This window comes from Choloepus didactylus, chromosome 16 (genome assembly GCF_015220235.1).
Source record: "Choloepus didactylus isolate mChoDid1 chromosome 16, mChoDid1.pri, whole genome shotgun sequence".
Lineage (NCBI taxonomy): Eukaryota > Metazoa > Chordata > Mammalia > Pilosa > Megalonychidae > Choloepus > Choloepus didactylus.
The window spans coordinates 57,273,778-57,498,061 of NC_051322.1; the positions used below are offsets into that span (position 1 = coordinate 57,273,778).

At 44.5% G+C, this 224,284-nt stretch overlaps 1 protein-coding gene and 3 pseudogenes across 2 annotated transcripts; 1 reads left to right on the plus strand and 3 right to left on the minus strand.

Moving 5' to 3' along the window:
* Positions 1–16,375: 16,375 nt before the first annotated feature.
* On the minus strand, positions 16,376–127,525 carry CABLES1 (Cdk5 and Abl enzyme substrate 1). Of its 2 annotated transcripts, XM_037805964.1 has the most exons (10): positions 126,335–127,525; positions 79,051–79,122; positions 73,699–73,791; positions 58,370–58,447; positions 35,946–36,042; positions 34,528–34,684; positions 33,360–33,463; positions 21,429–21,535; positions 19,947–20,154; positions 16,376–17,728 (listed from the first exon to the last, which is right to left on the minus strand). In XM_037805964.1, exons 1-10 carry the CDS (start codon positions 127,096–127,098, stop codon positions 17,588–17,590), a joined length of 1,821 nt encoding a protein of 606 aa, XP_037661892.1. In that variant the 5' UTR covers positions 127,099–127,525; the 3' UTR covers positions 16,376–17,587. The 2 variants fall into 2 exon arrangements, with proteins under 2 accessions (XP_037661892.1, XP_037661893.1); XM_037805965.1 differs by lacking the exon at positions 58,370–58,447.
* On the plus strand, positions 49,685–50,195 carry LOC119511859 (annotated as a pseudogene).
* Positions 127,526–154,000: 26,475 nt separating the features above from the next.
* LOC119511782 lies at positions 154,001–156,525 on the minus strand (annotated as a pseudogene).
* Positions 156,526–219,973: 63,448 nt separating this feature from the next.
* LOC119511625 lies at positions 219,974–222,384 on the minus strand (annotated as a pseudogene).
* Between the last annotated feature and the right edge of the window lie 1,900 nt (positions 222,385–224,284).

A 224,284-nucleotide genomic window follows, 5' to 3' on the forward strand; every position in this document is an offset into this window, starting at 1 on the left:
AGCCCCAAGCAGTTGTTTCAGACAGTCCCTGTCTGTTTACTAGCAGCTCTGGAGGACGAACTGAATCCTGTAGTTCCCCACTCTGCTATCTTAAGAATTCAAATCTCTCTTGGACTCCTGCTTCCACCATGAGAACATACCCTGACTAGCCTGGCTGGAGAATGAGAGACCACATGGAGCCGAGCTGAATCATCCCTAGTTGGCCATCCTAGACCAGCCAGCCCTCAGCTGATGCAGGCTCCTAAAAGTGAGCCTTGTTGATGGCAGCTGAGCTCAGCTCATATCATCCCAGCCAACTCTGGGATTCATGAGATAAAATAACTGGTTGTTTGTTTAAACTGTTAGGATTTTGGGCAGCTTGATTTGCAGCTCTATTGTGACAAAAGCTTACAGATACAGGTGGGAATAAAAGATAAGAGAAACAGAGTAGGAGGAACTTTTGGAAGACACCCTGCCCTGTGCTAGGTAGAACAGCATTCAGTCTGCCCAGATGCTCATATTTTATGGTTTCTGTAGGATTAGTGAGGAGCAGATTTGTTTCGTTGGCTGTCACTCTTGGCAAGGGGGAAGCAGGAGAATTCGAGTTGCAGCTGATTAAACTGTATAGAGAAAGCCCTGGGGGCCCCTCAGAGAAAAAAAAAAAAAATCATGCTCTCTTAAGTTTCATCTTTATCTGTTGAAATTTGAAATCCCCACCAAGGCAGTTGATCCAGATAGCCAATCAAACCTCTAGTTCATTACTTTTGACCCAATACAAAATAAAGCCAATCTGCCCTAAACCTGCTCCTATAAGATGGGCAAACCCTAGTCCAATCAGCAAGAGTCAAGCTAATTTCCTATCTATGTCTATAAAAATTCAGAACCCTGAAGCTACTTCCATTTTTGCTTCCTTTGCTGCAGCAAAACTTTGATTTCCCAAATAAAATGCTGTAGTCTGCATACTTGACTCTATTTGTCTTCCACATTGCTTTCTGTTTGGGTCCCAATGTCGCCAAACAGCAGCTGAGAGGTGAGGGAGACGGGACCGGGCCTTCAGGCAGGAAAGGACTAGCTGGAACCGGGGTTGACTTAGCAGTATGTGCCAGCTGGGGAACAAAGAAGTTCTATATTCCAATAGCTTCAAGTGAACACATGTGGGACCAAGCTATTCATAGCAGGCCTGAAGAACTATGAAATATCAGTGGCACAGCACACTGGACCCAGGCGTTTTGGCCAGAGTTGCTTGTTCCATGTCTCCCCACCCCGCTCTGCCCCAGTCTATTATTTCCCACACAGCTTCCTTCTCTTCCTCAGACCTTTATTCTTACTCACAGTCTTGATTTTAGACCTCTGAAAGGCGGCCCCCATAATGTGTGATGCCCCTGGGGACTCGCAGGCTGTGGGAAACTCAGGGTACATTTGATCAAGTTTGCCCCCAGTGGGGGAACTAGGCAGTGAATTCCACCTTGTTCTAAGGCATGGAATTTATTTTTCTTGTTGTGGCAAAGCTGATTCTTCATTATCAACAATTATTCACCTTCTTTTCCTCCATGGCCTTGTCCAACTCCCTTCACCAGGCGTGTTGAACTGAGCAGCAGCCTTGGCTGATGGTTCGGTACCCCTCTAAGTCTCAGTTCTTACACCTTTAAAATGGGAAAAGAAATTTAATTTCCTCATGGGCTTGTTGAAAGAATACAAGAAAAATACACTCATGGACGTTAAGTACTTAGCACATGTATGGAGCATAGAGTAAATACGCAACAAATGTGACTGTTGCTATCGTTATCATTCCGTTGGCGCTACAGAGGTTTGCTCTAGGTGGTAGGAGTCTTGGGGCATCCAGGTAAATGGAATGTGACAATGAGATAAAGTGACTTTAAAATCCATTGGTATTTACATATCCAAATGAGTTTGGAATATGTAATCATCCAGAATTCCTCATTTGTTCATTCATTCATTCATTCATTCAGGAAGTTATAACTGGGTGGACTTGTCTTCAGAAGTTCCTGAATACCAAACTCAAATGGTTCTCCCTCCCCATGGAAATTATTCTGGTTCTCAGGCTATTCACTTTCCCAGTCCCCACAGTAATTATTCCCAAGACTTTCCCCTCCCTTCAAACCTTCTGTGTAGACAGGCCTAACTTGTTATTTAAAGGGAAAACAAGCTGTCAGATGAGAACTCTTTTACCTTCCCAATCTCTTCCATACAAACCTGCCCATCTTTCCCCATCTTCTTTTAAATCTCCAGCCTGCCCTCTCTTTGGCACTCCAGACCCACATATTCAACACCCTAGTTTTCATCTTCGCTGAACATCCGCAAGGCATTTCAAGTCAAGTTTTCTGTAGCAGATAAGGCAGTGCACTGTTAACAAACAAAACCCCAAATTGCAGTGGCTTACCATGATAAAAGCTCTTTCTCATTGATGTAACAGTCCAAAGTGGAAGCTCCTGGTTGGCTGGTTACTTCTCTCCACATGGTAATTCAGAGATGCAGGCTTCTTCCATCTGTGGCTCTCCTACCTCTGGCATCCCCAGATTCCTCTGCATTTATCCAGTGATTTGAGAGAAGGAGGGTATAGAAGTTATACCTTTTTTTTTTTAAAGCTTTGGCCTGGGAAATGACACACAACACTTCTACCCACTGGAAAAAAACAGTCTGTAGCCACATCTGGATAGAAGAGGGGTGCTGGGAAATGTAGCCCCACATTCCCGGGAAAACTCCACATTACTAAAGGGACTTCTGCCATAAAATCCAGGACTGAACTTATGACCTTCTGTCCAAAACCAGGCCCTCTTCCAGTGTGTCCCACCTCGGTGATCAGTACCACCCTCTTTCTAGTTGCCCAAGCTAGAAACTTGAGTTCGCTTTTGATCCCTTTTCCCCTTCACTTCCTATATCTGTCACCAAGTCCTAAATATCTCTGGGGTCTAGCACTTCTCTCCATCTCCATCACCACCATTGCCCCCATCACCCTAAGCTAACATCTCATGTCCAGATCACTGCAGAAGCCTCCTAACTGGTCCAACTTTATCCATTCTGGCCCCTCTCTAATCTTTTCAAAGCCTTCCTACTGTCCTTAGCTCAGGCTTGCTCACCAATGTGTTCCCAGCACTTAGTAGGGTCCCTGTTTTCCTGGAGCTCCCAGGCTAGCAGGGAAGACAGATGTGCATCACGTAGTTGCAAATGTTAACAAGTCCCACAGAGGAGGATCATGGTGCCTTTGATGAACATCTAGTTGAGTGGTTTAACCTGGTCAGGAAAATAGGGAAGAGGAAGTTGTCCTGGCTTGGGCTGTTATGTACCCCAGAAAATGCCATGTTGTTTTAATCCATTCTTGTGGGTGCAGACCTATTATGGGTGGGACCTTTTGATTAGGTTGTTTCAACTGAGATGTGACCCAGCCCATTCAGGGTGGGGCTTAATCCTTTACTAGTGTCCTTTATGAGAAGATAAAAGGCAGAGTCATTTGCAGAGAGCAGACAGAGAGAGAGAAATGCCCTGGAGATGCTAAGAGAGAACCCACAGATGCTCAGAGAGAAGCCACTGGAATCAGAAGCTGAAAATGACAAAACCCAGGAGGGAAGGACAAGCAGTTCCCAGCCATGTGCCTTGCTATCTGACAGAAGAACTACAGATGCCAGCAGCCTTTCTTCGAAGTATCTGTTCTGGTTTACTAAAGCTGCCGTTATGCAAAACACCAGAAATGGACTGGCTTTTATAAAGGGGATTTATTAGGTTACTAAATTACAGTTCTAAGGCCATAAAAATGTTCAATTAAGGCATAAACAAGAAAGGCTGATGGCGTCTGGAAAACTTCTATCAGCTGGGAAGGCAAGTAGCTGGTGTCTGCTGGTCCTTTGCTCTTGGGTTCTGGTTTCAAAATGACTTTCGCCAAAATGTCTCTGGGCTTCTGTCTCTCTTAGCTTCCCTCTCTCAGCTCCTGTGCATCCATGCTTGTTCTCCCAGGATGTTTCTCTCTAAGCATCTGGGGGTCCTCTTTTAGCTTCTCCCGGGCAAACTCTGGACTTCATCTCTTAGCTTAGCATCTCCAAATGTCCTTTTGTCTGCATCTCCCAGTGTCTGGGTCTGTCTCAGCTCTTAGTTTCTCCCAGGGCAAACTCTGGATTGCATATCTTAGCTTCTCTCCAAAATGTCTCTCTCAGCTTCTCTGAGCTCCTTGTTTCCATGAGGTCTCTTAAAGGACTCCAGTGATCTAATTAAGACCCACCCCCCCCCCACCCTGGAATGGGCAGGGTCACACCTCTGTGGAAATGATCTAATCAACAGGTCTCACCTACAATTGGGTGGGTCACATCTCCATGAAACAACCTAATCAAATATCTCACCCTCATCAAAAGATTAATAAGTCTGACCCAACAAGATTTCATTAAAGAAAATGGCTTTTTGTGGGGGAGATAATAGATTCAAACCAGCATGTGCCTTGCTATCTGACAGAGGAACTCTGGATGCCAGCAGCCTTTCTTCAGAGATGGTATCCTCTTGTTGATGCCTTAATTTGGACATTTTCACAACATTAGAACTATAACTTGTAACTTAATAAATCCCCATTGTTAAAAGCCAATCCATTTTTGGTATATTGTACTTCAACAGCTTTAACAAACCAAAACAGAAGGGATGCTTGAGCTGAGATTTAAAGAATGAATAGGAGTTCACTGGGCAAGAGGGAGGGAAGGGCTTTTCTAGGGGGAGAGCATATGCAAAGACCCAGCCCCAGGAGGGAGTATGGTGTGTGATTGGATGAGACCAGAGAGGCTGGTAGGGTTCCACTAAGAGGGCTTTGTAGACCACACTTAGGAGTTTTATCTTTTTTACTTTTTAGGAGTAGAAAGAGTAGATTGAATTTAGCAGCCAAAGCATCTACTTTGGGACAGCTGCCAGGCCAGAGACACAGCTGTGGAAGATGGTGTCCCTGACCTGGGGGGACGGGGAGCAGGCAAGGAATAGATGGTTTTGTGCAGGGGTCTCTCTGTGGTGATCTGTTGCCTCCCCAGCAGGGGCAGCCTCTCTGAATGGAGGCCCAAGGGAGGCTTGAGTCAAGTCAGGAGGGATGTCACACAGTCACTCCAAGAACACTGCCCATTGCTCAGAGCCTCGCTGGACCAAATCTCTGAAATGTCCCATTTTTCTCTATGTGAGGATGGATTTTATTCTTTGAAAATGCCAGAAGTCACTGGGGGCCAATGGTGAATGAGGTCAGTGGCAGCTTGGGTGGAGTGTTCTGGGTGAAATTTGAGGTGAGGGTGTCTTGTGATAAGGCTGGTTTCTTATCCTGCTGATGAATTGACCTCAGTGTCAGGCCCAGAAGAGGTGCCCCCAAAGGCTTTGCACCTTGGACTCATGCTGCCATGGCTCACGGATGGGTGCCTGCTTTCCATTCAGGACCTCCTTCGGTCCTCACCCCCTCCCTATGAGAAACGACCCTTTTTATGGCTAAGGTCTGACACTCCTTCAGGGAGACTTTGTAACTGGCCCAGACTTGCAGGGCTCTTCCACCTGCCCTGAGAAAAACTCATATCTCCACCCTCGGAGCCTTTCTTTTAACCACTCTCGTGTGTTGCCTCCCAGGCTGACTACTTGAGAAAGCAGTGATTGTTTATATAAGGTTTAGATTTATTAAAAGAATAGCTTTATTATATTTTGTTAAGTGAGATAAACCATGTGAAAGTGCTTTGTTATTTATTACTTCCGTAATATGTCCATCACACACAAAGAGAATGGAAGGCAAACACACCCTCCATCCCTTGCTTCTAAAAATGTGGCTGCAGACCAGCAACACTGGCTACATAGTCTCATGGCCCATCCTACACCTACCAACTTAGCATCTGCAACTTAACAGTTCCTGTGCATGTTGAAGTCTGAGCAGTCGGTCTAGTACCAGAATCCTCCCCTGCCTCCCATACATCGCCTGCTACATCTCAGTACCCTGAGGGCTGTGACTCTCAGACTCTGGAATGCATAAAATTCACCTGGGGAACTTGTTCCAATGTAGATTGCCAGGCCCAGCCCTCAGAGATCCTAGAAGTCTCAGGGATCCTCATGTTTAAAAGGCATGCAAGGTGACTATGATGCATCTGGTCCTGCTAGGACCACACTTTGAGGCTCCTCAAATACCTCTTTAGTTTTCCAGCAAAATATGTAGTCCTGAATAGCAGCAGGTCTCTGGAACTTTCTATGGGCAACTACAAGAGTCACTGCTCAAAGCCCTGGTCTCGTCCTAGTAGCAAAGGAGCTCTGTCTAAATTCAGGAACATCAGTAGAATGAATACCCACTTCCCCTCCTTCTCTGTCTTTTCATGTCTTGGTTTCTTTTCAGTTCTTACCAGCTGAGATCATTCTCTATTTAGAGCTGTGGTTAGAGACTTCCTGCGAATCATTTTATTTGCTATGGAAAAAAAGTTTGTTCCCTCTTTTTTTAGGATGGTTGTGTTAACACACACCTTTTTAGATCCCTTGGTGAGGCCATGGCAGGCAAGTTCTGGGAACTCTACAAAGCAAAGCATGTCTCCCAAAAATAAGGCCTCAGAGCTTTAATGACGGGACAGCTTTGGAAAATACCGGTCCCCAAAAGATGATTGGGAGTTTAATGGACATCAGTTAAATTGAGACTAGGATGTTACGTGTGTTCGGAGGAGTTCATCTCTGTGCAGTGGCTGTGAAGTGGACGAGTGTGCTAGGATCCTGAAGAGGTTCGGAAAAGGAGGCTGTGTGACAAGGAGAGAGCGGGACACCATGGCAGGGCCTGCAGGATGGATGGCAGAAGGGCTGGAGTTGGGAATGGCCAACAGGAGCTTTGGGGAAGGAAAGGGGGATGGGGCAGGAGGCCCCAGATGTGAAGCAGAGGAGCAGAGAGAGAGGACCCAGTGGAGAGACTGGAAGGGAGAAATGCAGGGGCGGAGCCACGCTGGCTGGTTGGTGGTGCAGGGAATGGAGCAGCCTGCTGGCCTGTGACGGATGAGCTGGTGAGAAAAGGGATAGCGTGGCACAGCCCAGGAGATGAGGGAGCATCCTGGGAGAGGAGAGAAAGGCAACTCCCTTCTGCGAGCAGAAGACTGGGCGTGAGAGGTGAGCTGGGGTGGCAGGGATGCAAAGCAGCTGAGGACCTTGAAAGACCCGCAGAGGGGCTGACATGAGGGCCGGGTAAAGGGGACAGGAAGCTTCCAGAATAGCTTGTTCTGGTTTTGATGGGACGTGTCATATAACCCCGAACTGAACTGGTGAGGGGCCTTGACCCCGAAATTCGCTGCGGTGACGCTGAGGCCTGAGGCAGGACGCTGGACAGCCGGGGAGACCTCGGGAGACGGCAGGACGCGGGGAGGAGCGGGTGCCGGGGAAGGCTGCGGCAGGGGCGCGGGGTCCACCCACCGCCGGGCGCATCGGGGCGCGTGGGGACGGCGCCGGCAGCGCTTCCCACCGGCGCTCGGAGTGTTTGCGCATCTGAGCGCCGCGGGCTCTGACTTCTCTGGAGGGTGGCGTCGGGCCACGTGGAGGGCCTGTGTGGCGTGTGTCGGCGCGGCTGCCTGCACTGGGCCTCTGAACGTCCCATCGCGTTCCTGCCATAGGCACCTGGGGTGACTTGGCTGAAGGCAGCAGCGAAACACTGTAAGTCCATTTACTGGCCGATGTATGTGGGCGCGGCCGTCGAGTTGAAGGGCCCTTTGTGCCTGTTTGGGTACGTGGACTCTCCCAGCCCCTGGGTCCTCAAGCTGCAACCACACCCTCTGTCTGCCCCAGCAGTGGGGACAAGAAGCCCAAGGAGGCGTCCAGGAAGCCACAGCCTCTCCTCTGGGGCTGGGTGGGGTGGAAATCTGTGAGTAAAATACAAAGCAAGTTGGGAGGAGGATTCGTTGCCAGACCCAGAGCAGCCGGCTTTGGAGTAGGAAGTGGAAGTGAGGACCCTTGGAGATTGGCTGTAGACTGACTTATTTGTCACCTTGTTTCTGTTGCTTAATATTGCATCCTTCTCCACGTCCAGGTCCAGGGTCCATCTCAGGCGAGGACCAGGTGGTCTCCCCCTGCCATCCCCCTACCCCAATCTCCAAAGCCTGGATAGTGAGGGAAGGGCCAGCCGGGGCCAGCCCAGTCCTCCCCGCTGGCGGGGGCAGTGCCACTGCCACGTGGTCACAGCTGTCCTCAGGTTGGAAAATGGAGTGGGGGCTGCGTTTAGTGTCACTGTACCCTGGGAACTGGGCACAGTAGTAAGACTCAGGGCCTGCCATGGCCACTACACTGCACTGCTCCATTATGCGTCCTTCTCCTTGGGGACCCCATCCAGGACTGCAGCAACCTTGCCTGCTGCTGGCACCATCCCTCCTGGTAGCTCTTGAGCCATGAGAAACGGCATCAGATGCAGTGTTTGTATCTGAGTGTGACTGTGTCCGCTTGTGTGTGTGTGTGTGTGACTGTGGATCTGTTTGTATCTATGAGTTTGTGTGACTGTATATGTATATGAATGTGATTATATATGCATCTGTGTGTTTCTGTGTGTATCTCTCTGGGTCCATATGTGTCTCTATCTGTGAGTGTGGTTGTGTGTCTGCAAATGTGACTGTGTGTCTGTGCATGTATCTCTGTGTGTCTGTATCCTTGTACCTTGTGTGCATCTGTGTGTGTGTGCTGGGTGTGTATGTTTGTGTCTGTGAGCCTATCTTATGTTTCTCTGTGTCTATCTGTGCATCTGTGTGCAGGCAGGAGGAGCGTCTGGTCCCAGTGGCAGGTATGGGATCCGTTTGACCTGGCCAAGTGGCTGACTGGGCTCAGCTGTGGGAGTTCTCAGGCGGGAGAGGGGTGGGCCCTGGCAGGACCCTGCAACTCAGCTCAGCCCCTCCCTGACTGTGTTTTCTCTCTACCTCCAGTCAGTGATGATGGTCAAGGCTCCCTCTCTCCCAGAGAGAATTCCAGGCACTTGGCTTTGCCATCACCCAGATGCCTTCCCAATTACTGCCCATATACCAGCTGTGGGGCTCGGGGCTGCAGGCTTCTAATTCCTTCTCGCCACCATTGATTCTGTTCTGCTTATATGCCTGCCTCTTCCCCTTGGTGTCTTGCAGTTGTACTCTGAAAACTTCAGACTTCCTATCTGAGCCCTGAACAGCCTCCAATTTTCCGTCAGTGTCTGTGAAGTGCTTTGGGGGAGGACTTAGACAATACCCCCCATGCACCCCCCACTGCTCCCCCAGCTAGAATGCAGGCCGAGCTGGTGGGTACAGCCTGGAACTCTGTATGCAGGGAGCCCAGAGACCGTATGTGACTCCAGCTCTCTTTAGGAGTTTTCTTGGATATAAGGCCCTTCTGTTGGAAATTTAAGGGCTGTAGCAATAGTAGCACCATCCTGTGGGAAAGGCCCGTGCTCGGCACTCAGGCAAGTCAGCCCAGCAAGGCTGACACTGTGCTGGGCCCACTGCTGGGTTTCCGCTCCTGCCGACACTGTCTGTCCCCAACAGTTTAGCCTGTAGGGAAGGAATTTTGTGGCAACAAGTGGATGAGGAGCTAGGAACATGCTTTGACAATCAATGTTCATGGCTTCCAACTTGTCAAAAATCCTGACACTGAACCCTTCCAAGAGGGGAACACCTGCTGGGCTTCCCCAGGTGAAGGTGGTAGAGTTCCAGCGCCTGCATGCTCCCCCACTCCCTCCTACCCGCCATGCCTCCAGCTGCATTCACACCGTCCTCTTGCTCGGCCTGCACAGCACCTGTCTCGTTTCTTCTGGAATTCCAGGGTCCTGGCCATGGGTAACTGGCCTACTGGTCTCTCGGCAGCAAGCCTGCCTGGGGCACGACTCAGTGGATGTGAGCCCACCTCCTAGCGCTCCCCCTACCCCAGGTGGGTGCCCAGGGCAGGGAGCCATGGCTCGGCTGGGTTGTACCCTGCACGTTGGCTCTGGCCTCCAGGCCCTGTGAACCCAAATGAAGTATGTCATATTCCCTATTTGGTCCTTGACAACATCTGTACTACAACATCGTCCTCTTTAGCAGGACTTTTTTCCTAACTCAGGTTCAGGGGGAGGTAATAGTAATGGTTGTTTCCATTTATTGAGCACCTACTGTATGCCAAGCCCTGGGCCAGGTGTTCATTATCTCATTTGGTCCTCCCAGGACTGCTCTGATGGGAGTGCTCTTATCCCCTGTTCACACCCAGTCTGGCTCCCAAGCCTTTTCCTTTCTTCTTCTGCCTGCCTCTCTCAGGGCCGGCAGCCTCGGGAGGATAAAGGCTGCTCCTGAAAAACCATACCCCTGTTCCCGGCCCTCCTCCTCTGGCTGCACAGGCTTCCCAGGAACAGTGTTTGTTCCCAAGCTTCCCTTGAAAACTCTTTCTGCCATTCTCTAATAGGTATGGGAGGAGGGAAAGTAATTTATTCATTTGTGTCTTGTTTTTTGCTTTGCAAAGAAAAATGAAAATTGGTTTCATGGGAGAAGGCAGTTGCCTTAGGAGAAAACTTGTATCTGGCTTTGAATCTCATAAAATGGTCTGTAGGTTTCACCAGCAACTTCTAGGGATGCCTCGAAAGGGATCTGCTTCTTTTGCCCTGAAGCTCGAGTTTTTGAAAAATTGTTTATAGTGAGTGGTTCTGGCAGAATGTGCCATCCAGCCTCCCCACCGGACCCCTGGGTTTCCTTTTGTATGGTCTTGAATGATCCAATTCTGTTCAGAAGCCTCTCAAAAGAGAGCTCCCAAGAGCTCCAGAGTTCCAGGAGAGCGCACACTAGGGCAACAAGAATGTCTTTCCTTGAGTGCGTGGAGGGGGCCTGGACATCACCAGCACAGCCGAGGGCTGCTGCAGGGTCACGCCCACCGCCAGTCCAATCGACCTGGGGCAATCGAAGTCAGTTCAGTGAAGGAGATTTTTAAGGAGGTGTGGACAGGTTAAGGGGCCAAGGAGGGACGGTGAGAACCCAGGGACCAGCAGGGGCTGGGGACTGGGGCTGTGGAGTTCACACCTGGACCCTGGACCCCTCCTGCTCAGTGCCTCTCGGGAGCAGAACCTCACCAGAAGCTGGAGGGCTCAGGTCCCTGAGGGGTGCGGCCCCGTCGAGTCAGCCTCCAGGGCTTGGAGCAGAGAATGGATTCAGAGATGCAAATGGCGGATAAGCACCGGATGGGGTTGTTATTGAATTCATTCAATTCAACCAACACGTATTTGGTGAATTCCCCTACAGGCTCTGTGCTAGGTGCCTGGGGATATGGTGGTAGATGCCATTCCTGCCTTCCTGAACTGTATGATATAGGGTACAGAGTAGGTGTTAGTGACCCTGGAGGTGTCTCTCAGGCATCTGGTGAGGGCTGGGTTTCTGCAGGTGGAGATTTTAATATGCATACAAATCACCAAGGGATCTTGTAACTGCAGATTCTGCATTTCTGTCGAGCCTGCGATGCTGCTGCTGGTCTGTGGCCCACACTTTGAGTCGCAAGATTTGCAAGTGTATATAGGGAAGCAGAGTACTCGCCAGGAGTATCTTTGTGGTTTAACCAGCGCTACATTTGCAGACTTTCGGAAATTTCCATTAGAAGCCTTTAGAAGTCTGAACGGTCCTTTATGGGGGTGGAGGGCTTGCTGAGATAGTACCCTCTCCCGTGCTAGATTGGGCCCCTTTTGCTTGGTGCAGACATGTGTGCGTGTGTGTGTGTGAGCATGTAGAACTGGTGATGGGGAGCATTCCCTTTACAGGCATACCTTGTTTTATTGCACCTTGCTTTATTGTGCTTCGCAGATATTGCGTTCTTTACAAATTGAAGGTTTGTGGCAACCCTGTCGAGCAAGTCTATTGGTGCCGTGTTTCCAACAGCATGTGCTCACTTCACATCAATATGTCTTAATTTGGTAATTCTTGCAATATTTCAGACTTTTCATTATTTTATCTGGTATGGTGATCTGTGATCAGTTATCTTTGATGTTACTATTGTAGCTTTAGGGTACCATGAACCATGCCCATATGACGGCCAACTTGATTGATAAGTGTTTTGTGTTCTGACTGTTCCACTGACTCACTGTTCCATCTTGCTGCCTCTCATTGGGCCTCCCCATTTCCTGAGACACAATACTGAAATTAGGTCAATTAATAACCCTACAGTGGCCTCCTAAGTGTTCAAGTGAAAGGAAGAGTCACACATCTCTCACTTTAAATCAAAAGCTGGAAATGGTTAAGCTTAGTGAGGAAGGCATGTCAAAAGCTGAGATAGGCCGAAGGCTATGCCTCTTGTGCCAAACAGTTAGCCAAATTGTGAATGCAAAGGAAAAGTTCTTGGAGGAAATTAAAAGTGCTACTGCAGTGCCTTAATTCTCGAAGGTGATTGCATATAACTACAATAGCTTACAAGGCGGTGACCTGTGTGATTGTGAAAATCTGGTGGCTCATACTCCCTTTATCCAGTGTATGGACAGATGAGTAGAAAAATGGGGACAAAAACTAAATGAAAAATAGGGTGGGATGGAATGTTTTAGGTGTTCTTTTTTACTTTTATTTTGGAATAAGGAGAATGTTCAAAAATTGATTCTGGTGGTGAATACACAACTATATGACAGCAGTGTGAATAATTAATTGTATACTGTGGATGATTGTAGGGTATGTGAATATACCTCAATAAAACCATATTTTTAAAAAAAGGGCTACTCCAGTGAATACATGAATAAGAAAGTGAAACAGGCTTATTGCTGATATGGAGAAAGTTTGAGTGTTCTGGATAGACGGTCAAACCCATTACAACATAAGCCAAAAGCCTAATCCAGAGCAAGCTCCTAACTCTTTTCAATTCCATGAAGGCTGAGTGAGATAAGTGAGGAAGCTGCAAAAGAAAAGTTTGAACCTAGCTGAGATTGGGGCATGAGGTTTAAGAAGCTGTCTCCATAACATAAAACTGTAAGGTGAGGCAGCAAGTGCTATAGAAGCTGCAGCAAGTTATCCAGAAGATCTACTAAGATAATTGATGAAGGTGGCTACACTAAAAACAGATTTTCAGTGGAGACGAAATAGGCTTCTATTGAAAGATGCCATCTAGGACTTTCATAGCTAGAGAGAAGAAACCAATGTCTGCTTTCAAAGCTTCAAAGGACAGGCTGACTCTCTTGTTAGGGGCTAATACAGTTGGTGACTTTAATTTGAAGCTAGTTCTCATTTACCATTCTGGAAATCCTACAGCCCTTAAGAATTAGACTAACCTGACTCTGCCTGTGCTCTACAAATGGAACAACAAAGCCTGACTGACAACACATCTGTTTACAATATGATTTACTGAATATTTTAAGCCCACTGTTGATGCCTACTGCTCAGAGGAAAAAAAAAAAAAAAAAGATTCTTTTCAAAATGTACCTAGTCAGCCAAGAGCTCTGATGGAGCTATATGAGATGAATGTTGTTTTCATGCCTGGTAACACAACACTCATTCTGCAGCCCATGGATCAAGGAGTTATTTAGACTTTCAAGTCTTATTATTTAAGAAACACATTTCACAAGGCTACGACTGCCATAGATAGTGATTCTTCTGATGATCTGGGAAAAGTCAGTTGAAAACATTCTGGAAAGACTACCATTCTAGATGCTATGAAGAAGATTTGTGATTCATGGGAGGATGTCAAAATATCAACCTTCACAGGAGTTTGGAAGAAGTTGATTCCAACACTCACGGATGACTCTGAGGGGTTCAAGACTTCAGTGGAGGAAGTAACTGAAGATACGGTGGAAATAGCAAGAGACCTAGAATTAGAAGTGGAGCCTGAGGATGCGATTGCATTGCTGCAATCTCATGATAAAACTTACAAGTATGAGGAGTCACTTCCTAGGGATGAGCAAAGAAAGTGGTTTCTTGAGATGGAATCTACTCCTAGGGAAATGACAACAGAGGTTTTAGATTACATAAACTTAGTGGATAAAGCAGGAATGGGTTTGAGAGGGTTGACGGCAATTTTGAAAGAAGTTTTCCTGTGGGTAAAATGCTATCAACCACGGCCTGCTACAGAGAAATCTTTCGTGAGAGGAAGACTCAGTCAGTGTGATAAACATCATTATTGTCTTATTTTAAAAAATTGCCATGCCCCCCCCCCCACCTCTAGCAACCACCACCCTGGTGAGTCAGCAGCCATCAACATTGGGGCGACACCTTCCACCAGCAAAAAGACAATGACTTGCTGAAGGCTCAGAGGATGGCTAGCAGTTTTTAGCAATACAGTCTTTTTTTAATGCATGTACATCTTTTTAAGACATAATGCTATTGCACACTTGATAGGCTACAGTATGATGTAAACATAACTTTTAAATGCACTGGGAAACAAAAAATTTGTGACTCGCTTTATTGTAGTGGTCTGAACTGAGCCCACAATATCCCAAAGTAAGCCCGTACCTGTCATCGTCCAGTTTTCCAAAAGCTTTTTACTTCAGTTCCGCCTTGCAGTTGTACTACTAGAAGCCGCGTTTTGTTTTTTGTTAGGGTTAATGACATGTGACTCCAGATTTATACTCTTGGTGTTTATGACCCGGTCAGGGCTGCTGCTGGGAAATGTGATCCCTTGGGTTTCTCCCCTTTAAAAAAGCCCCTTTCTTTGAAGGACTTCTTCCATGGACCGACAAATAATTTCCAGGTAACAAATTACCAGGCTCAAATTTACTTTGTTCTCCGGCTCCTGACCCCTCTCATTTGCAAATTGCAAAGGGGGCGCAATTGTTTCAGGTTGTAATGAAGTTATTGGAGGTGGCTGGGGCTAGCAGAGGGCCTGTTCAGCTCTGAACCGGAAATGTCTGAGAGCGAGATAAAATATTCTGCAGCAAGAACATTGAAGAGTTTTATTTGCTGTTGGGGGATGGAGGGGACAGGAAGAAGTAACCAGGAGGGGAAGCAACCTCAAACCTCCCCTGCTCCCCCATCAGTAAAGGGAGGGAATGTGGTACAGAGTGATTTGTGGTGTTAAGTGGCTGCCTAAACTGAGCCTGCTGGATGGTAGGGGAATTTTCTTATCACAAAAAGGCTGAGGAAGACAAACAGCATTTGCATTTAGTATGGATTTCCTGTTTTGATCTAAGGTTTTATTGGGCTGCAAAAAAGTAAAGTAGTGACTTTTACTTACCCCTGTGTCACTGGGCTGGCTGGGGCTCAGTCCACAAGGGCAGGTACACTTGGGGTTTGGGGGTGGACCAGAACCTGGACCAGGTGGGGTTCACAGTGGGTTCCCTCCTCTTGGACAGTGACCCATGCTGTCCACTGCCTCCCAAGGGGCAGCACGAGAGGGAGCAGGCTTGGAAGAGAGCCAGAATTGCCCTATGGGTGGAGGGCTAAGGGGTTGAGCCTCAGAATCTTCTAGAACCAGTCTGCTGAGCATCCTCACTGATTCCTGGACTCCTTGCCATCAGGATCCTAAAAGCCCAAGGCTGGAGGAATTGTCTGGATGTACCCCATCACGGGACACTCTGGCGGTGACCTACACCCCTCACCCTCTTCCTCCTTTGCTACCAGAAAGCATCTGCTATAGACAAGCAAAAGGAGACCTCTCAACAAAATGCTTTCATTTCAGCTCCCCTCTCAACAAATGCCCAGGCCAAAATAGTTTAAAATTGAGTCTTAAAAAGTTTCCTGAGTTCATCTCATAGATGCAGAAAAACCAAATACCATCCCACCCCCTAAATCCAAGAATATCAGCCTGATTGTAAGACACAGGCTTCCCTCCCCACGCCAGGGCTGGTGGCCTCCACCATCAGATGTCCTTCCAAGCTTGGCAGGGGACTCAAGGCAAACGGACAGTGGGGAGCTCTGCAGGCACCTTTTCAAGGCCATGGGCCCAGTCTTCCCACCAGCCGGGCATTCCCCAGGGCGTAGAGTGGGCTGAGCAGCCAGCGGGGCTCACTGGAGAAAATGCAAAGTGAGAGATGAGGTCCATGCTGTCTATTTGGGCCTGAAAATATTAGGAGATGGTCAGGGGCATTTTGTAGTTCAGGGCAATGGAACTGCTTTAAACACCTTGTCCTTCCCAACTTGCCTTATGACCAGTGTTCCTTAAAGATTAGTAGATCTAGATTTATGTCAATCTAAGAGATCAAGTTGATTATATACCTCCAACCAAAAGCACAACTGATTCTGGCTAAGGAAATGTGTTAGCAAGTGAGGACTAAATTCAGTTAAATCTAAGATTCTATTTTCTCCCTCACCAGCTGCTGCTTGAATTTCTTCAGCTGCCTATCAGATTCTTTCAAGCTCTGCTAACTAAAGCTGTCTACACTGGGTTTCTCCGTCTCGCTTTCTCTAGGGTGATGTGAAACGCTCCTAATCTGGGCCCTAACTTGAACCCGTGTGTTAAGTCTGAAGTGGGGGTGCGGTGGCAGGTGAATTAGCAATGCAGGCAGGGCCGAGGGCTATGGGTGAGATATTTGTGTATACACATACACACACGTACGTACGAAACAATAAAGCATTTTAATTCTTTTTTACACAGCCACAAGCGGCTTCCTCCAGCAGGTAGGTCTCCGCTGGCCCCTCTCGGGAGCTGCCAGGAGGCAGTGGCATGGTGAAGCGTCCCACTGAGTCAGCACAAATCACAGCCACCACTGGAACCGAATGCTTAAAGTTCTGCACGAGCAGCCCCGGCTGTGTGGCAGTCTAAGGATCACTGCTTCCTTAACCAACTCAACTTCAGCTCAAAACGCAGTTGGTGTCAGCTGTCAAAAGCCTAGAAACACCAATCACATTATGTTGTCCCTACTCTTGATTTTTATAAAATTTTTTTACATCTAGCACAATAAATGTGCTTATTATGCACTCTAACATAGAGCACGCTATATCCACCATGGAGTGCACCCCAGCCACCTCCGCAGTGGGGAAAAGTGCAAAAGTTAATCTATGCACAGGGACAGGGCGGGTCCCACTCAGCGCCTCTGCCACACAACTGGATCCAATAGTGAACACTTGTTTTCTTTGTCCTGTGGGTCATAGTAGCAGTAGCAGAAACAATGCCATTTTCTACGGGGTAGGGGGTATCCAACAGTCTGGTACAGAGAGAGAGATTATCCACCAGAACTCATCTAGAAAGAACTGCTAAAGGTCAGCCTGGCTCAGGACCCCAGGTTCAGGCTGCTCCATAAAGGGTGGGAATGGCTTTGGGGGGCTGGGACTGAGGCAGTACCCCCTCCCCGTCACACACACACACGCAGCCGCACACCCCACGGGAACATGTCCTTCCAAGAGCTGATGCAAAAATCGATTGGCACACTCTTTTTGACACAGTGAAGGTATCTTTTGAAAGCTTTCCCCCAGCTCCCTCCCACTTTACTCTACCACTTTGTGTTCTGAGTCGGAACGGGCTGGAGAAGTTCTTGGAGGAAGATAGGAAAGGGGCAGCTAAGAATTTGTGCTCATGGAGAGCGGAAATGGAGCTCTGCTTTCTTCCTTTGGCTCCAGCACGCTTCTCCCTCCTTCCCCTGCTGATAGTTCAGCTCAGCTAACCCGAATGAAGACTCCCTGAAAAGTTCCCGGTGCTGCTTCTACACAGAAAACCTGTTGAGAGGGAAAAGCGAGTTTGGTGTTTTGAGTTCTACTTTCGCGTTTCCAGTGGTACGTGCTGCCCCTCAGGGCTCAGAGGCAACGTCCTGGCCCCTCCCTGGGGGCCTGTGCTAGGAGTTCTGGACCAGGCGTCTATAGTGGGGCATGACTTCATGTTCTGGCAAATGAAGGGCGAACTCCAAGGCCACCAACACTGGGAATTCAAAGGCAATCAGTTCTCGTCTGTTCAGCCGGAACTTCTCTTCCAGTTTCTGCCACAAAATGAAAGAAAACCAAAAAATCAAAATCCTGGGCTTTCTCCAAGTGTCACATCTCTATTCACGGGGCAGTGATTATGAGAAACCCATATGGGAAAGACTTCATGGAGGAAAAGAGGGAGGCATAAGCTGCACTTCCTGCTCTCAGTACTGGGCGCGAAGGAATCAGACCTTTCTGATCACGTGGTGTATTTAATTCTCTCAATAACCTAACAAGGGTGATGCTGAATTTATCTCCATTTTACAGAGGAGAAAACAGGCTCCAAGAGGTTAAGTAGCATGTCCAAGGCCACACGGACAGTAAACTGCAACCTGGAGGGTCCAACCCAACTGGGTTTCAGAATCCTACATGGTTACAACTAGAAATATGGTAAATATCTACAACAACAGATAATCACATGGTAAATTCAGAATTGGGCGAGCTGATGACGTAGTTCAATCCTTTCATTTTACAGACAAGGAATCACATCCTTTCAGAGTGTCCTGTGTCTGGCTTACATCTGATCGGGGCTGAGAGCTGGGGCATTTGGCCCCTGCCCGCAGCTCTACCACCCGCACCGCGTCAGCCCACCCAGCGGTGGGAAATGGAGGGGACAATCAGGCTGAGGGTGGGGAAGGCAGGCCTCAGTTTTGCTAGGGTACATCCTGCTTTGGCTTAAACTCAACTTGTAGCTTAATAAAAAAATGTAGCCAGAGATCAATTGGTGAGGCATTCAGGTTCTAACTGGGTTGTGATCTTGCATTAGATCAATTGCTCCTGTGAAGAGCTTGCCAGCCCTTTACGGTTATATTCTGTGTTCATCCTATCAGCACTGGCTGAGTGGCACATCACTCAACTGGGTTAATATGTTGCTTCTAAAGATTCATTAGTTCAGCAGATATCTCTGTAAGCCCTGTCTCAGCTTTTCTCCAATGATCACCTTTTTGTTCCTAAAAGTATTTATTGGTCAAGCTAGATGACTTGTGCCATTTCTTCTCAAAATCAGCAAAGCACTGACCTAAAGAATCCTCTTTCGTGTGTGTATGAAACACCTAGTGTCCTTTCTGCTCATTTTCCTTTACAACTGACAATGGCTGGACAGACAGACAATGGGACCTTCATATAGCAGTCCAAGGAGTATTTCCTGATTCTGATGGGGGCTGTCCTTATAAAGGACTAATCCCAAATGAACCCACACTTTTCCCCAAAGACAAGGCAATGGTCAGCAGGGAACCTGCTGGAGTCCCATAGTCCACCAGTTCCCTTGCAATCCCACTGGCATCTACAGCCACAGGAGTAAGTTTACCCCTTGTGATGTCTGACAGTGGATTGTTATGGCCATGGCCAGACTCAGCGCTGGGGTCGATACTGTCCCGAGACAGCCTGAAACATGGAACCTGGGATCTCCTGTAGGCAGGATGACTTCACTGTTGTACCGGCTTGTATATATTATGACCCCCAGAAAAAGCCATGTTCTTTAATGGAATCTTATGGGGCAGATATATTAGTGGGGATTAAGTTGGAACGTTTGGATTAGGTTGTTTCCATGGAAATGCACCCCACCCAACTGTGGCTGATGACTCTGATTGGATAATTTCCATGGAAGTGTGGCCGCACCCATTCAGTGTGGGCCTTGATTGGTTTACTGGAGCACTATATAAGCTCAGACAGAAGGCGCGAGCTTGCTACAGCCATGAGGGACACTTTGAAGAATGCACAGAAGCTGAGAGAGCAACTGCAGCTTACAGAGACATTTTGGAGATGGCCTTTGAAAGCAGACTTTTGCTCTGGAGAAGCTAAGAGAGGATAAATGCCCCCAAGAGCTATTGAGAGTGACATTTTGGAGAGAAGCTGAAGCCTAGAGAGGAACATCCTGGGAGAAAGCCATTTTTCAAACCAGAACTCCTGAGCAGACACCAGCCATATGCCTTCCCAGCTAACAGAGGTTTTCTGGACACCATTGGCCATCCTCCAGCGAAGGTACCTGATTGTTGATGACTTACCTTGAACACTTTATGGCCTTAAGAAGATAACTTTGTAACCAAATATAACTCTTTATAAAAGCTGATTGATTTCTGGTGTTTTGCATTCCCACAGCATTAGCAAACTAGAACAACTGTTACCCACTCCACCAAGTCTCCTCCAGGGCAGGGTCATACTGGGGTTTCTCTGAGAGACAAGTGCTGGATGGAATGTGTACGTTCCCAGCCAGTGGGACACTGGGCCACTTACGTCAATTAGATGCTTGACTTCGTGTTTTTTGAGGTCACTTCCAATTTTGGCTGCTAACAGCACGCAGGCTCCAGCACAAAGCTTCCGGTTCTGCTTGTTGAGCTTTCCCTTGAGGGCGAGCTTCTCAAAGTAGACGAAGGCCATGGCCACGGTGGGCTCCTCAAAGCCACAGTCCTCTTGGGCAAGCTTCCGCATCTCCCGCTTCAGACTAGAGAAAGACGGGGAGGAGGGAGTAAGTCTTGTTAGAGGCAGGGGTTTCAGAGGACACAAAAGAAAGACTTTCCATCTTGAAAGCAGTTTCTCTTTTCAGTCTCAGAGGGTGAGATGGTATTAAAGCCTGAGGAGGGGGGGGGGGTCACATTCTGCATGGGGAACGGTAGCTGGAGCTTTGACCCGTCTTTTCTGTTATGACGCCGCCCGTGTTGACTTCATTCTTGCCCTGGACGCAGCCACGCAGTGCGGCTGCCGTCTCCCCTCCCAGGGTTGATGAAAGGAAAGTGCAGGCCAGGCAGGGACACTGAGGAATGGCCTGGGGTGCAAAGGGCCATACTGGACACGAGTGTCTGAGAGCCCCTCTGGAACCCAGGAGGAGAGCCGCGCAAAGCCAAAGAGGGAAGCCATGTGGGGAAGTAGGATCATTCCAGAGAAAATTATAGGAGACAATTAGGCATTTGGTATAGGCCCTGCCAGATAGCAGTTACATTCACCAACTAGGTAAAGGGGTTCTGTTAAAGCCCTCCAGCCAGTGTGCTCACAAAAGCCACCCACCAAATGAACAAAGGGGAGTACTTAAATTCATCACCTCTTTGGCTTGGAACATGCCAGTATCAAAGTACTCATGTGACTGTTGGCATATAGTCCATCACATTGGGGTACTTTTACCCCCATTAGAAAACACACACACACACACACTTTGCTATTGCAGACAGCTCCTCCCTGGCTGCTAGAGCCCGTCGTTTTGACTACTTGCGGGTGGGGGCTGATTTGGGTCACCACAAAGTTGATCCAATCAGTTTTAGGGGAAATATGGACCCGACTCTGTTTTGGTGACTGTATAAAGACAGTCTGTCACCTCTCCATGGACTTTTGTGGGTGAAGGGTTATCTCAAACCCTCTTCTACCAACTCCTTTCTCTTTTGCTTTGTTGACACTTGAGAAAGCAGGGAACTGAATGTTTCTTGCTCTCTCTGAATTTTCAACAACATACACCTTGTTGAACTGGTGAGGGGCAGATCAGATGAAATGATTTCCACCTCAGACCCGTGTCCAATCTGTGTCAAGCTTGCGACCTTGTCCTGCCCTTGGCTCCCCCACCACATCCAGTCTCGGATCAGCAGGCCTCGGACAGTTCTCGTTACTGAACCTGACCATGTTCCACTTTTCTGGAACAGTGGAAAGGACTGCCCTACAAAGTATGAGCTTGGTGCATTCTGGGAGAGGGGTTTGGAGGGAAAGCTCCAATGGCCGTAGATCCTCACGTACCTCCTTATTTTGCTGAGCGTCAGCTTAATGTGAGGGAACTTCTCCTTGAAGGTCTCGTTCATGTCCTTCTTGAGGTCTGATGGCTTCACGTAGTCAATTACTGTGGTCTGAAACAGATGAGTTGACACAGGTCACTCCTTAAAATGCGGGTATCTGTGTCATAATCGTGTGTATGCTATGACCAATTTACAACCTCTAAAACTGGAGCAGTGGGAAAACTCGGATGGCCCAGCGAGGGCTCCACTGAATCCAGGAGCCCGAGGGGACGGAGGCAAGCATGGAGGGTGGAGGAAGAACAAACAGCCACCAGGAGGAAACCTGGCCTCTAAGCCATCAGTCAGCCCCTGACAGGGAGCAGAGTGGCTCTTACAGTTCGTGCAGTTCAGCCTGCTGCTCATGCCGTGCAGTGCTTTAGGAACACAGGATGTGGGACACTTAAATTTCCTCAAACCTCATGCTCCGTTTGTAAAATGAAAACAGGAACAGTACCCACGTCATACGGCAGTTTCGAGAATTACAAGAGAAGAGCTCATACAGCACATGCTTAAGTGTTAGCCCTTAGCCCCTGAGGTTCCCCTCCTCGCCCCTCCTCCTTTTGGGAAATTCTGTCTTCAAGGATACTCCAGTCTTCGTTGCTTCTCTGTGCTCTGTGCTATTTAACTCCAGATGACACACGGGCCTTTGCAGGGTCCCACCCGGGTTAGTCTCATCCCTCCTTTTCAGGGGTACGCTTCTAAGAGCCAGGACATGCGCGGTGTTTTGCCAGCTGCCTGAGGCAGTGACTCACTCAGGAAAAGCCGCAGACGAGCATCTCCAGATTGGGACGGACTGTCCACCATGAACACCTTCTCAGGCAGAGGCTCGGCCCTCTGCAGAAGATGCAGCCTCCAGCCACTCTGGCAAACGCTGGTGGCTGTCTCTGTGCTCCTCCATGGATAAGACACTCGGTTTGACATGATTTTAAAACAGGTCTGTGGAATGCTGTTGGAGTCTAATAACCAAGAGCAGGCACATAGGCAGCACATACCTTTGTTTCTCTGGGGAGTGACGGCAAATCCTTGCAACGATGACTTAAGCCATTCCACCCAAATTGTTCAGAACTGGCCTCCATGGCTCTAAGGCTGGATGGCGTTCCTGGCCCACCTGGGAAGGGTCCGCCTTAGCAGTTCAAGGATGGGCCCGTTTCAGTAGCTGCCAGTGCCATATGCCTTGCTGGAGCAGGGAAGTGGCAACCCAGCTGTGAGGTCCCTAGTGTGTGGACATGTGTGTGCACACGTGTGCAAGGCTGCTCTTGTGGATGGGAAGGGGAGCGGCACACAGGATTTTTATGGAGGCAGAGCCGCTGCTACCCTAGGGCAGCTCCCCAAGGGTGCTTTATTTCTGAGAAGTGCTCTATTTCATCTGGAACAGCTTTCTCCTCTGGGTTGAACGAAGTTTTCATTTAGGAAACAGGCAGCAGAAAGGGAACCAAATTGCATGTGTCTGCCTCATGCTGGGGCTCACAGCCATTTCTTCTGTTTCCTCAATTCCCTGCCCCATGCACTCCTCCCACCCCCATCCCAGGTACCCTGAACTCCCAAGATGGCCCCTCCTGCTCACAAATCATGCGGTTTGTAATGACATGAGCAGGCTGCCTTTGAGGGGGCAGAATCACTGGGAGCCCGAAGTGAGGGACATCTGGTTGCTTACTCAGCGTTCAGGTTTTCAAACTGGGCTCTTAAGTGCCTGGAGGGGGTGTCCTGGGGGGCAGATGGGGAGGGAAGAAGGGCTCCTGGGTCCTCCCCCTGCAGCTGCCTGAGCAGCTCTGTTCTAAACTCTTATACATAGATACATGCAAAACTTCTCTCCAAAGGAGGCTTCCACTACCAAAAAAAGTTTGTAAGCCATTCTACCCACTTTACTCTACCATGAGGACATGGAGATCCAGAGAGGTGGCATGGCGTCCCGGGAGCTCAGTTAGCTGCAGGCAGGGCCAGGCTTGGAATCCTGCTCCCAGCTGGCCACACACACGGCTTTCTTGCTTTTCTTCTCTTGCTCTGACTGAACTGAGTGGTGGAGAACAGTTGTGTACTCACAGACCCAGAACACGCCTGGAAGATGGGAGGGTTCTGGGTGGTGGTCAGGCCTGGCCTTCAGCCCCTGCGCCACCTCCAGCAGGTTGAGCAACCTGGAGAAAGTTGCTCAACCTCCCCTAGCCTCACCACCTTCTTCTCTGAAATGACACGCAGAAAACCTGACGGGGCTACTTCATTGGTTTATCTCGAAGATCAAAAAGAGAACAGAATGTACCTGAAGGACACTGGAAAAGTTTATCATAAGCACAAAAGGGGGAGATAGTAGCACATCTGGGCTCCGCTCCAATCCTGCTGAATCAGAGGCTCTGAGGGTGAAGCCTGGGATCTGCAGGGTGACAACTCTCCCAGGTGCTCTTTAGGCTCACAGAGGCTTCCAGACTTGCCAATCAGATTCTCCTGCTTGGCGAACACCCATTCACGGGTCAGCATGTAATAGGACTTCTGTAGGACCTTCTCCCTAATCCCACATGCTCAGGCTGCTTTCCCCGTCATCACCCTCATTTTACACCATGGTTTGGATGGCAGCAAACTCTACTGCAGAGTCTGGAGAGCAAGCAGCTATGTTTCCCAGACTCCTTTGCTGCTTGGATTCAAACAGTTTTGGGTCTTCCTATCGGATGTACTCTGCGAGAAGACAGAATGGAAGTGGCAGCTGTGCTTCTGCTGGCAAGGGAAGTTGCAGTGGGACTCCCAGTGACCTGTCACCAGCTCTGGGTGTCAAGCGTAAAGGTAGGGGCTTCCATTTCGCCAGTGTAGACCACAGCAAGTGCAGCTTTCTCACTGTGGCAGTGGTCACAGGTCCTGGAGCTGGCAGCTGGTGCCAGTTTCCCAGCTCAGCAGGCAGTGCCCTGGTCAGAGGCAGCGAGGCAGGGGCCTCTGGCGGCCTGGCTCCGCGGCATGGCTTTGAGAAGTGCTCCTGAAGTCTCCTCTTCACCTGCTGCATCCGCCTTTCCAGTGAGGTTACAAGCTCTTCAGTGCCTGTGTTCAACCCTTCTTCTCACACAAGCACGAGTGGACTTTGCACTTTGCACGTGAACTGTATCTAGATGCACACCTTGTACTTTTTTCCCACAGCAGGGAGATGTGGGATGAGGGAAGAGCTTGATTCCCCAAAAAGCACAAATAGTATCAGCCTGCTAGGGCACCAGATCTTGGCCCTGGACCCCTACACTCCATTTCCTGACCAATCCTAGCTTTGAGCTGAGTTGTTGTATCCCCCGGATCACTCCAGCCTGCAGCCTCCAAGGCAGGGCAAGGAGGGGCTCGGCCCACCCCAGCCTTGCAGGAGAGGCCCCGATTTACTAGGAGTCTGTTCCAGCTCTTGGGCTTTGGTGTTAGGGCCTGTGTCTGCTAGTAAGGAGACCAGCAGAAATGCTGGTCCCTGGAGAATCGGTGGAGGGGGTCACAGAGCTGAGGCTGTGGGCACTCGGCCCAGGGCTGGAGTGGTGGAAGTCTGCTAGCTCCAGCTCTGTTGTCTGGAGGTGCAGCAGGGCATTCTGCACCCTGACCCGTTCCCTTCTGTTTGGGGGGCGGGGTGTCCAGCTGCGGCTGCATCCTCTGTGATGGTTCCTGGCACCAAGCAGAGGGCCTGCTGTCACCCTGACCTTCCCACTCATCTGTCTGGTCTTCTTCTGGCTATACTTTCTTTTCTAAACTAGATCTAATACATTTTTGGGTTGAAATTTCTGTGCAATTCCATCTTTGGTCCAGAGATGCTGTTTCTTGGGCTCTAAACTCCTAATGCTCTCCTCGGCTAGGCAGCTGTGGCTGCATCTCATCGTACTAGAAGCCTCTCTCTTCATGGTCCCCAATTTCCTGATCACCCTGTGGCTGGTAGCTGTGGCCTCCCTGTCCCCAAGAGGGGCATGGCGAAGGGAGGAAGCACATAGAGTGCAGTGCTCCAGCAGGGAAGGCATGGGGCAGCTGCGTCCAGCTTTGGGAAACTCCAAGGCTTGTAGGGAAGAGGCTGTGTGACAGGGGAGTGCTGGAGGCCTTTCCAGGGTGGGGGCTTAAATCTGCTCTGGGGGTGAAGGTTGCTTTCTGGGCAATGAAACTCAAGAAGGCAAGATGGTGGTAAACAGTGTATGGCAGTTTCTGAATCCCTTGGGCTGCCAAAAGTGTGCTCAATAGTGATGAAGGTGCTTGCTGGCCTTGCCAAACTCTGCCCTGCTGTGTCTCATCACTGACCCCAGCTCTGCACCAGGCTTAGGTCTCGGAGAAAGTGTTACTAGTGCCGCTCGTGCTCCGTGTTTTTCCTTCTTCCTTCCACCCATGTTTGTTGAGACGCTCTCTCTTCCTCGTGCTTTTGTCCCTGCTTCCCTGTGCTGCACCTCAGTGATGAGAAGCAGGCTCTGGAGCCAGAACTCCTGGGTTTGAGTCCCAGGTCTGCCACACATTAGCTGGGCAACCTGGTGCAAGTTGCTTAACCTCTCTGGGACTCAGTTTTCTCATCTGGCTGTTTCAGCGAACACAAAGGCTCTCTCTGTTGACAGCTCAGAACACTAGCAGATTGAGGAGGGGTGGCTATTCCCATTTCCACTCGCACCCAGCTGTGTGGGTGGCCTCTCAAATCACCAGTCAGCCAGGGACGTGCAACACATGCCGGACCCTGAGGCCGACTGTGCTGGCCTGACCTGCCACATTCTGGGCACTGGATGAATCACCCTTCAAGCCCAGGGCTGCCTCCGGCAGATTCCAGAGGAGACGCGAGTCCTCTCTGTCCTCTGAGTCCTGGTATCCTCTGGGGTGGTTAGGCCACCATGATTCCTCTGATCCTCCTACAGAAGCCCTAGGACACCCTTTAGAGACTGGACCTCCCAAGCCCACCGGCCTCTTTTCCAGGCCTGGCAGGGAGGGGTAGGCTGAGGAGGCAGTAACCTGAGGCTGAGATGCAGGCATGGGATTGGAACGGATCACAGGGTCTCTTTTTTTGGCTTCAGAGAGCATAGATGAAAAGTTAGGCCAGTGCTTTGTCCTCTCACCTGCCAGTCTAACTGTATGGCTTATGAAAGCTTGCACTGCTGGGTTCTGTCGATGCACATTGCTATAAATCAAAGGGCTAATTAAACAGACTGTGGTTCCTTCCTGGTCTGGGACAGCCTAAGTGACCACTGCTTTCAATTGTACCTAATTCTAGGTCACAGGGCAGGCGCCAGCCCCAAGGCGCGTGCATTTTGCAGAGGTGGCACTTCTGCTCTTGGGGCGAGAGGCTGCTGAACTGCACTTTCTTGCAGCTGTCAGGCTGCAGGGAAGCTGTATGTGCACAGCTGCATACAGGGGAAGAGGGGGAAGGTCAGCAGGAGGAGACCAGCCCGCCCCTCCAGAGATAAGACGCAGAGTTAGGAAGGCCCAGTGTGGAGCCTGACACCCACAAATCATTTCTGAGATAACAGAAAAAGAAGATAAGACCATAACTTAGTTATTTAGCTGGAAGATTCTACCACAGCTATTTCAGAGCCACTGGGGCAAATTTTTTTTTTTTTTTTTTTTTTAAATCAAACAAAAGCCTGACATCACAAGAGGTGACCTCAACTTGAGTCCCATTGTGGCCCAGGGTACCAGTTATGAAGCTGTAAAGTGAAGGCTCTGCAAGGTGGGGAGCAACAGGAGAGGGGAAACCGAGGCGGCAGGTGGGGAGGGCTTACACAGACCCTGATAACAATCATGGAGAACAGTGAGAGGCTCAGAGCTGATGGGCTGCTGGTCTAATTCCAACAGAAACAACATAAAAGACTCACTTTGCGGGCCTAGGAGAGCACTGGCCTCCTGCCCTCCCTGTCTCCCTAGAAATTGCCGTGAGCTTGCTCTTGGCCCTGCTACTGTTCTCGTCTGGGTCAGTGAACCTCCTGGGAGCAAGAACATTCCAAGGGAGCTTGTTTCCACCCCACCCCCCAAAGACACCTGTAACCCACAAGCAAGCGGGAAGACCTCTCTGAGCCTGTTTAAGGAAGGCGTAATATCATGCTGAGATCTCTGCTATTCCCTCCAGCACCAATATCCACTGCAAAACTGGGCCCTCCGCTGATATCCTGCAGCGTTCCGAGCTCAGCCGGGCACTGGGAAGGCAGATGCTATGTGCTTGCTAAGGAAATTAAAGCAGAGCAGCAGCCCTGGACTATATCTGTCTAACCACAAACAGATGGGCATTTCAGCTGTTCTGTGCATTTAATCTGTTTCCCTAAGAGGACAGTAAATCACAGGGAAACCATTGGAATGAGCAAGGGCCCACTCAGCCTCGGGATACATTTGTTGTTATTTTTACCCATTGAATTCCAAATTTATAATCCTGGATGTATTCTCCCTCCTTCCCATTAGGAGAGGAGCTCTTTAGTTTCCCTCACCAAAATGGTTTGTGAATCAGACAGAGAAACAAATGGAAAGTTGCCTTTGCTCCACCATGCTGATTTACCAGCAGCATAAAGCACCTTCATGGTTCAGATCTCTTAAGTCCTTACCTGATTTTACAGAAACTGCTGGAGGAGTGTCTCCATCCACTTGACATGAGCCTAGGTGGGTGTGGCACCGAGCCCACACACCCTGAGACAGCACTCTTACATGCCAGCTTCAAAAATAGTGGCTCCATCAAGAGGTCACTCTGGTGGACATTCTCATGCTTATAGAGATAACCCTTTTTTTTAGGTTTTAATGTATTGGAATAGGTAGAAGTAAATACCTGAAACTACCAAACACCAACCCAGTAGCCTTGACTATTGAAGACGATTGTACAGCAATGTAGCTTACAAGGGGTGACAATGTGATTGTGAAAACCTTGTGGCTCACACTCCTTTTATCTAGTGTATGGATGGATGAGCAGAAAAATCGGGACAAAAACTAAATGAAAAATAGGGTGGGATGGAGGGATGATTTGGGTGTTCTTTTTTATTTTTTATTCTGATTCTGATTCTGGTGTAAGGAAAATGTTCAGAAATAGATTGGGGTGATGAATGCATAACTATATGATGGTACTGTGAACAGTTGATTGTACACCATGGATGATTGTATGGTATGTGAATGTATCTCAATAAAACTGAATTTAATTAAATAAAAACAAAAAAAAACCAGTGGCTTCAGAGCGTAAGCCGATGAACTATGTACGGAATGTTGCATTAAAAATTGTGGAGTGATTATCAAAATAATCTGAGACACATACATAGAAAGGAAAGAAAGATGTCACAACATCTTCGGTCAAATGTAAAGCTAATATTTCATTTTTGGATTAGGATGTCAGTTGGTTTTCTTTCTGATGACAAGGACTCAGAAATCCATGCAAGTAGCCGTTAATTCTGTTGGCGTCCTCTCAGCCTTCTCTCTCACTTTCTTCTCTTAATTGCTCTCCACACCCATGGAGGGAAAAAGAAAAACCACTATTGACTTCCCCTGCCATGTCCTAAGATAAATAAGCACTTTCTAATGAGCCTTTAATTATATAACCCAGCAGCACAGGGGGCAGGAGAGGCTGGGTTCTGACCCTAGGCCTCCCAGCCCCTCTGCCCCGGAGAAAGGTGCCCTTAGTTTGGGGGCTGTGCTGGCGCCACCTGCAGCTGCAATTCAGATTCTGTGTCTGCCCCTGTCCCCAAAAAAGATTTTTTTTTTTTAGTTCAAATCTCATCTTCGCCTTTTCTCAATGGGTAATAGTGGGAGCGACTCGTGGGGATCAAAGCTAAAAAAGCACACATGTACTACTAACGCGAAGCCAATTTTGAAAGGGTCCCGCTTGAGCTTGGTAATCACAGGCTTCCGCGACACAGATAAGTGTTCACTTCTGGAACCCTCTGACTTTAAAGCGTGTGCTAACTGCGCAGTGTCTGCGGCACTGCGCGGCCCTTTAATATTACACTTCAAACAAACATGAATGAAGATATATCCCACTCCATCCCGGCTGGCTAACAGCACCTACTCTGTGACTCGGAAAGTCCACTCTTAGGTATTTACCCAAGAAGGATGAAAATGTATGGCTACAAAAAGCCATGCTCAAGAATGTGCCTAGCAGCAGTGCTCATATCCCCAAACTGGAAACCACCCAAATGCCCACTGGCAGGAAGGCAGACAAATAAACCATATTATGTCTATACCATGGAGCACCAACTAAAATCCATCACGGGTGCCTCATACAGATCAGCCGTGTGAAAGGAACAGACCAAAGAGGCATCCGTATATGGAAAATGTATGATTCCCTTATATGAAGTTCCAGAACACGTTTCCTCTATGGTGGTAGAAATCACAATGGCAATTCTGCAGGGAGACGGGGTGGGCAGAGCAGGACAGAACTTTCTAAGGGGATGGAAATGTTCTTTATCTTAGAGCGGTGGTTATAAAATTCCTGGAACTATACATTTAAAATGGATGCATTTTATCATATGTCAATTATGTTAACATGAACAGAGGAAAATAAAGGCTGCAGCAGGATTTGATGCGATAGGGTTAACATATCACTCTGCTGCTTGATTCTGCAGCGGCCACACACACACCCCAGTGCTAGTCCGCCTGGTGCTTGGTTGCCAGACCGTGAAATTCTATAGGAAAAGGACACCCCAAATACCACACAACAGCCCCCAGCTCTCAGGTCTGGGCCTCTGCTAGGCTGGCCTAATTCCAACAGCCCAAGGGCCAAGACAGGCAGGCAGGAGGCAGCAGGAAAACTGCAAATTGGGGTACTGCCCCTGCATCCAGGATTTTTCCAGAGCCCTTGAGCCTCAGGTGCAGATATTTAGGGAGGTGGGTGGCACTGCACACACAACCAGGCTGGATCCAGCACACATGCTCTCTGCCCCTGTGCCCAAGCCCAGGCTAGAGCTGGAAGCCCTGGAGAGCATGGAGGAAAAGCTGGGGGAGTTAGGGGTGGAGGTAGGGAAAGGAGGAGGGGGCTGCCAGCAATGATGGTTCACACCACAGCAGGAAGGAGTGAAATGAAGCTGGCTCTGTGTCTACGCACAGCTCCTCCACCCACCTGGGGGGCCCCAGACCCTCCAAGGGGTCCTTCACGCCTGGGGTCACACAGCCCTGTGGTTCTCCCCATCATCGGCCTCCACAAGCGCAGCTCCCGGGCCTGTGTCAGCTGGCAGGGAGGAGGGGCTGTCAGCTGCTTCATTCCCACGTACCACCAATGCATGTGCGTGTGCACACGTGTGAGTGGAAGGGCAATTACTTCTGTTAAAAACATCAGTTTTACCCAGAGTCAACATCATTCCCACACGGGGTCTCCCTACCAGAACCTGGCATTAGCCGAAACGCTGCCTCCCTGGGGGAGCCTTCCTCGAATGCTTCTGGGGTTCCGCCACCTCCAGCCCTCCCACCTCCCTGTACCACTTTTCCAAGCTGGTTCCTTCCTTGCCTTCCACATGACTGCGTGCCTGGTTTCTTGTTTACTGTCTAACTTCCCCTCTCCATTACAAGGCCAAGAAGGAAGGGCATAGGGGTCCTTTGTCCTCCACTATAAAAGCAAGCACCCAGTTCTGGACCTGGCGCACAGTAGGGCCACAGTCAATATTTGCAGAGTGGGTGAATGCTAGATACCCTATACCTGCTACTCCACACATGAAAATACAGGAAACAAACTAGAAACAAAATTAAAAAAAACAAAAAAAAACCCAGCCTAAGCCCTGAAGGGTCTGCTGCAAATCCACGTGCACGGCCCTGTAAGAAGGCCTGCAGGAGGGGAGGGGGTCGCCGGGGAGCTGGGTGTGGGCTCTGTGATGTGCACGCTCACGGCTTGAATGAGAATGCTGAGAAGCCAATTTCCCACATTTTCCCACAGCCGGATTAGGAGGAGACATAGATCGTTTGGAGCTGGCCAGGCAAAAGCACCTCATGGACAATTTCATTTTCTAAAAAAATGGACTGTTACGGGGAGCACAGACGATAGCTTCAACGTGGTGCAATGAAAAGCGATCCATTCAGGAACATGAAATGAGGAGGGCAGAACATATGTGCTGACTAGGCAAATCAGCTCAGCACGTTTCCAAGGAGGAAAAAGTCATACACCTACACACAACCTTAGCACTTAAAATGAAATCATTTAAAGAAGGAAAAAAAAAAAAAAGTCAGATCTGGTACCAGTGAGACAACAGGGTGATCAAATGGGAGATGGAGGTTATCGCCAGACACGTCTACAAAAGAGCTCCCCACCAAATCCCAACATCAATCAAAAGCAGTGCACAGTCATTCTTGTTTACCTGGAAACAGGTTAAAGTTTTGGCCCAAGGAACCATCGCCGTGTCCTCCCCTTATGTCAGCAGTTCTGCCCCGGACTGCTGAATGAGGGGGATTCAGGCACGACCAGGCACAGCGAGAGGGAGCTGCAGGCTCAGTGCCCGATTCCTACCCATGAACTGGGAGCACCTCGCTGGGACCACCCAAGCCACAGTTTCCCGCTCAACTTCCTTAAATAAAGCAGCAAATACTGTAAAGAATCCCTATGCTCAGACAAATGCAACCTTCCAGATGCTCCGCCCTTCTCACCAGGACAATGATTCTGGTCATTCTTTGAACAATTATTTTGCTCTGGCCTCGGGGGAAGCACAGATGCACGTAGAAGTATGCAGTCGAACCGGTCATGGAATGGAAAAACTCACCTACGCGTGGCCCCGGTTTCGCTTTCAGTGTTCAGAGATGGGTGACAAGGACAGGGCAGGGAAGCAGAGGGGCAATTCAAAACCAATTGCTCTGACTCTGTGCAGCATCCTGGAATGATTTCTGAGCTATTTGCTCAACTTCATGAAGAGGATTTATGGTTAGGGGAAGTGGCAAGGGCCTGAGTTCTTCCTGGTGATTCCTGGATAGGAGTGACTGGCTGAATGCCGGGTATGGAGAGAAGCTGGGGTGGGGGATCCCCACTTGCTGCCAGGAGCCCCAAGCCCAGAGCCAGGACTCAGGGGCCATTGACTACATGGGGCTGGTTCCCACTCTGGCTCCAGCAGACACAGGCACCCAGAAAGAAAAAGGACCCTTCCTGTCCCACTCCCAGGACCATGGCTTCTGAGAACAGCACAGCTGGGGAGGAGGGAAGGAGGAAGTACTCAGCTCTGCCAGCCACATCTGGGCATGGGGCAGGGTCCTGCTGGGTTCGAGCTCTCCCACCTGATGCTGTGCAAGGTGGGCCTGGCCAGTTGGGTTCCCCTGCAAGCCAGTCTCCCCCCATCCCATGGCAGCAGGACTCTGCTTGCCTCTGAGATGGGCAGGTGGGCCCAAAAAAAGCATACGGAACCTCACCATGTCCCCACTGGCGCTGGGGAAACGGCAGGCCCCAGTTGTGGGAAATGGTCAGCCTGAAGCAGAAAACCAAATTACACAAAAGGAAAAACAGGAAGAGTCCCTGAAATAAAAACAGCAAGGAAAGGTTTTGCATTTAACACCCACATTGTCCTACTTTCACTTTCCCAAGAGATCATTCTGTCATCCAGAGCCTGGGTGCCAAATATTTGCTTGGACTGAACCCTGAGGCCCCCAGTGACCAAGGAACGTGAAACAGCTGAACCTGAACTTGGTGCTTACGGTGATGGGCCAGGTCCTCCCCCAGTGGACGTACAAGCCCGTGCATGCCCTCTCAGAGGGAGGGCTCCCTGGACTGGAGCCGGGAGCTTGTGTAGACACTGGCCACCAGCCCCCTCGACCCCTCTGAGAGAGGGGCACACAGGCCAGGGAACCGGCATTAGCCTGGATTCTAGGCAGCTGCCGGTCCTTCCGTAAGCAACCAACACTGCCAAGACCCTCAGAAAGGTCCCCAGGCAGAGCAGTCTCTGAGCAAGCCCCTGACCCCCACCCAGCCTCCCACCCCCAGGCAGCAGACCCTCTGTTAGGACACGGGCAGAGCCGCTGCAAGAGACTGAGGTGGAAAAACCGACTTCATTGGGCCACTCACCATGTACGAAGGGAAGATGAGAACACGTTTGTGTTTGCCACAAGGCCACTGGGGATCATCCAGCAGATTTGGATCATAGTCCATAAAGTCTCCCAGGCTACTACCTGAAGGTCACATACAAAATAACGATTAGGGGCCCCGGGACCCTCAGAACCAGACGCGCCTGGAGGATGCTCTGTGTAAAGTTAGCCTGCGGAAGGGCAGGGCCCAGGCCTTTTCACTCAGAACCACGCTGCCAGCTCTAACTTTTATCAGGCCTCTCTGACACTGACGAAGGGCACCCCCCACCAAAAGGTTTCTGCCAAATTCCTAACATTCTGACTTTTTTCCATTTTAGAAAATGACGTATTCATCTCACTGACCCAGGAGAGCACAAAACTTCAAAAAGGCTGAGAGATGCTGAATGTGGCAGATCAAATCGGTAAACCTGGTGGTGCCGCCTGAGAAGCAGGACTGGCTGTGAACGCCACGAGGCTGGCTATCGGTCCCGAGTGTGTGAACTTGTCAGTGTCACCTGAACACAAACCCGAGTGGCCACCTGGGCAAAAGCTGTGAGTGACAAGAGATCACCTGCAGACTAGGACAGGGCTTCAGGACTCAGCACTGGGAGGAGACCTGGGTCATTTCTTAATCTCCTGGGGTTTCTCCGGGAGAGAAAAGAAGATGGCTTCATAAGAGCTTTCTCCCCATTATCAATATTTGCAAAGGTTCATATAGGCACTCTCAAGTCTCCCTTCAGCTGCCAAATCCACTCAGCCCTGAGCCTGTGCATTGGGCCTGATGATTTGGAAGAAAGCCAAGCCTGAGCACTGGGAAAAGGCTGGAAAGAACCAGGTAACAGTGGAGATGAGTTGAGTGGCCCCAAGACGCTGGGAGACCAGCCACCCTCGCAGGGTCGGCACGTTGCAGAGCCCCTGGCATGTCTCCTTGTGGGCTTTTGGGGTGTTGGCAACTGGGGAGTCTAATTAGAGAGAAGATGGCCTGCAGGCCTGACTGCGAGCCCGCACGGCCTGAAATCGGGTGTTCCCCAGAATCATGGTGCCTGCGAGTGAGCTCTGGCTCCTTGGGCACCTGCCCTCCCGTCTACTCCGCAGGAACACCTGGTTCACTCCGAACACCAAGGCACCTCCTGCCACAAGCTGCCCAGACCCAGCAGGGCCCCCATTACCTGTGTCGAGGCTCCCCTGGGTGCTGCTTGCCCGTCCTAGGGAGAGGCTGCGGTGGCTCAGGTTTCGGAGCTGGGAGAAGGAGGAGATGGAGTCTACGGTATTTCTCCGGGCTCCGAAGGCATTTGTGGGTAACAGAAATTGGGTATAAGAAACGGTCTAAAAGGTGAAGACAAAAAATGGGCAAGTAATTACTCCCAGGCAATGCAAGGGCTGCATTTGACCAAGTGAAGCTGCCACCCAAAATTCAGGTCCACATTGTCCTATTTGCAATTCTAAAACCCAGTGAGATCTGAAACACGCAATTTACTGTGGCACTTACTTGTGCCCAGTTGTGCCAAAACTAATGTGAACTGACTTGAGGTTGTGTATAATTTTAACTTCTCCCACTTAGTGTGAATATTCAGTTTATGCTGCAGAAAGAGTTCCTTGTTATCTAACATGTCACTATCTCAGAAGCAGTCAAGGGTGTTGTGTCATGTGTGAGACACACACTGCATTCCTCTTTCTGATCCACCAAGGACTGAATTCCAAACACATCTGGCCCTAAGAGTCTGATAAAGGGTTGTGGACCTGTACCATGTTCTCTTGGCTGATGCTATCTATGATAGCACCTTTATGAATGAAGATGGAAACGAGTGAGGCTCCCCCTTCTGCACCCTCCTTCCTGAGCTGGGGGATGACAACGCTGGTGGGCAGCTGGGAGCAGCTGCTGGTGGGAGGGTAGTTGCTGGCCTCTGCAGCCACACCTGCAGGCAAGCTACCCGGGGAGGTCTTCCCCAAAGAAACCCCTACATCGTCTCCATAAATGGGCTTTGGGCAAGTTTACGAGGAGTGCCTGGGACCCGGCAGAAAAAGGGGTAAGTTCATCTTTCAACCTTTCATTCAGACTTTTGTCAGCAGCTCATTGAATTGAGGATGAAAGAGGAACCCAAGCCCCCTGTAGCTCAGCAGCTGCTCTGTCAAGCTGGAGGGACTCTTCCCTCTTCAGGACCATGGGTCACAGGAAGTTGGACACCTTTCCTGGACCGACCCCAGGTGGGTAGCAGGAATGCTGCTTGCTTGCTGACACCCTCACTTGATGAATGTCCAAACTGCAGTCACTCTATCCCACAGCACAGCATGTCAGAGCATGGGGTGTGTGCGAGAGAGATACTGGGGGGTGAGTATAGCACAATCAGTTGTAAACATTGTTGGCAGAAAAAGAAATGTACTCTGGGACCTCTAACCAAGCTTCTATCAAATCACTGGCTCACTGGGAGGTAGGGAGGGTGGGGTGGGAAGGGTTGGCATTATAGCCCAGGGAATCTGCCCGTGGCCATTCCCTCCACAAGGAGAGGGAGGCTGGGGTCTAGCATGCTGCCCCCTCCTTTCATGGGGCATCATCGTCAACCCTTTAGGGAAAGCCAGGTAGCCTTACCTTCCCATCGGCGCCTAGCTCCACGCCTTCGAGGCCAATGATCTCTTTCAAGCTCACGGCGCCTGCTGACTGTCTCCCTCCATCCAACTTCAAATCCCTGGGGAGGACGAGCCAAAGAAAATGCTTTTGTTTCCCCCCAAAAGAGCCATGACGATGACTAGATGATTACCACATGAAACACCACAGTCGCCAACGGAAATGATCCGCCCGCGGGAGGATCGGGTGTCACTTCGTCCCTCCCTTGGGCTCTTCGATGACAGCAGTTTTCTCCTGGTTTCAACCATTTTGAAATAAAAGAAACCCAAATGGGGTGGAGAGACTGAAGAACAAAGTCAGGCCAGAGACTGATGATTACCAACATCCCTTCCTCCTCCACAAGGCCTCCCGGGCTCCTCGGGAAGGTCAGACAAGAAGCAGGGACCAACCCTCACGGTGCAGGACAGTGAGTGGCTCCCCTGGGTTCTGGCTGCTGGGTTCTTTTTAAACAGTCACCTACTTTATTGGAAGGGAGAAACAAATCCCGTCCTAAACAGCTCTCAGGTTTATTCCTGGTAACTCAAGAATTAATGCCACAAGAGTCACCCAGCTACCCTGCAAGGCCACCCAGAAGTGAATACTTTTCTATGTAAGGACGAGCTGCAGAAATAACAACAAGCATTTATGTAGCACCTCCCAATTTATAGACTTGCACACATCCTCTCTTTCATTCTTTCAGATGACCCTGTAAGTATTACTATTATCATCCTATTTTACAGATGAGGAAACTGAGGCCCAGCGTAGGGGAATGGTTTGCCCAAGGTCCTGTAGCCAATGCTCTTTCTAGTACATCACTTTTCCTCCAAGGTTTCAGATGGGTTTGCTGTGGCCATGGACAGATGTACACACTCACTTTTCAAAGGACAATCTCCCCGTTACAGCAGTTTCCAAAGTTTGCTGCGTATCTAAAAAAAACACTGCTGTCTGGCTCCCACCCTGTGGTGTTCTGATTTAGTGGGTAGGGGGTGCAACCTGTGCACTCGAACCTGTCAACACTCCCTAGTTGATGACAGTGCTAGCTGGTCAAAGCCACCCCAGACCAATACTTTCTAGCTGTGTGGCACCACATTAGGGAGCTGTCTCCCACAACCTCAGCAAGAACAAATAAAATGTGGAAGCAATTCTCTCTGGGCCAAAGATAAGATAATCAGGGAAAAAGGAGAAAGGGAGTTAGCTGTGTGGGGAGAAAAGAAAGAGGCCACCCCAAGTATGGAGAGGAAAAAGGGGTTCTTGGGTTTTCTTGAGCAATCATCCCAGTGTAGGGGCATTCCACAGACCAAGGGCTCCCTTATTTGGCCTTTAATGGACAGCATGACTAATGAGTTTTCAAAACACACGCCCAAGGCCTTCTGCACCCAGCAAGTACTGCATTTTTAAAGTCATCTCCTTGGGAAGCTAGAGGGCCTGCTCATGCTCGAAACATCTCTGGAGCTCCTTTTGGAATCAACACTAAAGCTGTGTAGAAAAGCAACCAACCAACCAACCCATCCCACAGTCGTAAAAGTTTATATTTCTAGGACTTTTTTTTTTTAATCTATTTGCTTGTCCCTGAACACTATTACTCTGCTTGATCCCTACCTCATTCAGTAGTCACTGGATTTGACTATAAATGACTTTGGTAATTCCAGACATCAAACTCACCACTTAGGGATGGTACAGAATAGACAGTAACCCGTGGAATTATAGAGCCTTAGTTAGGAGGTGTGAATCACCCAAATGAGAGCTCCAACAACGGTCTGAACAACGGAAGCACATTCGGGACCCTCTAAGGATTGGGAGTCCAGGACCCCTGACGTCCTGGTGCCTTATAGACAGGTGCTGAACCAGCAGGGGCCTTCAGTTTCCGGACCTCGAATCCCCAGCGGGGAAGACCAAGCAGGCTGGAGCAGAGCAAGGCTCGACAAGGCCCTGCGGGCAGACTCGGGACGGCCACCTCCCAAGAGACCATCCGCACGGCTGCTCCGCCCTCTGAACGGGAGCTACAGGGCCATGCTCCAGATGCTTTGCAAAGCAAAGGACGGAGATGAAAGCATCAGGACACCAACGAGGGAGCGCGGCAAAAACGCCCATGGTGGGTGGGAACAGGGGGACCACCACAAAGGGCAGGAGGTGAGCTGGCTCCAAATTAGCATCTTTTACTTCATTAAAGGAGCAAAGGAGGGTGGGGGAGAAAAGGGGAATTTTTACTTAATGGGTGTTGAGTTTTCTGTTTGAGGTGATGAAAAAGTTGGAGTGCTGGTTACTGGTGATGGTATCACAAAATTGTGAATGTAATTAATACAGTTGAGCTGTACACTTGACAGTGGCTAAAATGGGAAATCCCAATTTGTACATGTTACAATTTTTTTCTTGTTTTAAAGACCTAGGGCACAGTTCCACAGACTTCATCCTTTCCCAAAGCCAAATCCAGAAAGCATGCTCCTCAAATTTCTGACTTCCAAAGGACTTTCTCCTTATCTTCATTTTGCCAGACGGTGAATGTTATTTAGGGCTGAAAGAAAAGCAGCGACTATCTTTACGGGGTGGCAAGGGCAAGAGAAATAAGGAGTATTAAAATAAGCTCCCATGGAGAGTCCTCCTGGATGGAGAGCTAATTGCAGACAGAACAGGGTCTCATTCCATTTTTGTATCCTGTCTGCACACACCTGATACGTAGAGACACTTAAAGAATACGTGCCGAGTTGAGGGGGCCTGGCTCTTTGCTGTCTCACTGCTGTTGGTTTATAAAGATGACACAGAGTGCCATCTTGCTCCCTTTCATCCGTCTTCAATTTGCTCACACACTCCCCCTTCCCTGGGTCAGCCTTGCCCGCTGTCAGCTGGCCCCTCGCTGCTAAACGTGCATGTACCGGCAACAGAACCAAAGAGTCATATCTCGTCCCACACTCCTTGATGTGGGATACAAAAATGGAATGAGACCCTGTTCTGTCTGCAGTTAGCTCTCCATCCAGGACGACTCTCCATGGGAGCTTATTTTAATACTCCTTATTTCTCTTGCCCTTGCCACCCCATAAAGATAGTCCCTGCTTTTCTATTAATTTCAGCCCTAAATAACATTCACCGTCTGGCAAAATGAAGATAAGGAGAAAGTCTTTTGGAAGTCAGAAATTTGAGGAGCATGCTTTCTGGATTTGGCTTTGGGAAAGGATGAAGTCTGTGGAACCGTGCCCTATTTCTCACTCCGAAGAGAAATAGAGTCATAATAAAAAAAATACACTTTACGTTCTTACATAAAATCCAAGACTCCTTCCTCTCTGTGAGATAAGCCCCACTGGAAGAAAAAGGGATCGTTAGGACAGGTGGGCTGTCGGGCGGCCAGGGATGCTCAGGATCATCCGAAACAACAGGACAGGGCTCCCCCATGCTGAAATGCCGAAATACCGAAATACAAGGACTGGCCTCTCGGGAATTAACGTTAGGCCACTTACTGCAGCCACCGTTTCCCACTGGCTTTCAATTGTATCACTCTATTTTCTAAAGAACTAAGCCAGAGCAGAGTAAGAAAAGAAGCTAGAAGGGCACTGGGTCCACATTCAACCGCTAACTGGAAAAAAACACACCGCTCATTGTAGAGCAGCACGTCATGGAAAGTTCTGTACCTATGTCATCCAATATGGAAGCCCTAGGTCATGTACTAGGCAAGTTAATTCCTAACTTCCTGTGGCAAGATCAGATAGTCACATAATGCCTTGGGTTTGGTCCCCCAGTTTTCCTCGGGCAAGTGGCCTGGCCATTTTCTGCCTTTTGCCTTAGGAGACATTTACATTACAGGCCCACCTCCCCGAAGAACCTACGTTAGATGTCGCAGAGGTGTGTAGATGAAACCAACACGGCAGGAACGGTGCCCTCAGGGGTGGGGAATTACGACTGTGGGGTCCATGGCCAAAGGGGACCCGTGCCCTGCACCCTATCAGTGCCCCAGGGACAGAGCTCCCAGCCTGGAGAAAAATTCACCCACAGCAGAGCAGCAGCGCCTCTGGCCTGGAGGGATCACAGGGATGGGGGCCAAAGGGGGTTCTAGCAGAGCCAGAGCACAATGGGGCGGGCTCCCCGAATCCTAGCTAATACAGCAGACACTGACGGAGCCCTGTGCAATCCTGAAGTGAGGGGGATGCCCCAGAGACAACCGAGTTTGAATTTCCCTCCAGCCTTATAGATGGGGGCTAATAGTTCAAATTGAGTAGATATAGAAAAAGAAGGAACAAGACATTTCTTGCCCACTGAAGCTGGTACTCATTTATATATGCTACATCTGCCTTACAAAGATGCTGCCAACATGGTAAATATCACAACTGCTCCAGAAAAATGACTCCTTTGTGGTGGTAGAGGGCACGCCTGTCTGTATTTTTTTTTGCCCTCAGGCTCAGGGAGAGGTTGCCACTAATACAGGGCTGCCATCTTGGTGGGTTTGAATTAAAAAGCAAACATGCTCTCACATCTGTGTACATTTCCACATAAGACGAAAACAGAGCTTATTTAAGCTACTCCTAATAATGTTGGTTCCTTTTAATAGCTTTGAATTTGAATATATTAGCAGACTCTCAGAATCTGAAATGTACATCATCTTTCACAGAGAAGCAGACAAACTTCTGTAGGTTGACTTTTCTTAGCTATAGGCTCTGATATGTGTCGCTGAAACCTCCATTTATTAGTATGAACCTGCTGTAATTTGATCGTTTTGGACCTACATAAATGGCAATAGTAGGTGCCACTAAATACTGCTGGTAAAGTGGCTGCTTGGACCCCATGTGTGAGTACAAAGCGAGCAGGAGACCTATGGGACTCTTGACAGTCCATTGTTTCACAGCCTGGAGGGTCGGCTCTGGATTCAGAAAGAACCCTGAATGCGGCAGTTGGGTCACCCAAAAAGAATCTTTAAAAAACTCCAGTGAACAAGAATTAAGCAGAAGTCCCAGGAGAATAGTGATAAAATCTTGATATTTTCTTTCTAAGATCATTGTTCTGAATTCTCACTAAAATCATGTATGAAAATAGAAATATCTATTTGGCTCAAATGCCACGATTAATTCCCCCAGCACCAGCAGATAAAGCTGGAGAATGCAGAACTACCGCTGAAATTAATTAAAAACAAACTTAGACAACATTTCTGACTTTTCTGCAATTTCTTTGAAATGCCTGGGAAGAGTATTTTTTATCTGAATACATCTAAAGTTCAAATACCAATTTATCTATATTCTACCTCCTTCTAAAAATGCAATTGAGGCCAGGTCAAATACCATATGTGGACATTGTCCAAAATGGTGTGAATTCACGTTCACATGTTACAGCTTGCCCTCAGAGATGAACGTGGTCAGTCAGGCTATGGGAAAGACGTCATTTTGGCTGATGTGCCAACTAAGAGCCACCGATGAGGAAATCTGGTTAACCCAAGGGTTCTGATTCCTTCCACTTCACAACCCTGGGTAGCACCACAGCGCGGGTTTACTTAACTAGACTTCATTGCTCCTTCTATGCAGTTGGTTAACTTTGGCCGAGGCTGTAAGGCAACACGCACACCTTGAAAACCCAGTGCAAACATCTTTTTACAAAGGCTGCCTTGTGAGACCGGGAGCCAGAGAGGGTGGTTGGAGGCGGGGTTCACAAAAGACTGGTGGGAGGGAATTAAAGCAGATGAAAGTTCATTTGGGGAGACAGCCAAGTAGCAGTTAGAGCCCTGAACAAGGAAAGAAAAACAGGCTGATTCTTTATAGGGGCGTAAACCCACCCGGCATAGGATGGCACCACAGTTCATTGAACCTGGAACTTCATGGTGGGGAAACCCCCCGAATCCCTCTCCTGGTTTTGGTTTCCATGGCATAAAGCTCACGTACCTTCACAGTTTTGGAATCAGCTGATCTGAGCAGATGGCCGATCTAGATATCCGGGTGCCCAAAGGGGTCGACTATTAACCTTAAAATGGTCAGCTCCTAATTTCACATTGAGTAAAAGGCAAAATGATTTTTGGTTGCCTCTTCCATGGCTCACTGGCCAAGGCCCAGTCAGCTGCTCAGGGAGGCATAATACATGCAATTGATCTTGCCAGAAAAATAAGCCTTCCCTATTAGATAACAAGAAGTTCAAGTTAAGTCCTTTTCCTTAGGGAGCAAATGAAAATGAACCAATATTACTATTAATAAAAAAGATAAAAGATTTAAAAACTTCACACCTGGAAACTAGATGGAAAAGTGCATGTAATCCAATTAACTAGCCTCCACTGCTTCTTGCTTCCCAAGCTGGGGCAAACCCGACTTTCATCAGTGACAATCTCTCTCATGGTGCTCAAGAACCAAGACGTTGGAATACCAGCCTCGGAGCTCTGCTGGGCACTTTGTCTTTCAAGGACAATAGGTTCAACACTTTGATGCGTGAATAATTTAAAAACCAATTAAATATTAACAGGATTTCCAGATCCTTCAAAAGAAAAAAAAAATAGCGGGGTGTGTGCGTGCACGTGTGTGTGTGTGTGTGTGTGTGTGTGTATGCATGAAGATCTGCTACACAGAAAGCAAAGCTTAAAAGCTGGATCAGGAAAAGAAATACCACTTGTGAGTTATTTTTAATTAAGAGATTATACATCCACTAGAAATCAAATATACAAGTATTTATCACATTTTATGCTTAAGAAGTCCCATTTATGGCCTCTTTGGATACAGTACAGCTGCCATCTTGGATTGGGTCTGCTTACTTTTTCAGAACAGAACATCTTTCCACCACAGTTGAGAGCCAATGAAAGAGGGCCCAGGGCTGACAGGGAAAAAGCGAAATCAAAGCAGCTTTCAGTGTGAAGGGCCTGCCCCACTCACACGCAGCACTTCATCTGTGAGCCCGTCCCTGCCAAGGGCAGCTGGCAGACAGTGGAGGGGTCTGAGTGTAGCTTACACCAGGATCTTTGTCTAAAGGCAGCTCCTCTAAACAGCCGGATAAGGGCATGATTCATCCGTGAGATCATTCTAGAATCTGTCTCTGTGTGGGAATATGCTTGGTGTGAGGAAAGAAAGACAATTTGTGAATGTGTAATTTTCCACAATGAAGAGAGAAGTTTCTGGGGAAAGAGAGTGGAGGAAGGGGATGAGGGGATGAGCCTGCGGCCAGACAGGAAGCTTTCAAGCTCAGGACTCTCTAAGAATAGAAGTTGTCTTCTGTGTCACAAAATGCCCAGGGCTCAGGAAATGGACCCCAAGTGGATGACCTCATCTGGATGCCCCAAATGCCAAAAGTTAGGGCATGAACACCACATGGAGGCTGCTGACAATTTCAAAACACACCTATCAAGAGCCATTTCCCTATCACAGGGTCTCTGGGACATTTGTAGTGATTGCACCTAGCAACTAACTACTCAATAAAGTATGGCCATTGGAATGGGTCTGTGCCTACATATCACAGAAACCGTTTTTGCTGCAATCATCTAGCTTGGCTACTTTACATAAGCCCCAATCACAAGTTAACTAGGTGCACTACTCCCTCCTTTAGGTCAGATCCACACACCACAAAGAGCAACCCATGGACATTTCAGAAACTAAGGAGTGTTCAGACACTGGCACTAATTCCCAGGAAAGAAGGACAGGCCCTTGTGCACAGGGACAATCCTGGTCAATACAACGCCTGCAGTGTCTAACTCCCGCGTGGGTTGTGTTGCAAAGCTTATAAGTTGGCTGCTTGGAACTCGGAATGCATTTTCCCATTGACACAGTGATATAAATGGAGATTAGCTCACAAATGCCCTTGCAGCCTTTTACTGTAACTGAACCAGCCCAATAGTACAAGCCAAAGCTCTGGTTATAAGAGCAAAAGGTCAGAGGGGATAAGTGGGTTAGGAAACAAGAGAAGTCTCCCTTGGTTTCCTGGTTTGGGGGCTGACACTCAGCAACATTATAAAGTAGGTAAGGTTTGCATTACCCCCAATCCCCCTCTCTGCACTCCCTTTCCCCTACACTGTTCCTGTGTTCCACAATTTCTGCCCTCTCTCTACTTCTAAACCTGAAGATTCTTTGCAGCTACCAGAGTCTCTCTCCTGGTCCCATGGCAGTGTGGCTCTGCAGCCCAGGAGGACAGGGTGGGGGCTGGGGAGCAAGAGGAGGTGCAATGGCCTCAGTACAAGTGTGGGCAAGCCACCTGCCTACAAAGAGAGGTCCGCCTACTTAAGAGAGTTGAGAAAGGTGCTTGCAATTCATTTTGTAATCTGAGGGTCACCAAGCCAAACCAAAAGTCTAGGCTAGAAAAGGGAAGGCCATGACTAATGTGGATAAAAGGCAAAAAGATTCAGTCTGGTCTTGGCAACTGGCAGTGAAGAGAAGAGGAGATGGTTTAAGGCTGGGACTCTTCCCAGAAAATGGTATAATTTAAAAGCTTAATTTGAGAAGAGTGTTTACAGCTATGGAAAGGTTTGATGTTCCAGTTCTGGTGAAAAAGATGGGCAACATCTGTTCCTCGTCACTCCTAACAGGCTTCCAAGAGCTTGTTTTGAAAGGTGGGATTTGGCACAGCTTCCTCCCACCAGCAAGAAAGCTCAAAACAAAGCAATCATCTCTTCATAATGCCCATGACTATTTGCACTAGGAGGGAAAAAAAAAAAAAAAAAAAAAAGACTGAAAGGAAATTCTCCAAAATGCTAATGGCATTTTGATTAGTAGGCAAGGCTCTGGGTAATTTTCATATTCATTTTTGTGTAGTTTCTAAATTTTCTTTAATAAGCATGTACCATTGAGAAAAAAAAATTAAGACCAAGTAAAAGCAGATCTGAAGATAAATCCTTTGTGTTTGTAGAACCTCACAGCTGGCTAACTCATCATGCATGAAACTAAGATTTACTATATTGGCACAATCTAGAAAGGGCACTGAAATAGCTCTGTGACTAGTCAAAAATGGAACACTTAATGAGCACCTAATACAGCCTGGCAGCGCTCTGAGCATTCATATGAAACATTTCAGTGACTGCTCTCAAGTCCCTGAGGTCGATATTACAGTCGGTTTTACAGATGAATGAATCTGGGATCAGCGAGGTGGTTGATCTGCCAGCACGAAGGACTCCTCCAGCTGCCAGCTCCTTCACATGCCCCCACTGCCTCCCTGGCCTCAGCTGTCCATCTGTGCCCATGACAGGCCTGGATAAGAACAGGGGACTCCTAATGGGGTCACAAAGGGAGGAGGAGGGGAGCAGTAGGAATGAAGAGACTTTTTGTCCCTACTCCTGTCCCTCCAGAGCAGTTCTGGGGTTTGTGGTTTTATGCATTGGGGTTCTCTGTAGACATGTGCTGGAAGACAAGTTTTTGCACCCAAAAAGAAAGTATTAAAAAGCAAAGGACTAGGACTTCTGGGGAAGATGGCATAGCAGGGAGCTACAGGACACACCATTCCTCCAAAAACAGCAACTGGACAGGCAAAAACTCTCTGAAACAATGGTTTGGGGATTCTGGAGGCCAGGAAAAATTGTACAGCACCCAGGAAAGAGCTTGAAGAGGAGACTGAGAAGCTGCAGCAAATAAACGTGTGGGTGAATCGGGCCATAGTAATGGCTGGCGCCCAACCCACATCCTCAAGGCAAACAGCCACGGTATGGTCTGTGGCTGGCTGCTGCGCAGAGAGGGGCGTGGAGGTCTCCCTCCCTGGGAAAAGGGGGTCATGGCCAAGGGTCGAGTGAGACTTCTGATCAGTGAGTTTGGAACTTTGGATCCCAGCTCTGAATCATGGTTCTAGCCTGCTACAGCAGGGATTCCTGTGGACATTGTTTCAACTTCACCTCCACCAGGCATGGAACCTATGGAGGTTGAAGAAAAGCCACAATCCCTCCATAGGGATGCAAGGAAGAGCTTGCTGAAGAGCACCATCTGCTGAGCAGGCCGGGAAAGTGCAGCTTCAGGAAGCTGACAAAAAGAGTCTTTTGGTATCTTTCCTGACCCTTGCCCCAGAACCTGGTCTGTACCCCTTCATGGGCCCCTGGCCCCATTTTGATCAGTTAAACATGAGCAATTCTAAAGATCTAGAATAAGTTGAACCAAGTGTCAAAGAACAGCCTTAACACAAAGCCAATCAACAAGAAAACCCTGAGCGAGAGAGAGGAACTGACCAGAGTAAATTCACCAAGAAAATCAGATGCCTAGACATCAGCAAAAAATTACAAGCCATACTAAAAACAGGAAGATATGGACCAAAGGAACAAATTAAAAAGTCAGAGGAGATACATAATTTGGAATAACTGTTCAAAGATGTTCAAACAATCTCCTAAATCAATTCCAAGAGATGAAGAAATATGGCTAAAGAGATAAAAGGTATTAAGACACTGGGTGAGCATAAACAAGAATTTGAAAACATGCAAAGAAAAATAATAGAACTTATGGGTAAGAAAGGCACAACAGAAGAGATTAAAAATACGCTAGAGACACAACAGTAGATTTGAACAGGCAGAAGAAAGGATCAGCAAATTAGAAGATAGAACATCCAAAACCCTCTAGACAGAAAAACAGATAAAGAATGGATAAAACTGAGTAGGGTCTCAGGGATTTAAGTGACCACATGAAGTGCACATGGGTGTCCCGGAAGGAGAAGAGAAGGGAAAAGGGGTAGAAAGAATATATGAGGAAGTAAAGGCTGAAAATTTTCCAACTCCTATGAAAGACATAAATGCTCTTGTCCACGAAGTGCCATGTCCTCCGAACAGATTAAATCCTAATGGACCTACTCCAAGAAACATACTAATCAGAATATCAAATGCCAAAGATGAAGAGAGAATTCTGAAAGCAGAAAGAGAAAAGTGATTCATCACATAAAAGGGAGGCTCAATAAGACAAAGTTCTGGTTTCTCATCAGAAACCAGAGAGGTCAGAAGGCAATGCTATGAATATATTTAAGGCACTGAAAGAAAAACTGCCAGCCAAGAATTCTTTACCCAGTAAAACTGTCCTTCGAAAACGAGGGAGAGTTAAAAATATTCACAGATAAACACAAACTTAGTTTGCCAGCAAAAGAACTTCCCTACAAGAAATACTAAAGGGAGATCTGCAGGCTGAAAGGAAAAGACAGGAGAGATGGAGGGATATATATATATATATACACACACACACACACACACACACACACACACACACACACGCACATATACATATATATATACAGAGAGAGAGAGAGAGAGAGAGACTTGGAGAAGAGTATAGAAATGAAGATTATCAGTAAGGGTAACTTAAAGGGTAAAAAGAGAGAAAAAAAACAAGATATGACATATAAAAGCCAAAGGATAAAATGACTGAAGTACATACTGCCTTTACAGTAATAATAATGAACGTTAATGGAGTAGACTCTCCAATCAAAGGACAGAGATTGGCAGAATGGATAAAAAATATGATCTATGTGCTGCCTATAAGAGACTCACCGTAGACCCAAGGATACAAATAGGTTGAAAGTGAAAGGATGGAAAAAGATATTCCATGCAACAGTACCCAAAAAAGAGCTAGGGTAACTATATTAATATAAGACAAAATAGATTTTAAATATAAAACTGTTAAAAGAGACAAAGAAGGACACTATATGTTAATAAAAGGGGCAATTAACCAAGAAGAAATGACAATCATAAATCTTTATGCACCTAACCAGGGTACCCGAAAATACAGGAGGCAAACACTGGCAAAATTGAAGGGAGAAATAAATATCTCTACAATAACAGTTGTAGAATTCAATACAACACTGTCATCAACAGATAGAATATCTAGACAGAGCATCAATAAAGAAACAGAGAACTTGAATAATATGATAAATGAACCAGACCTAACAGACATATACAAAACACTACACCCCTAATAACAGGATATACACTTCTCAAGAGCTCATGGATCATTCTCCAGGATAGCCCACATGTTGGGTGATAAAACGGGTCTCCATATATTTAAAAAGACTGAAATTATACAAAGCATTTTCTCTGACCATAATGGAATGAAGCTAGAAATCAATAACAGTTGGAGAACTGGAAGATGCACAATATATGGAGGTTAAACAACACTCTCTTAAACAATCAGTGGGTCAAAGAAGAAATTGCAAGAGAAATCAGTAAATATCCTGAGATGATTGAAAACAAGGACACAACATATTAAAAACTTATGGGATGCAGCAAAGATAGTAACGAGAGGGAAATTTATAGCCCTAAACACCTACATTAAAAAAGGAGAAAGAGCTAAAATCAAAGATCTAATAGCACACCTGGAGGAACTAGAAAATGAACAGCAAGTTAATCTGAAAGCAAGCAGAAAGAAATAAATAAATGAAATCAAGAATTAAAAAAAGACAGTGAATCGACAAAACCAAAAGTTGGTTCTTTGAGAAAATCAATACAATTGACAAAACCGTAGCTAGACTAATACATTAAAAAAGAGACAAGATGCAAATAAACGAAACAGAAATAGGAAGGGGGACCTCACTATTCACCCCACAGAAATAAAAAGGATCATAAGAGGATACTATGAACAACTGTATGCCAACAAATTAGACAACCTAGAGGAAATGGACAAATTCCTAGAAATACACATCCAACCTACACTGACTTAAGAAGAAATAGAAGATCTCAACACACCAATTACAAGAAATTGAATCAGTCATAAAAACCTCCTAACAAAGAAAAGCCCAGGACCAGATGGCTTCACAGGTGAATTCTACCAATAGTCCCAAGAAGAACTAATATCAATCCTACTCAAACTCGTCAAAAAAATTGAGGAGGAGGGAACACTACCTCACTCATCCTATGAAGTCAATATTACCCTAATTCCAAAGTCAGATAAAGCTACTACAAGAAAAGAAAATTACAGACCAATTTGTTTAATGAATACAGATGTAAAAATCTTCAACAAAACACTTTCAAATCAAATCCAACAGCACATGAAAAGAATCATACAACCATGATTAAGTGGGTTTTATCCCAGGCCTGCAAGAGTGGTCCAACACAAGAAAAATCTATTACTGTAATACACCACATTAACAAATCGAAAGGGAAAAGCCACATGGTCATCTTGATTGTTGCAGAAAAGACATTTGACAAAATCGAGCATCCTTTCTTGAGCATATGTGAAAAAACCCACCACTAACATCATACTCAATGGTGAAAGACTGACAACTTTCCCTCTAAGATCTGGAACAAGACAAGGATGCCCACGGTCACCACTGTTATTCAACATTGTGGTAAAAGTCCTAGCTAAAGCAATTAGGCAAGAAAAAAGATATAAAAGGCATCCAAATCCAAAAGGAAGAAGTAAAACTTTCACTATTTGCAGATGACATGATCCTATACGTGGAAAGTACCCCCAAAATCTATAACTAAGCTACTAGAGTTAATAAATGAGTTTGGCAAAGTGGTGGGAAACAAGAACAATATGCAAAAATCAATCTTTTTTTTTTTTTACACTGTACAGTAGTAGTGAGCAATCTGAGGATGAAATCAAGAAAAAAAATTCCATTTACAATAGCAACTAAAAGAATAAAAAAAATCTAGGAATAAAATCTAACCAAGGATGTAAAGGTCCCATACACAGAAAATTACAAAACACTGCTAAAAGAAATCAAAGAAGACCAAAATGACCTAAGGACATTCTATGTTCATGGATTACAAGACTAAATATTGTTAAGATGTCAGTGCTACCCAAATTCGTCTAGATTTTCAATGCAATCTCTAGATTTTCAATGCAATCCCAATCAAAATTCCAACAGCCTGGTAGGTGCATTTCTGCAAGATGGTGGCAGCAGAAGCGGGCCATTTAAGGTGGGCTGCATCAGCCTTGCTATCGCAGAACCCGCGCCTGCCCACCTGGCAACTGTCCGCCCTCGCCTGGCTCCATCACAAAAAGATTCTTGATCATTATGAAAATCCTAGCAATGTGGGGTCCCTTGAAAAGACATCTATTAGTGTTGGGACTGGATTAGTGGGGGCTCCAGCTTGGGGTGATGTAATGAAATTACAGATTCCAGTGGATGAAAAGGATTGTGGATGCCAGGTTTAAATGTTTGGCTGTGGTTCTGCGATTGCCTCCAGCTTGTTAGCCACTGAATGAGTGAAAGGGAAAATGGTTGACCATCAAAAACACAGAGATCGCCAAGGAACTCTGCCTTCCTCCTGTGAAACTGCATGGCTCCATGCTGGCTGAAGATGCAACCAAGGCCACACTGGCTGATTACAAGCTGAAATAAGAATTCAAGAAAGAAGAGACAGAGAAGCAACGAGCCCTTGGTGAAGCCTCCATCTAGCAGGTCACATTGGCTGTTTCTTTAACTGCTTGTGCAGTCACCTTAGATGTCCAGATGCACCGAGTCTGGCTATCATTTGTTGGGGCTATGCCATATATTCACAAAACGAGTGATTCTCCAAAGCCTGAGACATGGCCCTCAGAAACGTCACTTCTACTGTCATTCATTCAATCTAATTCAGTGACTATTGTATCATCCACAGAGCTGGATACACCACAATGGCCAAGATGCAATCCCCACCCTCGAGCACGACAGGGGTAAGTTAAACCAAGTTAAAGTCTGAGTGGTAAGAGCACTATGACAACCCCAAGCAAAAGGCACCACAGACCATAAATGGACTCTTAGAGGGTGAGGTGCTGGGGGGATTGGGGTGGGGGGGCCTGGACAGGCTGGGATGGGGTGCGGGGAGAGAGCACTCTTCCAGATTCCACCCCAAGCATCGAAGCCCCAAAGGCATGGAGAACCTGACAAGTTGGAGGAACTAACTGTCCTGCTAAGGCTGGGAGGGTGGGGCTGTGATCGGCAATCTCGAGAGGAGAGCTGAGGCCAGAGCCTATCCCTGTCTCTGTGCTAAGACATTTGGGCAGCCATGAAAGATGTTTTAAAGCAGGGGGTAGTTTTCAGAGTTGCATAATTTAAGTTAAATTCTTCTCAGTTCTGAGCCTTGAGTTGGAGAAAGGGCTGGGAGCAGCAGATAACAGCAGAATCAGCAGGGGCACCAGGGCTCCTGCATGTCTGATTTCGCTCCTGTTTTCCCAAACTGAACAGGAACAGCTGGTCAGGAACCAGCACGGATACTGAAGGAGGGGACCGAGTGGGCAGAGCCAGGACCAGACTGCCCCCCGGCCCCAGCCTTGGCTGCACTCAGCTGACGCTTCCTTCTGGCAGAACCCTGGCTCAAGTGAGAGCTCCTCCTGGTTTGGATGTCTACCGAGTCTGATTGGAAATTGCCCAGTGTGTTCGTGGGGAGCGAGGGGATCTTCTGAGCCTCCTGTGTCCCGCTTACCTGAAGACTCCCCCGGGGCTGAGGCTGGGTCTGGTGTTGAATTCTCCTTGGGGTGGAACTCTTCCATGGCCTCCCCAGCTCCACTTTGAGGACGGGCAGGTGGGCTCTTCAAGGGCCACTGACTGGCTCACAATACCCGCTCCAACCCCTTCTGTTTGCCTTTCCAAAGGCTAAAAACTACATTTCCCAGACTCCTACAGGTGACCCAGGTTCCGCAAGCAGAATTACCTAGGTGAGACTCACAGGAAAGCTGGAGGCAGGAATAACACAGGCAGGGAGAGGGGAAACCCTGGAAAGCAGGGGCAGGAGGCATGGGCTCCTTCTGGGACCACGGGGGTCAAATTTCTGGTGAATGGTTCCTAGCAGCTAAGGCCCCAAATGGCAGGCATCAGTTATGGGGTTTCCATTGCAACCCAGGGTGTGGATGCATGGCTTCTTTCCTGGCTGTGGTGCCTTCCGCTGTGTTGTTTTGGAGCCTGTGCTCATTTCCCCAGCTTTCCGGGTGAGTTGGTGAGCTAGCTAAAGACCACTGGCCATCCCCACCTGCCACAGGGTGGATTCTGCTGCCTGCAGCTCAGAACCCTGAGTGACAAGTGACCCGGGACTCCACCCTGCTGTGCACCAGAGCCACTGGGGGCTCGTGTCACACACAAGGCTGTGACTTTCTGATGTAAAAGAAGAGGGAAAAAGGAAGGTTATTAGAAACACTTTATCTAACAGACGATTTCCTGAAAGCAAGCCAAGTCTATACATGAAACGGTATTTTCTGAGTTCTGAGAAAGCTCTTTATCTTAAGATGCCCTGCCCCAAATCTTTCTGTGAAGTTAGGACATGTTTGGTAATATGAATAACAAGCCTCTAATTTGACCATTTTGTGTTTTTCACGAATATAAATGCATGAAAGGAAGACATGCCGGTCCCTAAATCACTCCCTGGTGGCAAAGTGGCGCCTTTGGGGCGAGCTGGGTGTGGCTGGAAAGTGCCGGGGGACAAATGAGCTGCAACTCAGTGCCATAACCAGTGACACCCAGCCCCGGGCTGACACCAGTGTCATCCCCACACTTACAGCTAGATAACTTCACCACCTCCCCACCCTCCACACGTTTTCTTTCCCTAAGATGACAACCCAGATAGTGAAAGGATACCGACTATTTTTCACTTAAAACTCCACCCAAAAAAATAATCATGGGATGCCTGGAGTTTGCTCCTGGAGGGTCCAAGGTTGCAAGGTAAGCTGGCAACCTCCAAAACCTCCCAGAAGTCACAGCTAGCAGCTCAGCGGGCATTGCCAGGGCGGACCCTGTGGCCGCCAGTGTCCATGAGGCAGCTCTCAGAGCAGAGGCCACATGGAGGAGAGCCACGCCCGCCCCAGGGATTCACGCTCCGCCGTGCAGACGCTCGCCCAGCGGCTGGTGCTGCATCCTTGGGGCTGAGCCAACCAGCCCAGCCCCCCATGGTGGAGACGGGTGGAAATGCACACAACTCTGCAGAGTGCAGTAATGCTCTGGGACTGCCGCCAAGAGGCCGGGCTGGCCCCGGAGCAGGTGAGCGTGATGCTGCACTACTGCAAGATGCAGACCATCTGGGCTCCAATCCCACCTCGACCCCGTAGTGAAGCTGCTAAGCCTCTCTCTGCCCCAGCCCCTGGGTCTGTAAAGTAACAATATCAGCACCTACCTTAGCAGGTTTTTGTGAAGATTAAATGGGCAAATGCATATAAAGCACTTAGAATGGTGCCTGGGATACTGTAAGCAATATTTAGGTTTTAGCTGCTCTCACTATCTCCTTTTATCATGTCCATAAAAATGTCTGAGTACATGATCAACTAATCCTATGGGAACACGAGCTTCATTCAATATCTATAAATCAAGGCAGGGAAGTGCCATTTGAAGACTGTGGCAGTTATTAAGTAATCATCACTGTCTGCTGAAGGGTGAAGCTTTAGAAATCATTTTGTGAATAATCATATGATCAGCTTCATATAAATCTGGTGGAACACAGAATTATCCCAAACATCAACTCGAGGTTGACGAAGCTTCTATCCTTGTAGCTCACACCAGTCAACAATGTACCAAATAAAAAACATTTAAACAATATTTTTATTTGGTATGTTTGGATGGACCAAAATGATTCAATGAGGAGGTCTGTACTCAAATGCTGCACCCAAAGAGAGAGTTTTCCTAAAAGAAGCCGGTTGTTGATGGATGGGAAGTATGAACTGCACCTCTCATTTATCAACTCCTTGTCCAACAAAACTTATCCCTTGCACATCAGCAAAGCTGTGTTGACAAGGAGCAGGGCACAGATGCATAATCTTTGGAGATCAGTCAAACTTCCCCATTGTTCAGATGATGGTGGGACCCTGGAAGGCAGAGTGACAGGCCTAAGGCCACACAGTTGTGACGATCCAGGGCTGGGAGCTCAGCCCCCCAATGTAGCCTGTGCCTTTCTCTTTTGATGCCCCCTCCCCTTTCCCTGTCTTCTCATGGCACAGAACCAGATGTCAGTTGGAAATGGGACTTCAGCTTGAATGGTACTTCATGGAATTCTTTCAATAAGCCAGGCCCTGTAGGGTCCCCACTCAGGAGCTCACAGGGGTTGTGTCATTGCATAAGAAAAAGTTCCTCTTTTGCAGGAGGTGTACATTACAGATTCAAAATAACCAGCAGCGTTCTCTGTCTCAGGGGCTCCATTTTAGTCCATCCTGATGTAAGAAAAGCAACAGCCCTGGGTTTTCTGTAAAAAATCTGCAAACTCTGCACTCATCTCTGCCCTTAGTCATGGCCCCAGATCCTCAGAAGTCAACGGTGAGGCTAGACCCTCCGTCTCCAGTTCTCCAGGACCTCAATCGTGCACATCTCACTGAAGAGCCACCTTCTCTGACGCCTCTGTCTGAACTCACCGAGTTCCTTCCTCTGTGCCCTGCCCCAACTGGCCCTCTCTCAGGTCTCATTGAATTGCTGGCTACTTTGCTTGATGGTTAATTTGTTTACTTGCTGTTTCTGTCTCCTACTGTTGGAAGGTGAGCTCCATGAGAGAAGAGGCATTTTCCTGCTCACCACTATATCCACGTTGCCTAGAACAGTGCCTGGCACATAGTAGGCCCTCAATAAATATTGTGGAATGAATGAATGAATTCTGCTGTGCAGGGGTAGCACCTGAATTTCTAGATAGGAGTCAAGAGAGGGCAGTTTACTTGCACAGGTGGGTGGGGATAAAGAGACTTTACATAGCAAATGCTTTGGTATTACTTAAGAGCGTGGGTTTAGTTCAAATGTGGGCATTGGTAAGGATTTGGGGCAGTTATAGCACTCTCCAGCACCTCCTTGGGAGCCTTATTCTGATATCCTCACTCAATGACAAGCTCCTGGAGAGCAGGGTCCTATTCATCATGCCCGTTCCCTGCCCCGGCCCCCTCTGTTGAGACCTTGCACTCACCGTGGACGCACCGAATGACTGGAAGCACCAATGAATGAATGCTTCCTGAGACTAATCTGTTGGCTTTGGTCAGCCCAAATTAAATGTTCAGCTTCAGCTTGAAACCAAGCATAAAGCTCTGGGGTCAGGGGGAGGCAGCCAAGCCGAGACATGTGGGCTGGATTTGGGGGGCACCAGTGCCGTGTGAGGAAGCCAGAAAATAAAACAGAAAGATAAGGCCATCCCGAGAGATACTTCCTCATAAAGGAGGTGCAAGAATACACTGGATGAACTTTTGCATTTCCTGTTTTTCAGACTTTCTTGTGATGAACTTGGAGCTGTACATTATCCCCTTCAGGGGGGTTTGGGCCCAGATGGGCTGATCCATGCAGTCAAGTACAAAGTGGAAATCACAGCCAGCGGGTTGTGGTGGCTGCGAGCCTGGGCTCCAGTGCTGGCCTTGCTGGGGGCTGTGGCCCTAGCTGTGAAGCAGGACAGTGACCCCACGTGATTTCAAGTCCACTCCATCCCTAAAGTTCTAAAATCTGTGTCCTGGCCCCAGGAAGAGCTTCAGCTTAAAAGTAAAGGGATCTCTCCCAGTGGCAAGGTGTAAGTTAACATGTACAAAAACTGAAGTAGCTTAATATCTATGTATCTACATATAATTTCCTAGTATAACTATTTTTGAGCATAGCTCTTCTGCCTACAATTAGTTTAATAATCATAGTTATGATAAATGGCAGTTATTCATAATTAGGATATCTGTCCATTAAAAATGAAAATAAAGCATAACACTCCTTAATCCTGCTGCTAAATTATAATACTGAGTTTTATGTGAGTATGCTCACATAAATTTTTTAGAATATGCTACAGAAATGGGCATGTTCTTTTCTGTTAGGTATAACAAAGAATCTGATTGTTATTTCTTACAGAAAATTAACCTTTCTGCACCTTGCTTTCCTCACCTGTGAAATTTGGAGGAGTGGGGGTGGGGGGCTTTGAGATTGTTCTTCTCTAGGGTCCCTTTGTAAAAGGTTATGTTCTATGATCCCACACCCTCGTTTTTCTTTCTCCATCCAGGGCCACCAGACTGAACAGCTGACTCTACTGATAACCCTGTGATGTGGTTCCGATGAAGTGCAGCAGCTGGGAAGGAGGCCCCCACCCTGACAGCCACTCAGCAGGTCCCCATCACCAGCCCGCTGCCAGCTAGAATTTCCCTGAGGTGTGTAAAAATGTGGAGGGCTGCAGAGATCCCTAAGGACATCAAATGGAGATGGTTTTGGTGATCTCTTCCTGGGTAACTTAAGATAAATTATATTCCTGCAGAGTTTGCATAAAATGCTGTAATTCTCAAATTAATGATACAAGGTACTAACTTACCATCCCTGTTCAACAGAGGAGGAGACAGAGGCTTGCAGAAGGCAAGAGATTTTCCTGGGCACAGAACTCCAAGACCCCTAAGTTCACATGACCCCCCAGTTTGTTTTACTGCAAGAAATGCAGGGTCCTTTACAAGTAGCCCTGCCCTCCTCTCCATGTGCTGGGTCCTGGGCTGGGAACGTGGGCAAGATACTCATTGGATCCTCAGTTATAGTTATAATCTCTGTGAGGCAGAGATTATTAAAAACTCCATTTTTACAGAAGCGTATCCCTGAATCCAGTACTCGTTTTGCTTCTCTGCTTGTGGGGTCATGGAAAAGCCTAGGGCTGGACAGATTTGGATTCAAACACCACTGTGGTCCGAAGTTGATGTCTGAGACCTTAACTCTTGAGAATCCACTGATCTATAGATTGATCCTCTGATCTATAAAATGGAGATATGTATTTGGGCACCATGGTGAGGGGACCCCAAAAATTGGAAACAAGACCACACATTTGACAATGAAACTAAAATCAACACTTCAAAGGTGAAAGCATGGAAAAGCCAACTTGTCTTAGAGAAACAGAAGGATTCCTTGGCCAGGAAGACTCAACAGTAACTGGACTGATTATCTTCAGCCTTTATTGAAAACAGTGATTAATCACTTAAATTTTCATGTCCTGTCTCCCCTGGTAAGATCTAGGAGGGCAGGAGCCAGAACCACCTTCCACTACCTTTACCATACCTGCCACATAGTAAACACCTAGTAAATGAATGAATGGAACACATCTAAAGAAAGGAGACGTCAATCAGGAAGGATGTGGCCAGCAAGGGAAGCCCAGAGAAAAGAGGGTGATGCTAGCAGTGCCCACCCAAGCCCTGTCCAGGCTGAGAAGACGCAGCATCGGCCACTCACACCTGTCACCCTTGCGGCCCCAGGTAACAGCCTCTGCTGATGCTTCTGACCTCCCCTCCCCCGCCCACGTGTGCTTACATCTTTGGGCTGGGGACCCTTGTTTGAAATGAGATTAATGAACCAGCCCTCTGGGCTCCCCCATCAGGTCTGTGGGCTGGTACAAGCCAGTGTCCCCGGGGAAGGGGCCTGCCCTTCACGGGCTGCCAGACCTGGGCCAACGCAGGGTGATCCCGTGAAGAAAACCTTCTCTAGAGGGCATCCCTTGGCCGCCCCTAGGTGGCCCTTACACCTCAAAGCTGCAGGATTTGCTGCTGCTTTTCTTAGAACACCTACTCTACACAGTTGTAAGGAAGCAGATAATGAGAAGGACCCACTCAAAATAAGTGCTCAATAAATGCAAGATTATTACACATCTGATACAGTAGTACGTATCTAGTAAATGACTGAATCAGGATTCCTAATATCTAACATCTATATCTAATTCCTAATTAGATGCCTAATATCTAATAAAAAAAACTGAGTCAGGATCCCCTGAATCTAAAGAGGTACTGCCTTCTGCCCCAGGGTGCTTACAGCCTAGAGTTATTAACGACCATGATGAACCGAACAGGCCACGCATCCGACAGGACTACGGGGAAGAGGTGGGACTGGTGCTGAACTCACGTGAATAAAGGGGGGATCAGGACCCAAGAACGCTGCTCAGGGTCAGTGGTCAGTGGTCCTGTGGTTTTTGCAAATAGAGGGGGATGTCAGCATTTAGCAAGAAGAGGCCGAGCCCACATCCTCCGGTGCTCCCGACAACCCTATGCACAGAGCAATTCCGCCCCGAACTCCAGCGGCAAACACTGGACACAGCCAAAGACCAGAGGGGAAAGCAAGTCGAGGCTTGGCTGAGGAAATGAATCCAGGGTGCAGGGAGGAGATGAGAGGAGGCTTTGCAAGATCAGGCCTTCACTTACCTACTTTTGTTCAGAGGCAAAGGAGGCGCACTTCCCTCTGGCCTGTAGCGAACCACAACTGCCCTGCGGCAGCAGCTCCAGCTTGCTGGTCATTTCCCTCAACCCCAAGCACAAGATGTAAGTGCTGGGACAGTCCCCTGGGTTGCCTGATTCCTTTCCTGACCTACCTTTGTCCAAAAGTTGCCACAGCCCTGCGGAAGGTGGCGAGCTCTGTATTGCCCTTGCTGTATGGTACTGGAGAAGGTGACAGAATGCGCATTCAGAAATGGCAGGCACCAGGCAGGGGACAAGTACACACACACACACACACACACACACACACACACACACCATGAGGAAGCTTTCTGGATGAAAAGAAAGTGGAATTTTTTTTTTTCCCCAAATTTACGAGTACTGAATTTGCAGCTTCAAAGCAAGGCAAGTTCTTTAAAACAGACAGGGCAGCCACATCACGTCCACCAATGTCAGAACTTTCCACCCAGAGAACGATAAAGCATGCATGCAGATACATACCCGGCTTGGGTACTGTCGCGATACGGCAGCACTGAAAATATGCTACAGAAGGATCTTCTGCCACTGATAAGGACTATTCTAAAACAAAAAACAAAACAAAAACAAAAACAAAACTAACTAAATGCAAAGACTTAAATTAAAAAAAAAATTCTAAGCAATCAAGTGTTCAACAAATTCACAGCAGTATTTGCATGCTGTACCACCTCCTCGGGCAGGTGGCATTCTGCACTCCTTGCAAAATGCAATAGGCTCCTGTCGGGGAAGTGGAAGCACGCTGCCTCTCCTGGTGCAGATACTGACAGGTAAGGCATGAACGGGGTTCTCCAAGGAGTGTAGACTCATCCTGGTGAGAGTGGCAGGGGGCTGTATGTGCAGATGCAGCAGCCAGAGGTGCAAGTTTGGGGGTGGGGGTGGGGGCTGGGGCAGGGCTAACAGTCACCCCACATTAAAACCACCCATTTCTCCTCTGCAGTAAACAATGTGAGAGCAACAGTGCTAGAAACCCATGAGCAGGGAAGACACTCAGATGCCGTTAAGATCATTAGGGTTTTTACAGGCTAGCAGAATGGTAGGTTCTGAGCATAAATAAAAGGAACAATTACATAATCAGTCTTAGCCTCCGTTCTGCTGTAAAGATGTTACCGGAAATAGTTCTACATGATACTCTTATGCAATCAAGGCCTTTAAAAAACATTAAAAATAAATAAATAAATAAACACAAACAGCTCTCAAAAGTCCTTATCCTGGTATCTGAGAAAAACTGTTGCCAAAGAGAATTCATTGCTGACGAGGAAACAGAAATGAGTAGAGGAGATTAGAAAACAATATTCTTTTTCCCACAATGTACATTGCATGTGGAGTTATTTGCCTTTGTCATCTGTTCTTTCAATGATCGTAATAATAAAATTGGGGGGGGGTGGGTACTTCTAAATGCATCTTTTAACCTTGTTTGTAAAATAGGATATTAAAGTGCTTGCATTCCCTGGATGAAGTCAGGCCTCCCTGGCATGGAAACCCTTTATCACCTTGCTCATTCTGCTTCTCTAGCCCCACACTCACGATTTTTTGCCGTGCTCTTTATCACCTATCCATGCTAACATACTTACAGCACCCCTGCTTTAAGAAAAAGCACACCGTTTCATACCTCTGTCCATGCACTTGGTGGGCTCCTATTTGTTTTTTAACATTGTATTTTCAAATAATTTCAAATGTATAGGGCAGTTGCAAAAATAATACAAAATCTATACAGAGAGTTCCAGGATGCCCCCCAACACAGAACCTCGATTTACCAACTTTTAACATTTTGCCACTTTTGCTGTATCATTCCTTCTTTCTGTCTGTCTGTCATCTGCACTCCTGTTTATTCTTCAAACCCTGGGTCAGAAGTCACCCCCTCCAGGAGGCATTTCCTCACTTTCTCCCCACTTTGCAGGGGACTCATTCCCCTTTCCTGTGCTGCCCCCACCACACAGCTCCAGGATTGCACCCAGCACAAAGTGCTGCTCATCGGTTACCGGCTGCCTCGGCCTCTACGCTGCACCTGGCAGCCCCTCAGTAGACGCCAGTTAGGTGTCCCTGACCTGTGACCCGGGCAAAGGGGCGCTTCTGAGCAGCACCCGATTGTCGTTCCCTGCGAGGGCAGGGCTGCCGAATCTCTCCTTCCTGCTGTTCTCAGAACTCTACAGTGGTTGACATCACCACCTGGAGCAAGTCCCAGGTTCAAATTCTGACTTGGCTTCTTTTCTGTGACCTCAGGCAGGTTACTCAACTTGTCTGAGCCTCAGTTTCCTTATCTACAAAATGGGATAAAAACAGTAACTGTAAAGAGGAAATGAATTCATACTTGGAAAGCCCTTGGAGCAGGGCAAGGAGTACAGGTAAATATTAACTTTGCTGGGGATGGCCTGATCTTTGGGTTGAGATCAGTTTTACCAGCATGGTATTCGAATTCAGAATTTCTTCAGTCTTCTGTGCTAAGGTATACAGGCCTGCTAAGATGTAAAAAGCCTCGCTGTAAGGACAGAAGACGGACAGCCTGTGTGACCCATGGACAAAGAAGCTGACACACACACACACAGATGCCCTCTTCTCTCTCAAGGTGAGATGCCTCTTTATCAGATGCCACAGACCTAAACCGTGGTCACTGCTGCAGAGACAGAGGGCCAAAGAGTAAAATAAACCATGATTGCACCTGCTAAACACCAGCTGGGTTCCCTGGACTCATACGCAAGCCCAGCAACCAGCTTCCGATACTGTAATGCCGCATCCTGTTACTGGAGCAGATAGGGCAATAGCTGATACTTATTAAGTGTTGGTTATATGCCAGATTCTAAATACTTTATATGCAGCACTATCCCACATACCTGGTGAAGCAGGAGAGCCTAAGTAACACACCAAAGGCCATGGACTAAAGGGGGTGGCAGGCCCAGGATTTGAACCCAGGTTCTTTGCCACATGCCTTGATGCTTTGCTTTTCTTTAAGGATTTAATAAAGTCTGGTCCTGTGGGGTTGACCATGCACCACTGACTTCTTGGACACAGAAGGTAAAATACCACCCGTCCTCTCTATCACCACATGTCTTCCTTCACCCAGGCTTTCTAGAGTGGCTTTCCAACCTGGCTGCAGGCCACTGGGTAGAGCCTGAGGGCTCCCATCAGCCCTGACACCAGAACACGCTCCTGCTATGCTGGGCCTGGGCCCCATTCCAGATGGAGGGCAAGGAGAGGTTCTCCATGCCGCCACCACCCCGGGAAAAGCGTGGGAAGACTCATTCCTTGTGTCCTACATCAGCGTCTTCTTCAGGGAAAGGAATGTGTTGAACAAATGTAACTGGCCTCAAGCTCCTGCATTTTCTTCATTATTCCGTGCTAATGTGTCTTCCTTCCCACATGCCATATTTGTTTAGGTAGTTGTAATAGAACAAGAAAATGAGAGAATACAAACACAAGTGTGATGCAAGTCTTCTTCTTGAAGCTCTGACCACAATGTGCCCCTCAGTAATGGGTAAGTGAACATCATCCTGTGTGGCCCTCACCAGTGAGGTCTCAGAGAGGCTGACAACACATTCCTGACGAATGTGGTATTCTAACTTGTGGGTGAAATTGAGCGACTTCAGTGGGAATGTAGAATGTTGCCAGGAGAACTGGTATCTTCCTTGTTGGCCCTTCTCAAGCAGGGGAAGATGGAAGGAAGGAGAGCAGGCTTTGGGGGCACCTTCCTTGTATTCTCAGGTCCAGCTATCTCCTAGATGCCCCTTTCTGCAGGGACCAGAGGACGAGTCCACAGTGAGCCCCCCAGAGCAGCTCTGCCACAGCCCTGCAGTCGGCTCAAGCTCTAGGGAGCTGGGGGAAGCCAATGGTGCTCCCCAGAACACACAGTTTCCTCAAAGAGCTCAGGAGTATGGAGGAACTTCAGGCCTTAGCCAGAGCAGGCAAATATCAACAAATGGCAAGTCTAGTCGTCTCTGTTTACTACACCAGCAACTCAGAGTAGTGCAAATCTAAGGGCGTGTCCCACAGGACCCACAGCTACGTTCAGAACCTGGAGGGTTCTTGTGAATTTGCAGCTTTGCTCTTTGTCAGCACTGGGGAAGAGTCTGTCCTACTGGAAAAAACCCAAGACGAAAATCAGGTTTGTTTGCTTCCTTCTGGTGTTTCTGTATCTGTGAAAGAACGAAATCAGATGCTGGTGGTCAAGAATGGCATAAGATGACCAAACTTCACTTCCCACGGGCTTTGGCAATAGATCACTCCTGTGTCTTTGCCTCCAACCACAAGTATCTTCCTTTATGTTGAAGTGGCAGTCAAAAGACCATGTGATTTTCCCAGCTGTGACACATAACCCTTTACTTGGAGTTCCAATTTCCAAGCAAGCATTTCCACGCAAACATCTGCCACAGGGATTAAAAAAAAAAAAAAATAGGAAAGGAAAAAGCACCACAGGGCTGCAGCCCATGTGGACTGAGCCACCTGTGGACACATGTTTTCCAAACCCTACCAGGAAGCTCTGAGCGTGCTCTGCAACTGGAACCCTGTGTGGCTTTCTTCTCCTACAGCTTCATTTTCATGCTCTTAGCAAAGTGTTTCTGGGGTGGGGGATCTCGAGGCTTCACAGCACACAGAGCTTCCATAGCCAGGCTTGGGCCACTTTCACGGAACCTGCTTTTAACCCCTCGGCCCAGTGCTGACAGCATCCAATCAGACAAGGTCTGATGTCATCCAGGATCCTTATGTGTCCCCAATTCTGCCAAGAGCTGGCTTCTAGTTCTATTTCTAAAACCCTGGGGAGTCTCTGTTGGCCATGAGAAGTTCCATCTCTTGCAGGTGGAATATTCCATCATAGCAGAAATTGTTTCTTAAGAGCATAAATACAAACAACCAACTTCAAAAGGCAGAGGAAAGAAAATAACGTTCGCAACTATGGCGGGCGAGTGTAGTGCTCTAAGAACACAGCCCACATTAGGGATCAGGCACTCAGGAGGAAACACATTTCTCAAATTCTGTACTTCATTCCCCGCATGCAAACAAGAAAATAACACACTTGAAGCGCAGCATTTGGTCTCTTTCCAGCGCTTCTCCGTGCCGAGGTGACCTGCACAGAGGCCCGCTATGCGCCCCTACTGTGTCCAGAGACGTGAAAGCTCTCAGGACTGACGTGAGAAAGCAAATGCATGTTATAAGACCTGAAACACCTAACACCTGCCAGGTGCCTTCTCCTCCCACCTCCTCTCCAACACCTTCTGGGGCATGTTCCTCCCAGTGGCTCCTTCCTGCTCTCCAGATACCTGGTCAAAAGCTGGAAGAAGGGGGTTTGACCCCTTTCCCTCTTTCCGAAGGGCTGGCAATTACATGATGAGAGTCAGATTAAAGAACTCAGACGTTCTCGTTTAGCCTATTTAAACACTCGCCAGCCATTAGGGGAGGTTCTTCCTCCTTAGGAAACGTTTCCCTCACGGTAGATGCGCCTTCTCTGGGACCAAGGGAAGAGCAGAGACTCTGGAGATTTCTGGAACCTTCTCTGCAAAGCTCCCTGTTCCCTTCTGTCCTAGAATGGGAAGGAGATGAGATTCCAGCAGGGGAGATGGAGGGGGGTGAGCCCTGCAGAGAAGAGGGGCCCAGAAGCAGCCTGGGGAAGTGGCAGGGCTGGGACCTGGGACCGGCCCTGGAGGGGCAGTGAGATCCCACAGACGAGGACAAGGAACCCCAGGCCCGCGAAGAGCTGCGTGAAGCTGCACAGGGAATCCCAGGTGCAACGAGCAGCCCGAGTGACTGAGGCAGGGCATGGGGCTGGTATAGATTAGAAGGGACGATGCATCTGAAGGTCTTTAAATGCTCCGTGGACCACACACAGGAGATGGTAGTATCATCGGTGGAGGTGGTAGTCTTACCGCTATTAATGGTACTTCTCATTTTACTACTACTATTACTACTAGTAACTGCAGTTACCCTAGTATAGTTCAGGCCTTCCTTGTGTGCTAAGGTGTTTTGCCTTGTCCTCGAGTCTACTGCGGAGCCAGTAATGTAATCTGCCACTCCTCCCTTCTTTCCACAAATATGTTTTGAGCACTTACTCTGTGCCAGTTGTGGTGCTGGGGATCTAGTGGTGAATGACAGAGTAGCCCACCCCGCCACCCCCCCACAGAGCATATGGACTGGGGGGAGATGCTATGGAAGCACAGGAAGACAGCCTGGAGGCAATGACAGCTAAGACCCAAGGGGAAAAATGAGAAGAGAGCACTGGCAGAGGGGTGAGTGTGCCCAAAGGTTGGAGGAGAAAGTGTGTAAGGCCTATTTGAGGCTCATGGGCATGCCATAAAAACTATCCTCCTGCCTGCCCCACCAGGTCCCCCGCCCTCCACTCCCCTCGTTTTGACAAACACTCGTGGCACACTCAAGAGCTCAGGCTGGCAGGCTGCTCTCTAGCACACCCACGCTGGGTTGAATGCTTTCTAATAGTCCATTATGTAACCCCAAACCTGTTTTTGCCTGTTGAACATGTTACTTATTCTAGCACTTGCTCATTAAAGGTTACGCAGACTAATGAAATGTAAAAAAAAGAGATATGTTTTATAAAAACAATACTGAATGTTTTAAAAAATATTCAGTAAAGGCAAGTCTCTAAAAAAAATGCAGTTAAAATAGACACCTGCATGACAACTATAAAAGATTACGAAAAAATTGTCATCATCCTAAAGGGTTTCATACCCAGATTCTTGGGTCACTTTAAAGAAGTCACATTTGGACCTCAGAGTGGAGGGTGTGAAAGATGGTATGTAAGGAGGTGGAGGATCAGGGACAGATTCCAATCAGTGGACCCATGTGCGAAAAAAAATAGGCCCGACATCAAAAAACTGTTGAATCAGTAATTAGTAATTAGTGTTGAATCACTAATATGCCTTCAATCTAAACATAATGCTTAAGCGATGTGTTTGATTTCTGTGGGTAGTTCTTCCAGTGTTTACTAACCTTCTCCCTTCACCAAACAATTGCCATAAATGACTCCGTGTGGCTGGAGGGTGATAAGGGGGTGGCGGGTGACAGATGCAGGCGAGGCAAGCTGATGAAAGGCCCCTAGGAGTTCAGTCCTGGAGCTCAGGAGGCCTGGGGGCACATCTGGGAGCCCCCAGCTGAAGACAGTGGTTGATGCCACCGTGGGGTGCACGAGCTCCCTCGGGGAGAGGGCAGAAAAGGGAAGCGCAAAGGGGCAGTGAGGAAAGCTGGCATCATAGGATGGGCAGAAGCACAACGCTCCGAAGGTGGCAAGAGTCAGGGAGGCAGGAGGAAACCAAGCTGAGTGTGCTGTCACGGAAGCCAGGGAGTCACCTCCGAAGGCTTCTCCTTTCTGCTCTTTGGGGACACACCAGTTGCTGTGTTATCCTGGCGTGTGGCCCTGTGCTCTCTGCGAAGCTGACGGCTTGCTTCTAGGGGAGGGCATCTGCTGGTGGGGATCAAGGACCAAGGACCATCCCCCTCGGGCATCCAGACCCTCTTTCCACCAAGGAAAGTTTCCATCCAATTTTCCCAACCCCCAAACCTCTCCTCTGTGACTTGTTTTACTGCCTGTCCATTGAACTGGTTGAGCAGCAGCAACAGGGGCTTGCAGGCTGTGACCTTTTCAGCAGTGCGGTCTGCCTGTGACGTGCTGAGCACGGCTGCTTACGATGGAAAATAATTTCCCTAAGAAACCCCAAGCAGAGTCATAGAAAAAGTTAGCCTCACCTCTGCGCTTTTTAAAGATACAAAGAATAAAATCGTGCACGGGGTGTGCTGTGTTGAGTTGAGCTGACCCAGCGCCCAGCCACAGGGAGGGAACCACGAGGGCAGAAGCGTCCCTAGTTCTGAGCGACTGGAGGGATGTCCACGGCGGGGCTTGTTTCACCTCCTCCACTGCCTTCCTTCTGCCACTCCCGCATCAGCAGCAGGGAAACTCAAAACGATGCTTGTGAGCCACCCTGCGGGGCACTTCTATGGGAGAAGAGGCTGGGAGCACAGATGAGGGTTTGGGGACTGCCGGAGGGTTTCTTCAGTCTGTTCTATCACAGACCCTTAGTACTGAGATCTCGCTGAAAATTGGTCGTAAACACTGATGCTTGTGCCCACCAGCCTCCTGCTGCTGTGGGGAATGGTGGGCGCTTGTGTTTCCATGAGAAATTAAATCCCTAGAGGGAAAAAAGTGCTTGGGCAAGATGATGCCAAATGGAGGATGCTCAGCATCCATCAGGCTGGATCAACTCAGTTCAGGGATAAAACGCAAGGATGTTTTACTTCTTTCAAGAAGGCCAGTCTGAGGGTGCTAACTGCCTGTTTTATTTTTTGAAATGTGCCATTTCCTCCAGCTCATATCTCAAACTAAATTAGGCTGACACATCTGAAGAGATGAGATCACAAATAAGATCTCGATTCTTAACTATCCCCCTTTCCCCTCCAAAATTGTTGGCATAAAAAGGAAAGGCCACAAATTGACTTCAGTTACTGCATTTTTACCATCATTTTATAAAGCAGATGAAGAGCCCCCAAATATTATATATATATATTTAAAGTTTCCCTGCTGAGTTCATACTGTAAGGAAAAAAATTCTAGCTCATTTTTGTCCACTCTCACCTCAAATCCTTTTAAATCTTTTCAGAAATTCCTCCCTGGGGACTAGCTAGCCCAGTCCACTCACTGCAAAGCATATTTCTCTACTCGCTGAAAATGAACTGATACTCAAAGTTCCCCAGGAGCTAGCTGTTCACTTCCAGTGCTAACGGCGGCCATCAATCACGTATAATGTGGATGTTCAAAAGCGGATGAGGCCACTCATCACCTCTGCCAACAAAGCACTTGATCATACATTTGTGAACAGTTTTTTAAAAACCTTGAGTCGTTTTTGATCTTTTTATCAAATAAATTAGCTTCATAATGAGTTATGAAAATGGGAATATATGTTCTCTTTTAGAACACAACACAAAAACGTACTCTAATTTCCTATAAGGAGGATGGGATTATCAAAAAAAATCCTACAGAGCCTGCCCTTGAATTTTGGTTCCGCAGAGTGGTGCTCCTGTTCAAACACAAGCCAAAGCACATCGCCCCTCTGCCCAGCATCCTCCATGGCTCCCATCTCACCCACAATAAAAGCAATGTCTTCACAACACACTCTCCAACTGCTCAGGTCTCGTCTCCTCTGTCCTCTCACTCTCTTCCACCTACACTGTCTTTCCTACAGCTTCTTGAACATACCAAGTAGTCTCCAGCCCCAGGGTCTCTACAATAATGAGTCTGTCAAGGTTCCAGAACATTCTCCCCCCACTGGCATAGGCTGGCTCCCTCACTGCCTTCAGAGCTCTCTGCTCAAAGGTCTTCCTACCTGTGAAGCCTGTGGCCCACCAGCATCCGCCTCAGCCCCATCAGCTTTTCTCCATAGCACGTGTATGCCCCCTCTCATTTAATTACTTATTTGCTTGTTATCTGCCTTCCCCGGCTAGACTGTAACTCCCAGAAGCAAGACCTTTGTTTATTCAAGGGTGCATCCCCTGCATTGACAACAGTCCCAGCACAGAGCAGGTGTCTGGCGAGTATCTGCTGAACGGACTGAACACATGACTCACTGCGTTCCATACACAGGAACTGCACAATGAGGCCTCTTATATTTGGATGTCCAGGACTCCTTCCAGATAATAGCTGTATATACAAAGATGGTTCAATGAGTTGAGACAGATCTGGCTGATCCCATCCTGCCTGTTATGAGGAAGACTTGGAAGGTCTGAGTCCACTGCCACAGGACCATCCTAATACAAACCAGTGCCTTAAAATGTGTCACTCACCCTGATCACAATGCTACAGGTGGTTTTCATCCCAGCTGGGTTGAAAGTGATACATTTCTGGATCTTCTATTAAGACAAGCTAAATTAGCTGTCTCCATCTTAATATCACATTTTAGCTTATATAGTACACACTATCTTAATTCCAAGATCTTTTTCATATGAACTCCTGAAAAGTCTCTATTCTATACTGTAATTGATCATCTAAGTCACATTTATCCTTTTCAATTTAATCTAGGTGAAAGGGGCCTGGCATCTCCAGCTGATGAAGTAACTGGAGTCTTGGTTCTCATCCTTAACACTCGTTGTTATGGGTTGAATTGTGTTCCCCAAAATATATATTCAAGATCTATCCTCGATCCTGTGAATGGATCCTATTTGGAGACAGGGTCTTTCAAGATGTTACTAGTTGAGATGTGGCCACACTGGAGTAGGGTGGGCCCTCCTCCAATACAACTGGTGTCCTTACAAGAGGAGGAAATCGGAGACCGGCAGGGAGAGAAGACAGCCATGTGACCGAGGCAGAGACCGAGTCATGCCACAAGCCAAAGAGCTCCAAGGATGGCAAGGAAGCAGCAGAAGCTTGAAGTGGCACGGAGCAGATTCTTCCCCACAGACTCTGGAGGAAACGAGGCTCTCCTGACAGATTACTGTGGACTTTCAGCCTCTACAACTGTGAGAAAATAAATTTCTGTTGCTTCAAGCCATCCAGTTTGCGGTACTTTGTTACAGCGGCCCTAGGAAACTCAGACACTCGTTCTCTCTCCTCTCCTTGCTTTTTGTCTTCCACGTGGCTGACAATGAGGCTCACTGGCCCTCCTTCTACTCACTGGTACATCTGGTGAGGGACTTAATGCTCAAGGGGTACCATGTGTCCCTCTACTTAAACTTCCCTTCAGGCTGACGACGGTCAGCTAACAAATCTCAATCACCCAGGCTGCTTTCCACCATTCTATCTGTAATATAGATGTTCTGTATTGAGGAACACTAACATTGTTCCGAAATCAAGAAATATAACGTCTATGGTATTCCCCTAACTTACTAACCTACTTATTCTGTCAACAAGGAAATGGAGTTAATTTAACACGACTTCTTCCTGGTGAACTCATGTTGACTGCTAGCGACCTCCACGTTCTTTTCAGAAAGTACATAAACCATATGTTGAATAATCCATTTCAAAACTCTGCCAACAATCAGCTCTAAGCTTGCTGGACTGTGATTATTAGAACTTACCCTCTGCTACCACCTCAGCCGCCTTTCTACCTTTTTCAGGCAACATTTGCCTGGCATCAGACTTAGAAATTCTTTTATTCTTGATGGAATTTTACAGATTATTTGTACCTCTAAATACTTTCCATTCCCTAGGATGTGATTTATCTAGTCCTGAAACTCATTGAAAAGGTCTGCCCTTTCATTAAAACACCTACTGTGTGGCCAGGACACTGCCGCTTCCCCCCTTTTAATAATGACTGTATACTTAACAGTTCTGCTAGCTGAAGCTAAAAGTTAGTCAGCAGCTGACATTTGCTGACTTTGTACCATTAACCCCAAGAATTTCACCATCCTTTTCCTTCCTCTTCTGAATATAGTTTTTAAGCCCCCACGACTAACACGGGAATTCTTTCCTTTTCAGCAATCCTTGGCTCATTCTAGGTTTTTTGTCCCCTTCATACAATTCTTACAAGTTTGTCTGGCCATTAGCAAATGATTTTTAAAAATCCAAATTCAACATTTTCTTGAAACCCACCATGATGTGCTGTCTTACCCTGTGTGCATTTTTATCTCTCTCTTCAGTCAAGAGAACCAGATGCCCACATCTGAATTCCACCTCCCACTTTCTGGCTACATGCGCCAGTTTCCTCCTCTATCCAGTACAATGATGATTCTTTTAGTTTCCCATTTCTGCTATGACAAATGACTACCAAGTTAGTGGCCTAATACAACACAAATTTATCTCACAGCTCTAGAGGTCAGGAGTCCAGAGTGGGCCTTGCTAGGCTAAAATCAAAGGGTCAGCAGGGCTGTGCTCCTTTCTGGTGGCTCTAGAATCTGTTTCTTGCCTCTTCCAGCTTCTAGAGGCAGCCTGCATTCCCTGGCTTATGACCCCTTCCGTCTTCAAAGCCAGCAATGATGGGTCGAGTCTCTCACATCACAATGCTCTAAGCCTGGCTCTTCTGCCTTCCTTGCCATCTTTGAAAGACCCTTTAATTGCATTGGGCCCACCTGGCTGACACAGGGTTGACTCCCTATCTTCAGGTGAGCTGACTGGTAACCTTAATTCCCCCTTGCCACGTACCCTAACATAGTCGCATGCTCCGGGGTAGGACACAGCCGTTTTTGGGGGTGCCTTATTCTGCCCGCCACCATGGTAGTGACACCTGCCTCATAAGGTTCTCTCAGGATCAAATAAAGCAAAACATATAAAGAACCTAGAGCCTCACACCCAGGACAGTCTTAACTATTACCTCACAATACTCATAATTTTATAATCCCTTTTGTCAGCATGGTCCCAGCCACAAGAATCCACTTCTTACTCTGAACTTTCTGAGATCTGCGTTCCAAAAATCTTGACAAGCCCTGCTTTCTTTTCCAACTATAAAGTCCAATAGGACACCTCCAAGGCTCCTGATGCTCCCACATCACCAATCCATCTTCCACCTTAAGGCAGATTTAGCACTAGCGAGCGGCAGTTTCCAGCTCTGCTTTCCCTGTCATCCAGGGGATGGGACAGCCAGCAAGGCCAGCAGAGAATGCATCACAAGTTCTGGTTCTAGGAGCAGAGCTGAAGTTTCCATCTTCTCTCTGGCCTGGGTCTGCAGTTTGTGTCCGGGCACCACCCCTGGCCTCCATCTGGTGGAACGGATTGCAGTATAACTCTAGAACACTCTCAGCTTGCTTTCTCTGCACTTTATCTAGCAGGTCTCCAAAGCCAACCTCACGAAGTCACCGGTTCCAGACAGACGGATATGGTTTTTATTAGAACAGCTCCAACTTCCATCGGATGCTTCTATTGAAGGTGTTCCTTCCACTGTCCTATGCCAGTGGGAATCATAATATCACACAGAGTCCAGTAATTCTGTGGAAAGCGTACTTTATCGTTGGCCATGGAGCCATCTGAGGCCCCACAATTTATTTCACCTGATACTACTGGGTCTGATGTCTACTCGGATATTTTGTTTTGTTTTTTTCAATGCTACCAGTAACATTTTCTTCCCTAACTCTTGGTCAGGTCTTATGACAAGCAGTCCCCACTTGCTTCGTGAGCTGCACTCTAGCACTTGCTGAGCAACCAGGGGCCCAAGTCCTCCTCACTGCAGGTGCCTCTTTGGCCTCTTCTGCAGGTTTGGGGACAGGGGCACCTCAACACTCGAGCCTTCAGGGTCAGGTCAGCAAGCAGCCCTGGGGTCAGCCTGCAGTCTAGGTCTGTGATTGTCAGAGGCCACAAGGAAACTCAGGGGCGGCAGAGCTGTGGGCTAAGGCAGACATCATGGGTGGGCAGACATCGTGGGCTAGGACAGTGGATGCAAGTGCCAGATGGGAGAAGAGGCAGACATACCACCTGTACACCCAGGCCACTCCGTTTTGGGTCCAGAACATCAGACTCTTTGACGACCACCTCCAGACTTCTTCATAAAGCCTCCTTTGTCCTCAACGTGGCTGGCGACCTGAGCTGGGTGTCTTAGGTACACAGTTGCTGCAGGAATGCATCCCCTCCTAGTGGGGGTCATGGGGGTCCCAGCAGGCCCCTCCCTTTGGAAAGCAGGGCCAGGGCCCTCCCAGCAACCACGGCTATGGCTGAGACGGCCATCCTCCCTCAGGAGAGCCCCTGCTGGCCTGAGCCCATTCTTTCTTTCTTCCCTCCTTCCTTCCTCTAAAGGCTGGGGTGCATCCTCCCATTTGCCAGGCTCTTGGCCATGAGTTCTTTCTGTCACCCCAGAAACCGTATTTTCTTCCTGGCTTCTTTGATGACAGTGTCGAGGGGGAAGGAGGGCACCTCCTGCCCATTAGTCTTCCTTTAGCACAAGAAGGCACATAGAGCCTCACACCTCAGGTCTCAGATTACAGAGAAGCTAGCAGTGCCTCTTGGCTCCCTCTGAAAACTCCCCAGCAAAGCTGCCTGCCGCTGCACTGCGTGTTTTCCTGACTCTTCACGCTGCCCCTGCCTGGGAAGGCTGCTTTGTCACGTTCTCTGATAACCCCATGAATCCCAGTCTTTTCCTAACCACATCCTCTCCTGACCCAGCCAAGCCAGGTGACCAACTGCTTGACTCTGTCCTCAAAAGCACCTAGAGGTGGGGAACACCGGCCACTGGGTCAATTCCTCTGGCCTTGTCACAGATTTTATTTAGGAATTAAAGGCTTTCTAGGTTTATTTTATGGTTAAGGAGATAACAGACAAAAAACACAAATGTAAAGAAATGGTGAACAACTACACTAAAAATGGCACAAGTGAGGTTCGTAAGGAAGAGCTTCTCACCAAAAAGAAAAAACCGTGGTTAAATAAATAAAGCATAATCACTCTAACCAACAGTGAGAGTAACGATAAAGGGAGAAAACAGAGTATTCTATTTAGCAGATAACGGTTATGTCAGTTTTAGCAAAAAGCTCTGAACTTAAACTATGAATATGGACTGACCACAGAAAAATTATATGAAGAGAGCTCAGTTTTGCTATTCAGAAACCACTGCTAGAGCTATAAAATTATGTTCTCTATCAATGGAAGGTTTTCTAAAAAAAAATACATGAAATGCCTAGAAGCAAAACCATAGAGACAGACATTATATTACAAGTTAGCAGGAGATGGGAGAAGGAGAATGGGGAATTATTGCTTAATGGAAGAGTTTGTTTGGGGTGATGAAGACATTTTGGAAATGGATGGTGGTGACAGTAGCACAACATCATGAATGTAATCAGTGCCACTGAATTGTACAGTTGAAAGTTGTTAAAATGGGAATATTTTTATTTGTATATAATACAAAATAAAAAAAATAAAAAAAGGAAAAACTTCAAGCAAGCCTTTAAAACTTGCAATTGCTGGTTATTCAGGTTGCATTTTTCACCATCAAATTGCAATAATGCTGGGACTTTATCATCCCATGAGTTGAACTAAGAGCCTTTTTAGCAATTTTGCATGGACTAGAGAGTAATAGTGGGGACCATGTGGTCTCCTGTAAGTCAGAAGGAGATGAAACAAAACAGTCTGTGCAACAACCTCCCCTCTGGGAGGTGTGTGACCCACACATCCAAGTGAGGCCGCTAGCTAGGGCTCAGGTTAGTGGGAAGGAAACCTTCCCAGGGGTCCCTGAGTGGACTTCCGACATCGTGGGGCTGAAAGGAATGGACTTAATTCGATCGTAAGCATGCTGACAGCGGTGATTCTGATCTACTTGCTGTCAGGAGCATTTTAACATAAATGTGACTTCAGGTTCAACAACAATAATTTTCATTTAATAGCCCTTCTCAAAAGAGCAAATGAAGAGCTGAAGATACACACAGTACAGAACTCAGCAGGCCCAGGAATCTGCATCTGTGCACACAAAAAGCCTGGTGGCAGAGCTGTGACGCTCCTTTCCTGGAGGAGTCATCAGAGATGGCACCAAAACTGAGTTCAGGTGCAGATCTGGCGGGATTCGTTCACCAGAGCACACAGCCCTGGTGAGCAAACCAAACAAAAACCAACAGAGCAAAAAAGAGAAAGGAAAAACACACACACACATACACACAACTGTCTTTCTAGTCAAAGTTTTCTATAAAAGTTTATCTGAGTACTATCAGTAATGCAGTTTGTCACTGGCCTAAAAATCTGGCCAGGCCATCACTTGCACTGCGGAGCCTTATTTTATACTGATTTCTTTCCGTGAGTCTGGTGGGGGTGGGATGGAAATATTTTGCTTCGGAAGGTTCCACGAGACCCTGTGCATCTTAAACACGTGGGTTTAACCGGGCTGAGGTCTGACGGTTGGAATGGCGTCCTCCCTCCCAGTCCCACCCACCCACCTCCCACGGGGGAGGGCCTCCCCGCCACACCTGCCGTTCCTGGTGTCGTGCTGCCGCATGTTCTTGATAAAATGAATCTTCTTAAAGCTCTTTGGTCTGGGCGAACCTGAGAGAGTCCGACATCTGGAAAATAAAGTCATTTAGAAAACGGTGAGTTGTCTGGTGGACAGCTGCCACGGCTCCACAAAGACCCGGAGAACAGACAAATGGTTGGAGTCACCCCAGGCAGGCGGCAGTCAGCAGGAATTAATGAGGATGATTCTGCTGGACGCCAGGAAGTGTGAAAAAAAAAAAAAAAAAAAGCCAGCGACAGACAACTTCCTTGATAATACCGAGATATTTTATACAGGCCCCAGAGACACCCATGAACAAAAACCGCCGTCCCCACCTATGATCACACGACCTCCCTGGATTCCAGAGACTTGGTCCTTTATTGTCATCTCAAAAAGAGTCCTCCTGTATCCAAGTACTGAAGGGAACAGAAAACTGCATGTTCCAAGGATTTACAGAAAATCAAAACTGGAAAATTCAGTTTAAAAACAATCATGAATTATTTTTCTTCCGTAGCAGAGTTTTGGCCTGATATACCTGCACAATTGTCTCGACTCACCATCTGACTATGCCTGGGAAGTCGCCACTTTCGTTTGAATGAGAGTCAGAGACCCAGCCAGTGGTGTCTTTTTTTTTTTTAAAGATAAATTTAAAATAAGTATGTTCAACTCAAGTGAATTGGATTCAAAATACTTTTTCGTGGATTGCAGACATTTGTTTGTGCTACAGGACATACAGACCACATAAGAGGAAATCTTATTTGTGGACATTCCTTTCCAAGTTATCTGGTAAAATTCTATTTTTTTTATTCTACAAAACTGCAAAAAACAAACAAACAAACAAACAAAAAACCAAACCCTACAAACAAAAAGTCTGAAGCCTGGTCTTTTCTTGAGAGGGAGATGTGCCTTTTCCATTTTGGGGTTTGCTACCAGCATTTTCTGTCTCCTTAAGCCTCTCTGACCCTGGGCCCCAAGTAGGTTCCTCCTTCCGAGGGGGTGCCTGTGTGCTTGTGCTGCAGAGAGGGATCCTGGAGAAGCAAGGCGCAGCTTCCCACGGTGGCCCAGGGTTGGGCTGAGGCAGAACCTGATCCACAGGCAGCTCCAAACCTAGCGGCTTCAGCTACATCAGAGGTCTCCTGCCTCAAGAAGACAGCACCACCGAGCTGCAACTCACTGCTGCCCCTGAGGAAGCTATTTAACCTCTGAGCCCAGCGTCCTCATCTGCAGAAAACAGGGCTACCAACGCTAAACTTCCAGGGCTTTTCTAAGGGTTAGATAAGATAACATGCATATAAAGTACTTGGTACACAGAAGGCTCTGAATAAATGCTCCTTCCCGTCTTTCTATAACCCCGGGAAAACAAGGTGACATTATTTTCCAGTTACAGTTTATCAGCTCAGCATTCATAGCTGGCGTTCATGGCTGTATCCTCCAAACTCAGAACACGTAAGGGGAACAGTGGCGGGGATGACGATCGGATTTTATTTTCTTTTTTTAAATCATAAATGGAATTAAGTTCCTTTGTACAGGTGGTGATGTTTGTGGGGCTCACTGTGTGCAGAGGCCAGTACTTGTCCTACCTGAAGGGAAGGGGAAAGTGTAATGCAGGAACAGACAAAAAAGGCTGGGGTGAGAAGTGTCTCCTTATGCTGTCCCTAAACGTAAAGAATAGGAAGTTGCACCCCATATTCCAAATAGTGATGGGGTGTTACAGGTGCAGCAGGACCAAGAGACACACGGTGAGGGCTTCTTGAGGCTGCAAACTCTCTAAAATGCCCAGAAACATCAGTTTTTTATGTTCCTCAGAGACCGAGTTGTAAGCTCCTAGAGAGGGTTTCTCAGTCCAGAAGCTTTGCTTTGGGGGACTCTTGCTCTGAGGTCAGTCCACCCCCACCCCCTGCCCCTCTGGGGACTGCAAGCCAGGTTGGGGGTGAGGACCTGCTCCCCACAGTGGAGCAGCAGGGAAGGTGGGGCAGGAGGGGCACGTGGGCACTCCCTTCCTACTTGTGATGAGGGAGCAACTCTAGTCCCTCCCCCAGGCCCTGCTTCTAGAAGGCCTCGGAGTCCTTTGTTTCTAGCTCAGGCCAAGGGCTCACAGGTAGGTGTACTCAACCCTTACCCCACCTCCCCCACAGGAGAGCTTTCTGGCCACCAAGCTGAGGGCAGGGGACACAAGCTAGACTGTGCATGGGCTCAGGTGGGGCACAGGTGATGCCACCTTGGCAAACTCGGACACCCAAGCACCCAAGCAAGCCAGCACAGGGGAGGGGCAACCACCAAGCTAACCGCCCCCCTCCTGGGCCTTCAGAAAGAGGTGTTGCTGCCCCCCAGGTTGGAGTGCCAAATCCTGGCCGCCTGGTGGAACGGGAAGTCGGCTAAAGGGCCACAGGTGGCGACTGTGTCCCAGGGGAAGGTGGCAGCTGCAGCAATCCCTTTGACAGCCGCAGTGGCCAGCACCCATCAGCCCAGACACCCTGGAAAATCACGGGCAGGCGCTGACAGCTACCACGTTGGCTGCAGATGAACTGAGGGTTTCTGGATGCCGAGTAGGGATGTCCTACACCTCCTTATTCCTAGGATACCAGGTAACCATCAGACAGATGGGCAGCTCCTCCATCTAAGGCCTATCGTTGTAAAGGCTCAATTCTTGGACATCTGGGTGGTTACAGGAAAAAAAAACAACAACATGCAAGAGAAAAGCAACACCTCTAAAGGGATGACTTAACAAAGGCCCTTTATTTAGCTCTCAGCACCCAATTCTAACTGCATAAACTACTAATCTAGCCCTTCATTCAGCAAGCTGTTTGTTTTGTGTGTTTTTCCATGCATTCAACTAAGCATTCGCACCAGGGAATCTAGGAAATGGTTTAAAAGAATTGTGGTGCTGGTAACAATTGCCAAGGAAACTTGAATACGGAGTGCTCAGGTGGTTAAGCAAAGAACAAACTTCCAAGACCCCTGCATGAACATGTAAACAGCCATTTACAAACATCCATTTTAAGTGGTGCAAAATTAAATTAGATAAAATTAAAAACTCATTTAATGAAAGATTAGCTCTTTCTTGTTAGCATTGATTACAGGATACGCTTAATTATGCAAAAGGTTTTTAATAGATGCCTTGGAGCCATTTGTTCAATGTGCTAAGTTTAAAAGCAAGTTTGGCTAATGGCCTTCCACCCCCACAGTTCTCAAAACACTTCAGTGTTATCAGGACATTCATTTCACAGAAATCTTGGGGCTGGAAAGGACTTCAAAGAGCAGCCAACTTGGCCCTCTCATTTCACAGATGGGAAAACCGAGGCCCCAGAGAGCTGATGGGAACTTTCCAAAGCCATGTGACTAGTTAACAGAAGCATCAGGCCAAGAACTCAGCTCTCTCAACCTCCAAAATACTGTCCTTGCCTCTTGGCTATGTTAATTTCATTTTTAGGAACAAGAAAGTTTCTATGTGAATATTGGAACATTTTTTTAAATTCCAAAAAGGCTCTTTGGTGAAATAAAGGCTTCTAAAATGACCGAAACTCTCTTGATTTCTAACTTAATTTTTTAAGTATATATTTTAAGAAGAATCTCTTTAAATTAAGTTTAGTCTTCTTTTAAGTATGAGTTGGCAGAACTCATAGTTAAGGCAGAAAGCTGTTTCCATTCCACTCTTCTGTACCATCACAGGGCTTCAAAGCACAGGCACAGGGGGCCGGCCTGGGGTGATCCCCAGAGGGAGGGTGCAGGGAAGACAGGGTCCCCAACCAGGAACACAGTGCCCTGGTCCCCTCGTTCTGAGGCGCCACAGCCCTGAACTGGAACCCCTGTGACGCGAGTAACATTTTCCAGCCTGTCCCTGCATCACCCAGGCCCCTTCAGCACCCTGCTACAACATGGCTCAAGTGAGCATGTATTCTTCAGCCTGTGAAATACCAGGGGCTTCTTACTTTTGATTGATTGATTTTCCTGTTTGCAGCAAGGGTGAGAGAGAGCGTTGGAACGTGACCCTACCTGCTCTAACTCCAAAGGTCCACAGAGCAGGCTGAGAATACACCTCCCAGCTGATGACTCTGGATCCAAGCCTGCTCCCCAATTTGACTTTTAATGTAGCTTTTTGTATGACTCCTGCAGAATGACTAGCAGAGTGGGCAAAGAGCCTTCTCCCAATATTTAACAACGACCAAGAGAAGAACACTTGTGCCTGAGCCACGCTTATCATGCCCATATGTGCCATGTGTCCCAAGATGGTCTTGGGTGACACACATATTCGAAAACATGCAAGACCTCAAAAGTGGAAAATGGGCTGTTTGACAATGACTTTGGAAGCATGTCAGTGATGAGATTCCCCATCACCCTATGCCTTTGCTGAGACCCAAGCCTGTCTGTGCCTTCTGCCCTCCACTCTAGCCTGCAGGGAAGACCTCTAACCTGGGAGTTAGCTCCGGGCAGGGAACAACTCTCTCCATGTAAGCTCCCCCTCCACTTCTGCAACCTCCCAGACAAAAAAAAGGGAGGAGCGACGCCCCATATCCCCACCAGCTGCAAAGCACGCGGTGTGCAGGGGCGGGTTTACAGAATGGCTGATGCATGCACGGACTACAGGCGTTCCTTGGAAAGCTACAGCCCCTCACCTTCCGATGGCAGCTCCTCCTGCATGGGGGGACCCCCACGCACTGCCCAGCCCAGCTCAGGGCTGCTGTGAGGATTAGGTGAGCTCCAGGATGCGAGCTTTTCCTCCTCCACTACAGAAGGGCCTGCCAAGGCAGAGGTGCAGGCGAGGGCAGGGCTGAGTGAAGGAAACCTGCCAGCCAGGGGCTGGGGAGAGCTCAGCACTTCCTGTCACCGAAAAAGATGCCTTGCGAGTGCGTTTTGAAGCTGAGGGAGAAACAGAACATATTCAGACCCAAAGGGGCACTCACAGCCATGCTACTCGCGGCTCCCCAGCGCCTGCCTGGAGAAGGCCCGCACAGCCAGTTCCTAAGTTCTAGCTGTCCCTGCTCCTGCTGCTGGAGTTTCAGTTCAGAACAAGTCACGGCTGTGCCGTTCCTGGGGAAAGACGTAAGAAACAGATGGACTCTTCCTCTTTTTCAAAATGAGAAGCAACTAAAGGGAGAAGCAACCAAATTCACACACAAACTGGGCTATTCCAATAAACAATCAGGATTTAATTGTTTTCTATTTCTGGTCTTCAGAGTTGGAGTTCCAAGCTAGGAGTATGTTTCGTAAGTCCTGGGGTATCAGACTGTCATTTTAAAGTTTAATTCTGGACATTAAGAACTTTACAAAAAAAAATCATCTTGTACTACAGACCATCGACATACACATAAAAACACCACCAAAAACTTACCTCCGCAGGGGGGCATTCTCTTCGATGTCTTCCAGTGTCTCTAAGGAGGACCTCTGGGAGATGAGGCGACGTCTGCAGAGAAAGGGAAAGAATCTAAGAGTCAAAACTGTATTTTAAAAACTGAGCAGACATTTCTGTAAATACAAAACTGATCTAAAACATAAAGCTCATTGCAAAAAAAAATGATCAGATAAAAATGGTCTTTAAGATGCTGCCAGGTTCCCTCCTCCACAGTTAAGGCCAGGCTGGTCTTGACTTGCTGATTTCGGAGCACCTTTCTCTGACTGCAGGACCTCTTTGCGACCACTTGGGATTTGCTAACCCTCTTTATGATGCAATTTCACCCAAAAGACAAAAAAAAAGACGAGGTGGCTCTTGTAACACGATGTATAACTTGACCACTGCATGCAGTTTTTCTTAAAGCATTAGACAATGTTGCTAAGTATTCAAATGTCACAGATCTGAACCAGGTTGCTGATAAAATGAATACTAAATTTAAAAACCACATTGAATAAACCCCTCAAAATTGTTAGGATGCAGATTTAAAAAAAAAGTTAAGTGATATCCCCCGTGGTGTTGCTGAATGCCTTATTTTGGTGTCTGGGTGGCCATAATTTCAAAAGCAACTGGAGATAAATTATTTCTTTGGGAAAGTTTCTCAGTGACTAGTAAGAGTAAATATTGGGGCATGATTAGGCAAGACATTAACTATCTCACGCTGCTGAAGACTTGCAAACTATGTGCCAAAACCTACTCAGTCTAGTTTCTCTTGCTGTTAACCAAAATTAACTGGTTCAAGGAAGCAGGCTGTGTGTGTGTGTGTGTGTGTGTGTGTGTGTGTGTGTTAAGTAAAACCATTTGAAACAAAGACCATCATTTTACAGTAAATGAGGAGGGTGGAGAGAAAACGTGTGGTTCTTTACTTTGAAAAAAAATGAGACTAAATTATGAGGGTATGTCTCTTCTGCATTATATCTGACAAAATTTAGGTTAAGAATATGAAAATTATAACCATGTTCAAATTCTAAGAACAAAGAATAAAACCACTATTTTTTTGTTTTGTTTGGGGGCAATACTTTTTCTGACCAATTTATCCCGACACCTTTTGCTTCTTGTTTTACTTTTTAAAATGCAGTTTTACTGAGATATATTCACACACCATACAATCCATCTGAAGTATACAATCAATCTCTCACAGTATCATGGCTGTGCATTCATCACCATGGGCAAATCTGGAACATTTTCATTGCTCCAGAAAAAGAAATAATAATAAAAAAGAAAACCCAAAACATCCCATCACCCTTATCTCCCCTATTACTGATCTCTAGTATTGGTGTGGTACATTTGTTACTGTTGATGAAAGAATATTAAAATATTACTATTGACTATAGTCTATAGCTTGCAATAGGTACATTTTTTCCCCATAAACCCCTCATACATTTGTTCTCATTCATGAAATAACTTTTTTATATTTGTACAGTTAATCATAGTCATCATCCACCTCAAGATTAACTATGTTATACATTCTCATGTTTTAACCTCCAACTTTCCTTCTGGTGATATACGTGACTCTAAACTTCCCCTTTCCACCATATTCACCCACAATTCAGCACTGTTAATTATTCTCACAGTAGTGTACTACGGTCACCTATGTCCATTTCCAAACGTTTACGTTTGACCTATTTGTGTTTTACTTTTATAACACAGTCAGAAAGGTCGATTTTGCAAACTATTCAAGGGCTTCATCAATTTTCCAAGAGCCTTTCTTCATCTTTTGATACTCCAATCCTTTAAAATTACTCATCACACATCCTCCGTCTCTTTTTCCTCTTCTCCAACTGTAGACCAGCCTAATTAATTCTCCCAGATCCTTGTCTGTCAAGGTGTTCATCCCAAGCAGTTCTCTGATACCATCTGCAGTGTCTTCGTGACATACCCAAACGTCATGAACCTTTTGCAAGATTGGCAGTTTCACTCCGCAATTAATTTACTCTGAATTTCCATTTTAGTTATCTAGCCAAATTTCCCAGAACCCACCAGACTTGAGACAGTGGCTGTGGAACTAACTTCACAGGTGGCAATTCACCAGCCAGCGTGACTTCCCTGTGCAGCCCTAGAGCCCCAGGGACTTGGAGGACGTCCCCCCAGCCCACCGTGAGCCCTGTGACAGCATCCCACAGCTGTGGCTTGGAGGTACGAGTTCCAGCAGCTGAGGCATGGCCCTTAGGAATTCCTCATTTAATCCTGAGGAAAGCTGGTGGGGAGTGGCAGGTGGGCCCAGACCCCCTAGTTGCTAGTTTTAGTCCCTGGGCAGCCACCCAATTAGTCACTCCCAGGTGCAGGCACCCCCACAACCCCCATTTCGAAGGCAGTGTAACTCCACAAAGGCACATGGCTGCTAGTCTCAGGCAGACTTGGATTTAATCCTGGGGCCCGAAAGCCTTTGTGGCTGTAGAAAATTCCTCCACCCTTTAGCCTCAGTTTTCTTATCTATGAAATAGGGGTAACAAGAGCAACTGAGAAATGACTAGACGTGAAGTCCCTGGTATATACTATTAATGAAATAATGCTCTCGTTCCTTCCCCTGGGGCTGCGTCCTCACCTAAACAGGCTGACCATCCTAGATGTGGCCCCTTCTCCAACCCCAGCCAATCACAGGGTCATCCCAAACGCCTCGTGCCTGAGTTGGCACCTGGGATGTGTTCCCTCCACGCCTACACCCACTTCTAGACGCAACTAACCTGCGCTTGCATATGGTGGGGTAGCCAGAGACGCACCGGTCCTACGCGCTAAAGAACTGGCCACTGACCAAACCCCACAGGCCTCCCTGCACCACTCTCAACACCAGTGTCTCCCCCAACCTCTGGGAGGTAGGAAGTAAAATGCCATTTACACCGTTTATCTCTGGATAATGTTCTGAGTTTTTCAGTTGAAAGCAAAATATTAATTTGTGTGCACACCTAAACTGTTATTAGAGATAACTTATACCCACAGACAGAAATAAACATGTTAAGTTTCAGATCTCAGAAATCTCAACACATTCTGTCAAACTTGGAGCCTTCCCTTGCAAAAATGGCATTTTCAGATGACAAGTAAACAGACATTTAATGTTTTGCTCAGTCTACGCTCAGTCACGGAAGCCACTGTACAGACGTGGGACCCACCCTCCTTCCGCCATCCTAAAGGAGGTCCACTGGCAGGTCCCAGCTGGCTACCGGGCAGATTTATCCTCTCATGCACCCCATGCCCCCCTGCTCAACCAGCACTGACTGCCTGGCCTGGTGGATGTGTCAAACTGGGTCAGGCTTGAGACTGTCTTTATGGAGGCCCTACCCCAGTGGGGCTCTGGGGAACGAGAGCCGAGGGAGCCTTTGGAGCCTGGGTCGTGTGGGGCTGCCCTTCCATGGTGAGCACAGGAAGTCCCCAACTGCCTGCCCCAGAAAAGTAGGTCCATTGACCAAAGCAGAAAATTGGACAACTGCCTTATCAAAAACCTGCATTCAGGTATTCCCGTTCAGGAAAAAAGGAGTGTTTATTTGGAAAATAACCAAAATAGAATAAGTCTTTCTATATAGTTATAAGGATTTGTCTTTAAAAAGCCAGCACATTTCATATTCTCCACGTGAGTTGTACAGCCATAGATTTACACATATGCGCACACACGCACATACATACACGAGCACTGTTAAGGTCAGATTTACTTAAAGGAAAAAAAAAAAAGTCACCGATGTGCTTCACTTCTTCAGTGAATGGAACTGAGAACCGTAATCTTTAAGATGGAACTACAGAGGCTGGAAAGGATGACTGCCAGTCATTATCAAGACACCATCATATGGCACCACGAAAAGAGCGACACGGCACCTGCCCTTTCTACATAATATAAGGACTGTTTGCTGCAGTGGTAGCTCAGTGGTGCTCCCCTCTGCCTGCTGACACCTTGCTAGATCCTTCCCAAGGTATGAAATACCCTTGCATCCCCTGCTTTCCATCTTCAGAAAGCCTTCAATGGAAGACAAGGCAGAGGGCAGGCGGTCAGCCTTAACCAGCCACTTTTTGCCTCATGAATAAATCCATTACTATGCAAATTCCTTACCATCAGGCAAAATTAATAAGCAGAGGTTTTGCGTGTTTTAATAACTGACAAAGAATTCTTAGCCTAGATCAAAATAGCATGCCACCTTATTAACCACACAGACATTTGGTAAGACACTGGCAGAGCTCAAGGCTGAGGCATGACGTGCTGCCATCATCAAATGGAAGTGTCATGTCCAGTCCCCAGATTAAATGCACCCTCAGGGGTCCCCACCTTGCCTGATAATCACAACTTGGGCCCTTCCACATGGGCCATATACATTTTTGAGGCCAATGTGGTACATAGTAAATGCTCACCCTCGGAGCACTTGGGCTCATTTCAGGACAATATCCCTTGAAAGCTCAACTCTGCCCAGGCAAAGACATCATAATCCATGACAATGAGATTGCATGGCTGGATAAACCTTCTTGGAGCAAGTTAATCTGTTTATCTTTAAGGGCTAATGATTCATCTGCAGGTGTAAGTGCTATCCCCTGCTGGTACCCAGGCCTGATCACAGGGGTGTGGCTATAATAAATCCACTTAGCTGGAGAGCTTCAGGAAAGGTCACCGGGGGAAGAACAGAGGGAAAAAAAAAATCATACTGAATAAAAAGGTGACTGGGCGACAAGAAGCCTGGAAGAGCAGGGTTTCTAAAGCATCTTTCAGGCACAAAAGGCATCTACACTAACTGGCTGGGGCAAATGGGGACGGGCCTGATATCCTGAGACCCCCCTCGTTGAAGCTGTCAACTTTCCAGCCGGCAGCAGCACGAAGTCCAGAAGAGTGAAGGGTCCAGTGGGAGTTGTGGTAGAGCATCGTTGTCCAATATGGGAAGAGGGCCTGTTTCTTCTCAAGACTGGCCAACAGGGTGCTTGGCGAGAAAGGTGAGCTGGGCAGGAAGATGGGCGATGGCCCAGGAGGCACAGACTTGGGGTGGGGGGTGTGAGGCTCAACAAGATTAGACTCTGGGCCTGCTGCTGCCCCTGCTGAGCAGCGCAAAGCTGGACAGGGTCTTTCTGGGGTCTAGATGGGCAAGCTGCTCAAGGCCAGTGGCCTTAAGAGTGTCACTTGTGGCAGGGGCTCAGCCTGAAGGCCAGTGCGAGGCCGTGGGCATTGCAAGTGAGAGCTGGAGCCTGAGAGGAGGGCCTGGCTCGGTACTGAGTGGGCGATGTGGAAGGCGGCCCTCCTCAGTGCAAAATGCAGAAGCTGGGCTAGATCCGTGACCTCAACCTGGCTGAACGCTGGAATCCCCGGGGAGTGTTAAAAATTGCCGATGCATGGACCCACTTCCAGAGACCCTGACTTAACGTGGGGTGGTGGGCACAGGGATTTTTAAAAGTTCCCTGGAAATTCCAAGGAGCAGGAGGGGAGGACCACTGAGTCAGACCATCTCCAAGCTCCTATCTAGACCAACGTGGGGAAGACCTACTCCTAACATTCCAATTACTGTCCTGTATCAGCAAACCAGGTGTGGGAACAGGCCTCACCAAGTTCACATACTAAGTTGTCTCCTCATTCTTGAGTGGGGAACTTATACAGCTCAACAAGCCAAAGGAAAGGAGGACTATTGAGTTTAGGGGACAAAGTCTAGGGAGCAACCAATAAATTTTCAAGTATAAACAGGTAGACGATGCCTACGATCTAGATGACCTCGTTATTCACAGGTTCCACATTTGAGACTTTGCTTACTTGCTAAAATTTATTTGTTGATCCCCAAAACCAATACTTGCAGCGCTTACATGGTCATTTGCAGGCATTGCAGTGTGGCAGAAAATTTGAGTCATCCAACATGCATGTTCCCAGCTGAGGCTGAACAAGGTGATGCCAGGCCTTCTTGTTTCAGCTCTCACACTGTAAACAAGCGTCCTTTCCATAGTATATTTAGTTTTTTGCATTTTTGTGCTTTTGGTTGGTGATTTCGCTGTTTAAAATGGTCCTCAAGCCAAGGACTGAAGTGCTGCCTGGTGTATCTAAGTGCAGGAAGGCTGAGATGCGCCTTACAGAAAAAAATGTGTGGATTAGGTTAGCTTTGTTCAGGCATGAGTTATAGTGCTGTCAGCTGTGGCTTCAGTGTTAATGAATCAACAACATATATTAAATAAGGAGTCTTTAAACAGAGGCATACCCAAAACAAGGTTATGCATTGATCGGTTGACCCAGCGTTGTGAGCAAAGGCTCATGGGCTCATAAACCTGCCTTTTCCCTGGAGCAATGGCTCAGTATTTGCTACTCAGTGTTGGTATTGACTTCAGAGAACATAAGTACCGCGAATAATGGCAATTGACGGTCTCTCACGCAGATGCAGAGTCAGATGACTGAACAACTAGTTTTGTTTTCTCTGGGAGCAAAACATAAGCTTTGAGAGCAGGAAGGGGCCCAGATGGGCATCTCATCCAGCCACCTCTACGCTCACAGAAAGGCAGTGCAGTTTACAGCGTGGCTCTAGCTTTCTCCAGGTGAGATTCCCCTTCCTGGCTGCAAGACAGTTACCTTCCGATAGGCGGTGAATGAAGTAATGGCACTGTGGTCATCTCTGTGACCAAAGATATCACATTATCACACCCCTGCAATTACAGAGATGACAGGACAGCTGAGGTCACAGCTATTACAGAACCCTGCAGACAGCTGTTATGGAAAAGAAAAAAAAAAACACCATAATAATAATAACTTAATATAGTCACAAGACTCACAGACGCATAATTTGCTTGCTGTTACCTGTGTCTTTCTCCCACTGACCAACCTCCCTCACCCAAAACAATTCGCAATGGGGGGGGGGGGGGTGCTGGCTCAATCCAGCTGGGTGACTAAATCAGCAAACGCCCTCACCAGGGGGTGGCATTCCTGGACTTCTCCCCATGATCGATCATCCGACCTCCTGCCCAGGCTTTTCTACACACACTTATTAGTGGCGTTCTCTCTCGGTTTAATGTATGAGCTCCCAGTCTGGTCAAGAAGCCACCCTGCGGTCGCAGTTGATTCGTCGGGGGGGGGGGTGGCGGCCGGTTGCTAAATCCTAGGCTCTCAGGATTGCTTGGAGGGTACCGGCGGCGGGGGCTCTTTCCCGGAGGCGAGGGCGAGGCGGGGGACTTGGCCAGGTCCCCGGCGGGGTGGCGTGCAAAGTATGGAGGGCGGCGAGAAAGGAACAGGCGGGACACGTTTCTTTTTAGGGTGAAGAAACCAAGAGAGTTTATTAGGGGAGAGTACAAGCTTATATTGGGCGTTTAGAGGGCGGGGTAGCTGTAGAGGTTAAAGGCTTGGATTGGTTCTGAGAGGGCGCGGAGGTTGATTGAAAAGGGGCGAGAGTTGCTCCGGTAACGGTGTCTGGCAACAATGTATGCGCACTGGTGGTAATGGGAGTTGCACTGGCAACGGGGAGTGTCCGGGCAAGATAAGGGGGTGGGGAAAAGGCGGTTCCCTCCGGCAAGCCTCCCCTAACAGTGTTATTTTGGGTGAGGAAATGGGGCCTGCCTCCGGCCTCACTTTCCCAGGCCCGGGGGGCTGCGGAGGGCGCTGTCGCCCGTGCCCACCACCCTCCCCAGGGGCTGATCAGGTCCCCCAGCCCAGGCCCGCCAAGTTGAAGCACGTAATCAGTGTCCCGCACCACCCTGAGGAAGAATTAAGCTTCTCAGCCCCTCAGAGGGGAGGGCAGGAGAAGGGAACAGCCCCTCTCCAAGCACAGCTGGGCAGCTCATAGGTGTAAGGTTTAATCTACTTAAAATGGGCTGTTTCTGTTAAAACAGTCTGCTTCTGTTTGAGTTTAAACATTCATTTTTCCAAATGTAAGTTTTGTTGCTTTGGGAATGATAAAAGCCATATATCTCTATAAAAAATTACAAACCCTCTAAATCAAGTAGAAAGTGAGAAAAATGACCTGTACAGCCCAGCATGACTCTGGGGTGCATACTTTGACTTTTTCCTGCTTACGCACTAATACACATAAATATACATATCCCTCTGTGATTGAAAACGGTGAAAAGAAAAAGAAAGGATTGTGTGTCTTTAAAAACAAAGGCAACTGGGAAGACAATGGCCACAGGACAGAGCTGCAATCTGGGTCTATGGTGAGCAGCATCCAGGCAAGGCACAAGGGTGGGATCTCAGACAACGGGCCTCTTGCAGGTTGGGAAGCCGTCACGGGTTGGGCAACCTGTTCTCTCCACAAGGGCTGGTTACGGAGGCAGAATGAGACAGGGATGGGCCTCGAGGTAGCCTGCTTTGCTGCTTGCGTGGGAGGAGGGGATCGGGGACCATCAGTGGGATTCGAGGCGCTGGCCTCACCCCACAGAGCCTGATCCTGAGGCCTGAGGGACCAACAGCTTCCAATGAGCCAAGCTGGGGGTCTGCAAGAGCCCGAAACCCTTCTGAGGGGCTGGGGTTATCAGGGAGCAGCCGCCCTTGAGGGTCAGTTCAGAATGTGCACCTGCCAGCCCAGGTGAAGCTGGTGCTTCGGGGTTGGGGGAAGGAGGGGCTGGACACTGAGTGGCCTCACTTTAACCCCAGAGATTCAAGGAGCCTAGATCTCTTAGCTCCTTTTTGACTTAAAGGAACTGTGCCAGCTTCATATATTATGTCTCCTACAAAAAGCCATACTCTTTAATCCCATCTTGTGGGATATTGGGATTGGGTTGTGTGCCGGTTCGAGTGTATTGTGTCCCCCAAATGCCATTATCTTTGTGGTCCTGTGTGGGGCAGAGGTTTTGGCGCTGGTTAGATTTGCTTGGAGTGTGCCCCACCCAGCTGTGGGAGATAATTTTGATGGGATGTTCCCATGGAGGTGTGGCCCCGCCCATTCGGGGTGGGCCTTGATTGGTGGAGCTATATAAATGAGCTGACTCAAAGAGAGAAAAGAGAGTGCAGCTGGGAGTGATGTTTTGAAGAGAAGCAAGCTTGCTAGAAAGGAACGTCCTGGGAGAAAGCCATTTTGAGGCCGGAGCTTTGGAGCAGATGCCAGCTGCCTTCCTAGCTAGCAGAGGTTTTCCGGACTCCATTGGCCATCCTCCGGTGAAAGTACCCAATTGCTGAGGTGTTACCTTGGATGCTTTGTGGACTTAAGACTGTAACTGTGTAGTGAAATAAACCCCCATTTTATAAAAGCCTATCCATCTCTGGTGTTTTGCATTCTGCAGCATTAGCAAACTAGGACAGGTTGTTTCCATGGAAATATGCCCCACCCAACTGTGGGTGATAACTCTGGATAATTTCCATGGAGATGTGGCCCCACCCATTCAGCATGGGTCTTGATTAGTTTACCGGAGCACTATAAAAGCTGAGACAGAAGGATCTCAGTGCTGCTGCTGAGAGGGACATTTTGGAGATGGCTGTTGAAAGCAGACTTTGCTGACGCTTTGAAGTTACTAGCCCGGGGTTTGCCCTGAGAAGCTGACGCAGCGACATTTTGGAGAACGCCATTTTGAAATGCAATCTGAGAGCAAGCAGACACCAGCCACATGCCTTCGCAGCTAACAGAGGTTTTCCAGATGCAAATGGCCTTTCTCAGTGAAGGTATACTCATGTTTATGCCTTGGTTTGAACACTCTTATGGCTGTAAAACTGCAAATCTGTAACCAAATAAAGTCCCCTTTATAAAAGCCAATCCATTTCTGGTATTTTGCATAACAGCAGCATTAGCAAACCAGAACAGTCACTAAGCAGCACTGGTGCCAAGTCAGGACCCAGCACGGAAAGGCTCGAGGTCGCCAGCATGGAAAGCACAGCTGGGCTTTTTGGCAGCTAGAACATCCCTTGATAAAAATGTCCTAAGACAAAAAAGGAAAAATATTTTTTATTTTTTTATTTTATGAAATACCTAGAATAAACAAATTTGCAGAGACAGAAGCTTGATTACAGATTACCAGGGGTTGGGGTTGGGGCCTGGGAAATGGGAGTTGTTTATTGCCTAACAGGTGCAGCGTTTCCGTCCGGGGTTGTGAAAAAGCCTTGGTAATGGATGGTGGTGATGGTGCACAGCACTGTGAATGTGATTAATACTACTAAAGTGTACACAGGAAATTGGTTAGAAAAAGAACTATATGATACCACAAATTAATGCCATAAGATCTCATACTTTTGGGGCAGAAGACTTCATTCCCAGTTCTCACACCCCCACATCACACACACGTTATTTTGCTCTGGAAATAGCATTCAACTCATGCAGAAAAGGTGGTCTTAAAAAGGTGGGTATAAATCTATAATATGTAAGTGATGTACTAAAGCAGCCTATTAAAGGACCCTAAAGTGAAGAACCTATAAATAAATTTAAAATTATACCTCCATTTATAGATCTTGTGAAAACGTTGTTTTCCAATTACTAAACTATCTTAAAGCAGAATATCCTTCTGACATCCATGTGAAAGAAGGGAGCCGACTCCGTCTCTGTGTTCTTGCAATAAAGAAAAACCTTATTCTACTCATTCCTACAGGTTTTTATAGCATACAAGGTAGTCTCCTACGTGACTGTTTTCAGGTATTTCAGGGAGGGTGCAGTTTTTCTAAAGCCATAAGGTGTGACTGCATGTCTTTGATCTCAAGGGACAATCTCTTTGGGGTTAGATGGGAGACAGCAGGAGCAGGAGACAGGAGCACGGAAGGAGCCTGGCAACTTTACCCTTATCTAAATTGGTGCCTGCCTTCAGGCACGCAAAGTGTTGGCCTTCTCCCAGCCTGGTGCCCGCCTGCAGGCTCCCAATGCTTAGGAGGCGGTTCCCCTGTAAACCTATCAAGCTAGGGAACCTTCCGTGTCTCCACACATCCATCACTATTTCCTTCCTTTCTCTACAAGAACCTGAAGTTGCTGAGGATATGGCACCTTTAACTTGCTCCCCAAATTCAACAGATAAATTATGGTAATATTGGTCTTGACTTGGAAAAATTTGGAGCCAAAATCTCAGACACTGCTTTAGCAGAAGTCAAATCAGATTGTGCTCACTTAAGAAACTATTTTTGTACTGATACATATGTGTCACAGATGAAGACATAAAAGTCATCTGTCACCTCTTCATAAAAGCTACAGTACAGTCTTAAAGCAAACCTGGCTTTTCCCTTCAGCCTGAAGACACATTTGTTAGATCTACACCTAGCTTTGGTTTCCACTGATCTAAAGCTTTGCCTGGCAGCCAAGACACTGAGGAAATTAACTGGGGCCCCTGCCTGCTCACCTGGCAACAGCTGCTTGTAGACCGTGGAAGAAACACCAGAGGAGAGCAGAGAAGTCTGACGTTCTGGCCAGCAGGACCAAAAGGCCAGGGTAACCGCACAGCAGCCCGTCTGACCGCACAGCAGCCCGTCTGACCGCCCAGCCCAATCCCCACGATGCCACAGAGGGGAGGGTGAACAGCTGGCTTGCTTTGTGCAAGAAAAAATCTCCTCTCCCACCCACAGTTCACAAGGACTACAGCCAAACCCTTCCCCAGAACATACAGTCAAATAATTCAAAATACAAAGGGATCATGGGCATCTTCCTTATAAATCAAAGATAACAGAATCGTCTTTAAGAAAAAGTGGGATGCTTAGATCAAGCAGACAAAATGCTATGAACCTGATTTGGAATCTGACTACATTTTAAAGTCTCCAGCTATGGAATCAAGCAAAAAAATAAAATTAAAATCAATATGCCAAGAGTTATAAGTTAGTTTATTCAAATAAGAGCCATTTCTGTGTTTTTATACACAGGTCAAGCAAGCGACTTCTAAATGTTTATGGGGACTACAAAGACACTCAGCATGCCCAAGTGTCAACGGTTCTCATCCAACTTGCCAAATCCTGGAAAACCAAGATATGAGGTCATTTCAATGTCTAGGACTGTTTAGAGGAAACAGACTTGTTACCAGGGTTTAAAAACTGGCCAAGCACTCACCTCCTCGGAGTCTCCAATCTGTCCTGCTCACTGCTAATCTTACAAAAACACCCTTTTGGCATGCCAGGCCCCGACTTGAAAGTTCATAATGATTCCCTCTGGACACAAGTTCAAACTCCTTTCCTGACAAAGGGACTAGACTGGGAGGTCAGAAAGCAGCAGGAGACACAGCAGATCTAGACATCCAGAAGGCATCTGCCCAGTCTCCAGGACATCCTTGGTGTCACGGAAATAGAGACGGGGCCCCAGGGCCACTGGCTGGGTGTCAGTGCTGAGTGCCCCATCCAGCCTCACCCTGAGCAAAGGGCCCTGCTCTGCAGGTGGAGGAGGCATGCTGATGAAATGTGCAAAAGACCAGAACCAGAAGAAGCAAGCGTACTGGTTAAACAAACAAAAAAGTCAGGATCCAGAAAGTTTTTGTGAGGCTGATGGGATAAAGGGCATTGTTCAAAGGTGATGGGCCCAAGTGGGAGCCCAGCCAGGATAGGGTTAGAGTGGGAAGGGAGTACTACTGAAGGAAAGCCACTCAAAATAAAAGTGTTGGCTTCATCTGGGAGAGAAAAGCACCATGCTGATGTAATATAACAAGTCGTGGGAGTGTGCAGCCAACTCAGGTAAGTTCTGGGTGGGCATCAGAAGTCAAGGTATCAAATCCCTGTTCTCTACAGAAGAGGTTCCCTGAATCTGGTGGCTCTGAGTTATGTGTCACAGAAAAACATGTTCTTAATCTTAATCCATTCCTGTGGGTGTGAACCCATTGTAAGTAAGACCTTCTGATGAGTTACTCCAGATAAGGCATGGCCCATGCAATCAGGATGGGTCTGAATCCTATTGCTGGGGGCCTTATTGAGAAGACCACAGAGAGAAAGTCATGGAGACAAGTGAGAAGACCAAAGTCCATGAAACCCAGAAGAGAAAAGAGAAGGTGCTGCCATGTGTATTGCCATGTGACAGAAAAGCCAAGGATTGCTGGCAGCCAGCCCCAGAATGCCAGTCTTCAGAGACAAAGCATTGCCTTACTAGCACCTTGATTTTGGAATACTTCAAGCCTCAAAACCATGAGCTAGTAAATTCCTGTTGTTTAAGCCAACTCATTGTAAGCAGCCAGGAAACTAGAACACTGAGCTAGTAGGGGAGGGTGGCTGGAAATCCAGCTCCTGGGCCCAGCCTTAAAGGCCAGGACAAAACAGGCTGGGGTGTGTGGAGCCAGGGAAGGTGGACACATGTGAGCTGCACAGCTCAAAGGAGAGCCATGATGTTAACTGGGAGGAGATGAGAGTACAAGGAGCAACCGGACTGTTGCAGGAGGTTCAAGGGGGTACACCCCAGACAGGCTCCTTACAACATAGGTCTTAAGAAGCCGAATAGGATGGAGCACCAGGTTTGTGCAAGGTCTAAGAGGGAGTCCCTGAAGCAAAGTCCTGTCCAGAGAAGGGGCCCAGCAGGAGCCAGGAGACACTCAGACTCCCAGTCAGACGTCTAGGTTGGTTCCAGGAGGAAACTGACAGAGACACTGGGCTTGAGAGACCCCAAGGGCCAAGTGAGCGGACTGGCTCCACGCACAGATGGGGGCTGGCACCACAGTGAACTAACACGTGCACTGCATAACCACACGTGTGAGCGCACGCCTACGTGCACGCGGCGTCTCGGTGCAACGGGAGGGCAGAGGACACACAGAAGCGCCAGGAACACCGCAGGGCTTACATGGGAGCAGCAGGCCCTCCTGGACTGAGGCTGAGTGCGACTCATTCCCGAGCTTTTGGACGGCCCGGAGCGGCAGTCCCGCAAGTACCGAGTCCAATGTCTGGCGGACCCCCAGCCTCCACTCATCCTGGTCTCTTCAAGGAACATTTTTATCCTGGAGCCTCCTCTCACCTGGGATGGGACCTTCTCCTAAACACTCCAACCCTGACTCTCTGGACGAAAGACTTCTACATGCCGAAGATCTTCTAAGCCAGAAGCAGTTTAAATAAATAAATAAAAAAAAAAATTAGAAAGCAAATTGGAGACTCCTCTGTGCCCAGCCCAGCTCTGTGGGGTTTGCAGTAGAAAGACTGGAGATGGATGGAAGAAGGCCAAATCCTGCTAGGGGTGAGCTACTCTTCCTGAGGCCACAGGCCCGAAAAACCTCAGATGCCAATGGGCGCTCATTTAATTAAAGCCAGTGGGGAGCCGGGCGAAGTTAGTTAACTTCCAAGTCGGTCCTTAACAGCACCTTAGGAGGCTGCTTTCCCCAGTTAATGATGCCGGCGTAAAGGCTCCCCTGGGGTTCTCCCCTGGGATCCAGCCTGACCTTTCGGTCTTGAAGTGCCTTCGTCAGGAATAGGTTTTGACAGCTTGGAAACTGCATGCAGTTATTTATAGCAAATTTGGGATCAGTGGGGTTTCATAAATCTTTATTTTCTAGGAGCCTTTCAGATTAACAGGGGCCCACACTCTCTCGTGGCTCATGGAAATAAAGATTGATGCCTTCCTTGTCTGGCTAGTATGGAGCAACAGCATTCCTGTTTCCTACCCAGGGTCTCAAATTCTCTCATATTCCTTCTTAGAAGCCTTTAAGAAATACCTCGTTTTCCCTTGGCCATCCATGTGTTCCCTTTACTGAAAGCTGAATGGGGACTGGTCAAAGCTGAATTACTACGTGATAAAGAGTTTATGTCCCAAGAGTGACCAAATCTTGAGTTCAAAAGAAAACTTCAGGATCTGCGTCACCCTCTCCTCGCTCACCCAAATCGTAGCTACCTCTCTCCTAAGCTGCAGTAAGGTCCCACCTCGTCTGCGAAGCCGTCCCTGGCATCTCCTGAATTCCTATGGCATTTGGTGTTTTTATCACCCCATTTGGAAATATTTATATCTAAATACCTTTAGACTAGTTGATTTTATTATTATTATTATACACCCTGTATCTCAAACCTGACAGCAAGTACCCTGACGACAGAGCACGATGCCTTCTCTTCTCTGAAACTCCTTTAATGACAAGCACATTACCTCATACATAGTAGGTGCTCAATTAATACTTAAGAATGACATGAACAAATGTCTGCAGTTACAGATGGCCCAGGAAGGGCGAGGACAAATCTTAGCAGCTCTAGCGAGGCAGATTAACATTTCTCTCTAGGGCTCTTCAAAGATCCTCGGCAAACCAGTGGAAACTCAAGCCCAATCAGAACAAGGTCGGAAACCAAGGCAGGGACCTTCAGTCACCTGGATCACTGATGCTCAATTTTCTTTTGAGTAGCAGAATGATTTTTCTAAATGAAGTCTTACACCAAGTCCCCAAATACACAGATTAGAACAGTTACAAGTTTTTTATGTTTAAATGTATTTTATGTTAAAATGTATATCTCACTCCCTATGAGAGCACCGAAGCTTTGACATGCAAACAAATCTGGAACCAGGAGTTATGGATGACAATTCTTGTCTAAAGTTGGTCTCAGCATCCAATTTGTTTCCTTTGGTCTTGGTTATGCAGATACATATAATCCCAACTGACAAAGACAAGTAGGGGCCAATGGTAACCATTTTTAAACATCTTGTCTTGCAAGTGAAGATATGGCAGGTAAAGTTCCATGGTCTGTCCCAAATCAGCTCACTATGGCAGCATGGGCTGATTAGTGCCTAGTTAATGTATAGATGGTCACCAGTGTGTTAGGATTTGCTTTGGATCACTCTTGAGTTTGCACTGTTAAGGCAATTTTCAAAATATGTTAGGAATCTGTTCCGGTTTGCTAATGCTGCCATTTTGCAAAACACCAGAAATGGATTGGCTTTTATAAAGGGGGTTTATTTGTTACACAGTTTACGGTCTTCAGGCCATAAAGTGTCTGAGATAAGACATCAACAATTGGGTCCCTTCACTGGAGAAAGGCTATTGGCACCCGGAAAACCTCTGTTAGCTCGGAACGCACGTGGCTGGCGTCTACTTACTTCCAGGTTGCATTTCAAAATGGCGTTCTCCAAAATATCAGTTTTCAAGAGCCGTCTTCAAAATGTGTCTCTCAGCTGCAGCTAGCAGTGAGCTCCGTCTGTCTGAGCTTTTATAGGGTTCCAGTGAACTAATCAAGGCCCAGGCTGAAGGGACGGGGCCACACCTCCATGGAAATTATCTAATCAAGAGTTATCACTCACAGTTGGGTGGGTCACATTTCCATGGAACAACCTAATCCAAAGGTTCCAACTTAATCAACACTAATATGTCTGTCCCTACAAGATTAATGCATTAAAGAATAAGGCTTTTTCTGGGGGACATAATATATACAAACCAGCACAGTATCTGTCTATCTATCTACTTAAAATTATGTTTAACATCTTGAGGCATAGAGTTACCAAATGACCAGCAATTCTGCTCCCAGGAATATAATCCAAAAACTTGTCCATGAAAAACTTCAACACAAATGTTCATAGCAGCATGGTTGACAAGTCAAAAAGTGGAAACAACCCAAATATCCATCAACTGAGAAACAGATGAATAAAATGCGATATATCCATACAAAGGAATATTATTCAGCCATAAAAAGGAATGAAGTACTGATATATGCTACAAGACAAACCTTGAAAACATAGTGCTCGGTGAAAGAAGCCAGTCATGAAAGACCACATCTTGACCGATTCCACTTACACACAGAGTCCAGAATAGGCTAATCCATAGAGACAGAAAGTAGACAAGTGGCTGCCTGGGGCTAGAGGTGAGGGGGGGAGGAAAGGGGAGTGACTCCTAATGCCATGGGGTTCCTTTCTGGGGTGACAAAAGTGTTCTAAAATTAGAGTGTGGTGATGGCTGCACAACTTCGTGAATATGCTAAAAACCACTGAGTTGTAGAACGGTACCGAAACAGATGGAAAAATATTCCGTGTTCATGGATAGGAAGGCAAAATGTCAATAAGATGCCAATTCTACCCAAACTCATCTACAGATGATGCAATTCCAATCAAAATTCCAACAACCTAGTTTGCAGACTTGGAAAAGCTAGTTATCAAATTTATTTGGAAGGGAAAGATGCCTCGAATTGCTAACAATGTTCTATAAAACAAAAATGAAGCGGGAGGACTTAAACTTCCTGACTTTGAAGCTTACTATAAAGCCACAGTAGTCAAAACAGCATGGTACCAGCACAAAGATAGACATATTGATCAATAGAATCGAATTGAGGATTCGGAGATAGACCCCTAGATCTACGGTCGACTGATTTTTGATAAGGCCCCCAAACCCACTGAACTGGGACATAACAGTCTTTTCAACAACAGGGCTGGGAGAACTGGATATCCATATCCAAAGGAATGAAAGAGGACCCTTACCTCACAATCTACACAAAAAATTAACTCAAATTGGATCAAAGACCTCATTATAAGAGAGAGTATGATAAAACACCTAGAAGATAATGCAGGGAAACATCTTCAAGACCTTGTATTAGGAGGTCGCGTCTTAGACCTTACAGGCAAAGCACAAGCAAGGAAAGAAAAAAAATAAGATAAATGGGAACTCCTCAAAATTAAAAGCTTCTGGGGTGTTCTTTTTTACTTTTATTTTTTATTCTTATTCTTTCTGGTGTAAGGAAAATGTTCAAAAATAGATTGGGGTGATGAATGCACAACTATATGACGGTACTGTGAACAGCTGATTGTACACCATGGATAATTGTATGGTATGTGAATATATCTCAAAACTGAATTTAAAACAAAAACAAAACAAAACAACAAAATTAAAAGCTTCTGTACCTCAAAAGAATTTGACAAAAAGGTGAAGAGGCAGCCAACTCAATGGGAAAAAATATTTGGAAACCATGTATCTGATAAAAGACTGATATCTTGCATGTATAAAGAACTCCTACAACTCAAAGACAATAGTACAAACAATCCAATTATAAAATGGGCAAAAGATATAAAAAGACATTTCTCTGAAGAGGAAATACAAATGGCTAAACAACACAAGAAAAAATGTTCATCTTCACTAGGTATTAGGGAGATGCAAATTAAGACCACAATGAGATATCATCTCACACCAATCAGAATGGCTGCTATTAAACAAACAAGAAACTACAAATGCTGGAGAGGATGTGGAGAAATTGGAACTCTTGTTCATTGTTGGTGGGACTGTATAATGGTACAGCCACTGTGGAAGACAGTCTGATGCTTCCTTAGAAAACTAGATCGAGTTACCCTTTGATCAAGCAATTTCATTTCTTGGTATATACCCAGAAGATCTGAAAGCAGTGACACAAACAGATATTTACACACCAACATTCATAGTAGCATTATTCACAATTGCCAAGAGATGGAAACAACCCAAATGTCCTTCAAAACACGAGTGGATGAAATGTGGTATATACACATGATGAATTACTATGCAGCAGTAAGAAGAACAAGGAGTGAAATAAGCCAGGCACAAAGAGAGAGATACTGTATGTTACCACTAATGTGAACTCTGTGAAAAATGTAAAATAGATGTTTTTAATTGCAGAATGTAGGGGACCTGGCAATAGACAGCAACTAGTGAAGGGGGAACGATAATCTAATAAGAACAGATGAGTTACGGAGGGTAAACTTAACGTTATGGGAATGCTCAGGAACGACTATGGTTTGTTAATTTTTCCAGGGAATGATAGGAACATGTTGGAAGCAATGTTGTTATTTTAGGTTATTTGTTTTTCTTTGTCCTTTGTTTGGTTAGGGTTTGTTAATTTTCTTGGGGTATGGTAGGGCCATGTTGGAGGCAATGTAGTTATTTTAGGTTGTTTCTTTATTCCTTAGTTTTGGTTTTGTTTGAAATGTTTTTTTATTGCTTGTTTTTTAATTTAATAAATAAAGTTTAAAAACATAAAAAGAAAAATTTTAAAAATAAAAAGACAAAAAATAAAAACCACTGAGTTGTACACTTTTAATGGATGAACTGTATGGTATGTGAATTATATCTCAATAAAACTGTTAATATATATGATATGTAGCATCTATACCGAGAAGCATATATAACTGGAAAAAAATATAGTGAGGATGAATCAACCATTTGTGGAACCTCAAGTCCTTGCTGAGATCCTTGAGCTTCAAATAATACAATTTAAAAACTATTTCTCTGCTTCAATTTCCTTTTGCTAGAGATATGGAGACAAAGAGTGACTTGCCCAGGCCATGGCTAGATGGGGGGAGAACAAGGGTCAGGAAGCAGACTGTCTGGTTTCAGAGCTGTCCTTTTTGCTTTCCAAGGTACGTGAAACCTGCCTGTCCTGGGGCTTTGTTTCCAGGCTGCAGCAGGTATCAGATGAGAACCAGCCACAGGGGGAGTGGGCACACCCCCATACAGCAGGGCCAGCTCTTCAGTTCCCCCAGACCTTCGTATTCTGCCACAGCTCCCACAGGCTTTCTAGCATCTCCCCTTTCTATTGTGGTTACATACATATAAAAAATACCATTTTAACCATTTTTAAACATACAATTCAGTGGCATTCATTATTTCTACAGTGTTTTGCTACCATCACTACTCTCCATTGCTCAAACTTTGTCAACCCATTCAGACATTCTTTTCCCCTTCTTCCCCCACATCCCCTGGTAACTTGTGATCTACTTCTGTCCCTGTGAGTCTGCCTATTCTAGATATTTCAGATAAGTGGACTCATACAGTATTTTTCAGATAAGCAGATTCACAATATTTGCCCTTTTGTGACTGGCTTCTTTCACTCAGCGTAATGTTTCCAAGGTTCATACATGTTGTAGCATGTCTCAGAACCCCATTCCTTTTTATGGCTGAACAATATTCCATTGTTGTGTTTACACATTTTGTTTATCCATTCATCTGTTGGATACTTGGGTTGTTGCCATCTTTTGGCAACTGTGAATAATCCTGCTATGAATACTGGCGTCCAAGTATCCATTCGAGTCCCTGCTTTCAATTCTTTGGGATATGTGCCTAGTAGTGGGATTGTGAGGTTACACGGTAATTCTATGTTGAACTTTGTGAGGAACTGCCAAACTGAGTTTCCAGCACTATTGTGCACACCCATTTGCTGTTTGTCTGGCAGACTTCAATTTCCATAAGCTCCCACTTCCCCGGCCTCTGGTTTGAGGGACACTTGCAGATTACTATCTGGTTTTAAAGGCTGATACTGTTTTCAGAGGGTAGAATCCACTGACACCTTCAGTCATCCCAGAGAGAAGACATTTCACCTTCCACCGAGCTGTTGTCGGCATCCACAGAGGGAGTTTAATTTTTTAACAGCTCCTTCAAAGCCTCCTGAAGACATATTATTAGTACATCTGCCTCGCCGTATACATAATTAGCAACCAGTTCTAATTATGGGCTGTTCAGGAAAGGTTTTCAGAGCAAATTTGCAGCATGAGAGCCGTGCCTAAAACCATACGAATGTTCAGTAGGATGGAATGTGGATTTGACAGCTTACCGGACTCCTTGGCAAGAGCCCGTCCCACAGGTCTGAATGGATGCTTTATGCCAGGGCTTTGGTGTGACACCAGATGGTCACTGGAAAAGTATATGTTCTTAACTTGGGTGGCTGAGTGAAACACAGCTTTCAACCAATATTTTCAGAATGCAGCTGGCCGAAATAAATGTCATCAACTGCCATTGTCTTTTCCTAAGGATGCTCAATGGAAGCATTCTTCAAGGCACCATCCTTGAACTGGGTTTCTTGAACTTCTAAAATTAGATGCAAGGGGTGTGTGGTATGTGTACATACGTGCACCTTTTCCCAGTAAGTCTACATTAACAGATAACTATAAAAATGGAGAATGCATCGATGTGTACAAGGTGCTATGGGAACATGAAGGGAAGGCCCAGCCCAGAGTGGGGCCAAGGAAGTTCAAGTCAGGGAAGGCTTCCTGGGGGTCAGCGCCGGGATGAACCTTGGTGATCACTAGTCCAGGTGAGCTGGAGGCCCAGCTGTCCAGATCCCACATCAACACAACCCATTAGCATCCCAGTAACTTAGAAGAGTACCCACTAAGCTCTAAAGGAAAGAGCTAACTCTCACCTTTGCTACAGCCAACTGGCATGAGAAACAGTGGCCTTAACCTGTTCTCTGCAGAGCAAGAGAGCCCCATCGACTACTCCCTGCTCAGGCAGGGTGATTTTTGCTCCTGGGGTTTTACACGTGTTCTCTGAAACTGAAGCTGTCAAGCATCAGGGCGAGCAAGGCTCAATCAGTTGCTGAGTTGTACCTATTAAATTGGCTCTGAGATTTAATGCCTCGTAATCATAATGAGCCCATTTTCCCGGGTTCATAAAAGTCTCACAATCTGGCTTCTGCATTTAGACTAATAAGCATAAGGGGCATACCTGGGCCCAAGGCCCAGCAATATGCTGCCCAGTAACCTAGAAATCCCACCCACGGCCTCCCTGCTGGCCCGACTCCCCAGCGGCCAGGGTGAAGGTGCGGACAGAAGGGGCATTCATTGGCACATGGTCAGGAGATCCTTCAAGCAAGCCCTGGGGCTCTCGGAAGGCACAGAACCGCATCAGATGGCAGGCACAGTCCCCTGGTCACATACTCAGGCATTATGTCCCAAGCTCTGCAGACATCTTTGCCTTTAATCCTTACGACACCCTGACAGAGGTGGGTATGTTCCGATTCCTGCTTTACAGATGGAGAAACTGAAGTTCATGCCCAGAGCCAGGAGGTGGGAGAGGAGGAAGAGAGCCATTTGTAGGCTCAGCAGTCTGAAGCCGTACTGTGAAAAGCAGAGCATCCTCACACATGACCTCCTCCAGAGTGGCCAGCTCACAATCTGTGTCTCTTCTGGAGGAAGAGACGGGACAGTTTGAGTGAGGCGAGCTGGGAGGCAGCGAGGAAGGGCTCAGTGATCCACAGGGTCCCCTACAGGGGCTGGGAGCACAACCACACAAAACCAGCTCACCCCTCTCCCCCGCCCCAGGCCTGGGGCTGCAGCTACTGCCAAGTGCAGCCACAGGTCGCTCTACCCTCAGCCTCCTACCCACACCCACCACCCCACACTGTGGCTGGCTCCAATTAGAGGAAACCAACAGGATTTCAAAGGAGACGATGGGGGGGAGCCTCAGAAGGTTTCACACTTAAAACCCCAGAGCAACAGGGCATCAGTTCCTACAGGGCTTTCAGATTCTGAAGAGTTCTCCAGAAGCGTCTCTCAAAAGAAGGGAAGTTCTTTCCGTTTCTGCTGTGTTTGAAAGAAAGCTCTTTTCATTTCAAACAACTTCAAAGTTTATTTTCAAATGAAAGTTACTTTACCACAGAAATAGGAACATTTTACCCAACTGGGGAAGAATGACTTGAGCTTTTAAAAAATTAACTTTGGAACCTTGGATTGGGCCTTAGAACTCTAAGGCCTGTTTGCATTAGAAATAACTTAGTGTTTCAGGTAGACGAAGCAGCTTCTTTATAAAATGTCTGAAGCCGTATTTTAATGTGTTTAATTACTGAGTTGTGCCTGTAGCTGGACAGTGGATCATGGAAATCTAAAAGAGAATCTATGGGGGGAACCTCCGTGCAAATGGGCACACCTGCAGCTCTCAGGGCCTCCAGTGGGGGGATCCGTGGGGGGAGTGGGGGTGTTCCAGGCCGGCCTCTGGATGGGATGAAGCCTAAAGGCTGAGGGGTTCTGGCTGCAGGTTCAGTGTCAGCCGCCGCCTGGGACCCGGCTCTGCTCCATACCCAGTGGTTTACTCTAGTGAAGGGCGAGCTGGCGCCAGGCCCATCAGCTGCCCTCGCGTGACCCTGAGGGGCTCGGCTGTTACAGGGAGTAGATCCGCACCCAAACGTCTGGGGTGTTACCCCGAGAGCCGGCAGCTCCACAGGGTTTATGGGAACCTGCTGCTTCTTTGGAGTGTGGGAATGGACAGCTGGCACAGGCCCCGCGCGCCCCAGTCTCCACTCACGCCAGTCCTGGGCCGTGGCCCTAAGCAGGCCCTACCCCCCAGTGAGGCAAGGCCACCTGCCCAGCTCCTGCCTCACTCCCACAGGTGGACTTCATGTCTGGCTCTCCGAGGTGACTCGGGGCTCCCCAGGCCCAGGGCTGTACCTCACAGTGCCTGGCTCATATCAGACGCACAATAAACGTCTGTTGAATGATAGAACAAACCAAAATAATCAGCACCCGGCAAACTCCCAAGTAGTTAGTACTACATTAACAATAAAATAACGGACAAAATCTAACGAATACGATTTCCATAAGGATGGCATCTTATTAGCACCATGAAGTATATTTTGAGTGCGCTAATAAAACTGCAAAAAGGAGGCATCAGTAAATAAAAAACAGACCCTGGATTTCCAAACAGCTTTTGAAAAAACTGGTCTACCACTGGAACCTTCTGGAACCCGATGCTTCTCCAGTGGGGAAGTGAAGACAGCCCAGGAGACCAAACCCTTAGCACTTCCCTGGCCCTGTGATGCGGCTGCACAAGTTCCCAGCTGTACAAGAATAAAGATCCAGGAAGTCTCCCAAAGAAACCTGGAAGGTTTTCATTTTTTTTTTTAAATAAAAAAAAATATATAATAAGCACAGTATTGAAATTACCATTAAGCAAATATAAAAATATTAACACACACTCCCAGGAGATTAGGGAAAATAATTTCCGCTGATAGTGATCTTAAGATTTGTTTTATCAAGCGAATCAAGTACAGGGCAGTGAGTGAGTGCATCTGGTTTCTACTTCCAGCTTCCCCTGTCCGGGGTAAGTCATTCAGAGCTAGCTTTGGCTGGCTGATTTTCTCTTCTAGGAAATGGGGAAAAGCCGTTCTTCCTACTCCATCAAGACATTTGACAGAGAAATCACGGACAACTTGGAACCCGCAGAGACCCTGACTTCCGATAGGAAACCTCCGTGAGAACTCACTGTGCTTTAGGATATGGAGCACTGGGCAGAGTGGGACAATGATCTGGGAGGACGTTTGTGCTGTATTGTTTAGTCAAACAAGGAAACTTACAGAATGGCATGGACAGTTTGGTCCCTAGTTTTTTTTTAAAACTGTGTGTGTGTGTGTGTGTGTGTGTGTGTGTGTGTGTGTGTGTATATATACACACACACACACACACACACACACACTAAAGAATTATAACTGACAGAACCCAACCTAACCCTAAAATATTAATTGGTCATCTCTAGATGATGGGGTTATAGGTCATTTGAATTTCTGGTTTTTTTCCTAAATGTTTCACACAAGTATTCCTTTCTGTAATAGAAGTTTTTTTTTTTTAAGCGGATTCATATTATACCCTGAGACAAGTGTGTGTATGTATACTATTATTTTGTGTAGCATTAATAACTCAGTTGGCAATTTAAGATAATAGGTGGAAGGGCAGGGAAGAGAATAAAGGTTGATAAAGCCAGACCCCATTGTGATTAATTAACTTTTTTGCTAGTTGCTACCCCCAATCCCAAGAATTGCTTCTTTCCAACAGACAGGAAAACACTCATTTCCCCTGAAATATGAATTTTCAGGCATGAAGCTTGGTGAAGGAATCATTGCATTCGAATCAGCCCTTCCTTCCCCTTTGTAAACCACCCCTCTATGAGAGAGGGCTTCTAGAAGAGGGGGGGGAGGCACAGGATTTTAACGAGACGTTGGCTGTACTGCTCAGTTTGATTTTCTACATGCAGAGTGATCTTTGGCACCACCGAGCTCCCGTTTTCCTGACGTTGTACTTTCCCTACCATCTTTTGGTGGAGCCTACCCTTTAGTTACCCCTAACACAGGAAAAAATTTTCTCCTTCCTGCTTCTGCAGCCAGGACAAGGGCCCAGATGATTCACAAAATGTCAGGAAGCACAGAGCCCACGCACTGCCCCATGTTGCTGGCTGGTGGTGGCCCAAGAGAGGGCTGGGCATCGCTGTGACGAGAAGCAGCCTCCTGCAACCTGAGGATGGACAAACGGGGACTCACACCTGGGCTGGGGACACTGCAGGCTACGGAGAGGCAGCCACAACCCTGACTTGCAAAGTGAAGTCAACTACTGATGGGGTATCTGGGTGACTGGAGATACAAGAGCCTTTAGATATTTTGGGAAAAAGTGCTCTTTCTGACCACACACAGTTGCTGAAACCAGTTCCTACAGCATTGCTCTTCTAAAGGAATATCTTGAAAAACCACCAAAGGCAGTATCACACAGATGCCAAGAACCAGGACTCTGGAACCTGGCTGGGTTCAAACTCCAGTTCTACCTCTTAACTCCAGGACCTCTTAGATGAGCTAAATGATCGCTCAGTGCCTCAGTTTCCCTCTCTTTAAAATGGGGATAATAGAATCTGCCTGAGAAGATTAACATGCAGATTAAATAAGTTCATATTTTCAAAGCTCTTAGTTTTTACCTTGTTAAAAAAAAATAAATATTAATTTGTATAAGGTAGCTGGGAGGCATGCTCCTCCATGCAGGGCCCCTTCCTCAATCCTTGCAGTCTGAAGTGACCCCCTCCTCTGAGTGACCACGACCTGCTTCCTTTTCAAATTACCATGTAAGACATTACAAGTCCATGCCCGGCAGCCTAAAACAGACACTCCCCAGTGCCCGGCAAGACTGCGGGTTCTGTATTTAAGCCCAAACTCCCCAAACATCATCTTGGGCTTTGTTCTCACCCTTCAAACTCCCCCAGCCCTCCCCTGCACCCCCTTTCCCAGCCCCCAGGCTTCCTGGCTTTCCTCCGGCAGGTTGGCTGCACCCTCTGGTTTTGCAGACAGGTGCTCTTCTACTCACCTCTCGATAAAAAAAAGATTCTCTGGGTTTGTCGGGACTTTTGTCATCTCTCTGTACTCACTCCCTGGATGACATCAACCCGTCTGTGCCTTCGAACGCCACCTACTTGCTGATGATGCTTTGGCCCCTCTCTCCTATCTGCTCCTCTGGAGCTCCAGACCCTGCCCACCCAGGTGCCCTCCTTAAATCTCCATGAGGCAGGTGCAGAGGCAGCTCAAACCTAAGGCGCCACACACAGCCTCCTTGCCCTGGGGAAACCAGTCTCGCCCCCTCAGGCTACCCTACCCATGCCACACACCCAGCAGGCAGTTTTGGGGATCCCTCCTCGACACACCCCCGTTCAGTCCATCACCAAGTTCTGTGGAGTCTTTCTGAAACACACCTAAGTCTTCACGTGCCAGAACCCCACCGTCTGCCACCAGGGCTCCTTCGGCAGCTCCCGCCTGGTCTCCCACCGCAGCCACAAGCAAGCCAATGGGATCCTGTTGCTCCGTGCTTCAAATCCCATTCACTGTTTCCGATGCACTTGGAGGCAAATGCCAACTCTCTGAGCCCACAAGGCATGGGTGACATTGCCTGCCCCCTCTCCTGCTTATACTGCTCACCCACACTGGTCCTCTTTCATTTCTTCAGAAAACAAGCCCTTTCTTGTCATGGAGCCTTAGAACATGCCTTTCCCTCTGCCTGGAACCCTCTCCCACCTACTCTTCTGTGCTGGTGGCCTCTCCTCCAGCAGCCTAAGACACCTCCTCCAAGGAGCCCTCCCTGACTGCACCCGGTGCAAGTCGTTCTTTCTTCAGTTCTTCTCTTTCATAGCCATGTTCTTTTCTTTCTGGGCACTTAATTTATACCCAAATTTGTATTTCATTTACTCTTTTAATGTCTATCTCCTTGAACTGTCAGTTCTCAGAGGATAAGGACCAAGGCTAATTTTTCAACCCTCTCTGCACAGCCCCTGGCACATGGTATAAACATCTCCTGGATGAATGAACTGAATGAAAAACAATGCCTAGTATATACCTCCTTTTAGCTAACAATTTATGGAAGGACATGAGGGCATTAAACCACTGGCTGTCTAAGCTAACAATACTTTGCTTTAAAAGAATGTAACATACCATAACAATCACCAGAGGTGATTCTCTATATTATAAAAACTTTCTTACAAAGGGTTATCACAATGTTTATTTTACCATTTTCCTGGCATTTTAAAAATGTGATTTTTTGCCTTATGTGAAAAAGAAAAAAGCAATTCCAAAACATATGTACAGCATGACACCCATTTAAAAATTAAGTGTACATATACATGTGCACAAATTTATGTTAGTCCCCAAATTCCCTGAGAGCAGGGTTAGTGTCGATCTCGTACCTTGTGTGGTGCCTGGCACAGGCAGGATTCAAGAAATATGTGACAGAAGGATGGATGGATGACCAGAAAACAGAAACGCACTCAGGAGTAAGTACACCAAAATGTTAGCCGTGGTGGGATTATGAGTGATTTTACTTGTTATTTTTGAAATGTCACCCTTTTCTTAATGCTGTAATTTACATACAACCTTTCTGGATCACAGCACCACACAAAGCACCAGTGAAGTATTTTAAGAGAGAATATGAAGGTGAGACAACACAGTTAAAATGAGGTGTTTTTTTGGTTTTTAAATTTTGAAAGCAAGATTTTTATCACAGCCCTCAGGTGGAAAGGGCCTTCACCTAAAAGGGGGCCTCAGAATAAAGACCAGACAGGACATCTGATCCCTAGAAAATACATTTAGGTACCCACTTGACGGGCGTGACTGGGACGTCCTCCCCCTTACTCCTGGCTTGTGCCGGTAGCAGCGCCTGGAACAACTCCAGGTAACAGGTGTGCTGGAGAATGGGCCACGCTGGGCCACAAAGGCAGGTACCGTGGGGCATCACACACAGTCCTGGTGACACATGGTATCCACGGCAGGCCACGGTGGTCCAGGCATCGCGGGCGCCCACGCAGCCCCTGCAGCTCCCGGCACACTGTGCAGCCCCCCCACGTAGCCCCTGCACAGCCGTCTACTGCCCTGCACCTCCGTGCAGAGGGTTGACCAAAGAAATCTCGAAGACAACTTTGCCTGTGTCTTCCCCCACCTCCTAAGATTTTGTGATAAAATTTTTGAAACACACTGAAGAGTTGAAAACATTTTACTGTGCACACCTGTGTTCTCATCCCTGAGATTCTTAGATTCTTCCATACAATTAATCTTTTGCCATACCTTCTCTGTCACATTTCCATCCCTCTGTCCATCCGTATATTTTAAGCATTTCAGGGTAAGCTGCAATATACGTATGTTTTTAGATAAAGCAATTTTTAATTGCTGTAAGATATAAGGTATTTTAATTGCTACAGAATATTATTTCCCTATGCTTGACTGATTGGTTGATTCCCTTTTTTCATTATTCCACATAAAACTTCATAGCAAAAATACATTTGTAAGACTCAGCCGTCATTTTTGGCTATTGTTAAGGAGTGACACTGAGAAGACAGATAGGGCCATATCATGGAATTTGCCTATGTCTTCCCCTATTTCTAAATTTACAACTCTACTAATCCATCATCTAGTGTAACAGCTGTTTGGAAATCAACACATCTCTTCGAAAGTTCTTGCTTAGAATCTTATTTCAGTAATTTTGAAGAAGTTACAATCAAAAGTTAACCTAGGGCTTGGGCAAGATGGCGGCATAGAGAGGAGTGGAAGCTAAGTAGTCCCCCTGGAACAACTACAAAAAACCAGAAACAACTAGTAAATAATCCAGAATAACCGCGGGGGGACAAACGAGACCATCCACTCATCACACACGAACCTGAATTGGGAGGAATGCCCGACAACACAGCATAAAATCTGTAAGTAAAACCTGCAGAACCAGGTCGGGAGACCCCCTCCCCCATAGCCCAAGCTGCGGAGCCTCATGGTGCCAGAGAGAAGCTCTCTCCCAGCAAGCGAATATGGCTCAGCTGAGCTCCAACTGGGGTTTTAAGTAGCGAGTGTGAACTGCTCACTACAGGTACGCAGCCCCCAAAAACAGACAGAGGCTTTGGGTGACGACTGACCTGGGAGAGCCAGAGGGTCGCCTTGACTGGGTCTGAAGGGGACTATCTGTTTCTTTTTCGGCTCAGTGGAGAAAGCCCCAGTCATTTTCAGTTTCCAGGGCTGTGACTCAGGGAAGGGCGGAGACACCACAAGCAGAGAGAGAGACCACTGAAATGCTAATGACCTCCACCTGAGGGGTCTGTCTTCTCTAGGAGGAAAGGGGTGGGGCCCTTTCCATTCAGAACCAGACCCCAGAGCCTGGGGGAACACGGCCACACCTCCTCACACCAGTCAAGAATTATAGGCTAACAGGCGTCACCTGCTGGGCAGAAAAGCACAGTGACCCGAGGCATCAAAGGGTGGAGCAATTTTCTAAGACACACCCTCAGGGAAACCAGATACTGAATATTTCTTCCCTCTGGGACCTGAGCCTGTTCTGGTCTGGGAAAACCTGATTTGGATAACCAAGGAAACCATGCCTAGACAACAGAAAATTACAACCTACACTAAGAAAAACAAAGTTATGGCCCAGTCAAAGGAACAAACGTACACTTCAACAGAGATACAGGAATTTAAACAACTAATGCTAAATCAATTCAAAAAGTTTAGAGAAGATATTGCAGAAGAGATAGAGGCTGTAAAGGAAGCACTGGACATGTATACGGCAGAAATCAAAAGTTCAAAAAACCTACTAGTAGAATCTATGGAAATGAAAGGCACAACACAAGAGATGAAAGACACAATGGAAACATACAACAGCAGATCTCAAGAGGCAGAAGAAAACACCCAGGAACTGGAGAACAAAACACCTGAAAGCCTACATGCAAAGGAGCAGATGGAGAAAAGAATGAAAAAATATGAGCAACGTCTCCGGGAACTCAAGGATGAAACAAAGTACAATAATGTACGTATCATTGGTGTCCCAGAAGGAGAAGAGAAGGGAAAGGGGGCAGAAGCAATAATAGAGGAAATAATCAATGAAAAATTTCCCATCTCTTATGAAAGACATAAAATTACAGATCCAAGAAGCGCAGCGTACTCCAAACAGAAGAGATATGAATAGGCCTACACCAAGACACTTAATAATCAGATTATCAAATGTCAAAGACAAAGAGAGAATCCTGAAAGCAGCAAGAGAAAAGCAATCCATTACATACAAAGGAAGCTTCATAAGACTATGTGCGAATCTCTCAGCAGAAACCATGGAGGCAAGAAGGAAGTGGTGTGATGTATTTAAGATACTGAAAGAGAAAAACCGCCAACCAAGAATCCTGTATCCAGCAAAGCTGTCCTTCAAATATGAGAGAGAGCTCAAAATATTTTCTGACAAACAGACAATGAGAGACTTTGTGAACAAGACACCTGCCCTACAGGAAATACTAAAGGGAGCACTACAGGGTGATAGAAGACAGGAGTGCGTGGTTTGGAACACAATTTTGGGAGATGGTAGCACAACAATGTAAGTACACTGAACAAAGGTAACTATGAATACGGTTGGGAGAGAAAGATGGGGAGCATGTGAGACACCACAAGAAAGGAGGAAAGATAACGACTGGGACCGTGTAACTTGGTGAAATCTAGAGTATTCAACAATTGTGATAAAATGTACAAATATGTTTTTTTACGAGGGAGAACAAGCAAATGTCAACCTTGCAAGGTGTTAAAAATGGGGAGGCATTGGGGGAGGGATGCAATCAGCATAAACTAGAGACTGTAACTAACAGAATCATTGTATTATGCTTCCTTTAATGTAACAAAGGTGATATACCAAAGTGAATGCAGATAAGAGGGGGGGATAGGGGAGGCATGTTAGACACTTGACATTGGTGGTATTGTCTGATTCTTTATTCTACTTTGATTTAAGGTTATTTTTCCTTTTGCTGCTTCCTAGCTGTCATTTTTTTTTGTTTCCTCTTTCTTTTGCCTCTCTACCTTCTTTGACTCTCCCTCCTGCCTTGTGGAAGAAATGTAAATGCTCTTGCTTAGTATGAACAGAATGTTCAATTAGGATGAACTTAAATGTTTGGAAATGAACAGGGGTGTTGGTAGCAAGATGTGAGAATAACTAACAGTGCCGAATGGTGTGTGAATGAGGTGGAAAGGGGAAGCTCAGTCATATATGTCACCAGAAGGAAAGTTGGAAGTCAAAAGATGGAAATGTATAAAATTGAATCCTATGGTGAGCAATGTCCATGATCAACTGTACAAATACTAGAAATCACTTCATGAACCAGAACAAATGTATGACAATACAATTAGAAGTTAACAATAGAGGGGCATATGGTGAAGAACTATATACCTATTACAAACTATATACTACAGTTAGTAGTATTTCAACATTTTTTTCATAAACAGTAACAAATATACTATATCAATACTAGGAGTCAACAATTGAGGGGGGTTGGTTAGGGATAGGGGAGGTTTAGAATTTCCTTTTCTTTTTTTCTTTTTTCATCTTTCACTTTATTTCTTGTCTGGAGTAATGAAAAGTTTCTAAAAATTGAACAAAAATTAAGTGTGGTGATGGATGCACAGCTGTATGAGGGTACCCAGGGGCAAGTGATTGTACACTTTGGATCTTTGGATAATTGTATGGTATCTGAACAATCTCAATAAAAATGAAAAAAAAAAAAAAAAGTTAACCTATAATTCTCCAGGCATGGAAGAGTCCATTGTTAACTGTGAAACATGCTAATAGGCTAAAAAGAAAAGAAAAAGCAAATCTTTATCATTTTCTCTACCTAGATTTTTATCTTTAGAGTAAATGAAAAAAATTTTTTTGAGAAAAATATAAAGAGCCTCTGTCACAGCAGACTAATTATATCTTGCTAGGAGCAACAACCTTTTGTCTTGTGTGTGTGTTTTAATTATTTATTTTTAAACTTAAATAGATGTCTTTTATAAGATCACACAGTCTGGATCATCTGACTGGAATCTATTTAACAGTGTATCTCTCGCACTGTGGCCTCAAGCAGAATAAACACAGACATAGAAGAAAGAATCGTTTGTTCGCTGATAAAAAGTTTATCCAGTATAAAAAAGAAACTATCAAGGGTAAAAGGTATATTTAAAACATGTCACAGAATACTTGCTTATAAGGAAAGGTGCCCTTTTCTCTTAAGGAAATAGTTTTCCCACCACAGAACTTTAGTTAGCAGGCTTATATTATTGACACGATCAGGTTAAGCACAGCAAAGTCTACTAATAGAGAAGGGGGGAAATATCAGCGTGGAGTCTTTCAGTTTTTTTGTAAGCACATATCAAAAAGGATCCCACCCCTTGAGCCAGGAAGGTTCCGAGGCCGAGCTCCACAAAAGCAAACAAAAATTTCCCAAAGTTGCTCGCACAGTCTGCTGGCCTATTTGCTCGTTCCTAACCGAGCAAGAATTAATTCATAATCCTCACTATCATCACATGAGGTGTTACTAATATCTTGTTTTGCAGATGATGAAACCAAGGATTAGGAAAATTTTACTTCATTTATAAATTGCCCAAAATCACTACAGCTAGGGAGACGCAAAGCCAGCATTCAGATCTAGAAGTCTGGCTCCAGAATTTATTCTCTTCACCACAGGGCTATGTTGCCTTTCATCTCATTAAGCCATATGCAAATTTTAAGAAGTTAACATTTAAAAAGTATTATAAAATCATGATGTCTGCATTGAAATCCCATTTTTAAGGCTCTTGTCCTCTTTCCTATCTGTGCCTATCCAGCACAGTCTAGAGGGAAGAAGATAGGATTTAGAGCCCGAAGGTGAGATTTCAATTTCTGCTGTGACTCTAAGTCATGTCACATCTCTGCTTCTTGGTTTCCTCATCAACCAAGGGGGGCCGTTCCCACCCCTGGGGTGTGGCAAGGAGTAGCTATGAGAATGGACAAGGCAGGCCTTGGTAAAGAGAGAAGAGACTCCTTCCAGGACTCCCCAGCTTAGAAAAGCCACCCAGGCACACAGCAAACACTTAATAAATGCTTAAGTAACAAGTTAGCTAAAAATGTTATAATCAGAACTCACGCCTTGGAGCAGAGTCAGTCAACATAGGAGGACAGAGCTCAGGGTCCTGGCTCTAGAGAGAAAACCCAAAGGACTTGGGAGACAGTCTTGGGGCCCCGGCCAGGGGTGTCCTGGGCTTCTACCAGCGTTACCCTGGAATGTGGTGGTGGGAGCACTTCCCCTTTCCTTCCAAGGGACACTGAGCTCACATGTGCTGGCAATACAGCCTCACCTCTGGGGCACTCAAGCTCCCTTCCCCTCCAAGGACACCTGCTGCAGAAGCCTTGATTCTCTAACCACCCGGCCAGACTCAAAACGAAAAGCCACTTACCTCACACGACAGGGGTAAAAGTAGACAGCAAACCCCGTGCCTCTGTGATCCTGCCACCCAGAAGCCCCTCTGCCCATGCAGGGGTCCTCTTGTGCTTCTCCTCTGACCTGGGCCTGAAGAAAACTGGAGGTGCAGCCACCAGTAAGAGCCCAACTCACTCCTGGTGACAGTGGGAGATGCCAGTGCTAATAAAATGTCACCTCAGTTACTTGTGCCAGACTTATAAAAAGAAACTGGAGACTTCCTCCCTCAGGCATCTTCTGATAATTGCTATTTATAAAGTTCTGTTTTCCAGGTCTGTAGTACACATTATTCTCCCTTTGAAAACAGAAAGAAACTTCTAAAACATCAATCAGCATCCCAAACGGCAAAGTGTTTTTATTTTCCAACTTGCCCTCCCCGATCAGCTTGGGAATCTGCCTGAAATTCAGGCGTCTGGTACCAATTTGTGACAATATAAAAATCAAAGCTGAACTCCCACGTAAATATTTTTTTAATTCCAGATTTCACCAGCCTGCACGCATCTTATTCATTTCCTTATATTTCAGCCTTAACTTCATTTCTTAAAATGACACAGAAGGAACACTGTACCTCTTAAGCAGCCCTACCGCCTGAATTCTTTCCAGCTCTGTGAAATACAGCTCACGGGGCGGGTGGATCAAGATCGGAGGACAGGAGTAAAATATAACATTCACATCTATTCCAATCTGCCCAGCCCCTATTACTCACTCGGGTTTGTAGCAACCAGGATCAAATAACAAATCTGGATTAGCTGCTCTCTATATACACAGATCTGCCTCCCACCAACCTGTCCATACTCAAACATGGACCGACTTTACAAATGACAAGAACAATCGACCAAACACTGAAACATAAAGACGCACCAGCCAGGTCCTAATGAACAGAACCCGTTTTGCTCAGATGGTCACAGAATTTGCTTAGAGAAAATGTTGCATGTGTCAAAAGGCAAGTGAGGGTAGCGGCAAGAGCACGGTCTTCAGCATTAGACAGGATCCCAGCTCCACCAGGCACTATGGGACCTGGCAAGAAATTCAACTCTTTGAGGTTCAATTTCCTTGTTGACATGGTGATGCTGGTCCCTATAAAATATGTAAAGCCTAGCAAGCAGGGTATCTGGGATATAAAAATAACTTCAGATATTTATCAAGAACTTGACCAGGCACTGTGCTGAATGTTTTATGGAAAGCATCATATTAGTCCTCAGTCACCCCATGCAGTATCTGATTAGTAAATATTATTTCCCCCTCTTTACAGATAATAATCACGGCTCAAGGACATTAAGGAAGCTGTCCAAGGTCACATACTCAGTGAACAGTGGACAGGGGATGTGAACCAATTTCCGTGTGGCTCCTTAGCGCATATGCTTAACCTCTATATTAAGTTAGTGTTGAATAACTGTCATTATTACTAAAAGCCACCAGTTTAACAAGCGAAAGACGCAATTGCTGCTGGGATATTGGGACCACACCTACTCTTCCTTTCAATCCCAGAACAAGGACAAAATAACCCAGACACCGGGTACTTCGCCACTTAGTTTCTGCATCTGACCACTGTACAGGCGCTCTAAGGTATCTGTTTTCTCTTGGAGAACATATCTTTCTTTTCTACATTTGGGATAGCTAGGACTTCAGAGCCTGGCAATAAATTGCAAATATGTGCAAGTTGAACTGAAAATTGTTTGAAAAAATCTGATGAGCTAGCTCGAGGATTTTTTTTTTTTTTTTAAATGTGGTTGAAAGTGGTAGTTTAGAGTCGTGTACATCACCAGAAGGAAAGCTAGAGGTGAAAACATAGGGATGTATAACACGGTGAATCTTCTGGTGACTGTGCTTAACAGCAGAAATGTAAGAAAGTTCCCTTATGAACTAGAACAAATGTACGACGCTATTACAGGGAGTTAAAAATGGAGGGGTATTTGGGAGAAAATGTACCTATTGCTAACTATGGACTACAGTTAACAGTAATATCTTAATATTCTTTCATCAACAGTAACAAATATACCACACCAATACTAGGGTTCAACAACAGGGGGGATATGGGATATTTTGGGTTTTCCTTTATATTTTTATATTATTATTATTTTTGGAGTAATGAAAGTGTTGTAAAAATTGATTGATGATTCACAACTATGTGATGATATAGGGAGCCACTGATGGTATACGTCAGATGGATTGCATGGTTTGTGAATTTATCTCAAAATTGCATTTTCAAAAAAGGAACTGTATGTCTTTAACTGAAATTAAATGAATGAAATCTAATTTGGGTATTTTTGAAATTTGATATATTCAACAGTTACCTTAAAAGGTAACATTAAGTGTTTTTATGCCCAATAAATTGGAAATGAGCATAAAGCTTGGGATGATCTCTCTTGAAGCAGAAACATCACTTTCCCACTTTGGAAGGAAAAGGAAAATATCCACCTGCTCATTCTCAACCAAAAAGTCATTCATTACCTTACTGACATCTCACCTTGAGCTATTAGAAGTAAAGGCACAAAATAAGGCTTTAGTGACTAAGAGAATTCAAATAGATTCAAGAGGCTGTCTTGGAGGTTACTCCTATGCAAGCGTAACCTAGATATGCCAAATGACCACTATTTGATAAGCCCAAATCAACAGTAGTCCCTAAAACCTTAAATACCTGGATCTTAGACTCTATAAAAGTTTCACTCACTAAGTTTATTCTTCAGAAACTTAAATCCTTCAGAGTGCTCCTATGACAGCTAACTCCTGAAATCCAGAGGCAATAACCTCTTCAAGAACATGAACTAGATGTGTCCCCTTTCCTCATAAAGTTGACACCCCTTTTCAACATGAACAGGTTACAGTGGTCCCTGCCTAGACATCCCTGAAGATCTGGGAAGTGATTAAACTACAGGAAGGGGTAGCAACAGACAAGATGGAATTTAACAAAGGATTATGAATACTGAATATTTATACAGTTCTTTTTCTTAGTTGCTAGGGTATTAGAATAGTTAGTAGGAAAGAATTGAAATGGTGGAACTATAACCCATAGCATCCTTTGAAATTTGTTCTATAGCTACTTGTTAAATAATAATTTGAAAGCTATACCTTTTCGTATATATGTTATATTTCACGAAAAGGAAATAACAAACTATGGTACTATAACTCATAACAACTTTGGAAATTTCCTATATATCTACTTGTTAAATCATACTTTGAAAGATATTACCTTTTTGTTTATATGTTATATTTCATAAGGAAATAACTGAAACTGTGGAATTGTAGCCTATAATATTCTTTGAAATTTGTCCTCTGACTACTTGTTAAATTGTACTTGGAAAGCTGTCACTTTTATGTGTATATGTTATATCCTATAATTTAAAAAATGGAAAAAAAAAAAGACAATTAAAAGAAATAGGGTCATCTTCAGTCCTATACTTTTTCTTCTAGGTAGCATTTCTTAAAAACAGGCCCTACCATTCGATCAATCCACATGCCAGAAACCTGGGGGTCTCCCTTGAAGCCTCCCCCACATCCAATCCATCCCCAAATCCCTATTTCCTCCTTAACCGCTCTCAAATCCGTCCACCACCCCCGGTCACTACCACTTCACTCCGAGTTGCCATCATCGCTTGCCTGGACTAGTGCAGTAAACTCGGGTTTCCCCACATCTGCTGCCGCTTCCCCTCATCTTATCCATCCTCCCACACTGCAGCCGGAGCAAGCACTTCACACACAAGTCTGTGATTCCACCTGGCTGAAAGCCCTTCTGTGGCTTCCCGACACCCCCTCAAGATTGAGACTCAAATCCTTATGACCCTTCGGTTCACCTGCCGTCCTCCCTGTTCTCTGAGCTCCAGGCACACTGCCTTTCCTCTAGTTCTTTCTAGCTCCTCCAGGGTTCCACGCATGTCCACAAGTGCATTCTCCTGGAGAGACAGCTATGATGCCAGAGGGGTTAAGGACAAACAAAACACTGCTTTGGTTTCCTTCCCCCAATCCAGCCTGTCTCCAATTTCCTGCTTCCACCTGATCAAAAGCCTCATTACTTCCTCGAAAATAGAGCTCACCCTCCTGAACAGAGTATCCACTGTGCTTCGCCATCCTGAGCAGCTGCAGCCTCCCCCACGCCCCTGGGGCCCTCGGAAGCCACAGCTGGCCTGCAGGCCCAGGAAACCATGCCACTCCTGCTGCAGCAAGGGCAGCTCCCTGCCTTCTCCTGCCTTGGGTTTTAATTCTCCTCTCCTGCAGGACAGCGCCAGACCCCATTTGCTTCTGAACCAACCTGGCCGCCACAGCCTGGCACCCAGAGGCATGGGCAGAACTGATATTCCAAGTCACTGCTGGCCCAATGCCAAATGACCTACACCTGGGAACCCTTAATAAAACTCCCACTTTGCTTACCCAGCGTTAAAAGAGGGAGGTAGGGGCCACATGCAGAAGAGCCTGTGAATGTGGAGGGGAAATGGGTGAAAGGCAGAAAGGTAGGGTCGAGTTACCCAGGAAACATGGGATTCCAGTGTCAGTAGCCACAATAGAAGGCGAGTTCCCTGAGCCACCCTCACCCTCAGGAAGAGGGCACTCAGAAATGCATGCTGAGCATGCAACAAAGAATTGTCTTTGCAGGTAACACTGCCCCCATAGATGCTCTGGTCAGGGCTGCAGAAATCCTCCAGTACCTTCTATGCACCGGCATGTGGCCCAGCCATCACTCAACCACAGGGCTTTGCTGCTCTAAAGGTCTAACAATGTATACCTGAATGTTCCTCCCTTGCTTCCTGTCCTTGAGTCCTTATTCTGGCAATCAAAATAGTCAAGATGCCAGTATACACTGGGGCAAAAGGCAGTACCTAATTGAAGGAGCACTGTTTTCCTGCACTGTTATGATTCTAGTTTACTACTATTTATGCAATTAAAACAATGTGGCAAATCATCTGTTCAGTGCACCATAGTCTTAGCTCCACCAAAGCAAAGAGCTCTGCTCCAGATGATTTCCAGATTTCTCAACCGCTTGTCAGGACAGTATAGGGTGCAGCACAATTAACAGAATTAAAAGTGACAGTTTACTGACACTAAGTGCCAAATGTCTGCTAGGTGCTTAATACTGCCTTCTTATTTGAACACTTGCCAACACCCCCCAAAGGTAGGCACTCACCCCCATTCTACAGTCAGGGAAACTGAGGCTCAGAAGGGTCAAGCAAGGGCCATCTAACTCCAAGGCTGATCTTTCCACTCTTGAATCCATTTACTCAATTTGCTGAGACAGCAGCTACGCCCCAGGAGGGCAGAAAGTGAAAAAAGCCCGTTCCGAGCGGCAAGCATCGACACCAAATTATTATTTGGAGAGAACTATCGTTATTGAGAAAATTTTCCACGACCAGGGCCCCAGACTAGGACTCTGCGGGCCTGCACCAGAGGTTATCACGTGAGAATCTGCATCCTCGTTTGATGAGAGGATGCTGGCTAGCCAAAACTATAGCACAATATTTCTTTGTACTTTAAAATACAGACCTTGACTGACTCTAGCCCATAGGTCCAAAATGGATCAGGCCCTGGCATTTTTGTTCTTTTGAGGTTACAAATATACCAAGTGGAAGATTTGGGGCAGGAAGGAGAATATAATTTTACAGCACTTTTTAGAAAACGAAAATACATTTTTCTCTTAACTTCAGACAGAACCTTATTTTCTGTTTTTCTTAATAGCAAAATGAATTTTTCCATTAATGATACAGTTATGGTAGAATTTCTTTGTTTGAAAACATTCAATTTAGATTCAGATCCCCATTCTGCCACATTTGAATACTTGACCTTGGACAAGTTACTTAATTGTTGTCTCAATTTTCTAGGCTTTAAAACAGCTGCCACACTGCCTTTTTGATATGACTTGAAATAAAATCTATGAGGGTACTTTGTAAACCACAAAGCACTGAACAGATAAGAACTTACAGTATTATCTGGAATTAGTTTTGTGATGGATAAATTAAATCCCTCAATAACCCACACAATTACCTCCTACATCTGTAATAGCACCTTCCTTCTTCACTATTCATCCTCTGAAAGCAAACTTTATTCAACTCAAGATAACCTAACACTCCATCAAGAACTTCCTTTCAACATCAAATCAACCATTTGTCCCCCAAATGCCAGTTTCTGTCCTTAGGCAAAATTTTATATAGCTTGTGACTGTCTTCCATTCCCCAGCATTTTTCCCCTCCTTTCCTAAGCTTAGCAAAATAGGCATTCTACTTTATAAATAACTGGGCCAAAGAGTAAAGTGCTTTGCAATAAAAGTCAATGTGCTTAGCACATGGAGATGTTTGACATTCTCAAATACTTCATTAGTCACTTGTTGAATGGTTTGTCATCTAGTTATCACGGAACTGACCCTGGATTGAAGCCGGCCCTCAGACAGGGCGAGATTGAGCTTCTCGTGCACACACATCATTACGATATGCCAAGTCCTAAACTGCTAGCATTTGCATGTTGTGCCCCAGAAACTTTTGTCTCTGTGACTCAATGTGCAGCAATAAACTCCAAACCACATTAATGATAACCTTGTTAAATATAAACTAGTGTACAATTATGCAAACTGCTAACACAAAGGAAAACAAAAAACCCAGGAAACCCTGATTGATTATATGTTCTTGGAGGCTTTTAAAAAGCAAACAAAAAATTAAAATACAACATTACAGAGTTTGTGAAAGAGTAAAGGCTAACGATTTTGTTTCCTACATGTAACACTAAGCACTCGGAACCCCACAATGCCTGGGAAGAGGTTTTTTAATTGCACCTAGGCAGAAACTTCAGGGCATCAGATATTTTCTGGGCAGAAAATAGGTGGTGGTGATTCTCAGAGAAATTCGCAACACTATGTTAAACAACAGATTCTTATAAAAGCTTCTGGTTTTCAACACTCTTTCCTCTGATGGTGACCTTTTTGCCTAGACTTCGTGGGGAGAATGGAACAAAGCAGCATCTGCCCATTCCCATGGTGTAAATACTCCCATCACTTAAGGTTACCAATTGTGTCTCTCCTAAACCCAGGAGAGCGCACCAGTAGGTGTAGTAGAAACACGCAGCTCAAATGCCAGGGAAACCAGCGGTCAAATTTTGGGTTCCAGCTATATGGCCTCGATCAAGTTCCCTTAACCCCTCTGGACCTCAGGCTCCTCAGCTCTAAAATGGATATAATCTGTTTCATGGGATCTCACACAAATTAACTGAAACAATGCGTGTAAAGTGCCCAGGCTAGGCCAGGTACTCGAGTTGCAGGAGGTGACCAGCCTGGCATGAAATACAAGGAATCGAAGATAGACAGGATCAGATGTGGGGTTCAGAGGGGCCCCTCTGCCAACCTGGGGAGGATGGGCTGACAGAGGTTCAAACTGAAGCTGGGAGCCCACCCCTCAACCCCCAGAAGGTCACCATATCGTCCAGGGCACAAACCAGGGCAAAGACAGGCAAGAAGGGGCTAAGGGGACTGGGCACACCACCTGGGTACAATGCACCAGGCTCGGGCAGGGCAGACATGGTCATTTCTATAAAGCTTTGAAGCTGTGAGTGCCTCTGCTCAGCACCTCAACTCTGATACTGCAACACAAACACAGCCAAAGATCAAAAGAATGTGGCTGTGCTCCAATAAAATTTTATTTATAAATACAGCCAGCAAGCCAGATTGAGTCTGTGGGCCCTAGTCTGCTGACCCCAGGCTAGGAGAAAGCCTGTGGCTGAGGAGTTACAGGGAGTGCCCTGGGGAGCCATCCACGCCCACACAAAGGAAACACACCCAGGAGGCAGGTGTCCCTCTTGTCCCTGTTTCAAGGATGAGAACCGGGTCAAGTGGCAAGGCCAGAGCTACACCCCGATTCTTTGGGTACTAGGTTCATGCTCCCTTTACACTACATGCTGAAGAAATAAGGCACAAACAGCGACAGGTGAGTGAGGCGGGCCATAAACTTTATAGAATTTCAACGTGGCCGAGAGGAGGGGAAGCCCAGGCAGGCGCTAGGCAGGACCTAACTACTGAAGTCACAGGATCCCTGCTTACCCGGACTGTCCTCACGTCCCTCACGTAAGCAGGCCCTCCCTGGGTGACAGAAAGGTGCGAACCTACGTAAGGAAAATCACAGAGCTCGCAGTGGCCTCGGGGTCATTTAGGCCAACTTCTGCCCAGTTCTGCTGCAATCAGCTTAACAAGCAGCTATGAGCTAGACTCATCAACCAGAACACAGTGGAGAGGTGGGTCAGAGCAGGATTCTGATGCCAAACTGCCTAGGTCCAAACCGAGCTCCCACTTACGAGCTGAGCGACTCCGGGCAAGATACTCAACCTCTCTGTGCCTCAAAACAGGGATGATGATAGTTATCCTTGTCTCAGGGTTGACTTGAGTATAAACTCCCTTAATCCCCATCAAGTGCTTAGAATGACTAGCACGTAGCAAACATAAGTGTTTGTTATATAAAATGCGTCCAACATCCTGAACCAGGTCACATGGGGGATGGTATAAAAGGCCCAGCCTCAGCCAGGGCTCAAACAATGAGCTCACCCCTGACAGCCCTCATCACACTGTAGCAAGCGGCCCATTTACTTACGTGTCCTCAAAGTAGACAGGGACCAGGTTGGATTCTCCATCTCCCGTGACTAGCACAATGCTATTCATTCTGTTCAGCACTTGTTCAATGAATAAATGATACAAGGCATTCAGTCCCAGTACTAGAATTTCCTCCACTACATACCTGGCAAAGAACACCCTGTGCCAGCTCTGTGACCTGGAATTCTTCCCCCTCTATGCTGTTAAGGGGCTGAAATCACCGTCTGCTTGTAAACACCGAGACCCTTTGGAAATGGGTCACTGCAGATCATTACTGCTCTGGGAATGGGGTTTGCTTGGGGGACTAACTGCCTCACAGGGCAGCAGCTTCCAGCTTGAAGGACTTCCCAAAGCTGTCAGTCCAGCTGAGACACTGCCGCTACCACTGCCAGAGAGAACACAGCTGAAGGCTTTATTTTTTCAAGTTCTCCTTACACCTAGGGAAACCCATTCATTCATTAGCCCAGGTTCTGCCAACTGGAGCTGCACGGGCGAGCTCCACCCCACTTCTGAAGAGCCAGATTATCTACACTTCCCCAAGCTAAGCAGGCGGAAGAGGCTCAGAATGACAGACCTGGAAGCTGTAGCAGCTCTTATCTTTCCCAGTCTTTTAATTCCATAAGGAAACCAAGGCCCAGAGGGGTGAAGTGACCCATCCAGCTACAAACTGAGGCCAGGGGCAGGCCTAGAATCCCAAGTACCCGTTTCCTTTCCTTGTCCCCCCATCCTGTCACAACTCCTGGGCTCACCTGCCCCTCCTTCCTGTTCTGCTCTAAGGCCTTCTGCTCTTGGCCGTCTCCCCAGCTCAGAGCTCTCATTCTGGATGAGGGAAAGTGCAGGTGTGTGGAGCTCCCCTTGACAGCAGATGGGGAAGCAGTTCCAACCACAGTGGCTCCCCCATTCTTCTCAGGGAGCAGAAGGTCACACTTGAGCTGCCCTCCCTGGGCCCGTTCCAGCCATGAGCAGGCATCTGATCTCCTTCCCCCAGGGGCTGGCTCACCACATCGCAGGCTCTGGGCCTGCAAGGAGGGCAAAGCCCAGGCTATTTTCTGCCAACAGCGAGACCCACCCATCAGCCCCTGTCCCAACCTGGGATCCTGGCTTTGGCTTCCATAATTCACACTGCTGTAAAAACGGCTCAATGATAACTTGTGTTTGCTTTTTGCTAAGGAGATCAAAGTCCTTTCTGGGCTCCTCACATTGGAAGGCTCAGGTGGCTTCCAGCCGCAGTTGCAGCAGGAACACAATTTTGACTCCAAGAGGGGCAATGCAGAGGGAAGGACGGCCAGAAGCCCCCAGCCCAGGGCTAGCAGGTGATGGTGAACCTGAGCCCTGCGCCTCTTACTGGCAGAGTGACCTTGAAAGGGTCAGGCTTAAAACAGGACAACAGCACCTTGCAAAGCTTCCTTCCTCAAGATTAGGTCCATTGGCATCCCAGGGAGCTTGTTAGAAATATAGAATCTCAGGCCCTCCCCAGATCTACTCAATCAGAATCTGCCTTTTAACAAGATCCCCATGTGGTACAAAGCACAAATTTGAGGAGCCCTGATAATAATGCATTTATTACATGCCCGGCTCTTAGTCTTCCATAGTTGTAAGCAGTTGTTTTTATCAAAATTCCATTCACAGCCTCAGAGATGTACGATCCTAAGAAGTCCAAGACACAGGCAAGGCTCTCAGGAGAAACAGACCCAGCAAGACAGATTCACTTGCCCAGGGCCACACAGCTGTCAACAGTGGCAGTAGGACTCGAACCCAAGGCTTGGCATCCCCACCCAAGGCTCCTCTGTACCACATATGCCCTCCTTCCTCAGAAGGCCCAGCTCTCCACCAGGTGTGAAGCTAACATGGGTGTTCAAAGAAGCCAACCCCTCCATGTCATTTTAAAATCTACCTGCGGATTCTATAAAATGTCTCTGCCCCACATGCCAACCCACAGCACCACCTGGGACCCTGGGCCCTGCCCTGTCTGGGCTTGATTGGCACAGCACAGCTTGTGTTTCTCGCAGCTGACTGCCACTCACACACTCGAGACAGTGCAGTAAGTCAGGGCTGCTGTCAGCTGTGGCCCAAGATGAAATTTTTAGAGCAAGAAGAAGCCTTAAAATACACTATAAATTTACACTCCTTTTCACCTAATGACACCTCCTAAAAAAATGCCTGAAGTCCAAAGCAGAGCGGCAAGCTAGAAAGCATCTTTAAGGCATCCTGCAGCTGACAGCTCCATCAGAGAGCAAACCCCAGTGTGCTGGCTTCCCAATGTTGGAGCCAATCTGCAAGGCATATACTGAGTTATATGTACATGCCTTAGTACTGAGTTCCCTAGAAGCTCCAACGGAATGACTGGGGGTCCCAAACAGAGGCTAAATTGGGTGGCATGGCTAGGACAGGGAGGGCAGAATCACACCAGAATCCCACGCCTGCTGCATCCTGAAAGAAAATTCACAGCCAACACTCAGAAGTCACCTTTGGGCTGGCCACATGCAAAGCACAGTGGTACAGCCAGGTGGCAGAGGGAAAGGATGCTGCTGCTTTGCTTTGACGTCAAAGATCCAGGTGTCCATCCAGGCCAAAGTTGGGTCTGAACATCTGTGCCTCTCAGTAGCTGGGCTGCCCTCAGGCAGTTACTTTACCTCTCTGAGCCTCATGGTTTCCATGCCTGTAACAGAATCTACATAGAGGGAAGTTTTGAGGATGAAATGAGGGAAATGTCAAGCATCTAGCCCTATGCATAGAAAAGGTTTAATCACTCAACCAACACATATTTACTGGGCACCCACTTCGTGCCAAGGCCTGGGTGCAGCAATGCTTCCCTATCTGGCAGCTCCAAGTCTGGAAGTCCAAGCAACAATTTGTGGTTGGTTTTATAAGTATCCAAATGGGAGAAACAAAACAAAGGGCTTCAAGATTCCAGCTCCAGAAATTCCAATTTTTATATACCTGTAACAAACCTGGTATCTCAAATCTCAAGTTCATTTAAAAAAAAGAAAGAAAGCAGTTCCAGGTTCACTACAGCTGTGCTTCTCAAACTTTGATTTGTACACTTATCACCTGGGGATCTTGTTAAAATGCAAACTGAAGGAGTCTAGAGTCAAGATTCTATATTTCTAACCAGTTTCTGACGAACGATGGTCCAAGGACCATCCTTTTGAGTAGCAAGGCTCTATGGAATTCCTTAAATAGCAAGAAACTAATCCATAAAAAGTATATTTTGATTTAAAAACAACTCCCCAGGGAAAAAATCCATTAAGAAACATATGGAACTGTATGAGGCTACCAGTCTTCCTTAAAGAGAGGTGCACAAGGAAAGCAAGTTACATTCTCTAAACAGGTCCTGGGCCTTAGCTCACATGAGTTTGTACACTTTATTTATGCAGGTTAAAGTACTCTTTAGTGGTCACAAAACCAACACGCTTCGGACAAAATTCTCAGTGAAGGAGCACAGTAAAGGAAACAAAACCCTAGGATATTTCAAGCTCATCACCTGCAGTAATCTGATATCAGCCATTCCAACAGCCAAGCTAGTTAATTTTTCACAGCTTTTCTTAAATCACCAATTTAGCCATTTACTCCTTCCCTGTACATTCAGTTTAATGCTGTTTTTGTTGACAGCTGTAATATTAAGAATTTATATTATGTATAATGATATGAAATATTAATAGAACTATAATATACAATATTAATAATTTAAAAATATTGAATGTGTTTAAAGGGGGAAATTCTAGATTGTTAAGTACTAGAATAAAAATTTCTTTAAAACCCAAAGGACTGTGCAACACACTGAGCCCTAATATAAGCTATATATTTAGTAGCCCAGTTACAGTAATATTTTCACCAATTGTAACAAAGGTAATACACTAATGCAAGGTTTAATATATAGGAGTATATGGAACTCTATCTTCTGCATGACTTTTCTGTAAACCTACAACTTCTCAAATAAAAAAAATTTATCAACTTGCCAAATACAGATTATTCAGAAGTAATAAAATTGTGACTGTAGGATTAAAGGAAGCATCTTACATCGATTAACTCTTCTTAATGTGGTGATGGAGCGGCAACAAGACATGTGAGATGCATATTTATAAAATCAGCAGTTTCTGGATATTCTTTGGTTCAGAAACACACAAAATCCTCACTATTCCCTGAATTGAGTTTCCTGGAGCAAAGAGTATGCAGTAATCCAATCTCCAGCTGCTTTCTGCATGGAGAGAGCATCTGTCTACTCCCAGCCACAGGCAAGCCTTCCAGGCTGGCTGGGAATCACGTGTATGTTTGACCTTCTTGACAACTGGGTTTGGGCTCAAACTATAGATCAATATCGGCCAGCATGGGCAAGTCAAGGGGTAACTGGAGCTGCCCAGAAACTGCCAAGTGCCACACCGCTCCCCTCGCAGACACTGGGCACGTATGCTCAGACGAGAACCGCCTGAGCTTGTCACCTGAGCGCCAGCATTGCCAATTCCTCGGTGCAATCCCGAGCCCCGCCCCCTACCCTGGCTCCACACCCTTGCTGCAACGCACGTGCACTCGCAGGGCAGTGCTACCTACCATGACTTCATCCGTTTGGGAAGCAGTAAGACTAAGAACTAACTTCTGAGGCGCCTGGCTTGTTCTTCCCCATTATCCGTTTGGGGAGGAAGTTAGGTTTTCCAATAGGCCCCTTTCTCACTCGGGCCGGAGCTAGCCCGGGTTTTCAGAGGAGCACTGCCAGAGAGAGACTGTTACAGAAAGTGTTTTTCCTTCCCAACTGAAGCCTGCTAAATTTTGGCAAGGGCTCATCCCAGGAGGAGAAACTGAGGACCCAGGAGGTTAAATAACTAAGAAAAGATGGAGCATATGCTACAACTAACTTCAGGCCTTGTTGCTAAAGGAGGACAATTCCAGGGAAGTGTCCCGCGTCAATTCCCCACTCCTCCCCCCCTCCCCCAGGGTCCTTTTCCCAGTCTCTGGCCCCACAGCCCTAAACCCGACTGCGCCTTGAATATACTGTGATAAGCTCCAGCCACTTCCTGGGCAATAAGCAAGTGTCCAACGTTTTGTTTTTGCAAAAAGTGACTAATATCTGCCAGTACAACCGGTTTTTTCCTAATGTAGCAAATTCATCTTGGTGGGGGAAAAAAGGATCCTCAAGTCCTTCCTCCCTGTCCTCCACTCTCAAGGCCTGGTTCATGGGAATGTAAGAAGGGCCAGTTCTTAGAAAAGCAAAAGGAAACTGCTAAGTTTTCCTGGGCCGTAGGAATATTCCAAGCGCAGACAGGGACTTCCGAGGAGGGATTCCCGGAATGTCTGCTACAAGTTTAGGCGGACGCGCGCGCGTCGCCGCTGGCGGCCCGGACTCTGCTCCACCTTGAGCCTTGCCAAGTCTCTACCGCACCGGGAGAGCGCGTCTCCGGGTCTGGTCGGGGATTTCAGGAACTTCCTGATCTCCTAGTGAGGAAAGGCTCTGGTGCCGCTTTTTGAGAGCTCCCGCCACTCCCAACTCCAGACCCCCACCCGCAGGAGTGCGGTGCTCCTGTTTTAAGTGTGGGGGGTTGGACACACACGTGTGAACACACATCCCTGTGGATTCTGCCTCCATCGCGTGCCCTAGTGGTTTGGAATTCGGGCCAAGAGCCCAGCGATCCCGCAGGGCGGGAAGAGAGAATGGGAGCGACTCATGTCCCGCTGCAAAAAGGGAAGACCCGGAGCGCAGGGAGGGGCGGAGGGTTCCGCATGCGTCGCATCCCGGATACTTACCGCGACCTCTGCAGCTGCTCCAAGGCGCCGGTGCTACCTCCCTGGCCTGGCTGCTCCAAGGGGCAGTAGTTTTGCGAGGTCTGCCTGGAGAAAGCAATGGGCAGGATTCCCTGAGTGAACGAGTTGAGGCGGCCCCGGCTGCCGCTCCCACTGCCGGGGGTCCCGGAGACCAAGAAAGCGGCCGCCGGCACCTGCACGCTGGTAAAGGCATCGTCCTCCTCCGACCCTTCCTGCTCGGCGCCCCGGGGCCCATCGGGCGAATGAGGCGGGGCAAAGGAGGAGAGAGACGCGGGCCTTGGGGATTGCGGCTGCTCCCCCAATGCCCGGCCCGCACCCAGTGGGCTCACGAAGCCCCGGGCCGCCCCGGGGCCGGGCCCTGTCGGGTGCGCGCCAGGGGGCAAGCGCGTCAGCGGCGCGAACTGCGGGGCGCAGGGACCCGAGCCGGCGGTGCCCGCCGCCGCGAGCGCGCTGCAGCCTCCCCGCTCGGCAGTGGCAATCAGGCTGAGCCGAGTCCTGGCGCCGCTCTCCTCGCCGCCGCCCCACTCCTCGTCCTGCAGCGGCGGCCGACCGTCTAGCGAGATGTTGGTGAGGAAGGACAGGGCAGCCTGGCGGCGCCGCGGGTCCATGCGCGGCTTCCTAGGGGGCTCGGGCGGCGGCGGCTGGGCCGCGGGCCGGGGCTGCGGCTGCTGCAATCCGCTGCCCGCGGCGTCGGTGCCGGCTCCGCTGCTGCTGCGGGCGGCCGTGGTGGCTGCAGCCGCCGCCATTGTGTCCGTCTGCAGCGATCTTTCGGCGATACCCCGAGAAGCGAGCAGCGCCGAGTGCTAAGCTGCAGGCGCGAACGGCGGCGACCCGGGCTGGGCAAGGCGCGGGGCGTGCGCAGCGGCCCAGCCCCCCCGCGGGCTGGCCATGCTCGCCCCTTGCGGCCTGGGCCGGGGCACCGCCCGGGCCACGCGTGCGTGCAGCTGGCTGGCTGTCCGTCCGTGGGTCCTCCCGCCGATCGTTTGATCGACCAGCTGCAAATCCTTCCTTTGCCGGCTCCCGGCCCCTGGCGTCCGTATTTATAGGAGCGCGCGCCCCGCGCTCGCGCTCGGAAGCGCTCTTTGCAATAACACAGTATCACGTGTGGGCAATGAAACCTGGGAGGAAAACAAAGCCGCAGGCGGCAGCTGCGGAAGCAGGCGGCTGGAAGCAAGAGGATCGGGGGAGGAGGAAGGGAAAGCGGGCGGGTGACTGGCGGAGGATCGCTGGACGGTCCCGTTGCTTCCAGCCTCCCGCCGGGAGAGTTGGCGGCGCCCGACGCGCGCGTGAGCCAGATGCGGGAGGCGAGCACGTTTCCCCGCGCGCTCTGAGCGGTAATAGAGGGCGCGAGCAGAACTCACGAGTCATGGAGTGGGGGTGTATTACTGGGAGAGGTATTGGCCTGCACGACTGTTATTTGGAGGTGAAGCAGAGTTTGATCGGCGAGTGAGCTAACGACTTCTGACCCTGCAAAATAGGTCCTTCTTAATAGTTCACGAGTAGCACCGCAGGTCTCACCTGTACAGTCCCGCCTCAAAGCCGTTGCTGACCATTGAGGTTATTTCTCACTCCTTCGCAGATCAAGGATGCAGCCCCTGGGTAAATTCATGTCTCAGGCTGCAATAAAAGCCTAGGCGCGAGAACAACGTGGCCAAACCAATTTTACACACTCATTTGGTGGTGCTGTCACTTTTCTTCTCTCTCTTAATCAATGGCCAACATTAAATTTTTACTTTGGCCCTAAAATGTGCTCCATTTTCTATGAAGAACGACGTGTGCCAAGATGGCCTGGCACCCTTTTCCCCCTTGTCACCTCGCATTGTGGGGATTATGTTCTCTTTTTCTCCGCCATAAACTGGGACCAACGTGGCCAGTTACTTCCTGTCGTGTTTCATGAGCATTTGGCCCCTACCATGTGTTTATAAAGATGGGTTCCTGCCCAAGGACGCGATGACCCTTCCAGAACTGCAGCTCTGGATCTGGGAGGGGTGCAGAGTGCACTGCCCAGCCCCCAGCCCCCAGCCGCCAGCCCCACCCCACAGAGCACCGGGCCTGTTTGGGAAAATGCGTGCGCCAGGAGCGATCCGAAAATGTGTTCGGGGTTTACCCGTGTGCGGTTTTGGGTGATTTACCAAATGCAATAATAACGAACAATTGGCACACTGAATTAAGCAGTGTGGCACCTAAGAAACGTCGCTACATTTTTCTGAGGGAGAAGCAAAGTGTTTAGGATCAGCGGATTAATTTAATTAAAGGTTTAAATTTAGCCCTGGTGTTAATGAGTAACTCTGCATTGAAATTCCACTCCACTGCAAGTTCAGGAAAGTAAATTGAGTAACGGAGAGCAAATACACCCTGTCCAGAGATGTGCAGCCAACTTGGAGTGTGAGCTCTGGGTGGGTTTCAGGTTACACTTGCTCAGGACAAACGTGGTACGCAGCCCTTTAAATGAACAATTGTTCATATTTTTATTTTATGCTGTGTTTAGGCCTTTTGAAAAACTGGAGTCTGTTGTCTCTTAAGAGCAACCTTAGAGCTGCTAATGGCAAAGCTTGGTGACCAGCTGTGTGAAATTTAGTCAGGATTTTAATTACTTTGTTTAACTAACTACCTTGAATCTTCCAAGCCCCTTTATTACAATTGACTTAATTTACATGACTAGCAGCCCTGAAAGGTGGTGCTGGAAGGCAGTGTTAAATGAAAGACTCCAATTCTGCTCATTTGAAAGAAAAAACAACTCATTTTTCATTACAAAGTGATAAATGTTCGTTGCAGAGTCTTTAGAAGATAAGATAAACAATGAGGGAAAAAAAAGCATCACTGACAATCTTATCACCTACAGAAATAACTTAAATTTTTTATTTCTGTCTTGTGTGTTTTTTTAAACAAAAGCAAAACCATGCTGTTTTGTATCTTACAATTTTTGCTATATTATGTGTTGATCATCTTTCCATTTGGAATATTCTATATCATTTTAATGACTGTAAAGTAGTCAATTTGGTGGATATACCATAAATTACTAAACCTGTGCCCTACTATTGAACATTTGGGTCATTTCCACTTTTGCTGTTATACATAGAGCGACCGTGACATCCTTTGTTTTTCTAAGTCTTTGCTACCACCCAATATCACTTTCTTAGACTTCATACTTTTATATGCAACTGCTGGGGCAAATGACATATCATGTTTTGAAGGCTTTCCATCCAGAAAGTTGGTTCCAGCTTAGATTCCGACCTGGCCCCATATGAAATCAACTCGGTTTCCATTTTAAGTCCCAAGTATTAAACTAATTTCAAATATTTACTAAAGCATTAAGCAAGAATCAAGGTCTACTTATTCCTTCTGGTATAAGGAAAATGTTCAAAAATAGATTGGGGTGATGAATGCACAACTATATGATGGTACTGTGAGCAGTTGACTGTACACCGTGGATGATTGGTATGTGACTATATCGCAATAAAATTGAATTAAAAAAAAAAAGAATCAAGGTCTACTTAACCTCCAAACTACTCCTGCGATTCCCTTACGAGAGCAGAAGAGATGTGATTTATTGTTCACCTACTGTGTGCCAGTCACAACATATTTCTAGTCCTCATGACCACCTGCAGAGGAGGCATTATCATCAATATTTTATAGATGAGGTTCAGAAAACTTAAACAATATGTCCAAGGCCATGTAACCGGAAAGTGGCTGGGCCAGTATGCCAACAGATCAAACTCCAAGACCCATGTATGTTCTGGCGCCCTCTGCTGATGAGGATGTTTTATGGGAGCAGGTCCTCCAGATTTAATCTTTTGTTGATACTTGCGAGTCAACTATAATGGAAGTAATAGAAGCTTTGGAGTAAGAACATCTGGGATTCAAGAACAAGTCATTTAACTGTTCCAAGCCAGTTTCCTCTGTGTGTTATTGTGGGGTGGAAATGAGACTGCCCAAGAAGCATTTCATAAACCAGAAAGTACTTTTTTTTTTTTTTGTATTATAGTCAGTTTTATTGAAATACATTCACACACCATACAATCATCCATGGTATACAATCCACTGTCCACAGTATGATAACATAGTTATGCGTTCATCATCACAATCTATCTCTGAACATTTTCCTTACATCAGAAAGAACCAGAACAAGAATAAAAAATAAAAGTGAAAAAAGAACACCCAAATCATCCCCCCATCCCACCCCATTTGTCCTTTAGTTTTTATCCCCATTTTTCTATTCATCCATACACTAGATAAAGGAGGTGTGATCCACAAGGTCTTCACAATCACACTGTCACCCCTTGTAATCTACATTATTATATAATTGTCTTCAGGAGTCCAGAGTGCTGGGTTGGAGTTTGGTAGTTTCAGGTATTTACTTCTAGCTATTCCAATACATTAAAACCTAAGACGTGTTATCTATATGGTGCATAAGAATGTCCACCAGAGTGACCTCTTGACTCCATTTGAAATCTCTCAGCCACTGAAACTATTTCGTCTCATTTTGCATCCCCCTTTTGGTCAAGAAGATACTCTCAGTCCCACGATGCTGGGTCCACATTCATCCCTGGGAATCATATTCTGCATTACCAGGGAGATTTACACCCCTGGGAGTCGGGTCCCACGTAAGGGGGAGGGCAGCGAGTTCACCTGTAGAGATGGTTCAGTTAGAGAGAGAGAGGGCCACATCTGAGCAACAAAGAGGTACTCAGGGGGAGACTCTTAGGCACCATTACATGCAAGTTTAGACTCTCCTTTGTGGTAATGAGCTTCATAAGGGCAAGTCCCGTGCTCGAGGGCTCAGCACATCAAACCACCAGTCCCAATGTTTGTGACAACATCAACACCAGTCCAGGTGAGGATGTCCAACACATCTGCACCTTCCCCCAGATCCTCAGGTCTGGGGAGGGGGATGCTGTAAATCTATTTTTTATTGTCTGCCCAAATTACTCTGGGATGTGTCACTATTTCACTCCAGCCTATACTAACCTACCGTATCTCACTTCCTATTCAAAGTTCCATGCAATTGTGGTGTTTGAACAAATCGACTGTAGAGTTGTACCATTTAGAAAATTTAGACCCTGTACCAAATAGATATTTATTCCCTTGGTCTCATATGGAAGTTGAAGTTTTAAAACACAATCAGTTTCAACCTTTACCCTTTGGCCTGGCTTGCCCTGGTCTTAACCAGACCTGCTTCATTCATATCACTAATTGAAGTCTGGGCTCTTTTTCAGCTTTTTTTTTGACAGTGGCTGTATGCACTAATACTGACATTCATATCTGCCGAGCTCTAGCTCTGAGTTTCAGGTGTCTCAGAGATATGCATTGTTCCAGAGACCAATCAGGTTATACGCTAGGGGATCAGCATCTCAAAGTTTAGAGATAGGCCTTACAGTTCAGGGATAGAGTTAACTGCTGTAAGAGCTTACAATCTAAGGACTATTAAAATTATTATGTCCACATTAGGCTATGTTCTAAGATTCAATTCTGAGTTTACACATTGTAGTTGTCCATATTGGTGAGGCATCATCCCTCTCACCATGTCAGAAAGTACTTTTTAGAACGTCAGTTGTTATTTATACCATCCTAATTTATTTATCCTCTGAATTATTCCAAATTCACTTATTTTTCACTTGTGAATTCTATGAGTATTTACTGAGCAACTCCTATGTGTGCAGTACCGCCTCACTTTAAAAGAAATGTAGTCCTTAGCCCTGTGCCCTTGATACATAAAATATTGGAACACAAAAGCTCATGACACAATTAATTAAAAATGCAAGGCAGATTCTAAGTGTGCAAGTGAGCAGTGGGCCTGTAAATGGTGTCAGAACCTAGAAAAGCTTTTTATTTGAGAGGAGGCCTGTGAGGGGAGGACTTAAGCCAGGATTGGAGCTGACCTGGGAGGAAAGAGGGAGGGAGGACACTTCAGGAAGAGGAAGTTTTGCATACAAATTCCTTGTGGATTCCAGTCAAAGAGGGATATAACTTGAAATGCAATTCTTCTTCAGCTGCCAAACTTTTTTTTTCCCCATTCACTTTCTTCCTGCCTCTTCTAAGCACCCATTCCGAAAACATTTTTTTGGCAGGCATGAACCCAAAACACATGGACTGTTTTGACTTACACATACCAAATGTCAATTTAAAAAGAAGGAAACGAACCAAGAAGCTGAAAATTGCTCAGAGATGACAGTGGATATCAGACATAACAGGAGTCTGTTATAGGGGAAATAACAAGACTTTAGCATCAGACTTCCTGGGGTTCGAATGCTAGCTCAGGCCCTTGCAAACTTGTGACCTTTGGGGCTCCAGCTTAAGTAAATTACAAACATTATTTGTCTTGGGTGCCTCACCTATAAAGGTAGGTGTAGCAGTGTTTTGCCTTGCAAAGTTGTAAGGATTAGTGATGATATAAATTATGTAACTAGCATAGTATCTGGGCATTTAGTGGGTAGCTATTATTAGAAAAATGCAAAATATAGCAGATGGGCAAAACAAAGGCCAGGATATTTTATGTTCTCAGTTTTTATAGTTTTCCCTGGTCCTGCCAAGCAGGAAGGACCTGAGAAACACCAGCTATCTGCTCCAGTTCAGATCAGATTGTGTTATTGCCTATTCCATAAAACTAGAGGTGGCTGCCCAGCACCAGAACACATATCAAATTAGTAGACCTACAGACATAGTACCTATGAGAAACTTGCTGGTTTCTTTAATCAGTCGAAACCTAGATACACCCTACAAGAATGGAAATGGAGGGAGACTGTCCAAGAGGAGATCCTTAAAGCCCCAACTCTTCTCCCTGAAATTCACCTTCCACATGGGGACCTTTGATCATTTCTGTTTGTGGGGTTGGGGGTGATGTTATTGTTTCCCCCTTTACAATTTGGCCCAAGTATAGGTACCTTAATTTCCCCCAGAACATCTGGGACCAGAGACAGCATTTAAATAAGACTTAACCACAAGCTCAGGGACAGTAGATGCAGACATAAACTCAATGTAGCTTACAAAATATGGCTTGTTCATAGCCTTCATCGCAATATCCACTGAATTCCAGTCCTGTGCCAGGCCCTGGGTTAGTTTCTGTGAGTACCAAGGAGAGTAGGATATGGTTCTATCTTGGAGACACTTAAGCTGGCAGCAGAGAAAAAAATTGTTGTTGTTATACTTAAAACTGTATGCAGAGAGTTCGATCAACCCCCAGCATGTCAATCAGGGTAAAGACTATGTCAGACGTTGCCCCCGGACCACCTACCTGGGATACCCCCTTCTTCCTGCACAGGAGGCGAATGCCCAGGGGAGATGGCATTCCCGCCTTCCAGGTTCCCACTTCCTGCCTGGAAACCTGCCCGTCCTTCTGTGGTTGGCACCACGAGCCCCTTACACTGTCAGAGATGTCCCTGCCCACCCATGAGCCCAAACTGGGTTATCATCGTCTCTGGACCCCGTGCGCTATGTCAAGAAAAGAGAGGGCACAATCTTTTACCGCAGTGCCTGCCTAGGAATCGCAGAGCCTCCCAGCTGTTAGAACTTGTGTGAGGAGCTGAGAAAAATAGGCGAGGGGTGTGCCCATGTGGTTGAATGATTACTCAGTATGTTGCAAACTTATCAAGGAGAATCATTCAAGCCAAGAAGGGGCTTGGTGCCTGGTCAATTCGAGGAAAAGTTGATGTTCCAAGGGAATCCTTCACCATCTCCACAGTCTCTTTAAGAGCTGGTACCCAAAGGCAATAGTGCAAGGCATTCACTCAGGATTTCTTCTGATTCATGGGTCTTATCCTTCGGGGCAGCATGGCCAGTTGGGAAGGAGGAGGGAGAACATAGCGATATTCCACTGGACACGCGCTTCCTGGGAGGGCCATGGTCAGACCAAGTGCAAGGATGCCCGCTTCGTTAGCAGAGCACAGCTTTCTGCAACCTCTGGCCCCAGGGTCTGCCCCTGGAGGCTGCAGCTGAGCCCATCTACCTTGCATGGTTCTCGTGCAGATTAGGAACAAGTCTTGTGTCAAGCACCGAGCAGGAGTCCTGCACCCAGTGAGCGCTTGCAAGCGGGCCGTGGCCATCATTTGCAACCAGGATGCTGTGGAGCGAGCGAGCCCTAAGCTCCTGTTTCGCCGCCCAAGGCCTTGACGACCCTGGCCTCAGAACTGCGTTAAGAGGATGCAGTCCAGATATTTCCATGACATGTCCTCAGTCTTCCAAAAGGGGGGTGGGTGGTTGTTCATGCCCAGGATTCCACCCGCAATCCAGCTGCGGGATTTTTACAATATTGGCACTTTAAAGACAATCAAGGCATTTTCTTTGGTGTGTTAACTTTATGCTTGAATCACAGCAAACTCCAGGCTTCATTTTTCTTGAAATTATATTGGCATGCATGAATAACCAGCTGGTGAAAATGAGGAAAGAACTTCTCAGGTAAGGACAGCTCATGAGCCTCTGACTTACAGACAAGCTGCAGGGTGGGGTCTCCAGGGAAGGAAGGTCCACCTAAATAGGCAAGACAGAGGAGGGCCTCACCTGGAGGGCTCGGGGTCTCCCGGTATAACAACATCAGTCCATAGAGCTTGCACTTGTTTTTAGATCCTTCTTGCATATGTCAGGGTGGAATGGATGAGGCTGGATTGTAGGGAAACAGCACCACTTTGCCTGCCCCTGGGAAGCTCAGCTGGCCTAATTTGTGGTGGGTGATATCCTTTACTGTTAGATGGGCAAAGGACATAAAGAGCCAGCTCACAGAGATGAAACGCAGATGCCTAGCAGTCACTTGAAAGAAGGAGAAATAAGGTGATGGGTAGTCTTTCATGGCTGGTGGAGTGTACCTCGGAACCACCTCTCTAGAGAGTAATTTGGCAGTGTGTATCAAGAGCCTTAAAAAGTTCATGAGTTAAAGTCGACACCCCTTTTCAACATCAACAGGTTAGGGTGGTCACTGACTAGACATCCCTGAAGATTGGGAAAGTGATCAAACTAGAACAAGGGGTAGCAACAGACAAGATGGAATTTAACAAAGAATTATGAATACTGAATCTTTATATAATTTTCTTTTTCTTAGTTGCTAGGGTATTAGAATAGATAGAAGGAAAGAATTGAAATGGTGGAACTGTAACCCATAACATCCTTTGAAATTTGTTCTATCGCTGCTTGTTAAATTGTAATTTGAAAACCATACGTTTTTGTATATATGTTATATTTCACAATAAGGAAATAACTGGAACTATGGTACTATAACTAATAATAACTTTGTAAATTTCTTATATATCTAGTTGTTAAATCATACTTTGAAAGATATTACAGTTTTGTATATATGTTGTATTTCACAATAAGGAAATAACTGAAACTGCGGAATTGTAACCTATAATATTCTTTGAAATTTGTTCATTAACTACTTGTTAAATTGCACTTGGAAGGTTATCATTTCTATGTATATTCTATAATAAAAAATAATAATAATTTTAAAAAAGTTCATGAGTAAGACCAGGGGCTTTGGAGTCAGACTGAAATAAATTTTGACCCCACTATCATGGCTTTAAGGAGGTTGAACACATTTCGTATTTGTCCTTCAGTTTTGTCATCTGTGAAATGGGAATAATATATCTACCTTAGAGCTTTGTTATGAGGATTCAGTGCAGTAACATGTAGGAAAAAAAAATGCTTGGTACCTGGTAGGCTTTCAAGAATGGCAGTAGCTGTAATAATTCTGAGATGTTGAGAAACAGGGTCAAAGATTTATGTACAAAAATATTCATTGCATCACTGTTTAAAAGAAAGCTTGAAAAAAAGAAACTGTGGAACAATGGAAAAATTAAGATGATTATCTACTCAGACAATGGGATATTGTGCTTCCATTTTAAAAATCATCTTTACCAAGCTTTCCTAATGACATGAAAAATGGTTTTGAAACAACGTTAATTGGGTAGATCACAGGCTCTCAACTATGTAAGAAAGATGAAAGGAATAGTTGTTTTACAACATTAATAGGTATCTAAAAGACTGTGTGTGACCGGGAGGTTAAATCCCTGGCAAGTAAGATTATGGCCATTTTTATTTGCTTCATGTTGCTTATCTAAATATAGATGGTGCATAGTCATTATAAGAACTGCCTCCCAACTAACAATTTTTAAATGTTTTTTAAATGCATGGAAATAAATCTTGGAAGAAAAGAGGCCAAAATGTGGAATCACTGGGCACTTCTTTCCCAATTTCTTTAGGGATATAGGCAACAATGAGCGTTCTCTGTTGCCGATGGGTAGGATGAGGTTAGGCAGCAGAGAAGGAGGGGACAGAGACAGGATCAGAAAGGCAGGACTTTGTGGAGGTGGCTAGCAGCAAGCAGACCTGCCAGCACGATTAGATTGGAAGGACTGTGGTGAATAATGGGGGGAAAAGCTGAGAAACTGCATCTTGGGCACAAGGCCCTTGAATCCAAGATAAGGAATTTGAAACAGAGAAGTACAGATGATTTTTAAACAAGAAGCAACAGGTGTTGAAAGCTGAACTGAAGGGATATTTATTTGGCAAATGTCCCTAAGGGATAGAAGAGACATCTAAAGGGATGGAGAGGATTTTTTATCCGTTTTCCCATTCCTGTATTCATTCAGTATTCTTTCAGCTCCTGCTCTGTGCCAAGCCAGGACCTAGGCTTCAAAGAGGTCACTGCCTGCTCAGAAAATCGGGAAAGGAGCAAAGGGAACAAGTGTGTTACCTTTTAAGTGCAAGCACTGAAATGGTCACTTCTATGAACATAGTTTCATTTAATTCTCACCACAATCCTGCTGTTTCTTCTCTTTGACAGAGGAAGAAACTGAGGCTCCACAAAGTTGGCATGGTGACGTGCCTCAGGTCACATGGCGAATTCCTGGGGGGCTGGATTGGATGCTTACCCTCTACCAGACATTCTCTTGGGGAGGTTTGTGTCAGTGATGGGCCTACTCCAAGGGGTCAGACAGGGCCCCCTGGGGAGGTGGCATTGGAACTTAGACCCTAGTTCACACATGAGACGGGGCATTTCAGGCCGTGCAAAGGCACGGGGCTGTTGACATTAGGAATCTCTTAATACAGTTCAGGCTAGAGGTAATAAAACTTGGACTTGGAAATGAGACTGAAAATAAAGGTCAAGGGGGAGAGACATTATGAGAAGAACCTGGCTTCTAGATTGCCACCTGGGGATGGGGTAGCTGTAATTACTGACAGAGCCAGAAGCACCTGGTGGAGGCAGGATGGGGGTAGAGAGGTGAAGGGGAAATATTGGCCTGAGTTCCTGTTACACCAGGTCACACAATGGCCCTGTGAAGAGGTTAAGGAGGCCTTGGTTTTCTAAATCACAACTGAACTTAGATCGAAAGAGGAGTGGGCTTTGAGTTTGTACCAGCACAATCCTCCAATTTGGTAACAGATGGTCTTGAATGGTGGGCAGCCTGGGATGCCAGCCCCTGGTGCTCTACCCCAACCACAATCACACACTCCATTTGCCCTTTGATAGACAAATCAGAGCAGGAACAGCTTTCTGATCCCCTGTTTTGGTACATCCGGGAGAAGGTTTTAAAAACAAACCATTTCCAGGATCAGACCCAACTTGGCCATTTTCCAGGACCCCTTTGATTGCAGGTGACAAAAACCCAAGTCAAACCAGCACAAGCTAAAGAGGAGAGTTTATTCTAAGTGTACAGGAGCGTCTCAAAGAACACAGAGAGAGGACCACAGTTGAGCCCCCAGCACACCTAAGAAGCGCAATGTAAAGGCTTTGGGACTCTCCTTTTCTCATCTCCTAACTCTCTCCTGCCTGGTTCAGGCTCCTCTGTCTCCCTCTGCAGATTAGCTTCTGCTGGTTCTCTGGTCCACAGGGCAGGAAACATGGCCCCTGACAGATTCCCACCGTTACATCGTACAGAACTGGCCCCTCGAGGTCTTTTCCAAATTAACAAAGAAAGCCCGTGACTGGGAAAGCTGTGTTTAGGAGCGGTCAGCTTGGCCAGGTCTTGCACTACCAAGATGTTCACTCAGGTAACCTGGTGGATGGTGAGTGAGACGGGCAATTCCCAGAAGAAGGAACTACAGGGCAGATAAAATAATAGGGGTCTCCCACCAAGACCCTGGAGCTCTTTCTTAACTTCTCTAGGCCTAATTTCCTCACTTGCAAAATGGAGCTACACTATCCAGCTTGGATGTTATTATTGTGATTAAAGAGGATAACAATGTGACACTGACACTCAGACTTCTCACCAAGTGCTCCTAAAGACAGGAGAGTGGACCAAAAGCCCTGAGGAATCTGTGGGTGAAGCTTGAAGCAGCACCTTTGTTTGAAGTCTTCTTTTTAGCTTAAAAATGTATGAGGTATGGGAATTTAACAGATGATAAAATCGACTTCTCAAATCAGTAAAGAAAACATAGGTTATGTTCATTCCAATGATCTTGGGATAACTGGGTTACCAACTAGGAAAAAAAAAGTAAATCCTTCACAGCTTACACCAAATTAAATTCTCAGTGGAAGAATTATCTAATTGTAAAAAGTGAAACCATTAAAGTGCTCAGGAAAAGACCTTAGCACAAGAACTCTGGATGTGAATTCCATTGTCTGATTCATTAAACACTGCAATGTAGCACCTAGGACAGGCTTGGGACAAAGTAGGAACCCAGCAGAGTTTTGATGGAATTAATTAATGAGACAATTTTAAAATTACCTCAGACAGTTTTAAATCACCTCAGATAGGGGAGAGGCCTTTCTAAGTATAACAGAAAACCCAGAAGGTATAAAAGCAAGGGTAAATTCAGCTATAAAATTTTTACAAATTACTATATATGGAGGAAAAAACCAAACTAATTCAAAAGACAAATATACTGGAGGGAAGTATTTATAATCCACATCACAAAAGGTACCTTTCCTTAATACTTAAAGAATTCCTAAACATCAGTCAGGAAAAAGTCAACACCCAAAAGAAAATTGGGAAATGACATGGAATTTCCAAAATAAGAAATATAAATGGCTCTTAAACATGAAAAAAAAATACTCAACCTTTTTTCATACTATAACAAAAGCAAATTAAAACTAATGAGATGCAAGTTTTCACCTATCAGATTGGCAAAGGTCAGAAAGTTTGGGGACCCACAATTGTGTATTGTGCATTGGCCAAGGGTGAGAAACCCAGATATTGGTATAGCATGGATGGGAAGATCTCTTCCAAGGGCAATTGGACATAGACCCTGTGTGACCCACTTCCAGGAATTTGTCCTACAGATATACTAGCACATGTGCAAATGAAGAATATCCAGGATGGTATTTGTTGTAGTGTTGTTTGTAATCAGAAAATATTGGAACGAGCCTAAATGACCATCCTAGAGCAAGTTAACTTCTGTCACAGCCATACGGTAAAATATGGTGCCACTGTTAAAAGAAAGAAGCTGCTCTTTGTGCACGTGTTACGGAAAGATCTCCAAGATGTATGGCTATCTGAAAAGAGCAAAGTGCAGAGTTGTATGTATTTTATGCTATCATTTGTATTCTAAACAAAACTAAACACCCACATACATAGGTATCTACTTGTAACATGGATAGAATGCCTCTTGAAGCATTCTCAAGAAACTGAGACTAGTTATTGCTTCCTGGTAGTGAAGATAGGTGGTTGTGGGACATGGGTGTAAATTTTCATTCTAAACTCTTTTATACCTTTTGAATTTTGAATCATGTACTATCTCTCCAAATAATAAATTCAGAAAAGTGTACGTTAATTTGTCGTTCTGCTCTGTAATATATCCATAACTGACTTAATGTAAAAATAATGTTCAAATTGCTTACCATTTGCACTAGTTAACTTTCCCTCCCAAATCTTTGAAGGAAATTAATATTCAAGAAAGACAGGCCACATTATCCTGATTAGGCCGCCTGGGCACACCAGCAAATATCCCCTTTCTGAAAAGAACAGAACTTTGCAAAGTGTTCGGCACATTAAGTAGCTGCCCCACAAATGTGAGTTCCTGTCCTCCGTGGGAACGGAACTGGTCCTGGGAGAGGAGTGGGAGGGAGCCTCGTTCCATTGGCACCCAGGGGCGGGGGGGGGGGGCTGGTGAGTGGGAGCCAATATCCCGTGAAATCCAAGGTTATAGAGGCTCCATGTTCTTTATCAAGACACCCAAACTCTTGGGGGTCTAGCTCTGCCCACCTCCAGCATTCCCCTCTCTTGCTCCCTCCTACACCATCGGCATTTAGAATTACCTCTGTCTGTATCTTGGCACACTGCTTTGCCTGCCTGCTTCTCCTTGACCCTTCAAAACTCAGTTTAAACTGCGCTTCTCAGTGAAGTCCTCCAAGACCCCCGGGCAGAGTTGGTGGCTTCTCAGCCCCACACTCCACTGTTTCCTCTCCTTTGCAGCTGTTCAGTGTTGCTAATGCTGTCCTTTTGCAAAACACCAGAAATGGATTGGCTTTTATAAAGGGGGTTTATTTGGTTACAAAGTTACAGTCTTAAGGCCATAAAGTGTCCAAGGTAAGGCATCAGCAACAGGGTACCTTCACTGAAGGATGACTGATGGTGTTCGAAAACATCTGTTAGCTGGGAAGGCACGTGACTGGTGTCTATGCTCCCAGGTTGCGTTTCAAAATGGCTTTCTCCAAAATGTCAGTGTCAGCTTCCAACAGCTGACTTCCAAATGTGTCTCTCAGCTGCAGCTAGCAGTGAGCTCCTTCTGTCTGAGCTTTTATAGGGCTCCAGTGAACTCATCAAGGTTCACGCTGAATGGGCAGGGCCACACCTCCATGGAAACATTCAGAGGTCACACCCTAACCAAAGGTGTCACAGTTGGGTGACTCACATCTCCATGGAAACAATCTATCAAAGAATTCCAATCTAATCAACACTAATAATAATCCCAGAAGATTGCTTCAAAGATAATGGCGTTTGGGAGGCCATAATACATCCAAACTGGCACAGCAGCCAATGGTGCGTTGTATAGCAATCACTTGTCCAGAGTCCAAACGGGATTTCTGGAAAAACGCGACCCTGTCTTATTCATCTTTGAATTCTTAGCCCAGCCCAGTGCCGGACATATAGCAGGTATGCAAGAAAAGAATTCTGAATGAATGAACCTACTAAGAGCTAAGGGATCCCACCTGAGGGAGTAAAATGCTGTTCGGAAGTTTTAGGGGGCAGTTTTACAAATAGTGACATTTAACGTGGGATTTAAAGGAGAAATCCCTCACCAGTAGAGCAAGGGAAATAAAACGGGCCCTTCAGGAGGAGAGAACAGTTTATTTCTGCCATGGAGCCTGGGCAAGTCAGGAGTGCTGAGGTCCCAAAGCTCCTGTCTGTCCTGATGGGGACAGCCTGGGATTGCAAAGGGGATGTCATGGTTACCTGAAAAGTTAATTTGTAGAAGTCCTGAAGCTGACAGGCAGGAAGGAGAACAACTAGGTCACCTTCACTTGCACCCAGAGGAGGCTCTAGGGAAGGAAGAACCTATAGGGATGTGGGGGTGGAATGGGGGTGGGAGTGGGGGCTGCTGAGCCAGGGAGGGATCTGCTTAGAGCTAGTGGGCAGAGCCATGCTTCTTGGCCTATCAGGTCCCAAGCCTGCTTTTTATAATGCCCCTTTCATTATCCCAAAGGAAAAGTCACTGATGATAGAGGGCCACAATCTTTTATCCAGAATTCCAAAACCCAAAAAGCTTTGAAAATTGACAGTTGATTGTTTTTTGTCTTCCATTTGTCAGCAAAACCTACCCTCAGCTGACCTGAGGCTAAATATGGGCTTTATTTATCCCACTTTACATGTCTGTTTATATGCTTTGCTGCAGAAATATTAAAGTGCTTGATTACAGGCTGCTGCTCCATACCTGCTGAAGGGTTATATGATATATTGTGTATGCACCACGATACTTTTCTAGAAGCTGGAAAATTCTGGCCCCAAGAGTTTTGGATAAGAGACTGTGGTCCAATGTAATTGACCAACACACATAATTAAAATGTAAAAGCCATACAATGCCCTATTTGTAAAATAGAAAAGAAATAAAAGAATGAAAATTTATAATAGTATATGTTTCAGTATGTAAATAATGAGGGCATGACAACACTAGAAAACCTAACAAATGCGCTGGATGCCTGACCCTAGACTCATCTGAATGTGGCAGTTCAAATACAACTGATAAAGTCGGATATATTTTTTGTAATCCAAATATTAGGAGTGATTTTCCAAAATGGGGAACAACTCTAGGTAAAGTTACAAAGCACAGACTCCTTCAATTTACTCCATATTGCATTCCTGGAAAATCTGATGCATATCAAGACCATGCAAAAGTACTTTGTGTTTATTTGTAAAATATAATTAGGTTAAAGGCTCAGATAATTATAATGAGGTTTTTCGCTTATGAAAGACATTTTAATGAGATGGTTGAATGTCATTAAGGATGCAAGACAGTTCTTTTCTGTGAACAACTACCTCCCAGGGCACCTCGAGAATGCCTCACAGGTTAAGTATCAACAGTGACCCCCCCACTCCCAACTATTGTGACAAGCAGAAATGCCCCTTGCATTTTCACAAAGCACACCCCACCACTGCTGGGAGCCACCTGGTTAGAAGAAGACAGAGGGCTGGCGGAAGAGCCTGTGGAGTCCCAGGGCAGGTGGGAGCCCAGGAAGAGAGGGGGGAGAGTTGGGATTGAACAGCTGGGGTTTGAACTGAAGGAATCCAGCCCAGGAAGGCCCTTGTTTTCCCCGGAACCTGAGGCTCAGGGAAACAGATCGGAATTGAACACCAAAATTCCACATCAGGTCTGCCAGCATGGAGCTGTGGAGTGTCAATTGGGCAACATGCACTAGGTCTGTGGTAGCCGGTGCCCCTTTCCTCTGCTAGGTGGGCAGTGCCCACTCCGGGGGCTGACCCCATGTGGTGCATCTGCTGATCTGCCAATGGTGAGGAGCGTCCGCTCCTTTAACAGCCACCCCTCAATATCTGTATTTTCTGCATGATTCTTAGGTAAACCTACAACTTCTCTAATTTAAAAATATATATATATATATATAAATTTTTTTTTTTTTAAAGAAAAAAGAGTCAACCCTCCGATCTCTGATGCAAAGACTAGGATTCAAGTCCCGGCCCTGCTATTTACCAGGGTGTGGTTGATCTTGGCCTGGTTAACCTCTCTAGGTCTCAGTTTCCCTGTCTGTGAAACGGGCTAACGATTGTACCAGTGGCAGTATTGAGGGGTTCTGAGACCCAGGATATAAACTACGTGGCACGGTGCCTGCCTGGCCCACTGTTGTGCCTACAACAGCTTCCATGTATTCAGTGCTCAGAGACACAGCCTTTTCCCCCCTCTCTTGCCCAAGAAGCATTTGGGACACTTGGCTAAAGGGTAAGGCTAGGAGGCCTCGACAAAGAAAAATGACTGATGGATCCAGGACGCGTCTGTAAGGACTCGGAAAACTCCAGAGCAAGTGTGTGCAAACTTCAAGGATCTCCCGGCCTCTGCGCCAGCATCCCCACGGCCAGGGCGACCAGTTCCAGAGACTGCAACTTCACTGTGGCCGAACAAAGCCCTTTTTAACTGCCCCGCAGAGGGACACTTTTCCTTAAATGCATAACCTCCATGATTCCCACTCAGACTCCCAGGGAGACTTGATCACTGTTGTTGACCGCAGCAATAGTTCATTTTCTTTTGTTTTGATTTAATGATAATTTGATTTGGAAGGTGCTTCCTGGGGCAGTAATGAATGACTGGTGGAGCTGGTAACACTGGAGGTAAAACCAGGGGCAGTTAACCCAGCTAGTCATTAACTATTAGGAAACATTAGACCCAGAGGTGTTCACTGCTGTTACAGACTGAAATTGGTTGGAAGGAAAAAAAAAAAAAACCTAGACAATTTATTTTTATGCAATGTGCAGTTTAAAAATGGAGTGGTGTGTTGCCATGGACATGGTTTCTGGGCTCCGCGCCTGCATCCAGCCGCACAGTGATCAGACACGGTCTTCAGCAGAGGCATCTGTGCCTTCCAAAGTACCTGTAGTGAGTATCTGCAGCTCAGGCTCACGTGACACCCTCAAGTCTTCAGTCGTGGCCGTAATTTACTTGGGAAGTGTTTCTAATTACAATTTCTTGCTGCCTGCTCCAGGTCAAGTCTTGTATACAGTATATGAGTGCAGAAAACCACCAAACAGTGAGAGGAGCCCGGGGTGGTCCAGACTGCCATGTAGTTGTTTTTCACTTCGTAGTTAAACATTACTGGGTGTAATCGGGCCTCGTTTGCAGTAACAGCCTGTGTCTTGTTCTTTATAACTCTCTGTAGGGGTCAGAACCCATTTCAGCAAGACATCCATATAATAATAGCATTTCCAACTCTAACACATGGACTGTTTATTTTAACTACTAGAATAGGGACTTTATGAAGAGGGACTAATTTCTTTTTAATTGCCACCAGAGACCTGCCATTTAGGGAACTTCTGGCAGTTTACGTTCCTGGAGGTGAAAAATCTTGTTACCTCTGGATAGTCTTGGTTTAGGAAATTCCCCAAGATGTAAGGCAAATGTAAACCAACTATTCTTAGAGAAAACTCTGAAGTCAAGTTAAATCTAAACCCAGATGCTACTGTTAGGAATATGAAGTCTTCTTTAGAGTTGAGTAACTTGGAAGATTCTTTAGCTTTTGAAAAAAGGGGCAAAAATAGTTTTCAAAGAGGATGGGCTTTGACTGAACTTAGGCAACCTCCTCCCTGCTCTCGTGTTATTTAAGATTGAGCACCGCTGGCCTGAGGGGTCCCGAGGATGATCTGATCACCTCGGCAGAGCCGTGGAGTTGTGTTCAGTTGAAAACCCGGCCAGTGCACTCGCCCTAAGGAATTTCAGCAGGAAGTAGCAACTGCTGCAGGAAATGATGTTGGCTCCAGGACTTCCTTTCTCCCCATGCCCCACCCCCCATCTCTAAATGTTGAATGGCCATGGGCTCGGTCCAGGCCCTCTTCTGGTCTCTTTCTACACTTGCTTCCTAAGTGTTCTCAGCCAATTGCATGCTCTGAGTACCACCTATGGCACACTGTATTTTCCAAAGTTGGCCACAACGTCTCCCATCCTACATGCTCTTCATTGAGGTGGGGAGGGAGAGGCCCGTGTCCACCACTCCACCCCACCCGCCTTGAATCTGGGCCAGCTTGTGACTCTCCTGTAACAACTGGAATGAGATGGAAGTGATGCTGCTTGACTTCCAAGGCTAACTTAGGAAAGGCAATGCAGCTTCTGCCTTGTTCACTGGCAAACTCACTTTTGGAGCCCTGCGCTGTTGAGTAAGAAGTCCATCTACCCCCAACTGCTGTGCCCAAGCCACACAGAGAAGCCACCCATGGTTTTCCAGTCATCAGCCCCTGCCGAGGTCCTCATGAATAGCCAACTTCAGCTGCCAGATTTGTGAGTGGAGAAGCTTCAGAATTCAAGCCCCTAGGCATTAGGTTGTCCTCGGTCTTTAGGTCTTCCCAGGTGAGGCCCCAGAAATTGTCGATCAGAGGCTAGATGTTCCTGTTGCACCCTGCCCCAAATTCCTAACACACAGAATTTGTGGACATAATGAAATAGTTGTCTTAAGCTAAGTTTTGGGGTAAGTTGTTACACAGCAGTAACTCTAAGTGGAATATCATCTATATGCTGATGACTCCCAAGTTAATATCTTCAGCGTGGGCCTCTCCCTTGAGCTCCAGATTCACATCTCCAACTATTATGTAGTATTTCCACTTGGTCATCTAATAGAATTCTCTTAGAACATGCCCTAGACTGAACCACTGATCCTCCTTGCCTTGCAAAGCTGCTCTTTCCTCAGGAGCCCTCGTCTCAATAAATGACACCATCACTCCCCCAATACCCAGTCACTCAGGCTGGAAACCTAGATGTCTTCTGCGGCTCCTGTCTTTCCTTCCCACCCCCCATCCAATCCATTAGTAAATCCTGTTAGCTCTACCTTCAAAACATTTCCTCAAATCAAGTACTTCTCCCCCTGCTCCAAAGGTGTAACCCAAATCCGAACCACATCATATCTCCCCTGGATTATTGCTATAGTCCCCTCCCCTCAATCAATTCTCCAGAAGCCACCATAATCATCTTGAGATATAAATTACATCACAAGCCTCTCCTCCTTGTTCAAAACCCTACAGTGAATCCCCATCACATTCTGAATTAATCCAGACTCCTAATCCTGGTCCATTAGTCTGTACATGATCTGGCCTTTGGCTCTCTCATTGCCTTCCTCTTTGACCCCTTTCTGCCTGGTGCCTCTGCTGAAGCCACACAGCCCTCTTGCTTCTTCTTAGAACATTTCAGGGTCCTTAGTGCCTCTGGACCTTTGCACTTCTAACTCTGTTTGCCTGGGAATAGTTCCATAGCAGGTCCCCTCAGTGTACCCTGGTTTCTGGCCAAATGTCACCTCTCCAGGGAGGCCTTCCCTGACTCCCCAGCTAAAGCAGTGACCACTCTACTGCTCTTTTGCTCCTTGCCTCCCTTTAGTTTCATTGACAGCACTTCTCACTACCAGTCTTTATTGCTTATTGTCTGGCTTAGAAGGTTAGCTCCATAAGGGTTGAGACCTCACCTGTTTGGCTCCTGGCACCTAGGACAGACAGTGCCTGGCCCATTGTAGGTACCCAAGAAGTATTTGTTGATTGACCAAATGAAGACCTCACAGTTCCTGCCCTTGTGGAGAGCACGGTCTGCTAAGAGAGACAGACACACAAAGAGAAATACTTGCAGTGTCAGGATAGGGGTGTGATGTGGCCAGAGAAGACAAGAGACTCACTTGGTCAGAAGATCTGTCTGAATCCAAAGCTCATCCTCTTATCTGCCAAGCTGAACATAATGAAAGGGAGTGTTAGAGGAGGGGACTGTTGAGGCAAGGGGGTGGGAAGTCGGCTTGATTAACTTTAGGACTTCCAAGAGGAGATGTGTTTGAGCAGCTGGAAATGTGGTTCCGGAGTTCGGGTCCAGGGGGCTGGAGATTTTAATTCATTCTAACAAATATGTTAAGACTGTGGGAATAGTCTTAAATAGTCTTAATAGGGTGCTTTGCTTTCCCTAAAATTGGAGAATGTTATGTTCCCTGTCCTTCTATCTGCATCATGCAGAAAGATCTGAGAATGAAAGATTTCATTAATCTAAATGGCACTCTAACCCCATCCGGGAGAATTTCCATTTCACAGCAAGTGGGCTCTGATCAATTTGCTTATTTTCTCCCAATAGCAATTAAGGGATGATGTGATTAGTTCTATGGTCTGGCCATGGAAGTAGAGGTTGAGTGAATTACAGCATTCTGCAGGAAAGTAAAAATGAGATGGATGTGAGAAGTCGGATTATAAGAGGAAAACAAAGTTTTCTTCTTTCCTCCTTTAAGCTCTCAGTTTTATAAGGATACAAAACAATCAAGCAAAAGAAACCTGGTGGGAATAGTCTCTAAACCTGAAATATAAAATAAAATAAAGCAATGGTTCAATCTTCATGAATTCCTCTGACTCTATTTCCAAATATGTTTCCTACATAAAACCACCCCACTGCTCTTTGGAAACCACTAAAACAAGTGAATATTACAGGACAGAAAGAAGAGAGAAGTTTGAAAAATATGTGCTCAGATGTTTGCATCAAATATTAAACCCTGTCTGTTCACAGTGCAGAATACCACCTGCCCATGGGCATACACAAAGGCATTTTCTTGGACTCCAGCATATTTTATTTTTCATTTTATTATTTGCTGGTGTGAAAAGATCAGGAAAATGTTTTAAATGCTTGAGTGGTTTAGCTGACTTTTTGTGAGGTTTCCTTTGGATTCAGAAAGCTTCAAATGACATAAATGGGCTCTCTAAAGATGCTTCTAGAAAGTTTGTGTGCTCATCGCAGATGTTACAGAGAGTGGCCAACTCTACATCACACGTCATGGGGCCCATGACCAATGACAGTCAGGTCAAAGGAGGCTATAATTCTCTCTCAAGCTTCTCCAGGTTTGAAACCTGGAAACACCACAGAAAACAATAAATCCAGTAACATGTAGGACTGGAGTTTTCTCTGAGCCAGTCGCCACACCTGCTAGGTGCTGGGGCTATAGAGGCGAGTCACAGTCCTTGACCTCCTGGAGCTTATAGTCTAGTGGGGGAGGCACATGTTAATAAAAGAACAATCACACTCACATAAATGCAAAGCTGTCACCGTGACCCATCTATGAAGGGAAGTTTCCAGATGCTGGGAGAACATTTTATAAACATTGGCAGTCAGAAGAGCCAAGAGAAACTTCCTTGGAGAGAAAGCAACACTTGAGCCGAGATGTGAAGGGCAAGGAAGGGAAACTACGTGAAGGTCAGATTCCCAGACAGACAGAATAGCATGTACAAAGGCCCTGGGTGGGGGAGCACCAGGAACTGAAAAAACAGTTCAGCTAAATCAGTGAGGCTGGGGAGAGGGACAGGCCAGACCACGCTGGGCCTTGTATTCTTTATAAGAGCAATAGAAAGCCATGAAGGGTTGTAAAGAAGGGGAGGGTGACATGGCATGATTTGAAAAGGCCACTTTGGCTTCAGTGTGGACAATGGATTGGAGGCGCCCTTCTTGTTTATGAATAGTCTTTGTTTTAGTCGGTTTTCTTTAGTTGCAAGTAACAGAAATGCTCTTAAGTAACAGCCTCAAGTAAAAAGGGGACTATTGTATGGAATTAAAAACAGGAATTGAGACAGCTTTAGGGACAGGTTTTTATGGTATTTTTGTGTTTCTTTGTATAACTTCTCCATTCTTCACTACCTGTTGGCTTCCTCACCCCCTCTCTCTGTGGTTTTATGTTCTCTCATAGCTTCCATTTGCACATGGCTTTGATTTACCATGGCCCACACTCAACTTCATGCCATGATTTCTGTATTAGTCAGAGTGGGCTAAATTATGCTGCAGTAACAAGCAACTCAAACATCTCAAGTGGCCTAACACCACAGAAGTTTTATTTTTCTTGTTCATGTAAAATTTACAGCAGGTCCTGGCATCTCTCCAGAGGGACTAAGGGATTCAGGATTCAGGATGCACAAGGCTTCTCTCCTTAGCTGCACCATCTTAGAGCACACAGCCTCCGCAGCTGACTTAGCAAAGGAAGGGAAAGTGTGGATTACTGAACATTCGCTCTTAAATGCTTCTATCTGAAAGGAACACATGCCATTTCAGCTCAAATTGTATTGGCCAGAACAAGTCACATGGCCATATCTAGTTTCACATAGAGAGTGAGCAGGTAAGGAGTGGAATTCTATTTTATGTCCGAAAGGAGAAGACAGCCAGAAACTCTAGTGAGCAGGCAACGATACTCTCCCTTTTGGTCACATATTAACTGGCTCATTCTCACCGTTTCTAAATTCTAGTATCCCCAAGAGGCATCTGAGTGGCCCAGCTTATCCTTCCATGTGACTTGAGGTCATAAGTCGTGAGTTTGTAGGCTAATAGTCAGACTGTGGATTGGTTGCCTGTGGGTCAAGCCCCCATTGCCAGATCAGTCGACTGGAGCTAGGGGGTGGGGGTTGCATGTCATAAACAAAACTTAAAATAACAACCACAAAAATAAAATGCCCACTTTGTAGTGGCAGGGCCTGTGGCGCTGCAGTTTTCCTTAGAAGGAGATGTAGCGGCTGAGTTTCTTTAAATATATCCAGTGTATATTTCCTACATTCTGCAAGAGTGGTATTGTTAGCTCTATTTTACACATAAGGAAACCGAGGCTTGGAGATGGTACATGACTTGCTCACAGTCACGCAACAAGTAAATGACAAAGGCAGATTTTATGGCTCCTACCTCACAAGCTCCAGAGTAGAAGAGGAAAATAGCACTTGATGCGAAGTTGGGTGGTAACTTAAGTGTAACTTGAAAATACCACCTACTACCCCAGTCACAGCAGTGTAACCTTAAAAGACCTCAAACCAAAACAGTAGTTGGAAAGCAATACAAAATTTAAATGAAGTATCTCTAAAAATGTTAAAGGGAAATACAACCATCACACAAAGTTCCCAAATGCTCTCTCTCTAAATAAAACACATGCTCTTCAGCTGCTCCTCAAATCTCTCTTTTCCTCCACATTTTCCAAAATTTGCCCTATCCGTGGCCTACCTTGGCTCTTCTTTCTCTCTCCTTGTTTCTCATCCTTTCCGATGGATTTACCCGTCTTTCTCTGGTAATTCTCTGTTCTTTCCACTGTAAATCAAATCAAGCCAACCTTGGCCCTTCTCAGTTTTCCCCCTTACCCAGCACCCCAATTCCCCACAAAAAGGCCCAGAATCTACCAGGAAAGGCAGAATTCTCTTCGTGAGGTGTGAGGGTTAGATATAGTTAACTCATATGATGAATGAGGAAATGGAGACTTAGAGAGGATAAGTACCTTACCAAGGCCATGCAACCCATAAGTAGCAGAACCAGTCTTCAAATTTCCGGACTCCAAAGTTTGGGCTGTTCCTAACCTACCAGGGGAAGCCCTCAGGGGGCCTCTGGGTAGCGGAGAACGAATGGAGTCATATTGACTGACCGTCACTCACCCTCACGCACATGGGCAGGTCTCCTGTGTACCCAGAACAGGAAACAGCCCTTCATCCAGGAAGCCCCTGTGGTGTGAGTCTCAGGAGAACAGTCAGCAGATTATGAGAAAAAGCATTTAAGGCTGCCACCGTGCACTGCACCACAACATTTTCCTGCGAGTGGCGCCCCCTGGAGTTGTGCGAGGCTTCTGCCCAGGCTGCACAGTTCCTTTCTATCTCAGTGCTTTTTGGAGGCCTCGAGAGGAAGAACTGTGGCGTCTGCTCTTGGAATATTTCCCAGTCTTAGCTAAGGACAAAGCCCACATCTGTTCCAGGATCTTTGCCCTCTGGGTCCCCCCACAAGCCCCCACTGATGCTTTAGGCAGGGACCAGTAGCCTAGGCTTAAAACCTGAACAGTCAATCTCTCTGGTGATTGGAAGTATTTCAAAGGCTCTGAGAAAAGTATATCCCAAAATGTATATGTAAATATATGACCATCTTCTGTAGAAGTTGCTATTATATGAAACTCAGAAAAATGGCCATTTTTAGGTGAGACTCCATGAGGCATTTTGGTGGGTGCAGCAGAGAAGAGTATGAGAGGTGGAGACTCTAAGGTTTCTGCAGAAACCAAGTCTTGGGGGTCTTCTTCCCCAACTTAGTTAGTCTCTCCTTATTTTCCTGGACCCTGGAGAGTAAGACTCCAATTTCCTGTGGCTGAAAGACCCAGCAATTTCCAACCTGTCCCCCTGAGGAGCTGGTGGCAAATGTGAAGACCAGTTATAGTGAGAAAGCAGTCTGGCATCTGCAACCAAGGGAGACTTTCAGCAAGGGAAGCTCCATGCTTTGGGGTTTGAATAAGCCTGAACCTCAGGATCCATTTTTAGTACTCCTCTTTGATTGGCTTTTAGCATAGTGAGCAATCAGTAGACAATTGGCTTATAAGAACTGGAATGGAAGGTAATGCTGGGGGAGGCCTCTAGAAAGTGATGCAACAGAACCATTTCTCATGACTGCAAAGGTTATCTGCCATCTGCCTGCAAGCTTCTCTGCTGGAGTCAGGGTATGGAAGTACAAAGAAGGGAGTCAGGGAGTTTCTTTCCGCTCTATTCATAATCAATAAAAGTTAACAAACCTCACTACCTTGAGGATTCTGTTTGTTTTTTGTTTTTGTTTTTTCTTAAGTACTGAGAATTATGGAGCATGGAAGAAAATTAGGGTGGGGCTGGGGGGGAGAGAATGCAGCTAAGAAGGGAGTGTATTTAATAGGCTTCTGGGTGTTTTTGTTATTTCACTCTTGGGCAAGCTGATAAAGGAGAATGGTTTTAAACAGCCTATGTGATGAAACGATTTGTTTATGTGAGTTGCTTTTTTTTTTTTTTTTTTTTTTTTACGTTAAATGAAAGTTAACTGATAGTTGGAGGGTTGGGACTGATTGTGAATGGTGGGAAAGACTTGGCAGGCTGGGATCCAGAAGCGACCTGCTGCTCGTGTCCGGGCCGCTGCATAGACCATTGGGCCGTAGATAACACACAATTGAGGAGTGTATCCCAGCCTGGCCCAGGGAGGGCTGTGCCTCTGTCCCTGGCTTGTGGACCTGCTTTCTGCAGCCCTCCTTAGTAGATGCATCCAGCAAGACTGGTGCCCTGAATCAATTATATGTACATGCATATTCAAATTTGTATGTATATTTTTATACTATATGAATTAACATTATATTTATAATTTAAGTTTCTTAAATTATACAATATACAAGTTAACATTCTATATTTGAGTTAACTATATGTGAGTTAACATATTCTCTAAACATAGCTGAAGAATTTTAAGAAACACAAGTATGATTTTAGAAAGAAGCACATTTTCTTTAAATGAGTGAAATTCCACGTGCTTGGGGTTTGAATAAGTCTGAACTTCATAATTTTTTTTTATTCCTGTAACATATATATAACATTTGCCATTTTAGCCATGTAAAATTCAGTGCGTTAACTACTTTGGTGTTGTGCTGCCATCAACACCATCTATTACTAAAACTTTTTCATCACCAAAAATAGGTACCCATTTCATAATTCATTTTTAATACTCGTCTTTGATCTGCTTTTAGCATAGTGATGAATCAACAGACATATGAGTGACTACTTGAAGAATCTTTAACGTGGAAGGCACCTTAAAGGATGTTTTATGTTTTAGCCAAACTCCATGGAAAAGATAAAACATTCATTCTTGTTTACTGTTCAGAAGAAATCCCTTATCAGTTCATTATTGGTATTATCAAGGTAGAGTCCATTAAAATGTAAAGCAGAATAAGATTGAAACCCAGAATAAGGAACAGCATAGAGTCTTTCTAAAAACTCAGTAACCAGTACACTAAGGCAATGTGTCAAAACTGTAGTCTTCCCTAGAAATGCTGTAGAAATCCCTGTCCTAGAAACTCGAGTTTTCCACCAAGTGTTTTATACTGTACAGTAGCACATGAACAGTTTCAACTGCTGTGAATTGCCAGCTGTTTTTCCCAAGGAAACCTGCTGTTTTTATCGTGTCTATATGTTGTGAGATGTTTACTGCTTATCTTACTCTTCAGTAAGCAAAATATGTGCCAGCAAACCTTGCAAAAAGAGCCCAGACCCACACATTCACATCCTTCAAAAATTCAGAACATTTGTGCCTGTGTCAACATGATTTCAGATAAGCACAAACCCCAGAACCCAAACACGGTGCTGGCAGTGCTGGCCAACAAAGACAAAGGGTGTCTGCTTGCCCCTTACTCATCTGCGTTCACAGGGGCTGTATTTCAACGAATTTCTATTATATAGCCAACCATCATCCTAATTTGTGTCTACTTGGGTATTTTACTAGGAAATGCCATTTCTAATTTTTAGAAGGGAAAATAAGTTTCTTCAATCACTGGACTTACATAAATGGCAGTAACTTAATTAAGGTATAAAAGATGTATGAGATGTAGTTTTAAAAAAATCACATTTAGAATGAACATAATGGTTTATTTCAGTCCACATTGCACATTTGGCCTTGATACATATATGAATTACACAGGAGGTTTCTTTTTATCACAGTTTATGTCTGGATTCATATAGATTTATTGACTCTGAAGAGCTGTTGGTCAGTGCTTTTTTTTTTTAACTCCAAAAAAACATTACTTCATTTTAAAAAGTATCTTGAACACATAAAACAAGGCAACATTTATTCTTTTTTCTTCTCTTCTGGTACGGGATGTGTTGGTGGCTCCTCCACTGTTGCACTGCTGCTCTCTGAGCCAGTGTTGCTATCACTGGTTCCTTCCTCTGCCGTACTGTCCACCCCTCCTGCCCACTCTCCTTGTCCTCAGTAGATGTGCCTCCTTCACCATTCTGTTGGCCTTCTGTTGTTTCTTTGAGATGTACCTCCTCTGTTTCCATTGGAATGCTCTCATCGTCCTTCTTTTCTTCGATTTTATTAGCCGCTTGCTCTTCCCCAGGAACAATACTGCTCTGGCTGTGTTCAGCTTGTTCTGCTGCCTCTTTCTCCCTTTCCTCCTGACTTTTGCAGGCCTGTTCCTCTGCCTGTGCAATTTCAGCTGCAATTTTCTCCATATCCACTTCTCCCTTCAAACCACACAAACTTTTAAGTTCATTGTTAAATGAATCAGTGCTTTCCAGGAATTTCTTCTTCTTTTCTTGGTGTCACTCCTCTGTTTGAAGAAGTTCAGCTTCTAGTTTTCACTGATGAACCATTAGGGACTGGACCTGACATTTGAGGACCTGCATCCTAGCTGTTGTGACAACTGACCAAACATCCGGTACCACACTCTCACTAAGGATTTCACTGGTGAGGTGGTAGTTTCCCTGGAAATGGATGGTGGCTGTATGCTTCATTGAAAAACCATCATCGTAATCATCTGACTCTTCAAGAGGCTGAATGCTCATGCAAGGTTCTCCTTTCTCCATGCTAGACTGTTGACTTTCTTCCTCTAAAGCAGCTTCTGCATGACTTTTGTGTGTGTGTGTGTGTGTGTGTGTGTGTGTGTGTGTTTGTAACCAATCCTTTATTGAAACTGGTAACTTGCACACTTTATAATAGAACAACAAAAATAATGTTCAATGTATACAGCCTTTGTGTGGACTATTCGGCTACACACAAGGTGTAGTGATAACACAATCTAATCTTCATAATAGTTTGTGCACAAAAAAAGACACCAAAGAGACAACATGTGAACATTACAGTGAAATGACATCACAGGTCCAGTGAAAATTCAGCATAATACAAAACATACCAATCTATTGCAAAGGACATTCTTTCTAAATACCCAGCTTCCATTCAGTAGTAATTTACCCAAAGTCTGAGGCAAATATATGTTGTGTAGTTATAAGTCTCTCACGTGATGCAACTTCTACATTTAGGTTTGCTATTCCCTGCTTCAGATATAAATTCTCTGGGTCAGACATTTGGAGACATTGTCTTTAATTTCAACAGTTCCAGTTTTGAAACTATTCTGAGTTTTGCCATTAATTCTTTTTGATGCCAATGTTCCGACTTGAGTGACCAGTCTTGAATGTTAGTCACTTGCACTGGAAAGGAGGTGATAGAAGAATGCACCATATTTGGGGTGTTATGCTTTTCAAGTTCCAGATGTCTTTTAGATGTCATATCGATGGGTGAGGAAAGTTTTTGCATGGTGTGCCAGTTTGTATATATTATGTCCCCCAGAAAAAGCCATATTCTTTTACGCAGTCTTGTGTGGGCAGATGTATTAGTGTTGATTAGATTGTAATTCTTTGATTGAGTGTTTCCATGGAGATGCGGCCCACCCAACTGTAGGTGATAAATCTGATTGGATAATTTCCACGGAGGCATGGCCCTGCCCATCCAGTGAGGGCCTTGATTAGTTTACTAGAGTACTATATAAGCTCAGACAGAAGGACTGAGCTTGCTACAGCCAAGAGGGACACTTTGAAGGATGCACAGGAGCTGAGAAAGGGACATCCTGGGAGAAAGACATTTTGAAACCAGAACTCTGGAACAGACACCTGCCACGTGCCTTCCCAGCTAACAGAGGTTTTCCGGACGCCATTGGCCATCTCCAATAAAGGTACCCGATTGTTGATGCATGACCTTGGACACTTTATGGCTTTAAGACTGTAACTTTGTAACCAAATAAAACCCCTTTATAAAAGCTGATCCATTTCTGGTGTTTTGCAAAACAGCAGCATTAGCAAGCGTGGCATCAAATTTGTTATCGAATGCCTCTACTTTTATCTGCACGGCTTTGGCTTTGATGTGAAGACTGCACGACTTTTTCATTTATGTAAGCAAGGTATGCGGGGGAATTATGATAGGCCTTCATAGATTCATTATACTCTATCTTTTCTGCTTCATATTTGTTTAATATTCTTGTTTCTTTTCGTCAGTGAGATCTTGCCACATGCCACCAATAATCTTGCCAATTTCCCAAAACTTTAGGTCAGGGTTAGAAGTCTTTACTTGGTCCTAGACCTTTCTGCTGTACCTCAGGTAGGGCATCAGTGGCTTATCTGGTGGCTCTGGGGGTTTTGGAATCATAATACCTGAGGATGCCATGACCCAGCTGTTGGTGCCCGGTTCCCTCCCAGCCTGCAGTTGTTGTAGGTGAGATGACTGCATGGATTGTATCCCACAAACCCTGGTGTGCTGGGCATTTGTGTTGCAGGAGCTGGGGTGGGAGGTGGGGCATAAGATGGTCTTTTTGACATTTTGGAAGATTAAGGTCTCAGTTCCTTAAGAATGAATATGAGACACCAAGGGCAGAAAGCACACCTGTAGCTCTGGCTACGCTTCCCTTTTGGTCAATGCTTTTTAAGATGATTCCAGATACTGTATTGCTGCTGATTCCCTACCAACATTTTAGGAAAAATTATTCACAAACATTCCAGTCTGTCGGAACTGGACATTTAAGTGATTTTCTCTAGTATTTGGTTCGAATTTTTGGAAAATACATAAATAATAGAAAGGATTCTATCAAAGCATATTGAGAAAAAGAGAAATTGTTAACAGTCTTTGCCTTGGATTTGGTAACATAAAAACATTCAAAGCCACACCAATGTTCATAGTGGTATTATTCACAATTGCCAAGTGTCCATCAATGGATGAATGGATAAAGAAAATGTGGTATATACATAAGATGGAATATTATTCAGCAATAAGAAGGAATGAAGTTCTGATGCATGTGACAACATGGATGAACCTTGAGGACATTATGTTGAGTGAAATAAGTCACGTGCAAAAGGACAAATATTGTATGATTTCACTAACATGAGGTCATTATGATAAGTAAACTCATAGAGTTAAAATCTAAAATACAGGTTATCAGGAAATAGAATGCAGGTAGAAAATGGGGAGCAGATACTTAATGTGTGCAGAATTTTTAAATAGGTTCAATTTAAATGTTTGGAAATGGATAGAGGTGATGGTAGCACAATATGGTGAGTGTAATTAACAGCACTGAATTATGTGGATGAATGCGGTTGAAAGGGGAAGTTTAGAGTAGAGTATGTTACTAGAAGAAAAGCTAGAGGATAAAACAGGGGACTGTATAACACTGAATCCTGTGGTGGATCATGACTGTGATTAATAGTACAAGTATTAAAATGTTCTTTCATGAATGAGAACAAATGTATGTCTCTATTGCAAGGAATTAATAATAGAGTGGTATATGGGAAAAATGCACCTATTGCAAATTATGGACTATAGTTAGCAGTAATAATAATGTTTTAATATTCTTTCATCAACAGTAACAAATGTACCACATCAATGCTAAGGGTCAATAACGGGCAAATAAGGAGTATGGGATGTGTTGATTGTGGTGAGAAATGCACAACTATGGGATGATACTGTGAGCCATTGATTACACCCTTTGCATAGATTGTATAATATATGAATATATCCCAATAAAACTGCTGGGAAAAAAAGATGGACATTTAGCAAAATTATACTTTTGCTAAATAAGTGATCATGGGCTTTCAAAACAGCAAAGATCTTAGAAAAGCATTTAAAAACATGTATCACAGTACAGAGGGAGGCGGGGCAAGATGGCAGACTGGTGAGCTGTATGTTTTAGTTACTCCTCCAGGAAAGTAGGTAGAAAGCCAAGAACTGCGTGGACTGGACACCACAGAGCAATCTGACTTTGGGCATACTTCATACAACACTCATGAAAACGTGGAGCTGCTGAGATCAGTGAAATCTGTGGGTTTTTGCGGCCAGGGGACCCGCGCCCCTCCCTGCCAGGCTCAGTCCCGGGGGAGGAGGGGCTGTCAGCTCCGGGAAAGAGAAGGGAGAACTGCAGTGGCAGCCCTTATCGGAAACTCATTCTACCGATTCAAACTCCAACCATAGATAGACTGAGACCAGACACCAGAGAATCTGAGAGCAGCCAGCCCAGCAGAGAGGAGACAGGCATAGAAAAAAAACAACACAAAAAACTCCAAAATAAAAGCGGAGGATTTTTGGAGTTCTGGTGAACATAGAAAGGGGAAGGGCCCTGAGGCGCATATGCAAATCCTGAAGAAAAGCTGATCTCTCTGCCCTGTGGACCTTTCCTTAATGGCCCTGGTTGCTTTGTCTCTTAGCATTTCAATAACCCATTAGATCTCTGAGGAGGGCCCGGTTTGTTTCTTTGTTTGTTTGTTTTTTGTTTCTTTGTTTTTTTTTTTTAATCCTTTTTTCTTTTTCTAAAACAATTACTCTAAGAAGCCCAATACAGAAAGCTTCAAAGACATGCTATTTGGGCAGGTCAAGTCAAGAGCAGAACTAGGAGAGCTCTGAGACAAAACGCAATAATCCAGTGGCTGAGAAAATTCACTAAACACCACAACTTCCCAAGAAAAGGGGGGTGTCCGCTCACAGCCATCATCCTGGTGGACAGGAAACACTCCTGCCCATCGCCAGCCCCATAGCCCAGAACTGCCCCAGACAACCCAGTGTGACAGAAGTGCTTCAAATAACAGGCACACACCAGAAAACTGGGCGTGGACATTAGCCTTCCCTGCAACCTCAGCTGATTGTCCCAGAGTTGGGAAGGTAGAGCAGTGTGAATTAACAAAGCCCCATTCAGCCATCATTTCAGCAGATGGGAGCCTCCCTACACAGCCCAGCAGCCCAGAACTGCCCTGGGGGGACAGCACTCACCTGTGACATAGCACAGTCATCCCTCAACAGAGGACCCGGGGTGCACGGCCTGGAAGAGGGGCCCACTTGCAAGTCTCAGGAGCCATATGCCAATACCAAGGACTTGTGGGTCAGTGGCAGAGACAAACTGTGGCAGGACTGAACTGAAGGATTAGACTATTGCAGCAGCTTTAAAACTCTAGGATCACCAGGGAGATTTGATTGTTAGAGCCACCCCCCCCCCTCCCTGACTGCCCAGAAACACGCCCCATATACAGGGCAGGCAACACCAACTACACACGCAAGCTTGGTACACCAATTGGACCCCACAAGACTCACTCCCCCACTCACCAAAAAGGCTAAGCAGGGGAGAACTGGCTTGTGGAGAACAGGTGGCTCGTGGATGCCACCTGCTGGTTAGTTAGAGAAAGTGTACTCCACGAAGCTGTAGATCTGATAAATTAGAGATAAGGACTTCGATTGGTCTACAAATCCTAAAAGAACCCTATCAAGTTCAGCAAATGCCACGAGGCCAAAAACAACAGAAAATTATAAAGCATATGAAAAAACCAGACGATATGGATAACCCAAGCCCAAGCACCCAAATCAAAAGACCAGAAGAGACACAGCACCTAGAGCAGCTACTCAAAGAACTAAAGATGAACAATGAGACCATAGTACGGGAGATAAAGGAAATCAAGAAGACCCTAGAAGAGCATAAAGAAGACATTGCAAGACTAAATAAAAAAATGGATGATCTTATGGAAATTAAAGAAACTGTTGACCAAATTAAAAAGATTCTGGACACTCATAGTACAAGACTAGAGGAAGTTGAACAACGAATCAGTGACCTCAAAGATGACAGAATGGAAAATGAAAGCATAAAAGAAAGAATGGGGAAAAAAATTGAAAAAATCGAAATGGACCTCAGGGATATGATAGATAATATGAAACGTCCAAATATAAGACTCATTGGTGTCCCAGAAGGGGAAGAAAAGGGTAAAGGTCTAGGAAGAGTATTCAAAGAAATTGTTGGGGAAAACTTCCCAAATCTTCTAAACAACATAAATACACAAATCATAAATGCTCAGCGAACTCCAAATAGAATAAATCCAAATAAACCCACTCCGAGACATATACTGATCACACTATCAAACACAGAAGAGAAGGAGCAAGTTCTGAAAGCAGCAAGAGAAAAGCAATTCACCACATACAAAGGAAACAGCATAAGACTAAGTAGTGACTACTCAGCAGCCACCATGGAGGCAAGAAGGCAGTGGCATGATATATTTAAAATTCTGAGTGAGAAAAATTTCCAGCCAAGAATACTTTATCCAGCAAGGCTCTCCTTCAAATTTGAGGGAGAGCTTAAATTTTTCCCAAACAAATGCTGAGAGAATTTGCTAACAAGAGACCTGCCCTACTGGAGATACTAAAGGGAACCCTACAGACAGAGAAACAAAGACAGGACAGAGAGACTTGGAGAAAGGTTCAGTACTAAAGAGATTCGGTATGGGTACAATAAAGGATATTAATAGACAGACGGGAAAAATATGACAAACATAAACCAAAGGATAAGATGGCTGATTCAAGAAATGCCTTCACGGTTATAACGTTGAATGTAAATGGATTAAACTCCCCAATTAAAAGCTATATATTTGCAGAATGGATCAAAAAAAATGAACCATCAATATGTTGCATACAAGAGACTCATCTTAGACACAGGGACACAAAGAAACTGAAAGTGAAAGGATGGAAAAAAATATTTCATGCAAGCTACAGCCAAAAGAAAGCAGGTGTAGTAATATTAATCTCAGATAAACTAGACTTCAAATGCAGGGATGTTTTGAGAGACAAAGAAGGCCACTACATACTAATAAAAGGGGCAATTCAGCAAGAAGAAATAACAATCGTAAATGTCTATGCACCCAATCAAGGTGCCACAAAATACATGAGAGAAACACTGGCAAAACTAAAGGAAGCAATTGATGTTTCCACAATAATTGTGGGGGACTTCAACACATCACTCTCTCCTATAGATAGATCAACCAGACAGAAGACCAATAAGGAAATTGAAAACCTAAACAATCTGATAAATGAATTAGATTTAACAGACATATACAGGACATTACATCCCAAATCACCAGGATACACATACTTTTCTAGTGCTCATGGAACTTTCTCCAGAATAGATCATATGCTGGGACATAAAACAAGCCTCAATAAATTTAAAAAGATTGAAATTATTCAAAGCACATTCTCTGACCACAATGGAATACAATTAGAAGTCAATAACCATCAGAGACTTAGAAAATTCACAAATACCTGGAGGTTAAACAACACACTCCTAAACAATCAGTGGGTTAAAGAAGAAATAGCAAGAGAAATTGCTAAATATATAGAGACGAATGAAAATGAGAACACAACATACCAAAACCTATGGGATGCAGCAAAAGCAGTGCTAAGGGGGAAATTTATAGCACTAAACGCATATATTAAAAAGGAAGAAAGAGCCAAAATCAAAGAACTAATGGATCAACTGAAGAAGCTAGAAAATGAACAGCAAACCAATCCTAAACCAAGTACAAGAAAAGAAATAACAAGGATTAAAGCAGAAATAAATGACATAGAGAACAAAAAAACAATAGAGAGGATAAATATCACCAAAAGTTGGTTCTTTGAGAAGATCAACAAGATTGACAAGCCCCTAGCTAGACTGACAAAATCAAAAAGAGAGAAGACCCATATAAACAAAATAATGAATGAAAAAGGTGACATAACTGCAGATCCTGAAGAAATTAAAAAAATTATAAGAGGATACTATGAACAACTGTATGGCAACAAACTGGATAATGTAGAGGAAATGGACAATTTCCTGGAAACATATGAAGAACCTAGACTGACCAGAGAAGAAATAGAAGACCTCAACCAACCCATCACAAGCAAAGAGATCCAATCAGTCATCAAAAATCTTCCCACAAATAAATGCCCAGGGCCAGATGGCTTCACAGGGGAATTCTACCAAACTTTCCAGAAAGAACTGACACCAATCTTACTCAAACTCTTTCAAAACATTGAAGAAAATAGAACATTACCTAACTCATTTTATGAAGCTAACATCAATCTAATACCAAAACCAGGCAAAGATGTTACAAAAAAGGAAAACTACCGGCCAATCTCCCTAATGAATATAGATGCAAAAATCCTCAACAAAATACTTGCAAATCGAATCCAAAGACACATTAAAAAAATCATACACCATGACCAAGTGGGGTTTATTCCAGGCATGCAAGGATGGTTCAACATAAGAAAATCAATCAATGTATTACAACACATTAACAAGTCAAAAGGGAAAAATCAACTGATCATCTCAATAGATGCTGAAAAAGCATTTGACAAAATCCAACATCCCTTTTTGATAAAAACACTTCAAAAGGTAGGAATTGAAGGAAACTTCCTCAACATGATAAAGAGCATATATGAAAAACCCACAGCCAGCATAGTACTCAATGGTGAGAGACTGAAAGCCTTCCCTCTAAGATCAGGAACAAGACAAGGATGCCCGCTATCACCACTGTTATTCAACATTGTGCTGGAAGTGCTAGCCAGGGCAATCTGTCAAGACAAAGAAATAAAAGGCATCCAAATTGGAAAAGAAGAAGTAAAACTGTCATTGTTTGCAGATGATATGATCTTATATCTAGAAAACCCTGAGAAATCGACGATAGAGCTACTAGAGCTAATAAACAAATTTAGCAAAGTAGCGGGATACAAGGTTAATGCACATAAGTCAGTAATGTTTCTATATGCTAGAAATGAACAAACTGAAGAGACACTCAAGAAAAAGATACCATTTTCAATAGCAACTAAAAAAATCAAGTACCTAGGAATCAACTTAACCAAAGATGTAAAAGACCTATACAAAGAAAACTACATAACTCTACTAAAAGAAATAGAAGGGGACCTTAAAAGATGGAAAAATATTCCATGATCATGGATAGGAAGACTAAATGTCATTAAGATGTCAATTCTACCCAAACTCATCTACAGATTCAATGCAATCCCAATCAAAATTCCAACAACCTACTTTGCAGACTTGGAAAAGCTAGTTATCAAATTTATTTGGAAAGGGAAGATGCCTCGAATTGCTAAAGACACTCTAAAAAAGAAAAACGAAGTGGGAGGACTTACACTCCCTGACTTTGAAGCTTATTATAAAGCCACAGTTGCCAAAACAGCATGGTACTGGCACAAAGACAGACATATAGATCAATGGAATCGAATTGAGAATTCGGAGATAGGCCCTCAGATCTATGGCCGACTGATCTTTGATAAGGCCCCGAAAGTCACTGAACTGAGTCATAATGGTCTTTTCAACAAATGGGGCTGGGAGAGTTGGATATCCATATCCAAAAGAATGAAAGAGGACCCCTACCTCACCCCCTACACAAAAATTAACTCAAAATGGACCAAAGATCTCAATATAAAAGAAAGTACCATAAAACTCCTAGAAGATAATGTAGGAAAACACCTTCAAGACCTTGTATTAGGCGGCCACTTCCTAGACTTTACACCCAAAGCACAGGCAACAAAAGAGAAGATAGATAAATGGGAACTCCTCAAGCTTAGAAGTTTCTGCACCTCAAAGGAATTTCTCAAAAAGGGAAAGAGGCAGCCAACTCAATGGGAAAAAATTTTTGGAAACCATGTATCTGACAAAAGATTGATATCTTGCATATATAAAGAAATCCTACAACTCAATGACAATAGTTCAGTCGGCCCAATTATAAAATGGGCAAAAGATATGAAAAGACAGTTCTCTGAAGAGGAAATACAAATGGCCAAGAAACACATGAAAAAATGTTCAGCTTCACTAGCTATTAGAGAGATGCAAATTAAGACCACAATGAGATACCATCTAACACCGGTTAGAATGGCTGCCATTAAACAAACAGGAAACTACAAATGCTGGAGGGGATGTGGAGAAATTGGAACTCTTATTCATTGTTGGTGGGACTGTATAATGGTTCAGCCACTCTGGAAGTCAGTCTGGCAGTTTCTTAGAAAACTAGATATAGAGTTACCATTCGATCCAGCGATTGCACTTCTCGGTATATACCCGGAAGATCGGAAAGCAGTGACACGAACAGGTATCTGCGCGCCAATGTTCATAGCAGCATTATTCACAATTGCCAAAAGATGGAAACAACCCAAATGTCCTTCAACAGATGAGTGGATAAATAAAATGTGGTATATACACACGATGGAATACTACGCGGCAGTAAGAAGGAACGATCTCGTGAAACATATGACAACATGGATGAACCTTGAGGACATAATGCTAAGCGAAATAAGCCAGGCACAAAAAGAGAAATATTATATGCTACCACTAATGTGAACTTTGAAAAATGTAAAACAAATTGCTTATAATGTAGAATGTAGGGGAACTAGCAATAGAGAGCAATTAAGGAAGGGGGAACAATAATCCAAGAAGAACAGATAAGCTATTTAACGTTCTGGGGATGCCCAGGAATGACTATGGTCTGTGAATTTCTGATGGATATAGTAGGAGCAAGTTCACAGAAATGTTGCTATATTAGGTAACTTTCTTGGGGTAAAGTAGGAACATGTTGGAAGTTAAGCAGTTATCTTAGGTTAGTTGTCTTTTTCTTACTCCCTTGTTATGGTCTCTTTGAAATGTTCTTTTATTGTATGTTTGTTTTCTTTTTAACTTTTTTTTCATACAGTTGATTTAAAAAAGAAGGGAAAGTTAAAAAAAAAAAAAAAAAAAAACAAGGAAAAAAAAAAAAGATGTAGTGCCCCCTTGAGGAGCCTGTGGAGAATGCAGGGGTATTCGCCTACCCCACCTCCATGGTTGCTAATATGACCACAGACATAGGGGACTGGTGGTTTGATGGGTTGGGCCCTCTACCACAGGTTTTACCCTTGGGAAGATGGTTGCTGCAAAGGAGAGGCTAGGCCTCCCTATGGTTGTGCCTAAGAGCCTCCTCCCGAATGCCTCTTTGTTGCTCAGATGTGGTCCTGTCTCTCTAGCTAAGCCAACTTGAAAGGTGAAATCACTGCCCTCCCCCCTACGTGGGATCAGACACCCAGGGGAGTGAATCTCCCTGGCAACGTGGAATATGACTCCCGCGGAGGAATGTAGACCCGGCATCGTGGGACGGAGAACATCTTCTTGACCAAAAGGGGGATGTGAAAGGAAATGAATAAGCTTCAGTGGCAGAGAGAATCCAAAAGGAGCTGAGAGGTCACTCTGGTGGGCACTCTTACGCACACTTTAGACAACCCTTTTTAGGTTCTAAAGAATTGGGGTAGCTGGTGGTGGATACCTGAAACTATCAAACTACAACCCAGAACCCATGAATCTCGAAGACAGTTGTATAAAAATGTAGCTTATGAGGGGTGACAAGGGGATTGGGAAAGCCATAAGGACCACACTCCACTTTGTCTAGTTTATGGATGGATGAGTAGAAAAATAGGGGAAGGAAACAAACAGACAAAGGTACCCAGTGTTCTTTTTACTTCAATTGCTCTTTTTCACTCTAATTATTATTCTTGTTATTCTTGTGTGTGTTCTAATGAAGGTGTCAGGGATTGATTTGGGTGATGAATGTACAACTATGTAATGGTACTGTGAACAATCGAAAGTACGATTTGTTTTGTATGACTGCGTGGTATATGAATATATCTCAACAAAATGAAGATTAAAAAAAAAAAGACATAATGCTGAGCAAAATAAGCCAGGCCCAAAAAGAGAGATATTGTATGTTACCACTAATGTGAATTCTGTGAAAAATGTACAATGTTTTATACTGTAGAATGTAGGGGATCTAGAGATACCAATTAGTGGAGGGGGAATGATAATCTAATAAGAACAGATAAACTATGGAGTGTAATCTCAATGTTATGGGAATGCTCAGGAATGATTATGGTTTGTAAACTTTCTTGGATATAGTAAGATCATGTTGGAAGCAATAGAGTTATTTTAGGTTTTTTTTTTCTCTTATTCCTTTGTTATCTTAGGGGTTGTTAATTTTCTTGGGGTATGGTAGGAACATGTTGGAAGCAATGTAGTTATTTTAGATTATTTGTTTTTCTTACTCCTCTGTTTGGACATGGTTTATTAATTTTCTTGGGGTATGGTAGGAACATATTGGAAGCAAAGTAGTTATTTTAGGTTATTTGTTTTCCTTAATCCATTGCTTTGTTTGAAATGTTGTGGGGTTTTTTTGGTTGTTGTTTGCCTGTTTGTTTTTAATTTTTTGATAAACAAAGTTAAAAAATTGAAAAAAAATCAGTAGAAAAATGGGAGTAAAAACTAAATGACAAATAGGGTGGGATGGGGGGATGGTTTGGGTATTCTCTTTTCACTTTTATTTTTTATTCTTATTCTGATTCTTTCTGATGTAAGGAAAATGTTCAGAAATAGATTGTGGTGATGAACGCATAACTATATGATCATACTGTGAACAGTTGATTGTATACCATGGATGACTGTATGGTTTGTGAATATATTTCAATAAAACTGAATTAAAAACAAAACAACAAAAAAAAAAAAAACAAAAAAAAACATGTATGGCCTCTAACTCAAAAATTATAAAGGCACAACCAAATGCAGTTGAATAGTGCTATAAATTTCTATGCTAATACAGAAATACTATACAGAAACTAACTCCCATCATTCTGTTACTTAAATGATTAATATTCATGCATGTATTAGCAGCTAAAAATCATCTAAGTATATATATATGTATATATATGTGTATATATATATGTGTGTGTGTATATATATATATGAGAATTCATTGCTCCCTTGTTTGAAATAGTAAAAGATTGGGGGGAAAACCCAAATATTCAATAGGAGACAATGTAAAATATAATGGCACATGCAAACAAAGGAATTGTATACAGTTGTTAAAAAATAAAGAACAAGGAAACTCTCTGATATGGAGATGATATAAAATGATCTCCAGTGTCTGTGACAGTGAAAAGAAACATGGTGCAGAGCAATCGAAATAGCATGCTATGTTTGTATGTGCAGAAGAGAATCTGGAAGAATTCCAAAGAAACCAATAAAAGTGGTTACATAGGAATGGGAAGTATATGGGGAAGAAGGGGAAACAGAGAGGATGGACAACAACAGTGAGAAAAAGACTTTCATTGTATGCTTTTTCATTCTCTTAAACTTTGGAATATGTGTCTATATTGCCTATTAAAAAAAATAAATAATTCTAAATTTAAAAAAAAATTCAAAGCCTATGAAGCTGGTTCCTTGTCCGTGAGAAAAGCTGTGCTCACTCCCTCCCTGCGAACTTGTCTGGGCTGTTCGTCCAGAGGTGGCCAATGATGTTTCCTTGTATCAGGCCAAGGCAGGGGCCACGTGACCAAGAGAGCAGCTGGGGGACTGAGGCCAGAGTACACAGACCGCGAGGGCCTGAGCTCAGAGTCAGAGGCAGGTAAACCACAGAAGTCCTGAGCCAAGAAATACCAGAGGACTGAGCAAGACAACAAGGCCCAAGTCCAACCACAGAGCCAGCCAGGAAAGTTGCTGGAATGGAAGAACTAAATCAAGACAGCCTTCAAGGGATAAGGCCTTTGTTCATTTTTATTTCCTCCACCAATTCTGTACCTTCCACAAAGGCACCCTCTTTTTTTTCTATGGTGATCCAAGACCTGTTCCTCTTTTAAGGTCTGGGTCATATCCCCCTTCCTTTTAGAAAGCACTTCCTATCTACTTGAACCCACAGTTATTCTTCCTTTCTTTAAATACACTATTTCCCATCTGTGTAACCCATTCAGGACGTCAACGTACAGTGTCTTTGGACATCTTCGGAATTGCCATTTCAATTTGTCTTGCTTCCCCAAACCAGGCTATGAGCAACTTGAGGCCAGGACCCAATTCATAAATCAGGAATGAAAACACCCAGAGGTCAGGCTGGTTCAACCACTGATAGAATGACTGGCCTGTGGTTTATTAAATTTTCCTAAATGGGACAGGAATGCTTCCAGAGCCTAAGGCAAGGGTTGAGTCTTCTGCACTGGGTTCCGTGGCCCAAGCGCAGACCTACTGAGATGTGGGCACAAATTCCTTATGGCTCTGTCAACTTACCCTCTTACCCTTTTCTCTTCAATTCTCTTTTAACCACGTTTGTGCTGCCTTCTTTCTGAAACCCGCAAACATTATATTATCTCTTCCATACAGTCAGCTTTTCTCTTCTTCCTTCTTATGGTATTCATGTATTAAAAAGTACTTATGTTGACTTTTGAATCTTAACAAGCCTCTTATCATTCAGTTTCTAGCCATTTTGGCCCCCTTGTTACAATTCCATGCAGGTTTTTATAATTCAGCCTTTACTGTTGATACTTCCAGTTCATGAGCCCTGTGCATTGAAGATCTGGTTAACATAACAGAAGAGCTCCTCCAGCATCCTCCTCAGTGCCTTGGTTTCCTCAGACCAAGTGCTGTTCCTGGGGATATAGTTGGGAGCAGCAGTTCTGTGTGTCTGCTCCTCAGATTAAAGGATTTCTATAATCTCTGACCCTCCACATACTGAGAACCAGCATTGCCGCCAAGGATTGCAACAAGCAAATATGCCCCACAGATTTCCAAATGGCCCCTATGGGCACACCCAGTTAGGTCACACACCGCTCACCCCAAAATACACACACATTCTTCCCCATTGGGATTGTTTGTGCCTCTGTTGACTCTTTTTTGAAAGCTTGTCATCTCTTCTTTTAGAGTTTGATTCATTCTTTTAGAATCATTCTTCCTTTTAGAGTTTTGGGGTTTTGTTTTGCCTTTTTTTTTTTTTTCTTTTTTTTTTGTGCATTGCCTCAGAACAAGTCATATGTTATTTTATTTTGTCTTATTTTCTCTTACTTGCCATAATGGGAAATGTCAAACATAAACACAAATAGAGAGAGTAGTATATGAACCCCATGGCTCCATCACCCAATTATATCACCCAATTATCTGCTGCCACTAGATAATTTTGAAGCAAATCAGACATTATATCATTCATTTTATGTATTTTTTATAAACTTTTCAAAACATATATATAAATATAAGTTAATGAAGTTTGCTTATTTTGCTACGATTCCATCTTCCATATTACTACACATTCCTTCTGGTTCACCAGGCTTGAATCCAGTGTTCTAAGACAAAACTGTCAAGACAAGTCTAGAATTTATCAGACGCTCTGTTTTCAGCAGCAGGAGACTTTCAGCAGCTCTTTGGACCATTCGAGTTTCATTACTGCTTTCTGTTTTATCCGTGCTAGTCTAGGGATCCGTATCAGGCAAGCTTCATTCACGTCTTCTATCACTTCTGTTTCTGCCGCTACTTAAGTTCCCTGGAAAGCCCTCCACCAAGCTGGGAACTCTGAGTCTGTGATTTAACAAACCCTTCTGTTTTGTTCCTTGCCTGTTCTGCTGCTTTTGTACAAGAGATGCACTGTTGATGTTCTCCAGTCAGAATTCCCATCCCAGCACTTAAGGAAAACAAAGAGATTATTTTTCATTTGTGTCTACAAAAATATTTTGAAAATGAGGGGAAAATATGTTGTCAGTTAGTGGATAAGTGCTAAAACACAACAAAAAAATCGAAATGATTGGCTATGTCATGACTGGTTCCTAAATGATTAGGACAATCAAATGATGTGTTCTGCTTTCTTCCTTATCCCCCTCTGGGGATGTCTTTGTTTGCTATTTGATTGCCTGGTGGTTAGAATTGATTAACCTTGCTGACTTTGAGGCAGCTCAGCTCTTTGAAAACCGATTAATGGCGACTGAGTAGACTGAGTTTGACCTGGAGCATTTTAAGTGCCAAACCATAGGCTCTGAGGTCCCTGGGCTCTTCCGTTTATGCTGGGATCCATGATCTTGTCCTCGGAGGCAACTTTTCAGGCAGGCCTCTCTCTGAATCATGCATTGTTATCCTTTTGAATTATATTTTCAAATAGAACTCTCCTCTAAATCCTTGCCTCTAGGATGGTGTATAAAAGAAGGGTAGAACTGCGTTAGGAACAGCCTGAACAATTCCTGTATCCCTGAGCTGCAAACAGTTCCAGCCATAGGAAGGGGATGTTAAATGCTCACAGCAAACACACCAAAGGAATCCTCTGATAGTTATATTCCATTAGGATGTGATCTGTTGCTTTGAAAAGTCATGTCAGCATACTTTTCTATCCTAATTCCCTTCCTAAAAAGAGACATCATTTTGGCTGCTTTATTTTCCTTTGAGCTTGTAACATCAACCTTGGATTAGGAGGTACAGTAGTATCATTATCTTATCATTATTGATGTTGATCAATCACTAGAGTGACTTAAGTAACTTGCCTAAAATCATAATTAATTAGCAGGGGAGTCTGGAACTGACTCTCCTGGAATAGAGAATACAGTTAGCCATGGCTTGTCCACTCATTCTATCTGCTTTTGCCAACGTCATTGTCTATAATAATTCAGACCATCATGACTATTAAAATGGCCATCAGTAAACCATCAGTTCACCATCATGAATTGCTGCCTGCAAACACATGGAGACAAGAATCATCCTCATACTTATCCAAAAGAATGGAACAGATGTTTGCGTACTGATGTTCATCATGGCCTTATTCACAATTGCCAAAAGATGGGAGCAACCCAAGTGTCCATCAACAGATGAATGGACAAATAAAATGCGGTATATACATACAATGGAATATCATTCAGCCGTGAAAACAAAGGAAGTTCTGATTTATGAAACAACATGGATGAACCTTGAAGACATCATGTTGAGTGAAATAAGCCAGATGCAAAAGGACAAATATTGTATGATCTCACTGATATGAAATTAAAATAGGCAAATTCAAGGAGTCAGAAACTAGAATACAGGACACCAGGGGCTGGGGGTGGGGGTAGGGAATGGGGAGTTAGTGCTCAGCTGGTACAGAGTTTCTGTTTGGGATGACAAAAAAGTTTTGGTAATGTATAGTGGTGACAGTAGCAAAACATTGAGAATATAATTAACACCACTGAAGTATACATATTTGAATGTGGTTAAAAGGGGAAATTTTAGGTTGTATATGCAGTACTAGAATAAATTTTTTAAAAAACCATAGGACTGTACAACACAATGAACCCTAATATAAACCATGGACTATAGTTAATAGCATAATTATAATAATATTGTTTCAACAATTGTAACAAGATACCATACTAATGCCAAGTGTTAATAATAGGGAAAACTTTGGGCGTGGGGTTCTGGGTGGTATATGGGACTCTATTTTTTGCGTGATTTTTCCTTAAACCTACAACTTCTCTAATAAAAAATAAATATGAAAAAGAAAACAAAGCCATCCTCCCTGTGGCACTGGCTAAAGACGGCAGCAGAGAAGGCTCTGCAGCTGGAAAAGGAGCCTCTGGGCAAGAGACTCCACAGAGTTCACTGCCTGATTTAGGATGAAGCCATTGTGGCTCAGCAGGACGGCATTCAGCATTCTGGTCTCAGCGCTCTGTCTTGTATAAAGTGTGTGCTGAGGATGACATCTATCAGAAGAACATAACAACCACGAAAAGTCTGCCCCATTTGGACGACCAAATGCTTCTATGGAGCTTTCGGGATCTCCCACTTGGAGGCGCGGCTGGGTGACAGCAAGGAAACGCGGCCATTCAAGGCTTTGTCTGCTAAGCGCACAGAGGACCCCGCTTCCCTGGGCTTCCCTGGGTCCACAATTGAGGTTTCCAGAACACGTTCACGGACCTGACTGGGCCGATGGAGAAGCAGACTTCAGGAGCCAACCTGTTGGCCTCCTTCAGCCACCAGGGCCCCTCGGACCACCTGGCGGTCTACCTGCGGCTGCTCACGTCGGGTTACCTGCAGCCTGGGCGCAAGTTCTTGGCTCAGTACATCAAGGGGCGCAGACCGCCAAGGAGTTCTGCCAGCAGGAGGTGGAGCCACGGGCGAGGCGCGCCACCGCAGCCACATCGGCCACCGGCCCAGGCCCTCGGTGTCTCCGTCCAGGTGTGGTGCAGGCACTGCGACCAGGGCGGCACCACCAATCTACACGTCTTTTCCGAGGGCTCTGAGCCCGAGGACTACCTTCTTTGCAGCCTGGACGTCACTGTCTCCTCAGAGACCGGGTGGGCCCCAGTCTGCTGCCGCCCTAGACATGTCAGCACTAGACACGTGCAGAGGTGTGGTTTTTATTTCTGGTGGTTATAACTGGACATATTTCATTTCCTCCCCCTTTTTTCCTGTCACACAACCTCCATATTCATTAAAGGAAATGCTAGTGGTGGAAAAAAATCCACATCCTTGTCTACCTTTCAGAGTTATTATGGTTACTAAAAGTGCAAATGTATGTGAAAATCATATTCAAATGAAGATGCTCCTGCTGCTGCTAATATCATATAACATCCGTGCAGGAGAGGATGATAGGTTGAATAAGGCAAGAGATGATTCCTAAAATTTGTTAAGGACTTTTAATATTAAAATGATTTTGACCCCTGTGAACCTCTGAGAGCTCTTAAAGACCCCCAGAGGCCCTAGGAACACACTGTAAGAACCATGGCTCCTACTATATTTATACTATACTCGGTATTTTTAGATTACACTATATTAAGGTATAGTATAATATTGAAGTCATTACCCCATGGCCCATCATAGCAAGGCCTGAAGCAATTCTCTACTTAATTAGGAGGAAAACGGTATACAAGGCAACAGAGATCTTGTAAAGTAGAAAGGCAAGGAAAATAATATTTATACCAAAAACAGTGTGAGATTGTTAAGAAGATTAAATGAGATGATGCATAAAGAATTCAGCTAAATAGCAAATGAATCATTTTTTTTTAAATTTCAGCTTAATTTCAAATACACTAAATATTGATAGATAAAACTCACATAAACAAAAGTTTTTTAGGGTCCTCAACAATTTTTAAGAGTTGGAAGATATCAGAAAGTTTGAAAATTACTGAAATATAAAGTATATGGTATAGTATATAGCATAAATGCCTTCAATATTATGCTACAGTATAATAAAATATAATTTAACACTAATATAGTATAATATAAATACATAGCAGGGGAGGGGGATATATGAGATATCACTGTACTTTCTGCATAAATTTTCTGTAATCTAAAACTGCTCTAAAATAAAGTCCATTAAAACTGTATATATAGTATAGTATAGTATAACTATAGCAATAACATAAATGTGTTGGATAAGGCAATTTTTCATGTTGCAAAGACTACTCTGATCTGATCCGACTCCAAGTCATTGAAGCTTATTAGAAAAGCACACAAGGAACAAGGAAACCTAATGGGTACCCCAAATGAATCAAAATAGGCACTTCACCACAGCCTCCCCTGGCATCCATAATTCATCACTTACTCTTAAAAATTATGATGTTACCAGTGATCTGAAATAGGTAAAGAACAATGGGCTTATCTTCTGAACAATTATTTTAAAAATCATCCATTGCCACTACTTTAATCAGTTCCTCTAGTAGGTAGTCTATTTTCACCCATTCTTTAATGTAACAAAAGGAAATGACTACATATGAAGATAAGCTGAAACCAAAGACAACTAAGAAAGGTGACCAGAAGCCTAGAAGAGGAAATGCCAGCTACTTTCATGGTAATGTTACTTCTTCTTCAAGCCTGAAACACAGACTTTTCATATTGGCTTGTGAAAGCAGAAGTAGCAATGTGTTAAGGGAAATAACTTAATAAACTGTAGTATAGCCATACAATGGAATACTATGAATCAATTAAAATGAAAAAAAAATTTAACAGGGAAAATTTTAATGTGGGGAAAGCCTCAAAATAAAACAGTAATTGAAAAAAGTCAGTATATAAAACTGTATATTGGTATGACCACAAGATTGTTGTATACACACACACAAATACAAACATGAAAGATATCTATTGAAATGTTAACAGAGGTTATCTTAGGATATTGGAGTTACGAGGTTTTTTTAAAATTAATCTTTTCCTTATTTTCCAAATATTCTGTAATGAGCATTCATTACTTTTATAATAAAAATACTGATGTAAAATAGTAAAGGGGTTGTATATTATGATTGAAACATAGACAAGGGTTTCTGAAGATTACAGCTTCTAAAAATAAAAATATGATTTTAAGACTCCTAACTGTGAATAGAAACATGACTTTTCCAGTTGCTTTCCCTTATTCTAAATGCTTTTTTAGCAGATTCCTATTGCACTAAACAGTTCAGATATTCCCAGCATGTATTCAGTTTCTCAGGAGCACAAGTTAAATGTTTGAGGGAAATGGTGTTCAGTCTACTAAAGCAGTCCAGTAGTACACTAAGAGTTTCCTTCTTATTTAAAGGTGATTATTTACATTTGCCTAAAGCTCCCAAGCTGCTCCTTGAAATATCTGCTAAACATAGAACCAAACCAAGAAAAACCCTACGGAATAGATGTGGCAGAAATAGGGCTAAGATGCATTTTTTTAAATGAGGAGGTATTTGAATAATAAATGGTGAAAAGAAAGACACTTATTAATTGGAGACAAAAACCTGAAAACGACTTGAAATTTAAATATGGGACATGGTCATAGCATAGAGGTATTAATTTCTCCCTTAGAAAATAATTTTTAACCCTTAATTAGATTGGTTATTTCCCAAAAGTTGGCCAGCCCTCATGGTAAAGAGAGAGATCTTCCACAGTATCCAATTAGCTGGGGTATGGGCTTGGTGGGATTGTGAGGAGGTGGCAGTAACGCCTCGGTTAGAAGAATGTGTGGGATGCCACCAAGCTTCACACCCAGGGCTCAAAGGCATCGACTGCCCTGTGTTATGTCACACCAGCTCATCCGGTGTCTCAGGGAACTACACTTCTCAGGCTCTTGCCTTTGGCTCAGTGTAGGTTTGGCCAATAGAAACTACTGGAAGATTTTTCTCCTTCTCTTCCTTGGGTGATGTCTGTGCTTTTTCTCCATTAACACCCACTCCTTTCTTTGCTCATCCAGCCTTAGTAGCTTCTCGTTGTTTGCTACTTTTTGGGTTGTCTTCCTGTCCCGTTGTTTGGCTTCTCCACTCTTTCATCCCTTATAGAATGAATTCCCTATATTAAATTCCCTCGGAAATACCCAAATTGGTTTCTGCCTTTCTCACTGGACTCTGACTATACACCTGGTTATAATTTAGGATCCTGCTGGGATATGCACCTAAGCTCAAAGGAACATACATGAGGGAGGCCAAGTGGAGAAGTTTCAAAGAGCCATTGCACCATCAGAGATGTGTCACAATGGCAATGCCAAAATTCAGAGACTCAGTAAAATGGGGCCTGTTAAAAGCACAAAGATTTAGAGAACACTTTAAGCATGTGTCAAAAGGAAAACAGGTTTCATGGATGACAGTTGGCAGGTTGTTTATGTACCACGTGAAGGAGCCATTTATTTCCTTAGGAATGAGATTTTTGATACCCCGGAGTTTAAACAATGCTTTGCTCTTGAGTAGTAGCTTTCTGGGGCCATTGCTAATTTGATAAAACTTGAACAAAGCCTGGATACAGGAAGATAGCTCTCATTGCTATGGTAAGCATGACTGGGTAATAGAACGTATATAATTTTTAAAAAACCACTTGGGAAAATTACTTGCTGCTTTTTAAATTTAAAAATTACCAACTCTATATTTATTAAGTCAGGACTATAATTTGTGAAATAAAAGAATTACCAGCTGCTATTGCTTTGCCACCAATGGGAAATCCATATTACAGAGGCAGGCATAGAACAGATATCAATGGTGTGTGCCCTGTAAAGAAAGAGAAAAAGATGTCTTCAATACATAGTAGATATAAAATCTCAAAATCATCAAGGAACAGGAATAAACCTACTGGGATTAATAGTACCTTTTAAGGTGGGCTCTGAAGAATGGCAAGGCATTGTTTAGGTAAGAGCAGGTTGGGGTTTTCGAAAGATCCATGATTTCAAGTGGGGACAGGGAGCAGCAGCAGGTGAAACTAGTCGGGAGTGTTGCAAAACGAGACTGGCTTTGCAGTTTACAGTAAGGAGTTTTCACTTCATTTTGTGGTGGGTTTTTGTTTTTGTTTTTGTTTTTGTTCTGAAGGAAGAGGTGCAGGTCTTTTAAGCTGAGGAGTAGCACAATCAGATCTGAGTTTTGCAAGTTCCTTACATGTAAAAAGCTCAATAAATTATTTGTCAATTGAAGTTTTGAAAGGTGCTAATGGAACAGCAGCAAAAATTTGCCTGAATATAATTACAGTGATTTTGGTGGGAGCATTTTCATGCTAGGCATGGTTAACCCCTATTGCTGGTTTCCTAGCAACCCAGCATCTTGGAGAAATCAGGAGAGTTGCTTGAACATCTCCACCTCAGAATCACTGAGGACTGTTGGAGACATTTATCTCATTCGTTCTCCTCAACATCCAGAGAATTCCAAGTCACATTCAGAAGGGATTGTTGAGCTTCTGCTGAGAGGGCTGGGTGAGGGTGGGATAGCCGGGCCAGTTCTCTCTCATTCTTCACATTCTGCACCAGAATAAGGTCTTCACAGAAAACACAGAAAAAAAAATCTTGCAGAGAGAGGCTCAGATTATAAGTGAGCCTGAGGACAGTCAGATGAGCTCCCAGGGTGAGATCTCGGTGAGGGAGGACAAAGATGGAAGGAAGCAAAGGGGCAAAAACATCATCAAAACTCAGAGGATCTTATTTAGTAAGCCTTGGATTGGTTCTTTACTGAAGTTGTTGTAATTATCCCCAATTTATAGGTGAGCAACTAGAGACCTACAGACGTGGCTTGAGCAGACTGGCCAGACCTGGCCCTCATCACAGGACACAAGCACAGAAGGGCCATTGACAGACTCAGACTCTCTGTGGTTGCCAGGGGCCAAAATGGGCTAACTCCAGTACACACTCTCTGCTGATCTTCCTTGAGTCCTTTTTGGCATTTGACCCTTTCCCACATCCTCCTCAAAACATTGCATAGTTCCTGTCCCCAGTTGCCCTCATTCACCTCCTAACTCCGGCTGCTCCTGGCAGGCATCCTTGGCACACATTTCTTCCGCTGCCCACCCCTTTCCTTTAAGAGGTGGTACCCCAGAGCTCAGGTCCCAGCCCCTTTTGTTCTCACACTACAAACTTCCCATGGTGAATTCATCTTCTGTCCTGGCTTCAACCACCCCTTGCATGCTGATGACTCTTAAGTCAGGTCTCCACTTCAGACCATTCAGTTGCCTCCCAGTCCCATACTTCTCAGATTTTAGTGTGTAAGCAAAAGAGTGCAAAGGAACTTCCTTGGACCAACAGCGTAAACATCTCCAGAGAGCTCATTAGAAGTGCCTGTCTCACTTCCTACCTAGGAGACCTACTAGGGTTTCAGAATCTGCATTTTAATTAGGTCTCCTGGGCACTTTGTAAACACATTCAAATTTCAGAAGCACTGACCTGACCAGAGGTTCTCGCATGTGGTTCCTGGGTCAGCAGCAAGAGCTTCACCTGGGGACCTGTTAAAAATGCAAACTCTCGGCCCAGAAATCAGGGTTTAACAGTCCTCCAGGTGATTCTGATTCATGCCTAATTTTGAGAACCATTGCCCAACAGCTGTTCTTAAATGTAGCCATACATTGGGATAACCTGGGGAGTGTTTAAAACTGATAATGCCTCCGGACATCTTCAGAGTCTGTTGATTTTGCAGGTGTTCAGATTGACATTGGAATGTTAAAAAAAAAAAAAATTCCTAGATGCTTCTAATATACCACCAAGTTCGAGAGCCCCTGACCTTCTCTTCTCATACTACAAATCCTCTGGGGCGAGCTCACCTGCTGGCCTGGCTTCAACCATGAGGATGGAACTGATAATCCTTAAATCTAGGTCTCTACTTCAGACAGTTCAGCTGCCTCCCAGGCCCATTCTTCTCAGATCTTAATGTGACTATCCCACGATCGTTTCAGATACCAAAGCAGAACCCCCATTCCCACCAGGAAACCCCCATATTATTCAAAACTCTGTCATGATTTCCTCATAAGGGGATAATTTGTTTTCAAAAGCATGGTCACTGTATCTCTGGGGTCCCTTTCAGATCTTGATAATCCAGATCTATGGATGCAGAACGAGAATCCCATCACAACCTGAACTTAATGCCAGCGCAGCCTCTCCAGACAGGAAAAATAAATCTCAATCTTTAAGTGCATTTTATAGACTGAGACCTAGCTTTGCCCCAGGCAAGAGATTTGGTTGGTAGACACCTCAGTCCCCACTTCTGTCTCCCAATATACTTGGGGGTCTTTCTCTTGACTCCATCAGGTAAGAACAGGAGAGGAGTGAGGAGTAGGAGGAAGGGGAAAAGAGGCCTCTATAGAACCGGGGTCAGCAACTGCTAGGAAGGAAGCCGGTTGTCTAGCAACAATGCCCTCTCCTCACCTCCCCCTAGATATCAGTGTGTGAGGTTCCCTTCCTACCCCCTCCCTCCTTTTAGAGCTGCTCTCAGTATTTATTTTAACTAGATTTTAGATATATAAAATAGGAAGTTAGAGAATGCATACATCAAATTCTCATGCTTCCATAGTGAATATGGAATTTCCAGATTATAGAGAAAGGCAAAATTCAAAACTGAAGTAGGTGCCTTCATTTGGCTGTTACTCATTTAACAAATATATATTGAATGTCTGCAATGTGCCTGAGACTGCAATGTTTTGGGTTGAAGAATCTCCTTCCACGGATAGGTTTAAAACCAGGAATGAATCCCTTGTGCCCAAGAAGAACTAAGAGTTGGACTGAGAGAGCACACATTAAAATTCTAACTTTAAGAGTATGTGTGGGTTACTAGATATAATATCACTATATAAAAAATCATCAGTAATCAGAGAAATGCAAACTGGAACCACAATGAGATAACACATCATATTCATCAGATTGAAGAAGAAATAAAATTATCTGACAATTGCAAATGTTGGGAATGGTGTGGAGTGACAGGAACAAAATTTCACCTACTATCAGTGAGAGGGTAAACCTGTACAACCACTAAAGCATCTTGGTTATTTCCTGTAAAGTGGAAGATGTGTATTCCCTCAGACCAAGTGATCCATTTCCTGGAAATTTTTCCATGCATGACACAAGGAGAAAGATAGCAAGCACATTTTTACAGCATTGCCTGTAATGGCAAAATATCAGAAACCACTTCAATGCCCAGCAACAGGGGGATGAATAAATGAATTGTGATATATTCATGCAAAGAATGCATACATACAGCAAGTAAAATGAATGAACCAGAGCTACATTTATCAGCTTGGATAAATCCCCCAAACATAATGGTAAGTGAAAAAACAAGTTGTAGAACAATGCTTACTGTGTGCTCCCATTCATATCAAATCTTAAAACATGCATGGAAGTAATGAAAACATATTTAGGATAGTGGTACCTTGTGGGGAGGGAGGGAGGAACATGGGATCAGGAAGGCTTCACAGAGGCTGCATTTGAGCCTGTGATGTCTTGTTTCTTAGGCTGAGAGAATGAGACACAATTATTAGCTGTATTTTTCTCTAAATTTTTGTATGTCTGAAGTAGGTGATAATTTTTTAATAACATGCTCCTGGATTATACTTGGATAAGGAAATTTTAGCCCTAAAGCCAAATCAAAGCTCCCTTTCCCCTTTTCTGCTCACTTCTCTTGGAAATGGACTCTCCACAAACCCAGGCCAAGCTTTGCTCTCAGGGATCCCAAGGAGTGGGCAGTGGGCAAATTCCTTCCCTGTAATGGACTCTGGCTCCTGCAGGAGCAGGAAGACTCTATGTTAGGAGCTCCTGTCCTCCAGAAGATGGACTAGAGTTGCCGGCTGGCAGCCAGGTATGGAAAGTCTAGGAAAGAAGAGGAAAAAGCTTTTTCCTAAAGGAAAGCCCTTTCCCCTGCCTTACCATGCTTCAAGCAAGGCGAGATGGAATGGGGATCCAGGCCAGGGATCAAGATAGGGGTGCCTGTCCAGTTCAGTGAAAGCCAGCTCTCAACCCACTCCTGCAGGGCACGTGAAGAAACACAGCTCAGGAACTGATATCTCACATCAAAAATATCAAAGTCCAGGACCAAACACGTCAAGAAGATACAACAATAATGAGTTTGAATGTACTTATAGTAGACATTTCTCCTGCCCAGCATCCCAACCCACTTCCCAGGTTTGAAGAATTCCCTACATCCCACTATAGAAGCTCAAAATGTCCCATTTTCTCAGCCTCCTCAGCAAATCATGTGACCAACATACCTTCGCCACATTTGGTGTGGGAAGCAAGGGACAGAGAGAAGCAGGGACCACACGCTTTCTCTGGCAGGCGGGTGCCTCCAGCAAGGCTGAGTTCCTGGGGCAGCATTTTGGCTCTGCCAGTCATAGCCACAGCAGCCATTAAAGGGCTAGTTTTCCAGGCGTGGGTGGAGGTGGTGGCAAACAGAATCCTTAACTTTGCATGATAACACCAGCATTCTTACCAGATCTGTTCTGCAGCTTGCTGTTGGGTGCAGTTCTTTGCTGTGCAGAGCTAAGCCTAGATCATTTCAAGCCTCCCGATCATTCTAGTAGATACATTTTCTGCTGAAATGAGCCAAAGACAGTTTCTGTCGCTTGCAGTTTAGAATCCTGACTGATACACCTAAACAGCCTTGAAATCTATAGAGTAAAAAAGGACAGAATCACATGGAGAAACTGACAAATGCCATGATTATAATAATAGAGATTTAAAAGTCACTCTTTCAAAAACTGATAGATCAAAGACACAAAATATCAACAAAGATAATGGAAGATCTGAACAAGGAGATTTAAAAACTTGATCTAATAGACATAGATATGAAGAACTGTGTATCCAACAAATATAGGATTAAATCAATCAATTTCCTGCTTTTCCCTATGGCCTTCTCCTTATAAGGCCTCCAGTAATCCACATTAAGACCCACCCTGGTTCAGTTTGCTACACCTTAACTAAAAATAACATCTTCAAGAGGTTCACACCTACAGGAATGCAGATTAAGATTAAGAACACATCTAAATTGGGGTACATAATTCAACCTACCACATTATGGTATGCAAATTATATTTCAATTTTAAAAAAAAAGAGATAGATTCAGCAGTCAGCCTAGTACCTGGCATGCAATAAGTGCTCAATAAATGATAGTTGTAAAATAAAAATGCTTTCTAGCTCTTCTATCATCTGTTTACCCATCTATCATCTATTTCATTTATCCATCCATCCATCTTTTGGAAGTTAAAAAAAGAAAACCTTTTCTAGAATCTTCTCCCATCTACCACCTACCATCAAAGTCGGGGGGGGACCCTAGACCTGATAATATTTTGTAGCTTTGACAGGCAGCATCTTGATTCTGGTTTGGATTCTGTATATTGGGAGGCAGAGTAGACCTAGCTCCTGCTCTTGATCAAACCTCTCAAGGACTGATGGCCACCTCCTAGGTTATTTGTGCTCTTTAATGAGAGACAGAACAGTTTCGGTTTATATTTTTGACCTCTCCTGATGTACAAGGCCAAAGTTAAGATTAAAATTTAGAGGTTCTGTAGTTTAAAATGCTATTTGTGATTCTGATGCAGAGATATATTTAAAAACTCTGCTACTAGATATATTGTTAGGAGCCTTTTTTGCTTTCCCCCTCAATGTGTTTATATTGGGTGTTTATTTTCTAAAGATCAATAAAAAGCTTTAAAAAAAAAAAAGCACTGAAGAGGCAACCAGAATTGATGTATGAGAGACACATTGCAATGAAAGGTGCATAAATTATTAACGGCAAACTGGAATAAACAAATAAGTTAATGGCTTCATGTGTATTTTAAAGTTTAAGACTATAAAGTTACTCTTCCCTCTTTGCATGATAACCAAGAGAGGAAAAAAATAAATCATAAACCCATTTCATCTACATTCCTCCAGATTTGCCTCTTGATAAATAGCAATAAAATATTAGCAGTAGTGAGAGAAACCAGTGAACACAAGAGGACATTTCATAAAACATGATTTATGGAAAACAAGTCACAGTTGTAAGTTTAAAAGTATTATTTAAAAGATCGAACTGTAGAGCCCACTCCATTAATAATCTTAGACTATGGACTTTGAGAGCATAAAAATGGGACTTTTGGTTTATCCTAAAGAATGATAAATGGGATATGGTAAAGAAGACAATCAAGAGGTTGGTTTTTTGTTTTGTTTTGTTTTTGTTTTTGGATGATGATAATGCCCTGTCTCCCTCCTTAAAGAACAGAAAGAAATTATTTATTTCATTTGGCAACAATGCATTTTCTTTCTTCCAAGGAACTGAAAGTAGTTTTTACAAACATTAGCTGATAGCCTCCTAGAGAGAGAGGAGGAGTGGGTGGCACCTGCAGGGGGCAGGCAGTAGAGATGATAAAATTATTTCCCTGTTTTTCTTAATAATTCCCAAAATGTCCACACCTATGTCAGTTCAGCAAAAACTATTCTGCCCTCCACCTAATATTTGATCTATAAATGAGACCACCCTGCTCTATAAAATTATCCTTACACACTTGAATTTTTCTGCCTCAGCTGGGAAAAAGTGTAAATATTTGCACAAGCTGATTTGCTATCTCAGAGAGCCTGGAATTTTTGCAAATCTACTTCGATTCAGTTTAATGACTATTTCTTGAGCATCTTCTAAGTTCTAGGCATTGTATGATGCCGAGGCAATGCAGTGGCTCTCAGAAAGGGATCCCAGGGGCAAGAAGGTCTGCAACCCCTGGTGTATTCGTTTTCTAGGGCTGCCTTAACAAACAACCACCAACTGGGTGGCTGTACCAACAAAACATTCTCTCGCAGTGCAAGTGGTCAAAAGTCCCAGATCAAGGTGCTGGCAGGGTGGATTCCTTGTGGAGGATCTGAGGATGAAGCCACACCATGCCTCTCTCCCAGCTTCTGGTAGTTGCCGGTAATCATTGGCCTTCCTTGATTTGTAGATGCATAACTCCAATCTCTGTCTCCACCCTCACATCACCTTCTTCTCTGTGTCTCTCTGTGTCCCCTCCTCTTCTTATAAGGACATCAGTAATTGGAGTTTTGGAGCCCACCTTAAATCCAGGATGATTTCACCTGGAGATCCTTAAGTAATTCCAAATATCTCCAAATAAGACCACACTCTGAGATTCCAGGTGGACATGAATTTTGGTGGGGGTGGGTTTGGGTTGAGGTATGGACACTATTCAACTCACTGCATCTGGGAACCTTCAAGAAATGCAAATTCCAGGGCCCCCCTCCAGATCTACAGAATCAGAGACTCTAGGGCCTCCAGCGATCTGTATTTTAACATCCAGGTGGCTCTGGTGCACTGAAGTTTGAGAACCACTATATTAATGGCTAACTTTCCATACAATGCCTCACAAATAAGAGCTGAATAAGAATTAGATGAATAGATGAATGAATGAATGAATGAATGAATGAATGAAAAAATTAAAATTTGAGCTGTGGGTAGAGTTCAGGACAGGATCAAGTATAACATCCTTATGAGAATGAGAGGAAACAACTTTAGGTGTAGGTTTACAGCCTTTCCTTGCTGGCTTTGGCACATGCACAGGCTCCCAGAGTGGTTTGCTCATTCCTTTTTCTCTGTTCATTAGTTTATTGATCATTGTTCACTGCCAGCTGTGGGAAAAACAAAACAAACAACAACAGCAAAAGATGAAACCAGAAGCAGCTGCAGTGTTTAGGATTTGGTGACGAAGGGTCAGCCAATTGTGGTTTTGACTGAGAAATCAGGGTAAAAGTGACTAGAGTTTGGTTTGTTATAAGACAAGCAGAATTCATTGTTTCTCATTCTGCCATGGCATTGAGAGGAGGTAGCACCACTTTTCTCCCTCTTTCTAGAAGAAGGTGGAAATGGGTTACTAGAGCTGAACTTAGTTTTTTTTTAAGTGAAGTTAGAACTTGCTTGGGACACAGAACTTCCTCCAAAAAAGTTTTCGTGTTTTTTTTTATGAAGGACGCATGTATGTCTCTTCTAAGCTCCAGCAGGCTCCCAGCCTGGCTCTATGCACTTGCTTTCTTTCTATGATCTGAGGGGCTTTCTTTGATATTCAGGACCTTAAGACATTTGGTCTTGCCTCAGAGTGAGATCAAATACCAGTGAGAACCTCTTGAAATGAATTCCAGTGGAATCTCAAAGGGAAGCTCTGAACTGTCAAGCTCAGTCCCTGAGGACTTGAGCTTGACTTGAGCTTCCTAAGAGATGAGGACACTTCAGTTTTGTAATATGACTTTTGTCACAATTGGGCACACTTTTGATTCTCATGTCCTATTTTAGTTCCGTGTGGAAAGAAGAAAATCTGTTGAGATTTAACCTCAAAACAGCAGTTCAACCTCATGGAGCAGCACTCTCTGCAATCTAGAAAAGTGAATGAGAACAAAACTGCAGTCAGCATCTTCAGTGGCCATGAGACACTCTTTAGTGTTGTGAACTTGTTTTGCTCTTCCTAACATTGTCCGGGGAGAGAAGGAAAGCTCACCAAGAGATGAGACAAGGCAGGGAAAGCAGCATGGGAAAGCTTGGAGAATGGAGAGGCTGAAGTGGGGGATGAAGATTAAAAAGGCTTAAAAGGCTATTTGGAGCCAGGCTGAGAGGGCCTCATGCTAAGTTAAAGAAGTGTGGACTTCACTTCAAAGGTCAGAAGGAACCGTTGAAGGTTTTCCATCAGGGAGACTGGACTGAGCCTATTTGTGTTTTCAAACACAGCATGGGGAAAGCATAAGAGAAGGAAGCACTTGAGAGGCTGCTGGAACCATCCAGAAGGAGGTGATGAATGCTTGAACTAAGGAGGTGTCTTCCGAGACAGCAGGAGAGGCAAGGGGGGCTGGGAGAGATGGACGAGAGGGCTTGGAGACTTGTGACTGACTCCTGGTCCAGTGTTCTTTTCCCTACAGCTGAGAGTCCCCGACTTTTCCACCAGAGTCCTCCTTGGCAGAGCAGAGGACACAGCCCCTGTGCAACTGGAGGCACAGCTGGAAATGTTCTTTAAAGTATCATATTTCAAATGAAAAAATTCATACAACCGTTTGCATTCTGCTTCATAAACTCAGTGCTCCAGGAAGCCGCACCATATTGTTTTCCTGTGGCCTCCAGTGACCCCAGCATTCCCCAGGGTTATGTATACAACAGTTGGGGAAGGGGGCCCTACTCCTGTGTAGCCCTTCTCACTGATATACCCATCATACATTATATGAATAAGGAGCTAAGGCTCATTTTGAGGAGTAGTAATCATACTTGCACAATTAATAGCCTTCAGCATCAGGCAAACAATGGCGTCACTTCTCTTGAATGAATGGATATGCTGAATTGGATTTATTTAATTGAATTTTATTGTCATTCCTTTCTAATACCTTTTCCTTCCCTGACTCTAACCGATAAATGCTCGGTTAATTGGCATTACAGACCAACAGATAGCTAATTGGAGGCTATAGGCATCAGGGTTGATGACAAAGGAAGGTGTAACTTGAACTCCATTGTACTTTCTATCTGACTTCTTTAAGATGGATAATAATAAACAGTTAACACTAGCTGGGCACTCACTGGAGTTGCTACACTGGATTGGACACTGTATTGGAGACCATTCCTTCATTTACTCTTTGCAAAAAGCGTAAGGTAAATGCTATTAGTATTGCTTCCATTTTATAGATGAATAAACTGGGATTTGGAGCTATTTTTAAAGTTTCTCAAAGTCCCACAGCCAAGAAATGGTAGAGCTGGGATACGATGTCAGGTAGTCAAGTTTCAACCCCTGTTTTCTTAGTCTATAGTCTATAGGAATGAAACTAAAGCTTTGGCAGAAGACTAGAGCAGGTAACTCTTAAGTTCCTGTGCAACCCTGACATTCTATGATTTTGTGAAGGAACAGATTTTTGTAAAGGAACAGATTGATTCTGATGAAACTTGATGGAGTACTGTGAAATATCAATCTTAAATTCCACTTTTTCTCTAGGCTATCCTCTTGAAACTAAGGGTACCTGATAAAGCTGTTCAGTTGGAATTACATTGTGTGTGAATGTTTTCATTTTCATTAGGTACATGGATAGAAGTTGCAGAGATTAACATATTTCAGAGAAAACTTGATTTTCTTTTTAGTTGTAAAACAAAAATGAAGACATGGTCTCTAGCCCTTTAACCTCGGCATCAAGCTCTCCTTATCCTCAGGTGGCAGCTTGGTGGCCGCCCCTCACCCACTTTGTACCCAGGGTACATAGAGGAGTTGGCCCCTCCAGGCTGCAAATTTCACCCTCCTCACCAGCCTCAATTTTGTCTGTGCCAATGCAAAGTCCCTTTCTAACATTACTTTGCTGCATTTTTGTGATTTTTTTATGTTTGCCCAGCTGTCTCTTACCCCAAGTTTAAAAATGCAATAGTCACTTGAATTCGCATACTGAATTGCACCATTCTTTCTGGTTCATTTTAGTAGAAATCACTATCATACATGTTTTGCTGGTGAAACTCCACTTCCTTTATAGATACATTACAGAATAGCAATAGTATAATTCATCATATTTCTAGAGCACTTGACAGCGTCCAAATTGATCTCATTTACATAATTTTCTCATTTGATCTCTGGGTGATCAGCAAGATAAGTATCATTATCTTCATTTTACAGGTGATGAAATGAAAACTCAGAGGAGTTAACTGACTCACACAGAAGAGCTTGGAAATTCTTCCTACAATGTCCCACTTACCTCTGACACCATCCTCTATAAACTTATACCCCCATTTTGCAGTGACACCTGTTGACTCTCTTACCTCCTCGGGGCTGAGTATCTCCCTGACACAAGGAAGCATTTTCCCCTGGAACTGGGTTCTGGATTGTGGTAATCTTGTGCTGGTTCAAAGGCAGTGTTCTGGAAGGTTCAGTGGAAGGTTTGGTTTTGGTGTTCCTCCATGTGATGACCACCTTCGGGTGTCCTGAGTGTCAGGGTCATTCTGCAGCTCACACTCAGCACCGCCAAGGTCACGGAGAACCCTGGGCTTGTTTTGACCTGATTTCTGAACTGTGGCCATGGTGGTTTGGGGGTGTAGAGCTTCAGAGACGACAAGTCAGATGGTAAATACTCCACCTCATTCCATCCCTAAAACCTGGTCCAAGGAAACTACCAACAGCTAATTGAAACTGAGACAACAGGGCAACTATTTATGGGAGCAGAAATCCAAAGAGCACTACCAAAACAAAGAACGTATTTTGGATTAGTATTAATTAAACTAAAAGAAACACCATGGGACCTAATGTTAATACTTTCTTATCAGAACTGATAAACTTTGAATGGCTGTTACACTAGGAGGATAAGGTAATATAAATTATTTACTCAAAGTAGTAATTAATCTCAGGCATTTGCCTTTTTACTGATCGTCTACTGTTGTGTGGGGTCATGGAAAGCACATGGCAATACGAGTCAGGATAAACACCGCATAGGGTTGTGTAACTTTGAGCATATCACCAAACCTTATCCAAAGTGGTATTTGGCTTCCTCGGTGAAAGACAAAGAGAAGAGAGGAGATGAGATGAGAAAGAGGAGTACAGAAAAGAAGGGATGGGAGGAGAGAGACAGGTATGCGGACACAATATAATCCAGAGGTGGCTGGATTCTATGATCTCTGATGTATTGGCCACAAGTATGGACTAGAGTTGGGGAACCAAAGTGCAAATCCCAGCACCATCATCTACTGCCTGTGTGACTTTGACAAATTCCCTTGGTTCTGTGTGCCTCCTTTTCCTTGTTTATAAAACCCAACCTCATTGGTGGTGAGCAGTAAATTAGTCAATACATATATGCTTCCAACGGTGCCTACAACACAATAAGTACCTGATAAGTGTCAGATGTTACTATTATTATTGGATCGCCATTACTTGGAGGACAAAATAATGCACACTGGAGAAGAGGAAAGAATGGAGGTCATATCTCTAAGGATTCCCTGCTTTTGCCTAGGGAATAAATAGTGTAAAGGAAAGAAACTAATATTTATAGTATCTATTATATTTGAAGCTACCATATTCCCATTGACTAGATCAGAGCTAGTACAAATGAGGACTCAACAGATATTTGCTGAAGGAATGATTAATCCTGTGAAATATGTATTTTTATTTCTATTTTTCAGGTGAGGAGTCTGAAGATCAGAGAGGTTAAGTAACTTGCTTGAGATCACACAGCTAGAAATGGCTGAGATGGAGTTTGTACCCAAGTCTCCAGGGCTCTGAAGCCCACGTGTCACCCATTATTCCATGATGCTTCCCAAAAGGTGTTGGCCAGGAAAGGGACACTAGTATGTCTTGCTCAGAATGAGACGGGACTCAGGCTTGGTGATAGCTGCCACAGCAGAGCAAGCCCAGGGACACAGTAATTCCACTAAGTATTGCCCCCAGTGCCCCCTTCATCATCAACTGCAGCCCTCCCCTCCTCTCCACCTGCCGCCATCACCCAACTAACCCCTCCCTGCTCTTAGTCTACAGGACCAATGCGATAGGTTTGATCTGAGTTTATGTTTCATATGCAAAAATAGCTGATACTATGTATCACACAGCTGGTTTTCAAGCTATTTTCTATTGGCTCCCAGCCAAGAAGGGGATGCACCAGCTCTGCCCCTCCCTCTGTGCCCATGTCCAATCCCTTTTGCTAGCTTAACCTCCAAAGCAGTAATGTCTACTGAAGGCCAAAATACTCAGTTTGTTTAGACATTCATTTAAAGGCATTGATTTTGGAAATTGCTGTGTTAGCTGTTAGAGAAGCCACGGTGAATGAAGCAGGGGCCCTTCCCTCAGGGAACTCACATGCAGCAGGGGAGAAATGTATGAAAACGGTTCAGCTAAAACATGCTGTAATAAGTACGGTGAGGAAGGGGTATGCAGAATATGGGAAGAGGAGGTGAGAACAGTCTGCTGGAGGACTAGGGAAAACTCCCCAGAGAAAGAGGTTTTGAGCTGGGGAGGAGGAGTTCAAAGGGCAAGAGGAAGGACAATACGGACAGAGACAACCACATGGCAAAGGCTCAGAATCACGAAAGAGCATAGGACATCTAGGAAATGGTAGGAAATCACGTGTGCATGTGGCATAGGGCACCTGGGGGGAAGAGGGCTGGGAAGGATATTGCATATGGTGCTCAGGAGCCTAGAACTTGCCAAGGGACCAGGAAGCCAGAAGAGACTTGAAGGACAGGAAGGACGTCACGGGATTTGTGAGATGCTCGCTGTGGCAGTAGGTTTAGAGAACACTGTGGGGAGGGGAGAGATTTATGGGGAAGAGCAGTCAGGAGGCTGTCTCCATAATTCATCTGTGGGATATCGGCCCCCTACATGGTAGGCAGTGGAAAGGAAAATAGAACTTAAGAGAAATTGTGGCCTCATCAGGATTTGGTGGCTGTGGAGATGTGAAAATCAGGGAAAGGGAGGAGTCAGGGATCCCACCCCTATTTCTAGCTGGAAGGTTGAGCAGGTGGTGGCCATAGATAGTAATGGAAGTGGGAAACACTTGATGAGAACAGCTTTGACCAGGGACCATAACAAAATCCGGTTTTGATACATTAAGTTTGAGGTGAAATGAAAACATCCAGTGGACAGCAGGAAATATAGGATTGGAGTCTAGGAGAGAAGTCAGGACATTTGCATGTGATAGTTCAAGAAATAGAAGCTGATGAGTTCATGAAGAAAAAAATATAGAACCTTGGGAAATACGGTCATTTAAAGAGTAGGTAGAGTTGGAAGAGTAAATGAAAGACATAGAGAAAAGATCATCGAAGAGGAGTCCAGAAAAGTCAGAGTAGTGTCCCAAAGGATGGGCAAGTCTCAAGGGGCAGGGTGAGACCAGCAGAGCCACATGCCCCAGGGTGAGCACCAGACCATATCGGCATTGTTGGCCGTCCGATGGTCTCTGATCACATCAGGAAGAGTAGTTCCCATAGAGCTGCGGGAACAAAATCCAGATTCCAGAGTTTAAAGAATGAATGTGAGTTGAGGAAATGAAAGAGTGCTGGTTTACACTTTCAAGAAGTTTACAAGAGATGTGCAGCAATTGTTCGACTTAAAGGAGGCTTTGTTGGTACAGAGAAAGAATAACATAAACTAGTAATTGGCTATTCCCTGCTGGTATGATGGGTAAATCGAGGAGAATTAAGGAGGAAACCACTAATTTAAGCCAGAAGAAAGCAGAGCAAGTTACAGACTTCATAAGAAAGTATAAACTGTAAATTAATAATTTATTTTGGAAACATCATAGATTTATAGATTTTTATACCCAAAAGAGAACTTGGAATCAACTAGTCCTACCCTACCTTTTAATAGGTAAGGAGATTTAAGACTAAAGCTGGCTCAGTCAAGGTTACAATGATATTATTTGGTCTAATTTTGGGGAGCTATGAAATAAAAAAGAAATAATAAAAAAGAAGGGCTGATTTTCCAAAACAGAGTTCAGGAAACTTTTTTCTTAAAGGCCAAGATGGTAAATATTTTAGGTTTATAAGCCATACAGTCTTTGCTATTTTAGCAAAAGCAGCCATAGATAATGTGTAAATGAGGAACATGGCTGTGTTCCAATAAAACTATGTTTATAAAAAACAGGCAATGAGATGGATTTGGCCCATGGACTGTAATTTGCCAATTTCTGTTCTAAAAGAGAGAATGGAATGGTTCAACGAACAGTAAACTTTTGTTGCCTGAGATGTTTGTTGTTGTTATAATCATTTATCACCTCAAGGAGCAGAAATAAGGCAATTTTCCAGGTATAATATTAGCGGAGCCAAGAATGTTAACGAGCATGCTATTGCCTCCAAAACTAACCAGGTGAGTTTTGACAAATTTCAGACTCAATTTAAATCCATGTGGTAAAGACCAAATTCAGTATTGAAAAGCTTTTACTAATTTTAGAACTCCCTGGATATTACCCATCCCAATTTTGAAAACTAAAATAAATGTTTGGGGATTTTTGTCAATTTCCTGTTTCTAAGGAAGAAGAACCTAGAAATGTCTCATGTAAAATGTTCCAGAAGCTTTTGGGTCTTCAAAGAATTCCAAAGAAACAACAAGGGAATTAGTTCATCGTAAAGGAATCTCAAAGAGACTAGATAATTTTATTTAATAAACACATAGAATGACTCTCTCTCAAAGACAATTCAAGGGATTTAATCAATTTGGAGTTCAATGGCCCCAAAGTCATGTCTAATTCAAATTATGAAAACAAACTGTGAGAAGACTTGCACGCTTATCAAAAGATGAGGCTTTCTCATGTGAAATTGGACAACTCGGCCTTGTAGAAACCTGTCCTCTGGGGAAACATCAAACAGTAGTTATTTACATTTTAGTAAAAATGAGTTTAAGGCAAACTCAGCCCAATTTAATTGTGAAATAACAAGTGTTGTTTCCTGAGTTCTGGTTCTGGGGAGCAAATTGGAAAAGAGTATTTCCGGGCAGAAGCCTCCTTGGGAACCCGGAATATGCATATACCAATTCTGCCCAAGACCAAAACTGACCTATGAAACAAATGTTGGCTGTGGGACTGTGGATGAGAAACTCCTGGAATGAAGAGCAGACACAAGAACACTTTAGGATATTTGATATTTGTTGAATCGTGGAAGATTCATTTAGCTTCACTTTTTAGACAGGTTGGAAAACATGTTTCTAGGCCTTCGCTTTATGGTGGGAGGAGGGTTATTCGTGATTTACTTCCATCTTTATTCTTTGCTATATTTCCTGCAATGAACCGTATTAATACTTAGTAAAAAAAAAAATTTAAAAATGTAAAATTAAAAAAAAGAAGTTTCCTCCAAGTTATTTTCACTGGCCCACAGATTCATCCAAACTTCCATTCAATTTGTCATTGCTACTCTTTTGAAACTGCTTCTTAAGAGAACTGCAGTAGGAAAATCCTGATAATTATTCTGGTTGTAGCTTTTGATCAGAGTGATCAATGTTTTCTGTCCACACAGCTACAGGGAGATGGGATTAGATGTTCTTGTGGTGCTGTGGTGTGCACAGAGCACGGTGCTTAATTTGATTGAAAGATATGGTTGGGATCATGTTGGAAGTGTTCTGTCCCTGTCTGGGGACACAGTCTTAGAAATGGTTGCCCTTTCCTTCCACTCCCCAAATCGTTAAACTACAACACTGCAAATAATATGCTGGTGGTTTACAATCTTATCTCCCCTGATTGTGGAAGGACAGGGGGAAGGGGGACTTCGTCCTGCTGTCAGAATGCTCATGATGAGTGGATGAATGAATGGGAATCCCGGATACTGAATCAATATGGATTTCAATAAACATGGATAGGAAGGACAAGAAATGTTTAAAATATGTATGTATATTTGGAGGCTGTCTCTCTGTCCTTCAGATTGTACATATGTACTCTTCTGCAAGTTTTCTCTAATCTCAAATACCCATATTTCATAGTTTTGTTACTATAATCATATAACTCTTAGATGAGTATCAGTGTCTAGAAGAGGGATGGAATATTTTACTATGAAAGAAAGTTGCTGGGCCTGGTTTTACTTTTGAGAGCTATAATAAAGGGTCTAATTACCAAACCAGACCATTTAGGGAGCCACTTTCATCTTGGTGCATCACATCAGTCCCTCCCCATTCCGCTGGTTTAGATTAGGTTAGGGGAGGGGTCCGCTGCTCCACAAGCCGCAGAACAATCAGCTCAGACTGAAATTAGGCTGAAAGCTGCATGATGTGAGAGCAATTAGATTTCTCTCCTTTTAGATATTTACACTTTGTGGTAAGGTTATGATGTCAGTGGTTCAAGTTTCAAATCTTCCATCAAGACACTTTTTTGGTGAAAGGAGTTTCCTCTCCTTTCCTGGAAAGTTGGAATCCTTGTCAATGCATCTGTCACCCCATGTCCTCTTTTGTCCCCCATGAGCTGTTGGAGACATGTCACCTGACTTCTCTAGTGGGATGCATTCTTGTTTCTATTTAAGAGTCCTTGAAAGTAAAGCACGTGTGATAGAAATTGAGTTTCCACAGACACAGGCCCGTTTGAACTCCCTGTCATTCTGTTCAGATCTGGGTTTTGCATATTTGAAGTCTTCTATCTTGCAATGAAAATAGGACTTTGATAAGCTGCCTCGGTCATCCAAGGGCTGGAAGAGATGATCTCTTGTGTAGTCAAGGTGGTTTAAGAGAGTTAGCCTCTGTTTCAGCCTGGTCACCCTGGGAGGGGTGTAGGTTGGTGGGATCACCATGTTCCAAACTCTTAGTTTTGCAAGTTCATATACTAAGTGTCATCATATCTCCCAGAGCTAGTCAGGCTTTGGGGGATTGATTCCCAGCAATCAAACACACAAAAGACTGATGGATAAACCCACCTCATAATGTGCTCATAAGGATTAAATGTGAGAGTGGATGTAAAGTTCATTTAACTTGGGCCTGGCACATATAGAAAGTTGTTTGTAAATGTTGGCTTTTACTTTATCCAGTGACCTGCCAAATGCAGTATTTGCTCCATTGTGCAGCCCAGGATAAACACCAACAAATGTTTATTCTTTGGCTCCCCTAGAGGTTCTAGATTCCATGCAGAACACCATCCCTCAAGCATGACACTTAAGTCGGTTACTTTAAAAAGAATTCAAATGTAAATTATAGATTTTATTGTAACAAATGTACCACACTAATGCAAAATGTTAATAACAGGGAAAACTATGCTCCAGGGTGCAGGAGAGGGGAGGAGACACAAAAAGGATAAATTGGAACGCTGTACTTTCTGTGCAATTTTTCTGTAAGCCTAAAACTGCTCTAAAAAATAAAGTTTATTATTTTAAAAAATGGGCAAAGGATTTGAATAGATATTTCTCCAAAGATGGTAGCCAATAAGCCCATGAATCAATACTCAACATCATTAGTGATAAGGGAAAGACCAAAATGAGATACCACACACCCACTGGGATGGCTACTATAAAAAAAAAAATGAAAAATAACAAGTGCTGGTGAGGACGTGGAGAATTTGGAACCCTCGTACATAGCTGATGGGAATGTAAAATGGTGCAGCCTCTGTGGAAAAATTTGGCAGTTCCTCAGAAAGTGTAGTATTACTGATGATCCAACAATTCCATTCCTAGTTATATACCCCGAAAGAACTGAAAACAAGGACTCAGATATCTGTACACCAATGTTCACAGCAGCATCATTCCCAATAGGCAAAAGGTGGAAACCACCCAAGTCTCCATCGACAGATGAATAGATAAACAAAATGTGGTCTATATACACATGGTCTTTTTATTCAGCCACAGAAAGGAATGAAGTTCTGATACCCGCAACAATACGGATGAACTTTGAAAACATTATGCTAAATAAAATAATCCAGACACAAAAGGAAAAATATTGTAGGATTTGGAAATACCTAGTGATGATGGTTGTAAAACCTGGTGAATGTGATTAATGCCTCAGATTACAACACTTAAAAATAGTTAAATAGTGTATTAGTTAGGGTTCTCTAGGGAAACAGAATTAGTGAGAGATATCTATGAATATAAGATTTACAAAAGTGACTCACGCAACTGTGGGTATGCATGAGTCCAAATTCTGTAGGGCAGTCAGCACACTGTCAACTCCAATGAAGATGTCTGATGAACTCCTCAGGAAACGAACCAGCAACTTCGACGAACTCCTCAGGAAATGAACTGGGATCTTTTTCGAACTTGATCAATGAACTCCTCAGGTAATGAACTGGCAACTTCAATGAACTCCTCAGGAAACGCTTCGCTTGTTAGCTGAAGAAATGAAGGTCCTCTGTCTTGCTTATAAGTCTTCAACTGATAATTGAATTAAATCCAGCCAACTGCATTCTCTTATTGTGGAAGACAAGCCCGTCTGTGAGTTATCAGTCACAGCTGCAGCCAATTGATAATTTAATAAACCAGCCTGTTGGTTTGTTAACCAGCCACAAACATCCTCGCAGCAATTGTTAGGCCAGTGTTTGCTTGACCAGACAGCTGGGTACTATCACCTGGCCAAGTTGACACATGAACCTAACCATCACAAATAGGAAATTTTATGTTAGTACATTTTACCACCAAAAAAATATAAAGATGTCAGAAAGCCATTCAATAAATGCAGCATCTTTGAGATACGGTTTAAAAATAAGTTCCAGTCCTAAGGATACAACTGGCTTCCACTCTAGCGACACCCTGGTCTCCCGATGAGATTGAGAGGTGCTCTTGTCTTCTGATTTTATTTGGCAGAGCTGTTGGCTCTGTGTTTACAGCTGTGTTTGAAGTGCTTTGCTTAGGCAGATGGCTGATCTTACCCACTTTATGTTGATTCTTGTTAGCTGTTAATTGTGATTGATATTGATTGTAGATGTGCGTTTCCCCCAGGTGTGGTGGCAGAAGCACAAGGCAAACAACTGCACACAAACCACCCCTTTTCTGTAGGAGTAGTCATGGCACTGGATTTGTCTAGGAAGTTCAGTCAAATTCATTGTAGTATTAATGCTTAACACAAAGGCATGCCCACAGGCTGAAGAAAATGCTCCACCCCCAATCTATAACATGTTGAATTGCCATTCCCTCCCAACTCCCATCCCCCTACCCTCCATCTAGAAGACTAACCAAGACCCTTGGGAAACAGAGAACAGAGGGTGATGAGACTAAGATACGAAACTGGTTATATGGAAAAAAATTTTTTTAATTGAAATATATTCACATACCATACAATCATTCAAAGTGTACAATTGTTCAGAGTTTCATCTTATAGTTGTGCATTCCACAACACAATCAATTTTTGAACATTTTCATTATTCCAAAAAATAAAAATGTAAAAAGAATAAAAATAAGAGAACACTCAAAAACTCCCATACCTCTCCTCCCCCCATTTACTTTTTTTAAAATTTTTAATTGAAATATATTCACATACCATACAACACCCAAAGTGTAAAACAATTGTTCACAGTGTCAGCATCTAGCTGTGCATCCATCACCACAATAAATTTTTTGAACATTTTCACCACTCCAAAAAATAAAAATGAGAATAAAAATTAAAGTAAAAAGAACACCCCAAACATCCTACACCCCCCACCTCCATATTATTCACTTACTTATTGTCTCCATCTTTCCGCTCATCTGTCCATACACTGGGTAATGGGAGTGTGAGCCACAAGGTTTTCACAATCACATGATCACACCATGTAAGCTACATAGTCATATGATCACCCCCAAGAATCAAGGACACTGGACTGCAGCTCAACAGTTCCAGATATTTCTCTCTTAGAGAGTTACTACTACTCTAATAAACTAAAAACCAAAAAGGGATATCTACATAACGCAAACGAGTTACCTCCAGAATGACCTCCGGACCCCACCTGAAATCTCCCAGCCACTGAAACTTTACTTTGCTTCAAGTCTCTTCCCCTTTTTGGTCCAGAAGTCTCTCCCAATCACACGATGCAGGGTCCATGCTCCGCATTTGCCAGGGAGACCCACCCCCCTGGGAGTCACACCCCACGTAGGGGGGAGGGCAGCAAGTCCACCTGCCAAGTTGGCCTAGAGAGAGAGGCTGCATCTGAATAACAAAAGAGACCCTCTGGGGATGACTCTTTGACACAATTATGAGCAGATTTAGCCTCTCCTTTGCAGTAAACAAGCTTTATAAGGGCAAGCCCCAAGATCAAGGGTTTGACTTACTAAGCTGGTAGTCCCCAATGCTTGCAAGAATATCAGGAACTCCCCAGATGGGGAAGTTTAACATTTCCACATTTTTTCACTGTCCCTCAAAGGGCTTTGCAAACATTTTTTATTTTCTGCCCAAATTATTCTGGGTTATATCAGGGCTTAATGCTAACCTGTACAAACCAACAAGGTCTCAGTTCCTAGTCGAGGTTCCATTGAGTAAACTTAACATACAAGTGAAGTTACATAGTGTGCTACAGAAAATATAGATTTTGCACCAGATAACCATTGCTTCCTTTGGTCCCACAGAGAAGCCACAGTTTCAAAACACAGTTAATATCATCCTCTACCCTTTAGTCTGATGTACCCCCATCTCAACCAAGTCCACTTTGTACATATCTCCAATTGAAGTCTGATCTCCTTTTCAGCCTCTATAACAGTTGATTCATGGGGTGATGCTGACACTCATGGCTCTGAGTCCCAGGTGCCACACAGACACCCAAAGCTCCAGGGACTGACCACGTCACACATAAACAGCTCAGAATCCCAAATTTAGAAATCACTGTTGCAGCTCATGAATAAATGTGGCTGCTGTAAGGGCTTACAATCTAGAAACCTTTAATAAGCCTTCCCCTTATAACCCATGCTCCCAGATTAAATTCTCAGACTTTACACACTATATTTAGTCCATATTAGTAGGGCATTTTAACATTTGTCATTTCATTTCTGGTTTATTTCACTCAACCTACTGTCCTCTCAGTCCATTCACTTTTTGCTTACTCATAACTTCACCTCTTCTTGCTGCTTCCTCATGCAAATGCATTCTTATATTTGTACATTTAATCATACTCATTGACCACTCTAGGTTTCACCAAGCTACACAGACCCAGTTTTCATCCTCCATCCTTCCCCCTGGCATCACACAGACCCACAACACTCCTCTCCCAACAGTATTCACAGTCATCATCTTTCAGTGTATCCACCCAGCACCGTGCTAACCATCTCTAGATCTACACAATCAATCCTTCAGCATACTCTATATTCCCTCAACATCAAATGCCGATCTCTACCCTCCTTCTACCTCCTGATATCTTCATTTCTACACTCTTCTCCAAACCTCTCTCTCCTGTCTTTTCCTATCTGTCTGCAGCACTTCCTTCAGTATTTCCTGTAGAGGAGGTCACCTGTTCACGAACTCTCTCAGTGTCTATCTGTAAATATTTAAAACTCTCCATCATTTTTGAAGGACAATCTTGCCAAATATAGGATTCTTGGTTGGCAGTCTTCTCTTTCAGTATCTTGAATATGTCATACCACTGCTTTCTTGCCTCCATGGTTTCTGCTGAGAAATCTGCACTTAGTCTTATCGAGCTTCCCTTGTATGTGATGGATTGCTTTTCTCTTGCTGCTTTCAGAATTCTCTCTTTGTCTTTGACATTTGGAAATCTGATTAGAAAGTGTCTTTGAGTAGGTCTATTTGGATCAATACTGTTTGGGGTACGCTGTGCTTCTTGGACCTGTAATTTTAAGTCTTTTATAAGAGTTGGGAAATTTTCATTGATTATTTCCTCTATTATTCCTTCTGCTGCTTTTTCCTTCTCTTCTCTTTCTGGGACACCCATAACAAGTATATTCATGTGCTTCACATTGTTATTCAGTTCCCTGAGACCCTGCTCATATTTTTCCATTCTTTTCCCTATCTGTTCCTTTGTGTGTAGGATTTCAGATGTCCTGTCCTCCATCTCATTGATCTTTTCTTCTGCCTCTCTAAGTCTGCTGTTGTATGTCTCCACTGTGTTTTTCATTTCTTCTATTGTGCCTTTCATTCCCATAAGTTCCACCATTTGTTTTTTCAAGCTTACAAATTCTTCCTTATGATCACCCAGTGGCTTCTTTATATCCTTCATTTCTTTTGTCACATTCTCTCTCACTTCATTGATTTGATTTAAAAGATTTGTTTGAACATCTATATTAGTTATTTCAACTCCTGAATCTCAGTTGAAATGTTAGTTTCTTCCTTTGACTGGGCCATTTCTTCCCATTTCCTAGTATAGCTCATGATTTTTTGCTGGTGTCAAGTCATCTGATTTTCTTGATTGGTTTATTCTGGAGGTTGTTTTCTCTCTTTTGCCTAAGGTTTTCTTGTTGGTTGACTTTGATCTTTATCTTTTCTTTTTTCTCTCTCTGGCCAGTTGTAGGATTGGCTCTACCACCCAGTTGTCCCCCACAAATCATGTGTCCACCGTGGCCTGCCGCAGGGATGGGAGGTAGGCACTGGGTACCCCAGCAAGTTCACTGTGTGTAGTAATACAAATCTGCTGGCTTCCAGTGGTGCTCTATTTTCCACCAGTCAGCAAGACCTGGGTTTGTTTTGGGGCCCTGCTTTAACAGTTGAGTCTTCCCTATTTCTCAGCCAAAACAGGGCTGGGTTTCCATACAGGACGTGTAGAATGTGCAGAAGATGGCACTGTTTGGTAACTTAATCATCCTCAGAGGCTGCTTTGCCTCCATGCACAGGCTTTGTATGACCCAACAGGATGAAACTGCGGGATTCCTATGCCCTCAATTTGCCAGTCAAAATCTGGCTCAACGTGGGGCTCCCTCAACCGACCCAGCACTCCAGCTGTCTCCAAGGCAAGGAAATGGCGGCCGCTGGCTGCTGCTTCCCTCAAGGGTAGGGGAGAGCTTTCAGACCCAGGGCTGGAAACTCATCTCTGTCCACGTTTTCTCAGTCTCTTTGTCCCTCACTGATCTGGGCCTTGAAATGTCCTCTCCTGTTCACCGGTTCCCCAAACAGTGAGGGTATTTTTTACTGCTGTGTGATTTTAAAATCTGTGTCCCTGGTGGGAGGGTTCCCATCTGCTGTTTCTGTGCCTTTCCTGCATGGAGACTGAGTGAGGGGGAGGGGAGGTGACTGGCTGGTCTGGGATGGAAAATTCCTACCTGATATTTCTTCTCTTTCTTCAATCCAGCATTTGCAGGGTCTTTCTCTAGTCTATTTCCTCCTCCAAAGTTTCAAACAATTCAGAATTGTCCTTTTTTTCATTGAATCTCTGGAAAGAAATTTTCTGTAGCTGTTTACATCACCATGTTGATGATGTCAATGAAACTGGTTACATTTTGATGGGAACCTGGAATGAGGGAAAGGTCTGGACACAAGGTTCCACCTTGGCAGAGAAAGTCTTGGTCTGGGGTGGGGATGGGGGTGCCAGGGCAGCCAGGGGCCAGCAGGAACACAGCACAGTCGGAGGTAGATGGATGGGAAACCCACCTGTTGAAAAATAGGTAGAAAGTAGATGTGGGGAACTGAAGTCAAAACTGTCCTTTATTATATGGCTCCAGGGCTGATTCTGTCTGGCAAATACATAATTAATGGTGCTCTCTGCTGTGGAAGGAGAAGAGAGACAAAATTCATTTGGAAGATTAGAAGCCAGCATAACTTCACTTCCATATATTCTTGCCTCCCTAATGAGGGACTCAGAGCTGGGTTAGTCTTCACCTAGCAGTGGAAATTTATTCGATCACAGGGCAATCTATGATCTAGCTGTCTGCAGTAGCAGGATAGACAGATCATAACTCATAGACTTCAGGTGAAGAGGCATACAAGAAACAGGGTTTCATTTAGATTCTAACTTAATAAGGAAAACACAAACAAGTCATCTCAGGTTTGAGCCTGGGAGTCCATCAGTAACAGAACTTGAAGCTTTCCTGTAGCCATCAGTGTAATCAATGTTTCTTTGGAGAAGTGGGTGGGGTGGGGTGGAAGACATCGCTGAAGGTGCTGCATTTCTCCTTGTCTTTAAATCCAGAGGCCAGCTGAGTGTTTGCCCCAGGGAGCCAGGTGAAACCACCAATTGGAATGTGTCCGGGAGCAGTGAACCTCGGGGACCTGCCTGGCCAGCTCCTGTCTCCTGAATCTGAAAACTCGCCAAAGGAACCTGCTGGCCTCCTCGGTCAGTAGAGGACCCTCTGCACCTCCTCTTCAGCGTCTCCAGGTTGCATCACCTGAGCCAAACCCAGTTTGCTCCCCTGGTCACTTCTATACTCGCCGCGTGAAGTAGGCACCCTGTTCTCTGTGTGTATGCGCTTGTGTTATTGTTGCCCAACGAAATTGGCAGGGTAACAGGAGCGCCGGCGAAGCGGGATGAGGCAGGAAGGGCAAGGCTGCTCTCGGATGGAGCCAGAGCCGCCGGGACAGGGCGCCGAGGGCCCTTGATGGTGTGACTCACATGTTGCCAAACTCATCACTCAAAGCACAGCCCGTGGGATCTTCACGTATATGAAGAAGTCCCACTTGCATTTACTTATTGAAGAATGATGTGCGGCTTTATCAACTGTAGTCTCTCAGCTCAAGCCAGTCCTTCCCTGCTCTGCGGGCTCTGCCATTAGGGGGCGCTAGAGGGAGACTGAAGGGAATGGAGGAGGAATGGGACTGCCCGAAAGGAAACTATACTGCTTACCATTTTTATCACTATCACCCCAGCGATGATTCTTCACCTCCCCAGCAACGCTTGATTCCATTAGCAAGAAGTTCCAGTTTCCAGTTCCCTCACTCTGGCGCGCACTCAGACACCAGCACCAGCAGTAGTGCTGTGGCTCTGGTTCCAAACATCTCCGGCCTCTTCTGTCCTCACAGCTCAGAGGTGGTAGCTGCTTCCTGCAGGTGCTCTGTGTTACCTCATGTTCTCCTCTTGCCTTCTCCATACTCCAAACCCAATTTTAACCAATTCCTATTTTAAATTACCTCTTTTAAATAACCGGTATGATTTTTCTGTTTTCTTGACTGATGCAAGTGGCTTTTTGAACAATTCAATCCACTAACATTTATTGAGATCAGATCTGGGCTAGGCTCTGTGCTAGACACTGTGATTACAAAGACAAATAAAATGTAGTCGCTATCTTTGAGGAAATCAAAGTGTGGAATACAACAGCAAAGATCCACATAGAATTCATAGTTTGCAAATTGCTCTTTTACACAACATTTCACTTAATCCTTATATCGGTGGTATAATGTAGTGTTATTTTCACTTACAGATGAGGGAAATGCAGTTCAGAGATGCTAGGTAACTTTGCAAAGTCACACAACTAGTAAATAACACAAGTCCTTGCTTTGACTACCTTTCCCAGCTCCCAAAGCAATCAGTGGTTGGGCTCATTGGAAACTGATGGCTTCACCACTTTTCACTTTTCATTATTCTTTACTGTGTAAAGTGAAAGACAGTCTGAGTCACTGTCAGAAGAAGGGGGAAGGGGCAAGGAGATAATTTGAAAGTGATCAAGATAGTCTCTATATTTAAGCTTTTCTTTGCCTTTCAGTTTTTGGTTTGGGTTCTTAGGCACCTCAGGTCCAGACGTCAAAGGACCACCAGAATCTCCAACTCCAGCTCTCTCCCTGTATTGGAAACTAAAGAGGGGGTACAAAACTCTGCCCTCATAGGCTCAGGAGAGGTAGGAAAGAGTGAAAGGGGGGTCAGGGTTACAGAGTGAGCACTGAGTAGACCTCCCATTTCCTCTTTCTCCATCGCCCTAGCAGACAGTAGCTGCAGAACCTGGGTGTCCTGCTCTTCAAGACCTCAGATTTATAACATCTTCTTATAGCACCTCTTATATCTTCAGATGAGGTTATGCATATAGTTGTATTTAGTAAGTGCCCATGTTGATTTATTAAATGTAAACAAAACAACACATTTTGGTAACTCTGCTTTAGCATTGCTTCTCCTGCTGCTGCCTGCCTTTAACTTAATACCAAGTTCGATTTGACAGAGGTTTCTTAGTGGAGCCTTTATTGGCAGTAGAGATGCTATTTCAAACCATTCAAAAAAAGCTGTAAGTGGATGGTGGATAATATTTTGAGATATTACTTCAGGTTTCCTTTTCTCCAGGCTTTCTTGTACCCATTAATCTTCTCCCACCACTGGGGACATCGGGATAAGATTTTACATGCACTACCCTCAGGAGAGAAATGACCAAGAGAAAAATTCTTGGCTTTGAGTTTTAAAATATGGTCTTTAGATGCACAACAAAGAGAAAAGTCTTGGAAGTCAAGGCTTTCCATTGTAAGAGCTGGAGTTTTGAGAGAGACAAGAAGGATTTTGAATTATAGAAAAATTTGGCTTTGACTCTCAATAACCAGTGATTTCAACATCCATTGGTATTCCAGGGCTGGCCTGCACCGGTTCATGGGAACCGACTATGGACATCTCTTCTAAACTCCGTGTTAGGCACATCACATTGGAAACTTGAAATCAGCCTTGTGGAAGTGTTTACACCATGAAAATTGGCAAACTCTGCAAACCAGGGCTTCTTTCCCTGGAGAGTCAGCATTTAAAAGCATTTACCTACATATCACTGCTTAATTACATAAGCAATTGATTCAAAAGTGTGAATAATGAAATAAAAGCAATTTCCTGCTCCTATCTTGATAAAAGTCCCACAGATTAAGAAGGAGGGAGAATTAGGAGAAAAGAGCACAGGTGAGCTGCTGGAGAAGACCCTTTCTGGGCTGAACTCAGGGGGTGGGAGGGTGGGAGCAATAAATCTCCCAGATAAGGCTGAAGATATGAGGCAGAACATATCCTGTCCCATTTCCCACATGCAACTCTGCAAGAAGATGGCAGACACCCAGGATAGTATGATTAAAATGGGAAGTCACAGCAGGACATGTCTAGAATTGGCCTTTGTGCCACACACATACAGTGCCATATCTCCTCTATTTTCCAGTGAAGCCAGGGAGCAGATAGGGACTTGCTGTCTATTTTCACAATAAGGCAGAGATTAGTCAGAGGCATGGAGTGCACTGGCAGAGTGACTGGCAGTGACTGAAGTGCTGCAGCTGTGAGTCAAGAACACCAAGGATTGTGGGTCACTGTCAGAAGCCCGGAGAGGAGCAAGGAACAGATTCTTCCCTTGTGACTTCAGCGGGAGCATGGCCCTGCCAACATCTTGATTCTGGGCTTTGAGCTTCCAGTATTTGAGAAAATAAATTTCTGTTGTTAGTCACCCAGTTTGTGGCACTTTGTTATGGCAGCCCTAGGAAGCTAAGACAGGGGTGGATGCCACTGAGCACAGGCCAGGATTCCTCTTCTACAAGACACTTTCCAGAAAAGTGAGGAAGAGAGTCAAGAATTGGCTATTTTCCCCAGGAAGGACTGGGTTAACTGTGAACTGACAAGATGATATTTCTCCTTGCAGGGCAGAAATGGGGGGCAAGAGATAAAATCAGTTACAGGAAAATAAGGAAAGCTAAATTTTTTTTTTCCCAGCCAACTTTTTTTTAAATCATATATTTTTTATTGTAGAATATAACATATATACATAGAAGTGAAAACTTTCCAAGTGAAATTTAACAAGTAGAGAACAAATTTCAAAGAATATTATAGGTTACAGCTCCAGTTTCACTTATTTCCTTATTGCAAAATATAACATATGTACCAAAAAGGTAGTATCTTTCAAAGTATGCTTTAACAAATAGTTATATAGGAAATTTCCAAAGTTGTTATGAGTCATAATACCATAGTTTCAGTTATTTCTTATTGTGAAATATAACATATATACAAAAAAGGTGATAGCTTTCAAATTACAATTTAACAAGTAACTATAGAACAAATTTAAAAGGATGCTATGGGTTACAGTTCCACCATTTCAATTCTTTCCTTTTAGGTATTCTAATACCCCAGCAGCTAAGAAACAGAAAACTATATAAAGATTCAGTATTCATAATCCCATCTTGTCTGTTGCTACCCCTTCCCCTAGTTGAATCACTTTCCTGATCTTCAGGGATGTCTAGGCAGTGACCACCCTAACCAGTTCATGTTAAATATGGGTGTCAACTTTATGAGGAAAGAGGACACATCTAGTTGATGTTCTTGAAGAGGCTATTGTCTCTGGGTTTGGGGACTTAGCTGGCATATGAGCACTCTGAAGATTTAAGTTTCTGATGAATAAACTTAGTGAGTGGAACCTTTACAGAGTCTCAGATAGGGATCTGGGTATTCTTTAAGGTTTTCAGGACTTCTGTTGACTTGAGTTTATCATACTGTGGTCATTTGGCACATCTAGGTGAAGCTTGCATAGGAGTAGCCTCCAGGACAGCCTCTTGACCCCATATGAATTCTCTTAGCCACTGAAACCTTATTTTGTTGCCTTTCTTTCCCCACTTTTGGTTAAAAAAGGCACTCTTAATCTCTCGATGCCAGGGTCAGGCTCATTCCCGGAATCTGTGTCCCATGTTGTCAGGAAAACTCATTTATCTGGGAGGTCCTGTCCCACAGTGGGGGGAAGGTGATGGATTTACTTGCAGACATAGGCTTAGAGAGAGAAAGTCCACATTTGATCAGCAAAAGAAGTTCTCTGGAGGTGATTCCCAGGCATAATTATAGGTGGGCTTAGCTGCCCCTTTACAACCATAAGTTTTACCTGAGGAAGCGTCAAGATTGAGGTTTTGACTTATAAAGTAGGGGGTTCCTAAGTTCACATGACATATGTTATGTCCATGAAAATCCATCCATATCTCAAGTTATCATCACTTAGTTTTACAATCCTCATCACTCTCCATTTTAAACAATTCTCATGACCCAAAACATCTCATAGCTCTTGTCAGCCCTTAATTATTTGTCCCTAGTATTTGTGTAGTACTAGTATGGTCTTATTAATTATAGTTGCTAGTATGCAGTATGTAGATTTTTCCCATATACCCTTCTGTTGTCAACTCTTGGTGCTAGTGTCATACCTTAGAAGTATATCATGCAAGCCCATATTTATATTTGTGGTGATGATCTGTGGGAAATATGCCTTTAAACAACCCCTTTCAATCCTATTCTCCTTCAATACAGCTCTGATACTTACAATCCCATTAGCAATCATCACCCCATCTAGTCCCATACCTTTGAATTCACCATCATTAAAATATCTAAACATATTGGATTATCATTCCCCTTCACTAGCTACTATCTATCACTAGGTCCCCAATATGCTATATTATAAGACATTGGTTGTACATTGTTCAGGGAGTTCATAGAAGTGGTAACATGCAATATCTTTCCTTTTGTGTCTGACTGATTTCTCTCAGCATTATATCTTCAAGGTTCATCCATATTGCCATGTTTCAGGACAGTTGTTCCTTCTTATTGCTGCATAGAATTCCATCATATGAATATAGTACATTTTGTTTATCCACTCATCTGTTGAATGACACTTGGATTGTTTCCATCTCTTGGCAATTGTGAACAATGGCATTATGAACATCAGTGTACAAATGTCTGTTTGTGTCACTGCTTTCAAATCTTCTGGGTATATACTGAGACATGAATTGCCGGATCATAGGGTAATTCAGTATCTGGTTTTCTGAGAAACTGCCAAACTGTCTTCCAGAGTGGCCTTACCATTATACAGCTCCACCAACAATGAATAAGAGTTCCAATTTCTCACATCCTCGCCAGCATTTATTGTTTCCTGTTTTTTAATGGCAGCCATTCTTATTGGAGTGAGATGTTATCTCATTGTGGTTTTGATTTGCATTTCCCTAATAGTGAAGATGACATTTTTTTCATGTGTTTTTTAGCCATTTGTATTTCCTCTTCTGAAAAATACCTTTTCATATCTTTCGCCCATTTTATAAATGGGCTGTTTGTACTATTGTTGAGTTGTAGGATTTCTTTATATTTGCAGGATATCAGTCTCTTATCAGATACATGGTTTCCAAATATTTTCTCCCATTGAGTTGGCTGCCTCTTCATCTTTTTGACAAAGTTTTTCAAGGCACAGAAGCTTTTGATTTTGAGGAGTTCCTATTTATCTTTCTTTTGTTGCTTGTGTTTTGGGTGTTAAGGTCTAAGAAACTACCTCCTAATACTAAGTCTTGAAGATGTTTCCCTACATTACCTTCTGGGAGTTTTATGGTACTGTCTCTTATATTGAGGTCTTTGATCCACTCTGAGTTAGTTTTTGTATAGATTGTGAGGTAGGGGTCCTCTTTCATTCTTTTCATTATGGTTATCCAGTTCTCCCAGCCCCATTTGTTGAAGAGATGGTTCTGTCCCAGTTCAGGGATTTGGGCGCCTTATAAAAAATCAGCTGACCGTATATCTAAGGGTCTGTTTCCAAACTCAATTCGGTTCCATTGATCAATATGTGTATCTTTATGCCAATACTATGCTGTTTTGACCACTGTACCCTTTATATTAGGCTTCAAAGTCTGGAAGTGTAAGTCCTCCCACTGTTCTTTTTTAGGATGTTTTTGGCATTTTGAGGCCCCTTTCCCTTCCAAATAAATTTGGTAACTAGCTTTTCCAAGTCTGCAAAGTAGGTTGTTGGAATTTTAACTGGTATTACATTGAATCTGTAGATCAGTTTGGGTAGAATTGACATTTTAACAATGTTTAGTATTCCTATCCATGAGCATGGAAAGTTTTTCCACATATTTAGGTCCTTTTTTTTTAAATTTCTTTTGGTAAAATTTTGTAATTCTCTGTGTAGAGGTCTTTTACTTCCTTGGTTAAGTTTGTTCCTAGGTACTTGCTTTTTTTAGTTGCTATTGTGAATGGAATTTTTTTTCTTGATTGCCTCTTCAGTTAGGTCATTACTAGTGTATAGGAACATTACTGATTTATGTGCATTAATTTTATATGCCACCACTCAGCTGAATTTATTAGCTCAAGTAGCTTTATGATTGAATTCTCAGGATTTTCCAAATATAAGATCATATCATCTGCAAATAATGACATTTTTACTTTTTTTCCAATTTGGATACCTCTTATATCTTTGTCTTGGTGAATTGCTCTGGTTAGCACTTCTAGCACAATGTTGAATAACAGTGGTGACAGTGGGCACCCTTGTGTCATTCCTGATCTTAGGGGGAAGGCTTTCAGCCTCTCACTGTTGATTACTATGCTGGCTGTGGGTTTTTCATATATGCCCTTGATCATATTGAGAAAGGTTCCCTCAATTCCTTTTGAAGTATTTTTATCAAAAAGGGATGTTGAATTTTGTCAAATGCATTCTCAGCATCTATCGAGATGGTCATTTGATTTTTTCCCTTCGATTTGTGAATGTGAATTACATTAATTGATTTTCTTATGTTGAAACCCCTTGCATGTCAGGAATGAACCCCACTTGGTTGTGGTGTGTAATTCTTTAAATGTGCCTTTGGATTCGATTTGCAAGTATTTTGTTTAGGATTTTTGCATCTATATTCATTAGGGAGACTGGCCTATGGTTTTCCTTTTTTGTAGTATCTTCATCTGGTTTTGGTATCAGAGTGATATTAGCTTCATAAAATGAATTAGGTAGTGTTCCTTTTTTCTTCAATTTTTTGAAAGAGTTTGAACAGGAATGGTGTCAATTCTTTTTGGAAAGTTTGATAAACTTCCCCTGTGAAGACATCTGGCCTGGGCTTTTATTTGTAGGTAGGTTTTTTTAAAAATTCAATTTTATTGAGATTGTTTCACATAACAAACAATCATCCAAAGTGCATAATCAGTTGCCCATGGTACCATCATACAGCTGTGCATCCATTATTCCAGAAAAGAAATAAAAACAAAAAAGAAAACTCAAATCCTGCCATATCCCTAACCACCCCCCCTCCATTACTGAATTATAGTATTAGTATAGTACATTTGTTACTGTTGATGAAAGAATGTTAAAATACTACTAACTGTATGTAGTACATAGTTTGCAAAAGGCATATTTTTTCCCTATATACCCCTCTATTATTAACTTCTAGTTATAGTGTCATACATTTGTTCTAGTTCATGAAAGAGATTTCTAATATTTGTACAGTTAATCATGGACCTTGTCCACCACAAGATTCACTGTTTTATACATTCCCATATTTTAACCTCCAACTTTCCTTCTGGGACATATGTGATTCTAAGCTTACCCTTTCCACCACATTCACACAAAATTCAGCACTGTTAATTATTTTCACAATAACTTGCTACCATCACCTCTGTCCATTTCCAAACACTTAAGTTCAACCTAGTTAAACATTCTGTTCATAATAAGCAACCGCTCCCCATTCTTTAGCCTCGTTCTATATCCTGGTAACAGATTTCATGTCTATGAGTTTGCATATTATAATTAGTTAGTATAAGTAAGACCATACAATATTTGTCCTTTTGTGTCTGACTTATTTCACTCAATATAGTGCTCTCAAGGTCTCCTCATCAACCTATATATATATTTTTAAGATGGTTTTGTTCACCCACCATACATTCTGTCCTAAGTAGACAATCAATGGTTCCCTGTATAATCACATATTAATGCATTCAGCACCATCACCACTATCTATATAAGGACATCTCTGTGTCTTCTACAAAGAAGGATGGAGAGTCAAAGAAGGTAGAGAGACAAAAGAAAAAGAAAGAACAAAATGACAGCTAAAAGCAACAACAGAAAAGATAGAATTAAACTAAAATAGAATGAAAGAGTCAGACATCACCAATGCCAACAGTCCCATTCCGCTCCCTAATATCCCCCTTATAGGCATTTAGCTTGGCTTGTTGCATTAAAGGAAGCATAATACAATGTTTCTGTTAACTATAGTCTCTAGTTTGCATTGATTGTATTTTCCTCCAATACCACTCCATTTTTAACATCTTGTAAGGTTGACATTCATTTGTTCTCCCTTATGTAAAAACATATTTGTATATTTTATCACAATTGTTGAGCACTCTAGTTTTCACTCAGTTATACAATCCCAGTCTTTTTCTTTCCTCTTTCCTTCTGGTGTCCCACATGCTCCTAACCTTCCTCTTTCAACCATACTCACAGTCATCTTTGTTCAGTGTACTTACATTGTTGTGCTACCATCACCCAAAATTGTATTCCAAACCTCTCACTCCCATCTTTCCTATCTGTCTGTAGTGCTCCCTTTAGTATTTCCTGTAGAGCAGGTATCTTGTTCACAAACTCTCTCATTGTCTGTTTGTCAGAGAATATTTTAAACTCTCCCTCATATTTGAAGGACAGTTTTGCTGGATATGGGATTCTTGGTTGGTTTTTCTCTTTCAGCATTTTAAATATATCACACCACTTCCTTCTTGCTTCCATAGTTTCTACTGAGAAATCCACACACAGTCTTATCAAGCTTCCTTTGTATGTGATGGATTGCTTTTCTCTTGCTGTTTTCAGGATTCTGTCTTTGTATTTGATGTTTGATAATCTGATTATTGTCTTGGCGTAGCTCTATTCAGATCCATTCTGTTTGGAGTACTTTGAGCTTCTTGGATCTGTAATTTCATGTCTTTCATAAGAGATGGGAAATTTTCATTGACTATTTCCTTTAATTTTGCTTTTGCCCCTTTTCCCTTCTCTTCTCCTTCATGACACAAACATTCATGTGCTTCATGTTGTCATTCAATTCCCTGAGACATTGCTCATATTTTTCCATTCTTTTTCCTATCTGTTTTTTTGTGTGTAGGATTTCAGGTGTCTTGTTCTCCAGTTCCTGAGTGTTTTCTTCTGCCTCTTGAACTCTACTGTTGTATGTCTCCATTGTGTTTTTCATCTCTTGTGTTGTGCCTTTTATTTCCATACATTCTGCCAGAATTTTTTCAAACTTGATTTCTACCTGATGTTCGTCCAGTGTTTTCTTTATATCCTTCATCTCTTTTGCCATATCTTCCCTCAACTTGTTGGTTTTTTATTTGCTTCAGCATATTTCTTTCAAAATCTTTAATTGATTGTTTCATTAAAGTGAAACAATATCTCAACTGTATCTTAATTGAGGTGTAAGTTTGTTCCTTTGATTGGGCCATATCTTCATTTTTCCTAATGTAATTTGTAGTTTTCTATTGTGTAGGCATCTGGTTTCCTTGGTTACCCCAATAAGATTTTCCCAGACCAGACTGGGTTCAGTTCTCACAGTGAGTCTATATTCAGAGTCAAGTTTCCCTGAGGGTGTGTCTTAGAAGACTGACAGACTTTCCTGTGAGGCCTCTAGCCACTGTGCTTTCCCTAACCTGCCCAGCCACTTGGTGCCTGTCAGTCTGTCATGCCTGACTGGTGTAAAGACGTGTGGCCCCTTTAATTCTTAGCTTCAGTTGTTTCTATTTTGACTGTTTTCCCCAAGGCCCTGGGGTCTGAGTTCTGAGGGGAGGGCAGGCCTTTGAGCTGGACCCCACCTCCTTCCTCTTAGGGAAGATACACCCCATAGGGAGTTACCCTCTGCATTTGAATTACTTCTTTGTCTCTCTGACTCTGTGAAGTCCACCCCTGTCTGGGTCAGAGTGCTGCGAACTGAAAATGGCTGAGGCTCTCTCTACTGTCACTCAGGTTGAGAGAGAGAAAAAGGGAAAGAAAGCCCCCTTTCAGAGCCAGTCCATGGCCCCCCAGTTTCACCCATCAGTCAGATATAGCAACTGGTCTTCTGGGCTCCCTTTCCTTGGGCACAGGTGTTTTCTAGTTCTCTAACGTCAGTCTCTAAAAGCCTCTGTATTTTTCCTTTTTTTTTTTCTAATTACTTTTTTTCCCCACCTCCTCTCCACTGGGAGTGACCTCAGGGTACTTTGCTCCACTGGGAGTGACCTCAGGGTATTTTGCTGCTTGTTAGGGGTTTGAATGATCAGTGAACTAACCCTAAAGCAAGTAGATGAAAAGAAATAAGAAAGATTAAAGCAGAAATAAATTAGCTGGAAAGGAAAAAAAAAAAAAGAATAAATTCAACCAAAAGTTGGTTCTTTGAGAAGATCAACAAGATTGACAGACCCTTAGCTAGATTGACAAAGTAAAAAAGAGAGAAGACCCAAATAAACAGTATCAGAAATGAAAAGGGGATAATTACTACAGATCCCAAAGAAATAAAACATAAGAGGATACAATGAACAACTGTATGCCAACAAGTTAGACAATTTAGAGGAAATGGACCATTTCCTGGAAACACATGGACAACCTAGACTGACTCAAGAAGAAATAGAAGACCCCAAGAAACCAAACACAAGCAAAGAGATCCAATCAGTCATCAAAAATCTACCAACAGGCAGGCAGGTGTTTGGAGGCTGCAGTGGCTGTGTGTAGAGTAGCTCACTGAGAGCCGATCTGATCTTGTATTCAGCAGTCTCAAATTTGTGAATTAAAACCCCAGTTGGAGCTAGGCTGAGCTATATTCACTTGCTCTGAGAATGCTGCTTTCTCCCACAGCGAGGTCCTGCAGCTCAGCCTGCCGTGGGGGGTAGGCGGCTCCTGGCACAGGTCTGCAGTTTTTACTTACAGATTTTATGCTGCAATCTCAGCCATTCCACCCAATCTAGATTGATGTACTATGTGTGGACAGTCAAGGTTGTACCCCAGCAGATGTTCCAGATTATATACTAGTTGTTGTTTATCAGTTGCTCCAAGGGACTAACTAAATTCCACACCTCTCTATGCCGCCATCTTAGTTCCTCCTCCTTAACCATGTTTTAAAACTTTGGCTTCGTGAGTCAGGGATTGGTTCTTCAGATGCTTTGAACAAGAGACCCTGCCAGTCATGGCTCCACATCACCAGTCCTGAAACAGCAAAGAAAGATCAGGTTGACTCTCAGTGAGCTGCTCTACGTACAACCGCTGCAGCCTCCAACCACCTGCCTGCCTGTAGGTAGATTTTTGATGACTGATTGGATCTCTTTGCTTGTGATTGGTTTCTTGAGGTCTTCTATTTCTTCTTGAGTCAGTCTAGATTGTTCGTGTGTTTCCAGGAAATTGTCCATTTCCTCTAAATTGTCTAGCTTGTTGGCATACAGTTGTTCATTGTATCCTCTTATGTTTTATTTCTTTGGGATCTGTAGTAATTATCCCCTTTTCATTTCTGATTCTGTTTATTTGGGTCTTCTCTCTTTTTCACTTTGTCAGTCTAGCTAAGGGTCTGTTAATCTTGTTGATCTTCTCAAAGAACCAACTTTTGGTTGAATTTATTCTTTTTTCTTTCTTTCTTTCTTTCTTTTTTTTTTTTTTTTTTGCTCTCCAGCTCATTTATTTCTGCTTTAATCTTTGTTATTTCTTTTCGTCTACTAGCTTTAGGCTTTGTTTGCTGATTATTCTCTAGCTTCTTCAGTTGTTCAATTAGATCTCAAGTTTTAGCTCTTTCTTGTTTTTTTAAGATATGCATTTGGAGCTATAAATTTCCCTCTCAACACTGTCTTCACTGCAACTCACAGGTTTTGGTATGTTTCATTCATCTATAGATAATTTCCAATTTCTCTTGAAATTTCTTCTTTGTCCCACCAGTTGTTTAGGAGTGTGTTGTTTAACTTCCATATATTTGTGAAAGAACTGGTTCTTTGGTCATTGTTGATTTCTAGTTGTATTCCATTGTGGTCAGAGAATTTGCTTTGAATAATTTCAAGCTTTTAAAATTTATTAACACTTGTTTTGTGCCCCAGCATATGATCTATCCTTGAGAATGTTCCATGGGCACTACAGAAGAATGTATATCCTGGTACTTTGGACTGTGTTCATCTAAATATGCCTGTTAAGTCTAATTCATTTATCATATTGCTTAGGTTCTCAGTTTCCTTACTGGTCCTTTGTCTAGTTGTTCTATCTATAGAAGAGAGTGGTGTATTGAAGTCTCCCACTATTATTGTAGACATGTCTACTGTGCCCTTCAGTTTAACCAAGGTTTGTCTCATGTATTTTGGAGTTCCTGGATTGGGTGTATAAACACTTATGATTGTTATTTCTTCTTGGTGAATTATCCCTTTTATTAATAAAGTGTCCTTCTTTGTCTCTTATGACATCTTTACATTTAAAGTCTATTTTGTCCGATATTAGTATAGCTACCCCAACTTTCTTTTGTTGCAATTTGTGTAGAATATATTTTTCCTCCTTTCACTTTCAGTCTTTTTGTGTCACAGGGTCTAAGATGAGTCTCTTGTAAACAGCATATCAATGTGTCATACTTTTAAATCCATTCAACCAGTTTCTGTCTTTTAACTGGAGAGTTTAATCCTTTCACATTCAAAGTTATTACTGTGAAGGGAGTTACTGAACCAGCCATCTTATCCTTTGGTTTTTAGCTGTTAGATCTATTTTTCCCCCATCTCTCTTTTTTTCCTTTAAGTTACCCTTAGTAGTACTCTTCAGTTCCATGCCCTTCTCCAGACCTCTCTCTCCTTTTTTTTTTTTTTTTTTTTTTCAGCAGGTAGCACTCCCTTAAGTATTTCTTGCAGGGCAGGTCTCTTGTTAACAAATTCTCTAAGCCTTTGTTTGTCTGTGAAAATTTAAAAATCTCCCTCAGTTTTGAAGGAGAGCTTTGCTGGATAAAGAATTTTTGGCTGGCAAGTTTTCTTTTTCTTTTAGAATCCTAAATGTCATACCACTGCCTTCTGATCTCCATGCTGCTTGCTGAGTAGTCAGTACGTAGTCTTCTGTTGTTTTATGTGGTGAATTGCTTCTCTCTTGCTTTCAGAAACTTCTCCTTCTCTTCAGTATTTGACAATCTAATCACTATATGTCTCAGAGCAGGCTTATTTAGATTTATTCTATCTAGAGTTTGTTGGGTTTCTTTGATTTGCATATTCATGTTGTTTAGAAGGTTTGAGAAGTCTTCCTCAAGTATGTCTTGAAACACTCCTCCTAGACCTTTTACCCTTTTCTTCTCATTCTGGGACACCAATGATTCTTATATTTGTTTGCTTCGTGTTGTCCATCAATTCTCTGAGATCCATTTCCAATTTTTTTATTTTTTTCCCATTTGTTCTTTTGTGTGCTCGCATTCAATTAATCTGTCCTCAAGTTCACTTATCCTTTCTTCTGCCTCTTCAAATCTGCTATTGTGTCTCTAGTGTATCTTTAATTTGATCTACAGGGTCTTTTATTTCCATAAGGTCTGCTATTTTTTAATGCATTCTTTCAAATTCTTCTTTATGCTCTTGTAGAGTCTTCTTGATTTCCTTTATATCTTTAGCCATCTTGTTGGAGATTTGTTGGTACTTCTTTAATTGTTCTGAATTTTGCATCTCTTCTTTTTAATTTGTTAGTTTGGCTTATTGAACAAAATAAGTATCTTCTAGATTCTTCAAGAGCTTTGGAATTTTCTGTTGGCTTCATGGCATTACATTGTCTTGATATGGTTATTTTGGGAAGTGCAGGATTATTTGAGTATTTATATACAATTTGGTAAAATATAGCTTGCTGGAATGCAGTTTCCCAATCCTACCAGCATGTGGTGCTTTCAAGTAGTTCTTCCCTGAACTTCTGTGTTGTGGGCGGAGTTCAAACCAGGTGGGGAACCAATCAGTGCACTGGATCTCTGTATGCATGGGGACTGCCTATCCTGGGGCTGTGACATTGTGCCTGAGCTGGTAGGCAGGGACACTGTTCAAGGGCACCCTCTAGATGGAACTTGGGCCTTGCCTGCCTGCTCCCTGCCCACCATCAGCCCATGAGTCTCTAATGTGTAGGAGGGGCTCCTGATCATCAGTATGGCACCTCTCTCTTCCCAGCTTCTCGCTGTTGCACTCCAGACTTCTGTGGGGGGAGAGCAAATGCTGCCTGCTGGGTTCCCTCAAGGGAGCTTCCTGCTTTCTGGCTGTGGAGCTCACCTCTCCAGCTGTCAAGGTAGGCGCAAGGGAGTGCAGAGCCACTGCTCACTCCCTTGCCTGGTGGTGGTCTCGCTACTGCCAGCACAGCAGATCGTCCAGATGGGATCAAACTCACCTCATCCATCAAGCTGCTGTCTCTCTTCTGTTTTTGTTGGTGTCCCCTCCACTTACTGTGAGGAACCCTCTATGACCGGTCACACCCTGAACTGCAGTCCCTGGCATCCTCCAGCCTCTCTCCAGTTAATTTCACTGAGGAGAAGCCTGTTCTGCCTCACCTACTCCACCATCTTTCTGGAAGTACCCCCCAGCTAACTTTTAAAACTATAAAATTAAATCCCAAATACATTTGGTATCTGGTGAACATACTTTCCTTTCTTTACTTTTGTTTTAAAAAAATAGTTTAGTAATAATGACTAGTGGGACACCGTAATAACTGAGAGAAGGAACACTTCCTTATTTTATGACTGAGCTTCTTACTCTCTAATGTTTGTATGGTAGTGAAGAATTGAAGGGGGTTGGAGGGAAGAGTGACGCTATAATTTGCCGCTTACTGCCACCAATACTTGTCAAGATTTATTCATTTATTGATTCATTTATTAGCTGTTTCAATAAGCCAAGTATTTAACCCAACAGTGGCAACTTTCTTTCAAGCACATCATTTATCACTTTAAATTAATGTTTATTAAATGTTGTTGATTTTTTTTTGTTGTTGTTTTTTTTTTTTTGTATTTCAGAATATGTTTTGGTTTTATGATTATGAGGGCATAAAGGCTTTATAACTGGTTTGCAGCTATAAAGAACATAATAAAAATAATTTAAGGCAACACTGAGGGCCCATGAGAATATTTCTCCTTTAAAAGCAGTCTGTAACAATTTTTATATTTTTAAAGGTCCATGAACTATGCAGTATTTGATGACCAGATGCCATTAGTATTCTTTTTAGAAATTTACTTAATTGACCCTCTAGAAATAGGCACCATTTTCATTGCCTTGTTTTACCATATGGCTTATTGGCTTCTCCAACAGTTCCTTTGATACTATGCCTTTCTCGTCTGACTGACGATACACCCTGTAGAGTTTTTCTCCTCTTCTGATCATTTAGTTCATTAAAATGTTACATGGAGCATCAGAAAACTGAGAAAGAAAATACCCCAGAAGGCTGAGCCTGCTGTATAATTCCTCAGAGTCCTCTGATAGACATGGGTTCTTGCAGCCCACTTCTACAGTTAAGCTCCTGCTATGCCAGAAGAGAGGGAGGGATTGGAGAAAGCCATGGAAAATGGTGACTGAAAAGTTGTGTGCTGAGAGATGGAAAAGGGAAAGGGGAATAGGGGAGCAAGAGCCAAGACTGCAATGGGAATAGAAGAGACGAATGGAAATAAAAACAAATGAATCATACTAATGACAGAGAGAGCTGCAGAGGAAACACTGAGAAGTGGACTATGTGGGGAATACTCTATGGAGAACACTGCACCAATAATTGAATAGATCCATGGAAGCAGAAAGAAAATAGACAAAGAAGAAAAGTCTAGAGAGATGTAAGGCCAGTGTCACCGGAATCTCCCAGTTTATATGCTTCCTAGGGGTTACTCTGGATGTAGGGAGCTGTGGCGTGGATCCATAATTACCATGGAGAAATGGAATTTCAGAGGGGTGTTGGATCTGGCAGGTATGGGCCTGTGATACCCAGTCTTGTTAAATGTTCAGGAATGTTGTGAGCCAGTTGTTAAACATGGAGGTCATTTAAAAATTAAGCTGTGTATACTCACAATTAGATAAATTAAAAACAGATAATAAATACTCAAAACCTCAGTACTTCCTAATTGCTTTACTATATTTTACTGTCTGTCCAGCTATGTCATCAAGGTTACTTCTATTGTGTGGAAATACTACACAATAGTGTGTTGCTCTACATCCTTTTCCAACTCCATGTTCATGACTTCGCATTGGTAGCTGGAAATCAGCCATGGTGGGAGAATTTATACCACAGAAATCAGCAAATTAAAAGATTGTTTTATGGGTGTCCTAGATGTAAGTATATGATGGAGAAAATATTAATAATGCACATTAAACTTATAAGTCTTGTGCCTGTAGCTGTTACATTGTGAATAACACAAGAAATTGTGGAAATGTTCTTCTAGTATTCAAAATACTACTGTACAATCAAAGAAATTGTTTGCATCATTGATGAATGAGTGATCTTCCAACATATTCCTCTGTTGTTTCAGTTTGTCTTCTTCATTAAAGTAAATGAAAATTTCAATCAACATTCATGTCAGAACCACATTTGCTCATCAATTGCATTGTTAGCCATGGATATAAGATTTTGACAAAAAATATGAGTTTAGCAAAAATTAATGAAAAGATTCTGTGAAAACCAATTGGCTATATGGAATTTACAAGAAAGAGGGTTGTATATCTTATTATGATTTAGTTGTGGGACTCACATTCTTTATATCAGTAAAATTTCTGATAAACTTATGTACAAATATTTGCATACAGGGTTTTGGGGTTTTTGTTGTTGTTGTTGGAGAGTTGGTTGTTAAACATTTACCAGCACACTGGGTAGTTTGGTCACTAACCATTGTCTCACTTAGCAGCAATGACACCCAGAAGCCTTCCTTCCGTGAAGTGAAATAAGCATATTTTTGTTCTTTTTCTGTGAATGTCATTAATTTTGGCACTCCTGGAAGGCAGAGGCGAGTTGGATGCATCAAAAAGGGGCCCAGGACTATCTCAACACTTGCTCTCCCTATATGCTCTACGGCTGTTTCTCAAACAAGAGACTATGTGCTGTGTGAACAGCACCCAGAGAAATCAAGCTCAGCTACTGACACAGGAAATTTGATGTGTTTGCCTAAAGGCTGGAGTCAGGAACAGAGTGAACCATCACAGTGTGAACCACTGCAGTGAACCCCACAGTGTGAACCCCAGGGTGAACCTCACAGTGTGAATCCCAGTGTGAACCACTGTAGCATGAATCTAACTGTGTAAACCCTGCAGTGTGAATCCCAGTGTGAACCACGCAGTGTGAACCATCAGTATGAGCCTTGCTGTGTGAGCTCGTGTGAACACCATAGTGTGAACTCCAGTGTCCAGTGTGTGAAACTCAGTGTGAATCCCAGTATGAACCACTGCAGTGTGAACCTTGGTGTGAACCACACAATGTGAACTATCAGTATGAATCCTGCTATGTGAACCATCAGTGTGAATCATCAGTATGAACCCTGCAATGTGAACCCCACAGTGTGAACCACAATGTCTCCCTCTACCTGGGTGCCTGGTGAGCAAAAAGTCTTTGACAGTGTGAGAGGTAGGTGGTCTCAAGAGATGATATGAGATAAACAGTCAGAGTTAGCCCCTCTTCAGGGTCAGGAAATGTCACTGACACTGAATGTCCAGTGTAATGTGAATCTAAGTAAAAAAAAAATTGTTTTAATGCTGAAAATAATCCATCCTGATGTGTGCCTGGCTGCTGAAAATGCAATTGGCCTCTTCCCAGATGGAACGAATTGTTTGCCATTAAAATTTCATTTAAAAATAACACGGCCAATCACTGCATTGCAGTGTCAGCTTGTCTTTTCTGAAAGAGGAGCTGAAAATAAAATGAAACATGGAAAAGTTCTCTTTCTTTCTGAAGGAGAAAACACATATTCAGGTCCTCTGAGCAACTGGCAGAGCTGTGTTCAGAAGGACAAGGTCAGCATGACTAATAAAGAATGTGCAGTCAGTGGAATTAAAGGTTCAAAAGAGAGCAGTTTCAGATATATTTTTAAAATATTTTGTCAGGCATAGAAAGCTGCCTCGGTTGTTGAGCACTGGTTCTGTGCTGATACAGTAAAAACCTTGATAAGGCAGGGACAGAGGACTGAAATGCTGTTATGATTGCTGATTATGGTCAAATTGTACTCACATAGCAGCTACCTCCACACTGTCTGCCCTCTGTACTTCCTAGCCACTAATATCGCAGTTTAGAAGCATATGCAGTTTTACTGCTTAACTCACCCACACTTCCTGGCCTGTGACCTCTCTGGAAGTTCCCAGTGCTGAGTATGTTCTGGGCACACTTAATACAGAGTGAGCCAGCAATCAGCACTGAAGAGCACTCCCCTCCCATCATTGGGAACAGGGACCCATGCCCTGGACTGAAGCAAGCCTCTTCAGTCTATGTCTTCACTCAAGGTAGCTCCTACTGGGCTTGACACCCTCCTCAATGAAATGGGTAGGAATTAATAAACTAGAGATGAAACCCTGGTTCTAGAAGGGGAAAAAATCCTAAGAATCAATGGAATCAATTTGCCCGATTGCCTTTGTTTTTTTCTGATGCAGTCTTAAAAAGCTGGCATTGCCCAGGTGGAAATGAACATCCCTTAGTGCGTTTGAAAATTGCTATGGGGTAAAGATGACTTCCATTTTAAATAAAGTTTGCAAAATACAGGTGGGCTTCCTACAGACAAAAGTGAGTAGATTGCCATTTAAAAATAAACCTTTCAACATAAAAAAAATTAATCTGATTAGAAAATGGGCAAAACACATGAAGAGACATTTCACCAAAAAGGATATGCTCACCGCAAACACAAAAAAAGCTGTTCAACATCACTGGCCTTCAGGGAAAGGCAAAAACCACAATGAGGTATCACTACACACCTCTCACAATGGCTGAAACAAAAAACAGTAATAGCACCAAATGCTGGCAAGGATGTGGAGATACTAAACACTTACACATTGTTGGTGAAAATGCAGAATGCTGCAGCCAGTCTGGAAAACAGTTTGGGAGCTTCTTATACAATGAACATGCAGCTACCATTCAACTCAGCAATTATACTCTTGGGCATTTATCCCAGATAAATAAACACAAAATGCTGTCCATGATTGTTCACAGCAGCTTTATTCTTATTCCAAACTGAAAATAGCCCAGATGTCCTTCAACAGGTGAGTGATTAAACAAACTGTGGTACATCCATACCATGGAACAGTACTCAATAATAAAAAGGAATGAGGTAGTGACACACTTAACAATTTGTATGACTCTCCAGGGAATTATGCGGAATGAAAAAAGCTTATACAAAAATGTTACATACTATATGATTCCATTTATATAACATTTTCGAACTGACAAAATTTTAGGAATGGAAAACAGACTAGCGGTGGCATGGCCAAGAGTTAGGAATGGGGAGGGAAGAAAAGTGGGTGTGATTATAAAAAGGCAACATGTCAGGTCCTTGTAGTGATGAAACTGGTATCTTGACTGTGGTGGTGGATTAGAGTAGACCTACATAAGTGATAAAACTGTACAGAACTAAATACACATGCACAAATGTGTATTAGTAAAACTGAGGAAATCTGAATAAGATGGGTGGATGGCATCAATATCAATATTCTGGTTGTGATATTGTGCTGCAGTTTTGTAAGACGTTACCACTGGGGGAAACTGCATGAAGTATTCATGGGATCTCTCTGTGGTATTTTTCACAACTGCATGTGAATCTATATTTATTTCAATAAAAATTTCAATCAAAAAAACATTAATCATAAAGGTGACATTTTCTTTAAAAGGCATGACTCTATGAAAACCCAAGGTCACACTCTCAGTTCTATTATGGAATGCCACCTGTCTTTCTCAGAACTTCACGTTACTTACATCTACTCAGATACATTTTTTTTTTTTTAACAGAAGTGTTTATTTTAAAGTAGCACTTTTTAAAAACTAGAAGTGATTTAGATCAAAAGCTCCAAGGTGTATTGTTTCAGGTAAGTGTTATTACCATCAGCCCATTTATTAAGCCAAACTGTTTCAAGCAACTTCAAGACCACAAATTTACAGTGAGGTATAGAAGCTCAACCAGGATGGGACAGAATGTGTTCCAAGTTAGAAAGGGACAGCATGGCTTCTCAGTGCTGTCTCCTGCGGAGCACCTGTTAAACATGAGCCAGTTGTTAAACATGGAGATCATTTTAAAAATTAAGCCGTGTATACTTACAATTAGATAAATTAAAAACAGATAATAAATACTCAAATACCTGCACTCCACTGTACAATTAAGTTTTCTTCGCGCAAATCTGAATGTGATCTTTTAGATCCTCCAGCTGTGGCCGATATAGCTCCAGATTCTAACAGTGTGCTGCTTTGCTGTCTGGGAGGTTGATCCAAGCCTCTGGGTCCCTCTTTGGAAGGCCACCACTATTTATGTGTGAGGCTCAGGAGAGCTGACTAATCTGAAAGTTGGGAACACCTGCTGAAAAGAGGGGCCTTCATTCCATCATAAAGCTGTCCTTTATCCTACTGCCGAAGTGGTTTCCTCAGGGGATGGTGGGTCTTAGATCATGGCCCTGAAGGGCTTCCTCTGAGAGTTCATCTCCAAGAGGGGCCCTGTGGCTACCTCCTTTTAAAACACATTTTCTAAGAGCTGCTCTATTTCCTCAAGGACTGTTGTAAAAATCATTTAATTGTTACATATGGTTTACTGTTCTCGGAACTGGATCCGTTCTTCATCTTTCATCTTCAACTTTAAAGGCCTATAACTCCTCCATCTGCTTTTTGGCTGTTTCATTAAAAAGTTTCAGCTCATCTTGTGAAGTTTCCAACAGCAAAATTGAGTCCGTGTGATCTGTAGTGGATTCTTGTTGTGATGCCAGGATTTCGCTGTCTAAAACTGGGTTGATGCCCTTGCTCTCCAAAATTGCTAAACAGTTGTCCTGAAACTTCTCCGGCAGTTCCATCCACCTTCTGGGTCAGATCCTTCAGCTCTCCCTGTTTCAGTCAACTTCAGGTACAACTGATTGATTACAGCCTCTAAGAGCTAGTTCTTTTATCCTTGAGTTCTTCCTCTGATTTCTGCTTACTCAGTGGTTTGTAGGTTTTTCTAATATTCTTTCTTATGGCAGTGTCTTCATTTTTTGTCTGTCTATTCAGTCATTTCAGTTTGATAATTTTCTTAACATTGTTCTCTGAATTTTCTAATGAAGAAATCTGGAAATGTCTACTTCTTAGGACTTAACAGGTAACAGACTCTTAGAAATGACTTGAATTTTTGTGTCTACAGGCAGGCCAGGCTCAGCACTTAGTGGGGCTGCAGAGTGTACACTGTCTTCATAACGTTGGTCATTGTACTGAGGCAGCACGGCTGGACCCTGGAGGGGGCAGGGTTAATGTGATGCCTAGGCCAACAAGCAGAGAACCTGTGGAGGGCGTGACCTGACCTGCCCTGACTCTGGGGAGGGACTGGGAGAGAGAAAATGTTCCATTTCCATCCCACCCTGTCTGCCCTCCATCCGGACCTATCAGATGCACTTTTGTTATATATTTTTCCCCCAAACAGATTTTTTTTTTTAATTTGCAAAAGAATTACAACAACCCTATAAGCTATTAAGTAGACATTAGGTATTTTCCATATTGATGAATTAATCTGTTACTAACATGGCCCTGAGCCTCACATCCCTTAACTGCCCTCTAGCTCCTAAAGACTCACACAAAGAGATTTTTCTTTTTAAGAAAACTTGAGACTATCTAATAGAGGATCTTCACTGCATTAAAAAGAGTCTGCCTTTAGATCTACTAATACAGAATTATTACATTCTGGGAATATAAGCCTTTTTAGAAGATAGGGAACTAAATTTTCTTCCTCATCCCCTTCTTTTTCTACTTCTTCTTTCCTTTTCCCCTCCTCCTCCCTGCCCCCTTCCTTTCCCCCTTCATTCCTCCTATGTGCCAGACATTGTGGATATTACTCTGCTTTGTTTCATGTTCATAAGCCTCTGAGGGAAATATTATTTTTGCTATTTTACACACACACACACACACAATTGAAGTAAAGCCACTTGTCTATGATCACACGACTAATAAGTGGCACAGTCAGGACTGCAGTCTGGGTTGATTTGACCCAAACTGCCTTATCCCTCCACCATACCTGCAGTTCTCAAAACATTTTGGTGTCAGGCCATATTTAGATTTAAAATTTATCAAGGATCCTAAAGAGCTTTAGGTAATACAGATTATATATTTAGATTAGACCTTAAAAACAAGAAAATTTAGAATATTTATGTATTAATTTAAAAACAACAAAAATGAGCCTATCACATTTTAACATAAAATGGAAAACTTTCATGAAAAATAATATATCCCAAAACAAACAAACAAAATTTAGTGAGAAAACATGTTTCAAATCTCTTTAGTGTCTGGCTTAATAGAGGACATTTGGATTCTCATGCCTGCTTCTGCATTCAATCTGTTGTGATACAGTGTATATATCGTCTTCACATAAAGAAATAATCCGATGGAAGAATTTTGGTAATGGATGGTGGTAATGGTAGCACAACATTGTGTTCATAATTAACAGGACTGAATTATCATTTGGCTCTTGTTAAAAGAGGCAATTTTAGGTTGTATATATGTTACTAGAATAAAAAAAAAAACATAGGACTGTACAACACAGTGACCCGCTAATGTAAACCATGGAGTATAGTTAATAATACAATTATAATAATATTCTTTCATCAATTTTAAAAATGCAGCAAACTAATGCCAGGTGTTAATAATGGGGGGTGGTGAGTGGGGGGGGTGTAAAGGAGGAATTCTGTATTTTCTGCAAGATTTTTCTGTAGACCTACAGAGCTTCTCTAGTTAAAAAAAAATTAATCTAAAATAGGGTGCATGTCAGGCGAGGGTCACAGGCAAATGGGGTGATTCTGGAGCCCTTGAAATTATATCAAGGGTCTACTCAGCTGAGAGAGTAAGAAAAATTAAATGACTGGAGTGGGGAGATAAAATCCACACACAGTAGTTTATCTCCTTGTTAGAAAAAGGCTAGTTTTTATTAGTTTTTAGCAAATGAAAAATATGCAATGTTTACACTGTCAAAGAACAAATAGAACCACGACATATGTCTCAGTTTACATAGCTGATTTCAGACTATCACATTCCTAAAATTTCCACATTGTTGTCTCTTGTTTAGATATTACTTAAGTAGGTCATATGTTAATATTTTGAGGGGGCAAGTACGCTCCCTACACCTCCCCTCTATGCTGTTTTCCTGACTGAGGAGGCTTTCAGCCGGTTTTCAATGCAGAGGAGGGGTGTGACAGGGAACATTGTTGGATAATTCAACAGCTGTATCAGGTTAACTCTGGCTACCTCCCTTGTCTGGAACAAATGAGATGCCCAGGAAGCTAAATTTGGGGGACAGGTAGAACTGCCAAGAAAACACTGTACCTGAAACGCACACCTTTAAGA

What these genes read in the sequence shown, in the direction of transcription:
- CABLES1 (XM_037805964.1), bottom strand. Translation starts at nt 127,098, where the DNA reads ATGGCGGCGGCTGCAGCCACCACGGCCGCCCGCAGCAGCAGCGGAGCC. An exon ending in GAGCAGCTGCAGAGGTCGCG is followed by an intron (nt 79,123 to 126,334) that starts GTAAGTATCCGG and finishes CTTTCTCTGCAG; the next exon opens with ACGTCGCCTCATCTCCCAGA. An exon ending in AAGTCAAGCATCTAATTGAC is followed by an intron (nt 17,729 to 19,946) that starts GTAAGTGGCCCA and finishes ATTTTGTGGCAG; the next exon opens with AAACTGGAAGAGAAGTTCCG.